This window comes from Lygodium microphyllum, chromosome 27 (assembly GCF_053477565.2).
Source record: "Lygodium microphyllum isolate KBCC chromosome 27, Lygodium_microphyllum_v1.1.10, whole genome shotgun sequence".
In the NCBI taxonomy this organism is placed as follows: Eukaryota; Viridiplantae; Streptophyta; class Polypodiopsida; order Schizaeales; family Lygodiaceae; genus Lygodium; species Lygodium microphyllum.
This window is the reverse complement of record NC_141161.1, coordinates 59,895,241-60,183,598: the sequence shown is the minus strand read 5'-3', so window position 1 is coordinate 60,183,598 and position 288,358 is coordinate 59,895,241. Positions and strand designations below refer to the sequence as shown.

The following is a 288,358-nucleotide window of genomic DNA, read 5'->3' as shown; positions in this document are numbered from 1 at the left end:
AATCCTTCTCATTCTACAAACTCTTGCACTATCTTTAACAGAAGTGCAGATGAAAATGGGAGCCCAAAATATTTAGTATAAACGATTGGGTTCCCATGTTGCCATCTTGCAGGGGCTCTCACAAGGTGAAGAAAAATAAACGAGAGGATATCACGTATTATTGGAAGGGACACACCACTAGTTTCAAAATCATAGCTCAGGGGTGATTTGCTAGGGTGTAACATGTTTACATGATGAAAGAAATGCACTTGCCTCCAAATGAACATTTTCCTTAGCAAAGCCATTATACGTTTAATTTTGAGTTGAATCTTTTATGTGAATATATTTTTTCATTAAAGCATTAAGTAAAAAGTGGATTATTGGCATTAGATATCTTTCTATTGTGAAGTTCTAAATGGCAATCCATGGAGAGTCTCAGTGACACATTTTATGCAACTCATAAAGAATTTGCAGACATTATCTATATTGATCAAACTACGTGTTTTTTTTAGTGAACGTAGGATTTTTGTATAATATGCACAATATGTGGTTATGTTAACAGAAGGTGTGTAAGGACATGTTGAGGATTTACCATTGCCAAATCTTACATTCTTGAATTGGGAGACTCCTGAGGAAGTAACGATAAAGAGCTTCAAACTCAGAATAACTGAAGACATTCAAAAGGCCATGATGCCTAGAAGGATATCTGGAAGAATATGCTTGTCATGGTTTAAATACAAGACCAATCAGCTTTCTAATCTTCAGTTTTCCTTTCTTTGAGCTTTTTTTCTTCTTTAACATAGGTTCATCTTCAATGATTTCATTCATCATCGCTAGGTTCCTTACTATTGGCTATCTTTTTTGTTGTTGGAAGAATTTGAAGGCTTCTGAGTGATTACCATTATGGCATGAGGGAGGTAGTTCATGGAGCTTAAGCAACCCTTATCACATCGTTAGAGAAGAGTGAGAAGTGATTGTCATCATGGCACACAAGAGAGGTAGTTTGTGGAGCCCCAACACAACCCTTATTGTATCGTTGGGGAAGAGTGAGAAGTGATTGCCATTATGGCGTGGGGGACACAGTTTGTGGAGGTCGATCAACCCTCATTATTGGATACCTTGCAATACCTAGTTTTGCATACTTGACTCACAAAACAAAACAAAACAAAGATATAAGATTGAGTTAAATAGTGTAAACACATTATAAGTTTTTAGTACAAGAAAATATGATTTATGATATATATTCAAGCTTAATAGTGTAAACCATTGAAAAAATATTTGAATATACTTTACTTTGTATAAGTTATATATCTATGTATTCTTTGAACGAGAAATATATAAACCATTGAAAATTTGGTCTTGCTCATTAGCACTTCTTTTGATGATATATTTGGAAAAAAATCATATACTTCAATATGATTTTGTAAGTAAAAATATGTTTGATTTTGTAAAGAAGCTGGAAAGAAGAGATGTTTAGAATAGAAATAATAGTAATAACATGCCACAATAACCTAGGTGTAAAAGGGAGAGACACGAAATTTTTCACATCTTTTGAAACATTAATACATTAATGTCTCTTTTCTCATTACCTTGCTTACAACTTATGTGGCTTCTCACCTCTTTCTATCTTTCTCTCTCATTTTCTTGTCTTTGTCTCTCCTTGTCACTCTCTTCTACACTCCTTCTCTCTCTTTTGCAATCTTCTATGTCCTCTTTCTCTCTCTCCAGTCTACCCCTTGACAGTGGTATCGGAGCATTGGTCTTTGATCCATTTTTCTCATTTTTCTTCATATTCAGTCTAATTTCTCATAAGAAAAACCAATTTCAAACAAGTACTATAGGAGGGTTTAGGGTTTAGGGTTTAGGATACAAGACATGGACAATGACTAGCAATGACTTGTAGGGCATCCACAATTGGAAGAAGATTAAATCTGGAGATCTTTGGGATAGCCGAATATATCAAGGTACTGGATGGAATGACCATGGTTCCGTTTGGGTTGGTCAATGGACCCCAAAGTATGGAGAATCTGTATAAGCAATGGATTAAAGGCGTAAAAATTAAGTTCACCAGTGGCTTCTGTCGCCCTGATTATTCAGTCCAAACAGAAGATGATGATGATGTCCCCTGGCAAACAAAAGCCCAAGCCCTCAAAGTCACAGCCTCTAGCAGATCTGTGCTATGTGACATTCCTAGACGCATCCTCTGAAGATGAAGCCTTGAGTCTTGAAGAGGTCACCACTCAAACAAAAGCAAATACAAGAGATGATACAACCCACCCCATTATATACATTAGAAATGTTTGCTTCAAAAGATAGGATAGTAAAACAAAGTATTTTTTTGATCTTATATATTTACCAAACATAACTAAGAACCTAGTTTCTATTGAATCATGGATTGTAGGTTTGGTTCACATCAGATGGTTGTTATATAAATGACCTTGAAAATGGTTGCACGTTGATTGCAAAAGGTGATGTGCTGATAGATTGTTTACTCTTGATGTAGGTCTACTTGAAATGGATGTTGTTATGCTTGCCAAAGGCTAATGTGTTGTGCTTGATATTGAAATTTGGTGTAAGAAGATTGGTCATGTAAATGTGCACATTTAAAATATATGTAGTTAAAATAGATTGTGGATGGTTTTAACATTTCTCCCCCCCTCCCTCCTCTACATGAATCATCTCTTAGGAGGGGGTGAGTTGAAAGGTTCTAAATCTTAGGATTTTAAGGTAATAAAATAGAAAGAATGAAAGGCAAAAAGGGGGTGCAACCTATCATCAAATGATAGCACCTCCCCTCGATCTAAATGTTGCCAACCTCATAGCATCACAAGCTTTTGCATCCATCAAATTGGACATGTCACATTGCCATCATAGCATCCTTTTAACAATACATGTTGCCTTGGCCAATGTTAAATACCACACACTTGTTTGCTTGGATTTTTCATTGGGAGGATCATGAGAGAGTGTGTGTGAGAGAGGAATCTCTAGCATGCCAACAACCATGGCCATGATTAAAGGCTATGAATAGCCTTGGAAAGGCTATAAAAGCCTTATGACTAAGCCTTGAGGGATTGACCATACTCTAAATCCCATAGAGAGAGAGAGAGAGAGAGAGAGAGAGAGAGAGAGAGAGAGAGAGAGAGAGAGAGAGAGAGAGAGAGAGAGAGAGAGAGAGAGAGAGAGAGAGAGAGGGAGGCAAGAAGAGGAGAATATATTAAAAAATAGCATGGAGAGTAGAAGGTAGGAGAAGAGAAGAAGAGAGAGAAATGGAAAGAGGAAAATAAGGGAAGAGGGAATATAGAAGAACTAGAGAGAGAGAGAGAGAGAGAGAGAGAGAGAGAGAGGTAAAGATAGATAGAGAGAAGGAGAAAAAAAGTTAGGAAGAAGGTTAGGGAAGAAGGAAAAGGGAGAGATTAAAAGAGATAGAGAGAGAAAGAGGAAGTGAAAGATATTGAGGAAAGGAAAGAGATTGAGGAAGTGTCATACTACTCACTAAGAAAAAACTAAGCCCTTCATTTCAAAACCCATCAAACCAAAGTGAATTGTTAAGACTCAAAAAGTGTATGGGAAGGAGCAAGGCTCCCTCAAACCTTAAAAGTAGAAGATAAGTGCAAGCATTGTCGAGGTTTGCGAAAGACCACACAAAGCTTGGGACATGTGATGGATCCCAAGAGGAGCTTCTCCAATACAAAGTGAATGAGCCCCATCTCCTCCTCCACTCTCCACTCCTAATCAATCTAACAGTCACCTACCAGATCTCCTCACAACACTGAATCTTTTCAGAGCACATCGTGAGTGTACTCTAGAGATTTCCATCCCTTCAGTACAACACTTGGTAGTTGGAGATGCAATTCCCTTCCTATGTCAAGATATTCCACGTTCTATTGAGCTCTCAATGATTGCATGTATCCAACAACTCTATTCCTCTTGCTATAATGAAGTCCAACATACCAAAGAAGAGCTGACAAAAGCAAATGCAGAGCTAGCTTCTGCTCATGAATGCTTTTCTAATCTTTATACCCAAATAGAGCAACAAACTAAGATTATTGATGCTCAGAAAATGAAAATTTCTAGTTTGCACACTCAGTTGACTGACATTAAAACCCAAGTGGTTAATGTAACTGAGGAATGAGATAGATTGTTAAAGGAATCTCATGAGCTTTAGGCTTTGGTAGCCGCCTGGACAAAGGAGCTTAAGATAGAAAATACCACCATATCACAGAGCATAAACCAAATTGAGCACCTTAATGAGCAACTAGTCTAGTCACATTCTTCTTAACAGAGCCCTATTCTACATCCAATTTCTTCTTTGATCCTTGCGGACTTGGCAGTTCTCCAAAGTCATGCCACATTATGTCCATTGTTCTAAGCTAAAGTGGAAAGATTGCAATCCAGGATGGATTGATTATGGTATTCATTTGAGCAATTTCAGGAGTATATTCCTCCTAACCATTACTTTTTTGTCCACTATTAGTTGTAGAAGGCCCTCTATATTAAGCTCTTATCGATGGATCTACCTTCTTCCAGAGGATGGTTGGAGTGGAGTGGAGTCTTCTGATTTGCTAACATAAGTTGTCTGTATGGTCTTTGAAGATTCTATGACTTCGAATACAACGCTGTTATCTTATATGTATTTACGAGGTGATTTGTTAATTCCAGATGATATAGATCTAGCTTGGTATTTAGGGGATGTGGTCTTACAAGCTGCCTCATATGTCAACCATTTGGAGTTGAGGATAGATGAAATGTTCCAGTGCTATTCTTCTAAAGTGGTTGCTTTCCCTAACACTTTATGGCATTCAATGATTGATTATGTAGTCTTGAATCAACGACCGAATAAAGCCTCTACTCATGTGCAGAACACTAACTAACTGAGGGTGGATCTTTTAGCTTATCTTTCCAAGAACCATCCATTTGATACATCCTTCTTTGATGCCTACTATCGGCGATCTATTCTTGGTCCCTCTATTCCTAGCTTATTTTATTATCAACAAATCGTCCATCACTATGATTCTTATTTTTTCCTTTATCAATCCAACTCAGTAGCCATCTTACCTCGCCTTTTCCAACCTCAGGGTGCTCCTCAAATTCCAATTTTTACATTTTATTCTTTCATTGAAGATCGAGTATTTTCCCCTTCTCTACCTTGTCCTTCCCCATCTATCCATATACCTTCCACATTTCCTACTTATCAATTAACACCTTTCTTAATTGATTCGCATAAATTTTCAGCTAATCTTTCTTTAGCTTATTCCTCATTTTATGATTTTTCCTACCCATCTCTTCATCCTCTTTTACCCATTCCTCTTCCATCTCCTACCACTTCTATTTCTCAACCCCCTCAATTGGTTAGCGAGTATGAAGGATTTGATCAGTAGATTCTAAGAAGACAAGGATGGAGCTCAACTGATTCTCTTACAGGACCATAGATTAATTGGCCATTAATTCTAGGGGACTGGACAACTGCTAGTCAAGAGTACCAAAATTATCTCCATTTTGCCCAACAATATTCACAATCTTTAGATCCTTTCGTGAGATTGACAGCCCACTTTGCTTGGTACCTAGCATATATGCATAGGCATTCCCATAATGATCAAAAGGCCATTCCAAAGTTATATATGAATGTCAATGTGAACATTGATTCCCAACAACTGGATGTCCTATATTTTTATGCCCTTTGTCTACCTAGCAGATACCTTGTCTTGCTAGAAAGGATGTGCCGCCTTCAATTCTTTCAGAATCCTCCAAAATCTTTTGTAGATGAATCCTTATCCATGGATCATTTTTGTAATCATCAAGCTTTCAAGAGGGATCATCTTCACTGATATCCTTAGATGTATCTTCTATGCTTCTCAATGATATATCTCTCTTTTGGAGGTACCATTCAGATGGTTGTTTTGTGTTTTTGATGCATTAATTTTTATGTGATGAGTTCATGATGGTTGAATATTGGATTTGTTCGAGAGAGCTCTTTTCGACTATTGACACTGATGGTGATGGTGGATGGAAAGCCTACGATGAAAAGTTGAGGAACCTCTTATATCCTTTACAAATTTGTCATGACTTTCTATTGTCTATAAGATGTGTTACTAGATAACTGTGTTTTCCTTTAGTTGTATTCTTTCTTAGACACAGGTGATACGTTGGAGTCATGGTTGGGTGATTATTGAAGATGCTAAAGAAGATCAAATTGAGCTCTTTACTGAATTTATATTCTTCTTTTCCTTCGATTGTGAGGACGCTTCCTTTCTAAGTGTGGGGATATGTTGAATGCTGAAATGATTAGATTTTTTGGTTGATTTTTGTTGTTTTTGAGTTCTGAATGGTTGTTTTTTAATGGATTTTGAGTGATGTTTAGATGTTTTAGAAGTGTTTGAAAGTATTTTGGATGATATTGATTATGTTTTGGAAGCTCATGATGATTCTTAGTAGAAATATGAGGCTCTATGATGTTCTGATAGGTTTTGTTGAGGTTCTGATTGTTTCGAATACCTTGTGTTTAGCTTCTGTTTTGTTCTGATTTTCTTCTATATGAAGCATGGATTGATGATTGATGAAGGTTGAGATCTTTTGAAAGCTTATTGAATAGTTTTTAATATTTTGGGATGGTTTTAGTATGAGTTATGAGGTTCTAATGTTCTCTGTTGACCTTTTGTAATCCTCTGCCTTCTGTAGAGCCTCTATTCCTCCTTTGTTTCTGTTCTGTAAACCCTTTGCAGATCTTATGTAAGTGTTCTGTGATATACGGGTGTACTTTGGGAAAGTTTTCTAACTTTTGAAAAGGATGAATCTAATTTCAAAAGAGCTTTAAAAAATGGAAGAAGTAGCTACTGAAGACTGAAGTGAAGACTGAAGTGAAGTGATAGCAATGAGCTATGAAGAGACACGGTAGAGGCTATGGTTCCCTTTCATACCTCCCATGAATCTTGGGAGGTGCATCCACGACCTAAGAAGGATTATTGTGAGTGATTATTTAGTATTGTAGTGAGGAGATGATGTACTATTGATTGATTGAGAGAGAGAGAGAGAGAGAGAGAGAGAGAGAGAGAGAGAGAGAGAGAGAGAGAGAGAGAGAGAGAGATAACCAATACTATCAAAACAATGTATCTATCTATGAGAGATTGAGAGAGAGAAATATAAAGACAATGAAGATGAATATTATGTGATTATTTCCATTCAAAAGTGGTGTCTTTCTTTTTTTGTTTCTTGTTCTTTTGATGGATTCTATGAAGATGTTGAAGATTATGGTTGATTCTATCAAATCCTGGGAGATATCTACTATGATGCTACGTGAAGATTTGTTCTTTTCCTTGTTGTGGTTCTCAAAAGAATGAAACGAAAGCTTGTTGATGTTATAAGATAGATTTTCTTACAGTAGAAACCCCTTTTCCTTGGTGTTCCTCTTGGGGCTCCACTGGGTTGTTGTTGCCATTCACTCAGCCTCTTCCACCAACTTGGTTTGGGCTAGGATTTTGAGGACGGTTAGAACAATTTTCCCTTAGGTGTCCAATCCTTCCACGCTGGTAGCATTGCTTGATTTCTATCCCATTTGGTCCTTGGGTAATTGCATTAGCTCTACTATTTCCTTTGGCATTGACCATGTCGATACTACGGTTTGGGTAGCCCCTTTCATAGTTGTTTATTGGACGCTTCCTTTGGCCATTTTGAGTGATTTCCTTGGCCATAGGTTTTGCTTGCATAAGAGCATCTTCGAGAGTTGTTGGTCTCATTGATTTAGGGTGAGTGTCCAAAGGTGGATTTAGTCCTGGCAGAACCTTGCAATCTGTTGAGATGTTGTCATTGGGGGTGCATATTTGCATAGACTCACAAACTTAGAATAGTATGCTTCCAAGATTAGGCTTAATTGTTGTAAGTTGTGTAGAATTAATTCATCTTGATTGATTCAAAAGATGGGGGAAGATAACATCCTTTCACAGCTTCTTCGATCTCCTCCCAAGTTTGGGAAGCTTTTGCCCCTTTATCTTAGAAAAACTGTTTCCACCAAAGCTTAGCTTTGCCAGTAAGACAAAGACGAGCAGTCATGGACTGATTTGCAGCAATAGTTTTAGCAGCTAGGAAATTTTTGTCAAAAGCCTCAATTAACACTTCTGCATCTTGCTCCACCTTGGGTCCTTCATCGCTAAACCTAGGTGTTGGTGTCTGCTTAAGAAGAAACTTCTTCTCTTGGAGTTCCTTCTAGATTTTATCAATTTGCACCAGTTGGCAATTCTGATTATCTTTGTAACTTCTTTAGTACAAAACAAGGTGTCTCTAAGAATCAATAAGATTTTGGGAGATTGAGATGCTATGGAAGCTCATAATTTTTTGACTTTATACTCCTGGTGAGGGCAATCCTATCGAGAGAAATAACCTTTGTATATTGGTCATACACCCATTTATTTCTTATTACAAATTTTCCATCTATATATTTTGCCTTATCATTTCAAAGAGTATCATACTTATAAATTCCTATGAATGTGAGGTCTTCAAGCCATTTCAATAGGTTGAGATGGATTTTCACATCTTTGCACATAGTTAAGTCTAAGTAAAAGTAAGGATCCCCAGATTTGGGCTCCAGCTTTAGCCCCTTCATAAGCTTAAACAACTCCATATACGAGTCTTCTCTAAGATAGCCATTACACTTTCTCTTAATTCCAATATGTTTGACTGGCAAGCAGTGGAGTACATGATCTCAAAAATCACTCGCATAAAGAGTACTTCATCATTAGCTTGTCAAAGTAGCTCAATTATAATCATAAGCTCATAACTCATGCTCTTCAAAAATAATAATGAGACTTTACATTTATGAAAAGTATTTACAAAGATGTATTGATCATACTATGATCTACCAATACATCATCTCATGGATCATTTCCTCATGAAAAGCATCACGGCCTATATTCTCATATCTTGGGGGATTCTCATATACATGGCAAAAAACATAATGTGGTGGCTCTTAGGGATAACCAAGACGTCCCGTACCACAATAAGGCCTTCTTAGTACTATAGCAACTCTCTCAAGTGGTACTATTTGTAGCACTTTCCAATATATCCACAAGATTTTAGGTATAGGCTCATCCCCAATGTCTAGTAACCATTCAACAAAGGCACTGAACAAAAGGTATATCTTAACTATCCTTAATTTTTCAGCCCATCAAATCCTCCATAGCTCGTAATGAAGAAGGATGTTATGCCCACAATATATCTCCATATGTGACCTATTCCTTTGCTAGAAATATCTCATGTACCATGAGTTAGAATGAGGTTGCAATATAGTTGGAGGGATAAAGATAATTTCCATTATCTCAAATTTAGCCTCGTGATATGAGAAATTATTTGACCCTAAGGCTACTTGATACATGATGGGAAAAATATCGCACAAGCATGTAGCTTCCTCATCGCTAGGTTCCTGGTCAACACAATGTGTATGCTAGTGTTAGCGCAAGATAACCGAAAAACAATTTTCTTCAAACAAGTGTGGTTATTTTATTAAATTTTTTTATACGTTGATAGCTTAACCTTACACTAAAGGCTCTTTTGGAACCTAGGCTCTGATACCACGTGTGAGGTGCCTCCTCCAACAAACCTAGAGGAGTCCTCTTAGTGGTCGAATGAATAGCAATCTAACGCCCACCTAAGAAAGACCACTTTGTAATCAATCAAAGGCAGAAGTGAGATTATTACCGCACTTGGTTCAAAGAGAGTGAGAGATGGGGGGAGAGTGTAACTCGATCCCCCTACCCATAAGGTAAAATCTTAGCTTTGACCCCCTAAAATAGTGTTATATTTGGTAACTAATCCTACCGGTATTGGGAGGGTCACAATTTAATCAGCTCTATCTAGTGTTGGAAAGTTACCTGACTTATCGTGGGTCCACCCAACCATAGGTGTTCGGTTGTCAGGATTGAAGCCTCCTGCTTTCCTTGATGGGGTTTACTTAGTTTTCTAATTAGCAAAGCATACTACCACACTATTTGGACATATAAATTCAGCTCCCTTTTATTACTCCATTAAATTGGGTTCATTAAACTCAATCTTTAGCACATAACAAACAATTTGAAAATCAAATACTTTATTTCACCATCACTCTACAGAGTGATACAAAACCGACACTGTCTAGCTAAGGGTAGGACCTTCCAATCCCTCAGGATTGGGCTGTATGTGATCGCACTCCATCTGCGGTCAACAAGGAATTTACTAGCTTAGAGCCCCTCTAAGCTTCCCTGAGCCTACGGAGCCATCCTACATAACATGGGCACTTATCACTCAGCCCTTTGCTGTCTTAGGTGCTCAAGTGATCAAATGTCAAAAATACCTATCTCCCTCAAGGGCTTAGGACCCCCACCCATAAGTGAGTTTTTCCACACTCTCCACAGAGTGTAAAGGAGCATTCGGTTGGGGTCCCCAATGTCTCGAACCACCACAATCCACAACTCGTCCGGCAATCCACGTTGTCGTGCTGCTGCGTATTCGAGTATGACAAAATGCTTGATGCGGGCATTAAATCAAACAAAGTCACCTACTTGTTGACATTCAAAGCTGCAAGTTCTCTCGAAGGAGCATGTTTAATAGAGAAAGGCATCCTGGAGGATGACCATAGTAGCAGAGTTTGTCAAAGACAAGTTATTCAATTACATTGTTGAAGATGTGGCATTTCCAATTGCAATAGAAAAGGCTGTCTATCATACCTTTCTGCAAACTGAGAAAGCATTTGCAGAAGCTTGTTCAATTAATCTTGGCTTGTCGTCTGGCACAACAGATTTAACTGTCTTAGTGCTCAGAAGAGAGTTGTTTGTGGCCAATGCAGGAGATTGTAGAGCTGTCCTCTGCAGGAAGGGCAAGGCCATTGATATAACAAGGGATCATACGGCCTCATGTTCACTTGAAAGATGGTGAATAGAGTTCCTTGGAGGCTTTGTGGATGATGGATATCTGAATGGACAGATCAATTTTGCAAGAGCCATTAGAAACTGGCATATCAAGGGATTAAAGGAGAGAATGAACTGTCTTCTCAGTGCAGAGCCAAAATTGAGACAAGCTTTGTTGATGACTGAAGAAGACAAGTTTATGATTATTAGTTGTGATGATTTCTGGGATGTGTTTTCAAGTCAGATACTTGACAATAATGAGTGTTTTGAATCATATACCTCAAATATATACAGCCGAAGAGTACTCAGTGGTGAATTTGTGGTTGTGAACAAGCATCTTCTGAATGATCTGACTGACATGGGACTTTGGAACTTAGAGTTGAAGATGGCTCTATACAGAAAGTTCAGCAGATTCGTGATGATTTGAAAGCAGTTTACAGGAATGTTTGGGAGATCAAACAGGGGACCATTGTTGACACAGTTGCAAGACCATATGCAATTATCAAGTTTGATACTGATATTCAGAAGACCAGAAATCTTTACTTGGACATTTGTGTAAATGAACTTCGTGTGTTTTGTAAGGAGACAAGTGCTCTGTCTCTGGAATTGCCTGCTCTATATGACCAGTCACTCAGTCAGGAAGATCCAAGTTAGATAAATGCTGAAAACATAATGGACATCATGCTGATAATTTTCTGTTCATTGGCTGGAATAATGTGCTTGGGCCTTGTTCTGTACTTCCACTTCAAGGTGAGCAGACAGCCACACAGAGAGAGAGAAACGTAGAGATGACTGAGAGAGCCATAGTTATTATACTATACAGGCGAGCAGGTAGACAGTAGCAGCTGGCATTACGTGATTTTGACTCACCATGGATTATTCGCATGGTGCTTGTAGCCTTCTATGCATTGTGGAGCTTGGGCGATTAGTACACAGAGAATAATTGGTAATTCTATCATTGAGTTGTATGCAAAGTCTGGATGCATTAATGAAAAGCATTGCATGTTTAATCAATGGCTGGACTGTGATGTAATGAAATGGGGCTATTGTGAGAAGGGCCGCTTTTCTGATAGAAGGAAAGGGCTGCTTTTCTGGTTTTAAAAAAAATAGAGGTTGCTTTTTTGAGCGGAAGGCGAATTTAGGAGGCCACTGGTAATCTGGGAGGGGGAAGAGGAACATAGCATGAGAGGCAAAAGAGTGCTCTGCAATCGGAAAGAAAGGGACGTTTGATTTAGGTGGGAAGGGGAGGATCGTCGTCTGGATTTTACAGGGCGAGCTCTGCATTCTGTGACTGCGAGGAGGAGTAGGTTTGGACTGGAAGGAAGGTACTCTGCTGCTCGACAAGGAGGAATTATGTTGGTGATGGCGAAAACTTTCTGAACTACGATAGATAAAAAAATTCTCCCTGGCGACTCTTTTTCTCGGCTATTTTGACTAGCATGATGCTTCAACTGGGGGAAAGGGGATTGAGGAGATAAGGAGGGAAGAAATGGAGTATTAACGCATCCAAGCGGAGGTATTCTCGGACCAGAAGATGGAATGCAGGAAAGAAGAAGGGTTCAGATCTTTTTCAGATCATTGATAGAGTGCAAGGTTCCAAAAAAACGTTTTTGAGGAAGAGGAGTTGTACTGCTTTTGCGCTCCTAGAGATTGACCACCATAGCTAAACGGAAAGATATCGCACAGGATTCTGGAGGGAGCGATACTGCACACGCCACCGCCCACGCAAATTGCCATGTCCTGATAAAATTTATTCTGACTGATTAATCGTCGGGAAGGAGTATACAAATTCACACCTTCTTTTTTTTACCATTGTGTCGTCATCAGCAGCCACAAACCACCGAACATCTGACAGACTCAGTCTGAACGTCTCCACAAGAATGCGTGCGATGCGGATTCCTGAGGGACTGTCTATAGGATGTGTAATACCCCATCTTGTAAAACATTTCATTGGAATCATCATCAGATGTTATCTGTGTAAAGAAGTGGCCGAGTGAAATGGCCTAGAGCTCTTTTAAAAAGGAATATGATCTAGAGAAGAGGAAAACTGAAGCCTCTAGGATTCATGAGAAGTATCCTTACAGGATTCCTGTAATAGTTGAGAAAGCTGAAAGAAGTGACATTCCAGACATAAATAAGAAGAAATACCTTGTACCAGTTGATCTTATTGTTGATCAATTTGTCTATGTTATTCGGAAGAGGATCAAATTAAATGCAGAGAAAGCAATCTTCATCCTTGTAGACAATGTTCTTCCGCCTATTGCTACAATTATATCAGTTCTCTATGAAGTGCACAAAGATGAGGATGACTTTCTTTAAGTTACATACAGTGGAGAGAACACCTTTGGGTTGTGCTGAAACTGTACATATGAAGAACATACAATGATGAGGGTGTTCGCAAGACACTGGAGTCATAACATAACAGCATATTCTTGAATTCTTATCATCACCCATAAGTCCAAAACTTATCAAGGGAAAATTGCAAAGGCTAGAACAACGTTGGAAGATAAAGAGTTACTGGATTTTCTATTTTCTTTCTTGGATTCGGGGAGGATGAACTGAATGAACCGATTTCTTCATCTTGAACCCTTGTTTTGTTATTAACAGAAGTTAAACAAAGACTTGGTATCATTTTCTCATCTTGCTTACTTGCATGATGGATCTTCTATCTTGAAATTTATGAAGGACTTCTGAAGTTGCGACTTTGCTTTCGAAACCCTTCGACATCTTTGGTGAACCTGACATGAAAGCGTCGCAGAAATTTCAGGATGGGAGATACTTCAGCCTCTTCTACAATTCCAGCTGCCTCTACTTCAGCTCCATCAATGACTACTGCGTCAAGTACTTCAACGGAGGATCTAAAACAGATTTTGCAGAATATGTCCATGTATATGCAGCTCCAAAATCAGCAAACACAAATGTATATGCAGCAGCAACAACAATTGCATCAACAGCAGTTGTCTCAGCAAAGACAACTCTATTCAGAGTAGGAGAATGCAAACAGCGCGACTAAGGCTATTGAAGCAATTGAGAGTGAGAAGAAGCTATTTGACGGGCGTAATGTTTCAGCATATTTGAAGACATATGAGATCAAGATGGGGTTTTTTGGAGTTCCTGCTGGACTTATGAGTAAGTACTTCCTTCGTCTTGTCACACTTGCTTTGAGGACAAAAGTGACTGATCTTTTTATTCAAAATACACATTGGCAAGATTTTAAGAAGGCTCTAAAAGAAGAATACTTCCTTGAGGACTTTGGTATGGCTACTCGGCGATCATTCCGAGAGTGGGTCTACATGCCAAACAAAGGTCTTGCTGCTTCGGAGTTGATTCGAGAATTCGAAGAGAGGTATAGTCAGCTTGATGCTATTGAACAAAGAGCATTGGATGTTGAAAAAGTTGAACTTTTCTTGCAAGCTGTAGATCCTGCTCTTCAAGAAGAATTGGGTGAGCTTCTTGAAGATCGTACGAAGCCTATGGGTCTTAAAACTGATTGGCAGGATGCTCAGGATGCAATCTCGACTTTGACCAAGAGGAGGATATGGAAGACTCGCCTACAGAATGGTTCCATGACACCTACACCATCATCTGCTCCTATGCCTACTTCTATCCCTGTTATTTCTTCTCCTCCTCAGCCAGTTTCTTGGCCTATGCCAGTGCCTACTATTTCCACTCCACCTATTCCTCCTGTTCCACGACCGATGCCTACACCTTCTGCTCCAAAACCATCCGCTCCATCGGTGCCTACTTCTCTTGATGATATAATCAAAGGCATTACAGATTTGACACTAGAGTCAGTCAAAGCGGAGTTGGTGGGTAAGTTGAAGGAGCAGTTTGCTTCGACTGTGCCTACTACTTCTTCTAGTGCTCCTACTGCACCTAGGAGTGCTCCTAGTGCACCTAGGAGAGATCGGAGATGTATTTGGTGTGATAGTACGGAGCATCAGCATTGCAGGGATTGTGACTCTTTCCAAGATGCAAGGAGGCAGAATTTGGTATATTGGGGGCAAGATGGTAAGATTTGGTTGACTGAGAGAGGAGCTCCACTTGCTACCAACTTTGGTAAAGGTGGAATGAAGAAGTTAGTGGAGGACATGGGTGCGCGTACTTCTTATGTGACAGCTAGAGGTGATGCTTCTGCATATGGAGTACAGATTGAGAAGGGATCAGAGACTCAGTCCGAACTATGGACTTATGCTATGGAGACTGCAAACAAGGGGAAAATTCAGCAAACTGTTTTGACTAGTGCAAGCTCTAGCATCAGATCAGAGATAGGTTGGGACTCGCCTGTTGACAGGTATTCTATTTATGCTTATTTGGCTAAATCTCATGGTGCAGATGTATTTGTTGAGGAGAAGCGTAAGAGGGATGAAGAAAATCCAAGTGCAGCTAAGAAGACTAGAGGGGGTGAGTTTGTTACTCCACCTATTGCAGGACCGTCTTCGAGACCAAGGCCAGATCGACAGATAGAGGATGCTCAAAAGAGAGAAAAGAGGCAAGAGCCTAGAGAGAGAAAGCAGCCAGGATTCAGATTGATGTCCGATATTGAGACATCTACAGACATGAAGAAAATCTTTAATGATAAGATACTTGGCAGTGAGGTGACTTTCACTATTTCTGAGATTTTGGGCATCTCAAAAAGAGAGTTTCAGGATCAGTTTCAGGAGGTCCTGAAGAAGAAAAGACATGCATTGGCTACCACTGATACACAGGGAGTTTTGATTGGAGAGTTGGATAAGGATGATGATGAGGTTATGGTTGATAATGCTTCTGTTTTTCCGCAGGTAGAGAAGATGGTTCAGCCTATGCATTATGCTGAAATTGATGAGCCTGTTTTGATACCGCGTAGTCACTTTTCGCGGAGCCATTGGGCTAGGGCAACTACAGAGACGATGGTAAAGATTGGAGAGAAACAGGTGCCTTATGTTGCATTGGTTGATCATGGTTCAGAGATCAATCTCATAGTTCGTGGAGTTTATGAGAGTAACAGGTGGCCTATGGATGTAGAGCATGGGTGGCGTATGAGAGCCGCCAATAACACTGCAGGTGATTTATATGCTGCTTGCCCTAGTGTCAGGGTTTCTATTGGTGATGTAGAGGAGGATTTTCATTTCTTTGTGCAGGATTCATGCTCTTATCCCATAATTCTTGGATAGCCATTCATTACAAAGATGCGCATGGAAACAAAGGTCATGGATGATGGATCTGCTTATGCATGGATTCGCAGTAAAGATGGTATGAGAGCAGTTCAGTTTATGTCTGTATGTGTAAACCATGTTAGAAACAGGGATACTCTCAGAGATGCACCCTTACCCACTGTGAGGGATTCGGGTTTTCATTAGGTACCACCGTTTCGCGAGACGACGGTGGTACAGAGGAGAGGAGATTGGAGTTCTCGCCTCCTGGCAGCAGTGTTTTCTCCTCCGGTTATGTTGGGATTTCAGCAAACAGTTCGATGAGTTATCAGAAGACTTCTAGGTTGCCTAGAGCTGCCAGGCAGTATATATGCAGGAAGGAGAAAAATTTGAAAAATGCAGGAATTTTGGAGGATGATGAGCACATAGATGGTATGTATGACAGTGTGATTTGTGCAGATACGATGGCAGAGATGGGAGATATGTTGAAAACTGATATGCTGAATTGTCATGGTAATGTATTAGTGCAATCCCTGGACATGTTTCATGAAATTGCAGATTTTGTGTCACAGATTGAGTCAGAGGCTAAGGAAACTCAGCAAAGAGTGTTGAGTGCTGAAGAAATTCAGCAAACAGAGTTTCCAGCTGGTTATGATCAGCTTTCAGAGAGACAGAGGGCTGAAAATTTTCAGCCAACGGAGTTTATTGCTGAAATATTTCAGCATTCAGAGTTTGGGGCTGTTTCTATGCAGTCCATAGGGCAGAGGGCTGAGAATATTCAGCCATTGGAGTGCAGAATTGCTGATTTACAGCAAGGTTTAAGTAATGCAGAAGAGTATAATGAAGCCAGGGTTGACACGAAATACAAAACTGTGGATAAGAAGGTGAAGCCGGTTGCTGTACCGCTTCCATCTGACAGTGATCAGCAAATAGAGAGGGCTGCTAAACAGCAAATTTTGAGGAATCCGGAGCATATTGGTCATAAATTTTCAGCAGAGACACTTGCAGAATTGAAAATTGGAAATGGTGATTTCTTGTTACCCATGGAGAAGCAATGCTTTCAGGAGATGCTTGAGCGTCATGGAAGGGGATTTGCTTTTGTCCCACATGAGATTGGATGTGTGAATCCTGATATTGTTGCTCCTATGGTCATTTTTACTATTCCTCATATCCCATGGAATCTTCGACCTATTCCAGTGCCTAAAGCACACTTGCCAAAGCTGATTGATTTATTGAATGAGAAAATCAGGATGGGAATCCTTGAGCCTTCATCTGCACCATACTCAAACAGGTGGTTTACAGTTCCAAAGAAGAATGGTACTCTCCGATTTATTCAGGATATGCAGCCGGTGAACAGAGTTACTATCAGGAATGTTGGTATAGGTCCAGTTGTGGATGAGTTTGCAGAGGCATTTGCTGGACGTGCCATCTATTCTTTGGGTGATTTGTATTCAGGTTATGATCAGTTTCAGCTGGCTTTGGAAAGCAGGGACATAACCACCATGAGAACTCCTATTGGGCTTGTCAGGATGTGTACCTTGCCTCAAGGTGCCACTAATTCTGTTGTGCATATGATGAATGCCATGCATAAGGTCCTTCGTGATTACATACCTCAGCTTACTATGCCTTTCTTGGATGATGTGCCCATTAAGGGGTGTGCAGAAGAAGAGAAGAATGAGAGCCTAAATGAGCAGGGATGCAGATACTTTGTGGCTGATCATATTTCAGCATGTGAGAAGATTTTGGCCAGGTTAGAAGAAGTGAACTTGACACTTTCAGGGCAAAAATCTGTTTTTGGAGTAAATGAGGTTGTCATTGTTGGGCATATGTGTGGATATTATGGCAGGAAACCTTCACCTGATAAGGTGAATGCTATAGGCAAGATTGCAGAGTATTGTTCTACTACTTTGGAGGTACGGAGATTCATTGGTGCTTGTGTGTTTTATATGATTTGGATACCTCATTTTGCACACATAGCAGATTGTTTGTATCAGCTGCTTCGAAAGGGGCAGAAATTCTATTGGGATGAGAGCCACACTAGAGCCATGCGGAAATTGAAGAAGTTATTGCAGAATGCTCCTACTCTCAGGAAAGCGGATTATAACTGTGATAGGCCTATTGTATTGACAGTTGACACTAGTCCAATTGGCATAGGTTGGGCTGTGGGTCAAGATGATGCAGATGGAAATAGGTATGCTATTCGGTTTGGGGCGAAAGTCCTAAACGAGAGACAGAGGAGATATCCGCAAATCAAGAGGGAGTTATTGGGGATTGTCACAGCTCTCAAATGTGACAAGGAGTACTTTATTGGAGCTTCAGTTGTGGTAGAGACAGATTGCTTGCCATTGATTGGTATGATCACGAGTTGCTCTACTCCGGATATAGCCATGTTGAGATGGATTGCATACATTAAGTCATTAAATCCGGAATTTAAACACATAGCAGGGAAGGATAATCCAGTGGCAGATATGTTGTCTAGAGCCAGATATGATGATGAGGAGACTCTACTTGCAGAAGAGAAAGATGTAGAAATTTCAGCCACTATGGTTGATCATGTTTGTCATGTCTATGATATTGTGGCTTTCACAGAAGAGCTCTATGTTGGAGATTGGTTGCAGATTGGCAGGTACCTTAGTACACTAAGCAAAAGAGATGAATGGAAAGATGAAGAGTTCAAGAAGATCAGAAGGAAAGCCTATGGTTATTTTCTCAAGGACGGATTTCTTTGGAAGCATCCGAAGAAAAGAGGCGGATTACCTTTGCGGGTTGTCTGCGATATAGAGACACAGTTACAGGTGATGAGGGAGTTTCATGAGAGTCCTTGGGCTGGTCATAGAGGAGTATGGGCTACTTATGAGAAAATCAAGGAGAAATATTGGTGGAAAGGCATGTATAGAGATGTTTCTCACTTTGTTGAGACTTGCAGAGACTGCCAGATGTATTCAGTAGTGTGTCATAGAGATGAGCTTCATCCGACCTATCCGCTATGCATTCATTATAAGTAGGTAGTTGATTTGGTTACCATGCCTATGGGTTTATGGCAGATGAGATACATTGTTTTGGCTAGAGAGGATCTTACTAATCATGTTGAGGGCAGATCTTTGAGAACGAAGACCACTAATGCAATGTGTAAGTTCTTATTGGAGGAAATTTTCTGCAGGTATGGTTGTGTGGGTAAGATCACTGCGGATCGTGGTGAATTGAATGCAGATGAAGCTAGGGAGTTTTTCTCTCAGCTAGGAATCAAATTGGCTCTAACCACAGCATACAATCCAGAGGGAAATGGAAAGAGTGAAAGAGGGCATCCGCCGATAGTGAAAGCATTAGCCAAAGCATGCAGAGGACGGATTGGAGAATGGCTGAGACTTCTACCATTTGCTTTGTGGGCTGATCGTACGACTCATAGTGTTACCACAGGATATATGCCTGCAGAGTTGATGAATGGTCAGAAACCTGTTATGCCGATTGAGACTTGTGCTTTGACTTGGTCAGTTTTACCTTGGCAGGAGGATTTGACGAGAGAGGAGCTCTTAGCTCTTCGGATTCGACAGTTGGAAAGGAGACCTGAGGATATTCAGCTAGCTATTGACAGGTTGAAAGTTGCTAGACTAAGGAACAAGGACAGGTTTGATAGCAGGCATCGCTTGTGGCCTAGAGCAATAGAAGAGGGAGATTGGGTATTGGTCTTTGATAGCAGCCTTGAAAATCAACATACTACACTTCGGAAGATGGTGAAAAGATGGTTTGGGCCATACATAGTCAGACATGTCTTTGATAATGCAACATATGAGCTGACATAATTGGATGGAACAGTGCTTAGAGTGCCTATTGCTGGAAAAAGAATCAAGATTTTCAAGAAAAGAGATGATGAGGATTATGCATTGGAAGAATTTTCAAGAGAAGAGCAACGACAAGAAACTCCAATGGAAGAGACAGATGATATGACAGATAATCTTGTTGATCTACCGGAAATGCATAATGAAGAGATTGATCTGTTTGTGGATCTTGATGATAATGATCATGGGTAGTTGGCCCATCCGGAGGATGCGCAGGATTAGAGGGGGTGGATGTCGTGCTGTTGCGTATCCGAGTATGACAAAATGCTTGATGCGGGCATTAAATCAAACAAAGTCACCTACTTGTTGACATTCAAAGCTGCAAGTTCTCTCGAAGGAGCATGTTTAATAGAGAAAGGCATCCTGGAGGATGACCATAGTAGCAGAGTTTGTCAAAGACAAGTTATTCAATTACATTGTTGAAGATGTGGCATTTCCAATTGCAATAGAAAAGGCTGTCTATCATACCTTTCTGCAGACTGAGAAAGCATTTGCAGAAGCTTGTTCAATAAATCTTGGCTTGTCGTCTGGCACAACAGATTTAACTGTCTTAGTGCTTAGAAGAGAGTTGTTTGTGGCCAATGCAGGAGATTGTAGAGCTGTCCTCTGCAGGAAGGGCAAGGCCATTGATATAACAAGGGATCATACGGCCTCATGTTCACTTGAAAGATGGTGAATAGAGTTCCTTGGAGGCTTTGTGGATGATGGATATCTGAATGGACAGATCAATTTTGCAAGAGCCATTAGAAACTGGCATATCAAGGGATTAAAGGAGAGCATGAACTGTCTTCTCAGTGCAGAGCCAAAATTGAGACAAGCTTTGTTGATGACTGAAGAAGACAAGTTTATGATTATTAGTTGTGATGATTTCTGGGATGTGTTTTCAAGTCAGATACTTGACAATAATGAGTGTTTTGAATCATATACCTCAAATATATACAGCCAAAGAGTACTCAGTGGTGAATTTGTGGTTGTGAACAAGCATCTTCTGAATGATCTGACTGACATGGGAATTTGGAACTTAGAGTTGAAGATGGCTCTATACAGAAAGTTCAGCAGATTCGTGATGATTTGAAAGCAGTTTACAGGAATGTTTGGGAGATCAAACAGGGGACCATTGTTGACATAGTTGCAAGACCATATGCAATTATCAAGTTTGATACTGATATTCAGAAGACCAGAAAGCTTTACTTGGACATTTGTGTAAATGAACTTCGTATGTTTTGTAAGGAGACAAGTGCTCTGTCTTTGGAATTGCCTGCTCTATATGACCAGTCACTCAGTCAGGAAGATCCAAGTTAAATAAATGCTGAAAACATAATGGACATCATGCTGATAATTTTCTGTTCATTGGCTGGAATAATGTGCTTGGGCCTTGTTCTGTACTTCCACTTCAAGGTGAGCAGACAGCCACACAGAGAGAGAGAAACGTAGAGATGACTGAGAGAGCCATAGTTATTATACTATACAGGCGAGCAGGCAGACAGTAGCAGCTGGCATTACGTGATTTTGACTCACCATGGATTATTCGCATGGTGCTTGTAGCCTTCTATGCATTGTGGAGCTTGGGCGATTAGTACACAGAGAATAATTGGTAATTCTATCATTGAGTTGTATGCAAAGTCTGGATGCATTAATGAAAAGCATTGCATGTTTAATCAATGGCTGGACTGTGATGTAATGAAATGGGGCTATTGTGAGAAGGGCCGCTTTTCTGATAGAAGGAAAGGGCTGCTTTTCTGGTTTTAAAAAAAATAGAGGTTGATTTTCTGAGCGGAAGGCGAATTTAGGAGGCCACTGGTAATCTGGGAGGGGGAAGAGGAACAGAGCATGAGAGGCAAAAGAGTGCTCTGCAATCGGAAAGAAAGGGACGTTTGATTTAGGTGGGAAGGGGAGGATCATCGTCTGGATTTTACAGGGCGAGCTCTGCATTCTGTGACTGCGAGGAGGAGTAGGTTTGGACTGGAAGGAAGGTACTCTGCTGCTCGACAAGGAGGAATTATGTTGGTGATGGCGGAAACTTTCTGAACTACGATAGATAAAAAAATTCTCCCTAGCGACTCTTTTTCTCGGCTATTTTGACTAGCATGATGCTTCAACTGGGGGAAAGGGGATTGAGGAGATAAGGAGGGAAGAAATGGAGTATTAACGCATCCAAGCGGAGGTATTCTCGGACCAGAAGATGGAATGCAGGAAAGAAGAAGGGTTCAGATCTTTTTCAGATCATTGATAGAGTGCAAGGTTCCAGAAAAACGTTTTTGAGGAAGAGGAGTTATACTGCTTTTGCGCTCCCAGAGATTGACCACCATAGCTAAACGGAAAGATATCGCACAGGATTTTGGAGGGAGCGATACTGCACACGCCACCGCCCACGCAAATTGCCATGTCCTGATAAAATTTATTCTGACTGATTAATCGTCGGGAAGGAGTATACAGATTCACACCTTCTTTTTTTTACCATTGTGTCGTCATCAGCAGCCACAAACCACCGAACATCTGACAGACTCAGTCTGAACGTCTCCACAAGAATGCGTGCAATGCGGATTCCTGAGGGACTGTCTATAGGATGTGCAATACCCCATCTTGTAAAACATTTCATTGGAATCATCATCAGATGTTATCTGTGTAAAGAAGTGGCCGAGTGAAATGGCCTAGAGCTCTTTTAAAAAGGAATATGATCTAGAGAAGAGGAAAACTGAAGCCTCTAGGATTCATGAGAAGTATCCTTACAAGATTCCTGTAATAGTTGAGAAAGCTGAAAGAAGTGACATTCCAGACATAAATAAGAAGAAATACCTTGTACCAGTTGATCTTATTGTTGATCAATTTGTCTATGTTATTCGGAAGAGGATCAAATTAAATGCAGAGAAACCAATCTTCATCCTTGTAGACAATGTTCTTCCGCCTACTGCTACAATTATATCAGCTATCTATGAAGTGCACAAAGATGAGGATGACTTTCTTTAAGTTACATACAGTGGAGAGAACACCTTTGGGTTGTGCTGAAAGTGTACATATGAAGAACATACAATGATGAGGGTGTTCGCAAGACACTGGAGTCATAACATAACATCATATTCTTGAATTCTTATCATCACCCATAAGTCCAAAACTTATCAAGGGAAAATTGCAAAGGCTAGAACAACGTTGGAAGATAAAGAGTTAATGGATTTTCTATTTTCTTTCTTGGATTCGGGGAGGATGAACTGAATGAACCGATTTCTTCATCTTGAACCCTTGTTTTGTTATTAACAGAAGTTAAACAAAGACTTGGTATCATTTTCTCATCTTGCTTACTTGCATGATGGATCTTCTATCTTGAAATTTATGAAGGACTTCTGAAGTTGCAACTTTGCTTTCGAAACCCTTCGACAACGTGACCATAATGCCTTCTCAAAGCCTCCAATGATAGAAGAAGGTGCTTGAGACATTATGAGTCAAAATCGAGTTGCACATAAGACTTGCACAAAGACTAGCCTCCATAGTCACTGCCAGATACTCTTTAAAAGAGCCTCTAATACCATGTGAAGATATGCTAGGGTTTACAATGAGGAAACATAGCATGTACGACCAAGATTGAAACAAAAAGGCTTAGACAGAGACCAGCAAAACTCCAAAAACAAGTGTTTTAATAGATGCAATTCTAAACTCTTTGTCCAAGCTTTTCTTAAATCCATCCAAATCCACATCAATATGAGAGAACCCTAATGATACATAAATCATAACAAGTGAGTCCCCAACCTTCTCCTTTCCTTTTCTTAACACCTATGATGTACTTGGTGGAGTGACCTACAACCATAATCTACCACTCAAACGTCTATCAATAGACCGAAGACTAGGAGACTCTCATGGCTCACTCAATGTATGTGTTTGTTGACCTATTTTCTACATACTTACACTCTCACGCACACAATTTGATGCTGGTGATTTGATCTTTGAGGTTTAGAGAGGCTACCGGAGATGCATGACTGATTTGCATGGCTCTCGGATAAGCTTTCTTCAATCCAAGCCTCTTATCAAACTGAGAAGAGGGGGAGATTGCTAGAGTTAACTATTGAATTACAGAAGGAGAATTCAAGATTTTTCATTAGTAAATAGAAACTCCAAAGGTGTCGTTTTTTAATAAAAAAAGTGGGGGGTTGTTCATTGATGTCTTCTTATCCTCCTTCTTTAATATCATAAGATTTAAAGCTTTAAAGCTTAAAGCTTTGCGATTTATCTTGCTTTACTAAGTTTTAAATGGGTTTGGTCAAATTTGACTTGTGGCCCATGACTTACATTAACGTGGTAGCTTCCATGATAGATGGCTATAGTCCTTATTACCAATCCGAGGGTTACGAACCTTGGACTTCCACACTCGATTAAAATCCAAAAGGGTTTACCTTGATAATTTGCTGGTGTTTGAATTACTGAGAATTGGTGATTTGGACCCTTCTTATTGAGAGTGGCATCTACTCTAGCTCTTTCCATATTTGATTACATTTGGGAGCTTTTTCATTACTGACCTCCTTTAGGTTTATTCTAGTGACCTTTCCCCTGGCATCTTGACTTTGCCCGTGAAACTGACCTTGGCTAGACCTTGGCCAACCTTCAGGCATTGCCTTTTGAAATGTCCCCGTTCCTTGTAGTAGAAGCACCTTGGAGCCTCATTGCTCTTTCTTGTGGGTATAAAGTTCCCCACTGCATTTGATTTGGCTTTCTTCATCCTGTTTGGTTGATACTGCCCTTGGGCTCTTTTTGCATAACCTTGGAAGTTTCCCTTACCCTGATTATTTCTTAACTAAATTTTTACATTTCTTGGCCTTTGTTTGATCTCTTGAACTATTGGAGCTACTTGAATCACTGCATCTTGTAAATTTGATGGTCTCATTGATTCAAGATGCATATTCAGGGGTGGATTTAGACCATTGCAAAATTTAAATACTTGCTATGAAACATCCATCGTAGGTGCATATTTTAGAAGTGTTACGAATTTGGAGTAGTAGGCTTCTAGGCTTAGGCTTAACTGCTTTAGATTGAAGAACTCATTCATCTTCTAGGCTTGATATGTGGGCATAAGATATCTCCCACACACAGCATCCTTAATCTTGTCCCAAAGTGATAGCGCTTTTAGACATTCTTTGATCCTTGCACCACTATTTCCACCAAAGACAGGCATCTCCTATGAGTTTTAGTTTGGCGATCATGGCTTGATTTGACAGTGCAATCCTTACAACATTGAAATAGTCTTCCATAGATTCTATCCATATTTCTGCTTTAGTTGGAATGCCCCTCCCTTTACCATCAAACTCTAGTGGCTTGTACTGCTTGAGAAGAAATTTCCTCTTGAGCTTCTGTAATATTGAGATTTGGGGTGACATTCTGGGGAATTACGAAATTTTATGATAAATTTTATCTTCAATCATATTAAAAAAATATGTTTACTTACTTAATCTACTTCATTAATTTAGGAAGGAAATTATGCACTACTTGTCCTTCTGATAATAATCAGGGTTTACACTATAAGAGAGAGTTTTAATTTTAATTTAAAAAAATCTCATCAAAAAAATAATATCTTTTCACTATTTGTGACTATCATGGAGAAAATAAATAAAAATAATTCTTTATGTCAATAGGGAATACATTATTCGAGTAGTTCGGGAGCTCATATTATTCTTGGAAAAGGTTTTTCTACCTTATTCTAGGCATGGCATTGCGATACATCCATTGCATAGTAATTAGGATTTTGGAAATAGATATCTAAAATTCTATATTTTGGGGGAGGATCAGGTAATCCATCTTTCTTGTATTTGCGACAACTTGAGTGTCCTATAACCATGACTCAATCAACTGGTATAACCTTTGTAGCCTCCTCATAGATGTACCGATTTAATTTGACCTGTCGCCCTCTAGTGAACATGTTTGAGTTTACTCTAGCCGCATAGAAGAGATAAATCTTGGAAACCTTAAGGACTTCCATCCACCTTAGCCTCTTTAAATTATTCTGGAGGTAAGCAAGACGGTTTGCATCAATGTAACAATACCCTTCGCTTAACATCCATTGCCTTTCATAATTCAGGGGTGAAGGATTGTATATCTGATCTAATATTCACATCATCTGGTTTTTCCAGCTGAAACTAGAGGAGTGCATTGATGATATAAATATAACTTGAAAAATCAAGAATCGTCCCAAGGTTTGTCTTTCTACCAGAAATCAAGAACATATATTAGCAAGAGAAGATGTCACTATTTAAGGAAACTATATTTATAGATATAAATATAACTAGTTTTATTTACTTGCGTCATGTCCTATATCAATGTGAGCTCTGATACCAATTGTAACATGCCTGCTCAAGCTTTCCTTGGTGGTACATTCTTAGCCCATCAAGAGATGTCCTAGGAAGAAGCACCGTCCGGGATTTTAATGAAAACCCTCGGAGTTTACTAACTAGGCTCGCTTGAGTCTACTCAACAGTGGAAGTTCCGTCCATTCCCACGAGGATCAACCTAAGTTTTTTATGTTAAATCAACTACTAACGGTTGACTAGTATCAGCGATTAGAGATTCCATCCCTTATAGGAATTGCTAAACTAAAACGGCTTACATTGTGCTGCATTCAAAGAGAATGGGAAACGAAGAGAAGTATGACACTTTAATCCCTTCTGCCCATGGTTCTAAAGTGATGCAAGTTAGGCTTTCGAATCTCTAATGGTCCATCAAAGATGTAATTTTTATTCCTTCTTAGGAAAGTTCTCAGCTTCCTGAGACCACCCAACCATAGGCTTGGATCTGTCGAGGTTCATCCTCTCGCTTCCCTTGAGAGAGTATTTTTAATTACCTAATTACCTACCACTTTAGGTTCAACATATAAAAATAGCTTCTTTGAATTATCTCCTGATACAAATTTGTTACACACCTTTAATTTATGACACAAAAATAGAGTAAAGCAATCACTATAAGATACATAAGATACTGACATTTAAAGCGACAAAAATGTTCACAAAAAAAATTTCCTCCGTCGTCGCTAAACATGTCAGTATTAGCGTCTCCATAGAATCGCCACTATTGGCATTATTATTTGTGTCGTTATTGATTTCGCATTTGCGACGCCAATAACGATTCTAATAGTGATGGTTTGCGATGCAAATTGTAAGATACAAAGGATGATAATAACATAGTGCATAGAAAATGCCTACATAAATCACAGGATCAAAAAAGAAGAGGATGTGCGCTTCACAAATCCAAGTGCAATTTATAGATCCTCGCCATCCGAAACCTCGTCCCGACACAAAGGAGCATTGGACAAACTCTATAAAAAAAGAAACAACTACACATCACTCCACCATAGAATAATGCATTTTAATTAAAAATATTAACTATGGAAAAGAAATATGTGTGACTTACTGGGCTGCCGTGTGCATACAATGTATCGATCAATGTAATGAGACTGTGTCTCTCTGCATATCGAGTCTTTAGGCCGGTGGTGGGATCACGGTTTGTAATGGAGTGTTGTAAAGAAAACAAAATACAAATGTTAGAAACACGATTGTCAGTATAAGAGATATTACAAAAAAATAAGCGAGAAGAATAGAAGAAAAACTTGCAAATTCCTCCAGATAAGTCATGTGCGCGCCACTCCCAAGATGATGGACCACTCCTGCCTCCAGTCATACCCTCGCTCCCTCGCACTGCTATCTCCAATGTCTTAGAGAATCTATAGTCTCCTCCCTCAGTTAGTGCTAGACATCTACATCTAGCCACTCGGGCTTTGAAGCCCCACTCTTAAGTGCCTTGTGTGCATTTGATCGTTTGTGTAACATGTACGCATGCATGCACTCTATCATCCAACCTATGGAAAACATATCTGTCGTGGTAGGTATCGAAAAATCCTCATGCAAGGATGCTACTATGTAGTCCTTGCTCCCCTTCAGTGTATTATTCTAATGATCCAAGACGTTGTGTCGAAAAACTTGTTGGCATAACTCTCTCATACAAGCCATCACCCTCCTCCCCTCATCATTCATGATGATGGCTCCTGTCCTATCATCTATAAGGTATCCATACCCCTTTGTGATATGTTTAAGATGTGTTATCTTCCACTTGCGACCGCACTCTTGGGCATATCCAGGAGACCCCTGTACATCTAGTGTATCCACAGGGATGGTATCTCTCGGAGTAGTACCCATAGGGATGCCACCTGCAGATGACTGAGTGACTAGAGTAGACGTCCTATAAGTGTGACAAATCCTATAGGTGATGTTGTCCAGTAGAATGACAAGGCAGAGATATTGCATCAGTGCCTCCATAATAACCACTCGAGCCACCCTCTCTCAAACAACCTGCACGAGAGCAAGTAGCACTTGTATCTCGAGCCTCACCGCATCCACATCTCTGCAGCATCCCTTCGTGGCCCAAGTCTGGAGCGATGACCTCATCTATTGGAATCCAAAGCATCAGAGCATGTCAAAGTAGATCTAACAGAATGGCCTGATGGTGTCCAAGATAGCTCCTAGTCTGCTATATCTCTGAATCGAGCCATCTAATCTAGAGACATATGTGTAAAGATCTCTTGCAGCTCCTTGTCACTCATCCCTCGACTCGTCATGCTATTCAAATATCCACAAAGGTCACTTGCACAATCAAAAATTGATGTTAGCAAAATCAATATAAAGATTCAAGCAAAGGATGGTAATATAACTTTGAAAAAAGTGATATTACTTAAAATGCACATTCTAGAGTACCCTTATAAGTGATTCATTAACAACTTGAGTAGGTGGATTCTACAAGTATGATGTAGCCTATGGTCCCATGTCAATCTCTTGACACAACTCCGCATATATTGGAAGGTTGATAGAAAGGTCACTACAAAAGGATGAGTCCACCTCATTCTCAAAGAATTATTGGCCTCTTGTCTTTCCATCATCGTTACTCGATTCTGCCTCCTCTACATGCTCCAAGATTTGGGCAACCTCCACCCCTTGCAATATCGACCCCTCTATGTGCATATTGTTCTCATCTACACTAGGAACATTGCTTTCATCTTATACTCTCACACTTTGGAGAGCTGAAGGTACAACATACCACCATTGAGGTTGTTGGGGGTTTGGATAGAAAAATACATGTTCAAAATCACATACAAGAGAGATTTAACATTTGTGACATATACCATCTTGTAATAAAATTTTAAAAAACATGAGTTCATGCACTTGTTCGCAATGGGTCGGCAAGACAAATATGTCGTGCAAATTCGTCCATCTTTTTTTGGAATCTATTTCAAGAAATCCAGATGGACCTCGTCGATGAATAGTTGCTTTGGCTCCTTCTAGTATCACTTTGAACCACTGCACCTTGAATATGATCATGGAGAAGCTACAGTAATCTACAGTGATAATACTTTGCAAGTTTTCAAAATACTCCACCTCATCTATAATGGTTTATGGATCCATGGCTCATCGTCGGCTCTCTTGCTCGAACTTTGCCATGACACCGCAATCCGTTGTGGAGTGCATTTTGTCGATATGCTCTATGTGAAAATGTCATCCACGCAACCACGCCGCATTGTATATTTTGTAATGTACATTGAAATGGTTAATTAGTTGTCACACATAAAATCTAAATACGACATCTTATAAAACATGTGGTCACCTTTTGACTACATCCCCTTGAGAATTCCCACTCCTCAATAAAGACCTCCACCAATTCGTGAGAGACTGCGATCAGAGCTCCATGTAACCATCGCATAGACATAAACCGTGACATCTTCTCCATGCCCTCAAGATATCAAATTTGTTGATGATACATACTACATCAAAATTTGGATTGGGCTTCTTCTTGATCTTTCGTGGCTTACTCATACCTAGCGAGCCACATCTTCATGGAGGCATGGTGCAACATAAAAAAATGATTCACTTTCTCCTCCATTGCAGTATCCATCCTTTTTTCTACCCCATTTCCAACCACCACATCTCCGATCACAGTCTATCATCATCCTTCAATGATCATAGCATACTATTGTCTGAATCCACTGTTGGTAGCCACATTGAAATATGCACTAACGCCTTAAATACAAACCAACCTTCAGTCATGCTACCTTTTGGCCGAGCTCATTGTCGCACAAAGCCTTTCAGGGTTTTCATGAACTGCTCTAAGAAGAACATCCATAGTGTATGGACAAGTCCTGCAATCTCCATTTCATCTATAAGATGCATGAGAAGTGGGTTTATATCACGAGCATGCTAGTGGGCAAGTACTTCTCAAAGAGACATACTGTCTCCACTACTCCCCACGTTGCAAATTCAATAGAGGATGTCTTGATCTCCTTCTATGAGATCCATTACACTAAATTTGACTGCTTGTAAATCGCCCTGTGTATTTTTGGAGTAAGGCATCCTATGATCGCGATTGGTAGTGCAAAGTACCACAAATGAAGAAGCATTACGAACAACGACTACACTCCAAATAGCAAAATATGCTGGCCACTTACAATCCATTCATAGTATAAACGTGAGATATCTTATGCTAATCATGGGATTTTAGTCTTGATAGTTGGTTGTCCTTAGAAAATGCAAATTTGAGAGGACGCATCACACCCATTAGAGTGCAGGTAGACCTGATAATTTGCATCACAATGTGCTCTTCTTTGGTGGACATGGTGAGAAGCTCTCTTCTCTCTCTTTCTCTCTTTCCCTCCCTCTCCCTCCCAAAAGCACGATCTATTTGGCTCTCTTTTGATATTTGCGGCATAATGCCGCGCTTGGGTTTTGGCCACTGCACAAGCTCAAGCAAGCAAGCAGAAGAAGAAGAAGAAAAAGAAGAAGAAGAAGAAGAAGAAGAAGAGGAGACCCACTTTTGGCCACACACAAGAATGAGCTTCTCATTCACTTTTCAACTTTATATACAAAACCCTAAATCCCTTTTGGGTGGTCATCCCCTTTTTTACATGGCCGGCCATAGCCTAGGCCCTTTTTCCCATTGTCCTTCTATCTTTCTAGCTTCCTTTCCACCTCCCATCTATATTTACAAATTGCACGAGTGAGAGCCCGGCGCTCCTTAAATTAAATCACGATGTGCTTGCGCTCTTTTACAAAAGTATTGACTTGCGCTTTTCCTTGTGCGCCTTTTCCCTTATTTAGGACTTTTCTGCGCTTCTCGTGTTTCTAGATTTTTCTTGGCACGCCTTCGTCTTCTGTTTCACTTTGCCTTGGCCTTTGTCTTCTTTCCAAATTTTCCACCTTATTCGTCTGACGGTTAACATTACCCCTTCCTAGACGAGTGCCAATCCCATGGCACTCACTGTCGTAGGTAGTAGGCTTTAGCATGCACTGAAGACGTGGGTGGTAGGGACGTTGGTAGTTGCTGTGGAGGAGTGTTGGTGGTGGTGTGGAGGAAGGTCATTGGGGGCACGTTGGTGGCCTAGGTGGCTGGTGGTAGTGTTGTTAAAGTTGGTGGTAGGGCTATTCTTTGTTAGGGATTGCACTAATGGCCAGCACAAGTGTTGGTTTGTTGGGGATTCTACACATGATGATTCTTGGTGGGCTTGCAGGATGATAAAGGTTAAGAATTTTGAGTTGGGTGTTGATGAAGAGCAACTGACACTTTCGTTGGAGTTTTCAATACTTGCAATTGAAAAGCTCTCATAGGTGGTCTCTCCCTAAGGGTGGTGCTAGTCTTCTCTATCGTACACAAGACATAGTTCAATTAGTTTGGGAGACAGGTCGAACCCTAAGAAAGCTGAGAGTATTGTTCTGCACTTGAGGGCCCAAACTGTGTATATATTTCGGTGCAGATATTATGTGAGTACTCGTGCATACTTAGATATTACGTAGTTAGAAGACCGCGGGCTGGTTTCTCCTAACAAGGTATGGATGGAGCAAAGTTGTCCATGTTGAGAAGAAGTACACGTGAAGGTGTATGAGACATCCTTTGCATTGTGACTGCACAATGTAGCATAATTGAACATAGGGACACCACACTTTCTGTAGTTGGGAGCTATTGGACTTGCTTGATGAGGATGGTGTACTTTTCATGGCTATTCGTGCGGTGCTTACCACAATTGATTGCAATGGTATCAAGGCAGAGTGCAAGAGGGAATCATGCAAATGGGTCAGGCTGACAAGTCTAACCATAGGCGAGACAAGCTCCCTAGGTATGTCCTACCCTTGATGTGCCCTGAACAATTGTGGGTGATGCTAAAGGGCTACGGGACTAGGGACGAAGCGACCCGACCAAGGTCATTGGACATACCTAATTTGAGGATCCCTAGGTGTTGTGCTGTGATCGTGGGTGCTTCTTATCTTTTCATTATTTTCTTTTCTTTTTTCCTTTTCAGTTTTCTTTTTTGTTTCTTTTTCTTGTGCTCTTTTTTCTTTCTTTCTTTCTTTCTTTCTCTTCTCTTTATTTTTTTTGGACTTGCATGAGAAAAACCATTGCAATATGTTGAGGCTATCACCCTTTCGATGGGTTGGGAAATGTCAAGCTTCGAAGGCTCAGGAAATGGATATTACAGTGATGATTGTGCCCTAGCCTCATTGTTAGAGAAGCAGTTGTTGAGATGGGGAGATACACTTGAGATATTGCAAACCTCTTTGCGACACGCAATGTTGGTACAATTGAGATAACAACTGCCGTGAGCCAAATATAGAGCTTGACCCAGAAAGAGAGTGTGGCCCATGACTATGCTTTGGGCCATGCGATGTGGGTGGTTGGCAAGGGTGATTTTTGCTTCCGGTAGCGTGGCTTTGTCACGGCTCTTTGTAGGGTCGGTGGTCTTGCGGTGACTTGGGCATTGAACACTTTTGCATAAAGACCTGCGTCATCCTGCATCCACTTGTCACTTCATGAGAGTACATACACGACATATGCTGCAACTATAATAAACTAGTGCAGCGCAAGGAGACATCGCTTATCTGAATTCCATGGTGTTGACTTAGATACTTATCACAACAGAGGAGATTTAGCAGGGGGTTTTGGTACCCAAATCCATCGGTTACCTACATAATACCCTTGAGCACATAACAACGCTTTGGATATCCATCTCGGCCTTGTATTAGCTCTCCATCGATGCCTTCGTCTATAAGGCTTGGACTTATTTTGGAGTCTTCTATGATATTTATAAGTCCAAAGCCCGTCCTTGGCATTGTCTCCTGACCTTCTTGTTTCAGACATGGCCTCACTCACTGGTTCTCGTTGTTTGACCTATGCTTGCATCAACTCTTCCAACAAGTCCTTGCTCTCATTAGTAGGCTTGATTGCTATGTCAGCGCCTTCCTTGCCTTTCCCTCGAGGTTTGATGAGGTCACCCTTGGTAAAGGTTGTGACTATGCTCACACCCGGTAGTGTCAGTTGTATCCTCTGTGCTACATAGTCGGCCTCACACTTGGTCGCCCTTTTGAAGGGTCTTCCTAGGAGGGTTTCCTTACCATAATTAGCATTATTTGGAGGAACATGAAATAGGATAGGCAAGCTTTCAGTTTCAATTGTCGCAAGGATTTTGCACTTCTCTATGAGTGCTTGTGGGTGTCCCCCGTAAGGGCTAAGAGTTGCATTAGTCGGTGTGAGCTTTGGTTGGCCTAGTAGGGTCTATGCTTCATAGGTTAAGATATTGAAATCTGCTCCTTCATCAATCAGAGCATTGATGGTGTACTCTCTTTTTGCGGTGAGTTTGACCCTAAGATAAGCAGGTGGTACTATGTCTTCATCTTTCGGGTCTTGGCTTGTAAATTTAAGTCTTCTGACAAATGCCCTTGAGTCCCCAGCTGCACGACCAGATGTGGATTCTCCACTGGTGCCTTGCATCGCCTGTGCAGTGCTATTCAAGGTGTATCTATCGTTAGGACTATCATATCTAGTCATCCTCGATGTTGTAGCTTGATGTTGTTGCTTTTTGCTTTGACCAGATGCAGTCTGAATGCAACACATATGTGTTTTTGTAGTGTGGCCTTTTTGCCCTTGTTGGCTAGATTGGCGCATTGAGGTTCTAGGGTCTCTATTTGGGTATGGGCTTTTGGTTGCTCTTTTGTAAGTGAGAATCCATGCTCGTGTAGAGCCATTACTACACTAGGGTCCAATGTGGAGGACCTATCACGGTGTGTGTTTTTCTCTCCAACCTACTCGGGGGAGGTGTGAAGGGGGCAGAGCCCCCTCTGTGGGGGTCCGCAAGGGGGGGGAGGGGGGGGGGGCAGTCCCCCTCGGCCCGCAGGACCTACGGTAAATGCCATATGTGATCTGAAGGACCATCTACATACAATTTTGAACTACTTGCTTCTAGATTTTAGTCGAGTGATCGATCTATGATATGGTTTCGACTCTATAACGTCTCTCGATCAGTTTCAAGGTCTATAGGTTAAAATTTGAAAAAAAAATCTAGATTCAACCCAACAGGTCCAAATTGCAGGGGCCAAGTGCCTGATTCGGCCCTTCTAAGGGCCGAGTAGAATAGCTGAATGTAATTGGTCCGAATGTCAAATTTGGCCAGTCCGAGTCTGGTTGTTCGAGGGCCGAGTTAGGTGGGCCGAGTTAAGTGGGCTGAGGCCGAATTTTGCAGTTGGTCCGAATGATCGATTATTCGGACGGGCCGAGCGGTGGGTGTCCGAGTCGAGTGGGTCAAGTCAAGTGGTCCGAGTGGTAGTGGGCCGAGGGTCGAATGGCCGAGCAGTCCGAGGGCCAATTCTGGGACTCGGCCAAGAATCGCTTTCACTCGGACACGTTGAGCGCAGTGCATTTTTTTCGCTAGACTTCACCAAATTCACCGTGCCGAGCGTTGGAGGCCTTCCCACTAGTCGAGCAACTCTAGATCCAACCTACTCATGTAGGGGAAGGTGTAGAATTACCTCGGCTAGGCAAATATCTCCCGGATGGCAAAATCAAAGCGGATCCACTCAACGAAGCTTTCTTCCTCTCTCCTGCTCTCCTGAAACCCTGCAATGCACAATGTGGCCTTTCTTGTCACTCTTGGCCCCTTATCCGCCTGTCCAGGCCTGCACTCACCTCAATCTTGCTTTCCTTACTAACATTTAACCCAAATTTTCATTTCTTGCTCTTCTTTTCCCTTTTTCAACTTGTTATATAGCAATAGAAAACCCTATTCTTTGCTCCAATGTTTTGCTCCTATCCTTCCTAAATGCAAGAAAAAACATAAGGAAAATACCTACACTACTCCATCATACTTTCCCAAGTCCAAAACAACAAAAAACCTACTTGCTAAGGAGATCGAATACCTCTTCAAACTCCCTTACTTCCTACCTATCTAGCTCAAGCACTGGTTCGAGGAAAACCCTACTTCAATGCTCGATTCGAAGCGTGCAAGCGCTCAAGGCTTGAATCCGTTGGTCCCGACAACGAAACCAAAATGTGGGAGCTTTCACTCAATTGCCAAGATCCATGGACCGCTTATTGTTTCAAGCATTCCAAGCCGAGCACTAATGGCTACCTCTCACATAGTCGACGCGCCATCCATATCTACGGGTGTAGTGAGCTTACCTCCATACCGATCGAGTTACCTCCTCTCCCACGCACTTCGGTAGCTCCACGATCCTAGTGCAAGCTTCAAGTAAGCTCCATCCTCAAGCTCTATGCTCCAAGCTCCATTGCTACGAGCAAGACAAGAGAAGAGAAGAAGAGAGGAGAAGATGGAGAGCTTCTCCTCCCTGGTCCCTCACCCTCACACACTCACTCCCTCACACTCTCACACTCCCTCTCTCAAGCACAAGCTCAAGCAAGCAAGAAGAAGAAGAATAAGAAAAATAAGAGACCCACTTTTGTCCACACACAAGAATGAGCTTCTCATTCACTTTTCAACTTTATATACAAAACCCTAAATCCCTTTTGGGTGGTCATCCCCTTATCCCCTTTTTTACATGGCTGGCCATAGGCTAGGCCCTTTTTCCCATTGTCCTTCTATCTTCCTAGCTTCCTTTCCACCGCCGTCGATATTTACAAATTGCATGAGTGAGAGCCCGACGCTCCTTAAATTAAATCACGATGTGCTTGTGCTATTTTACAAAGGTATTGACTTGCGCTTTTCCTTGTGCACCTTTTCCCTTATTTAGGACTTTTTTTACGCTTCTCGTGTTTCTAGATTATTCTTGGTGCACCTTCATCTTCTGTTTCACTTTGCCTTGGCCTTTGTCTTCTACTTTAGCTTTTCCAGATTTTCCACCTTATTCGTCTGACGGTTAACAAACAACAATGAAGGCAAGTGCTCAGGACATCTGCTAAGGTGGAGTTCCTATTTTTGAACGCTTAGCGTTCACCCTATTTGGGTTTTTCTTGCCTTGATATCAACTACAATGACCTTACGAGGGATAGGGAATATCCTCATTCTTATGCGATAGGAGAGAACAATTACACCATTGGGTTTATATCCAATAGTTCCCGGATGGTAGTTGCCCTAATTTGTTAACCTTTAGTTTGGGGTTTTTATCTTAAGTTCACAGGTCTTAGATGATTCAAACTAGGATTTCAATTGGTCATTTGGCAGCCATTTTCCGTCCTTAGAACTTTATTGAGGTTTCTAACTTTACCCTAGGGTTTCATTCTCTCAGGATTTCATAACATAAACTTTTGTTCATTCCTCCCACAAGCCAAGAGTAAACTAAGCCCTTTGCAATCCTTGAGTTGCGAGCATCGAATGTCACGTGACGAATGGACATTCTTTCTTGTGGATACAACATTCAAGTTTTCTTGTATTGACGTCAAGTTGTATCATGGTTTAAAATGATATCTCTAAGGGTGTTATAGGACTTATCACGGCTAGTTGCTAGGGTAGAGACTTATGAGTGTATTTACTTGACTCTAAGTCAGCCTATGATTGTAACAATAATTTGACTTATTTACAATTAAATCCTAGCCTTACTTATCATATAGGGTTTCATTTATTGAATTGCCTCTTGCAACTAAGTTTAACAACTTACATGCGCATCTTAAGTCTATCCTTTAAGATGAATCTCTATTATGTAGAGCAATTGAAACTATCCATGATTCCATGTAAATCTAGATGGAAGTCTTCCTTGAGTTGATGATACAATGTGGAGCTTTTATTCTTGAAAGTTCATTTCAATGAATTTATGCAAATCATAAATCGTGACTCATGTTTTTAATTGCAAGGTACATGAGTTCATCATGCTTTATGTAAGTGCAAGATAACTCTCTTTAATGGTTTATGCAATCCTTTCCAAGATCTCGTATGTATATGAATTAGTATTCTAGGATGCATTTGCAAAATTTGTGCTTACTAATCAGCTTAGCATTGCAGACACCCCTAAATGTTAATTGACTTGTAGTTATCGTGATCACCGTGAATTGGATTCAAACCTATTCATCTACCCTTCAAATTACACAAACTATATAATGAAAATACATGATTCTCTTCCATGATAATTACGTTCTACTGCTCCACTCATAGGCCAAGATGTCATAGTGGTACTTGATTTTGGAGTGATGAGTTGGTATTTATACTCGATAGCCCATTCTTGTTAGCAGTGGTGTCTTTGATTGACCCTCCCTCCGCGGTTGTGGCCTTTTCTGACTACTTGGGAGAGTTTGCGCATTGGAGACATTTCGGAGAATGCGGCCTTCTCTTTTCTCAATGTACTCCCTTTTGCAGGAGTCTCCTACACATCACTTGTCTATGAAACTTCTTGTGAAAATAGCAAGGGAAGGAAGGTGTTTGTGACCCCTTCCCAAGAGGAGGGAAGGGACTTTTGGAGCCTTCTCCTCTCTCTCAGAGATCATGAGAGCATTAGACCCTGAGGTGTTGGGGATCATTAGGGAGTCAGCAGATATTGGGCCAGACGCCACAGGGTATGGAGGGCATTTACTTGACCTTGGTAGTAGACATCATCTCGTTCTTTATAACGGGATAGCATGATGGCCATATTTAGGAGGTCTTACATGCTTCCCACATGGGGGGGCGACAATACTGTAGATTATCTGCTCGGACCGATCGATGGGATGCATACTATCGAGTCCTTCGGCCTTGGGAGAATTCCACTCGGTGCCGATCACACCTTTCTCAGTTTCTCACTCCTCACCTCATTACCATCACCACCTGCAGATATCATATCCCACATGCATACTACCATACACTTCACTCATGATCTCTCACATGTTTACTCACAGCATCTGGAGGAGCACATCACGTCACTTGATCCATACGCACCCCTTGATACACTGACCACTGATATCACACGCATTCTGCATGATTCTGCTACACTCAGTTTTCCACATCACACATACACGCACCCTCCTCGGACCAGTACCATGCCACAGAACAGGTGGTGTGATGATGAGTGCAGAGATCTACGTCGACAGCTACGCGATTTGGAGGCCAGAGGAGAGATCACACACAGACAGGCGCAGAGACGAATGCACCGCTTGACCCGCCGTAAAAAGAGGGAATGGGAGGAGGAGAGATATTGGGATATATACCACCTTCTTATGAGCAGAGATTGTGCAGAGGCATGGAGGCAAATCAGAGAACCATGCTCACCCACATCGATACATGACCCTGCAGTATGGCATTGATACGCACAGAGTTTATATCATGTACCCGCATAGCCGCTGATACCCACACCATGTACACCGAGACAAGGTATTTCATCCTTTTTCACCACTAGTATGGTAAAACATGCTATCTCATGGTTACAGCATGACCGCGCTCGAGATTAGTTTGATCTTCAGGCAGAGCATATTATATATGGCAGAGACACATTGGCTCTACTCATTGCTCACCTCTTCAACCGTGCATTATCTGAGGGGTTCCCTGACTCGTGGACAGAGCACACCATTGTACCTATCCACAAGTCAGGGGATCCTATGGATCCTAACACATATAGGACCATCATGATTGGGCCAGTTTTGTCCAAACTTTATGGCACGGTGATGGAGGAGGAGCTCAGCACGCTGGCAAAGAGAGAGTGCATGTGCACACCCGGACATGCAGGGTTCAGATGGGCATTTTCTACCATAGACCACATCTTCACTCTCCGTTGTCTGATCAACTAGACAGAGTGAAGAAACAGAGATTGTACTGTTGCTTTGTGGATTTTTGCAAAGCCTTTGACACGGTTCCGAGAGAGAGGCTTTTCAGACGCCTACTTGATTTGGGGGTGGATGATGACATGATGTGGGGTATTTATGCACTATATGAGCGGGTTACTGGTAGAGTCAGATGTCCGAGAGGTATATCAGATCCCCTTGTGAGCACCATTGGTGTGAAGCAAGGATGCCTACTCTCACCGACTCTATTTGAGCTATACATTGATGAGATAGCAGAGTTTATTCAACAGCGAGCCAGTGGAGGTATAGATCTCAGTGGAGCCACAGTTCATATCTTACTATATGCAGATGACATTGTGTTGGTCTCAGACTCAGCTCAGGGATTACAGTAACATTTATTAGCATTGGATGATTTTTGCATACAGAGAGGCATGACAGTGAACCTTGGTAAAACCAAGGTTCTTATATTCCATACATCAGCTCAGATACGCAGACAGAGTATTTTCATGGCAGCAGGAGGGAGTATTGAGGTCACTAGATCATATGTATATTTGGGAGTCACCTTTACAGCAGCTTCAGGGACTTTCTCGATGACACAAGCAACTCGTGACCGCCTCACTAGAGGATACTCAGCATTGGCTCTTATGGAGCGACAGTGTCATCAGGCACATTTCCAGGAGCCCCGCACCAAGGGGTGGCTCTTTGATACTCTAGTCACTCCAGCACTGATGTATGGAGCAGCTATATGGGGGCCAGGCCTTGCCGATTATGTATGGACATTGATGGAGAGACCTCAGGTGATCATGATATCTAGATTGATTCGCAGCAAGGCCTCAGTCCCACATGACATTGTGCGAGCAGAGCTTGCCACACCGCCCATGCTAGTCGAGGCATTATTTCAGATAGTCTACTTCCTACACAGATTTCAGGATATGGACAGAGATCGCATTGCATATAGAGCATATATGGCATCTCAGGAGATGGCTGAGCGGGGGATACCACATCATGGTATGCACAGACTAGAGCTTGGTTTGACAGACATGGGCTGGACATTGATAGACTCCCACCTCTTCTATATGATACTCAGGCTCCCACTTACACCCTCTCTCTCTCTGAGAGGAACAGAGTCATCAGACAGGAGATATGGCATATTTATATACAGAGGACATGGGTCAGCCTTGCATAGCCACTGCCATCGAAGATGGCACATTATTATAGACAGTTCTTGAGGATATCAGAGCAGGGATTCATAGAGATTCCGAGATATATGTAGATCTATATGCCACATCGATTGAGAGTTCTTATTAGATAGCTCAGGGTATCATCACATCAGCTTATGATTGAGAGTGGCAGAGCCAGTGGCATCCCGCGGGAGGAGAGGATATGCCGCCTTTGCAGATGAGAGGTGGAGAGTGAGGAGCATTTTGTTCTCAAATGCCCGGCATACTCAGAGTTGAGATCTAGATACACATTGAGCAGCTCACTTCAGGGATGTATGACTGATATGGATCAGAGATCATTTGGTCGTTTTCTGGGAGAGGCATGGCACATTAGAGAGCAGAGCACACAGTGGGTCCCAGTCAGAGAGGGGCCCACCCAGATGACTATTACACAGTTCTTTCAGACAGACAGAGTGAGAGCTACTGTACCAGCCTCCAGCCAGACCTCCGGGCTCACACTACAGCAGGCTGAGGATCAGCGTACCCGACGCCACACGAGGATCCGTGGGTTTCGGACCCCACAGCCACACCGACAGGAGATCCAGAGGATTCTTGATCTACATCGACAGCAGACTGAGATCCGACGACACTCGACACATTGGATCTCAGATCTCCAGTTTGCTCTTTCTCCACCACCGATGTACCACATCCTGCATCCAGGAGGGATCACCTACTATTAGCAACTTCGATGACTGCTACTACATCCCAGGATAGTATATCTCCCTGCATCTATTACATATACACATCACACCACTTTATCACAACCGATAGTTGTTCCCCTATCATAGCCGACATTTGTTCCCCTTTTGTAGCCATTATCTTGAGTATCAGAGCTACATACGCACATACACATACACGACACTTATCACACTCACAGCACCGTATTTTCAGTTTCTAGTTTTTAGCTTTTCATTCAGCACTTTTATTTTGGATAGCTGGACCTCATCAGTTGTATCACAGTTTGTCTCATAGGCCAATTTTGGTCTTTAGAAGACGTTAATATAACTTTCTTTCTTTTCTTTCTTTCTCTCCCCTTTACAGACCGACAACATGGGGGCGGGGGAGAAAATTAACGTGCCCCTTACTTAAGGAGGGGGGCCTTATAGGGGGAGAAGGGTATTATTGGGGGGGTGTGACATGGGCCCCCCTCCCTTTACCTCCACTTAGGCGGCCAATTTGGCCCCCCCACCATACAGTTGGCCTCCTAAGGGAGAAGAGGTAGTGGGGGGGAGGGGGGTCGAAGGTGGCACACTATGCCCCTCCTTCCCATAATTGTTTTCATTGTCATCCTCATCTTCGTCGGCATCCTCATCATCATTGTCAATTGCAGCTCCGCTTCACGCTCGTTTCTTCATGAAGCTCTACCATTACACTCGTCTCTTTTTTGCTGCAGATCTCCCTCTGTCCACTAGCTAGCGGCATCGACAAGGGGGGCGTTTAAAAAATTTGATTGAATTTAATTATTAATGGGGGGTTTTTATGGGTCACGGGGATATTACATTCTTTCCCCCATAAGGAATCAAGATGTCCTCATCTCGAAAGGAATTGGGGGCATTGTTGGTTGAGAGTACTCTCATCAATCCATGTGGCATCTTATTTTGGATAGTCCTCCCACTAGATGAGGTACTCTCTGAGAGTTCTACTCCTTAATCTCTTTTCCCGAATGTCTAAGATTCTATCTGTCTAGAGCTCAAGGACTCCTTGACTTGGCATTACAAGTTGTCGATCATTGAGTACATGGCTAGGATTAGATACTAAAGATTTTAGTAGGCTAACATGAAATACATTGTGAATCTTTACATTCTTGGGAAGTTGGAGTTTGTAGGCATTGGGCCCTAGGCACTTGAGGATCCTGTAGGGTCCACAATACCTTGGACTTAGTTTCTTAAATTCTCTCAATGATAAGGAACTCGTCTTGGGTCCTACCCGAATAAAAATCATATCTTCTTCCTTGAAGAGTTGCTCTTGTCTATTTAGATATGCATAGGATTTTTGCCTATCCTTGGCGGCTCTAATGTCTTGTCTAATGGCCTTGATCTGCTCGTCCATTTCTTCAAGCATTTTCTTAGAAGCTTCTATCCTTAAGGTAGGATTTAAAATTTTCAATGGAGTACGACAATCATGCCCATACAATGCTTGAAAGGTGTCATTTGAATACTTTGTTGGTAGGAGGCATTATAGATGAACTCTACCAATGGTAGATATTGGATCCATTTCCTAGGTTTGCAACAACAATAAGCTCTAATAATATCTTCAATGAATTGGTTGACTCTCTCCATTTCGCCATCAGTTTGAGGGTGATAGGATGTACTGAAAGAGAGTTGAGTCCCAATGGCCTTGAATATTCCTCTCCAGAATTGAGATGTGAAGAGGGAGTTGTGGTCACTAACGATCCTTCTAGGAAACCCATGGAGGCTGAATATTTCATTGATGAATAATCTGGCAATATCTAAAGCTTCATAGTTTGTCTTGATTGGAATGAGATGTGCAACCTTGGTGAGCATATCTACTATAACCATAATTGAATTGTATCCCCCTTGAACTGAAGGTAATCCAACAACAAAGTCCATGCTGATAAATTCCCACTTCATTTGGGGAATGTCAAGAGGTTGCAACTTCCTAGGAATCTTGACATGCTCTGCCTTAATCCACTAGCAAGACAAACATTCCGTGACATATTTGAGTACATCTCCCTTTGCCTTTCCCAATGGTATCTCTTCCTAACCGTGTTGAGGGTCTTGACATATCCGAGATGTCTTGAAAAGGTGGAGTCATGTGCTTCCCAGAGTATTCTCTGTTTGAGTTTCTTGCTTGAGGGTATGCATAATCTTGTTCTAAAATAGACAAGTCCCCCATTGACAAAGAATTCTTGATACTTGACCTTAAGTTTGGGATTTTGGTCCTTTTCCAAAATCTCCTTTATCATCTTCAGATATTCTAGACTTCTTGGAAAATACTCATTCGGAGCGTACTTTAGCAAGGAGACAAATTTCGAGTAGTACGCTTCTAGAGACAGGCCCAACTGTTTTAACTTAAAGAATTCATTCATCTTTAGAGTTCTGTATGCAGGTGGCATGTACCTTCCTTGCACTAATTCCTTTAGTTTATCCCAAGTTATTGTGCTTTCCGTGACTGCTTGGTCTTTACACCATTGCTTCAACCAGAGCCTAGCTTTGCCAGTGAGCTTGAGCTTGGCAATCATGGCCTGGTTTGTAGGTGTTGTTCTTGCTACACTGAAGTAATCTTCCATGGATTCAATACATACTTCGGCATCGGCTTCAAAAGTCTTCCCTTTCCCATCAAATTATGGTGGTTTAATTTGTTTGAGAAGAAACTTCTTGTCTTGTGCCTCCATCGGGCTTAGTGTAGGAGTAAGATTTTGGTTTTGTGTTTGGGGTTGTATTTGGTTTCAATTTAAACTTTCACATTAGGATTGCGTTGACACATCTCTATACAACCTATATCAATGCGCAAATTATTTTTCATCAATACTATGAAACAAATCAAATAAACATAAAGTTCTTATTTATCCATAAAGAAGCATAAGCCTCAAGTACAATTATTTGGGAATAGATAGAGATTGGATGGGATGATTTTCTTTTTAGGAGACACATCAATACCACATTAATAATTCCCTATTGGATACAGCTACTATAGGGACAAAATAGTAATATGGATTTGGGGAATGGATTCTCGAGAAGCGGTAAGTCATGGGAAGTTTAGGAAATCCCCATTTTTTATAGCCATGACGTTCATCCCATTACTTTAATTCTGTCTACTGGCAAGACTTTCACCACCTCCTCATAGATGTAGCCAGTTTGTTCTACTTGCCAACATCTGATGTGTAGGATCGAGTTCACATGTGCCTCATGAAAGATGAATAACTTGATAATCTTCAAGTTTTCCAACCACTTTAGCCTCTTTAGATTGTTTTGAAGATAGGTGAGTCGGTTGGCATCTATGTAGTAGTAACCCGCGCTTCAAGTCCAACGCCTTTCCCCATACAGCGGTGAAGGGTTGTAGAGTCGATCCAAGATCCCCATCTTGTCAAATTGTCTATGATAACTTGAAGAGTTCATAACTGTCCTAAACATGATATGAAATACGAGGAACTTGCTCCATGTCTCATAGGTCTAGAAGCGGCAACAATCCACAAGGGAGTAAAAGAAAAAAAATGTTTCCTAGTGAAAACATCACTTCACTCTTCTCAATTTATTTCTATCTTGATTGTTTTATTCTTTGGTTTGCTCTGATACCAACTCTAATGTGCCCGCCTATCGACTGTGCAAGCACATTTTTAGTGGTCCATTGACAGATGAATCTAAACGATGCCATCCACAGCACTCCCATGGAATGTTATGGGGTTTGTTGCCTAGGGATTCTTGAGTCTCTGCCTCACAACGAAACTCTCACAGCCAAATTCATTGGTATTGACCTCAATTTGGGTTCCTAATGGCCAAGGTCTCCTGACAACATTCTAGCATCGGGTCCTAGACATCCTACTTTATGCAAAGATACCCAAGCCAAAGTTGACTCATGCCGCACTTGGTTCAAAGAGAATGGGAAATGAGAGGGATGTGTTGCTCAACCTCTCTATCCGTAGGGCATAGTCTCATTCCGATCCCCTAAAATGGCATGAATTGGGGTTCTATCCTAACAATTTCTTAGGGTCAAATGTCCATAAAACCTTATGAGAAGCCTCCCAATTTTCTGGGACCACCGTGCCATAGGATAGACCTATCAGGGGTTCCGCCCACATGCTTTCCTCAATAGGCATTCTTTAGTTATCTAATTAGGTGCTATCACATTTATGTGTGACATTTAAAATCAGCTTCCATTTAAAATCAATTTTCTTAATTAAGCCTTTTAGGAAACAGGGTTCGTTCACGTAACTTATGGCACAGACACAAAAACAGTTTAGACAGGTTCCTTGGCAGTAAACTTTATATTAGCATTTTAACTGAGATACAAGTTTTGTCCAAAAAGGAGGATTCCCACAATCCATGAGGATGTGCTTTATTTCTCCAAGTTTCTACCCTTGCACTAGTAACATGGCCTCGAGAATCCATCTTGAGTCACATGGATCATTTGAGTAGGACCCGGAGGTAGGGAATTTGTAGCCAGAGCCCCCTTGGCATCCAAGCGTCCTCCTACGTTCAAACTAATCCATGGAGAGACCTCTCATGGCGGGCTGCTCAGTCCATGTTCCCATCACAGTTATTTAGAACCCCCTTGGATACGGTTGGCAGCCAAGTGGGGGTGGTTTGGCGTGCCCTCTATGAATTTAACCTGATTCATTATTCCAATTTCTTTTGTGAGCTTGGGTCATACAATCCTTTCACATACGGTGCTCCTAAATTTACAAGCACAAAAACAATGAAGGTGAATGCTCAAGACATCTGCTAAGGTGGAGTTTCTATTTTTTAATGCTTAGCATTCACCCTTTTTGGGTTTTTCTTACCTTGATATCAACTGCAATGACCTTATGAGGGATAGGGAATACCCTCATTCTTATGCGATAGGAGAGAGCAATTACGCCATTGCATTTATATCCAATAGTTCCCGGATGGTGGTTGCCCTAATTTATTAGCCTTTAGTCCAAGGTTCTTATCTTGAGTTCACAGGTCTTAGATTATTCAAACTAGGATTTCAATTGGTCATTTGGTAGCCATTTTCCGTCCTTAGAACTTTATCGGGGTTTCTAAGTTTACCCTAGGGCTTCATTCCCTCAAGGTTTCATAACAGAAACTTTTGTTCATTCCTCCCACAAGCCAAGAGTAAACTAAGCCCTTTGCAATCCTTGAGTTGCAAGCATCAAATTTCACGTGAAGAATGGTCATTTTTTCTTGTGGATATGACATTCAAGTTTTCTTGTATTGACGTTGAGTTGTATCATGGTTTAAAATGATACCTCTAAGAGTGTTATAGGACTTATCGTGGCTAGTTGCTAGGATAGAGACCTATGAGTGTGTTTACTTGACTCTAAGTCTGTCAATGATTGTAACAATAATTTAACTTATTTACAATTAAAACCTAGCCTTACTTATCATATAAGGTTTCATTTACTGAACTGCCTCTTGCAACTAAGTTTAACAGCTTACATGTGCATCTTAAGTCTATCCTTTAAGATGAATCTCTATCATGTAGTGCAATTGAAACTATCCACGATACCACACAAATCTAGATGCAAGTCTTCCCTGACTTGATGATACAATGCAGAGCTTTTATTCTTGAAAGTTCATTTCAATGAATTTATGCAAATCATAAATCGTGACTCATGTTTCTAAGTGTGAGGTACATGAGTTCGTTACGCTTTATGTAAATGCAAGCTAACTCTCTTTAATGGTTTATGCAATCCTTTGCAAGATCTCACATGTATACGAATCGGTATTCTAGGATGCATTTGCAAAATTTGTGCTTACTAATCAGCTCAGCATTGTAGACACCCCTAAATGTTAATTGACTTGTAGTTATCGTGACCGCCATGAATCAGATTCAAATCTATGCATCTACCCTTCAAATTACACAAGTTATATGATGCAAAAACATGATTCTCTTCCATGATAATTACGTTCTACTATTCCACTCATAGGCCAATATGTCATAGTGGTATCTAATTCTGGAGTGATGAGTTGGTATTTATATCCAATAGCCCATTCTTGTTAGTGGTGGTGTCTATGCATGATCCTCCCTCCATGGTTGTGGCCTTTCCGACTACTTGGGAGAGTTTGGGCTTCGGAGCCATTTCGAAGCTTGGAATGCGGCCTTCTCTTTTCTCAATGTACTCCCTTTTGTAGGACTCTCCTACACGCCACTTGTCTACGGAGACTTCTTGTGGAAATAGCGAGGGAAGGAAGGTGTTTGTGCCCCCTTCCCAAGAGGAGGAGGGAAGGAACTTCTTGAGCCTTTTCCTCTCTTGAGGGAAGGAAGGTGTTTGTGGCCCCTTCCCAAGAGGAGGAGGGAAGGGACTTCTGAATGTGGCCCCTTGCTCAAAGGGGGGGGGGGGGGGTGTGACACGGGCCCCCCTTCCTTTGCCTCCACCTAGGCAACCAATTTGGCTAGTCGACCTCTTGGGGGAGAAGAGATAGGGCGCGGGGGGGGTGGAGGGGGGGGCACACATGTGGCCCTCCTCCCTGTCATTGTTTTTGTCATCGTCGTCATCTTCATTGACGTCCTTGTCATCATCGTCAACTGGAGCTTCGCTGTCACGCTCATCTCTTCACTGTAGCTCTACCGTCACACTCGTCTCTTTACTTCAGCTCTTCCTCTGTCTGCCAGCCAGCTGGCGACATCGATAGGGGGGTTTAGAGGTGGCACACATGTGGCCCTCCTCCCCGTCATTGTTTTCTTCATCGTCGTCATCTTCATTGACGTCCTCGTCATCATCATCAACTAGAGCTTCGCCGTCACGCTCATCTCTTCACTGGAGCTCTGCCGTCACACTCGTCTCTTTACTGCAGCTCTTCCTCTGTTTGCCAACTGGCGACATCGATAGGGGGTGTTTAAAAAATATCAATTGATTTAATTATTAAGGGGGGTTTTTACGAATCATGGGGATATTACAGTGAAGCTAATGCTATAGTAGGGAGTAACAAACCATCCATTGATTGGGACTTAGAGCCCAATTTTGATTTAAATCAATTATTTAAAGAAACGGTGGATATTTTGTGGATAGAACAAGTGTCAAACCTAGGATTGCAACCCCTATTTAGAATTTTGTGTCAAGGGGAATCATCATTAGAAGTGTTTGACCTAGGGTTAAAATTCCTATTTAAGGAGGCCAAAGAACCTGGATGGTTTGATATTACTCATGATTTTGTTCTAGGGACATTATTCAAAGAAACAATGGCTTGCAATCCCATAACATTAGCTAAGTTCACCCAATTTGGGGGTTGTGGAATCAAGATCTTGATGCGCATATGCAAAGGTTTGAAGTGACGTATGTAGCAAATGAGATCGTGGGCGATGATGAAAAGCTTCATATCTTTCCAGGAATGCTAAAAGATGAAGCAACAAGGTGGTATGACAACCTGGATGCTCAAAATAAAGGGATCTATGCTGCCCTACCAAGAGCATTTTTAGAAACATTTCGACGACAAGGACTCTAATATAGATTAGCTCTTCAACTGGATTGCTTATCCCAATGAGCAACCAAAATTTTTTAGCATTACATTGAGTGTATAGAAATGATTATTCTAAAGATGAATCTAACCATTAACGAGCCTATGCAAAAGTGTAAATTTATTGATGGGCTTAATCTTGAATTCCATTAGCATGTTAAGATACAAAGGCTAGCTACATTGGCAGATGCTAAAACACATGCTAGATGGTAAGAAGAAGTGCAACTCAGCCAAAAACGATGGAAGGATCTATTCAAAGAACCTTGAATGGAATACCCTACTAGTACTTCAAGCGGTGTGCCTAAGAACATGTCATGACTATTTCCTTTAAATCCACCTACCACGAAAAACTCAAATTGCCAAATGTACCTTGGAATCTGGCACTTCAATTCTAGCTTATATGATGCAAACATGAATGCCATCTATGCCTCAAACTCAATCTCCATTAGACAAAGTGAAGGTAGCAAAAACATCTCCATTTTGCACCTTTTGTCTCAAAACAAGGCATTTGGACACAAATTATTAGCATAAAATAGGCCAAGGACAATAATAAGCTTGTGTGATACAAACAAATTACAATTACATGGATCATAATAACACTACTTATGATATTAGGTCACCCAATTAACCTTTTAGGTCCCCTGGATTGCCTACTAAAGGTAGCAAACCACATGTGCCCTGAAATAATTATAATAGTGATGGGAATCTAGGGAGAAATTCCCCTTTCAGGTGAAATAATGGTAATTTTTGTAATACAATGGGGTGTAATAGATAGCAAAGGCCTAGAGGACCAGTAATTTGCTAACGATGCCAATAAGAAGATCATATACCTACATATTTCCCAAATGCCCACAACAATCGAGCCTATATTGCCTTTGTAGGTCTAGTGGGGGCAAGGGGCATTATGAAGAGAATTGTACCAAGTAGGAGGATAACAAGACTAATGACAAAGGTAAATAAGTCTCTAATGAACCCTCGACTTCATTTGCAAATCTAGTTGAAGTAGAAGCAAAATGGCAAGAGAGTAGCATTATGTCAAAATTCTTAGCTCATTGGGTAACTTTTAAGGCTGACCCCATGATTGGTGACATTACTAGAGTGCAAAAGAAACAACAAAAGGAGCAAGGTCTAGAGGAAGAGAGTCTGCCATTAAAAGGAGTTGTAAAGGACAAATCTAAAGATGTAGATCCTAATATAGAGCGACCTAAATCAAACTCTTCTCAATACTCTTTTGATAATTCGTTATTGCTTGTGCCCTTGACAAATCCTAAGATTCAAGTAGGGATAGCTCATTTTCGTAAAAGACCGGTACCTAAGGGAGGCAAAGAGCAAGCATAAAAGGTGACCAAGGCCTATTATCTTTTGGAAGCACTAGAGGAAGTACATTTAATAATTAACCGCAGGCGATTGCTTGAAATAGTACCTACATGCCAAAGGCAGCTTCAACATAAGCTAGTTTGTCATATAAGGAAGAGGATCAAGACTAACACTTCTAAGGCAAGTGCAGATGCATCCAAAAGGAAAACAACCAATGAAGTAAAAATAGTAGATCTATTTGTGAAGCCATGAGAGCTAGTTATCGATACCACCATCAATGGTCATTTGTTGAATAAAGTACAATTGGATGGTGGTTCAATGGTCAATTTAATGATAAACAAATGATGCAAGAATTAGGGCTAAAAAATCTAGAACCTACCCATATAGTTTTATGTGTGGTTGATCAAAGGAAAGTGATCCCTTTGGGGTTCACAATGTGAAATCAGTAATAGTTGGACTAGAATTTCATGTGAATTACTTAATAATTATTTCATTGACAAATATTTTTTCATATTCTATGTTGCTAGGTCTTGATCATGGTTATACCAAACAAGATGCAATCAAGATTGGTATAAAAGTTCAATTGAGATTGTCCTCAAAATGCTAGGGTTAAAATACAAGTTATCTCAATGTGATTTTTGAGAGAGTGAGAGATGAACTGGTTAGCAAAATGGATGAGAAATCTAATAGTGATTTTTGTGATATAGAACTAGAGAGGATCTATAACAAAGCCCCTTATTCCTAGCTAGCTAAGACACAATAACTAGCAACATCAAAAAAAGTAGAGGTGAATATGGTACATCAACCTCATAAAGAAAAACATGTGGATATTGGTAAATATGCTTTGAATTTCTCATCAGATAATGATTATGATAGTGATATTACCCATTGGTTATCCACATCAAAAGATATAACCCTAGACTAAATGATTTTAGCAAAAGGGAAGATAAACATCTTGATGATGCAATCCATGAATTTAATGATTTGCATGATCCATTCTTTGAAACATGTCCTAGATTTTGTAAAGATGAGGAGGAAGGTGACCTTGGGGATGCATCTTTTGCATATGATAGGTTGAAAATCTTTTCCACTGATGAATTAGAAGAGGAGAAGGAGGATGAGAGAAGGACATCAAACCTAGATGAAATTTTAACAAGCTCTTCAGGAACTATGGAGGAAATCAGTACTATTGAGGATGATTATTATGAACTCGAGGATAGTTTAGTTACTACATTTCCATATGAGGTAGAGGTTCTACCTTTTGGGTTCAAACAACTTTCAATTGTAGCTAAAAGGACTTATTATCATCAATTGGAAAAGAGGGGACGAAGAGATGATGAAAATTTCTGAGCTACAAAAATAGAAGTCAAATTTTCAATATAGGAAGAGGCAATATCTAGAAGAGCTTCTAGAGCTGGATTTAGAAGAGAAAGAATCTAAATTAAAGAGTGATGTGCAAAAAATGGAAAAAATCTCACCTATTTCTAGGGAATGCTTGGTTGAATGTGAGCAACGAGAAAGAAAGACAAGTCTTTGTCTACTTTGGAATTGAATTAGAAGTGAAAAATCCTACTACCTCTCCTTGGTTACATCATTTCTTTAAGCGTTCTAGTGGCAATAAGCATAAGCTGTATCATTATTTTGAGGGGCAGCTAGTTGGATATCATAGAAGCCAACTTAAATCAATTAAACTAGCAAGGTGGAATCTAGCTTGGGTGGCAATTCTTTCAAAATGAACTTCCAAATTATGAACCTCAGGGCTTATGAATGTCTGCTAGGTATGGATTGGTTAATTCCAAATAATGCCCATATCCATTTCCAAAAGGGCCAAATCACATTCCAGAACTCAAAGGGAGAACAAGTAACTACTCAAGGAGAAGCAAAAAACCCTAAGGTTCAGTTGGCTAAAGCCTCCCAAATAGTAAAGGGATTGAAGAAAGGATTACTCATTTATCTAATTAAAATCAACAAGGATGACTAGGATAGTGAAGCCAAGGATCAACCATCTTGGCTAAAAGAATATGTAGATGTTTTTTTAGAAGGCGTGATAGAGCTACCACCACCAAGGGAAGTAGATCATGAAATTCAACATATTCCAGGCGTTGCCCTCATCACCAAACAACCTTACTGAATGTTTATTCCTGAAGCCATTGAGCTGAAAGAACAACTCAAGCAGCTATTAGACCACGGATATATCTAGCCAAGTAATTCACCATAGGGAGCCCTAGTTTTATTTCAGAAAAAGAAACACGAAACACTCCACCTTGTATCAATTACTATGGATTAAACCAGGTAGCAATTTTTTTAAAAAATCCAATTCCTAGGATAGATGAGTTGCTTGACCGACTCCAGGGAGAAAATGTCTTCTCAAAGATTGATCTCAGATCAATATATTATCAAATAGGAATGAGGGGGGAAGATATCCCTAAAACTGCTTTTAACACAAGGTACAATTATTATGAGTTTATTGTGATATTTGGGTTAACAAATGCTCCTACCACCTTCAACAAGTTGATGCAAGACATTTTTCGACCTTACCTTGATAACTTCATCCTTATCTTCTTTGATGATATCCTAACATATTCCAAGAATGAAGAAGACCATGAACCACAGCTTACGAACAGTTCTTGAAACAATGAGAGCCCACAAACTGTATGCTAAAAAGAAGAAATGTGCTTTCTTCAAGAAGCAGATTGAATATCTAGGGTTCATAGTATCAGCAGATGGAATTTCAATGGATCTTGCCAATGACCAAGATGTACAAGACTGGCCACCCCAACAACGGTCAAGGAAGTGCGGAGCTTTCTAAGGCTAACGGGTTGGAATAGAGTCTTCATTAAAGACTATGCCTCAATCGCCGCACCTCTCATGGACCTTCTCAAAAAGCAAGCCTCCATTACATAGACATCCGACGAACAATCTAGCTTTGAGAAGCTTAAGTAGAGTTTGGTAACCACTCCTATCCTAAGGCTATCCGACCTTAGCAAAGAATTCGAAGTCATAACTGACGCAATCTCTCTTGCTTTGGGTTGTGTGCTTATACAAGAAGAACATCCAATAGCCTATGCTTTAAGAAAATTAAAGATCCACGAAAGAAACTATGTCAAACATTATCTAGAATTACTTGTTGTAATTCATGCCTTTAAACTATGGAGACATTACTTGCTTAGTAATAGGATTTCTCAAGTCACTGATCCTAAGAGCCTAAAGTGGATTTTTACTCAACGAGATCTCAATATGAGACAATGTCAACGGATTGAGACCTTGCAAGAATTTGACTTTGAAATCAAGTATAGACTAGGCAAGGAGAATGTGCCTCTCATAAAAATGGCTACAATGAGAAAACCAATAGTCAAAATCCAAAAAAATAGCATCAAATCAATTTGACTAAATATAAAAGGAGAATCTGGGTGATAAGGACTGAAGGAACGATGGCTCTATTTAATCAGTTGTCTAAATAAAGGCCCTAATCAACTAGCTTTTAATATAACCTTATATCATAGCAGAGTGAAGAAGAGGTAGCAAAGGATCCAAGTAGCTTGGCAAAGGCTATATAAATAGCCTATGGGTCACTATCAAGTGTGGGAGAGTGTACCCAAGTTGTACTCAAAGCAACTTAGTAAGCAAGATTTGGTTCTTGTACTTTGAGCTCTCTTCTCCCTCTTGTGCACACATTCCAATGCTGCAACTCTGGTTTGCAACATGGTATCAGATCCTCCTCTGATCCCCTCAGCTTCCTATACCCTCAGCTACCACTAAGTGCACATGAGCTATCATCTCCTTCATCTTATCCTTCTTTCTCCATAGCTGCCTGCAACCTACCTCCATTGGAGGACTTGGGGAGGACAAAGGAGGCCATATCAGCTCGTGCTTTCTTCTGGAGATCTCTTCCCCACATCAGGACGCAACTCCTCGTCAGGTCTACCCCCAACATTGCCCATGATTGAGCTCGGCATTGCGTGGTTTCCAAAACAGGCGCAGTTTTCTAACAGCGCGAAATCCGTACTGCTCTGCATGTAGCAGGCGCCGCGATCCCAGCAACCATCTTGGGGCTTTGATAGCCCCCCTAGTGGGCTATCCTCATCTACAAGGGTTCCTGGAAAATTTCCCTACAGAGAGAGATCTCTGACAAACCCTAACTGTGTATCTTGTGGAATCCATAGCCAGCAAGCTCTAAGCTTGACATTTTGTCATTTTTTTCACTCTGAGCTTCATTAACAGTGATTCTAATCACTGAAGCATATTCTCTGAAGCTTATTCCAAATTCAAAAGATCTTGGGCATGCTCAATGAACATCACTAAGTGCATTGGGAAGCCGACTTCCAACCAGGTTTCATTCAAGCATTTCACTAAGCTTGACATTAGTGTTTCTAAATACTAATCATGAATCATCTAATCATTTGCTTGCTGGGTATTCACTAAAATCTAGTGAATTTTTTATTCCTCTTCGTATATTGTTGTAAGGTTATGTGTACAAGTATAAACACATAGACCATCATACACTAGAAGTGTATTGCATACCGTGAGTGACTTTGTTTCAAGTACACTGGTCAATGAAATCAAAAGAATGAGTGTCATTGTACTCTCCTCGGAATCAGCAGCAACAAGCATTGAGATCATAGACCAACCTTGTCCAACACAAGCTTCATCCACTAAGCCATACCACAAGGAGGAGCCTTAAGTCCAGTCTAGGTTTACTTCATTAAAACCTAAAAACACTATTAAACCTCGGAAGAAGTTTGCACATAAGAAAGGACCACCACAGTCATACTTTGAAATATTACATTTATATGATTTTCAGCCTTTCTCTTCATTGCAACTTTGATTTCAAATTGTCTGATTTGCTTCCGCATTCAGTGGAAATTTTGTAAGGGACTAGACACTGTCCTTGTCCTAACAAGTGGTAAGACCTTCCCAATGACCAAAACATATGCTAATGTCCGTCCTCAAATTCAAAAGTTTGATGGCAAATATTTTCACCCATGGCAGGTACTTATAAAATACAAAATGATGGAGAGAGGGTATTGGCCTCTCATTCAAGGCAGTAGAGCTGTAAACTTTGTAAATCTGGTTGATATAGAGGATGACCAACGTGCTCAAGCAATCATAATGTTACACTTAGATGAATCCCTGATTCATCATGTTGATCAACTAAACACTGCTAAAGAAAAATGGGATGAGCTTAAAAAGCTCTATGGAGCCACTGGTAAAAATACTAAAATCTTCCTTAAAATTGAATTATTTAGCTTGGAATATCAATCAAGAGAAGATTTGGGAAAATTCATCTCTCATATGAAGGGACTTATGGCACAGCTTGCCTCTGTACAAGCTCCAATACATGAAGAAGATGCTATTGCTATTCTCCTAAAAGCTGTAAAACAGGTGTTTTCTACTCTTGTAACCACTCTCACCAACATTCTAGATCCTACATTGGCAAGTACCATTCAATCCTGTTTGGATGAAGAAAAGAGGAACCACAAAGAAAGCAGCAACAGTCAGGCATCTTCAACTTCCCGTGATCAAGTATTGGTACATACAACTCTCACTAGATGTTCTTTCTGTAAGAAAAAAGGACATCTTGTAAACAACTGTTGGAAGAAGTATCCCAAGAAGATGAAATGTAACAAATGCAAGAAGACAGGGCATATCACTAGTAAATGCCCCAACACTCCTGATATACCCAAAGAATTGGTGGCCAACTATGCCTCCAATCCATCTGAAGATCGACTATTTTGACTCTTTAAATCATCTACCTAAAACACTCTTGTAAGCCTGCTTTATAAAGACATCCCGGGAAGGGCGGAACATCGTACATGCCTTGTAATCCAATGCCACCCTAGCATTGAGGGGGGGGTGTTAGAAGACAGGCATAGGAACCCACTATAAGCAAGGGAGTATAAGGGCAGATGAGTGTGAATACCCCTAGGGGCAGGGGAAACCCTAACCCTAGCTTGGCAGAGGCTATATAAACAGCCTATGGGTCACTATCAAGTGTGGGAGAGTGTACCAAAGTTGTACTCTAAGCAACTTAGTAAGCAAGATTTTGTTCTTGTACTTTGAGCTCTCTTCTCCCTCGTGTGTACATATTCCAATGCTGCAACTCCGGTTTGCAACAAAAGGAAAATACTCTAGGAAGCTCACGATTCCCCATTTTTGGGTCATCCTGGTTATGCTAAGACTCTTAATACAGTCAGAAGAAGCTTTTACTGGGAAAGACACACGTGTGATGTACTCAAGTATGTTGTCGAATGCCTAAACTATCAACAAATTAAGGTCGAGCATGTCAAGTTGCCAGGAAAGCTCTAGTCACTTGACATCCCTCAAATGAAATGAGATCATATCAGCATGGGCTTCATAGTTGGATTACCCCCGGTACAAGGAGGATATAACTCCATAATGGTAGTCATTGATATGCTAACAAAAGTTACACAACTTATTCATGTAAAACCAATTACAAGGCTTCCAATATCGCCAAGCTTTTCATTAGAGAAATTTTAAGGTACATGGGTTACCCCAAAGAATCATCAGCGAGACCACGCTTCTCTCTTCACCTCAAACTTTTGGATGATTTTTTTTGAAGCTCTAAGAACCCAGCTCTGCTTCAGTATTGTTTACCATCCCCAAATCGATGGTCAAACATAGAGGGTCAACCAAGTTATTGAGGACATACTGATAGCTTATTATAATAGGGAATCCAAATGGGGGATCCAATACCTACCCGTAGTTGAACTTTCCTACAATGCATCATACCATAAAAGTATTCAGATGAATCCTTTTCAGGCACTATATGGGCAAGATTGTCTTATACTATTAAATTTTTCTGATCCTACCCTATAGGTAGAAGCATCTAGGCAAATGCTGGAAGAAATGGATCAGCAAAAGTGAAAGCTATAAGGTAAGATATTCAAGCTTCCAAGGATCTATAGAATGCATATGCTGATCAACAAAGGCAAGAACACATCTTCAAAGAAGGTGACATGGTTTTCTTACGAGTTCGTCCAAAGAAACGTTCCTTATCTTTGGGGGAATTCAAGAAGGTAAGTTCCTTATCTTTGGGGGAATTCAAGAAGCTAAGTCCTTGGTATTGTGGGCCATATAAGGTGCTAAAGTTTTTAGGACCAAATGGCTACAAAATACAACTCCCTAATAACTTGAAAGTACAGAATGTATTTCATGTCTGTCTATTGTATGAAAGCATATGTCCCTAACCCAGACCATGTACTTAACGACCAACAAATTGTAATGCCAAGTCAAGGAGTCCTCGAACTTCAACCAAAAAAGACACTTGACATGCAGGAGATGTTGAGATTTGCAATCACATCCATGCTGCCTCTTTGTAAGAGCAGATGGGCTGAGGAAATGCAAGCTACAGGAATCCCATAGGCATAGAGAGAAAGATTGTTGGCACCTACCCATCTCTATATGACATTGTACTTGGATGTCACTTTCATATGAGATGAATGCAATGTCACTATCATTCTGTTTTTCAGTTTAGTGTACCTACTATTTGGTTTGTGTACTTCAGTCAAGTCACTTTGTCTTTGTCATGTCCAAGTACATATGAGTTTGGTTTATGTCTATGAGCCACCATAGCTGCCATGCTCTAGATCCCCTGTTTTCACATGGTATTAGAGCGCAACTAAGCATGGCTTAGCATGTTTTAGTTCACCTCTCTGCTTCTACAGGTCTCCTCTCACTTCTCTCAGCTCGGGTCCAACTTGGCTTGAGTACATGAACTCATTTTACACCTCCATCTTCACTTTGGCCTCTTGTCTGCCATAGCTAGATAGCTCACTTGGAGCTTCTTGATCTACTCCTACAACTCATATCTCTTCATGCTTCCTTCTAGGGAAATGTTTCTAAAGTCAGGGCGCAACTTCCCATCATGAGAATGCCTGACATTGATCACTCTATAGGTTGGCATTGTGAAAATTTGTGGTCGCAGTCCTTGAATAGGCGCAGTCTAATTTGTACGTTGGCATGCTCCATGCACTGCGTGATTCAGCGTGCCACCGTGGGGCTTTGGTAGCCTATCTAACAAGCTTCATTTCCATTAAAAAATATTGGGAAATGTTTTAGCCACAGAGTAAAAAACCACGCAGTAACCCTAATCCTTCCTCCATAGCCAAAAATTCTTCAAGCTCAAAACCACCTTATTTTCTCTCTCTGAAGACTTATTGAATATTTTCCAAGCATATGGCTCCACAAGTATCTCTTGATACTAGTCACTTAGTGTTTTTTGGCACTTGTGCTTGTTAGCACACTCAAGATCATTTCTTCTGCTGCTAAAATCTGAGAATTTTGGAGCCGATTTGCTACTTTTCCTACAACTTCAACATGGGCAAGGACTCTCCGATAGTTTTCTTTTTAAGGGGCTCGGGTTTCACACCTGGCAGACCTGCATCAAGCTTATCCTAATAAAGAAGGGTCTCTAGGCCATCACAAGTGTCGAAGAAAAGAAGCCTCGTGATGCAAACCTGGTAGTCACTTGGCAAAAGAATGATGATAAGACTCAAGCCATTATCAAACTCGAGCTAGATGACAGCTATATCCACCATGTGGATAATTTTGATACTTCACATGATACATGGAAGAGACTTGACACCTTGTTTGGTGCACAGTCTAAGTCATCAAAGTATGGTCTCTTGATTGAAATTTTCAAGCTTGACATAAAGTCTAGCACATCACTTTCCACACATCTAAATTACATAGAAGGACTTCTAACCCAGCTTACACGAATCAACATTAAAATGGAAGAAGATGTTTGCATTGGTGTTCTTCTTAAAAGTTTGCTTCTTGAATATAATAATGTATCAACAACCTTAATCAATATGCCAAACCCTAAGCTTGTTGATATCCAGGCATCACTATTAGAGGAGGAAAAGTAGCTAAAAACTAAGAAAGAACCAAGCACCTCTAGAAATGAACAAGCGTTATATGTTGACAATAGGTACGAAGGCAAGAAGGACAAGCTTTTTTGTGATTTTTGCAAAAGGACTAGACACATCGAGAAGTTCTACCATGCCAAAAAGAGGTGCCAGAAGGCCTATCTTGTTGTAGTTAAAGAAGAAGAAGATCTTGGAGCAAAGGAAGAAGAAGACCACTAGGAGAAGGACAAGCCTCATCAATCCTTCTCTACCTACTCTGATAGATTATTTTAGCTCTAAGCCCAAATGTTCCTATCATAAGCTTGTAAACTCCTCATGTAGCCTTGCACTATAGCCTTTGTACACTTTGTGAGGCCCTTGTTACAGCCTCTGGATGTCCACCATGTTTGTGGTACCCACACTTAGCCTTTTTTGTGCCAGTTTTCGGTGTTTTGCTATGTTTATGGTGTGCCCACACTTTGCAAGTGTTGCTTTCACTAAAGCCTCTACACACTTTGTACTTCTAGTTGTGATTGAGGAGGGGTGTTGAGATTTGCAATCACATCCATGCTACCTCTTTGTAAGAGCAGAAAGGTTGAGGACATGCAGGTTGCAGGAATCCCATAGGCATAGAGAGAAAGACTAGCACCTACCCATCTCTATATAACATTGTACTTGGATGTCACTTTCATATGAGATGGATGCAATGTCACTATCATTCTGCTTTTCAGTTTAGTATACCTACTATTTGGTTTATGTACTTCAGTCAATTCACTTTGTCTTTCTCATGTCCAAGTACATATGAGTTTGGTCTATGTCTATGAACCACCATAGTTGCCATGCTCTATATCCCGTTTTTTCACAGGAGAAGACTATAAGAAGAAAAACCCTTAGAGAATATCTCGTCCACCAGTGGAAAGGCTACCCTGAAGAGGATGCCACTTGGATTGACCATAAATCACTATGTAACCAATATCCCCAGTTTCATTCGAGATGAGGACATCTCGATTCCTCTAAGGGGGATAGGATGTGATATCCTGACTTTAATTTAAAATCCTTCTGACTTCTCACAGAATGGACTTAACGAACTCTAAAATCATTAAATAGAGAAGATCTCGAGTAAAAAGACCCGAGGATCGTAACTCGATATTTTTCTAGATTGACAAGGACTGTAGCCACCCATCACATAAGTTATCACGTGAACGAGAGGTATGAGCCATATTAGTCATTAGTGTTAGTGTCTATAGTATGGATAGTCCAAAAATACTAGATTTTGGGATAAAACTAGCATATTTTTTATATTTTGATTTATTGTAAATATCCTAAAAAGCTATGTAAACTCTAGAATAGGGTGTCATGCAAAAAAACAAGTGGATTTTAAAGCCAAATTTGGAGATTTCATGCAAAAAGAAGGATTGGTGAAATTGCATGCATTGTGATTGCAATTTATAGGCAGCAAACAACACTCCGAATGGGAAGAAGAAGAAGGAGTGATCTAGAAGAATTCTGATCAGGTGTTTGAGGGTTTTAACCCCCTTTTCAGAGCCAACGAAAGCATCAGATTGCATCTTGGAAGCTTCAGATTGCTGATTTTGCCAAGATCCGTTCCAAAAAGAGCTCTTCTTCTTAGCCACAACCCTTCTTCTCCAATTTATCTATAAATTTGAGGCATGGGGAGCTGTTGAGGGTAGTCAAAGCAAGAGAGGAGAGGCCCTTCTCAGGAGTATAGAGCAAGAGGGAGTGGGGCAAGAGAAGCATGAAAATAGGAATTTCTCGTCAAGAAGACAAGGAGGATACTCCCGACCTCTCAAATTTAATTCCTCCGTCCCTTCTATCCTATTCCCTTGTGGAATCAAGACTCTTCTCAATTTCTCAAAAATCTTGGTAATTGCTCCCCTCCCCTCCTCGTCAATCAAAAATTCCATCAATCTAATTACCCCCAAGATCCTTTTCGAGATTCCCCTTTTTTGTGATCTTGCGAGATTAAAGACCATGGCCCCAAAGAAGAAAGCTACGAAGGTTGTGGTGGTAGGAGCTACCAATAATGCTGGGGACATAATTACTACAAACGGCATGGTGAGTAAGGGGATTACAAATGAAGCTGCAAATACCATCAACCAAGCACCCGTCATGGATCCTCAAGTACTATTTTTCTTAAATAAAATTTGCTAGAAGGCCTTTATCCCATGAATAGGCAATAGAAGCTACATGGGTAAAATAAGATTTTTTTCGATTCCTACATATAATTTCTTTGAGGAATTCTTAACCACGAATTCCAAGGGGTAACTTGGGTATATACAAGATGAACCTAAGTGATTACAAGGAAGGTATTGTGTGCCTAAAAGATTTAATATTTTTTATTTTTTCCTTGATCAAACAAAATCTCTGATGGGTAATAATGAACGCTAATCCTCGGTATATAAGAGACCTTGAGATGAAATTGCAAAATGATATTGTTTGTAATTAAACTAACTAATATTTTCTTTTATTGTAGGCATAGACCCATGAAACTCTAAGGGAGTTATCCTCAAGTATAAAATTCTTGCTTAAATTTAGTCCAAACTAATCCCCAAGGAAGAGAAGTCCAGGAAGACTATTGGAAGGTATTGCCACTTATGTTGATTTATCTCGAAGTTATTTTGCCACTTATGCTAATTTTCCTTGATGTTTTTTTTTTGGAAAGAAAAGATTTGTCTTGGAAATAAACTTGTTAAAAATTTTATGTATAATGCATTTGAAATAAGATGCTTGCGATTGTAAGCTAGAAACTGATCTTTTCTAAAATCATCATGCTAAAAGATGGATGACTGAGTACATCGCCGATTGAGGTAGTGTTCTGGTGAACACAGAACACCGATTAAGGCAATGTTCTTGATGGCACTAGACCTCCCTAAGGCCATCGTGAATGAAATATACTGCAAGGGTTTTTTCTTTTTTGGTTTCACGTTATTGAGTTTAACCAATCATGATGTGAAAGGTCTTGTCGTAGGGAGCTCTACTCCGCCGATAAGAGAGGAGGTGAGGGTACCAAGGAGCTCTAGTCATAAACTCCTTAGGCTCTTAGGAACTACCAACTACACTTTGATTTCTAGACTCTGTCTGAAATTTCTAATACTAGTCAGGGAACGGAACTTGGAGAGAATAATACATTCGAACAAGAAAATATTTGTAAAAGGCCATTTTTCTAAAAGAAACTATTAAGAATGAATTTCTTTGCTCTGTTTTTGTGTCATGAATCAAGGGCATGTAAAGAATTTATATCAGGAGATAATTCAAAGAAGCTACTTTTATATGTTGAACCTAAAGTGGTAGGCAATTAGATAACTAAAACTACTCTCTCGAGGGAAGTGGGGGGATGGACCCCTGATGGATCCAGACCTATGGCTGGGTGATCTTGATAAGCTAAGAGCTTTCCTAAGAATGAATAAAAATTGCACTTGATGGACCATTCGAAACCAAAAATCCTAATTCGCATCACTTTAGAATCTGCTAATACTAATTAGTTCTAGTAATATATTTAATAAGAAAAACTCAACTCAACCCTCGTGGAAGTGGCCAAAACTTCCATTACGGGGTAGACTCAAGCAAGCCTAGTTAGCAAACTCCATGGGTTTTATCAAAATCCCAGATGGCGCTTCCTAGGACATCTGTTGATGGGCTACTAAGAACGTATCGCCAAGAAAAGCTCGAGCGGCATGTTACAAGTGCTAAAAGGGACTATGTTGTGGCATATTGTTTCTAAGGAAGGTGTTGCCATGGATCTTGCTAAATTTGCTAAGATTTTTGTGGGATTTTTGAGGCATCTAAATTATTATTAGTAGTTTATTTTTTATTTTTCAAAGGTGGCATCACTCTTAACAAATTGCTACAAAAAATACTCCTTTTAATTTGGATATTGCCTGTCATGGAGCATTTGAATTTCTTAAGCAAAAGTTAATTGAAGGACAAGTATTGGCTCCCGTGGATTGGATAAAGGAATTCCACGTTCATGCAAATGCATCTATGCACATTATGGGAGCTAGTTTATGTCAAGCTGATGACAATAAGGTGGATCGTCTCATTTATTACACAAGTCATAACTTAAGTGATGTAGAAATGAATTATATGACCACTGAAAAAGAATATTTATCAATGGCTTTTATAGTGGAGAAATTTCATCATTGTTTATTAGAGAATAATTTTACTATCTATGTTGATCATGAGGTGCTAAAGTATTTTCTTAATAAAGTAAAAAAATTTGGGCAAGTAATTCACTAGATATTATTATTTCAAGAATTTGATTTTCAAATAGTTACTTATCCTAGTAGAGCTCATGCTCTAGCAAATCATCTTTCTTTATTATTAACATCAAATAAGGAGGAGAGTGTTAAGACTTCAAGCTCTTTTATCTTTAGTATGTGTGTAACTGACACTCTATCACATGTCATATGTCCAGCTATATCAGCAAGTGTGGGATATTAAATAAGTCGATGACTTTAAGCTGTGTGTGAATGGTCTATAAGACCATTAGTGTGTTGTATTCACTTCAGTTATGTGTTATGGAATAATGAAGGAAATGAGATGAGAGCGCACTGCTCCTCTCTATTCCTCCAACCCTTCTCTCTATCTCTCAACATGGTATCAGAGCCATGAATGGGCTCTATGGTGGAGAGCATTTTGGAAGAAGACTTGAAGTTTGAAGGCCAAGGGTTCCTATGAATAGCAAGCTGCCTGCCATTGCTGTTTTGCAAGGTATGTGTTGAAGGTATTTCATCTTGCTTGAAGAAGAGGCTGTCTGAGCTAGTCTGGAGCATTGTGCATGCTTGTTTGAGCACTTTGAAGAAGGAATTGGCCATCATTGGTGTGAAGGACTGATACTGATCCCCCAAGCTGCATCACATGATTGTGCATGTTTCTTATTTGATCTCCTATGCTACAATTGAAGACATTGAGCACTAACCTAGCTATCCAATGCTTAGAGATACATTGTGGAAGGTACTTGAAGGTCCTCACATGGCAATGCATTGATGGAAGCTCACTTTGAAGGTTATGCACATGTACATAGACCTAGAACATAGCATAAACTACTATAAACAATGAATATACAGCATACATTGCATCTTGGTTGAAGCATTGAAGCTATCTCACATGCATTCTTGGCTCCATTGAAGTGTAGATACGTCCTAGAAGCATATGTATTGTGTCTTATACATTTGAGTCGCAATTTCTTGGACAAAACACTCAAATTTGAGAGTGTATGACAAGCTGAAAATTGTCATAAAACTGTGGACAACAAGCACTCATTGGTCCTGAAGCATTACATAACATATGTTAAATTATGTCAAATGTATGACATGGCATATGTCTGTTGAATGTTTGGAGGACTGAGATGAGCATTGAATGCTCATGAAAGCTCAAGCTTGGAGCTAAAAATAAATGCATCGACATTGTTTTGGTTGGTAACAAATAGGGAATGCATTCTCTGACATTGTTTGTTGAAGACAAAGTGTCTATGGTTGTCTGTATAGTCATGTATTGACCCCTACACTTGATAGCTCATGTATCAAGTACTTTGAGGAAATTTTGGAGCTAGATAAACCTTGTTTGACTAAGTATAGGTTGACTACAACCTGCAAGCAAGGTATTCAACACTTGATGTATATGCACTGAAATGTGCCTGCATGATCATGTATGGACTCCTACATGTACTAGCTGATGTCTGAGAGTTTTTGGAGCGTTCATGACATGTATACATCTCAGTTTTGGCCTTGAAAGACCTGGTGGTCATTGAAGATCTATAGATTTTTAGATTTTAGACTGCATGTTTGGTTGACTGCAGTGAGGTTGCATGATAGAGAGTTATAGCAACTACATGGTTTATGTGTTGACTGATATACCTACAGGTTATGCCACATGTTTGTGGATGGTCTTGAGAAGTTAATGGGCTGAAATACCCTAATTATAGCAGACATTTTGTTATAGAAAAATATCATAAATAGTCAAAGGCTGTAGTTGGTCAGTTAGACTTGTTGGCTTGTAGGAAGTCATGCATTGAATAGCCATTGTCTGTTACAATATGGCAAATGCAAACAGGACCACAACATAACCCAGATAGTGGGGGAAAATCTTGACATCAATAATGATGCCATATGGAAGTTTTGCATGGAGAAATTCTTGATAGGTAAATGATATTTGGACTTGGTGACATGTGTTGAAGCTGAACCTGAAATCCTAGAGAGGAATCCTACAGCTAATCAAAGACGAGTACACCAAGCTTGGTTGGAAAGAGTTCACAGGGTGCTACACTGGTTATCTTTGTGTATCTCGGATGCTATGGTAATGCAAATCATGAACTGCAAGTCGCCAAACAGATGCATGAAATATATTGATCATGTATTATGGCACAACTACAAGTGCCAAGAAGATACAGTTAAAGCAGAAATTCAACAACATGGAGAGAAAAGGCAGATCTATACATGATTATGTCACAGAGATTAAGACTATTGCATATCAGTTGGCATCCATTGGCACACATGTTAAGGATGAAGACATGGTTGTAGTGACATTAAATGGCTTGGGATTTGAATATAAGTCATTTGATACTTCCATATCTATGTGGGCTGAAATGTTGGATTTCAATGAGCTGGTTGCATTGCTTATTCATAAGGAAGTGAAACTTGGCTTAGCTACAGGCTCTAGTAGCTCCAAGAGCAAGGATGTTGTCTTTTATTCGCATCAACGCGGCTGTGGTGGCAACCGTGGTAGACGTTATGGTTATGGTAAAATGTATCTCATAGCAATAATATCCAACACGGTTCAAATGCAAGAGGAGTTGGAAATTTCAAAGGCAGGGGGAGATCTAGCCCTAGAGGTAGAGGCTTCTGGGAACAGCAGTAGCATCCATCTGACAATCCTAATAAGGATAAGGATTTTCACTATTGTGGAAAGTATGGTCATATTGCCAAGGACTACTAGAAGAAGAAGGGCAATAAAAAGGGCAGGCAACATGGACATTATGCATCATCCAATTAGACAGATGATGCTTCTAGGGATAGACTATTTGCCATGATATATGTGAAAGACAGGGCTACTAAGAAGTCTACTAAGGATGCTGTTTGGTATATTGATTCGGGAGCATCGAATCATATGACCCCTCATGGTGACTAGTTTATTGACATGGTGCCTGAGAGGAATGGCTATCTATGCATAGGGGATGACACACATCATAGCATTGAACATAAAGGCATAGTGCCTTTGGTAATCCATGATGGCAAGAAGAAGAACTTACATTATATATTGCATGTCCTGTCAATTACTAAAAATCTATTGTTTATGGGCCAGATGATTGAGCAAAATTTGCAGGTTAGGTTTAATAAGCATGGTTGCTTCATTGAGGATTTTGGTAATGGCTGCAAATTGATTGCTCGTGGTCATAGGAATGGCAAGATGTTTACTCTTGATGCCACTTTGCCACATTTGAAATCTGCCATGTTGGCCAATGGCTCTAGCATAGTTAGAGATTTAGAAATATGGCACAAGAGAGTGGGACATGTTAATCTTCAGCGGCTACAAATGATGTAGAAGAAACAACTTGTTACAGGTCTACCCAAGTTTGCCAACACAAATATTGGTCATGTCTGCAATGCTTGTCAGTATGGTAAATAGTCAAGGTCGTCATTTGTCAACCATGTAAGAAATAGTAAGCGACCATTTCACTTGGTTCACTTTGATGTGTGGGAGACCAACCCATAATGTATCTATGGGAGGCTCTAAGTATTATGTGACATTCATTGATGACTTCAATTGCTATACTTGGGTTTATATATTGAAAACAAAGGATGAGGTGTTTGCTGTTTTTTAGCGATTTAAGCATCAAGTTGAAAAGGAATTTAACTGCTACATCTCTTGTTTGAGATCTGACAATGGCGGGGAGTATGTGTCAAATGAATTTGACAAATTTTTGGCTGAAAATGGCATACATATGCAGCTTACATGCAGCTACACTCCATAGCAGAATGGGATACCTAAATGAAAGAATAGGGTCTTAATGGAAGCTGCTCGTGCAATTATGAATGAGAAGAAGATGCTGCTCTATTATTGGGCTAAGGGTGTTATTATGACAACCATGTATATCTTGAACAGGACTCCCACTACAGGTATTCATGATACGACACCATTTCAAAAGTTGTATGGCTACAAGCCTGATAAAAGTCACATGAAAGTATTTTCTTGTCTTGCTTATGTGCACATCCTTGATGAGAAGAGGAAGAAGTTGGATCTGGAAGCACATAAGTGTGTCTTTATTGGTTATTCGTAGGAGAAGAAGGCATATAAATGCTATGATCCCTCTACTCGGGAGACACTAGTGAGCAGAGATGTTATCTTTGATGAGAAGGCATCTTGGTATGCATCACCTACTATAGTGCCATTGGATATGCCTTCTACACATGTTTCTACAGTTGATTTGCAGCAGAGTACTACATTGACAGGACCTAATGGTAGGATGGTATCTCCATGGATAGGAAGATTGCAGAGCTCTGGCTCACCATCCACTGATACTACTATGTCAGTGAGGGGGAGATATGATGTGGTGGATAGCAAAGGGAAAGAGCAAGCTTCTGATGATACATCTGGTGTGATGACACCTGGCAGGATGACTTCAAGCTATGACTCAGCTGATAGTCTAGACAGTGAGCTTGGTATTCCGACTGTGTATACACCTAGCACTAGGCAGAACATGTATATTCCCCTCATGAAAGAGGAGATTCAAGTAGTGCACCACAACTTAGATGCTCGCAAAGAGTAAGGTACCGTGTGGATAGAGGGACTTACAATGGTCACTCTGCGAAGCATTATGCTTACATGACAAAAGTGGTAGAGGTCAAAGAACCTACTACATATGCTAAAGCAGTGATGTATAAAAATTGGTGCACAGCTATGGATGAGAAAATATCTACATTGGCCGAAAATAGAACATGGGATCTTGTACCACTGCCAAAAGGAAAGAAGACCATTGGCTACAAATGGGCCTACAAGATTAAATGCAAGTCGAATAGCAATGTAGAGAGGTACATAGCCCAAGCTTGCAATAAAAATGATATGCTTAGCAGTATGGGTTAGACAGTTAGGAAACATTCATTCCTATTGCGAAGATGGCAATCATACGAACAGTGAATGCATTGGCTGCTGCTGCTAAAGGCTAGAAATTGTAGCAGATGGATGTTAAGAATACATTTCTCAATGGTGATTTAGTAGAGGATGTTTATATGGATCAGCCTGAAGGGTATGTACACCCTAATTTTCAGCATTATGTATTCAAGTTGAAAAAAGCATCGTATGGGCTGAAGCAGGCTCCAAGAGCATGGCATACAAGCATCAGTAATTACTTGCAGAGTTTGGGATTCACTGTTGGCAAGGCTGATCATAGTGTGTTTTAAGAAAAAGACTAGTTATCTATGTTGATGATTTGATAATCACAGGTGATGATGACTTGGGGATACATCATGTTATGTGGATGTTGAAATCTGAATCTGATATGAAAGACTTAAGTGAACTGAAGTATTTCTTGGGTATTGAGGTGATCAAGGAGGATGAAAATGATTTATGACTGATGCAAAAACACTATGCCATGGAAATGATAAAGAAATATGGCATGGTTGAATGTAAATCGTTGGATACACCTCTTGATCAGAAGGTCAAGTTGGACATTAACACTAGAGCTGAAATTGATGATGTGATTATGTACCAGGTAGATGGTTGGAAGTTTGATCTACTTGACCATCACCAGTGACTTAAGTTATACTGTTGGGCTCATGCAGAAGCCCAAAAAGCCACATTTGGAAGCTGTTAGGTGCATTATGAGATATGTAAAGTCCACCGTAGATTATGGATTGTTTTATGTGAAAGCTAAGCCCTTGACACTGGTTGGATACACAAATGCAGATTGGGCATGATGCTCACATGACCGTAGATCTACAAGTGGTTATGCCTTTGGATTTGGAAGTGGAATGATTAGTTGGAGCAGAAAGAAGCAATCTATGGTTGCATTGTCTAGCACCGAGGCACAGAGTATAGGGGTGTTGCATTAGTAGCATGTGAGATTGCATGGCTGCTCAAGCTTATGGCTGATTTGGACATATAGGTGGATAATCCAGTGACCTTGTTATGCAAAAATCTTAGCAATGTACTACTGGAAACAAATCTAATTTATCAAGCCAAGACTAAATACATTGAGGTACACTACCATTTTACAAGAGAGATTATTCTTGTAGGGAAAGTAGATCTTATTGATGTGAAGACTAATGAATAGGTTGTAGATATCTTTACCAAGTCTTTGGGTAAAGATAAGTTCAGTTTTTTTTAATAGCTACTTGGTGTGTAGAGGTTGGCTTAAGCTTGAGGGGGAGTGTTAAGACTTCAAGCTCTTTTATCTTTAGTATATGTGTAACTAACACTTTCTCACCTATGTCCAACTGTATCAGTAAACGTTAAATAAGTCAGTGAATTTAGGCTATGTGTGAATGGTCTATAAGACCTTTAGTGTGTTGTATTCACTTTAGTTATGTGTTATGGAATAATGAAGGAAATGAAATGAGAGCACATTGCTCCTCTCTATTTCTCCAACCCTTCTCTCTGTCACTCAACAGAGGGTGTGAAAGATTATTTTCTTGATACATCACTTTTTACCATAGAGATACTAATTCCATGGTATGCAGATGTTGTTAATTTTCTTTGGTGCAAAAAAAGTGATAGATATTTATGCAAGCATGCTCCTATGGATCATTAGGGGGTTACCTATATAAATTCTTCCCTAGAGAGGGTATTTATCGTTTATGCATAAGGAAAGATGAAGTTCTAGTGGTTCTTAAAACATTGCATGATGAGCCTTTCGTTGACCATTTTGCTAGTGAATTAACAACAAGGAAGGTTCTATTAGTTGGTTATTGGTGGCCTACCTTATTTAAGAATGCTCACTATTATTGCCAAAAATGTGATGTATATCAAAGGAATGGTCAATCTTCTAAGAGTTTTGCTACACCTTTGACACCTATATTAGCATTAGTGCCTTTTGAGAAATGGGAAATTGACTTTGTGGGTCCAATTTATCTGCCTACAAGATATCGATCTAATCGATATATCTTGGTTTGTATTGATTATATTACTAAGTGGGTAAAAGAGAAAGCACTCATAAGAGATAAAGCCATTGAGGTGGCTAAATTCATGTATGAGAATATTATTACAAGTTTTGGTTGCCCACTGGAGTTGGTGAGTGAATCAATACCTTATTACCCTAGACCTAATGGCCAAGTAGAAGTAATTAATCAAATTATTTATGGAATTTTAACTTTAAAAATTGCTTCTCATAGATGAGATTGGGATGAGCGTCTACATAAGCATTATGGGCCTACAAAACCACTTACAAGGTAATAGTGCAAAATATGTCATTCAATTTGGTTTATGAGGCCAATGATATCTTCCCTATCAAGAAAGAGTTACCTACTTTACAAGTGGCCCTCTTGCTGTTGCAACTAGGAGAAGCTGAATCGTTTTGCAAGGCAAGATTTTACAATTAGTACCACTAGATGAGGAGAGATTATTAGCCTTACAAAGTTTAAAGGCAATGCAAAAGTGTCGTAAAACTTGGCATGATTAGAATATCAATCTACAAGAGTTTAAAGAGAATGATTTGGTTTTACTTTACGATGGTTGCTATTACAAATTCCTTGAAAAGCTTAAAATTTGCTAGCTAGGACCTTTTAAGATTATTAAAGTTTATGATAATGATTCTATAGCCTCCTCAAAAGAGGCCTTTGATACTCCTCATGCTAGCTAATTTGGATACATATATTTAAAGGTACATATATACGTAAATGCACATGCATAGCCTACACATATACATGTTTCTATATGCAAATGTAGCATAACACAATAGAATAGGATTCATAGAATAGCACGACACATACAACAATGAGATTTAACATACATAATCTCTAAATCACATCATAGTAGCTTCCTTCTTACATGAGCTTCAATCAACCCAAATTTTCCCCTAAACCATGGACATGGATACTAGTTTAAAAAGGCATGGGCATAGCTGAAGTAAAGTCCTATTTTCTTCTAAGTCAAGTATCATTCATAATCTTTGGTAGCTCTCCTCTTTGGACTTATAGAGGACTTAGTTGTATTTGAGCATATGCTAAACTATTGTTCTAATAAACTATGAGAATGAAAAACCTAAATTAAACACTCGGGGAAGTTACTACATATATATCCTCTACATCACATGCATTCAATGTCTATTTATAAATATCCTTATCTGTGAATTTTTCTTGAATAAAACATAACCTTTTTCTATTCAATATATAAATAACCCATTTATATTACACCCTTCTGTATGTAAATATATATATATAAATGGTATTTTAAAAATACATTATTTTGAACCCACAACCCACATGATGCATACAAATATTCATAAGTAACTTACCCTAAATTAAACATCAAACTAAATATAGATAGTAGAACCTTTGATTACTTGATGATGATGTCCTTTGGCCTTTTCTTTAAGAACTAAATAGACAAATGCTACACCCTACATGCATAAGAGATTAATAAAAAAATTTAAAAATAATAATTAATAATTTCAATTAAAAATATTTTAAAAATCAAACATACTTGCTACAGTTCTACTATAGTTTGTGTGTTAAACACCTCATCAATTTGAGGCATGGCATTGCGACATGTTTATTCAAACATCAAATATCATTGAGTGAAAACACAATGTATATGCTAAATAAACCAATTCCTAGAAATCACATTTAAAGTTACATTTTATTACATGATATTATCTTTAGGAGAGGAACCGTTGATAGACCTATTGACACTAGTGAAAATATCCACATTAACAAAGATGGGAAACGATGTTGTTTCTTTGCATGAACCTATTATAGACCCTCATGATCATGGCATCATGCACATTCATAGACTAAGTAAAGAAAAAGATTCACAATAGTAAACAAAGAGTTTACTTTATAAGCTTGAATCGGGAAAGTACATTTCCTCTTCACTAGAACTCCTCTTCAAAGTTGTGTGTGTGTGTGTGTGTGTGTGTGTGTGTGTGTGTGTGTGTGTGTGTGTGTGTGTGTGTGTGTGTGTGTGTGTGTGTGTGTGTGTGTGTGTGTGTGTGTGTGTGTGTGTGTGTGTGTGTGTGTTTATGTGAACGTTTTTTTATAGCTTATATCTTTTCATTCAAAAGTAAAGATGAAAGAGTGGGCACATTATTTTAAAATCAAGTGCACATCACAATTGGTGTTTATATGGTTGAAAAAATAATCATTAAAAAGTGCATTAGAATTTGCATGCATACACTCATTTTGACCAAAGGTATCCTCACATGATTATACATGAAATGTTACGAAAATTAAACGCACACACTAGTGCATATCATGCCTTTGTATCTCTGCTCTGATTGTGTTATAGTGCCAAGTTCACGTTCTCTATTGTGTGTCTAGAATATGGGTCCAAAAAATATGTGTGGAAAGTGTCTCTTTTGAGATTTGTATAAAACATGTTCTCCTTATAAATTATTTATTGTAATACAAACTCTTGCTCACATTGTAATCCCTTAGAGTCTCCTTGGTGGCATAATCTATATCATATCCTACAGTGAACAAGTCTAAAAAACAAATTCTCTTATATGATCTCTTGCTCTAAGCTCATGACCTTGCATCTCATCTTGGCTCTTGCACCTGTGATTTTGACTGTGATTATGTATGGATACCCCCTCATGAAGATAATTTCTTGGCCTTTTTTGGACGAGTGGATGCTCATCCTAGAATTTCCTCCTTGTGTCAAGAGTGCTACCATTCAAGAAGAACTATTAGATATGGTATATGGTTTTTTTGTGGTTCCATAAGAGGAGTTTGTACACTAAATGGCTCATATTGGAGGTAATATTTCCTTGTACAATTAGTATGAGGCAAATTATGAGCTTTGTTTTTTGTGACTCAATATCTTCTTGTGTAGGTAAATGGCTATAAAGTTTCGTGTCGTTCATCTCTACCAACTATCAACAATGTTTTGTTACAAGATAGACTCAGAGACTACTCAAGCAACTAGGTCCATATATCTTAGGGGGTTCAAATAGTGCTATTCATGAAGAGCTATTTGAATGACTACTCAACTATACATTAATGATGTTGGGTAAGCATGCCAATGCTATGCATGACTACTTTTTTCCTATATGGATGTGGTGGATATGTGTTTTTTATTTTGAGTTTTTTTTTAAATCATCTCCTTGTAATATCTTTCATGTGGATTTTTTTAATTAACCATTTTTTTTGGGAAAAAAACATTGAGGGTTCTTGTAACCTCCATAGGTTAATGCCAAAGTCATGACTAGACTAGTATTATGGCAACACCATTCAATCCTTGGAGCCATGACAAAGTTGTCACATTAGCAAACTAGCTTGCTGAAGTATGCATAAGACTAGTAAAAACTAATGCAACATTGGGAGCAACTTCAACAACTTTGGGGGTGCATATGTATCCTATTTGAGTGTGCCTCTTTCTAGGCTCTTTACCCTAGTTTAATGCAATGCATGGTATGCTTGTTTATTGGCTTTCATGAATCTTCTAGCATCTTTTCCTCTTGGTTTACAGGTATATTAAGAGGGAACATTGCCATTGTGAGGAGTTTCCCTTTATTGAATTTGAAATGTCATTTTTCTTTGGTTTGGCTACAAATTAAGGAATCACATTTTGCATGGAAATGTTGGTATGCCAAGAGAGAACCTACATATGAGTGTTGTTGAATGAAAAGAGACACCACAAGAAGCAAAATGACTATTGATAACCTCAAGCATGGGTAGTGGCTAATCTACCTAGTTTTCTTTCCTTGTAAGCTTTTTATTCATCTATAAGCCCCCATAAAGAGTCATTGAAAAGGGTCCTCAAGAAGGTGGCGAGAGGAGTTTCCTTGTGGTGCAAGGTAAGGACATGGTTACAAGAGTTGCCTTGTGATGCAAGGTAAGGCATGGGTTATCAGCCCGGTCACCTTACGATACCTTACAACGCACAAAGCGAGCGAGCGAGAGAGAGAGAGAGAGAGAGAGAGATGGCAACTCACATTCTGATCTTCCCAGGCCCAACGCAAGGGCACATCAATGGCATGATGAACTTCGCAAGGTATCTTCTCTCCTGTAATTCCGCTTCTTCTCTGCTCACCAGAGCTCATGATACTGATCTTGATCATGATAATACCCATGACGGCTCTGGCAATGGCATTAACAACACTGATCATATATTGAGCAAAACAATGATGACGGTCACCATCGTCCACTCAGCGAGGAACTTTGCACGCCTCTGCCAGCACCGCCCGAACAGCATCATCAAAGAACAGCCCACAGGCAGCATCATCGATGGGTCACACACAGTCACCGGCCATGGCAGCAGCTTCATCGATGAATCATGCAGTACAGGCAGCCATGGCAGCTGCTTGCGCATCGAGGTGCTCCCAGACGGGCTTGTACCTGCACCAGATGGAATTTATATTACCCCGCCAATATATTCATCAGAGAACATCATCATGGAGCGGGACCTCACAATGCAAGAGTATTTCGCCTCCCTGCGCGTCATGGCCGACGCCCTGCCCTCCCTGCTGTCCAGGCTCAAGGAGCAACGCCGCCCTGTCACCTGCCTCATCTCAGACACGCTCCTTCTCGGCACGCAGGCCGCCGCCGACCGCTTCGGCATCCCTCGCGTCGACTTCTGGACCTCTACTGCCGCCTGCTTCTGCTCCTGCCTCCACTTGCCTATCCTCATCTCTCATGGCTTCCTCCCATTGCCAGGTACTGCATTGCCCCTGTTATCATGATAAGAAGTTTTTAGCATTTTCCAATGTGGGAAAGAGGGGTTCCTTTCCCTTATTCAGGCAGCACCCCATCCTAGCTGCATGCCAATTCAAACAGGCTTGCAAGCAGCTCATCCTTTTGCATTAAGTTCGAAACATTCACTCATCCTTCTGATACAACCAATCAACTCGGCCAGATTCTTGGACACTTTGATACTGCAACAAGACTCTGTGTCTGGGTGGTTTGTGAGCTTTGGTCATCTTTTGGGTCGATCCGTGTGATACTAACTGCTCTAACAAGAATATATAAGCAGCGGCATAGGTGGCTCATGCACTGTGAGGTACTTGATACACAAGAGAGGATTCCTTCATAGGTTGGGTTAACTATTGCATTCCCTTGTCACAACAATATTATGGTTAGTCTAAGAAGTATCGACACCTATCACAGCATATGATAATCTCTTCAGAATGCAGATGTGTATAAGGAACTTTGAAAGATTGTGCATCTAGAGTTCAGTTTCTTCCAGTAATGTTGCCGCAGTTCTCTTGCAACATATTCACTTTAAGACATGTTTCTTCAGATCTGCCAGATATAGAAGCACATTTGGAGCACACCAAAGTGGATGTCATACCTGGAATTCCTCCATTCCCCCTTGCAGAACTCACCAAACAGATCCTTACCAAAGACCTTGCACATCCATGGATCCAGTTCATGCAGGAGTGTTTTCTGCAGGTACCTGCAGCTGACCGAGTCTTCATTCACACTTTTGATGACATAGAAGGGCATGTTTTGAAGGTAATCCAGGATGTGTTAGGGCTACCGGTCCACCCAGTTGGTCCTTTATATGCATTTGATAATCCCGGTGAAGAAAACAAGGAACCTAGTACAGCCAGCCTGTTGCCTGAGGATAAGAAGTGCTTGGGATGGCTAGACAGGCAGGAGCTGTCTTCAGTGATTTATGTCTCCTTTGGAAGCTGTGCTACTTTATCTCTAAGTGAAATTCAAGAACTGGCATTGGGGCTGGAAGCCAGTGAACAGCCATTTATATTGGTGCTGCGGCCGGCTTCACACTTGGAATATAGCCTTGAGGATGTTTTACCTGATGGATATGCTTCGAGAATAGTGAGTAGAGGCATTGTGACCAGTTGGGCACCTCAGAAGGCTGTTTTAGCACATCCAGCTGTAGGAGGATTCATGACCCATTGTGGATGGAACTCTACAATGGAGGGAATGTGGATGGGCGTGCCATTGCTGGGGTGCCCCCGGGGTTCTGAGCAGACCTCGAACATGAGGCACATTGCAAAAGTTTGGAAGAATGGGTTAACACTCGAAAGAGGAAAGGGAAGTCTGATAACCAAGGAAGCAGTAGAGAGGGGTGTGAGGAGATTGATGGTAGGTGAGGAGGGGAAAGAGGCAAGAAGAAGAGCCATGGAGTTAAAGGACAAGGCAAGGAAGGCTGTGGCAGAGGGTGGGAGCTCAAGGGAGCATCTGGATCAATTTGTGAGAGACATGATTGGCAGGTGGGCTCTCCAGATGCATCATTAAAGTATCTGATAGATTTAAACATGTGAGAACTCCTACATTATGAAGTACTCTGATAGATGCAAACCATGTTAGAACTCCTAGCTGATTACTTCTCTTTGCTTCTTGCATTGATCATAAAGCATTCTGTAAATTTATCTACAAGTGAGAGCTTGTGGCTTTGCTGTCAATGCAAATGGTTACTCATTTTTTCCTTGTGTTTCAACTCCCATGCCCAAACGAGTTGCCATCACCAAATGTCATCTTTTGAGGGCTAGGGCTTTCACCTCAGATTCATGTAAATCGACCATAGACCACCCTAGCAAACATGTTCATGGATTCCTCTGTTCAGCATTGCATATGCTTTATAATATCAGAACTGTTCATGGATTCCTCTGTTCAACGCTGCATATGCTTAATAATTTCAGAACTGTTCATGGATTCCTCTGTTCAACACTGCATATGCTTAATAATTTCAGAGCTTTCTTCTTTTCTTCTTCTTCTTCTCTTTCTTATCAGTTGCATCTACATCGAAGGGAGGAAGACTGTTAACAAGGATGAACGAGAAATTGATGTAGCTAGTTTTCAGTGGGCTTCGCAAGGCATGCAAGCTCCCTTGTATGTGTTTAAGGATCTTTTAGGTCGTTCGATGAATCATGATATTTAGCACATAATATGGACATGTGTCTACCACTTGTGATGTACAAACTTTAATGTGTAGGTGTGTGTAGGTGTGTGATGCATAAAAGGGGGTACATGGATTTAACATACAATATTGTTAAGGGTGGCATCAATTAGTGACGTTTCAAGCAAACAGCTAGCGGTGCATTAATGAGCAAATAGGTGTAGCAACAATTATGGCCATTGGCACAGCACATGGGCGGAGAGAATGTCACAATTGGTAGTAGGCTATATAAAGGAGAGACCCATCCAAGCTAGGGGTTTGCCCATTGATTCAACTATTTATTCATCTTTCTAGGTTTGTCTCTATATTCATCATGCACCTATTGGGTCTTGTGACCAATCCTTTGACTAGCATCCTAAGTGCTACTGTAACATTAGCAAAGTTGTTTCCCTTTTGTATATCCTGAGATACAAGTATTGGCAATAGCACTGCCATACCCTTTGGTATTACTGTTTGCTTTTGAATCTATGAGATGATATTGTTCCTTCAGTGATTGTTCTTGTATATTCAATTGCTATCAGTTCTATTTCTATTGAGACTATTGTATTAGTTTTTTATATCAACATACACTTGGGAGTTTTGGTTGTGTACTGTGACTTTGTCTTCATTGTTTTGATGATGTGAGTCTCGGTACTCTGAACGTTGATTGTAGAGTGTGATGTCGGTGTCCATCTGTGTCAGCTCTGAGTATGATTGCACTTTATCCCATGGTGATGATGCTCGGACCCGATTACACATGACCACAATCATGGTTTTTATGTACACTAAGGTGAATGTGTATGTAGCCTTAAGTACCCGATTCCAAAACAAACTTCAACTCAACCAAATAGATACCCAGAATCTTGAATGTCTATGTAGCCTTAAGTAAGGAGTTAAATTCGACCATGCTTACACAGCCAAGTTCACAATCCTAACAAGTAGAATTGACCCAAACACCCAACCACACAATGAAATGTTAAACACACTATATATCTAAGACTTCAATAAGCCAATCCAGAAAGCTTGTATATCTAATGAGTTGTTTGGCAATATCATAGATTCCTTTCATAAGAAAGTCCCCCTTAGATTAGAACAAGTTTAATTGTCATAAAGAAGGTGAGAAAAAGAAAGAAATCGACAAATTTGTGTAAAAAAACCAGGATGATGATACTAGTGATTCGGACTTTGCTTCTGATTTGGAGGCAAAAACTAGCAATTAAGAAGCTGACTTCAAGAATGAGGAGGAGAAAAATCCCAATAAGTCCAAGAAGAAAGAAAAGGATGACAAACCCTCAAAGAGCACTCAAAAAAATGAGGTAAAAAATCTATGATGCACACAATGCAATAATTCGAGTCATGTATTGGTTGAATGCAACTTGAATCAACGGTGATGTTGTATCTGTAATATGGCAACTCACAACACAAAATACTAGTGGTACAATTGCCAATATTGGATGGCCCATCCATGCAGATGGCAAGGTACTAGAGTATCCCCGTCACATCAATGGAACACCATTCTCGCCAATCAAGCTCAAGCATCTATAATATCTTACACAAATCAAGAGTATCAATAATCGAGTGGTGGCCTTACCTGGCTAGAAGAATACTAGATCTACAATGCTTACATCCTATCTGGAGTCCACTCGACAAAAGAATCAAGTCGACAAGATTTCCAAGAAACAACTTTTCTAAAGGGGCCAACTCGTCCTAGCCTTCAAGACCCAGATGTGCAAGCTCCTACAGAAGCTGAAATTTTGATGGAGTGGTTCCTTTTGGATGTTCCATGATTTGGTACTAACTCTTTCTACCTGATTGACTTACAGGAAAGGTTGCTATCAAAACTTGTCAATGGATTCTAGCTACACCATTATCACGCCGACAATTTCTGATGTCCATTTCCCATCAACTCAAAATCCCCTACTACCTTCACCACACATTCAGTATTGATTTTTAGACGTTTCATTCCGTTGGTTATCGACTTGGATCCAGTAGTTGCTAGTCAAAGTGATGTGGCATTCATTTATGAAGCCCACTCATTTGAGGATACCTAGGACGGTGATGTGGTATCTCACAAAACTCATCTTTATCATGCCCTTTTATGGCCTATTTTATTGACATGGTGAATATGTATTGGCCAACATTAACTCAATGGCCTTTTAAGGAATTTTCTTCCTCTCACCACCTTATTCGTCATTTTGCACTTGTGATCTTTGCCTTACTTCATTGATCTGCTTTCACTTCTTTTGCATTCTCTATGTATCCACCTTATCATCCTCGCTTCCGTGGTTGCCTTTCAACTTGTAACTAAGGAAATTTGCTCTTCTAGCCAAAGAGCCTCACTGAAGTATAGCCTTGGATCTACTCTCTATAGCTTAACCACCTTATTAGCTTGCCATAGAGCGCCGCCCCAGTGCACCTCGACACAGTCCTCTAGAAGCAACTTGTCTCAAGCTCCACCAGCTACATCTAAGGTCGCAAGTACACCTTGTCTACTAAGTGGGTTTAGGAGAAGCTATGTGGCTGCCCCAACCATGGCAACCCCAACCCTTCACTACTCTTCACCTCAACCATCGAAGAGGACTTTAGGTTGATTGTTCACAAGGAATACTGCCTGTCCAATCTCCTCAATCCCCACAAATCCAAGTACAATACCTTAATGTGTCTTATGGAAGCCTTGTACCTATAGGCCAAGGGGTTTAGCATACCCAAAAAGGTCGCCTCTCTCTTAATCTTGTCTTCTTCAGTGGCCTTTCCTATCACCTCGGCCTATGCCTTCCATGATTGCCTCTTCGTTAACACGAAATGCCTCACCTACAACATGACCAACACGAAAATCATGAAGGTAATGTGTGGCCAACATTTTACTCTACTCTTCTCACCCCAACTTTGTAGGTTTCACTGCCCGCGATAGACATCACCCAATCTCAACCTGAGACTAGGACCTCACATGAGCCCAATCCTAATCCTCATTAGGACTAGGTGGAGCAGTGCCACTAAGACCAAGTCCTCAAAAAAGATGAACTAGTAGATCAAGACACTGCCAAGTAGCCAACAAAGCACAACTTGTCATCCCAAAAAGCCACCCCCCAGCTCGCCCAAGAAGTCCACTTCTGCCACTAGCCTAGGTCAAAAGTTCCAATGCGAGGAGAACCTTCACAAGACAACAAGTGTCTAAGCCCCACTCTAATGACCCTCACAAGTTTGGACAACACCTCCTCTATGGTCATCGCCTCCTTCGCAACTCTTTTCTAGCAAGTCATTATCATTCCTCCAGAGTTTAGTTGGAAAATAGTGCATTGATATTCCCTAAAATTCATTAATAGGTTCTTGAATCGAGTGCAACACTGGCACTAAGAGCTTATCTCCCAAATGAATTACCTAAAGCAGGCCAACACTTCCCTCTTCAAACAACTTTAGCAGAAGGATGCCATACTTTTTGAACACCGGTAAAGGTTAAAGGCATGCCAATAGGTGTAATGGGCCTTCACAGATGACATCAAGAGTAGAGTGAAAATTTTGGAGAGGGAGAATGTCTTCCTAAAATCATGTATCATAGGAGTGGAGCACCCAAATGATGCAACCCCATTTAGCTTGGAGACCATCGAATAACTCCAACATGACTATGACAAGTGGCTAGACCGCTAGGAAAATCTTAAGTGAGAACTCTAGGCCACCATGACGGATGACTTCTCCAAGCTCCCACCCTTTCCTACCAAATCGGATGAGCCAGACTCCAATGGCAAGTCTATCCCCTTTTCCCAACCTCAAGCCACTACCACTTCACCCATCTTCTAGCAGCAAGACAAGAGTTCCCTTGTTGGCTCCACCCCATCTCACTTACCCTTTGCTTTTGACTTTGTTGTTAAGTTTAAACTGGTGACCCTACCTCGAACCAATCTGGCTACTCTCTAAATCCTTGCAAATTGGTTGCCTAGAGATCAAGGGACAACAACTAAGTATCCCACACCTCCACCTGCAAAAGGAAAGGAAAGGAGCTGGCCATGGAAGAGTTGCTCACTACCATGAGTGACGAGGATGTGTTTCCAAAGGCTTCAACTTCTGGACCTCTTCAACTTCTCTACCGGAACTAGCTCCAAAAATCTGAAGTGACAGATGATGGTAGAACTCTACTAAGCATTAGAGTAGTGAAACACCAAGGTAGAGGAGAGGATTTATGTCCTGCAACATGCAGTGTTGGTGGACCTGAACCGGAACTAAAAGGCAAAGTTTGACCTTCTGTAGCAGCATGAAGAAGCCGACCATTCCCCATCTTAGTTAAGATTTAGTAGACCTATGCCCTCCACCAAAATGCCATCAGAGCGCCCACATCTAGCTAAAAGCCAAAGCTAAGAAGGAATCGCACTCAAATATCAAGGAGAAGAATCCCCAAACCTTAATGATTCAAGTAAGGATAAGGGAGGTGGAGATCCTAACCCTGATGATCCACTCTTTGAAGGCCCCTCCACTTCCACTCAAGATATCATGAAGTTGGCCAATATTAATCAGCTCCGAGCCCACCTGAAAAAGTCTGAAGCCCTATACTTGAAGTGTTGGCACCACATCCATGCACTTCCAAACATAAATTGGATGGCATGCAAGCTTGTATTTCCAGAATCACCTTTGAGTGGGACCAGCTCCAACACCAATTGTAGCTAGGCACAATCTACTTGGAAAAGCTCGCAAACTAAGCTAATATTGCACACCTTACTACAACCTCCTCTCTAGACCTAAATGGATCTCTAGCTGTAACAACATCACCTGCAATATAACCTGCTCCCTCTACTACGGCCCCAACCACCTTGTTTGGTAGCACCCCGCGACTTTGGCCTCCATCGAACCCCAACCCACCAACCCACCCCTTACTTTCACCCATCCTTCTTCAGGGTCTGGCACTCATTGTCCCACTTCTACACCAAGACCAAATCTAGCAAGATGATGCACCCGTCATCAAGGATGAAGGAAACATTAGCAAATAACTTGGTCTAAGTTCAGCATGCGTGCAACACATAAACGATAGGGAGAAAAGAGGGGTTGTGAAAGTGTTTAAGTGCTAAAAAATGATACAGAGTCTAATCTTTTGTTTGTGCACGTCATATAGGATGATTGATTACTTCAGTTAAAGAGACTAGTAGCACGATTAAGTTCGGTGCTAGTCTCTAGGAATGCAGCAACAACGCATAGATTGAAAATCATTAAAGGATTGATTTTACACTCCACTTTGTTGATTTTTTAAAGAATGAAATGTTTGTGCACAATAGGCATCCACATTTTTCATTTTGCATGCCACATGGTATAAAACTTGGATGCATAGCACTTGATTGCCTAAATAAATGACCAACGTGGAGTGTGTGAGGATTCCTAGGCTTCTGTAGGATAGACGCGCGGTTCCTTGGGGTAAGTCTAGTGAGGAAATATCAACTCCTTGATCGCTCGATATACAAAAGAGTGGAGCTTGTATGTTTTTTCTTTATGTTGGAGTAGGGCATCAAGGGGCCAATCCTTGAGATGTAGGAGAGCTCTAGTGGGGCCACAGTACTCAATCGAGAGGTTGACTCCTATGAATGTGATACGTGGTATATTATACCAATGTGTATGGGATCTCCCTCTAAGGAGTAGGGAAAGGCAATCATTAGAATGTGTCCTATTACAAACGCAAGATCGATATTAGAGTTTAGTGTAGCATGTGCCTTGGACGCCCTTGGCTGTGAGGCCATGTGGGGTGTCCTTAGATGTCTTAGAGAGCCAATTTCGGGCCCATTTCAGGTCTTGACAGGTTGTGCATTTTTCAGGAGCTGCCTACAAGTGGCAATTTCCGTGCATTGGTCAATTGGGACCTATCCTCTAGTGTGTGCCAAAAATTAGTGAGCTAGACTCACAAGACCGTCAAGCAGAGCTCCAAAAGTAAGAGAGGGTTGAACAAGCTAGATGGCATGCTGAGACAAATAGAAGATACTCTCTGCAAAGGAGTAGCCCAATAGCTTTGCAAGGGTGGGGTTTTAATAACCCTAGCTTGGCACATAGTTTATTAGGGGGAGGAAGCTCTAGTTCTCCCCCCTCCCAACACTCCCTCCACTTCTAGTGGACCTCTAGTTCCAATTGTTCGAACCCCTGTAGTAGTAGTGAATCCGGTTGTCACCATGGTGGCACAACCAATTGCTATACCTATTAGAATGGCGGATTTGACAGCTTTAGGTTTCCCCCTACCCATCTTCAATGGGTTAGTGGAGGAGGATGTAAAACTACACATTAACGAGTTCCAAAAGTTGATGTTCCACTATCGTATCCAGGATGATTTAGGATATCTAATGATATTCTTTAATATGACTCTCAAAGGAAGAGCTGCTATATGGTATCACGGCCTAGAGGTGGGAACCATAACTACCATTGATTTATTTTTTGAAGCCTTTCGAAGGGAGTTTGCCCCTAAAAGGGGTGGTCAATATTGGCTACGTGTATTAAATGTGACACGTCAAGAGCCACATGAGGATATCCAATCATATGTCAAGAAGTTAAAAGAGGTCTTTCGCAAATTGCAAGCTTCTATTCCTATCCCAATAGCTAACTGCAATATTTCTTGCATGGCGTGGATTTCAATATCCAAGTGCAATTGAGTAGTGTCACTTTGCCGGATGTAGACACTGCCATTAGATGAGCACAAGAAGTAGAATCCCAACTACAAGTGACTTATGCCTCTCGAACCAACCTTAATATGGGTCTAGTTTCGGGAAATAATTTGGCATTGACCAATGGAAATGGAAATCAAGGGATAGCTACGACTAACCTGAATATGAGAGAAAGCATGGTACAAAATGTACCCTTATTACTAGCTCCTCCTAGTGTGACTATGCCTATGGCTAGTCAGATGGCTCCGCAAAATGTTGGAGGCCAAGTATCAAACTCTAACATTGTTTCTATGAGTCAACAACCAATGCCCAATCAAATTGTTAGGCCGATGGAACGATGGACAGACGATCAAGGCTATGAGTTGAGTGCCTCGAATGTCCTTAGCGAAGTTAAGGACATGAAGAAGAATTGCCCGAACGTCAAATGTGATATTTGTGGGAAGTACGGTCACTTAGCTGCCACCTCTGTTGGAGTACGATTAGCTCTCTCCAACAAGGTAGTAGATAACTAGGGTCCTGTTAACCACTCCACACAAGGGAATAATCTTTAGTGAGATGAGGGGCCAAAGCAAATCCTTGAAAGAGGCAAGGCTAATGTAGAGAAGTTACCTGGTGGCAGTGGATTCAGTCTTATTGAGGCTGTGTGGGTCAATGGGATTGAAGCCTCTAGTCTATGAGCTATCACAAGAGGTCAAAAGGGTAGAGACGGTGACAAGGACAATGTAAATCATGTCAATGGAAACCCTAAGCAAGATGATAAAGGGATGCAAGTCCTTAACCCTGACATGGAGGGAGGACCTCTAAAACCCATAGAAAGTAAAGCCGATGCCAAGAAGGATAAAGAGTTACCAAGGAGAAAGTAAAAAAATAAGAAGGAAGCGCCAAAGCTAGTTCAACGACCAAAGGAAAGAATGGTCTAGCGTGAGAAGAGAGCTCTAGCGAATTATCATGAATTCGATTTGAAAAGCTCTCTTTGTGAAGTTAGATTAGATGTGAATCTCTTGCAGCTGATTAAGCTGTCTCCGAGAGTATGCAAGGAATTCAAAAAGATTGTGCGTTCTGGGTATATCATAAAATCTTTGGGTATAGCATGAGTAGGAGATGATTGATTTGAGCATGCTGAATAGCATTGCCCAAGGGTTACAACCTACGTTGATGGAATAATAATGGATCATGCTATCGTAGATACAGGATCCTCTGTAAACATCATGAGTTGAGAATTGATGGAGAGGCTGGGTCTCACAATTCAAAAGGACGCCTCCATGATTCTTAGAATGGCTGATGATAGGGTAAAGCAACCTGAAGGTTACATCACTAAAGTCCACGTCACTATTGCAAATGTAGAATGCCTTCTAGGGACTTCAAGGTGATTAGATTCACAAGGTGTCCTAGCTATAAAGTGTTGCTAGGTAGACCCTGGATCTTGCAAGCAGACTGTCAAGTGGATATACCTATTGGTTGACTGATATTTGGTAGAGATGCCCACGTGTAGTAGTTGATGCTTATCCCGAGTCTCCTCAAAGTGAGAGAGCTCCTTTATCCTCTACGGAATTAGAGACATTAGAAGATGTATATGCTAGTGAGATGTCATCGAGTGATGAATCGAAAGAAGGGTCCACTAGAGAAGACATCTATCAAATAACATTGAATGAGCCAATAGAGCCTCAAGATTAAATAAGAGACACGGATGTTATTAAGTTGGTATACCAAATGATTCGCAGCCAATTAAATTAGGATCCATGCTTAGTTTAGAAGAATAAGAGGACTATGTGTCCTTCATTTAGGAGTTCCGTGATATCTTTGCTTGGGAGTTATGATGAACTTAGAGGCATTCCTCCTAGCCTAGATGTGAATACTATCCCTCTAAAGGAAGGAAACCGCCTTGTACATCAGAAAGTAAGGCATATGCATTTTGAACTAAGGGACGGGCTGTTTGAGGAGCTACAGAAGTTGTGGGAAACGGGTTTGATTTTCCTTGTTCAGCATACTAAATGGTGTTCACCAGTTGTGATCAGGAAGAAGAAAAATAATCAAATTCAGCTTTGCGTGGACTTTAGAGAGCTAAATAAGCAAACAGTTAAGGACTACTACCCGTTTCCCTTTATTGACCAAATTTTGGATCAACTAACAAGTATGGAAATATCTTTGTTTATGGATTGTTTTGCGGGCTATAAGTAGATAGCAATTGCAGAAGAAGACAAGCTTAAAATGAGGTTTGTTACTGTCTTCGGTACTTTGCATACCATGTGATGGCATTTGGTTTATGTAATGCACCTGGTTTATGGCAACGAACAGTAGACAAGACCTTTGGTGACATCTCCCCAAAGGAGTTGAAAATATTTATCAATGACTTGGGGGTAGCCGCCATAAGAGAAAGGCAGTTGGTTATTTTACAAAAGTGTTTTGAGCATTACAAATAATTTTGCATGGCTCTTAACCCATGGAAGTGCGTCTATGGGGTGCCTTAGGGGCTATTGTTAGGTCATGTGGTCAGTTCAGTAGGGATCGCGGCGGCTGACCTCGAAAAGATCAAGGTCATAGTTGCCATGAGTCCCCCAAGCACTCCGAAAGAAGTGCATAACTTTCTATCATCGGTAGGGTATTATCGGAGGTTCATAAATTCCCTGGAAAAAAGAATGTTGCCATTAACAAATATGTTGTCCTTTAGCTATCTATTTGAATGGAGTGACCCTTATAAGGTAGCTTTTAATGATGTGAAACAAGAGCTAGTAAAAGTACCAGTTTTAAAAGTACCTAAAAGGGGCAAAGCATTCTATATATTTTCAACAGCACCATGCTTAGTATCAACTATTGCTTATCCCAAATCTGGGAGGAAAAATGGTACCATCCGATCACTTTTGCTAGTCAGAAGTTAGGAATCAGAAATCAACTACATCTACATGGAGAAATTGTGTCTTGCAATGGTATTTGTGACAAAAAAATTCAGGTACTAGATCCTCTATGAGAATGTAATTTTTTATATGAAGGTAGAAGGGCTTAGATTGTTGATGAACAAGTTACAACCGCCCGATTGTTTAGCAAAGTGGTTAATCACTTTGCAAGAATCTAATTATGAGATTAGGAGCAAGCCATCGAGGTTGCAGGGCATTATGGAATGCCTTGTGGATTTTGGGGAGCTGAAAGAGACTTTAATTGAAGGAAGTGATATCAAGAAAATATTTAAAATTGATACAGCTTTGACCCATCTTGGTATGCTGCTATTACACATTACCTATCAACAAGAGAGGCTAGAGCTATTTTATCAAAGTCAAAAAAGAGGAAAATTAGATAACATGCATTGAAATTTTCTTTGATCGCAAAAACATTATATTAGTAGGGAATTGATGATATCTATCTCGTTGATGTGTGATGCCTGACGAGGTTCCATTTATTTTGGAAGAGTGTCATGACTCCGCTTGTGGAGGGCATTTTGCTGGATGACTAACGGCCCAAAAAGCTTTAAGATCCATATATTGGTGGTCATCCATATTTCAAGATGCATTCGAGTATGTTAAGAGATGTGATACTTGTCAATGGCATGACAGTCGGGAGAATAGGAAGCAACCACTTACTCCGATTATGGCTATGCTTCCATTTGAAAAGTGGGGCATTGACTTTGTGGGTCCCATTACTCCGTCATCCACTACGAAAAAAGTGATATATTATCATAGCGAGACTGACTACTTTACAAAGTGGTCAGAAGCACGAGTGATGAGGAGGGATGATGCAAAAGAGACTACCAGTTTTCTATTAGAGTAGATTATATGACGATTTGGTCCCCACCAAAAGAATTAGTATCGGTGGACCATGGAACTCATTTCTTAAATAAGGTGATTAAAAGCTTGACTGAAGCATGGCAAATTAAGCACAACAAGACGACTCCTTATGACCCGTAGGCAAATGGGCAAGTTGAAAGTACTAACAAGCAACTTGTGGGTTTTCTATCAAAAATAGTAACTGAGAAGAAACGTGACTAGGATAAAAATCTGTACGTGGCAGTGTGGGTGTATAACACGACATTTAAACGAGTCACTAGCCACACCCCGTTCAAGATAGTCTACAAGGAGGAGTGTGTTTTTCCCTTAGATATTGAGTTTCCAACCATAATATTCGCAATCAATCATTGTTTGGGTGATGAGGATGCACTCTTCGAGCACTTTACGACTTTGGCCCACTTGGATGAGCTCAAATTGTAGAGTCTGTTGCACCAGGAAGTGGCTAAGCAGAAGCAATTGCATGATTTAAAAGCAAAGAAATATACCTTTAAGAAGGGACAGTTAGTCCTAATAAAACTTGAGCCCAAATGGGACAGTCCCTACAAGATCATAAGAATAGGAAAGAATAAAGCCAAGACATTACTGGTTAATCTTAAGGGAGTGGAATTTAAAAATAAGGTTAATCTTAATAAGATTAAACCTTATTATCTCTAAATGTACTAACGAAATAAATGCCTGCAAGTCAATACTAGGCTCATAAAGAACATACAAGAGATGAAAGAGGTTGACGGGGTGGCTAATTCCTTATTTGGAACACCCATACTTGGAGCAGAGATATCATCAAGGAAAGATTATCTAGTGGAGTAAAGGATATAAAGTGATTGAGCAAGAGGATGGATCATTTGTTTGGGAAATCAAAGTCTTCTATCATCACTGCTTACGAATTCTAACAAGCATCCCTATTATATTCAATGAAGAAGTTGGGATGGAGCCTTCAGTACATCCTTTGAATATGATAAATTTTAACTATCACCAATACGAGTGGAGGAGTTGATGATGGCTGGCTATGTGAACCCATTGTGGATGTACACAATGTACTTTGATGGAGCATCTAGGGGTCCCAACAAGAAAGGGAGTATAGGGGCAGTTATTAAAGACCCCCGATGTAGAATCATAATGAAATTGGCTATTTATCTCAGGGTTGGATTTATCAATAACATGGCGGAATACAAAGCTTTAATCATGGGATTAAATATTGCTAAGAAAGGAAGTATCCATCATATGTTAGTCAAGGAGGATTCCCAATTGGTATTGAACCAACTAAATGGAACAAACACAGTTCGAAATGGCATTGTCAAGCACTGAAAGACCTATTTTAGAAGGCAATCCTAGTGGCCTTGTCATGCTGACCTACTAGGAAGCCATTCTAGGATTTTATGTTAGTTGTGAGGTAGTTAGAAAAGTGTGCCAGAACAAATATATGCAAAGAAGCAAAATCTTGAATAGCTAAAGAATAAAAATATACATAGGTGTGTAAAAAGGGGTTCTAACCCCTATAAAAAGAAAAGGAAAGAAAAGAAAAATATCTTGAGTAGTTATTCATCACCTTACGAAGGCATGGTAGGTTCCTGGGGTCGAGACAAGACCCGAGGCTCGATGCCTTGTCTTCCTAGGGGTGGCATCTAGCTGAAAAAATAAAAATAAGATAAGGTTAGAGAGAAAATAAAAGTGAGCGGAAGATGAAAAGGACCAATGATTAAGTGTCGCCTTGCGAGGGCTTGGTAGGTTCTCAAGTATCGAGACAGGACCTGAGATCGATGCCCTATTCTCCTTGGGTCACTACACTCAGTTCCCTCCTTTTTATACTCTTGAGTATGGAAGAATTAAAGCCAAAGGAAAATGTATTAGATAAAAATATTTATTGCTAAGGCTATAGGAGTCCTCGCCTAGGAGAAGCTCCTAGTTTCAGTTAGGTAGGCAGTTCAAACCACTCCTTAGGATGACCTCTATGATAGTTCTTTTTAGCTTTTGGCCGTATTTGAGCAGTCAGTTAGTGACTAGCTTTGCGCTTTCTGTCAAATTATGCTAGGCCTACTCCTCATGGATTTCATGCCTGGGTCTTGTCAAGGGGTAGGGTGAAAGTTGTGATGTGTTTTGCTGTGTATTTTTTGTATCAGTTGATGCTCTTTGTGGTTGTGTTTTTGTGTAGATTTATTTGTGGGTCGCCCTATCCCGTGGTCACCAACAAGCAGTGGATTTTTCCCCAAAAAATTTCTCAAAATTTGCCAAACAATTCAAATTTCAAGAGAAATTTGAATCCCGTCGAAGGCGGCACAGGAAATTGGGTCGATTTTAAGTGGCAAGGAAAAGACGGGTTTCAAAAGTGCTTTGAAGACCCACCAAGCGAGGGTTGTGGAATTTTCCTAATTTTTGCAAGTGTCAAATCCGACTCCTAGAAGTGGCCAGCAGTGGGGGACCTCGAGATGGTCAGGCAAAAATTTTCGAATCATTAATCTGACACCAAACGTGGAAGAGACAGTGCTTGAGGGTGGAGGACCAAAAAACAATCAATGTAAATGAACTTGAAGAGGAAGGGGGGTGACCCTTGGGGCCTCCTTCCCCCAAAATTGAAAAGCGACGGGGAGGAGGGGGGCGTTTTTTTTCATGGTGAAAAAAACATGGTGAAGAGGGGGGAGTGCAGGCAATGTGTTGGAGAAGAGGGGCTATTGGGTGCTACAAACAACCCCCTAATCCGATCCCAACAATGACATTCTTGATATTTTCGCTCTCCATCGCCAGTCTCGCCTTAAAAATTGGATATCCGGATGGCCTGATCCAGATCTAGTATTTCTCTCTCCTCTTTCTCTCTCTTCCAAATGGTGGTTCACATGAAGGAAATCAAAAAGAAGAGGGGTTGAAGGATGCTTGTTCAAGATCACTCCAATATCAAGAGGAGACTGAGGGAAGGTGTTCAGCACTGAGGAACGATGGCTGATCAGTAGCCCGTATTAATTATCAAAAAATCCACAGCACTCGAATAAGTGGTATCCATCATTTTTATAAAGAAATTTTGCTTATTTTTTATGTTTGATGGTCTAAATGAAATTCATATGGAATGAAAATTTGTTTGAATCTTGTTTGCATCATGATTGAGGGCTACACATAAAAGAAATGGAGAACTGTAATGATACATAGTTGTAATAATTAAATTACAACCCGAAAAGCAGCATATTCTAGAGTACCCTTATAAGCGATTTAACAACAAATTGAGTAGGTGGATGCTCCAAGTATGATGTAGCCTATGGTCCCATGTCAATCTCTTGACATCTCTGCATACACTAGAAGGTTGATAGAAAGGTCATCACAAAAGGATGAGTCCACCTCATTCTCAAAGAATTCTTAGCCTCCTATCTTTCCATCATTGCTACTCGATTCTGCCTCCTCTACATGCTCCAAGCTTTGGGCGGCCTCTACCCCTTGCAATATCAACCCCTCTATATGCATACTATCCTCATCTATGCTGGGAACATTGCTTTAATCATATACTCTCGCACTTCGACGAGCTGAAGGTACAACATACCACCATCGAGGTTGTCAGGGGTTTGGATAGAAAATTACCTATTCAAAATCACATATAAGAGAGATTTAACATTTATGGCATATACCATGTCGTAATAAAAGTTTTAAAAACATGAGTTCATACACTTATTCACAATGGGCCAGTAATACAAATGTGTCACGCAAATCCGTCCATCTCTTTTTGGAATCTATTTTGAGAAATCTAGATGGACCTTGTTGAACAGTTGCCCCGGTTCCTTCCAATACCACTGTGAATCATTGCACATTGAATAGGATCATAGAGAAGCTACAGTAATCCACCATGATAATACTTTGCAAGCTCCCAAAATACTCCATCTCTTCTACAATGGTGTTTGGATCCATGGCTCGCCGTCAACTCTCTTGCTCGAACATTGCCATGACACCACAATCCATTGTGGAGCACATTTTGTCAATACGCTCCACGCGAAAATGTTGTCCACACGACCATGCTGCACTATATATTTTGTATTGTACATTGAAATGGTTGATTAGTTGCCACATATAAAATCTAGATACGAGAGCTTATAAAACACATGGTTGCCTTTGGACTACATTCCCTCAAGAATTCCTACTCCTCAATAGAGGCATAAACCATCGCATAGATATAAACTGCAGCATCTCCTCCATGCCCTTGGGATATCGAATCAATCGGTGGCATGTACTACGTTGAAATTTGGATCGTGCTTCTTCCCGATCTTTCCTAGCTTGCTCGTACCTAGTAAGCCATGTCTCCATGGAGGCATGGTGCAACATACAAAAATGATTCACTTTCTCCTCCATTGTAGCATCCATCATTTTTTCTACCATGTTTTCAACCACCACATCTCCGGTTACTCTATCATCATCCTTCAATGACCATAGCATATTGTTGTCTGAATCCACTATTGGTAGCCACTGTGAGATATGCACTAACGTCTCGGACACCACAACCAGCCTTCACCCATGCTACCTTCTAGCCGAGCTCTCCCTGTTGCACAAAGGCTTTTAGGGTTTTCATGAAGCACTCCAAGAAGAGCATCCATCGCATATGGATAGGTCTCGTAATCTCTACTTCATCTACAAGATGTACCAGGAGGTGGATTTGTATCGTGAATATGCTAGTGGGCATATACTTCTCAAAGAGACAGACTGTCTCAACTGATCCCCGCCTTGTGGGTTCAATAGAGGATGTCTTGATCTCCTTCTGTGAGATCCATTGCACTAAATTTGACAACCTATAAATTGCACCACGTATTTCTGGAGTGAGGCATCCTGCGATCACGATCGATAGTACAAACTGCTACAAATGAAGAAGCATTACAAACAATGATTACACTCCAAATAACAAAATATGCAGACCACTTACAATCCATTTGTAGTACAAACCCGACATATCTTATGCCAATCATGGGATTTTAGCCCTAATAATTGGTCGTCTTTAAAAAATGCGGATATGAGAGAATGCATCATACCCATTGTCCTAATGCGGATAGACCTGATAATATGCTTCACAAAGCACTCTTCTTTAGTGGAAAAAATCCAAGGAGTGCGAGGTAGTTGCAAGCGACCATTAGCACTAGACTGCGGCCAAAGTGCCTCCATCTTGCCTACCTCCTTTAGATCCATTCGTACCCCTACAGTGTCTCTCTTTCTTGTGATGCCCAAATTCTTGATAATATGCATGGGATCCAGCAAGTGGTTGATCTGTAAGTGGGTCCAATATGGCAAGTCATAGAAAACTGAGAATCGTCACATTCTATTTGGATGCGACTCCGTGTGGACCATTTTCAACTCATACAAGCTTTGAGCATTCATTCGTGTTGGAGGTCGTCCAAGAAAACCTTCCCTCAATTCATGACCCTCCAGTAAGAAACCGACGTGTCCTTGATATACCATCTTCTTCATGGTTTGTGACCTTCAGGAGTCTAACTGTGGCCCACACACTGGACATGCATGATAACCTGAGGGTAACCAAACCTGTCCTAACACCTCTATTTAGTGAATACAAATTTGAAGGAGCTATGATAGATATGACCAATGAGAATGAAAGTCTACTTATCTGAGCACTCCCCAAATCTCGGAAAGTTATACATAGTCCACATAAGAATAGCCCGTATATTGGCAGACCATCGATCATCATACTTGCTCATATCTTCCATAGCGACCCCCTCCTCCCACAAAATCTTAAGCTCATCAACTAATGGACAGAGATAGACATCCATAATCTTGACTTTGTAGCGGCCAAGAACAAGCAAGCTAATGATCAGGTGTCCTTTCTTCGTAGAAAGCCATGGCGGGATATTGTAGTTAACAAGCACTATATGCCATGCACTGTAAGATGTTGAGCGGAGACCGAATGGGTTCATGCCATCCATAGCAAGACCAAGTCAAAGATTCCTTGGCTCTCGTGCAAAGCCTTGAAAGGTAGAGTCAATGTGGTTCCATGTGCATGAATCTGCTGATACTCCATCTGTGGATCTATTCTGTGCATGCCACGTTGTCAAGCTCGCCAAGTCTGACGTACAAAACATGTGATATATACGGGGGATAAGTGGAAAGTGTCTAAGAGCTTTCTGAGGGATGGTTTGCTGCACTTGCAAGTCCTATTGATACCTGTGAACACCACACTTTGGACATGTCTCCATAGTCTCATACTCTCCTCAAAATAGCATGCAATCATTGACACATGCATGGATGCTGTTGTAGTCCATGCTAAGCTTTCGTAAAACATGTCAAGCATCATCATGAGACTCATGCATGGTATTTTCAAGTGATAATATATGATACTTTAGCAACCTAAAAAGAAATCATAAAACACCCTGAAAAGGCACAATTGTTTTTTATAATGGTGTCGAAAAGAAATCAACGAAGCATATGTAGAAGGTACCTGAACCACTCTGTCACATTCACATCGCTCCACATGTATTTTGCTTGCACACTTAGGAGTGCAAGTAGCATCTTCAGGTGAGATACTTGTTGGAACCCATTATATAATGGTATGGATGCTTTCTCTCTAAGCGGATTAGATGTCTCAGTATCCATGGGCATCAATGCATAGATTATTGTCTCCATCTCAAGCTCCAAGATTGTAGGAAAGTCTGAAAGGTTGCCTCTCTCCTCTCGTATTGATGATATAGACTAGGTAGCGCCTTCCAAGTGGTGGATTGACTTGGGCACTCCATCCATTACATGCCCACAAACTCTTCTAACTGGCTGCAATAGGTGCACTCCTCCTTGGGATGAGACGTCACCTTCCTATATCAATTTTATGGTCACATCCACTATTGTTGTATATAATATTCAATTAGTTTGCAGATATAATGCATTATTGATACACACTTTTCTTACCGTTTGCTCAACGTCTAAGATCGCATGCTCAATGATCTCCAATTGAAACTCGCTGAAGCATCATACGTGTTCTATAGACTGGTGATGATTTCATCTGATTGCCAGCTTGCATTGAGAGTAAGGACATAGGACACACTGATTAAGATATGCCTTGCGATCTTGAATATCACGACCTTCATCATTTTCCATTTTTTCTACGTTATGACAACAAACAATTTGTCTAAGTTTAGGCAAGGAAGTGGTGGCTTCTAAGGAAGACACCTCTCGCTCTCCAAATTTGTCATATGTTCGATGTGTCATATGCTAGGTGCTAAAAGGTTTTGTTGCCTAATTTGTCATTATTGGCTAGTAAGGCTCATTTAGTGATTTGGTCTCTGTTGCATGGTGTGTAAGCTTAAGAATATTTTTGATGATAAGGTCCATTTTTCATAGTCTCTTTTCTTTGTGTCTAAGCTATGATTGTAGGGATTTCTAGAGTCATTCAATATTTGGTCTCTCTATTTCTCAAATTTCTTTATGTATTTTGTGATTTCTTTTTTTCAATTATGCCATATGCAAACAAGCATTCAATCATAATTTTTACAACACTACACAATGTGTGAACTCCCTTTTTTGATGATCCAACCACTTGTGAGTCATTTTGTATGCTAATTAAGGTGAGATCCTAGTCTTCTTAGGGTTGTCATATTTTAGATGTAGTCACTTTTGATGAGCTAGCTGCATGAGGTCCAAGGGCTTGACTATCACTATTAGTGCTACCTCCACTTAAGTTGTTCTCACCAAATGGTTCCAAGTGAGTTTAAGAATAGTTCTAGATTGACTACTCAAATTCACTTCTCGAGGTATGAAGGGGACCTTTAGCACTTACTTTGGAAGTGAGCATATCAGAAGTGTTAGCATAATCTCTTTTGCCTCTATCTAACACTCTGAAAACACTCCTAAAGGTGTCCAAACAAGTGAGGTGAGTTGAGCTTCCCGTTAGTGAAGACTTAGTTACTCCTTTCAAGTGCAATGGCCCTTGTGACGTGTCAAGGTGTAGGGAGATTCTTTCACCAAGCTTTTAACCATGAAATGTCATCTTGCATGACTACGGTCTCTCTTTGTTTTTCTCTACCCCCTCATATTTTCTCGTTCATTCTCCTCTCTCCCTCCCTCCCTCCCTCTCTCTCTTTCTCTCTCTCTTTATTATGTTTCATATTTATTCCTTCTCTCTCTCGTTCTTTCTTCATTTTCCTTTATTCTTCTCCCTCTCTCATTTAATCCTCTCTTTCTCCCTAAATGCATCTCATTATCAACAAAAAATAACAAAAGAAAAGGAGAAAGAACAAGAAGAAAGAAAGAGGGAGCAATGTACTCATGGCAAAGGCTCAAAGATGAATTCTTTGTCTCCTCTTCACGACGGCTCCTCTTTTCCCTTCATACACTTCCTCCTCTTCTTTGCAAATGGCAGCACGACAGTGGCGGCGGCAAGGAGAAGCTCTCCCTCCTTCTCTTTCTCTCTTTCTCTCCCTGTCCCACCCTCTTTCACTCTTTGGTCTTTTGATCTCTCTTTCGCAAACTCTTTTGCAAAATGCCGTACTCGGGTTTCGACGGCATTTTTTTTGTCTAAGTACCGTTCACATTTGCGATGCAAATAGCGACACCGCTAAATTTCATCAGAAACGGGTGTCGCTATTCCCCCTTCCCTTGTAGTGACTCAAAAAAAAAAAACAAAAACTAGATAGTTCAATAGGAAAACTAAGAAGTCAAGACAAAATATTGTGTATAAGCTAACTTTGAATTTTTTTATAATAATGCAAAATTCGTTTTTCTTAATATCTCACCATTACATTCTATGTTAGATTCTTTGGAATGGTAGGACAAGAAGCAAAGGTCGTGTAGAGGAGCATTACCAATTCCCAATTACCATCGACAAAAGAAAAACATGCCAAATACAATTTGAAGATCAAATTTGAGAGGTATCACAACTTTGATACTATTGGATTCATAACCTGGTAGAAATAATGGGTCCAAGGATCTAGAAGCAAAGGAACTACTAGATAGATGCATATTGAAGATATATAAAATTTGTAGGGGAGGTGGACTATGACAATTGTATTTGCAACTCATTGAGAATGAGAAATTTCATGATATCTATATAACTACTTGTCTCGTATTTATAGAAGTATACCCTTTGGATTGCTGTGAGTGGCAAAATGTTAAGAGTTTCACATGTTTTTTTAAGTGTCCTCTTTGAGGGGTGTACAACTAAGCAACTCGCTGAGGACATTGTTTTTTTCTGACTCTAAGTACATATTGCCCAAGGGGGTCGAGAATATGGAACCCTTGAGTCTATGCACATATCGAATCTCAATAGCATAGAATGGCCATTGTGTAGTAGCTACATTGTAATTTTTGCACACATGTTCAAGTAATATAAGGGTTTGAGATGTATCAAAAGCATGTACGTCATAAAAAGTGCATTAGAGGATTATGTAACAAGGATTCTAGGCAAAACTTGGACATAAAAAATGGCTCACAGTCCTAACACAGTGGAGTGTCGAATCACAACAAGGGACATGGCTTTCAAGTAAATTTTTTCTCTCTTAGTTGAGTATCATCTTACTTTGGGATGAATTGGCTAACTTTCCTTTCCAATTATAGGTACTTTGTCACACGGCAGACTTTATGCCTAGTGTTAAAGTATCATAGATGGAGGATGCTTAAGGGTAAATGTTTGTGCCTTATCAAGTAATGCGTGGAAGGGCAACTGTGGATGTTACTATCATTTGTTAGGGCCGCGAGCTCCAAGTGTTGCAAATGGAAGATGATTGGCCCTTGAGTATAATGCGCCAGGAAATTACAATGTTAATGCAGAATCCATATGTTAGCTTCTATTTTAAATTAGATGGTAGGAAAATTCAAATTTGAGTTGAGGATATTGTTACCAGTGGAAAGTGTGTGGCTCCACATATTTTAGAAATTGTAGAGTCTCCCTAAAAATCAAAACACCATAAGTTATAATATCCAACACCTATAAATTTTCGGATTTTTTTTTCCAATAGAATATTGTCACTTACAAACTTGTAATATTTAAAAATTATGGTATTTATGAAAAATCATATTCTTATACACATTCTACATCAACACATTTACATATGCATGTAAACTTTACAAAGACGTAAGTAAAGCCATAACTAAATATTGTATGCGAACAATCCTTAATGGTTTAAAACTGAAGGTTTTTAAGGTAGAACTAGTTTAGTTCTTGTTTCATTGTTTCATTTCACACTTTCTCTCTTTATCTCTTTATATCCACCACATCCCTCCTACCTACTACGATGGATGCACGTACACATTTTAATGAGTGGATCAACAAGACTATCTTTGCGAGCCAAGGTGACGAGATATTTCAGGTTTTCTCTAAGAACTTCAACCTTGAAAGTGTGCTCTCATCGCTGGATCCCCCCCTTTAGGTTTTGGAAGACTTTGTGAGTACCATTGCTACCTGCACATACTCCATTGAGGGATCTGACATGACTTGATGCCTCTGGAACAGCTCATGATATTTCAAAGGCAGGGAAGAATCACCAAAAAGTGATGAAAAGGTGTCTGGCCCACGTGGATCCTTCACACAGAGTATGCACTATTCCCATGGGCAGTGCACCACGTACATCACCTTTGGATCTCGTGGAGTGTGATTGCACATTGGCAATTTATCTCCTTGCATTGGATATACCCCTAGAGGAAGAGAGCAATGAAGATACAACTCCTCAGGTTGTTGCTATCACATACATGGGAGAAGAACCGATTGAAGAGCTCATAAATGTTGAAGAGGAAAATCGGGTGGTGGCAGAGCAAGGGTTGCCTCTCATGGTGTCATCTTCTTTAGAACAGCCAGAAGTCGACAAACTGAACCTTACCTCCTTGACGCCCATTCAAATAGATGGTGTACAATACTTGCTTCTATCATATGTGCTACAATACTTGGAAATGAAGGAAGAAGATTTGTTTTCCATCCTAGTCAGGGATTTGATGGAAGAACTGATCGATTATGATTACATGGATGTGCATCCAACGATGGCAGAGATTGGAAGATATGATGGCAAAAGCTTAGATACAATGAGTCCCATCATAGTAGCACAAGAGCATATTACCTCAGTTGAAGAAGATTATCTTGTGTCAAATGCTAAATTTGAAGCACTACAACATGATTTGTTGGGACCAAGGCCCCAGCTTCCTACCAAATGGATATAATATGATATAAAAACTTACTCATTTGTTATTAAATTGAAACACAAATGAGCATGGTACTTAAATATCTTCATTTTGTAAATCCATCCTCACTTGCACCTATTCACACGTAGTCAAAACATAGTCCATGCCCGAATACCCTATTCCTAAAATTTTAAATTCTGAAAAAATACTTAAAACATTTAAAATTTTTCAAAAACCATTACAAATTCAAATTAAATGAGAAAATTTACATGAAAATAGTAAATAAAATTTACAAAATTTCTTAAAATTTTGATAATTTTCCATCAATTGAGAAATTACCAATCAACATCCAAAAGCATAAAACAACTTCATAAAACTTTAATAATTCACCAAACTCAATAAAATCCTTACAATTTTATAAAAATAAGGGAAAATTTTACAAAAATTCCAATAAATTTCTTCCATAATTATGGCACATTAACATGAGCTGAAAACTTTCAAAAAAATTTGAAAAATATTTCTTTGAACAGGAACTAACTCCTTAAATGAGTAAATTCTTGAAAAAATATTTTTTAAATTAGCAAAATAGTTAAAAATTTACTGAAAATGGTCAAAAAATAATGTGGATTCCCATGTTTAGTTTTCAGTCACATTTTGTTGACTGGAATGAATGAAAGATAAAAATCAAAGACAACCATACCAAAATACTATAAAATGAAAAATAAAAATATATACAAACCTCTAAGTGAAGAAAACCCAAACACAACCCAACACAACATGGTTTCCATTATTACAATCCATTGATACACATCTCGTTGATCTTTTTTTTTAACCTAAAACAAAAACACTCAAATACTTTAAAATTTTAGACATGGTGTTTTCGTATTTTTTTCTTATAATATCCATTTTTTAGCTAGCTGGATTGCTTTTTGGATTGTGTTGTGGTTGCAGTTTTTCCCATCACATTAGTTATTAAGTGCGCTTTCAGATTTTTTTGGATTCACATCCCCTCCACCAGGTACCCTGTTCCTCTCCTTATTTTCTTTTTTGCACCAAAAATCACAATTAATTGCTAAAAGGAATCAAGTTGACCACATTTTCCACCCGCATTCGCATTGAATACACATTTTAATTCATTGAAATAAATCAACCATTCAAATAGTACGTGCTCTATCCAACGAATTCAAAACCTAAATAGTAGGAGGGAAGAGGGATTGTAAAAGTGAGTAGTCATTGAAATTGTTTTAAATTTTGATTTTTTTAATTATGCATAGCATATAGGCCAATCACCGTTTAAATTTAAGAGAGACTAGTAGCACGAGGAAACTTAGTGCTAGTCTCTAGTAATGTCACAATTACGAGTAGCTTGGAAATCATTAAAGGATTGGTTTTTGCACCTCACATTGCTATTCTTTTATTATAAAATGTTTGAACACGAGGTGTGTCATCCACAATTACATTATGCATATCACATGGTAACTCTTAGATGCATAGTAAGTGATTGACAAACACATGATCTACGTGGGATTGTGAGGAAACCCAAGCTGTAGGTTAGATGCTCAAATCTTTGGAAATTTGTCAATAATGCCCTCATTGAACCCAACATCAAGACCCACTATAGGATCTTTACTAAAATTGTCAAGATTTTGGTCTAAAGCAACCAAACTACCACCAACATAATGCCATCTACTATAATAAAAGCCAAGGATGAAATTTTGAGTAGTAATCATATATTTACAAGCTATAGAGTCTTGATCTATCTTACATATAAATGTTCCTTCCATCCTAGTGTCCCATCCCTCATCAACAAATTGTATGACATGATCATATATTAGTATCTTCACTGAAAGCATGGCCTTTGATATTCTTATCTTAGCATTTGAAAAGAAGTCAACATATATATTAATATGCATGAAGAAAGTAACTTTGCTTAGGCTACTTGAGATATTAGGTTTTAATTATCTTTGTATCTTAGAAAATATTTTATATCTATAGCCCTCTCACTAGTAGTTGGGCTTGGCAAAGGTCACTCAAATCTTGAAAAATCCAGCAAAGGAAAGGGGGATATTAATCTCCATTGGTTGCATTGCATGGGAACAATATAGGAATGGTCATAGAAGAATATTTCATTCTCTGCAAGCTCTATCTTCTTTCTACATTTGTACATTTCTTCTCTTATCAAAGCATGCATCACATCAATAACATCAACAATAGACTCGACTGGTTGCTATTCCTCAAGATTAGAGGGATAGACATCTACAAGACAAATGATTAAATGATATGAAAACCTTAAATAGAAAGACCTTAAGCATCAAATCCTTACAATTTAGTCTATGCATTGGAAGATTTAAAGTTCTAGGTTCCAAATATAGCTCTCTATGCATAAACACATGTTGCACCAGTACCTCTTTTATGCTATTCTTCTTTACTTCAAGCTTGAAATCTTGGATTCTACCCTTTCAAGAAGAGATGAATGAGCTCTCATGTCTTTACCTTTTTCCACATTTTTCCTATTACATGGTGATCCAAGTGCCTTTGCTAATGATTGTAGGAACCCATCTTCCATCTATTTGGAATAAGTTAAACACTGATATGAATGTGATTTGGGAGCTTGGATGCCTTGTTGAAGGACGAATTTCTATATCCATGGTAGAGAGAGAGAGAGAGAGAGAGAGAGAGAGAGAGGATTAGGCTATCATAAAGGAGGAAAAAACATAAGAGGATAAAAAGAAAGGAGGAAAAAAATAAGTGCTAAGCTTTTTACTAATTTGAATTTAGATTAAACCTGTCATTATCATTAATCCAAACATATATTCGAGCACTTCACTTTCACTATCAATATGAAACATAGAATGGAATGGAGAAAAAAAATTCATAATAGTGTGACCATGTTTATAAAAGATAGAAACTCAAGTGTCATCAATATGTATAACTTTACATGGTTAGTAGTAGCCATGAAGTCAACAAAACTCAACCCTCCATTGCACTATCGTCCACAAAAATGCATTTCTTTCTTCTTCTTCTTTTCACACTGAACATGTCATATTCTGAAGCATTTGTTATGTGCCTGACCATATCCTTTGCATAATATGGCAAATAGTTACAATGGGTCCGTTTTTTTGCTAAAATAATAACATGAAGATACACCTCATAAAGTTGGCTTATTCACTTACTAGTCAGATGGGACATCACACACCAATGCTTATATATAATCCTCGTCCTCAGTGTTAACATCCATGCTTGCAAGTGGATATGTGTCATAGTATCCACTCATAAAAGTAAGTATCACATATCTTATCGTCACTCTCAATTATGATGTTATTAGTTGTCCAAACAGCTCATGTGTGAGTTTGACCTAGCTAGGTTATTTAGGAATTTTATTATATAGTTATTATGATGCTTATCTAGGGCATTTTATGTTGGTCAACCTGCCCCTATTTTGGTGTTATTATCTACTAGTTCTGTGGAGAGAGGAAGCTGGTGCCAATGCCTTGGAGCTAGAGACTCACTGTTTATGCATCATTCTCATGTTTAGTATATGGATTCCATTTTCCAAGCCTATCTTTCAGTTCTTTTCATTTGTAGTGTTCTTCAATTTTCTTTCCCTTTTTACTTGTGTTTAGCAGTTTATCTCAACACTTGTATATACTTCCATTGTTACATTACCTCTAACATGGTATCGGATTGCAAGATCTAAGTTCTTACTAAAAAAAAATTGATGATTACAAGTCTTTCTTTTCCTATTGAACAAGTGATTTGCTATTGGTGGTTTTCATCCAGTGTGTACTCAATTGCTGCCTACATTTTTAAACCAACAACCTATGTTTTTAGCATGCACCTAAATTCTAGTTTGCAATCGTTAGTTTGTTCCATTAAATGCCCAAATTGAAAGGTGAGAAGGATCGAAGCTTGCTTGGAAGAACTATGGCGAGAGAGCAAGAGCAAGAAAGAGAGAGAGACCAAATGGGAACTCCAACAGTCACAATGTGTGATGGGGCGTTCCTTTATTCAAACTGTCACTGAAAGAATAAAGAATAAAGTGCCAGTGACGAGTTCCTGCCACTTGTAGTGTGCAATGGCAGGTACTATTAGTGTAGTAATACATGGGCGGCTAGGTAGAGGTGCCTTTACCCCCAACAACCTCCCACTTAAAGGCAAATTTTCCCCAATTAGCAGTGAAAAGAAAAAGAAAAGATAGGACAATGTACAAATGTACAATAGGATGAGGAAAAACGTCATCTCATCCAATGCCTATCAATGCCCTGAGGAAGAAAAAGTGCTCAGTAGTGAGTCTTTTCATGAGCAAATCTACAGGATTTTTGTCAGTGGGGATCTTGACAAGGTCAACAAACTTGTCCTCCATGACCCCACGTATGAAGTGATACCTTACCTCAATGTGTTTTGACCCAAAATCTTGGCTAGCTAAATAGCACTCATAGAATCCAAATGTAGTGTAGGTATAGAACCAATCTCAAGGTCATGAACCAAATAGCCCAACCATATGACCTCCTTGTAAGCCTCAATGGTTGCAACATACTCAGCCTCAATGGTAGAGAGAGCCATACACTTTTGAACCCTGGACATCCAAGAGACAACACCTCCAGTATAGGTGAATACATAGCCAAAAGTGGACTTCCTACTATCTGCATGTCTTGCATAATTGGAGTCTATGTACCCGACAACTCTAGTATCCTAGCTGCCATAACAAATACACATATATGTTATGCCTTTCAGGTATCTCATGATACCCTTCACAGCATCCCAATGCCAATGTAGCCATATAGCATGCCACAACACCAACTGCAAAGGAAATATTTGGATGAGTGGCTATCATGGCATACATCAAACTGCCCATGGCTAATGCATAAGGGATCTTAGCCATCTTAGCCATCTGCTCATCTGTCTACAAACAATTGGCTTGTGAGACCTTCACATAAGAAGGTAATGGACAACCAATAGGCTTGTCGTCGTGCATGCAGAATTACTCAAGGACTTTATGAATGTACTCCCCCTGTGAGAGGTAGAGTAGTCTGTGATGCATGTCGCGCTTAATGTGCATACCAAGAATGTGAGACGCATGTCCCAAATCCTTCATCTCAAAGCTCTTCTTCAGCTAAGATTTAAGAGCATCATGCTTATCATGAGCTTTCCCTTCTATCAGCATATCACCCACATAAAGTAGAAAAATAAGCAATGAGCCATCACATGCTTTCTTCATGTAAAGACACGGATCCATAGCACTCCTGCTATAGCCTTGTGATTGCATAAAGGCATCAAACTTATGATACCACTTCATAGGTGGCTACTTCAAGCCATAAATATTTTTCTTCAACTTGCACACTAAGTGCTCCTTGCCAAGTTCTACAAATCCCTTAGGCTGCTCCATGTAAATCTCATCATGCAAATCCCCATGCAAGAATGCAGTCTCGACATCCAACTAATACATGTCTAAGTCAAGCTATGTGACTAAGGCTAAAAATAAGTCTAGGGTGGTCATCTTGACTACATGAGAAAAGACTTCATCAAAGTCAACTCCATGCTCCTATTTAAAACCCTTAACAATAAGTCCTACCTTATAAGCTGGCTTGGGGTGCCCAAGGGTACTTTTCAACTTGTACACTCATTTGCATGGAAAAGACTTCTTGCCATTAAGCAATGCAACCAAATCCCAAGTCATATTCTTATGCAGGGAGTCCATATCAAATTGCATAGCCCTCTCCCAGGACTGAAAATGACCCCTGCGCATAGCCTTATCATAGGTGAGAGGCTCTCCTGCATCTAAACTAAGACATAATGCATCAAGGGCTCAAATTGATTAGGTGGACATCTAGTTCTAGTAGACCATCTCATGCAGACTCTGCTACATTTCTAGCATCCTGTCCAACACCTTGGCCATGTGTACCAACTATTGATGTAGGCTGTCCAACAGGTTGTGCATGAGCACATGACTCCTCATGGAATATAACCCTACACATCTCTACCACCTTCTGAGGCTACCTATGCATCTTGTCTTCATGGAAGACTACATCATGGTTGCGGATGACTTTCCACGCCTGTGGATCCCAGAGGTGGCAACCCATCTCGCCTACATCTCCATATCCAAGGAAAATGCATTTGACACTCTTAGGATCCAACTTAGTCTGCTTTTCCTTGGGCACATGGCAGAATGCCTCATATCCAAAGACATGTAGATGAGCATAAGATGGAGGTTTCCTAGTCCATACCTCCTCTACAACCTAGAAATCCAAACCACTAAAAGGTGATCTATTGATGACATGCACAACTGTATTGACTGCCTCAGCCCAAAAGCTCTGTGGTAGGCCTGCATGGCTAAGCATACTACGTAACACTCCTAGATGGTTCTATTCATCCTCTCAACCAAACCATTCTGGGGTGAGATATAGGGGGCGGTCAACTAACACTCAATACCCCTCTCATCACATAGTTGCTCAAAGGAACGTGACACATATTCTCCCCCATTGTAAGTCCTAAGGCATTTCAGTCTGGTTCTCAACCAATGCAAGCCATCTCTGAAACACAGCCAAGACATTTGACTTAAGCTTAGTAGGGTAAGCCCAAACTTTATGTGAAAAATCGTCAATGAACGTCACAAAATACTTTGCACCACCCATAGACTGATAGGGCATGGACCCATAGACATCCAAATGTACCAATGCTAGGGGCTCACTCATGTGTGTCCTACCAAACTTCTTATGTGTATTCCTAGTCTGTTTACCATAAAGAAAATGCCCACATGAATCAAAACATGCATAGTCAAGGGGCAGTAAGTAGTGCAAACACCATAAAGCATTTTCATTCCCTTCAAGGATATATGACCCAAATGGGCATGCCAAAGAGATATATGTGGGATGAAACTGACTAACAAAACATGGTCAAGAGAGGACCCATCAACTACAAGAGGATAGAAGCCTTGGCACCTCTAGCAAGCACAAGTCTGCCATGGGTGATCTTCCAAGTAGAATCCCCAAATGAAATATGAAATCCAGCATCATGAAGCTGCCCTACAGACATAAGACTGTGTGTAAGCATAGGTACATGATGTACATCTTGTAATAGAAAAGTACTGCTAGTAGAGAACTGAACTTTTCTATCCCCAATTCCAACAATAGCAAGTGGCCTGTCATCACCCAAGTGAACTGAACTAGAGATAGTGCAGTAGAAATGGAACCACTCAAGGCATGGTGTAACATGAAATGAAGCACCAGAATCCAAAATCCAACACTCTTCATACATAGAGTGAACCTCGATCAATGGTGTAGCATCACAAGAACTAGCTGTAAATATGTATTCCCCATCAGAGTCATCAATCTCCATGACATTTATCTCCTCGATTTTCATATTGGATTTCATAGGCAAAGTCATAAAGTTGCTTCAGCCAATACATCTGACTTGCTGTACTTTTCTTGTCATAGAGATTCTTAATTTTATTCCAAAGCTGCCAAGCACTCTATGCTTCCTCAACCACATTGTAATGCACTTGTTTAGTGAGACAAGATGAGGGTAGACTTGCATATCACATCAAGCTCATCCCATTCATCATCAGTCATAGTTTCAGGCTGCTTGCCATGCATCCTTAGTGGCATTATCTGCTATTTCTACACCAATACCTGCCAAACTTGGCTCTTCCAATAGGCATAATTTGTACCATCAAGCTTAGTGATGTTGAAGATAGCACTGTCAGTGGAAGAAGGTGCCATACCGCAGTCCAAAATGGTACAGACAGTTCAAAAATGCTTGCTATTTTTTGCTGTAAACAGCCAAATTACCACAAAAAGCAAGGCAAAATGGCCACGAGCTAATAGCTAATGATATTGCGTACCAAGTACGATCAAAAGTACATAAAATCAAGATGATTCAGCATGAAAAATACATCACAGTTCATGCATAACTGCTTGATGTAATAAATTACAGTCAAGTACAATGAGAGCAAATTGTAGGCAAAATGAGTGCACGAAATCAACCATTGACTGTCAAAGCATAACCAACATCAAGCAGGCATAAATCAGCATGTGACAGTTATACGGACATCAAGCAAACACCCAAGCATGTCAAATGAGTCCATCAATAAGCCGGCACACCCCTTGTGTAATAGGGCAAAGTGTACACAACACTGGCAAGACCTGACACAAAAAAAGTGTATGCTCAAGGAGTGCAAAGCCCAAATTAGCCCAAGTATATTTGTGAGGACCACAGCATATCAATCATGCAATATCTAAGTGAAGATCCTAGTCTCAAGTATTTGAATGCTCAAGTAGCATAAACCACATGCTCAATTTCTGTCAAGTGTATCAAGATGCTCCCACTAGCGCAAAAGCCGTAAATATCAAGCAAAGAAGCTCAACAAGGGCATATGATACCACTAGTGCCAGAAGATCCAAGATCTCAAGGAAGTTACTATGTATATCCTCTACGTCACGTGCGTTCAAGACCTATTTATAAATATCCTTATCTGTGAATTTTTCTTAAATAAGACATAACCATTTTCTATTAAATTTGTAAATAATCCCTTTACATTACACCCTTCTATGATGTAAAAAATGTATAAAAGTGGTATTTTAAAAATACATTATTTTGAACACAGGTGATGCACACATATATTCATGAGTAACTTACCCGAGTCCATGATCAAGCATCAATATGACCTCATGAGCATATAGGCTGTGTAGCATCCATACATAACATCCATAGACATCAAATACATCCAAACTGTAACTTTGGCAAGCTGAGAAATAGCCAAAGTAAGCTCCAAGGAAGCCACGGCAAGGCTTAGTACCATCCAACTCCAAACAATGTAACGGCCATGTAGTAGTGGCATAGGCCAAGCATGTCAAGACCGGTCAGACATAAGCAAAGTACATGCAATAAGTAGATCAGAGATGAAGATCCAAATGCTATGTGAAGTGAGCTCAAGCTCAACCAATGATTCAAGAGAAAAATCCAAGCTCTATGTCGATCCCCAAGAGTCACTACATCAATGTATACATCCAAGACATAGCACGAATGCAATAAGCATATCCAAATATAAGCAAATAAGCTTCAGCCATGAATATTCCAGTAGCAAATAAATGTCCAAAATTGAGCAAACAATGGCTCAATCCAAGCTCAAAACCACAGACAAACCATAGGCCTACTTTTCCATATGTATCGGGCATCAAATGACTATGTAGCATGAGCATAAAGTGTAATGATAGAGGGCTGCCCTATGTTGGGCTACTTGTGGGCTATATAAAATAGTCAATAACTGAGTAAATTCATCCCCAAAAGTATCTCACATCATCAGTATACATTCCCCTAGCATTTGGGGTGCATTTGACCGAGCAACCAATGTCAATGGCAACCAAGCATAAACATAAAGTGCTTATGTAACACTGTTTGTGGTTACCTGTGGACTGTGGAAAATAGTCCTGGACTGAGGTAAATCAATCCACAAATCAATGCCAATGATAACCACCAATGTCGAGCATCAAGGGGGTGTTCCCAACTACCAAATGAAGTGTTTTCAAGCTACCAATGAGTGCCAAGGACTCAAGTGAAAAATGATTTTTTTGTAGGTCTTCAAGCTGGCCCAAATTGATTTGGGGCCTATGGAAGGGCTAGGCAAGGTCAAGGCAAGGTTGGGGGAGTAGTCAAGGACCCCCAAAAGCTCCCTCTTGAAGGGCAAAGTCACCGATAGAGAGTAGGCATCACAAGAAGCAAGAGGACATGGTTGTCCTACTTCACAAAACCTATGGACTGAAGTAAAATAACAAAAGAGAGCTCCAATACTTCTAAAGGAATTCCTTGAGAGTGCCCAAATGGGCCAGGTAGGTGCTTAGGAAGCCGGGGAGTGACGAGAGCTCAGAAGATTCAGCTATGGCTACCGAGAAGGAGACCCAATGAGTGTAGGTAATCAATAGGAAGCTGAATGAGTCATGAACCAAGTTGGAATGCTCGAGCAACCATGCTCTAATACCAGTTGAAAGGCGAGAAGGATCGACGCTTGCTTGGAAGAGCTATGGCAGGAGAGTAAGAGGAAGAAAGAGAGAGAGACCAAATGGGAACTCCAACAGTCACAATGTGTGACCGGGCCTTCCTTTATTCAAATTGTCACTAAAAGAATAAAGAATAAAGTGACAGTGGCGGGCATCTACCACTTGCAATGTGTAGTGGCAAGTACTGTCAGTGTAGTAATACACGGGCAGCTAGGCACAGACGCCTTTTTCCCCAACACAACTAACCTACATTTTTCATTTTATGTCCCTAACATGGCTAGGCAGCTGTTTGTACATGCCATTTTGCCTTGTTCTTGCAATTTTTTATTGTTTTTCCTTCATTTTGCAATAGTTGCCCTTTGTTTCTAATCAGATTTATTGTTGCATTACATGTGAATTCCCATTTTGTGGTGTCTTTGCTATTGGGTTACCTTCTATTCTCTATGTTCTCTTCTTATCCTATTCAAATGGCTCCTCTAAGTACGTCTATGAATGATAAGTTAAATGGACTTGGACTTGGCTATCTTACATGGAGTGATGTGATGAAAGCTTGGTTTGTGCAAAAATGGATTTGGTACATTGTATATGGAGCTATTCCTTGGCCTTTTCCTTTTCCTCTTTGCAAAGATTTTGGTGAGGATAACTATGAGGAAATTATGCTTATATGGTATCTAGACAATGCACGTGCATACTATGCACTACTACAGTGTATTTCTAAAGAAGTCTTACTAGCAGTTACCTCCTGTAGGACATCTCTTGAAGTATGGTTGAAGCTTTAGATGTTGTACGCGGCACCTTCCACCATGTATATAGTGACTCTTTATGGACAACATCAGCAAATGAAGTTTGAGCAGAGGGATGCCATTCAGTCCTTTTAACTTTATTCTATATAGGTACAAGACCAGCTTTGACACATGTAGTCTACCCTTCCAAAGGTACATCTCTCATGGAAATAGTACTCTACAAGCTCCCGACGGTTTTAAAAATTGCACTAAGGAGTGGAATATTTCATGTTGATATCCAAGATATGGTTTGGAATTATTCTATACATAGCATAAACAAATTTATTTACAACTGCACAATAAACCAAAGATGTATGAACCTTGCTACAAGGCTCATGTCATGAGTGGGTACAACCATCTCGCAATGTTAATGATCAGAGGTTCATGGATGTCATGAGTAATTTGAAAGATCACAATGTCATAACTAATCAAAAATTTTGAACCTTGATGTCAAAGGCCACCACTTCCAACTCTTTGCTACATTGTGGTTAATTCATCACATTGTGGGTCCGCCAACCGCCGTAGCAGCTACAACCATCACTATCATCCAAACTATGCTCGCCACTCTCACCCATGCCTTTGACTAATCTCTGAAAGACTTGAACCAATTAGATATGTGTAAGATCTTTAAGATTAGTGTGTGTGGGAAGGCTTGTTATGTAAGCCTCCACCACTATATACTACATGACACAACCACATGCATACTACACGACACAACCAGAGATTCATGGGTATATTTCTATTCTCCTCTTCATCATTGAGTGCATCAAGGATGTGGTCTCCTTGGGTTTTTATTCTTAGCCTCAAATAGGCTAGTGCTATGGGTTCCTTATCTTCAGGGTCAATCTCAATTATGGAGACTTCACGTATATTTATAGGTACCCACTCATGACATGAGCCTTGTAGCAAGGTTCATGTCATGAGTGGATGACGTGTAGTATTTGATAATGCGACCTCCATTGAAGAAGAATATACCCTTGCCATCTAAAGTTTTGAGCTCCACATTGCTGGTCATTCTGATCTCACAAACTTAAAAGGATCCAAGTCCTTTAGATGTCATCTTTTGTTTGTGGCCCTTAATTGAATAAATCAACACCAAGTCTCCATTTTCTAAATTGCATCGTTTGACATGTTTATGGAACAAGCCTTTTGTTGTGCTTTTTTTATAGATTAATGCATGTGTAGCTATGAGTTGAGTTTCATATATTTGTTCCAACTCTGTTAGATAGTCAGTCCATGTCTTCTTTCCTTCCCGTCTTTCTTGCGTAGCTATCCTTAGACTTGGAATAAAGAACTCTACTAGCAAGATTGCTTTTGTCCCATAAGTCAACTTGAATGGTGTTTCTCTAATAGCCATTTTGTAGGTAGTCCAATAGGTCCATAAGACTATCATCAACTTGTTGTCCCAATCACTCTATAAGGTTGAGATAATTTTCATCAATACACTCAACAAAATTTTGTTTGTTGCTTCAACTTGACTGTTGGCTTAAGGATAATATAGTGATGATTACCAATGGATTACTAGGAAGGTGGATAGCTAATGGGTGATGACTTCATTAATAAAATGTGTGCCTTGATTGCTAACTAATTCAATGGGGTAACCAAGCCTAGAGATCACTGTCTCCCAAAGGAACTTAGTTGTAGTCCTTGCATCATTTTGTCTAGTCGTTCTCACTTCACCCCATTTCATAAAGTAGTTTACAGTTACAATTATGTATTTGGCTTGAGAGTATTGGGATGCAAGTCTAATGGATCTAATGAAGTCAATGCCCCATTTTTTGAATGGTTGGCAAGCTATCACTTGTGTCAATTTAAATTGTCCTTATGTACATGTACTTTTTGTATGCTTGCACTCATCACAATGATTGACAAACTTAGCAACATCGCAAAAGAGTGTAGGCCACCATAATTGAGAGTGAAGAAGTTTTTGTGCAGTACTATCTCCCTTGAAGTGTCCTCCTACTATTCTCCCATGTGCCTCAAGGAATACATCATGCATGTCATTTTCGAAGACACATATTTTCAATAAGCCATCCTACCCTAATCGATAAAGCAAATTGGCAATTAATTGAAATGTTGAGCCTTTAGAATGAGTCACTGTAATCTAGGCTTCTCAATTGGACAATCTAGGATCCCTTTCTCCAAGATTTGAACTATGTTTTTTACCTAGTAAGGTGTAGAATTTTCATTGTAAAGATCTTCTTTGCTAGAGATCTTGAAGAGATGAGCACCAAGTAGATCATCCATGATATCTTGCTCAATTGCATCTCCAATGGGTATGTAGGACATGTGATTGGCCATGTAGTGATGTTTGCCTTTATGCACCACCACTAAGAAGTCAAACTCTAGTAAAATCAATAGACATCTACCAATGCACACTGTTGGACATGGCATGTTCACAAGATAACGCAATGCCTGATGATCTACAAAGAAGATGAATGGTGAACCTAAAATGTAATTTCTAAATTTCTTAACTACAAACATCATAAGCTAACCCTTTTAGCTTCATTGTCAAGTAATTCATCTCAACATCAGTGAGTTGCCTGCTTGCAAAGTTCACTAGTAAATCCATATTATATTCATGTTGAGAGTTAATATGAATGTGTTTTTGATTTTTTTTCTTATTGGATTTTTGGATGATTTTTGTGTGATTTGAATTATAATTGTTTGTTTTTGAAGTATTTGAGAGTATTTTGGATAAGATTGAATATGTTTGAGAAGCTTATGATAGCTTTTAGTGGAGATACAATGTGCTAAAATGTTATATTGAGTGTCTAATTGGGTCTAAAAATAAACTCACCATCACAAGTGCATGCATTAACAAAAAAGTGTTATACACACATTAATTTTTTTAAAAATAAACTTTCATTTAGAGACCTTGAGTCGGGATGTAGTCTGAGGACGTTAACAAGCATCGTAAAACTTAATAAGTTTTTTTAAATGGATAAAATAAACCATCGTTTTCTTATTAAGGTTGATCACCTAATAAAAGTTCACTCCTTGTTAATTAATTTATAAAATGAATATTAAATTTAATTTTCCATTTCCCCTCACATTGTACCATTCCCTTTTTCAAGGAAGGGCTATGTGGGATGGGTAATGTAATGACCAATCTGAGTCTTTATTGACCGTTTTAGTCAATTGTGGTCTAGTCATTACTGTGTGGTGATTTGGATTAGTACAATATTTATTTGGTTATGTTGTTCTGAGTCAAGTCGCAATGTGTATCTTTTTCTTTTCTGCTTAATACAGGGATATTGGGTGCATATTTGTATGCATTTCACGAAGCTTTCAGTTGCATAAGTGGAGAGGTCATGCCAAAATTTTTCAAGATATGGATTGCTTTGTGTGGTCAATCATTAACACAGTCAGGTCCATGTGATTTTTTTGTTGTTAATATCTTATATGTTGTTATTTTGCTATTTTACAGGCATTCCTTATTGTGATTGTCTGTGTGTATGTATGGTGAATGTGTGTGAACCATTAGAATGGCATCTTGCACTCCTCCCCCAATCTAGTATGTTCCCTTAGTGTCCCATGATTATTCACTATTGTTGGATTGGACCTTATTGCTAAGGTGGGTTATCCAAAATTTTGACACTTCCACTATCACTTATCCTAGATGACCCTAACATGTGTGATCAGTTCTTAACCTCTTACAACAAGAGGTCTAGATGTGTTCGTAGTATAGTTATTCTTATGATGCCTAAGAGCCTAGGCAAAGCTCTTTCTTTATCATACCATGAGGAATCTTTTCCTACTGCTTGTCAATTGTTCTCTAATGAGGATATTCTGAAGCTATTATAGAAGCAGGCCCACGATGTCTTGGATCCTAACTGGATTATCACTACTTTAGGCATTAGTGTGTCCATGATTTCCAATCATTTCTAAAAACAATTGTGCTAGTTTCTTCACGATAGGTCTTTCAAAGGAGTTAATTACAGCTTCACTCATGGTGCTAAAAGGTATCACTATTGATTGGAGTCCATATCTCCTGGCTAAAATGGATAAGAATTTTATCAGAGCCATGAGGGCTAATGTGACTAATGTCACATTTGGTTCTTATCTTTATGTTTTCCTAACATATGTTGCCCTTGCAAAGGAAATCCCCACACTACTAGTTGATTCTCCAAAGGCTCCTCCTCCTCCTATTGAAGATGATGATGTTATCATTAAGAATTATGATTCTCCCCTCCTATGGTCATTTAGAGGAAGCATATTAAGTGAGTGGCTAAATCAATACCATTTTTACTCTTTGAGTTCTGATTTCTGTTCAATCTTGCAGTCAGCTACCTGCTTAGATGGTACTCTGGATATTTCCATTTCCTCTGTGTAACATCTAGTGATAGGAGATGCAATTCCCTTTTTGTGCAAAGACATCGAGAGCTCTACTGAACTCTTAGTTATTGCTTTTCCATCCAGCAAATTTATTCTTTTGTTCAGTAGTCCGAGGTGGTGGAGTTGAATAAAGCTAATACTAAACTAGCCTCTACCAAATGAAACTTTTATAACCTCTATACATAGATGGAGCAACAAACTAAGGTCATTAATACCTAGAAAGAGGAGATCTCTACTTTGCAAGCTCACTTGACAGAGACTAAATCCGAAGTTGTTACTGTGATTGAGGAGAGGGATAGGTTGTTGAAGGAGGTTTAAGAATTAAAAGCCTTGATAGCTTCTTAGATAAAAAAGCTTAAATCAACTACAATTATCCTAGACCAAAGTAATACTCAAATTCAATAGCTCAAGGAACAATTGGCTCGTTTTTCTTCACAGAGTCCTTCTATGCAACTAGTTCCTTTCTTATCTCATGTAGATCCTTCAAAGAAATGCCACATTATGCTCTTTATTCAAAGCCAAGGTGGAAAGGATTTAGTCAAGAATGGACTTGTTGTGGTCTTCATTTGAGCCGTTCCAGGAGTTTACTCCTCCAGATCACTCCTTCTTTGTGCATTATCAGCAACATAAGTTGATATTTTATATTAAGCTTTCCATGATGGATTTGCCTCTTCTAGATAATGAAGATAATGAAGACTTGGCTTGGTATGTGGGGGATGTAGTATTACAAGCTTATGTAAAGAAATTGGTTAGTATTTTGCATAGCTTGTGATGCTATACCCCCCAGTTGGTTGTAATACTACATCCCCCACATACCAAGCCTATCAGATGACTTTCTATAGACCCTTTGTTGACCGTTTGTAAAGCCTATGTCTTTGTTTTGTTTCTATTCTATATGCATATGTAGGTGTTTTGTGGGATGGATGTGTAGCTTGGAGAACTTTTCTAGCCTTGGAAAGAGATGAATACATGTTCAAAATAGCTCAAAGAAGTGGAAAAAGTAGCTATTGAAGACTCGAGTAAAGACTGAAGTGACAATGACACTGTTGAGCTATGAAAGCACACTGTAGTGGCTTTGGTGACCTTTCATATCAGACATACCTCTTGGGAGGGGTATCCACAACCAAAGAGGGATTACATATGATTATTATTCATTATTCCAATGTACTATTGAGAGAGATAGAGAGTGAGAGATAGCCAATTTTCCATGCAAAACAATGTATCTATGAGTGAGAGAGATCGTGTGAGAGACTATGAAGACTATGAAACTACTGAAGATGAATGCTATGTGATGATTTCCATTCAAAGTGGAGAATTCCTTTGTGTTGTCTTTTTATTTTAATGAAGAATATGAAGAATGTGTTGAAGTTCTGTTGTTGTGATAAATCCGTGGGAGAATTGTTATATGATGCTAAGTGAAGATTTGAGAAGATTGGTGTTGTTTTTCCTATTGTGGTTGATTAAATTATGAAAAACATGCTTGTTGATTATACAAGATAGATTTTCTTACAATAGATTCTCCATTTTCTTGGTGTTTCTCTTGGGTCTCCAATTTACTAGGTTGGCATAATACTACTCCCACAATGAATTTTGAAGCATCAATATGCGCATGGAAAGTGATAGACCAATTTGTACTCTTAAAATGGATGCTAAAGTTAGAGCCTGTTTAAAAGTCTCATAGGCTTACTGACATTCTATTGTGCACTCAAACACTATCAATAGCTTGTATAGGGTTCTAACAATTAATGCATAGTTTAATACAAACTATCGATAATATCCAGTATGGCCAAGGAAGCAACCAACTCCCTTGTAGCTGATTAGAGGTGGGAGATCCATGATCACTTTGGCTTTTGAGGAGTTTATGGAAATCCCATTCCTTGACACTATGTGCCATAGTATGTAGGCATATTTGACCCGAAATTGGCACTTCAAGGGGCTCAATGAGAGACTATATTGTCTACACCATTCAAAGATGATGCAAAGCTTTTCTAGATGTTCCTCCCAGGAGGTATGAACGCAAGTTTTTGATAAACACTTCTCACTACTTCTTGATCATGTCTTTAAATATTCCACACACATGAGGCATTGACAGGTAGCAAGGCCACTTGTCAACTCAAATGGCATGATTATGTAGGCAAACACTTCTTATTCCAGAGCGAATGCTATTTTGTTTTTGTTGTCCATGTGGACTTGCACTTGGTTATATCTTGAGAACCTATCCGCAAAGTTGTATGCTTCCTTCCCTGCTACTCTCTCAAGCATGTACTTGGTGTAAAACAAAGGATAGTTATCTCTCTTCATCACTATATTGGTTTTTTTGTAATTAATTCACACCTGGATCTTTTCATTCTTTTTTAGTACAATCACAATGGGTAATATCGAGTCCATGTGCTCAATCTCGTATATTAATACAATGCTCAGGAGCTTGTCAATCTCCTCTTTTACCACGTGAGCATCCTTTGGATTCATGATATATGGTCTTCGTTTTGCTGGTGTTGCATAAAAAATCATTTGGATGTTATGAGTCATAATACTCAATTCAATGCATTTCAGCTCTTCCATGGACCATGTGAACACATCAGAGAACTCTTTTAAGAGATGAATGAGATTAGTCTCTTTCTCCTCAATCAAGTCATTAGCTATAAATATGGGTCAAGGCTTGTCTCCTTCCCTTGATAATTGACTTTTTGACCTTGGTAGGTCCCTTGATGGGTTCATTGCCTTGGCCTTTCATTTTGGCTAATACTAACACCACTATCCAATCATGTTTTTTAAACTTCACAAGTTGTTTTAACATATCATGGGGTTTCTTTTGCCATACTGCTTTTGAATCCTTGGTTCTTTTTCTCCTCCTTCAACCTTTTGTGCCTCAAGTGGACTGGAAGGTCTCCTTTAGTGCATTGAGTCCTAGCGGGTCATGGTATCTTAGGATCACTATCAGAGCTAATCTCAAATTTAGAGTTTTGACACCCTTTGCTGAATGAGGGAGTTTCAGTGTGGGTGGTTGGAGCTCAGTGAAGATCCTATTTGATATAGTGTTGTACATTTATCCTGGGTCAATCCTGCTCATTCATAGTTAACTACCTCTGGTTGGATCTTGGATGCAAATCCTATTTTATATGGTGTTTAAATTCAGTCTGATCAGAACTCTGATACAAATCCTATTTCATATAGTGTTGTAGATTCAAAATGGATCAATCCTACTTTTTCATAGTCAACTACGTCTAGGTGTTTCAGGTAGGATCGATTGTAATCCATTGTGATGACCCCCTTTTCAATCCTGAACACATTAGTCTCATTGGGCTTAGAATCCATAATGATCTGCTCAATTTTCCACCTATTTGTGTCATAATCAATGGTATCTACTTTCTCATTACTCATTTCACTCCCAAAGTTGCAATTTATATATTTATTGTTGGATTTCTCTCATTTAGAGAGCTTGTCCTCTACTTGCTCATCGATTTTAAGGTTCTCATTGCCCATGAGTAGAGCCCAATTGTACAAGAGATTCATGTTGTGCACTCTAGTGCATTTTCATTTCGGGTTCTCCGATCGCTAAGTGGTTTTAGATTGGCTATAATGGTTGTCGGGTAGTTTTCTAGTAAGATGTTTAAGGATCCTATGCAATTCTTATCTACTTGTTGGAACATGGTATGTCATAGGCATTGGCCTTTTGCCTGAGATTCTTACTAACATGCAAAGAGATATTGCAGATAGGTCATCATCCTTAGGCATATAAGCTTCCATAATTTCATTGAATGTGCTCTCTTTCTCAACAACCCTTTTATAATCATCCTCATCATTGGAGAACAAGAATTTAATTGTTGCTAGTACATGCAACCAATCGTTTTCATCCTCTGGACAGGGCATGTATGTGGTCAAGGGGTCATAGTTGGATATGCTATGTGATTCTTCCTTGAACACAATAGAAATGGCATCTAGGTCAACAAGTGAGGTCTTCTAAATGTCCATTTCCACTTAGACTACTTTTGTTCTATTTGGAAATAGCATAAACCCATTGCTTGAGTCTTCTATTACTTGAGCACCTCTCATTCATGGTCTTCCCAATAATGTGTCATAGTCCACACCCTTTGTTACAATGAAATTCACTGAGAACTAGACTGGCTATCTTAATCGACCAATCTTTCAACACTCCAAATGGATGAACGTTCATGTTGTTTTAGCAAATGTCATGTGGAATGTAGCTATTTCCACGAGGGTCTACTCCACGCTTGCAACATCATGTAGATAAGGACACTCACTCATGCCCCTATACCACCAAGATGCCTTTTCAGGTCACATCTCCTAATGCCACAAATGGAAGGACATCATGCATCTCAGAGTTCCTTTCCAAAAGGCATTAATCTATAATGAACTTGGCACTAGGGAGGGTGTTACACTTGGACTGTGGGTGTCATTGTTAGCCTTTCATGCTAATGTTGTCTATCCTTGTCCCTCAACCCATGTCTTGAATGTAGTCTATAGGCTTTGATTTTTCCTCATTAGAGCTATCCCAAGGGTAATGACATTTGAGTGGACACAAGGGCTACTAGTAGTCCCACATCAACCCCATCAACTTTATTCATTGTCAGTGTGACTGAGCTTTTGTCTCCAGGTCATGTTGGGATAGGGTAAGTTCACCTGATTGGTTGTGAGGTTCTTTCCCTTGGCTCATCAATGATCATATGTAAGTTGGAGAGAAGGGTGGCTCTATGTTGGATATTTACTTATCCTCATGGTTTGGTATTGGCTCTCCTATATGCATTTGAGCTTCCTCTACCCAACCTCTTACTCTATAATTTCCAATTGGTGCTTTGGGTTGGGATACTCTCATATCTTAGCACTCCCGTTCTTCTCATTATTTGGGGTAGGGGTTTCAAATTTCACATCTGATACTTTTCTCCTTGATGTTAGCATTGTGGCACTGTCCCTCTTTACGTTGATCTTTCATTTTTTTGGCTTCTTTTTCTTCTTTCCAATAGAGAAAACATCCACGTCACTAGGTCTAGGTATTGACACACTGGCTTGCTTGGCTTGTGCCCTAGTTGTCACATTTAGTGGTATGGGTGTGGCTTTGTCATCAAGTCATTCAACACCAAAGAGACCTACATGCATTAAAGGTATGCCTGCATTGCTAGATGATTCTTATCTTCTTGGGCAATCTACATACAGTTGTGTAACCCCACACTCCAAGCATCTCAACTCCACTTTGTCTTTGTTGGCTTGTTCTTGTTCACGACATTGAGCAAAGATGTGTCGAAAGGTACCACAACTCCAACAAGTCATTGGTTCCTGCTGTGATTGCATTCCTCCTAATCCTCGTCCTCTTCCCCTACCTAGGGTCATTACTAAAATTGGCCCATAGTCCATAAGAACTAGGTTTCCACCATTGTATGAGATGTAGGGGTTCATGTATGGCTCTTCCTCTAGCAGCTCCTCAACATAATGCACAAAAGCATTATTTTGTGGCACCATTATAATTGGTGCAGGGGAGTCTAGATATGCCAATTAGATTGATCATTTCCCTAAGTATAGTTTTTCTTTAATTATTAGGAGCTAGGAGAGCTAATGGAGCTACGTGTCCAAAGAGAAATAGTCTATTCACTATTTTTCCTAGTATGGCTACTGATAAGGAAACCTTCAAGCCATATGCTCATTATCAACTTATCTATGAGTTTCCAAAAGCTCCTCTTTAGTTGGAAGTGTCTCCATGACTCCTCAAGAGCTTTTTATAGGAAAAATCTAAGAGCTTCATTTTGCCTCCACAAAATTTGAGGTGTTGGTATCTAGGATGTGGAATTCATCATTGGAATCATCCACAAGGTCTTGATTATCCTAACAAATCTCTATAATTACTCTAATGCAAAATTCTTCCTTGAGCCCTATGAGTTTTTGGATATAATTAAGTAGCATGAACTTGTTCTCAATTATGGAAATAAAAGGGGGATTGGCCAAAGTGAGGAATTCAATAGACATTGGTATGTCTTTCTACTCCTCTTCCATAAGATTACCCACGTTCAAATTAACTTTATCAAGCTCACTTGGCATACCTCATATTGCTCAACAAGGAGGATCTCCTCCATATCCATGGCAACTTCCTCAATATTCATGACTCTCTTGCATGAGGAAGTAATCTCCTAAAGCCTTCTTGGGTCAACATCCTCTTCCTAATAAGCCAAGAAGCTTAACAAAACTAGAGTAGAATTCATAGAGCTCACAAACTTTTTGTGAAATTGTTAACCCCAACACGAAGAAAGCAAAAGGAAATAAAAAAGATGCAGGGCAAAGGTGGAAAAAAGGTAGCTCGACTAAAGAAAGAAGAGGAGAAAAGGCCAAAAGCGCAAGGGCAACCTTAAAAGTTCAAGGCAGCTGCAAAAGGGAAAAGGTGCATTTCAAAATACAAAGGTGCACCCTGAAATCTTGTAAAAGAATGCTAGGCAGTGGAAAATCCGGAAAGCTAAAATAAAAGACAAAGACAAAGACAAAGGCCAAGGCAAGAGAAATGGAAGGCAAAGGCGCACTAGGAAAAGTGCAAGACAAAACTTGTGTAAAAGAGCGCAAGCGCACCGCAGTTTAATTCAAGGAGCACCGGGTTCTCACCCGTGCAATTTGTAAATATAGATGGGCGACAGAAAGGAAGCTAGGAAGATAGAAGGACAATGGGAAAAAGGGCCTAGGCTACGGCCGGCCATGTAAAAAAGGGAAAAGGGGATGACTGCCCAAAAGGGATTTAGGGTTTTGTATATAAAGTTGAAAAGTGAATGAGAAGCTCATTCTTGTGTGTGGCAAAAAGTGGCTCTCTTCTTCTTCTTCTTCTTCTTCTTCTTCTTCTTGCTTGCTTGAGCTTGTGCTTGAGAGAGGGAGTGTGAGAGTATGAGGGAGCGAGTGTGTGAGGGTGAGGGACCATGGGGTGGATAAGCTCTCCATTTTCTCCTCTCTTCTTCTCTTCTCTTCTCTTCTCTTTTCTTGCTCGCGGTGATGGAGCTTGGAGCGTGGAGCTTGAGGATGGAGCTTGCTTGAAGCTCGCACTTGGATTGTGGAGCTACCGGAGTGCGCGGGAAAGGAGGGAGCTCAAATGGCATGGAGGTAAGCTCACTACACCCATAGATATGGATGGCGCGTCAACTATGTGAGAGGTAGCCATTAGTGCTTGGCTTGGAACGCTTGAAACAATAAGCGGTTCGTGGGTCTTGGTGGTTGAGCGAAAGCTTCCACATTTTGGTTCCATTGTGCCGGGACCAACGGATTCAATCCTTGAGCGCTTGCGCGCTTCGAATCGAGCATCGAAGTAAGGGTTTTCCCCCAAACTGGTGCTTGAGATAGGTAGGAAGTGAGGGGGTTGAAGATGGTATTCGATCTCCTTGGAAAATAGGATTTTTGCTTTTTGAGATTGATGTTGTGAGATGGAGTAGTGTAGGTATCTACTTTGTGATTTGGATGCATTAGAGTAGGAGAAAACAAAGAAAAACAAAGAAAATAAACACTAGGGTTTACTATTGCAAAATAGGGCAAGAATCATACAAAAGTGGTAAAAAACTCGCTTGTAATGCCTAAGATTGGAAAGTGAGCTATTGGGGGCATCAATACCATACTCGGGAAGGGGTATAAGGGCCAAAAGTGGCAAGAAAGGCCACATTGTGCACTGCAGGGTTTCAGGAGAGCAGGAGAGAAGAGGAAAGCTTGGTGAGGGGATCCGCTTCGATCTTGGCATCAGAGAGATATCTATCCAGCCCAGGTAATTCTACACCTTCCCCTACATGAGTAGGATGGATCTAGAGCTGCCTAACTAGGGGGAAGGCCTCTAGCACCCGGCATGGAGAATTTCGTGAGGTTCGGCAAAGAAACGCACGGCGCCCGACATGTCCGAGTGATGGCTACTCTAGTCCAAGGCCCAGAATCGACCCTCGGACCGCTCGACTCAACCCACTCGGCCACTACCACTCGGACCCCCGTCCGAATCGAGCACTCAAACTACCTTAGAACTCGGCCTCGGCCCATTTGGCCTGCCTGACCCAGCCTCGCCTACTCCGCCCTCTGACACCTGGGTTTGGACCGGCCAAATTTGACATTCGGACAGTTACATACGGCCCTTCCCACTCCGCCCTCGGATGTGCCGAATCGGGCACTCGGACCCTGCAATTCGGACCAGTTGGGCCGAGTGTGTAGTTTCACCAAATTCTCAGAAAACTTGACCTAACATAGCTAAAACTCAGCAAATCAAAACTGTCGAAAGCCCCTAGAATGCTTAGAACTTGATTCTGGCACACGGATTAGGCAAAATTGTAGGGCGCAGCCGCTTAGCAGCTAGAAGTAGGCAGTTGCGAGACCAGGGACTTAGACGCAAACCGTTGAGTGGAAAAGCCTAATTGGACCCAAAAACAAATGAGGCAATGAATTCGGAAAACTTTGAACCCCGAAATTGACCCCACATGCTACATAGAGCGAAAGGCACATCATAGATCCACCACTAGGCCAAAACTTCAAGCAAGTGGTTCAAGATTTGGTTGAACGATCCTCCAAACTGCACATGGTGTTTACCATAACGGCCCTGCGGGTCGGGGAAGGGACTGCCCCCCGAACCCCCGCAGAGGGGGCTCTGCCCCCTCTGCACCTTCCCCAAGTAGGTTGGAGAGAAAACATGCGCCATGATAGACCCTTCAACTTAGACCCTCGGGCAGTAATGGCTCTGCACGAGTATGGATTCTCACTTGAAAAAGAGCAACCAGAATCTCGCACCCGAATAGAGGCAAACAAAGACCCTAGAACCTCAACGGGCCAATCTAGCCATCAAGGGCAAAAGGGCCACACTACAAGGACACATGTACATTGTGTTCAAACTATGTCTAGTCAAAGCAAAATGCAGCATCATCAAGCTACCAATGTGGGGATGACTAGACATGACAGTCTTGACGATAGATCTACCTTGAGCAGCACTGCACAGACAACCCAAGATTTCCGTAGAGAATCCACGTCTGATTGTGTAGCTAGGGACTCAAAAGTAGGTATCAGAAAGCTTGAAGCTGTAAACCAAGACCTGGACGATGAAGACATAGTGCCACCTGCTTATCTTAGGGTCAAACTCACCGCAAAAAGAGAGCATAGTGTTGATGCTCTCATTGATAAAGGAGCACATTTCAATATCTTGACTTATGAAGCATGGACTCTACTAGGTCAACCAAAGCTCAAACCGACTGATGCAACTCTTAATCCTTACAAGGAACACCCACAAGCACTTCTAGGGAAGTACAGAATCCTTGTAACTATTGAAACAGAAAGCTTGCCAGACCTGTTCTATGTTCCTCCAAATAGCGAGAATTGTGGAAAGGAAATCCTCCTAGGAAGGCCCTTCAAAAAGGCAGTGAAGTGTGAAGCCGACTATATAGCACAGAGGATACACCTAACACTACCAGGTGTGAGGATAATCATGACTTTTAGCAAGGGTGACCTCACCAAACCTCGAGGGAAGGGCAAGGAGCATTCGGACATACCAAGCAAGCCTAGTAATGAGAGTAAGGAGTTGTTGAAAGATTTGATACAAGCGCAGGTTGAATGGAGAGAACGAGTGAGTGAGGCCATACTTGAAACAAAGAGGTTAGGAGACAAGCCCAAGGATAGGGTTTGGACTTACAAATATCGTAGAAGATCACGAATGAAGCCCAAGCCTTATAGATGAAGGCCAATGGAGAGATAGCATGATGCCACGATGGATATCCAAGGTGTTACTTCGTGCTCAAGGGTACTATGCAGGCAACCGATGGATTTGGGTACCAAAACCCCCTGTTAAACCACCTCGGTCAGAAGCCCAAATTAGGTTAAAAGCAACAAGGCATGGGAGGAACCCTAAACGAAAATCCGAGTCTCGAACCAAAAATATTGGAGTGATTGCACCCCTCACGATTGAAATCAAGAAACCGAACATGACCCATAGAAAACTAGATCCTCAGTCTAGCGTGCTTAGCAAAAGATATCAGAGGGATCCGTCGAGTGTGCACAAGGTCCACTAGTGCCCAAGGAGCCTTTGACTTCCCAAGAGGATAATGAGCACCACAGGCACAACGTCACTCATGATAAGGCTGATTGCTTAGCAAAGCTAATGACGGAATCCTTCAACAATCCCGAGAAAATCATTCAGCTGGTGCCAGGTCTGCCTAAGAGTCCTAGGTCTCCTACTACCTCTCTTCCCAAACGGACCCAGGAAGCACAACGATAGTTGTCAATGGCAGGGGCTCGCTCCCAATCTATGTCTCCATCAAAGCTTCCAAACACCCAAGAGGAGAAACATGACACTAGCCATAGCTCTCGGCCCAAGGATATGCCCGTGCAACCCAATGTGACTGCATCAACTCACGATCGATCTGCACAGGTGAATGCTTAGAGGACAACAAAAGACATGACCACGTCCGATCGTCCCAAGGACTCGACACTGGATCTACCAAGAGTAACCAGCCCACTGGACTAAACGCCACTGCTTCTAATCAGGGATCACACCAGTCACAGCCCTCAGCCGTGACTACACCCCTTGCAGAACGTGTCCCTAACAATTCATCTGTGGAGGAGGTGCCACAACAGTATCATTGACAACTCTAATCCGTCCCAAGCACCTAAAGCCTAGGCTCGAGGAGAAACCCCTCAAAGATGTTGCCAAGGAGATGACGCATCAAACCACTCAACCTAGCAAGGCTATTCAGCGGGCTGCGGCTATGTTCCATGAGGACACACTAGAGAAAGGAGATGCTAAGGTCCAACCAGGCACAACAACGGTTGACCTAGTCCAAGGTCCTGACCATTGTGAGATATGCCTGTTGAGATATCAAGCTCCACTTGTGATATGCCACGGTGACCGTTGTGCATTTATGTCACCGACTTGTCAGTTTTGCAAATGTGATTGGTACACCACCTATGAATAATAGCTAGATGACAGCTATCCTTATCTACTCTAGTTCGTGGCTCAGTTAGTATGCCACCTTAGTTAGTTGAGTTTGGTTTGAGACCCATATATAGGGTTCTTCTATTTCTATGTACTAGAGTTCTTTTGGCTTACACAACTAAGAAGAGGAAAACTATTTTCAGCCTCCACCCTTGTGTGTATTTCCCCATTATGCAAGCAAGAAAGCTACAAGTGAGACTCCTTCCTTCTCTCCCACAATCTTGACAATGCCTTCACTGACCAAGAGAAAGAGGAGAAAAAAGTGCAAACAACAGCAGCTACAGGTGGTCGTGGACCCCAAGAGCATTGAGACCAAGAGCGCTGGAGAGTTGGGGAATAAAGAATCAAGTCCATCCACCAATGAACCCATTGATGTCTCTCCTAATAGCGGTGAAACCTCAGACACATCCGTGTGCTTTGAAAAATTAAAGCAGCCGTTGCCATCAACAGTTGCTTCCAACACTCAATCCACCGACAGTAGAATTCTCATCGACCAATCAATAGTGGAGATAACGCTGTCACAACAGGGCGACAAATTCATACCAGTCACGTCTAAGGAGAACCATGATGCAATAATGAAGCCTTAAGAGAAACATGGAAACCCCAAGCACATGAGCACTCCTAGCGTTGACCAATCTTGCTCATCTAGGCCTGAGCCCCCAGCTACGCTAAAGCCCAGGCAAACTCCTAGAACCTTGTGTGAGATGGCAACTGAGCAAGCCCTCGTTGAACATAGAAGTGTCACAGAATGCCTAGCTGAGTTGGATGCCAAGCTCAAGGTGTTCCCACGTGTCTATGTCCTGGCAGACATGTGCGCATTCCCTAAAGAGTAGCTCAGAGAATACTTGCCATTTCCTTTATCTTAGGAAGAGCAAGAACATCTTGATGAGCACTATAGTAGGCTCCTGCACGAATGCTTGCTACTTATCTCGAGCAAGGAAGCCGCCGAACTGCGCTTAACTGTCACATTCAATGAGGCACTCAGCCAACTAAATCTCTTAGAGATAGAGCAACTAAAGCAACTATTAGAAGGCCGAAGTTGATTTGAATAGCGTTGATGTGAAAACCGCGTTACAATGGCCGAACTAGGAGCTCAGATCATGACAGTCTCTGAGGAGAAATTGGCCAAATGGTGATCCCCAAGAGACCCAACCTATGTGGCACCAACTTCCCTTCGAGGTGTTGGCTGCCATTCAAGGCATGGACTTGGCTGAACCAAGCCGAGAAAACCCTCTGCTTGATAAGGTTCTCACTGAGGAGGAGTTACATGTCGCTAGAAGACTTGGACAAGGTTCCATGCTACTCGATGTGGCAAAATATCTATCAGTATTGAGTAAGCTGCCACATGTACTAGATGTGTGTGCCACGCTTCAGTACAATTCCGAGTTCTACAATTGGTTTCTATCCTCGTAAAGTGACAGGGATTCATAAAAATGTATATATATAAATAATGATTTTTGTGTCACCCTATATAGACACTATCAACACACACAAGCAATAAAAAGTCAAGCACAGACAGAAGAATTGAGGCCAATAGGCTAGGCTAGTCCGGTCCCCCTTTCACATGATCATGTCCGCCTCCGGGCAAGGGGCATGCGCCCCGCATTGCCACCATGGAAAGCCCTGACCAATATCTATGATGATGAAAGTAGGACGCAGTCCCTCTCTATACACTTTTCCCTTTCTGGCCTATCCTTCCGAGGATGAGTCCTCCCAAAAGTAGGACCACCAACTGATGTAACTCGGCGTGAGTCAAGATCTGCTAGTAGCTAGAGGCTAAGTGGACACCATTACGGAGGCTATCCCTCTACAATGAGTACAACATGTTCTGCACATTCTCTTCTAGTCATATGTGTTTGACAACCCACACTGAAATCCCTCCTATGCGAACAATCTTATTCCATATCAAGGCCTAACCCTTGAATTGCATCTTGCAATCCCCCACAAGGAAAACATGGAGAACCACAGGTAGCTGGCATGCAGAGATGTTCTTCGCGGACGACGAGAATATGCGGCATGCGCCCCTCCGCCGGTGCGCTATGTGCCCACTCTCAAGAGATATGCAAAGAAACGGGGACCTAAACGGCACCATCCCGGACGAAAGCCTAAAAATCCTCGGACTTGGAAAGTCAAAGCTCAGCGAAGCGTGCAAGCCGTGGCAACACCAGTTGCACAAATCCCCTACGAGCACTCAAGCACCAAATGCCCAAGGGCAAGAAAGGCGGCCAGGGACAGGGAAGAGTTCAATGAATTATTTGAAGGCATTTTGTAAATGGTGGCGGCCCGAGACTATACCATCCATGTCCTGGCCGACATATGCCCTGCCCGACCTCACGACAGTCCCGCACCAGCACCAGCCCAGTCGCCTAACCAATCGGACTCGCCCCACCTAGTAGAAATCGACTAAGCCCCTATTATGTACAAGCAGCTTGACAAGTTATCAGGACCTAACTTTCTGTCTTTTGATGGGTAAAAGGGCAACTCCCCACTTGTACAACTTCTTCTTCCTATTGCTAATGTATGCCGCATCTTTGACAAGCGATCGCATGGGCATTGCAATTAACATCATAGCATTTTGAAAAGTCATGTTTTAATATAACTACATCTGTTGAATTACTTAACGAAATCAAGCATGTGCTCTCACGACGTGATAAGTGGATGCAGGATAACACAGGTCTTCGTACAAATGTGTTCAATGCCTGGATCACTACAAAACCATGACCGTGCACTAATCGCAACAAAGTCACGCTACTGAACGCGAACAATCACCCTTGTGAGTCCCCACATCGCATGAACCGACGCGTAGTCATGGGCTACACTCTCTTCTTGGGTCAAGCTCTACACTCACGATGGGGGACGCTGCAATCGTACCGATATCACAACAATGGCTCCCCTAACAACGAGGCTAGGGCCAAATCATCACGGTCATAGATGCATCCTTGGTCGGCTGGCCCCGTCCCTAGTCCCCTAGCCCCCTAGCATCACCCACAATAGTTCAGGGCACATGAAGGGAAAAACAGCCCTGGGGAGCTTGTCTCTCCTATGGTTAGACATGTTATCCTGAACCATTCGCACAATTCCCGCTTCCACTCTGCCTTAAACCCATGGCAATCACTTGGGGCACGCCCTGCACGAACGATCATGAACAGTGCACCGTCCCCATCCATAGGTCCAATGTCTCCCACCTACGGCTCATACAGTATCCCCGTGTCCTATCTTGCTACGTCTACAATCACAATGCACAGGATGGCGCACCCACCTTCACATGTACTTCTTTCCACCATGGACCACTCTGCTTCATCCACACGACGTTATGAGCCACTAGGCCGCGGTCTTCTACCTATATAATGTCTAAGTATGCACGAGCACTCACATAATATCTGCACGAAAGTCTATACACAGTTTGGGTCCTAAAATGTAGGACAATACTCCAAGCTTGCTTAGAGTTTGACCTGTCTCCCAAGCTCATCAAAATATGTCTTGTGCATGCTAAGATGACTAGCACTGCCCCTTAGGGAGAGATCAACTGAGAGGTTTTCCAATTGCAAGTATTCAAGGCTCCAACGGCAGTGCCGTCAACTCTCCATCCACACTCAACTCTAAACTCTTGTCCTTCACTCCATCATCACAATCACCAGAGAATCATCATGCGCAAACTCCACCAGGAGCATCCCACGCACACCAACCCCCGTGCCAGCTATGAGTGGCCATTCCCAACAAAGAGTCGCCCTATCGCCACCTACAACAATCATATCACCAAGCCAATCGAAATAGCCAGTGCCCCCAACGACCTTCATCTGCACCAACCTCAGAACTCCCCCAGGGAAAACCACAACCGTCCTTTCCACCCACGTCTTCGGTGCATGCTACCGCCTGCTACCTACGACGGTGAGTGCCATGGGACTGGCACTCATCTAGGAGGGGGGTAATGTTAACCCCAACTCGAAGAAAGAAAAAGGAAATAAAAAAGATGCAGGGCAAAGGTGGAAAAAAGGTAGCTCGACTAAAGAAAGAAGAGGAGAAAAGGCCAAAAGCGCAAGGGAAACCTTAAAAGTCCAAGGCAGCTGCAAAAGGGAAAAGGTGCATTTTAAAATACAAAGGCGCACCCTAAAATCTTGTAAATAGTGCCAGGCAGTGGAAAATCCGGAAAGCTAAAATAAAAGACAAAGACAAAGACAAAGGCCAAGGCAAGAGAAATGGAAGGCAAAGGCCCACCAAGAAAAGCACAAGACAAAACTTGTGTAAAAGAGTGCAAGCACACCGCGGTTTAATTCAAGGAGCGCCGGGCTCTCACCTATGCAATTTGTAAATATAGATGGGCGGTGGAAAGGAAGCTAGGAAGATAGAAGGACAATGGGAAAAAGGGCCTAGGCTATGGCCGTCCATGTAAAAAAGGGAAAAGGGGATGACTGCCCAAAAGGGATTTAGGGTTTTGTATATAAAGTTGAAAAGTGAATGAGAAGCTCATTCTTGTGTGTGGCAAAAAGTGGCTCTCTTCTTCTTCTTCTTCTTCTTCTTCTTCTTCTTCTTCTTGCTTGCTTGAGCTTGTGCTTGAGAGAGGGAGTGTGAGAGTGTGAGGGAGTGAGTGTGTGAGGGTGAGGGACCGTGGGGTGGAGAAGCTCTCCATCTTCTCCTCTCTTCTTCTCTTCTCTTCTCTTCTCTTTTCTTGCTCGTGGTGATGGAGCTTGGAGTGTGGAGCTTGAGGATGGAGATTGCTTGAAGCTCGCACTTGGATCGTGGAGCTACCGGAGTGCGTGGGAGAGGAGGTAACTCGAACGGCATGGAGGTAAGCTCACTACACCCATAGATATGGATGGCACGTTGGCTATGTGAGAGATAGCCATTAGTGCTTGGCTTGGAACGCTTGAAACAATAAGCGGTCCGTGGGTCTTGGCAGTTGAGCGAAAGCTCCCACAGAAATGGATAGTACAATATTTTCTTTTGATTATTTGGAAGTTGTTGGAGTCTTTTTCTAGCAATTCTCTTCAAATTGTACATTTTCATTGGTATGGAAAGTGTATGAAGATTTTGTAATCTTCAATAACTTTTTTGTCTCCACAAGATCTTTGAAGGTGTTGAACTCATCTTGGATGAAATCCCTGTTGGATATAATAGCCTTCTTTATATCAAAGGGATCTTTGAATTCTATCCTAGCATTATCAAACCTTGTACTATGTCAAACTTTTTAAATGAAGGAGAATAACCTCTCTACTAGGGACTCATGTATAGTGGCTTCCTCTCCAATGGAGATGTCCTCAACAATATGAAGATCCAAGCTTTTAAGGTCTTTCTTTGGCTTCACTCTATCCAATCAAAATGGGTCCTTCATAAGTTGGTATCTCCTCTCCAATATACACATTTTAGACTCTAGAATATCAAGTCCTTTGGTCACATAGTTGAAACTGTAGTATATCCAAAAATTGATGTAGGGACCACTTTTAGGTCTAGAATAAAGGTTGAAACGATTTTAGATGATGATGCCAAAAATCATATCGAAAAAGCCCAAAAGGGCCTATCTGTAGTATATACATTCTTGCTCGGCAAGTTTCACTACAATTGGAGACTATAGCCATGCTAGCCTCAAGAGCCTCCTACGACTATAATCTAAGGCAAATTGAGCAAGGTGAAAGAGCTTCTTACCCTTTGTTTGCTTGCTTGCTATTACACTCCAATGCCTTCACCTCAGCCTTCAATCGAGCTCTGCACAGCCATAAGATGACTCTGATACCATTAAAAAATAGAAAAGAGGGAAGGGAGCTAAAGAAACCAAGAGCATACATATAAAACAATGGAGACTAGAGCACACAGAGAGATAGGGCTGATTTCTTCTTCTTCTTCTTCTTCTTCTTCTTCCACCACACAAAAGAACTAAGTCTACAACACGATAAAAGACTAATATGAAAGTACCACAATGTATGTACATGCAATCACTAAGTGTGAACCTACTAAGGAAAGATGAAGTGGCACAATAAATGTGCCATAACCAAGGATGGACCTCATTTTGGGTGTAGTCCAACTGTAAAATTACTAGTGTATCCTCATGTTGGTCACCTAACATGCCACTAAATAATATTTTGCTACATCACAAAGATACATAGTGGATGCCAACTCATGTAGAGCTCACTATTTCAACAATTGGTCATATTTGGGATGTCAAGGCTTTCAATTTTGTGATATCCTCTTATCATAGTTCGACATGTTGTTGCCACTTTGATAACTCAAAACCTACCATGCATAAGAATGTGTTCCCATATTGCTAGACACCCCACCTACATGCCATAAGGTTTAGGTTGTAAAGTGGATGCATTTCTAGAATTTAGATAGTATAATTATCAAATCTAACTTCTAATGATTGATTTACTCTCTTGTAGTCCCAGTGAATAGATCAATGGAAAGAGGGAGACAAACTTCAAAAAACGTTCCAAAACAAAAAGTTGATATGACTTGAGAAAACGGCACACAAAAGCAGGGGACAAGGAAATACAAAAATCAAGGAGATTTTAATTGTGAGGATAAAATCCCTTATAAGAGGGAAGAAAAAAATTAGAAAGAGACTAATCTCGACAACATGAAAGCCTTGATAAGATGGAAGAAAAAAATAAAAAAGATACTAATTAGCAAGATGAAAGCATTCATAAAGGCAAGGATAGATATCAAGAACATACTAGCTGCTGAGAGAAAAACTCCAATAGTAATGATATTTATGGCATACAAAAGGCTGATGGGGCAACCATTCAATCAAGAAGATGCCGGCCATGAGGAAAATCCCAAGGAAGGCCATGTGCTAGAGACACCAAAGGAACTAGGAGACACTGAACAACCACACAGTTCAAGTGAAAAAAAAGCAAAGGGCAAGTCCTAGAGATCTTGGAACTTTGGAAAGGGCAAATGGGGGGACATTTTTTCTATGCATTAGCTAGCTTTGCACAACAAGGACTCAAAAGCTTGTGAGAAAGAGGATCAAGCAACATACAAAAGCACTTAAGGAAATCAAGAAGGCATAAATGTCCTTTGACAAATCTTATCCCCAAAGGCCCTTTCCTTGGCCTTGCAAAGGAAATTTATGATAGTATGGTCTTAGTATTAGGTGGCTGAGTTTTTCTTTGGCATGTCTTTAAGAGTTTGAAAAGGACTATTTGATTGATTTCTTCCAAGATAGCTATTTGTGTGTTGCACATATCCATAGAATAACAATGATGGACAAGGATATGCACATTGCCAAGATGATTAGATTTAGGTTTTGACAAGTTGCTTGTCCCAACACACAACTCGTAGAAAGGCTTATGAGATATTGAGCATTGCTTCTACTAAGAGGTCTAAAGAATCCAAGAGAGTATTAAGGATATCCATGCACATTGAAGAGCTAACTTCAAGAAAAAGTACCCAAAAGACTCAAAAGGATACGTTGGTTGATAAGGGAAAACAAATTGACAACTTGGATGATGAGGGAAAATGAAAGGACAAGTTGGTTGATAAGTAGGATGAGGATCACAAGAAGAAGTGATGATAAAGAAAGAGAGAAAGAAAGAATATTTAATATGGTTGTGGATTTGGAAAAGGAAAACGCTAGCAAGCTCAATGAGATACTAGGGAAAGTGGTGGTAGATATTGGAAAACAAGAAGCATGATACCTCACCATTTCACCTAAAGACACATTATTCCTTTATAGGAAGGATAGAGAGATAAATGACATAACCATTCTAGTGCTTCCTAAGGTATATTCACACTCCATTGTGTTGTATTTCATTAAATCACTAATATACAATTAGTGTTTTATCCATCCCTTGATTTCCCCACATTTTGTACGCTTGTTTCAATGCATCATAGTCATAGCACTCAAATAAACAAAACTTGGACCTTACGCATGTATGGAGGCATTTTGGCACTATGTGAATGCCTATCTACATGCTAGGGGATCCATGTCATGGAATGCCCTTTGTTGTCACCTTTTTGTTGATCACGCCTTATCTCATTATTTGTAAGTGCCCGATGCTCACACTACCACTTGATAAGATAACAAAGGAGTTTGTGATGTATCCTTTTGTCTCAACAAAGGCAAATGCAAGTACTCTTGATTTCTTCTTATAGGAAATAAAGCATGATGAAATTTTATGTCATCATTCCTTATAATGAGGGGTTTTGGTTTATCAAAAGCTTAAAAATGGGCATTGTTTTGTATTATCATACTTTGATTTCATGAAGATCATACTCTGGAGTATCTCTATCTTGGACCAAAGATTTAGAAAAATATTTCTAATTAATCCTTTCAATGGTTTCCATGGGGATGTGAGATTGTAAGAATAAATTGAATTATGTTATTGATTTCTACCAAGTAAACTATGAGTGATTGATAATAGTATACTCTCTAGGTTTTCAAAAATACTATTTGCTCCTCTTAAGGACAAGTTTTCAATATTTAAAAAGGACAATGAGATTTTAATTTATAGCCTCCAAGTCCCTCACCAAACAACCTAACACATTCTCTTGTGGATAGAGGGTAGTAGCAAATTCTTGGAGATTTCTTCATGTAAAGTTCATAGTTGAGGACAACTCAATAATTGTAACTAAGTTATTAGTTGCTCAACATTATGAAAAGATATTTCTATTTTCTTTTCTCATATAATTTCTCTTATTTTTGTAGTTTATACAAGATTTCTACAAAGAAGAGTTTGTTTGGTTGATAAGCACTTAAGCAATCAAAATTCTACTTTAAAGTTATGTTCAAGACCTAGATTTCCCAGAACTTCAAAGAGTTTCCAAAGCCAAGAAGTAGCTACTACTAAGCAACCAGTTGTGCCCAACAATCTAGCTACAACCAACAAGGCAGTCGGGGCTAAGAAGCTACTCGTAGCTAAAAAGCTAGCTGAAACTAAGAAGCTAATTACAACTAAGACTAAGGAGCCTCCATCTGGCAAGGATAAAATAGCCATAGAGGAAATGGTTAGTGTAACTAAGGAAAGAGCCAACAAAAAGAAAAATCAAGGTGAAGAAATTAGCTTAAAGGCTACATAAGATGAGACTAGCCAAAAAACTCTAGAGGGGGAGGTAAAAAGGATAAGCCTAAGGAAGACCCCTCAAAGGGCATTAGAAAGTTCCCCACAAAAGGTTGATAAGACCTCTCAAACTAGAAATTTCCCCATAAAAGATCGACAAGATCCCTCAAAATGTCCCACTTAAAACACCACAAAAGGAAAGTGAAGCCCATGGCCTCCCTTAGAAGATCTCCCAAGACAACAAGTAGGGAGATGAAGACTAGGGTATCTCCTTAGACACCTAGGAACACCCTAGTTGGGGATATTTGAGAGAACATTTCATGAAGGCCCTTGTACATGTACATAACATCTTGTATACAACAACAAAAATCAATAATAACTCAATGATTTTTTATCATTTATTCATTATTTCTCTTATTTCCTTGTGAAATGTTAGTTTTGAGAATCCTTTTCAAATTATGAGTCTAATTAAGTATAATAGAATATGTCATTTCAAGTATCCTAATCTTATATGAACTAAACTAGTTAAAAGACACATTGAGAATGATTTTACAAAAGTGGTAACATCAAGGCTTTGAAAATCTTACAATGCTCTCCCAAAGCAACTTATCACATGTATATACTTTTTCTCCTTTCTTCCAATCAATTTACCATTTATCATCGAGATCCTCTATCCATGATTGCAAAAAGACTTTTTTGTGTTTCTCTGATATCTACCAATGTTCATTTATTGCTTATTGATGTATACTAATTAATGCATTCCATGTTCTATACTAGATAGCAAGATGTAGTATTTGCATTGAAATACTATATGATAAGGTAACAAAATAATATGAATATTTATAGATATTTAAATAATCCTTGTGCACTTTCCCCATCAATATCAAATTTTCTTCAAAGCTTTTAATTATTGTGACAAATGTCAATTTTCATGTCCAACCACATTGTTTTCATTTTGAGTAATCATGTTTCTTGAAAAAATGATCCAAAAACATAAATTGGGATGAACCAATATAATTTGACTCTCTTTGATATTCTCCTAATCTTAATAGAGCTTTTAATATCTTCAATAATCTTTAACTTGAAGCCCTGGACGATTTCATTTTCGAGATTACTCTAATCTATCAGTCCATTGAGATTAGGTGAATGAAGATCTTTCAGCCTTCCAATTACTTGTGTGTGCTAGATTAATATATTTAATAAATATAAAATGTAAATTCTTTTCAATGAAGAAGAATGGCAAGTAATCAGGGTAAATTAAGAAACATTGCCATGTGTAGTCCAATGTAACATTTGACTCTCTACTAATTCATCCAAACTTCTTATAACACTAGTAAAAGTGTGAAACTAAGTCTCCAAACAGGCAACCAAGGTAAATTAGTGATCATTCATGACAAGATATACCATTTTCACATAGACAAAAGCCTATTCCTACCGATGGGGATAGTGATATTTCTATGATAAAACAATGGATACCTTAGGAGGAACCTATGCAATGTGCTTTTTATCTCCCGAAGGGACTCCATAAAGTAATATCTATTGGGGTGGTGTAGCAAATCCTTAGAGTAGAAACATAGTTATGGAAAAGATAGTTAGATCATAAAGCATAGGATCTTGGATTATAGCAAAAGGAACCATCAGATTACTAGCATGACAATTTGATTACAAGGCTACGAATCTGAACCAAAATGGAGGAGAAATGTTGTGGATGTCATTGTGGAGGCTAGGCTCACCTTTTGTAGTGCACTATCCCTTGAGAGAGGAGATTCAACATATGTTTAGTATTTCAACCTTCAAAAAAATATTAAAAATAATATAGGTTATGTCCACCACAACAAGGTCTCTAGATGAAAAAAAATCATTTCCACTAAAAAAACTTTTCAAGAAAGCATTTCCACAATGCTCATAACCAAATTTTCCACGAAAATACAAGTTCAAATATGCATGTCCTCATCTCAATTTTTCACATGTACAAGAACAATGTATGAAAGGGCTTCTCTTATGTATATCAACGGAAGTTTATACACATCAATCTTGTGCTTCCTTTCAAAAAAATCACCACATGAAATTCTCAATTCAAGCTTTGAAATTAAGGGAATGGCAAGAAAATTATACAAAATCTCAAAAATGATATTTTCAAAAAATGATTTTCCTGCTTTTATACCACCAAAAACATTGTCTATTTGACTTAGAGAAAATAAACTTGATGATAGGACTAGAAAAAACAACCTTAGGAGAATGGAATGAAGATTATTTGACTTCTTTATGAAAAATAAAAAGAGGAGAAGTAGTAGTAGATAGATGATTCAACTCAATGCATGGGCTTGCCACTATCTTGTGAGTCTTCTCTTTGTGATTGGAGAGAAAAAGAAGAGCCTCCTTTGCAAAATTATCCTTAAATGATCTCCTTTTCCCCAGAAGCCCCTTCAACCATAATGAGTATCTTAACAATGGCCCTTCTCTCTTTGAGTCTCCTTGTGCTCTCATGATTGATGATCATTAAAAAAATGGAGAATCCAAGCCTCCTTTTTGTGATTGGAGACCCCCCTTTTTATACATATATATATTATTATCTTCTTCATTTTAGCATGTTGACACATGTCATGCATGAATTCCCATTCTTGCCAAATTTCCATGACTCCTTTTTTCATTTTTGTTTTGCATTTCTTCTCTTTTTTAATTGCCACTCACTTCAAAGGTTTCTCCAGGATATAAGAAGGATAAGGTAAAAGAGAAATGTCCAAAGGTTTTACACCATAGTGTTATCCCTTGAGAAGCTAGGGTATATTGGACAATTGCTCTAAATGTGAATTCACATAGAAATGCTTTGGATGAGACCTTGATCCTTGGAAATGTGGAAAAAATCTTCCATAAAATGATGTGCTTTTTCTTGGATAAGAAGTATGGATGGAGAACATCTTGAGTATTTAGACTTCCATGTGCCTTCAAAAAAATGTAATTGTTTGAAGAAATCTTGTGTTTTCTTTGTCATTCATGTCTTTAGAACTTGTTTTGTGATTTGGCATGTAAAGTTCCCCCTAATAAAAAAATTATGCTTCAAAAATTTATTATGCTCATACACAAATGCTATTGTAATAAGTCCCACCCCAAAATCATTAAATGCAACTCAAACATTTGATGATCATATGCCCATGTGGCCAAGCCAAGGTTTCCCTTGAAGCTAAGCAAATTAGGGAAGGTACACTTAGCTACTTTGGAACTACACATACAAATACATGAATGACAATCTCAACCCTTTCGTGATGCCAATACAAGCCCTAGGGTTGAGCTTAGGTAAACAAGAAAAAACGAAGAATATATGCCTAGGTACCATCAAGTTGTCATCTTGCATAGCTCTTGACTTTTAACAAGAAAGTATTTCAAATGATTGGGACTTGGAAAACAGACACGTGTTTGGAAATGTTGAAACCCTTATCCAAGTTCATAGAGAGATGGCTCAAAGACAACATAGAATATAGATAGTGTGTGACCTACTTGGAAGGATGGTATAAAATATATACATCTTGAAGTCATCACAAGACTTGCTCCTCCAAAAATCAACCATGGCAAGGCCACATAAACTTAAAGCTTGTTGGAATTTCCATTAGCCAAGCCATGTGGCTCAGTGTACTACCCCAAAAAAACCACAACCCAATGCAAACGATCCCTAATGCATTGAGTGTAGTTACACCCACTCGTATTAGGATTTTCCTAAATACAAGGCATTCAATAGCAATTCGTTTACACCCTATTGAGCCTAGCATCTCCATACACATGGTCAAGGCTATTACTATCGACATGCAAGATGAAGAGTTGGTTGCACCTACCTTAGGGTCAATTTAATTTCTAAATGAGAGTATATGATTGAAGTTCTCATTGATGAATGAGCAGATATAACTTCGTTACCTACAATGGATGGATTGTGATTGAAAAAACACAACTAAGTGCAACGTGGAGGACTAGGAAGCATATGGAATACACGTGACCCTACCTCTAGTGTCAAGATAACAATGACTTTTAGCAAAGGTATCCTTATTGATGTGCAAGGAAAGAGCAAGCAACCTATGTCTGAGTTCAACACAACCCTAGATAGGAAAGTATGCAAGTACTTAAAGAATTTCTAAGGCCACAAGAGGAAAAACAAGTCTTGCTCAATGGAAATTTTTTGTGCTTAAGTGAGAGATTCAAATTAGCCAACAAATCTAATGTAGTTTCCTAATGGAAACACAATAGTCACACTTTCTAGCTCCAACTAAAACCCACCAACTTCGCCAAGGAGTGTGCAAGGAGTATGCCCCTAATGTTTTCATAAAGGAAGATACTAGTACTGAAACAACGAGCCCAAGTGACTGAATAGCTCTCAAATCATGCTTAACTCAACCAAAGCCTCCAACTCAATCAAAACTTAACTTGAAGTTTAGAAATTTTAAGAAAATGGTAGCAGAAATCACTCAAAATGAAAACCAAACAATGACTACATGCCTTAAAGAATTGAATGGTTTTCTCATGTTACTTGTTTACATTTAAGCCCAAGTTGATATTGCAATCCTAGCTGAAGAACACAAGGAATTATTAGAATGGCCACTTCCATGGAAAGAGTAAGAACATTTTAGCAAGTAATACGTTGAACACTTAGGACATCCTTCCAAGACTCATTCTTGACAACAAGGAAGCTGAGGAATGTCATTTGGTCTCCACATTCCATAATACATTCTACCACAATATCATTAAGGAATCATCAATATTAGAAGAAAAAGGAGAGGACCATAGCCCATTTGAGAAGGAGCAATAATAGATCACTACATTAACAAATTGATAAGTCGGTAAGTGGTGAAAAGCTAAGGTCAATTTTTTATTGTCTAAAATTTTAATTCTCTTGAACTTGATTGCATGTGCTCTCAATCTTTATCAAGTGAATACATGCAAAGTAGGTGAGTGGAATGCTTAAGGGATCAACATTAACACAACAAGTCAATAACTATTGAAGAACTAGAAGATTGAAGACAAGGATGCAAAATCGTGAATCTACCTCAAGGGCACATGAAAAGACATTTGATATCAAAGCGTTGACTTCCTTAAGCAACAATCACTTCAACTACCACCTCAAGCTCTCTACTATCCTCACAAGAAGTATAATGACTAGCATAGAGTTCCAATCATCTCTCAAACTGTAGTTCTTCATCAACAACAGGCTCCCCAATACTGAGACTTATGGATTGACACTTTTGCAATTTATTATCATTCTCAACCTTCCAAATATAATTTTTTTTCAAATCCCTCTTATCTAAGCCCAAAAGCCTCACTGTATGGAATTTTTATATTTTTAAAAAACAGAGGAGAGAAACCAAAATAAAAATGTATGCAAGATCATGGCACCGCACGTATGGGTTCTCAAATTAGGTAGTCTAGCGGCCTCAATCAACCAACTCTGTCTGCTAATCCCCTAGCCCTTCTATACACCCTCTTACACTTACTTAGGGCACACCAAGGGTAGACATACCAAGAAGCTTGTCTTGCCTATGGTACCATCCTTTTCTTGGACATAAACACAAGAATAGATAGACATGCCATGGTCAGAATACTTTTTCAAATGAGAATGCTACGAGCTTACTATCTTGAGCTATGGAAGGGCATGAGCATAAGTAGATTGAATAATTGTAGCCACCCCTTCCTTCAACAACACTACTTGTGATAAGACTGGATCTCAAGAGCTACATGATCAATAGGTCTTGGCTGGAAGAATCTTTGAAGCCACTCCTTCCAACAATGTAAAAGAGAGGAAAACAAGAAAGAGAAAATATACATTTTTAGAAAAAGGATGTAGTAAGACTGCACCCACCACTGGCACATCACTTAAGAGTCCTCAGGTTGGGTACATCCTATGGCCTCGATCATTGCCACCAAATAAACTTAGGGCCCATCAAGGGCAAGACACCCTAGGGTCACCTAGTAGACGTGTCACCTTGAGCAATGCACTGGACCTTATCAATTACTAATTGGGTTCTCAAGTATGGAACAAACACTCCAAGCTTGCTTGGATTTTGACCCATCTCCCAATTTCACCTTCACGAGCATAAATCCTCAGAGCATAGTAAGGTAGTGATATCTCCTAGGAAGTACACTACCTTTGATTACAAGTTCACAATATGACGACAAACACCTATAGTGTTGGTGGCCCATGTAACATTGTCTCCTACCTCTCCTTAGCTATGAGGGTGCGCAATGATTATGTTAGAGGTAGCCATAGCCATGTCATTCGAAGCTTGAATCAGTAAGTGTTATGCCAAGTTTGACATTCAAACCTTGCAAATGCTACAAGATAAATCTTCTACTTGATACATCTCAATGAACTTTGTATTGTATGCTCTCAAGCTTCTTCTTCTCCAAGATGTGTTTGTGCATTCTTGCCACTCTAAATGCAAACGTTTATATTAGAGCTAGCTTCAATATCTAAGGCAAAGCAATAAGCACTCTTCATTTCACCTCTTGCAATTAGGACAAGTATAATAATGAGCATTTACAAGTCAACTACTATTGTGAAGTGACCTATAAGACTCATTGTGTCAGATTTTTTATTTGGTTTTAGGATTTATTTATATTACTGCCACTATTGTGTAAGTTGTTTCATCCTTTCATGCATAAATTTTGATAACTGTCATTTCTATAAGTAAGGAATTCTATAATTTTCTTTGTATTTTGATATAAAGTGGGTTGATTTTATGCAAATTTTCCTCTATATAGCCAACTTCTATGCCAAGTGCAGTCATTAGCCATGATTGACAATAATGATGCATTTTATATGTTGATTATTCAAGACAAGCAAGATGGAATGGGCTATCCAATGTGGACTTATATCATGTTTTGTGTTGGTTGCAAAAGAGCTTCAAAATTTTGTGCATGAAATTAAAGTGCATCATATTGTGATTCTGGAAGCTACAAGCATTGTAGAAATAAGTGATGTTGAGGATGTTAGAAGCTTTAGTTCTGCTTTCATAAGCTTTACAAACTTTTGGCTAAGAAAATTACGTAAATATGATATATACCACACCAAAATCCACATCAAACCATAATATAGTATACTTTTGCATTTCAATGCCCCATAATATCTCGATAACATTTTATTAAAGGCATGAGAGAAGTAAACACCTTATGAAGAAGAAAGTTAATACTATACTTACTTTTTTTTGGTTTTGTGGATTTGGTAGCAAGGCATATACCATAGAGAGAGAGATATGTATTGGGATGGAATATGGACATGTTGAATAATCCATTTAATGGATAGTCTTTGAGAGCAATGATGAAGCCTCTACTTTAAGTTACAAAATTTCTTTTTCTAAAGCAACGATATTCAACTCCTTAAGTAACAATAACTACATTTCCATGAACATATGTGTTGTAAGAGTAAACATGGTATATGACCAAGATTAATGGTTGCATACTTGCCAATAAATTTTCAAAAGTCTATACAAGATGAAAGCATCCATGTAAACTGATCATACTTATTCATCCACTTGGAGATCTACCACATGAAAGACTTCCAATTGTTGAAGGTATATAAGCGCTTCTCCTCTAAATGTTCAAGTTATGAGAGATTTTAATTTAGTCCTATCAAAAGGAGAGGGTATTTTGACTCTTTACGGTCTTGAATTTTTCTCCTAAAATGGAATGCCAATGTATTAAAATTAAGTTCTGAATAATTCCAAGTGAGACCATATCAAAGGACTCAGAAATCAACAAAGTAGTCAAATTACAAAGGCTAGTTATATTAGTGCTACCCTCATAATCATGCATTTCAACAATGTAGAACACTAGGCAAGTTTCCCAAGTAAAGAAAATTAAAATTATACAAAGATACATAGACCTTGAATACTATAACAACCATTTACAATAGAAAGCTAAATATCGAGCGTATGCAAAATAATAGTCAAAAATAACAATTTAAACAAGCTTGAGAAAGAACACCCTCTATCATTTACAAACTGAACATACAAATTATTAGTAAGAACTATATTATCAAACCTATATTGCAAGTGTCAAGGGTAGTGTATGATTGCTATCTTGGTCACCTTCACAAGGAAAGCTTACCTTACTTGTGTTCACTAGACTATTTGGGAGAGATGTCCAATTTGATTTTAGTAAGTATAGAATTTAAGCTTGCACTTTGACACCATCGAGGGCAAAGGATGAGCTTTACTATCTAGGAGATACCCATAGTTGTAGGGCTACATGAGTAGATACTATAAACTCTTATTTTTCCAGATTTATGATTAGTAGGATATTGGGAGGGATCTTCTAGAGTGGTAAGAGAGAGCTTCTTAGAGTGGTAATAATTGTTTTTTTAATTGTATGATTGAGCACTACTATGTATGGGATAATGCTTGGTATTACAACAAGCTTTTCAAGTTAAAAGATCATTATAGCAATACAAAGATAAAAAATCATTACTAAAATAGACAAAGCTATATGTAGCAATAGTTAAACTAAGCCATGGATCTATGTTAAAAAAGCACTTAAATGAGTATTAAGTACAAAATTTTGAACAACTTAGGCATTTAACAATGGCTAATTACTGAAAGACATGAGACTTGTTTGGGCTAAGGTACCAGTGATAGATACATGAAACAAGCACATTTTTTACATAGTGCCGAAATCAACAATTCATTATGGATCAAGATGTATCCATATTTTACTAGCTATTTTTCAACATGATATACAAAGAATAATAACTTTTTAACAATGTTGCATGTAGTTGTTAATTGGTTTACTATTGACTCATGATCACTTTGGGAATGCTCTTAGAGGGTACCCTACATATGCTCATTAGTTAAATGCAATGCCATGAAAACCAGCAGACCATAATGTACCCATGTTCTACTTGATATTATCAATTGGTAATTTGCATGGTTCAAAAAAAATACAACAATGCGATCAAATCTGAATCATGATAGAGCCATGATAAGGCATGGCCTACAAATAGAAATTCTCTCATAATTATGGTAAACCCAAAAACAATACAATACACATGTTAAGCACTGTTATGAAGTCCGACTAACTTTGCAGCTCTAGCCATGTGAGTTGGCCCATGATGGCAACTAACATGATGGCTAGGGATGCTAATGAATTCAAGCTTTCTCAGAGTTAGATCCATTAGAGTTAGCCCAATAGAGAGAGAGAGAGAGAGAGAGAGAGAGAGAGAGAGTAACAATGTGGGGGCTAATTGCATGCACAGGCAAACCCTGAAACGGAGCCTTATGTCCCTTTACCATGGTATTGACAAAGTTCACATGGGTAATATGAGGTTCTTTGGATCCCCATCATCCTCTTACCAACCTGATACGCATTGCTACCCCCTTCATGACACCTAAGAGAGATCGCCAAGGTGTATATAATGGTCATAAATTTTGGCAAACGTTCCTCAGTTTATAAGATTGCATAAAGATATAAATATAAGCTACCCCCCAATATGCCCAATTCCTTAGATTGCATAAAGATATAAAATTTAAGCTATCCCCCAATATGCCCAATTCCTTATAACCAAATAGTGTGTGGGTGTCTATCCAATGTGTTACAAAATAGTAAAATGACCGTGTGTGCCTCAAATTAGTAGCCGCTAACGATACCAGTGCTCGCACCTTGCATACACTCCTTTTAAGATCTCAAACTTAGCATTGGTGAATTACTACATGAGTGTGATGATGTAAATATGAAAAGCCTCAAAATTCTCACAAGTGGAAGACGTTGTGACTAGACATGACAAGTTATCCTGTGTAGGCATATAGAACAAGTTGATTTTACCTAGTTCTTGTACATAATGATGATGCACCTCAATGTGCTTTGTGCGAGCATGGAAGATTGGATTCTCTGCAATTGCTAAAGCATTTTAACTATCAACAAAAAGTTGTCTATCTAGTACTATACAATCTTTACCCCACTCCATTTTAGGGCCATGTGCTTATCTTTTGTATCTAAACTTCTCTTTGATTATCTTACATAATAGAGATGCGAGCTTTCTCTTGCTCCATTGCTCCTCCATCATTGCTTGTGTTCTTACTTTGCTCTCTTGCTTGTAAAAATTACATGACGCAATGGACAAAATCTAAGAGAGAAGTAGAGAATACACAACAAATATAAGAAAAATAATAACTCCTTTAATTCCAAAAAAACTTATGCAAAGATTTGTCCACTCATGTGCTTCCACTATGAAGCTTAGATGGCAATCTAAACGGATGATATACGAAGAGCTTAAGACTAGTTGGAAGAACTCTGACTAGTGGGTAAAAAGATAGATTGACAATGGCTTGGAGAGGTCTTCCTTTTATAGCCCAGAAAAGTAGTCTTGTCAGCCTATCTGACCGTATTATGAACCTTCTCTAGTCAGCCAAGAAATATTCACTTTACCGTCCGGCCAAAAGACACTCCACCAAACCCCCGTGACGGGGGGTTGTTAGTCCCCTTGAGACCCCCCAACCATGAGGAAAAAGGCTCCTAAACCCCAAAATAGGGATCCTTGATAACTCCCACACTTTGCAACTCGATGCATTGTGTCTCAAGTTGCTACCAACATAACTTATATCTAATTCAAAGGCTAGATCCACAAAGGTCACCTTTTTGCCATCTGGTCACATAGACCTCATTTGACTCACAAGTCAAGAAAAACCAACCAATATACGTACTCACACATGGCTTCTTCTCATAATGGAGGCTTTACAACTTAAGAGCACCATTGTTGCCATTGTCTCTAATAACTTTGAAAAATGTAGTTATGTTTCATGTAATAGTATATCTATATCATATCACAAAATAATTGCAAAACAATCCCTAGCGCAACATTGTCATTCAATCAATTTTCATCCATTAGTAACAGTGAAGGTGTTTAAATATATACAAGGACAAATGAATATGAAAATGAGGGTGAGAACTTTAGACGAAAATTACATATAAGTAATTAAAATAGAAAATCCCAAATGAATTCAGAATTATTAGCTTATGATGTTTTGCAGTACTTGTTCAAGATTATTAAGGCTTTTTAAACTTCCATGTCATTCCTTTGCTTCCTTCCCACATACACCTTTCACTGAAGCAACCCATATTTTCTTGTTTTCTTTGTCTACAATAAAGAAAATCAAAGCTTTAGGAAATGGATTTTTCGAAAGGCTGAAAGCTTATCACCTTATAAAAAGCTCATAGTTCTTTTAGTGGTAGGACAGACAAGAGGTAACTTTATGTGGAGCACTTGGTATTTCTTACTGTAATGGATAGGGTCAAAATGACAATCTCTCCCTCTGCCCTTCACGGTGATGCATACTTTGCTTTCACGTTGTGTGTGTGCGCGCGCGCGCCTCATCATGCATTATAGACCACTTTGGAGGCCAAGTCAAGGGCTTACAACACCATCTAAGATGGTTCCTCCTCTTGATTCAGATTTTAATAGCTGGTTGGAGTTTGCAGTACACCTCACCAGTTAATAGACCTTTCTCCTTGAGACCATGTGCCATTTGCTTCTACAGCATACCTGCCCTATATGATGAGCTTGTCTACATAAAATGTCCACGTAGAAGATTGTGATCTTGATCAGCATGTGGGCCCCTTTCACAACAAGCTCTCTTTGCCTATTTTTACATGTATCATTTCATTTACTTTGTGACTTTACAAGCAGAGATGATTGCTACAAGTTAGCTCCAAACCAGGGTCCTGAGCCAAAAATGGTTATTTTTGCAAATTCAATAAGCATATTTATGTATTTGGTGTTTTCTGGTAGAATTTGAAGAACCGCTTTTCTCCTCATCAATCTCCAGATAAAGATTTTTGCAGGAGGATAGCTTTTACAAAGCTCATATAGTGCTGACTTCTGAAAGCACTCTATTACGTATGATCCTCTTTTGCAGCTCATTGGTGAAATTGTCTGATCAAAGAACCTACCAAACCCTAATCTTTATGATAAGCCATGCTTACCCCAGTGTGTTCATGAAAGCAATCACCTACACTACAAAAGGTCAATGATTAAGTTCATCAAAATCCTCTACCAAGGCAACTCTGGACAGACAGAAGTTCCAACTTATCTGGCCCCTCCGGATCTTTGGTGTTTATATCTAGCATGCCTGGGGTGTACATGTGAACGTCTGTTTTTTTGTGTGGCTAAAATAACTACTTATTACCTTCTCAAGAATAGGCCCCTTCTGCAATGCTCTGCTGTGAACAATAACTACACCTTGCTACTTTAGATGGGTACAGTAGCGAGCAAGAATCCACCCCACTGCAGGATGGCCACCCAAGGTGGCTGGGAAAGTTGTAAACTTGAATATATTCTTGCATAACTCCTTTGCCAAAGAGATCACCAGCTAGATAATAGATTTTGTTCCCACATTATCCAAGTGGCCACGTTTCATGATTGCATCCACAATAAGCAAATTTTCCTTGATCTTAGACAGCAGTAATGCATGTGAAGATTCCTAAAGTTACCATCCTACTAAGGAAAATGGAAGATTACTCATGTCTTCAACTACATTCGCATGATGAGTTGTTGTGGAGACTTTGAAGATTACACAACCTTCTTGGTAATCATGAAATAGGGCACGGCACCTTCAAATACGCAAAAAATATGATACAATCTGTGTCAGCTGTGGTACTCATTAAATCTACCCTTAGGGGAGACATTGTGTAGTCTTATAATTTCAGCACTAAAGCAAAACAATTTTTCATATTGAGACTTCTTTGAGAACATACCACTCATGAGATTTCAAATAGCAAATGCATATAGTTTTGGCAAAACAGAAACAAATCTGCATATTGTGCCTTCTCAAAACACCCCACTCGTGAGAAAACAACTACCTTTGCAAGATTTCACACAAGCAATAAACAAAATATACATTGTCGACTCTACGGTTAATATATCAAGCCATAAACCTTCCTGAATTCCAACATGATAAGCCTCATAATGTGACCGTATTTACACTAACAGTAGAAGGAAAGGTCCTTAAGGACCAGATTCTACTCAATTACATTTTTCTTTAATACCTTCTTTAATGTATAATTCAACACATACATGGAAACATTGACGAGTCTTTCTTGAGTATTTCAGGAAGGGGATTGGCTACATCAAGGAAACGGCTTTGGTTTTATTTCCAAAGTTAACCATTCCAGGGACATACGTTCTGGTTAGCTGGTTATCTCAATAGCTAACCTGAAGACTTTCAATGGAACTGCACCTGATTGTTCAGAGTAATGGGTGCTTTGAAGCCTATGCTTTTTACAGCCGAGACTTAGTGGTATTCACAGGAGCTTCCTGCAAAACCATAAGAAAACAACCAGCCGTGAGAAGTCTGCAATCAGCCATCTGAAAGTAAAAGAGTTGTCTGGCATGGTTAAACTCATTACCAATGAAAGCCCTCTTGCAGCTTTGTCCTCCAAGATGGAGCATGGAGTGTAGAAAGAACCGTGGGTTTCTGACCATTTTCTTAACTTATCACAAATATATCCAGCTCCTTTCTGATCTCCCCAGAAAACAACGCCACCTCTTTTACAATACAAAATAAACAGCATAGAAACATGAGCGCATACATCTACATACCCATACTTGCACAATAGAGCGAATGCAAAGCCAAGGCTGAAATGCCAAAATTTACTGGTGACAGGGTAGAATGTAGTTTGATTATTTTTGCATCAATCTTTTCAAACTCAAGTAATGCAATGTTTGACATGAGGATGATGACAGGTGACCAATATATGGCGGACAGTGAAACTTACCTGTATGCAGGAAATCCAAATCCAAGAACAGACGAGATGTCCAAGTCTGAGGCTCGTACAACTATCCCTTCCCCAAGGATGCGGCAAGCTTCATTGATAACAGGAAAGAAAAGTCTCTCGACAATCTCCTCATCAGAGATAACCAGAGGCTACAAAAGTCAGATGGCAGAACTTTCAGTGAGACTCTTGATCACAAGAAATACACACTTGGATAAAAAGTGACCTCTTCAAACTGACCTTTCCATTGGGCATTATATTCGCCAGCCTCCTGGAACCTTCCGCAAATTGTTGGAAATCGGGATCTTGACGACCTTTACGTTTTTCATCATACAAGTAAATGCCCTTGCCATTTTTCTCCCCTGTCATGATGAGTGTACTCAGTAAAGACAGCAGAAAATATAATCCAGCTAGTTGGTTTCATTGGGGGAGTGGCCTACCAAAACGGTTTGCTTTCATTAGTAGCGGAATCAACTGTGATCTGTAAGTCCGATCAGGATAAGCCCTCACCATTTCTGCTGCTACCATCAGGCCCACCTCATATCCTACTAAATCTGCTAATCTGCAGATATACAAGATTCAAAAAAGTTAGAAAGACAGGCCTTTCAAGGAACAGTGCAATCCAGAATGCACACATTCTATGGATGATGATGGAAGAGTTTGATATGCTGATATTTTGAGTCACAATTTGACCAAGGTACAAAAGACAATTACAGAAATGCATCAACCACAACCTCATGAATGTCTTTTGGACTGCTCATTAGATGCTAAATCATCTATGGGTTATCATTGAAAGTATGAACTGTTGGATTTGCAAAGAGTTGAGGAACCTAGTCTCTTAATATTTTAGCAGTACGTGTTTGAGTCAAAACATATTTTTTGAATCAAACATTGTTTAACCACTGTGGTGCTTCAAATATTGTATTAGCTATATGCTGCTAACCAAGATATTCAGCTTATGAAAAAGACCAGAAACTAGGAGTTGAATACATACCTGAATGGTCCCATTGGCATCCCAAAGTCTGTAATCACCTGATCTATTCTATAAACATCCACTCCAAGGTCTGCAAGCATATGTGCTGAATGTGTGTATGGGAAGAACATGCGGTTAACAGCAAAACCAGTACAATTACCAACCACCACAGGCACCTTTTTTATCATCTTTGCAAGATTTAGCAGATCAACTATAGCCTGTGGAGCAGTTTTACTGGACCGTATGATTTCAAAAAGCGGCATCACATGAGCAGGGCTGTTATCCAGGCAACAATATTCATGAGCTATTATAGATTCGCAAGTGAAATAAAGATGTAAATGCAACAGGAATCACCTAAAAAAGTGAGCCCCAATAATTCTATCTTGTGAATGTGTTTTTGAACCAATTACGTTCAGATCAATTGTAGAAGTATTAGTCGCCAAGATGCAATGTGGAGGGCAAAACTTTTCAAGGTCGACAAATATCTGCTGTTTCAAGGGAACATTTTCTATTACAGCCTGCCCAAAACAACATAACGTTTCTGTTAATATCCAGCCACACCTATGGCATGCCAAAAACAGGGAATTGTGTTACCTCAATAACCAAGTCTACTTCTCTAAAGGCTTCATAGTTGAGGGTGCCTTCAACCAGTGACATACTTTTCTCATAATTTTCCCTACTTAAACCTCCTTTCTTAAAACGGCTCTCCAAGTTGGCTGTCAATATATTTGGATAATGTTCACAATAAATAAATCAATACCTTGATTTCAATAAATGTACTGCAAGAAAATTATCCCCACCCTTGCATTACCTTTGATACGAGCCAAACCTTGTTGCAGGTACTCTGCATTGACCTCTTTTAGAATGACATGGATATCGCTCAAAACAAGTGCTGTGGCAATTCCAGACCCCATTAGTCCTCCCCCAACAACTGCAACTGTTTTAAGAGGTCGTGGTCTTAGTCCAATATCTGAAACACCTGGAACCTGTGGCAGAACAGTATTGGTAAGATCAGGTTTTGTGTTCATAGTAACCAAAACTGCATATATCAGCAACAGTTATGTTTTGCCCTTGTTTTTCATAAAGAAAAAAGAAACATAATGACTCAAACAAGGAAAGACACTCAGCATTTTGAACCTCTTCAAAACAAAAGGGGTGGAAATGGTTTTGAAGGAAAACCTTGGTGGTTGCCCGTTGTGCAAAAAAAATGTGAACCAATGCCTTTCCCGTTTCAGACAACACAAGCTTGTTGAAGATCTCTTCCTCCTGTACAAGATACTTAATTGTCATTATTTTTTCACTTATAATTCAGTGAGCTATCTCTGGTAGAATAAAATTGGTTGACTACACTATCTTATCACTATTAACCAAAAGAAGAAGTGTTCTATCTTACAGAAAAGGGTGAAGCCAACACAATCACTTCCATAAGGGTAGCCATTTTTTAATATAATTCAGGAGTTTCGAAGCATGGGTGAACCAACTTGTCAAGTTTCATTAACTTTTGAATAGAAAAATTAGATCCTTGGGTGAAAAGGAATTCAAGGAATCCACCTTAAGGCTCCCTGCAAAGCCACCAGAGACAATGCCTTCTTCAATGGCATCAAGACACAAATGAGGATGTGGAACCTTTGGTGTGACCTTCTTAGCCTGTGCCCGTGCGAGCCTTAATATGCCTCGAGCCTCTTGGAGTGTTGGAAGTTTGTCAGTCCGATGCAAGCTAATAATGCGAGGTCTATGACCCTCTGCAATATCTAGAGCCCAATTTTTTGCTACCATTAGGAGTTTTCCAGAAGGAACCACATCATCTACTAGTCCTAATTTTTTAGCTTCATCTGAGCTGACAGGCTTTGATAGCTGCACATTGCAAACATCACAATGTCAACCTATGTATTTGATAGCTGAAACATTATCATATGCCAAAACAGAAGTAAAATCAAACATAGACAATACATCCCACCCCCTTTAAAACAGCTCCAAACTTCTCTTATATTCCAAAAATAGGTCGACCACCAGTCTTTAACTTCTTTTTTCTTTGTTTTATCTCTCTCATCTTAATATGTGAGTGTGTTCACAAAGGTACAATTTTGATATTCGCACAAATTCAGATTTCTTTACAATCTTTGTTCATCCTCCACCAATCTCAACACCAGAAGTAATTCCAACATAGTGGTTGCGGCTGCCATATCATCATGGAGTGTCTGGCACACCATTTGCTGCTGTTTATGGTGGTCTTTTTCCATGTATTGTACTAATCAAATGGCACTGGATTGTTGCTTAACAATTATGATATTCGCTTGTTTTCAAGATTTAATATAAAAGAGAATGAACACTTAAAGCTGAAAATGAAAATTACTCACAAAATTACAACCATGAAAATGTAAAAGTAATGGAGACAAGATTGAGGGTTGAAGATGGGCACCCCCCCCCCCCCCGAAGGAATGTATTTCTGTTGAACCCAAGTCCCTTAGGGAAGAGCTCAGTTACAATCAACCTGAGAGTGAGGAGAAGTAATTCTCACTCTCACAAGATCATGCAAAGATGTACAAATACACATGCATTATCTATTATGCAATGATAAGAACTAATTTCTTTACAAGTATGAGAGAAGAAAAAGGGGAAATCAGCCTTTCTCCATCGTTGAACGGTAGTACATGGATAGGGCTTGCTTCTTGTTGCTAAAGTGGAAGAAAGAGCTTAAGAAGGAGGTGTTGTAATGAATTTTACAGGCTTGTTGTCCTGTAAAACAACAGTGATAGAAGAGGGAATATAGAGGAATTTGATAATGGATAAGTGGGGGATGATGATGGGAATGGATGGGGCCAATTTCTGGCTATCTGTGGGTGCTGTACATGAGTTTACAGCAAAGAAAAATAATATTGAATGAAGAAAAACGAGCTCTTATTTATAGAAGAGGGAAGAGCTAGTACAAAAGGGAAAAGTGGAGTAGCACAAGACAAGTGTCCAGCCACATGTCATGAGATGTGACAAGTGGTGGGACACTTGGAAACTTGTGTAACAAGTGTCTTGACACTTGTCTCTTCTCTATGGCCTTCTTTTTTGGGCTGAATACTGTCAAGAATAGAAACAACCAAATTTAGTAAGCACAATCAGAGTACAAAACTTACTATTTTTAGAATGATATCCCTATTTTTTAAGACTAGCATTTTTAGGCTAATTCGAGGCTTCTAAAATTTAGGGACCTCCTAAAATTTAGGGATCTCCTAAAATTTAGGAACCCCCCCAATATGAGTGTCATATGAAAGCTTTTTCTATGTACATCGCAAAAACGGTATCAGAATCTTCATGTGACTTTCCTATGCAAAGAAATGTGCATTTCAAGCTTTCAGCCCACACATGCACATTATACAAGCATTTCATGATCATGCCATCTTGTTGATTGATACTGTCTGTTTTGGTGGATCTAGCCCACACTTCAAGGCATCAATCTTTTTTGTGTGTGAGTCTAACCCTGATATGCGTGAGTTCTGATCACAAGCGCCCAATCGGGCCATATAGATGGAAGTGTGAACTATCTTTTCTGTAACCCACAGCGTGGGTCCACCATAACCTGTGACCACTCATCAATGGCCAGCTTCAATGCATTTTTCTTTATATCTAATTAGTGCAAAGGAAATAAATTTAATAAATCATTATATAGACAAATTAATGAAAAAGGATACAAATTCTGTTCCTATAGAGTTGTGACATAAATCTAACCCACAAAATACGCTACTTATCTTATTGATGATCTAGAGAGGACCACAATATCTCAAAGGTAATTTATAGAACTTGCTGGTAGTCATTGAATCGAAGTCTTTTGGGACTTTAAGGTAAACCCACATGCCTTCCTTGAGCTCCCTAGGAGTATAATGTTGGTTAGCATAAAATGTGGCACAATCCTAGCCATTTTAATACTTTCCCTAGCAACCGTCAACATCTCCTACATATTGTGCAGAAAGTCAACTATGGACTACATTTTCACCCCCTTGAGCTATGTGGCAATCAGCAGTTTTGTCTCATAACCATACATAAGCATAAACGGGCTATAACCAATAGCCAAATGCTTAATGTTGTTATAAGAAAACTCAATCTGAGGAAGATAATGCTCCCAATCAAATTGCCTATGGTAGACATATACACGCAGCATGGTTTGATTTGTCCATTTGATCTTCCCATTGGTTTCAAGTATCCCGAGGATAATATGGACAATTGGGTTTCATGTATTTGAAAGACTATTTGCCAAAAATGGCTAGTGAACTCAAGATTCTGGTCATTGACTATTTTTATCAGACAAACCATAAAGTCTATAAAGATGTTTGACAAAGAGACCAAGTCAACTTGTGGTTTCCACGATTGTCTTTGTAGGAATGAATGAGCCATTTTCGTCAAACGGTCAACCATAACCTAGATTGCGTCATGATATCCATTTGTACAAGGCAATCCTACTACAAAATCCATACAAACGGTACTCCATTTTCTATCAAGAATTCGTAAGGGATGCAACATCCCCACAATATTGAGTTAAAATATGCGCATTACATGCTGATCAGCCTCTTAAACAACCCTAACACATGCTTATTTGATGAAAAACACTACAACGGGAAAGTGCTTCAAGAGAGTTACAATGGGGAGATGTTCGAGACTGCTAAGGACCCAAGCTTTCTATAAATAGGCATACTGCCCTCCATTCAGCCTTAATATGGTTTTCGTAGATTGTACGTGATAGAGCTTTGCTATCTACACCCCATTCGTGAAGGATATCTCAGCCTTGAGCTGCCCATCATCAAACGCATGCTATCCATCCTTACCTTGCTGTTCAGGACTGTTTTCAGCCCTCTATTTGCTGCTGTCAGCCAGGTGATCTGTTTCTGATCTGCCCCAGCTGTCATACAGCCTACCATCAACAAACTGATGCATTTCTGCTGCCCAGCCTGCTGCATCCCTTCTCCAGCTGTCGCCACCTCTGCTACCTACATTTACTATCTTCTCTCTCTTGACAACTATGTTTGCTGCATGAGCTTTGTATATTCAGTACTCATTCACATTGTTCATTGTCTCTAAGTTACCCTAACCGTCACGTGTTCTATGTTCAGTTTGTGCTTTGTTGTCTTGTGTTTTCTATGTTCAGAGCATTTCTTTGCAGGCCTATCTGTGCCGTTTAGCTTGATTAAGCTAACACTATAGGCACTCATGCACATAAGACTCAACCATAGTCTTAATATGCGGCCAATAAAAATAGCAAGAAACCGAGGCCAAAGTCTGGTGTATGCTAGGGTATCTAGTATGGTGCATCATGACACTCGTATAAAATTTTCTTGCGGATATCCTGATCATCAGGCACACACACTTTCCCTTGTTTAAAAAGTAATCCATTATGAATGGAATACTCTTTCGCATCTTTCTCTCAATAGCCAGATTTTGGGTGTCCAAACCGTTAAGCTTCTCAGGCTACTAGATTCTTCTTGAACTGGTTGTAGATCGTACCAAAGTGAAGATCGTTTTGACAATGCCTTTTGAGAGAGAAAGAAATCAATCGAAATTTCAAAGAAGAATAAGGCATTGACTTCAGGAATCCGACTAAGAGCATCGGCAACCATATTAGGTGCACCTTTCCTATAGCAAATTTCGAAGTCAAACTCTTGCATAAGCTCCGCCCATCTCGCCTTGCAGCCATATAGATCGGGTTAATCACAAAGGTATTTTAGTGAATGGTGGTCTGTCAAAATAATAAACCAAGCAACATACAAATAATGGCGCCATACTTTAAGCGCATGGGTGATTACCAATAAATCCTTTTCTTGGGTGGTATAATGTGTTTGGGCATCCGTGAGCTTATGGCTCTCGAATGCAGTAGGTTGTCCATCTTGATAAAGGACTAAAGCATAGTCGCTTGCATTCGTATGAATCTCACAAGGTTTACTCGAATCTATAATCTACAACATCGATGCAATGGTAATGAGTCATTTCAATGTTTGAAAACATTGATTGAGCTCACTAGTCCAACCAGACTAATATGCTTTTTCTTGCTTCGGATATCCTTAAGCAAATATGTGTTTTTGTATTTTATGGCTTTAAATATTAAGTTCTTGCCTAAAGAAATAGAATATGACTTGCCAGCACTTTGCTGCCACATGTCAAGTAATTGTTTTAAGGACTTTGATGGCAAAACAATTGATTAGTGCCCATCTCCCAGGCCACTCGAGCCCACGCTTCTTTTGGGATCTGCCGCCAAAGGAGGTCAAATTTTGTCTTCTCGTCTTGATAAGGGTTCAATAATAGAGCATAGCCCTTTATGAATTTTTCAAAAAGCCCAATAAAACCCAAAAATATTTTTCTTACCTTATGGTTCTCAAAATAGGTCAATCAAGCACTACTCGTACCTTTTTGGAATCAATCTAAATGCCATCAAATCAAGGTGACACAACCAAGGTATAATAAATCTATGTAAACAATTCACACTTCGATAATTTGGCAAACAGTTACTCTAGTCTTAAGAGACGTAAGACAATGCGCAAATTCACATGTTCCTCCAACAACTTACTATAAACAAGAATGTCATTGAGAAAACGATTATCCATTTTCCAAGATACATAAGAAATAAATTATTCATCATCTATTGGAAAGTTGCGGGAGCATTGACCAAGCACCGTACCATCCTTCTTTTTAGTGAGAAGGACAAGCATGCCCCATGGGAACTTATGAGGCTCAATAAATCCCTTAGCTAAATAGTCTTGAAGTTGCCTAGCTATCTTCTCCTTCTCTTTTGGACTAAACCTATAAGGATGTCGAGAGATGGGATGGCTACCAGCAACATTTCAATCCTATGGTCTAAGATTTCATGAGATGGCGGAAGTTCATCAAGTAGCTTCAATGGAAAGCCATCAACATACTCATATAATATTAGATCCAAATATTCACTTACATTTGAATTCATATAAGATTATTATTAAAAGAGATATATTAATGGAAGTACTATTGCTACTACTAGCATTAATTAAAAAAATCATTGAATAAAATTATGAAAGATATACCTAGGGCTTCAAGAGTATTCATTGAAGTTGTAGAAATAGACTTCACTTTTTTATTATGGGACACTCACGATCATTGAGAGACTGACCCGCTGTCTGATGGTAAGAGAAGCAATGGCCCTTTGAGCAATCCTCATTGTAAGTGACCTTGTACTTACCATCCTCCATTTATGTAACTCTGAAGAAGGTTGATGAGTTGTTGATTGGGTAGCTGACTTCTTTAACTTAAAGACCAAGGCAGCTCAATGGGGATCCCCTCGTCTACTGGATGCCCTTGCGTACAACCAAATTGTCATGGAAATTCTTTACATATTTGTAGGCGTCCTCAAGCAAATGAAGGGAATTGTGGAGCACTTCATTCTGACGATAGTTCGACAACAATCCAAAAAGATATCACATGTAGAGTAGTACTTGAGGATCGTCCAAGGCCTTCGTTTTATGCAACAGATATTTAAACTCCTGTGAATACGTAACCAAGCTATTCTTTCCTATATTAAGCTCAAACAATCCGATCATTGGTCACAAGACATTTTTGAAAACCGGATTGAAACAGCCCATGTCACCATCTTGGGCCATAAACCCACCCACCAAGCATATGCCTTCCCCTATAACATGATTTGTATTTGTCCGATGTATTGAGCATTATCAAACTGATACAAATCAAAATATGTTGTCCACTTGGCCTGCCATGAATCAATATTCATCTCATCACATTTCTCATTCTCCTGTTTAAAGAGATCACGTTGGAACTAAAGAGGCAACATCCTCATGGTTGCGAACACAAATGAAAAATGGAAACTATGTAGCTTGGCCAACTGTTGCTACACATCTTTGACTTGAGGCTGGAGAATCACCGCAAGGAACAAATCTCCATCAAATTTGAAAGAAGAAGAGGCTTCGGAATGTTATCCATACATATGTTTGGATTTGTGGGCAAGCATCCTCCATGTGTTAAGGTTCTATGGAAAAGAGCGCATCAAAGGAAGATACCCTGTGAGAAGTCATGGTATCGGTAACAAAAAAGGTTTTGGAAAGAGAGAGAGGGGAATGATGATTTGGAGATTAAAGAACACAAGAGAGGAGAGTAGAAACAATTAGCTGTAGTAGCCTACGTGTGGAAAGGTTCCATGTTTGGCAATGGCAATGGCGGAGAGAGAGAGAGAGAGAGAGTGTGTGTGTGTGTGTGTGTGAGTGAGCAGTAGCAATATAGAGTGAGAAGCACAATGTGTTGGATACAAAGAGTTACACCACTTTTTAGGTTTTTTTATAGTTATATGTAAAGGACTAAAGTACAAGTACTAAGGGTGTATTCACACCGGAGTACGTATAAAAGGCATGTTGGCCCTTTATTCCTAGCAACCTCTAAACATAGTGTGCCTGAAGGTTGAGAAAAGAATCAACTAAGTCTAAGTATATACAAAGATGAAATGCATAATTATCCAACTCCTATCATCTATTGGCAATGAGCAACCTCTCTTGAAAGACCCTTCGTGAGAAGATCTATAGGATTATCATTTGTATGTACCTTGACAAGCTCAATGCTTTTGTTGTCAAGTACATCCCTGATAAAGTGATACTTCACCTGTATGTGCTTCGTCTTTGCATGAAAGACAAGATTCCATGCTAGCTTGATAGCAATCTGACTATCACAATGGAGGATAGGAGTCTCAGTAATGCCAAGCTCTCCCACCAGGCATGAAAGCCATAAAGCCTCTTTGCATGCCTCAATGGCAGCCACGTACTCTCCCTCTGTGTAGTAGACAATGCAGCACACTTCTGTAGCCTAGAGATCCAAGAAATTGCTCCCCTTGTGAAGATGAATAGATACCCTGAATTAGACTTCCTGCAATCAATATGACTAGCATAGTCTGTATCCGTAAAGCCAATGACAAATGCATTTTTCTTTCCAAAGTAGATGCACAAATCCTTTGTGCCCTTGAGATATCTCATGATACCTTTCACTACTTCCCGATGCTTTTTACCATGATGTGCCATGTACCTGCTAACCACTCCCATTGCAAATGCTATGTCAGGATTAGTAGCAACCATAACATACATCAAGCTACCCACAGCTGAAGCATACGGGATCTTAGCCATTTCAACCTTTTCATCATCAGATGTAGGGTTGTCCTTTGCACTAAGTTTCATATATGGAGACAATGGCACACCAATTGCCTTTCTCCCCTCCATATTGAAACGTTGCAAAATTTTGGATACATACTCTTGCTGTGACAAATAAAAAAGACCTTTCAATCTGTCTCACATGCCAAACATATGATTTGCTTCACCAAGATTCTTCATATCAAAGCTACTATGTAGGTTTTATTTCAAGGTGTTTAACGCATGAACATACCTACCACCAATTAGCATGTCATCCACATACAAAATCAGCATAATAAGGTTGCCATCTGCCGCTTGTTTGGTATACAAGCAATGAGCCACTTGACTTCTCTTAAATCCTTGAGATTGCATGAATATATCAAACTTATGATACCATTCATGCGGTGCATATTTCAACCCATATAAGCTTTTGTTGAGTTTACATATCATTTTTTCTTGCCCCTTAGCCACAAAACCTTCTGGTTGTTGCATATATATGTCCTCATGCAAATCACCATGTAAGAAATCAGTCTTTACATCCATCTATATGAGTTCCATATCCTCACATGCAACCAAACCCAATTTTTTTTTTTTGGAAGTAAAATGTGGCTGATTATATTACTCAAAAATTTTGATTACAACGGAGTGCTCATGCTCGATAGACTAGTTGGAGCTGATGTGAAGTCACAAATACATCATGTATACAAGCCTCTCAAGGCGATCCGGGGGGCATGGGGGCAAGAAGCCATGCAGGGGGGATATATCGCCATCTGGGGTTGCCTGGCTGCATCATAAAGAACAAGTCATGGCCTCCCCTGGTACGCAGGAAGTGAAAACGGAGCTCTTGAAGAGCTCGAGACTCGCCCTACACCTAGTCCCACCGGCCTCAGAGAGAGTGGATGATGGAGGTCCAAAGCTCTGCCAAAGTCTCCTGTACTGAAAGGCTCTCCCCACCAAAAACCTCCTAGCAGCACACCTTCCAAATGTGCCATCCAGTAAGACTCCCTACGATCTTCCATACCTTAGAGCGGTCTGTTGTGGGCTCCACTACCTGGCAGCTAGGTAAAGTCTCCAAGCCAACCACTGCGCAAGACCCATCCTCAATGATGAAAATCATGACTTGCATCCCGGCCTCATAAAAAAGGTGACGCTCTTGGATGACTGCCTGCCAGCAGAAAGCTCCCCACGAGATACATCCAAAGTTGGGTGCCAGACGGCGAAGAATGCAGCATGCTCCTCTCCACACGAGTTGTGTCATCTCGCACGACCAAAGGCCGTGCTTTGGAGTTTCCAGAAGTTGTTGTGTGCAGTGTTTACACCCTCCATCTTGCTGCATCTAGGCTAGCCACTCCCAACCGCCAGACCTCCATGTGCCAAAAGCCATAAGAAATACGATACCCTCCTCAGCCTTCAACAATCCCATAGGGAGCGCCAGAAAGTCCGATGGAAGGTATCTGTGATGCTATGCTCCGCCCAGTATTTGCTACGCGAAGGCGCCCAGTCCATGTCCTCCTGCATTAGTACATGTCTGCCAATCATGGCTATATAGTCCAAGAATCTCCGTGGCTTTTTGGCGACCGTAGTGGCCGGCCATAGCCACTCTCCAGGGTCCCACTCCATCTCATCAAGTAGCCTGCCCTCCCATATCCAGAGGCGCCACTCCCAGAACACATAAGGGTCCAGATGCTAGGTCTTCCCCTGAAGACCAACCACACGAATCCTCCTCCACAAAAGGACAGAGATCTCATCCTGCTACCCTCTGTCAAGGACCAAACGCCCCCCCCCCCCCCCCTTCACAGTGAAGAAAGCCCCAAGGGGGGCGCCACCCACTCTACCTATCACCTGTAGGGGGATACCTATTGGTGAAAATTTGACGGCCCATACCTCGCCACGCTCTACCGGCTCTCGTATCAGGGGGTCAAGCTACTCCTGAGGTATTGTTTCATCAATCTCCCTTCTCCTCAGCTTAGCTCCTCTCTAACAACCTAATGCTTATTGCAACACCTCCTGGTTCACCATCCTGTACACCTCTTGCCATGTCTTGATGGTACGAGCAAGGCCAGCCTTCCAACCAGCCCACTAAATGTGGGGACGCACACCAATTTGTATCCTGTCTCGATCTCTGACTTGGGGGTTCTAGATCACCGGTTGGCAGTCTATCTCCTCCTAGCAACCTGAGGGGCTCTGAATTAGGGCCTTGCAAAGGCCCTGCCACACACGAAGTAGGCTACAGAGGAAGAAGGATCTGGGGGGCGTGATCTAGGCCCTCGTGAAGATATGGCCACTCACTACCAAGCCTCGGTCTGCACTCCTGAAGGCCCTCCTGCAATAGGACCTTCTAGGTCTGCCCTCCTAGTGTGAGCCTACGGACTACTAGCTTGCCCAAAAGGGCCAGGCTCCGGAACTCTGGGTCTATGATCCCAAGCCCTTCCCATGTCGGATTATGCTCGCCCACGCCACCTTGGTCCAAGAATCCTTGGAACCATCTCACCTGGCCCAGAGAAAATTCCACACTAGGTGATGAAGCTGAACTACACAAGACAAGGAAAAGCACCAACACGAGGTGATGTACCAAGCCGTCGCTAGGAGGACCTAGTTGACCACCAAGGCTCAGCCCGCTAAGATAAGGCGAACAGTACTCCAGTAGGTCAGCTTCCACTTGATAGAGTCGAGGACTAGAAGAAACTGCTAGGCAGGAGTGATGTCGACTCCCACATGTAACCCTAGGTATCGGACGGTCCTGCGCTCTGCACACCCATCTGAATCACAAGTGGACACCCCATTCCGTGCTAGAGTCCGAGTCCGCCGTAAGGAAACCAACCGACTTTCGCCAGTTGATTTTTGCTCCCGCTACAATGCAAAACACCTCCAAAGCTTGTCTCACTCTCTCCAGCATTAGCTTATCGTCCTCTGTATAAAGTGCGGTATCATCTACATACTCTGAATCTAACAGCTCCATCTCCTCTCTCACCGGAAGTTGAAGGCCACGTAGCCCGCTCACACATGATCTGAGGAAGTAAAACATCGCCTCTGCAAAGAGCAGGAACAGATACGAGGCCAGAGGACAGCCCCACCGAACCAATCTCTCCACCCGAAACTCCTTCCCCCTCCTGCCACCTATGAGAAACCTGCTGGTAGCCGATTTATAAAGTGTAGAGACCCCGTGGATCCATGCCTAAGGGAAGCCCAACCTCACCATGGTGCCCTCCAAGAAGTCCCAATCAACCCTGTCATAGGCTTTCTTGAAGTCCAAGAGAAGTACAGCCAATCCTTGACCACTATACTGGGCCCACTCAATCACCTCAAAGAAGGTGAAGACATTGTCTAGGATGCTCCTATCTTGGACAAAACCTGTTTGTGTATCATGAATGATGTCTGGAAGCACGGGGCGAAGCCGCCTACCAATCATCTTGGCCAGTGCCTTATAGGCCGCTGATAACAAGGTGATCGGTCTCCACTGGGATAGCTCCAACCGGTCTCCCCCTTTGGGGAGGAGATTGACAAGAATTGCCCATAGACTCCCTGGCATCCGTCCAAAGCTGAAAATCTCCTGAAAGGCCAACAGTAGGGGATCCTTCATCACCTCCCAGTAGGTAGTGAAGAAGACCTTGGAAAGATCGTCCCCTCCCGAGCATTTCTACACATCATGTGTATGGAAAGCCTCTAATTCTTTCTCTGTGAAGGGGTTTAGGAGGAAGCGTCCCATCTCCTCTGTGACGAGGGACGGGATGTGGTCCCAGACTTGCTATCTACAGCGTTGTTCTCTGGTTGAAACTGCCTCCTGCTGGTAAAGGTGTTTGTAGTAGTCGGTGGAAATCTCCATCACCTCATCTGGGCTAGAGAAAATCCTCCCATACTGATCCCGGAGGCTACGTATCTACTCTCCTGAGGTGCAGGGCTGATGCACCTCAAAATACTCCATGCACATCGTGTCTCCCTTCTATGCCCAAAAACTGCTGAGGTGCGAAAGGAAAACTCCAAGCGCCTGCTGTCGCAAGGCTGGCGAGGGTGCGTGGAGAGTGGGATCCTCTAGTGCCTCCTAGAGTAGTCTCTAGGTGGCTGCTAGGTCTCACCGGAGTGCTCTCTCCTTCTCGTAGCTCTGCTCTCTGGCTTGTAGGGCTGCCTCTTGGCAGATCCTGCTCGACTTGGCTAGGACCTCTACAACCTCCTATGCGATCCGGTCCCTCCTGTCCCACTCCCTAGTCCAGAGCTGCTCAATCTGCCTCTTCACCTCCTCCCTCCTGTAGACGGAGTCAAGGATCCGACAGGATCGTGTGTCCAGGGCTGAAGCTAGGGGCATCAAGTGTCAAGAGAACCAGGCAGTGATTAGACAAAGTGGTGCCGGCCAACTGCCCTACCTCGCCTCCACGAGAGTATCCCCACTCTCCCACATAAAACTTGTCCAGTCACTCCAAGAAAACTCCACCCAACCGCTTGTATCCCCAAGAGAAGTCCAGCAACCTCTCCCTCCTATGAAAAGCTGGGTCTCCAAGCATCATGTGCTCCTATTGCAAGGAGGAAGATCTCCTATGCCTCCTACTTCTCCCCAGCCATACCCTGGTAGTTCTTGCCTCTGTCTTGCTGGTCCTCTAAGGCCTCCAAGTTGTTGAAGTCTCCTCCAACAATCCAAGAGTCCACCTTTGCGAATCCTACTACGATATCCACCTAGAACCTACTGCGTGCCCTAACCTCAATAAGGGCATAGACATTGAGGACTCCAAGGCACGAGTCCACAATATCTAATCTGATCCATAGAACCCTCCCTACCACAATCGTCGTGGTCACATACACATGCGATGAGGCTCGGGCGAATAGAGGTGTATACGCCTCCACTCCTGCCGTGGGCACCAATGGCATACTCCCAATAAGTGTGTGAACTGCTTGGGAGTACTTTCCCTACCCAATGGGCTTGGGTGGGGATGAGCTTGTGCTCTTGCAAAAGTAAGATGTCAATCCGTTTGGCGAGGGTAGGCTGCAACTCTTTCTGAACAATCAACTTCCTAGAACCACATGCCGCCCCACTGTAGTGGAGGCTATTCACATTCCAGGATGCAACATGTAAACTCATAGAGAAACCTGTGATTGACCGAACAAGCATCTGCTCAGTGTGAAAGTTGTTGATGAAGAAGAAGAGCTATGGGACATGTAGACACGCTTTGTTGCAAGCTTGGATGGTGAACTTCATTCCCCCATGGTGATCCTCTGGCCGGACCATGGGGATGATAGATGCTCCAAGTGGTACCACCAGGGCATCTATCAACTAGGCTGAGAGGTGTGACTCTATACATTGGTAGAAACGGGCCGCCTGTGCCAGGGGGCCACTTGATCACATCCATCGTTGCTCTCCACTGTGGAGGGGCTTGAAAGATGATGCTCTGATGTGGAACCTCGGCACCAACCCACCAATTAATGTCCATCATGCAACCTGGCCATTGCTAGGAAAAGAGTGCTAGTCCTCCTCCCATCCATTGGGAGATGTGGTCTGCCACCTGACTCTTCATCTCCTCCTCTATTTGTGTCATCGACGAGTCACTTGTGTGAGAGGTTTGAGGGAAGAAAGCATAGTTTGGTTCATCCGGTGGTACTAGCAAATAGACCTTGCCGCTTCTTGACTTGCATACCACGAACATCCCCACCTCCAAAGGTAGTGGGAACTCTCCGTGCTCCGCAACTCTTAGGTAGGACCATGGACCACTGCGAAAGAACTCTGGTAGCAGCTGTGCCTCTCTCAGGAAAGTGGACGGGCGGCATGGACAAATGAGCTGGTGGTTGTGCGGGGAGGGGGGGGCGCTAGGTTGTTGGTGAGTGGAGGATGTTGGCGTATGGGGCTCCTCACCTCCTATGGAAAGGGGGGGATGGGCCGCAGGGGGAGGGGGTCACCTTTACTGGGTGGGGATCAAGGGGACTGATCGACGGGGGAGATGGTGGGAAGGAGAAAAGGACGAGCAGGGGGGACTGCAGGGAGCTCTGCTGGGGGGCCAACGCTCACCCTCCTACTCCCTGCTGCGATGGCTGTGTCTGAGGGGCTGACTGCGGATCCCCCTGCCATCTCCCTCTCTATTGTCTTTGGACCCATGTAAAACCGTCAACGTCCACTTACGGGCCTGTCGGTGGAGCCGCCTTGGCTCCAAAGCGCGTACAATATGTTGTCTCATGCCCAAAGTCATGGCAACATAGGCACTACCGTGGTTGCCTAGTCACAATATCCTGTTGCCTGAAAGAGTGTCTACCTACCTCAATCTCCAGAAACTTTGGTATGTTCTTTATATCTTTTACTACCACCCATACCTTCAAGACTCCTACGGCTGTCACAGCATCTGCAAAGGAGGCGGGAAGAACTGTGCCGAAGAGCCGTCCAAAGTCCTCCACTAACTGGCAATACTCTACCGCCAATCTTGGGAAGAGTAAGGTGAGCAGATGTCTAAGAAACCTATTATGGAGCACAAGTGTCTCCACTGTGAAGCCACTGTACCAGGGAACCATGTAAATGACCCCCTTCGTGGAAGCATAGGATGAGCTATCCACTAGCTCATGGGTTGCATCTGCATAGGTGAGTCCAACCATGAAGATCCCTTGGCCCATGGAATTGCCTCCGTGATCATTGTTGTGCCAATGCGCAACATGGAGTGAAGCCAATTCCAAAGCTGGGCCCTAGATGGGGAGTGTCCTATGACCTCACCAAATATCGTTGTTTCTTTCAACTCCAGCTCTGTGACACAGATGGCTAAGAGCTGTTCCTCAAAGGGACGATACGCAAGGTGTTTGACTAGGAGACACTCGCAGAATGCACCAGCGTCTGACCAAAGGTTTCCATTGCGCGTCCTTGCTGAGAACCTACCAATCAATTTACTGTGCTACCAGAGGGGGGAAGTTACTGCAAAGGGAGGGAGCAACTAGAGGGGAGGAGAGGGAAAATGCTTTTTTCTAACGGTGGAAGAGGTGTTGGACACCACTGAAGGCCGGCTCACAATGGGCACAACACGGGTGTTGGGCCTGCCGAGCGGGGCCGAGGCCGGGGCCGAGGCCGGGGCCGGGGGGCAGAAGAGACGGGGGATCAAGGCAAAGGAGGTGGGGGATTAGGATGTGGGGAAAGCTGGCACAGGACAGTAGACAAGCGAATAGGGCGGGGGAGAGTTGGCAGGGGGGAACAAGGTGAACAAGGTGGGGGGAATCAAGTGGGGGAGAGCTGGTGGGGGCGAACAAGGTTTAAAGGGGGGGGAGGGGGGTGCTAGGAAGCAACGCTCCACAAGGGGGGGAATGGCGGGGCAGTAGGCAAATCAAAAGGCTGAAGAAAGGTGGAGAAAACAGTGCCACAAAGGGGGAGAGCTGGTATGATGGCGAGGATGGAGCGCAGCGAACGTGACGGCAAGGAGCCCAGATAACCAAACCCAATATGGTTCGTAAAGTAGTTACTTTGACTATGGGAGAAAAGATCTCATCAAAGTCAATTCCATGTTTCTACTTGTACCCTTTTGCAACAAGTCATGCTTTGTACTTTAGCGAGGAACCAAAGGTGTCCATCTTGTAGACCCATTTGGATGGTAGGATTTTCTGCACCTTAAGCAAATGCACCAATTCCCAAGTACCATCTTTCTTTAGAGATTCGATCTCTAATAGCATAGCTTTATGCCATTTCTTGTTGTCCTCTCTGTCCATAGCTTTCCTAAAGCATGACGGTTCACCACAATTTGTCAACATGACATAATCAGTAACATAATTCACACCAAGAACAAACCTATCTGCGTGTTTGGTATTTCTAGTCGACCTACGAACCCAATGATCAATGTTTGTTGGTTCTTCAACCTGCAAATCTGCATTAGCAGCTTGCTGTTTAAAAGGTTCAGCATGCTGTCCTGTCTGCCCCGGCTGTTCCAATGGCATATTTTCTTGTTGAAACTATGGTATATCATGGGCAACTTCTTGCTTATCAATTTTAGCATCATTCCCTACATTTATAGGGTTATTTACAGCAGGTATTTGTTGCTGTACAGTGGGCACTCTTTGCTATCCTACAAGTATTTCTTCTCGAAACACAATCGTTCTCACTTCCTCTATCTTGATGGGCTGTTTATGCATGAGATCTTCCCGGAAGATTACATCATTGCTACCTACAATTTTTATTTTTCCGAGATCCCATAACTTATGCCCCATTTCTCCCTCATCACCATATCCTAAGAAAATGCATTTACTGGACTTTGGCTCCAATTTGATGCCTTGTTCTTTGCGTATGTGCATAAATGCCTCGCAGCCAAACACTCTCAAGTGTGTATACAAAGGTGGCTTGCCTGACCACACTTCTTGAGGGACTCTCCCCCCCAAAGACCTGTTTGGGTGACTGGTTGATCAAGTGTACGGCTGTCATAACAGCCCCGGCCCAAGATCCATAAGGTAATGCAACATGAGACAGCATGGTACGAACCTTCTCCTGAACAGTCATATTCTACGCACTGCAACACCATTTTGGGGTGGATTGTAAGGGACAATGAGCTCCTTTTTATCCCTTTGCTGTCACAAAAGGCCTGAAAGGCTTTGGACACATATTCCCCACCATTGTCAAAGCGAAGACACTTTAATGTCTTGTTGGTTATATTTTCAGCAAGTGCCATGAATTTTTTAAACTTATCCAAAGCCTTGTCTTTATGACGGATCAGATAAACCCATACTTTGCGTGTGGCATCATCAATAAAGGTGATAAAATTTTAGAGTGAAGATTTTAGTAAAAGAGACTTTTTACATGATATTTAAGCATGCTTTCCAAAAATGCAATGATCACAATGGTCAAAATCAGCATAACTCAAACACGGAAAATAACCCAAATGAGAAAGTGCTTTCATTCTAGTTTGACTCATGTGCCCCTATCGACTATGCCACAAAGACATATTTGGCTACTTGGTTATGGTAACAACATGATCACGCACACTAGATAACATGTAATAGATACAGAGTATCACTTTTAGAGACTTTAGCAACAATTCTAGAGCCCTTACATATCTTCCATTTGCTATCCCCAAAAGTGGTATGACAGCCTTCACCATCTAGCTGCCCTGTGTTTATCAAGCTCTTCTTGAGCTAGGGTACATACCTCACATTATACAAAGTGAACATTGAACCATGCTAAAATGCCAATTGCACATTGCCAATCCCTACAATGTCACATGTATAATTATCCCCCAAGTGGACAATACCATGTCTACCATCACTGTAGCCAAAGAGCCACTCATAGTGTGGTGTTACATGGAATGAGGGACCTGAATCAAAAATCTAGGTATGCATGTCAACGTCAAATACTGCAATCAAAAACAGTGCACCAAAAGAAGCAAAGAGTGGTACATCACTACCACTGTCACTCTCGTGATTGACTACATAGACTTCCTCTATCTTCACAATGCTCTTCTTTGCATGTTGGCTGTCCTTTTTCTCATCTTTGTTATCATTCGTTTTTTTTTTTTTTTTTTTTTTAAAATAAAAAATCATCAACAATAGGAGACCCACCGCTCCCTGCCATCGCGTTACTGCTCGCCATCGTGCCTTCCCCCTCCCTCCTCCCGCTTGCCCGCCATCGCACCTTCCCTCCTCCCTCCTCTCGCACAGCGCTCCCTCGCCCTCCTGACGCACTACGGCCCTTCCCGCCAGCTCCTGCTTCCCCGCCCTGGTGGCTGCTAGAAAGTAGGGTCCAACACTTCCTCTACCATGTAAACAAGCTTCTCCCACCCCCTCCTCCTCCCCCTTGCCATCGTCTCGCCTCCCCTCTAGTTGCTCCCTTCCTCTGTAGCAACATACCTCCCCTCCTTCTCCGAAAGCGTAGCAGTGTGAGTGGTAGGTCCTCAGTTGGGATGCACAATAGAAACCTCTGGTCAAACACCGGCGCATTCTACGAGTGCCCCCCAGTTAAACACCTTGCGCATCATCCTCTCTAAGGAACAACTCTTGGCCGTTCAGGCCTTAGAGTTGGAGCTGAAAGAGATAGCGATCTTTGGTCATGTTGTTGGACACTCCCCATCGAGAGCCCAGCTGCGGGACTGGCTTCACTCCATGCTGCGCATTGGCACAGCGTAGATCTTGGAGGCAGTGCTTATGGGCCGAGGGATCTTCATGGTTCGACTCACCTTTGCGGACGCAGTCCGTGAGTTGGTGGAGAGCTCACCCTATGCCTCCATGAAGGGGGTCATCTACATGGTTCCTTGGTATAGCGGCTTCACAGTGGAGTAATTTGCGCTCCACAACAGTTTTCTCAGACATCCAGTCACCCTACTGTTTCCTGGAGTGGCGGTAGAATACCGCCAGTTAGTGGAGAACTTTGGACAGCTTTTTGGCACGATTCTCCCTGCTTCCTTCGCGGATGCAGTGACAACTGCAGGAGTCCCAAAGGTACGAGTGGCCGTGAAAGATACAAAAAGTATATCAAAGTTCTTGGAAATTAAGGCTGGAGGTCACTCCTTCAAGCAGCAGGTCATTGTGACTGGGCAACCAGGGCAGTGCCTACATTGCCATGACTTTGGACATCATGCAACAGACTGTACGCGTTTCGAGGCCAAGGTGGCTCCGGTGACGGGCCCACAAGTGGACGTCGACAGCTTCACACAAGTCCAGAGACGACAGAGAAGGAGACGGCAAGGGGGGCCGCAACCAGCGCCTCGACAGCAGGGCGCAAGAGGGCAAGCGACGCCCCCTCGGCAGAGCACTCCGTAGCCCCCCCTACCCGTCCCACCCAGCAGAATCGCAGTCCCCCACAGCCACCACTCGCACCACAAACTACCCCACCTAAGATCCCACAGCCCCCACACCCACCCTCCACCACCTCCCAAGCTCCCCCCCACTGACCTTGGCCCACAGCCCGCCCCCCCCCAACACCCACCACATACTTCCGACCATCCCTCGACCCTCTTCCCCCCCATCATCTCCCCTGTCGAGCACCCCCCCTGATCCGCACCCGTTGCAGGTGATCCCCCCAGACCCACGCCCGCTCATCCCACAGGAGGGGATGAGCCACACACGCCTATATCCTCCTCGCACCAGCAGTCTTCCTCCTCCCACACAGCCACTAGCTCATCTGCTCTTGTTGCCCGTCACACCTTCCCAAGACAGGCACAGTTGTTGCCACAGGAGTTTTTCCGCAGTGGCCCATAGTCCTACTTGAGAGTTGCGGAACACGGAGTGTTCCCACTATCTCTAGAGTTGGAGATCTTCGTGGTTCGCAAGTCAAGGAGAGGCAAGGTCCATCTACTAGCACCACCGGATGGACCAAACTACTCTTTCTTCTTTTAGTCCTCTCACTCAGGGGATTGGACGACGACACAGATAGAGGAGTTGAAGAGTCAGGTGGCAAACCACATCTCCCAGTGGATGGGGGAAGAAGGACAAGCATTGTTTGCACAGCAATGGCCTGGTAACATGATGGACATTAACTGGTGAGTTGGTGCCGAGGTCCCACACTTAAGGATTATCTTTCGAGCCCCTCCACAGTGGAGGGCTCCGAGGGATGTGATCGAGTGGCCCCTGGCACAAGCGGCCTGTTTTTACCAATGCGCGGAGTCACGACTCTCAGTATGGCTGATAGATGCACTGATTATACCACCTGGAGCATCCATCACCCCTATGGTCCGGTCGAGGGCCACCATAGGGGACTAGAATTCGCCATCCAGACCTGCGGCAAAGCGTACTTGTATCCCCCATAGTTTCTCGTCCTCATCACCAGCTTCCACACCGAACAGATGTGTGTTCAGTCAGTCGGAGGTTTCCCCATGAGCTTACACCTTGCATCCTGGAATGTGAATAGCCTCCACTACAGTGGGGCACGTGGATCCAGGAAGTTGATTGTTCGGCAAGAGCTGCAGCCTGCCCTTGCCGGACGGATAGACATTTTACTTTTACAGGAGCACAAGCTCACCCCCTCCCAGGCCCAGCAGGTAGGGAAGGTACTCCCGGGCAGCTCGCACACTTACTGGGAGCATGCCATAGGCACCCATGGCAGGAATAGAGGCGTATGCACCTCTATTGGCCCGATTCTCAACGCCTGCGGGGACGAGACCACGGGACAATAGTAGCAGGGAGGGTTCTATGGATCATACTGGATATTGGGGACCTGTGACTGGGAGTCTTCAACGTCTATGCCCCTACGGAGGTTAGGGCACGCAGCAAGTTCTGGGTGGAGATCGCGGATGGACTCCCAGAGGTGGACTCCTGGATCATTGGAGGAGACTTCAACAACTTAGAGGCTTTGGAGGACCAGTAGGGCAGAGGCAGAAACTATCAGGGCATGACCAGGGAGGAGCAAGAGGCATGGGAGGTATTTCTATTGGCAGTAGGTGCACAGGATGCCTGCAGAGACCCTGCCTTCCACAGGAGGGAGAGGTCGTTGGACTTCTCTTGGGGATACAAGCGGCTAGGTGGAGTCCTGCTGGAGCGGTTGGACAGGTTTTATGTGGGAGAGTGGGGAGGCTCTTGTGGGGGCCAGATTGGGCAATTGGCAAGCACCACGTTGTCTGATCACTGCCTGGTTCTCCTGACACTAGATCCCACAGCATCTGCCCTAGACACTCGATCTTGTCGGATCCCTAACTCAATCTATAGGAGAAAGGAGATGACGAGGCAGATAGAGCAGCTTTGGACTAGGGAGTGGGACAGGAGGGACCGGATCGCAGAGGAGGTTGCAGAGGTCATAGCCGAGTCAAGCAGAATCTGCCAAGAGACAGCCATACACGCCAGGCAACAGAGCTGGGAGGAGGAGAGAGCGCTCCAGCAAGACCTTGCAGCCACACAGAGATTACTACAGGAGGCACCAGGGGACCCCACCCTCCACGCACAGGAGGTGAGAGCGCGAGCAGCCATCGCTGGCCTAGAGAACAAGCGCTTTGAGTTCTCTTTCCATACCTCAATAGCTTTTTGGGCGCAGAAGGGGGACACGATGTGCAGGGAGTTTTTCAAAGTGCACCAACCTCGCACCTCAAGAGTGCAGATACGCAGCCTTCGAGATCAGTATGGGAGGACTCGTTTAAGCCCAGACGAGGTGATGGAGATTGCCATTGATTACTACACGTGCCTTTTCCAGCAGGAGACAGCCTCAGCTAGAGGACAGCGATGTAGGCAGCAGGTCTGGGATCACATCCCGTACCTTGTCACAGAGGAGATGGGACGCCCCCCTCCTAGCCGCCTTCATAGAGAAGGAACTAGAGGAGGCTTTCCATACACAGGACGGGCAGAAATGCCCAGGAGAGGATGGCCTCTCTAAGGCCTTTTTTACTACTTACTAGGAAGTGGTGAAGGACCTCCTACTGATGGCCTTCCAAGAGATCTTCACTTCAGGACAGATGCCAGGGAGCCTTTCGGCAGACCTCATCAGTCTTCTCCCAAAAGGGGGAGACCGATTGGAGCTTTCCCTGTGGAGACCGATCACCTTATTGTCAGTGGCCTATAAGGCACTGGCAAATATGATTGGTAGGCAACTATGCCCCGTGCTGCCAAACATCATCCATGATACACAGACAGGCTTTGTCTAGGATAGGAGTATCCTAGATAATGTATTCACCTTCTTTGAGGCGACTGAGTGGGCTCAGCACAGTGGGCAAAGACTGGCTGTACTACTCTTGGATTTCGAGAAAGCTTATGATAAGGTGGATTGGGATTTCCTAGAGAGCACCATGGTAAGGTTGGGTTTCCCCCAGGCTTGGATTCGCAGGGTTGCCGCACTTTACAGATCGGCCACCAGCATGGTTCTCACAGGTGGTAGGCGAGGGGAGGAGTTTCGGCTGGAGAGATCGGTCCAGCAGGGCTGCCCCCTGGCCCCATACCTATTTCTACTCTTTGTAGAGGCGATGTCACACTTCCTCAGGTCCCGTGTGAGCGGATTACATGGCCTCCGACTTCCCATGAGAGAGGAGACTGAGTTGCTAGACTCAGAGTATGCAGATGATACAGCACTCTACCTAGAGGATGATGAGTTGATGTTGGAGAGAGTGAGGCTGGCTCTTGAGGTGTTCTGTTCCGCAGCGGGAGCGAAAATCAACTGGCGAAAGTCGGTTGGTTTCTTCACAGACCCGGACTCTAGCACGAAGTGGAGCGTCCACCTAGGATTTAGATGGGTGGAGCAGAGGGCAAATCGTCCGGTACCTAGGGTTCCACGTGGGACTCGACATTACTCCCGCCCAACAATTTCTTCCAATCCTCGATTCTATTTGGAGGAAGCTAACTTACTGGAGGACGGCTTGCTTCTCACTAGCCGGCCGAGCGCTGGTGGTTAACCAGGTCCTCCTAGCGACGGCCTGGTACATCACCTCGTGTTGGTGCTTTTCCTCATCCTGCATAGTACAGCTTCGCCGCCTAGTGTGGAACTTCCTTTGGTCCGCGTCAGACAGCTCCAAGGATTCCCGGGCCAAGGTGGCGTGGGCAACCATCATACAGCATCGGTCAGAGGAAGGGCTTGAGATCATAGACCTAGAGTTTCAGAGCAAGGCCCTCTTGGGCAAGCTAGTTGTCCGCAGCCTCACACCGGGAGGCCAAACCTGGAAGGTCTTATTGCAGGAGGGTCTTCAGGATTGTAAACCAAGGCTTGGCGGTCAGTGGAGGCCATCCCTGAGATGGATCTTCACTTCAGCCCAAATCACCCCCCCACATCACCTTTCCTACGCAGCTTACTCCGCGTGTGGCAGGGCCTCCGCCAGGCCCTAATCCAGAGCCCCCCAGGCTGCCAGGAGGAGATAGACCGTCAGCCGGTGATCTGGAACCCCCAAGTCAAAGATCGGGAAGGGGCACAGATGGGCGAGCGCCCCCAAATCTAGTAGGCTGGTTGGGAGGCCGGCCGGGCTCGTAATATCAGGACATGGCAGGAGGTGTACAAGATGGCGGACGAGGAGGTGCTGCAACGAGTTTCAGGCTGCCAGAGAGGAGTGGAGTTGAGGCGAAGGGAGATAGACGCAGCAATACCTCCGAAGTGGCTTGCTTCCCCAATACGAGTGCCGATAGAGCCTGGGGAGGTATGGGCCGCCAGGTTTTCACCAACAGGCATCCCCCTACAGGTAGCAAGTAGAGTGGGTGGCGCCCCGCAAGGGACTTTCTTCACCGTTCAGGAGGGGGGGCGTCTGGCCCTTGACAAAGGGCAACAGGATGAGGGAATAGCTGCCCTTTCATGGAGAAGGATTCGGGTGGTCGGCCTTCAGGGGAAGACATGGCGATTGGACCCTTATATTTTCTAGAAGGAGCTCAAGGAGCGGCGCCTTTGGATCTGGGAGGGCAGACCAATTAATGAGCTGGAGTGGGATCCAGGAGAGTGGCTATGGCCGACCACTGCAGTCGCCATGAACCCACCCGGGTTCCTAGAGTACACTACCAAGATTGGCAGAAACGTACTGATGCAGGAGGATATGGATCGGGCGCCATCACGTGGCAAGCATTGGGTGGAACATAGCATCACGGAGCTGTTCCGACGGACCTTCTGGCGCCACCTATGGGATAGCTGGAGGCCAAGGAGGGTATCGACTTCTTATGGCTGGTGGTACATGGAGGCTTGGCGGTGGGAAGCTAGCTTGCCCAGATGCAAAAGGAGGGAGGCACACAGCAGCCTCTGGAAACCCCAAAGCACTGCCCTTGGTCATGTGAGGAGACGCAACTCGTGTGGAGAGGAGCATGCCGCATCCTCCGTCGTACAGCACCCAACCTTGCGTATATCTCATGGGGCGCCTTCTGTTGGCAAGCAATCAGTCAGGGCCGTCACCTTCTGTATGAGGCCGGGATGCAGAACACGATATTCATCATTGAGGCAAGATCATGCGCAGTGGTCGGATTGGAGGCTCTACGTATTTTCCAGGTACTGGAGCCCACAGCAGACCGCTCTGAGATATAGGAGATCATAGGGAGTCTTACTGGATGGCATATCAGGAAGGCACGGTGTCAGGAGACTTTCGGTGGAGAGAGACTTTCAACACAGGCGACCTAGCTGAGCTATGGACCTCCATCATCCACTCCCTCCGCGGCCGTTGGGATCAGGTGCAGGGCAAGTCTAGGGCTCGTCAGGAGCTCCGTGGCCACTTTATGCATACCTGGGGTGGCCAGGACCTGTTTTTCATGATGCACGCAGGCAGCCCCAGATGGCGATATACCCCCTCTCCATGGCTTCTTGCCCCCATCCCCACCAGACTGCCCTGAGAGGCTTGTAATCATGATGTATTTGTGTTGCAACTCCAGCTAGTCTGTCGAGCATACGTTGTAATCAGTTTCTTTGAGTGATATAATCAGCCACATTTTATTTGCAAAAAAATAATCATTCGTGTTTTTGTCTTTGCCCTTTTCTTTCTTCCACTTAAAGAAATCCTGCTTAAAGTGCCCTTTCTTGCCACAATGATAGCACTCCACATTTTTACAACCACGAGACTTGCTGTGTGCTTTGTTGTCATAGTTGCCCTTCATTAGAATTATTCATTGCTGTCCTAAAAGTGTCCCAACTTTCAAGCAAAGCACATAGCAAAAAAGATTGCCTTCAACTCCTCATCAATGTGAAATTCCAAAGCAATCAGCTAGCTGAAAATAGAGTTAGACTCATTTGAATGTATAGACATGGTTGTACCTTCATACGAAGGTCCATTAAATTTTTCAACCAATAAACCTTGCTGGCTGCACTTTTCTGAGCATACTTTGCCACATATCATAGGCAAATTTCAATTTATTGATGTTGAAGAGCAACGTGTCTGACACTGAAAGCTCAATGGTAGAGCGTGCAAGCTCATCTAACTCTTTCCACTCATCTAGATCCATGGTTGCTCGTTTTGCCCCTTTTGTCTTTATAGGCTTCACCTGTTTCTTCTGCACCAAGACATTATAGCACTGCTTCTGCCATATAGCAAAGTTGTGTGCACCCTCAAGCTTCTTAATGTGCAAAAGTTTGCTGCTATTACTGCTGCCAACCATGATTGATAGCTCATAGGTGACTCAAAAGTCAACAAATTTAAGCCCAACTGTCACACAAATGACTAAGGTACGAAGCAAGTATCAACCAGCAATGACAATTCAAGTAATTGCAGAAATTTCAGATCTGCAAATCCATTTTCAGAGGTATAAAATGTGTACCTATAAAAGGCACCGGAGCACATATAAGAGGCACGATGGCCCTTTATTCCCAACATTAGTAGTACTGAAAATCGGTCTGCATTTAATGTAGAACTGAAACCCTTTTTCTCTTTTTTCCCTAAGCAGGGGGTAGGTTAAGGAACTTGCTTTCAATTACTTTCAATTGATGAGTTAAAGTGGACTGTTAACAATGAAAAGAAGATTGATGTTTATCTGAGTGGTGAGAGAGAGAGAGAGAGAGAGAGAGAGAGAGAGAGAATATTTAGTAAATCTGTGTGTCTTTGGCACACAACCCCCAATGTGGCTTAATCACCAACCTATAGGCTGTCCTTTGCTGCATGTGGAGAGCTAAAAAGTACAGGGCATGGCCAATCCATTTCAAGGCAACTAACCAGTCAATCTTGGGCGTAACGGACAGAACTCATGAGCAGCACCCCATCAATAATACCTCCCCTCTGCTTGGACATTTCCATGCCAATTTCTCTCCACCGACAAAAGTTCTCTCTCTCCAATATCTTTATTTCTCTCTCCATGACTGTTCCTTAGTTGTTCTCTTTATGTGCGCATCTGTGTGTGTGACGTGTGTGTGTGTGTGTATACATCCCTCTTTTTTTTCACGAAGATAATTGAATTAAATGGTAATATTTATATCAAACCATTAGGTTAGCTAAGAAAAATAAAACAAACACAAATCAAGCCAAAAGGCCTCTAAGACCATAACACAGAAATATCACACAGAAAGGACAGCCAAAGTGGAGCAAACAATATCCAGCCAAGGAGTAGCAATGTTAGGAAGAACTAGGTCAGCTGAAACCATAGAGGAGATATTCCATAACAATAAACCACAAACACGGGCCACATGACCATGGATACCCAAGGCAGAATAAAAAATGAAGGCATTCCGAGCACGCCAAATATGCCATAGAGCTATCCAATGAAGGAAATGGAAAATGCAAGAATGATCTAATTGCAAGGCAGACATAGAATTCATCCTTCCCATAATCCACAAACACGCTAATATCAGCTGCTGAGTCACTGAGGACCACACACGGGAAACAAAACTCCACATCTGTTGAGCAACAAGGCAAGAGATGAAGAGATGAAGCAATGTTTCATCAAATGTAGTGCAAAATATACATCGACCCACAAGAGATATTGCAAGCACACAACACATCCCCAATTGGAAGACCCCCAATAAGAACCTCCATATGAAAACTTTACCTTGATAAGAAATCTTAGACTTCCAAAGTTGGAGAAATCTTTCCTACCACTTCTTTTTGCTATCCCGAATATGCCATATTTAATTGGCATGTGTGCGTCTCTCTCTCCCTCTCCCTCTCTCCCTCTCTCTCTCTCTCCGTGTGAAGATAATTGAATTAAGTAGTAAATCTTTACCATCAGGTCAGCATTGAAAATAACAGACATAAAGGAAAGTCTACAAAGACTCTAACATAGAAATGTCACACAAAAAAAACAGCTGGTGTGGAGTGAACAATATCCAACCAAGGAACAACAATGTTAAGAAGAACCAGATCAGCAGACACCATAGAGGAGTTCTACCACAACACTAAACCACGAATACAGGCGACATGACCATGAATGCCCGATACTGAATACACATCGACCAGCAGAGATCTTGCAAGCACGTAGCACATTCCCAGTAGGAAGAGCCCCAATAAGCAACCTCCACATGAACACTTTGCCCTAATATGGAACCTTAGATTTCCAAAGCTGGATGAATCTATCCTACCACTTCTTTTTGCTATCTTGAATATGCCATACTTTATTAGCCTTACCCGTGACCCATCTTTGGGCCTCCACCATCTAATGATATATCTGATTACTGACCTTTTCTCAAAATCATCAAGAATCACAAACATCCAATCACGCCAGGGAGACAATGGTTGCAATGCAGGCAAAGGACAGAACCTCAAAAGTTTGTCCTATATGGACGACCAAATATCGTGATATCCTCTAGGCACCCGAAAGTGCCGATGAATACGCCGAAAAGAATAAAGACGGGCATGCCCGGGGATGACACCATCAAGGACTGTCTGCAACCCCAAACGAGCCATCCAATTGAACTTGCCTCGCTGCAGATCTTTATCAGGCCAATCGAACAACCTGGAAATAGTCAATACTTCACCTTGCAAGGAATTCTCCTCCTTACGAAAATCAGAAAGGTGCCAAACTGCAAAACATAACATCGCCTGTCTAGATGCGATCATATGAGAAAGAAGAAAAGACTGGGAGACCTTAATAGATATTGCGGAGTTAAGCGCATGCCACCAAGAAGCATGAATAACCATGCTACCATGAGAAATGTCAATCCTTTCTATAAAAAAATTTGCAATATCTGTCCAGGGATGACTCTCTACACATAGTGCCTATAGAAGAGCTAACCTCAAAGCAGCCATATGAAAATTAACATCCAAAAGAGATGCTCCCCCCATCCTTTGAGGAGTAGTCACATGCTGCCGCGAAATCCACACCTGGCCCAAGCGATGCTCTTTCTTTTTTCATAACATGAATCAGATAGGCTGAACCAATTCCAAAAGAGACTTCTCGGTCCAAGCAAGCAATGGCAAGAAAAACAAATCAGGCTGATCATAATGCATTGAGCAACTTTAAGTCTCACATGGAGAGGCCAGTCTTGAGATTTCCAGTACATAAACCGATCATGAATATGGAATGATATCCAATCCAACAAGGTACGCGGAGCTACCTCCACACCAATAGGATAACCCAAGTGTCTAGTATATTTCCCTTAGAAATCACAATACCATGCCAGCCCAAATCCTACAAATCATTTTCCGTACAAGAGAGCAACGTAGATTTCTGAGCATTAATATGAAGTCCCGATGCCATAGCAAAAGGTTTCCACACTACAATTGCCCGATTAACATTTGAGCGATCAGCCTTGAGGAACATAAAGGAATCACCTGCCAAAGATTTAACCCACAAATTGGGCCCCATTGGGAAGAGACAAACCAACAATCTCACCTTGGTCGGCCAACTTATCCAACAATGAGAGCATCTCGTGAGTGACTAATGCAAACAGCAAAGGGCTGAGAAGGCAGTCTTGCCGAAGAGACCGAGATAAGGCAATTTCATCAGTGATCCCTCCATTGAGTGCAATACGAGCCACTGCCCCCTGACTAATAGTATCCACATGAAAAACCATACGTGGCCCAAAACCCATGGTGAACATTAGCTAACTTAAAAAAGACCAACTTACATGATCGAATGCCTTTTCAATATCAAGCTGAAGCATAACGACCAACTGGCCTGAAGCTTTTGCATAGTCAATCCCCAGTTGGACATTCAAAATGTTGTGCATTATATTTCGGCCTTTAATGAAACCGTATTGACGTGGATGAACCAAATGCAGAAATACTTTCTCCAATCTGTGGCAATAATTTTACAGAAGATTTTGTATAAAGAACCCATAACAGAAATGGGTCACCATTGTTTCAAAGAGGTTGGAAAGGGAACCTTAGGCAATAACCGAATGACTGTAATCTTCCAGTCCGAAGGCATGACACCAAAATTCCACACTTGCTAACACAGGCAAGTCAACGGATCCTTAAGCTGTTCAACATGGACTGAAAACAACTCATTAGAAAGCCCATCCCAACCAGGGCTTTTCCTTCAAGGAAAATGGGACAACACCTCTTCCACTTCATCCTCCGAAATATGAGCCTCCATTAAGGCAGCCCATTCTGCCTGAACCTGGTTACTAACCAAATGACAAATGTATCGGCAAGCAGAGTGTACAGCATCAGAAAGAATCTCCTACGGGCCCAACAATGATTTATAAAACTTGACACACATCTAAATGATGGATGCAAGATCTATCACCATAACACCTTGCTCATTCTTCAAATACACATATTTTCCCTAGCATATTTTTTATGTAATTGAGCAAAGGATTGATGAGATTGACAGTTATTGTCGTGTAAAGCTTCCGCTCAATAGCAATTTGTATTCACCATATTCCTCTTCTTGTAGAGATTGAACTCTTCCTTTCAACCATTCAATGCATGTAAGCAAGTTATCAATGGTATCCCCCCACTAACACAGAGACAACGAATGGGCCAACAAAGATTGTGCATGCAGCAATTCAGTGTGTAAAGAGAAAGCATGCTGAATACCATACTGTCAGGATAATGAACGCGCATTATCCCTAAAAGCAGCCCGTGCTCCCATCCCTTCAGATAGGACCCTGGAGTGAAATGAATCAATCAATTGCTGAATACATTCCAAAAACTGATTTTGCAGCAGAAAGGATTGATTGAAATGAAGAGGCAAATGAGCCAAGAGAGCCTTATACGCATGAACACATCGGTGTGTCATTTCCAAGATCAAAGGATACTGATCAGACGAGACATGTTGTCGCTCCACCCCCACATATCAATGATTGCAGGAAGAAAAGAACCACTCTGACAAATATAGATCCTATCTAGTCTGGCCCATGTGTTTGGATGCTGAAGAGAACGATAAGTATATCTTGACTGAGAGGGATGCATCCAAGACCACATGTCCTGTTTCAAAGACACAGCTGCTAGAGCATCCCAAGCCTATCGCTCAAGACCATCCATAACCGAGTGATGTGAAGTCATCTGATCCACAGATGTACACGCATTAAAATCACCCATAACAAAGCCTTGACAAGCCATGGCAAGGCAATGCAAGTCATCCCAAAGCTGACGATGTTCACGAGCAATAAAAGGCACATACACACCCACTAGCCATAAAACCCCTCCCTCATATAGGATTTCCAAAATCATAAATCTGCCACGATGGTTCTAAGAAATCACTGAAAAGGCTTTGACTTGTATGGCTAGTAAAGAAGACCACGGTATTTCTGAAGAGTTCAGACCTATTCGACTATCTCGATACGTGCCCTACACAATCATAATGTAATTTGCTGTTTGGATTTGGCCACAAGATCTTCCAAAGGAAGCTTATGGTTCAAAAGAAACATCACCAAAGCCTTTGTGATTACAAGTTTTCTGTAAGGTCCAAATAAACAGATGAGATTGTTCACCCAAAATTGTAGGATGCAATCCAAAAAGCCAAAAGAGGACAATATCTCCATCCAAATAAACAGATGAGAGTGTTCACCCAAATTTGTAGGATGCAATCCAAAAAGCCAAAAGAGCTATCCAAAACTCTAGGACGGGAAGCATGTATCCAAGAGGGCATGCGAATCCAGCCAAAACCATAACATATGGGGGTCTCTTCCTATTGGTGCAGTACAACAACCAGAGTTTGGGCTTGCAATTCTTTTGGTAGCATGAAGGCAGAACTCTTTTTTTTTTTTTGGCAAATAAAGTGTGGCTAATTATATTACTTCTCAAAAACCTTGAATACAAAGAAGTGCTCCTGCTCAACAGACTAGCTGGAGCTGATACAAAGTCACAGAAATATCAAATATACAGGCCTCTCAGGGCGGGGTCTAGGGAAAATGGGGGCCGAAAGCCATGGAGAGGGGCTGTATCAACATTTGGGGCTGCTTGCTTGCATCACAAAAAACAAGTCCAGACAGCCCCAAGTGCGCATAAAGTGAACACCGAGCTCCTTACGAGCTCGCGACTCGCCCTGCACCTGGTCCCATTGGCCGCGAACGGAGTGGATGATGGAGGTTCAGAGCTCTGCCAAAGTCACCTATACAGAAAGTTTCTCTCCTCCAAAAACCTCCTGACACCGCGCCTTCCAGATATGCCATCCAGTGAGACTCCCTACGATCTCCCACACCTCAGAGCGGTTTGTTGTGGGCTGCAATACTACCTGGCGGATGGGTAGAGCCTCCAAGCCAGCTATTGGGCACGACCTAGCCTCAATAAGGAAGATCATGTCCTACATCCCAGCCTCATACAGAAGGTGATAACCCTGGCTAACTGCCTGCTAGCAAAAAGCTCCCCATGAAATACATCCAAGGCTAGGTGCTATGCAATGGAGGATGCGGCATGCTCCTCTCCACACTAACTGCGCCACCTCACACGACCAGAGCCAGTGCTTTGGAGTTTCCAGAAGCTGCTATGTGCAACGTTTATATCCTCCATCCTTCTGCATCTTGGCTAACCAACTCCCTACCGCCAAGCCTCCATGTGCCACCAGCCATACGAAATACGATACCCTCCTCGAACTCCAGCTATCCCATAGGCAGCGCCAAAAAGTCCATTGGAAAGCATTCGTGATGCTGTGCTCTACCCAATACCTACTACGCGACGGCGCCCAATCCATGTCCTCCTGCATCAGCACGTGTCTGCCAATCCTGGCTGTGTACTCCAAGAACCTCGGTGGCTTCTTGGCAACCGCAATGGCTGGCCATAGCCACTCTCCTAGATCCCACTCCAACTCATCAAGTGGTCTGCCCTCCCAAATACAAAGGCACCACTCCCTAAGCTCCTCCCAGAAAACACAGGGGTCCAGTCGCCATGTCTTCCCCTGAAGGCCCACCACCTGAATCCTCCTCCACAAAAGGGCAGCTATCCCCTCATCTTGCTGCCCTCTGTCAAGGGCCAGACGCCCCCCCTCCTAAACAGTGAAGAATGTCCCCTGCAGGGCACCGCCCACTCTGCCACCTGTAGGGGGATACCTATCAGTAAAAACTTAGCGGCCCATACCTCCCCAAGCTTTACCGGCTCTCATGCCAAGGGGCCAAGCCAATCCTAAGGTATTGCTGCAACAATCTCCCTTCTCCTCAACTCGACTTCTCTTTGGCAACCTGATGCCCGCTGAAACACCTCATCCACCAACTTGTACACCTCCCGCCAGGTCCTGATGGTGCAAACCGGACCGACCTCCCAACCAGCCCACTAGATGTGGGGGCAATCGCCGATCTATACCCCCTCCTAATCTCTAACTTGGGGGTTCCAAATCACCGGCTAACGGTCTATCTCCTCCTGGCAACCTGGGGGACTCTGAATTAGGACCTTACGGAGGCCTTGCCACACACGAAGTAAGCTACGTAGGAAGGGAAATCGGGGGGGGGGGAGGGGGAAAGGGGTGTCTGGGCCATCATGAAGATCCATCTCAAGGATGGTCTCCAATCCCCGCCACGCCTCAGTATGCACTCGTGGAGGCCCTCCTGCAGTAGGACCTTCCAAGTCTGCTCTCCTGGTGTGAGACCGCGGACTACAAGGTTGCCCAAAAGGGCCATACTCTGATACTTTGGGTCAATGATCCCAAGCCCTCCCTCTAACTAATGCCAGATGATGGTTGCCCACGTCACCTTGGCCCGAGAGTCCCTGGAACCGTCCAACCACCCAACAAAGAGGAAATTCTGCACTAGGCGGTGAAGTTGAGCAGCACAGGACGAGTAGAAGCACCAATATGAGGCGATGTACCAAGCCGTCGCTAGGACCTAGTTGACCACCAGTGCTCGGCCCGCAAGGGAGAGGCCAGCAGTACTCCAATAGGTTAGCTTCCTTCGAATAGAGTCGAGGATTGGGAGAAACTGTTGGGCGGGGGTAATGTCGAGTCCCACTTGGAACCCTAGGTAGCGGATGGCGGTCTGCCCTCTGCACACCCATCTAAATCCCAAGTGGATGCCCCACTCTGTACTGGAGTCCGGGTCTGTAACAAAACCAACCGACTTCCGCCGGTTAATTTTCGCTCCTGCTGCAATACAGAACACCTCGAGAGCTAGTCTCATCCTCTCCAGCATCAACTCATCATCCTCTATGTAAAGTGTTGTATCATCTGCATACCCTTGAATCTAACAGCTCCGTCTCCTCTCTCATTGGAAGTCGGAGGGCACGTAACCCACTCACACATGATCTAAGGAAGTGAGACATCACCTCTGCAAAGAGTAGGAACAAATACGGGCCCAATGGGCAGCCTTGTACCGATCTCTCCACTCGAAACTCCTCCCCTCTCCTGCCACCTATGAGAACCCTGTTGGTAGCCGATTTGTAGAGTACAAAGACCCCATGGATCCATGCCTGGGGGAAACGAAGCCCAAACTCTCCATGGTGCCCTCCAAAAAGTCCTAGTCTACCATGTCATAGGCTTTCTCAAAATCTAGTAGTATCGCCAATCCCTGACCACTGTGTTGGGCCCACTCTATCGCCTCAAAGAAGGTAAAGACATTGTCTAGGATGCTCCTATCCTGGACAAAGCCTGTCAGTGTGTCATGAATAAGACCAACATGCATTTGGCAACAGGGTGATCCCTCTCCACTGGGATAGCTCCAACTGATCTCCCCCTTTGGGGAGGAGACTGATAAGACCTGCCGATAAACTCCCTGGCATCCGACCTGAACTGAAAATCTCCTGGAAAGCCAGCAATAAGGGGTCCTTCACTACCTCCTGGAAGGTGGTGAAGAAGGCCTTAGAGAGGCCATCCTCTCCCGAGCATTTCTGCTCGTCCTGTGTGTGGAAAGCCTCCTCTAATTCCTTCTCTATGAAGGGGGCTAGGAGGGAGCATCCCATCTCCTCTGTGATGAGGGATGGGATGTGATCCCAGACCCGTTGACTACAACGTTGTCCTCTAGCTAAGGCTGTCTCCTGTTGAAAAAGGCATCTATAGTAGTCGGTGGCAATCTCCATCACCTCGTCTGGGCTACAGCGATCCTCCCATACTAATCCCGAAGGCTACGTATCTGCTCTCCTGAGGTGAGGGGCTGGTGTGCCTTAAAGAACTCCTTGCACATCGTGTCCCCCTTCCGTGCCTAGAAGGCTACTAAGGTGCGAAATGAGAACTCCGAGTGCCTGTCCTATAGGTTGGCAATGGCTGCTTGTGCGCGCACCTCTTGTGCGTGGAGGATGGGATCCCCTGGTGTCTCCTATAATAATCTCTAGGTGGCTGCTAGGTCCCACCGGAGTACTCTCTCCTCCTCCCAGCACGGTTGCCTGGCCTGTAGGGCTGCCTCCTAGTGGCAGATACTGCTCAACTCGGCCAGGACCTCTGCAACCTCCTTTGCGATTCGGTCCCTCCAGTTCCACTCCCTAGTCCAAATCTGCTCTATCTATCTCTTCACCTCCTCTCTCCTATAGATCGAGTCAGGGATCTGGCATGATTGTGTACCTAGGGAAGATGCAGGGGGATCAAGTGTCAAGAGGACCGAGCAGTGATCGGATAGAGTAGTGCCAGCCAACTGCCCTATCTAGCCTCTGCGAGAGCATCCCCACTCTCCCACATAAAACTTGTCCAACCACTCCAACAAGACTCCACCTAGCCACTTGTATCCCCACGAGAAGTCCAACGACCTTTCCCTCCTATGAAAAGCCGGGTCTCTCCAAGCATCGCAAGCTCCTACTGCTGCCAGTACGAAGATCTCCCATGCCTCCTACTGCTTCCCATGCCCCTGTAGTTTCTGCCTCCACCCTGCTAGTCCTCTAAGGCCTCTAGGTTATTGAAGTCTCCTCCAATAATCTAGGAGTCCACCTTTGGGAGTCTTGCTACAATCTCCACCTAGAACCTGCTGCATGCCCTGACCTCAGTGGAGGCATAGACATTGAGGACTCCGAGGCACGAGTCCCCAATATCCAACCCGACTCATAGAACTCTCCCAACCACAATCGCCCCGTGATCCTGTACGCAGGTGCTATGGCTCGGGCCAATATAGGTGCATACGCCTCCACTCCTGCCATGGGCATCAATGGCGTACTCCCAGTAGGTGTGTGACCTACCTGGAAGAACCTTCCCTACCCGATGGGCATAGGCAAGGGTGAGCTTGAGCTCCTGTAGAAGTAGGATGTCTATCTGTCCCGCAAGGGCTAGCTACAACTCCTGATGCCGAACATTCAACTTCCTAGAACCACATACCCCACTGTAGTGGAGACTATTCACATTCCAGGATGCAAGGTGTAAGCTCATGGAGAAACATGTGACTGACCGAACAGGCATCTGTTCAGTGTGGAAGCTGCTTATGAGGAGAAAAAACTATGGGGCATGCAAGTACACTTTTCCGCAGGCCTAGACGGCAAACTCCAATTCCCCATGGTGGTCCTCGGGTGGGACCATACAGGTGATAGATGCTCCAGGTGATACTACCAATGCATCTATCAGCCATGCTGAGAGTCGTGACTCTGTACACTAGTAGAAACGGGCCGCCTATGCCACGGGCACACATCCCTTGAAGTTCTCCACTATGGAGAGGCTCGAAAGATAATGCTCAAGTGTGGAACCTCGGCACTAGCCCACCAATTAATGTCCATCATGCAACCAGGCCACTGCTGTGCAAACAGTGCTAGTCCTTCTCCCATCCACTGGGAGATGTGGTCCGCCACCTGACTCTTCACCTCCTCCTCTATCTGTGTCATCGTCCAATCCCCTGAGTGAGAGGACTGAAGGAAAAAAGAGTAGTTTGGTCCATCCGATGGTGCTAGTAGATGAACCTTGCCCCTCCTTGACTTACGAACCACGAAGATCTCCACCTCTAGAGATAGTGGGAACTCTCCGTGCTCCGCATCTCTCAGGTAGGACCACGAGCCACTGTGGAAGAACTCCTATGGTAATAGCCGTACCTGTCTCGGAAAAGTGTGACGGGCAGCAAGGGCAGATGAGCTAGTGGCTGTGTGGGAGGGGGAAGACTGCTAGTGCAAGGAGGATGTAGGCGTTTGTGGCTCATCACCTCCTATGGGAGGAGGGGGGGTGGATCTGGGGTGGATCTGGGGGGGATCACTTGAACCGGGTGCGGATCAGGGGGGTGCTTGGCAGGGGAGGTGATGGGGGGGGAAGAGGATCGAGGGATGGTGAGATGGTCGGAGGTACATGGCGGGTGTGGGGGGAAGGGGGGGCTATGGGCCAGGGTCAATGGGAGGGCCATGGGAGGTTGGGGGGGAGGGATGTGTGGGTGGGTGTGCGGGTGGATGTATGGGTTTTTGTTTTTTAGGGGGGTGCTCTACCAAGGGGGTATCACTTGCCCTCCTACTCCCTGTTGTCGAGGCTATGTCTAAGGAGCTGGTTACGGCTCCCCCTGCCGTCTCCCTCTCTGTCGTCTTTGGACGACCCATATGAAGCCGTCAACGTCGCCTCTGGACGACCCGTATGAAGCCGTCAGCGTCCACCTGCGGGTCTGTCGGAGCAGCTGCCTTGGCTCCGAAACGCGTGCAATGTACTGCCTGATGCCCAAAGTCATGGCATCGGAAGCACTGCCATGGTTGCCTAGTCACAATGACCTGCTGCCTAAAGGAGTGACCTCCTACCTCAATTTCCAGGAACTTTGGTATACTTTTTGTGTCTTTCACGGCCACTTGTACCTTTGGGACTTCTGCAACTGTCATTGCATCTGCGAAAGAGGTAGGAAGAACTATGCCGAAGAGTCGTCCAAAGTCCTCCAATAACTAGCGGTACTCTACCACCAGTCCAAGAAAAAGTAAAATGACTGGATGTCTGAGAAATCTGTTATGGAGTGCAAATGTCTCCACTGTGAAGCTGTTGTACCAGGGAACCATGTAAATGACCCCCTTCATGGAGGCATAGGATGCACTCTCCACTGACTCACGAGCTACGTCTACAAAGGTGAGTCAAACCATGAAAATCCCTTGGCCCATGAGGACTACCTCTGCGATCTGCACTGTGCCAGTGTACAGTGTGGAGTGGAGCCAATCTCGCAGTTGGGCCGTCAATGGGGAGTGTCCAATGACCTAACCAAATATCATTGTTTCCTTCAACTCTAGCTGTGTGGCACAAGCGACTAAGAGCTGTTCCTCAAAGAGAATGATGCACAAGGCGTTTGACTAGGGGGGTTTTGGGGGGTGCTCTACCGAGGGGGCATCGCTCGCCCTCCTGCTCCCTGCTGTCGAGGCTGTGTCTCAGGAGCTGGCTGCGGCCCCCCTTGCCGTCTCCCTCTCTGTCGTCTCTGGACAGCCCGTATGAAGCCGTTAATGTCGTCTTTGGATGACCCGTGTGAAGCCGTCAGTGTCCACCTACGGGTTTGTCGGCACAGTTGCCTTGGCTCCTAAACGTGTGCAATGTACTGCCTGATGCCCAAAGTCATGGCATTGCAAGAACTGCCCTAGTTGCCCAGTCACAATGACCTGCTGCCTAAAGGAGTGACCTCCTACCTCAATCTCCAGGAACTTTGGTATACTCTTTGTGTCTTTCACGGCCACTTGTACCTTTGGGACTCCTACAACTGTCACTGCATCTGCGAAAGAGACAGGAAGAACTATGCCGAAGAGTCATCCAAAGTCCTTCAATAACTGGCGGTACTCTACCACCAGTCCGGGGAAAAATAAGATGACTGGATGTCTAAGAAATCTGTTATGGAGTGCAAATGTCTCCACTGTGAAGCCGTTGTACCAGGGAACCATGTAAATGACCCCCTTCATGGAGGCATAGGGTGCGCTCTCCACTAACTCACGAGCTGCGTCTGCAGAGGTGAGTCAAACCATGAAGATCCCTTGGCCCATGAGGACTGCCTCTGCGATCTGCACTGTGCCAATGCACAGTGTGGAGTGGAGCCAATCTCGCAGTTGGGCCATCGATGGGGAGTGTCCAACGACCTGACCAAATATCATTGTTTCCTTCAACTCCAGCTGTGTGGCACAGACGACTAAGAGTTGTTCCTCAAAGAGAATGATGCACAAGGTGTTTGACTGGGGGGGCACTCGTAGAATGAGTCGATTTCTGACCAGAGGTTTCCATTGTACGTCCCTGCTGAGAACCTACCTGTCACACTGCTGTCCTACCGAAGGGGGGAAGTTGCTGCAGGGGGAGGGAGCAACTGGACAAGGGGGGAGGGATACCAGGGAAGCACACCACGCATGGGTGGGGGGGCAGGGGGGTGGGTTTTGTAGGGCGGACACGCCACTGGGCTGCAGGCAGGGCAAGGCGTCACTAGGGGGTGGCGATGGGAGCGGGGGCGACGGCCAGGGGCAGGGGTGACGGGGGCCACAGGCGGGGAAGGGGGGGGGCACACGCGATGGCGACGGGCAAGGGCGGGTGTGAGGAAACAATCGGGGGCAGGGTAGCAGGCGATGCGACAAGCAGGAGTTGCGCGCTAGCTTCCCTCGCTTACACTCAGAGTACAAACTGAAGGCAGAACTCTAACTAGGCATAACCACAAAAGAATAATGAATATATATCCATGCAATGTATGTTGCTTGATACATAAACACAGAGACTCTTAATAAAGTTTCTCTTGATCCAATGGAAGCTTTATAATGAGATTTAGAAGACCCTTTTTGTTCTCCTCCAAACAAGAAAACAAGCTATTTATAATCTCCTCCGAAAAGTTGATAAAACCATCCAGTTGGCTGCTGAAAGCTTAACTGAGTTATCCTGAAATATAAAACCCTAGAGAAAGGTCCTCTGCTATATGAGGTATTCTGAAACATTGATACGATGAGATGAAATCAGGAGAAGAACCATACAGAAAGGTTAATGTACTTGAGACTTTAACATTCCAATATTCTGCTTTCACCCTGTTGAAGCTTCTATCGACAACATCCACAAAGGGTAACCAAAAGTAAGGTTCAAGAACTTGCAAATGCACTAGTGATACATAGACGGCAACTTCAAGGATAAAGTTGAGAAAAAAGGTTTGGTATGAACTACCGAGTTTTTCGTTCTTTTGCTTTATAGACAATAATCAGCATAGCAAGAGTTGATGTGTACATACTAGCATCATCTCAATAGCCTTTGTGAGACCAACAAGTCGAGGCAAACGTTGTGTACCTAGAAAAAAACCCAGGGAAAGAAAAGAAGAAAAAAATTCAAAGCCTATTATATGGATTGCAAGCAGAAAAATGAAATTATCATCCATGCAGCTACAAATCCTAATCACACTACAGTATTTGCCTTGGCACCCACCACCAAAGCCAGGAATAATTCCAAGTGTCAACTCAGGTAAGCCAAGTTGAGCTTTTGGTGCTGCAACTCTCGCATTGCAAGCCTGCTCATAGCATATCCTCAAGTAGTCAAAGGTCAGAAACGATTGCATGCTAGTACAAGATAAAGTATCCAGACTATAAACTAAGCAGTGAGCTATCAAAGATGCCTCAGTTACCATGGTTAATTCAAGACCTCCACCCAATGCAAGACCTTCAATAGCTGCAACTGAAGGTTTCATTGAACCTGAAACGCAAAGGTAAAAAAAAGAGCCAATTTCTAAGGAGAGCTAATTATTTCACAATAGCATCCAATTTCATCCAATAAAACTGTTGACAATCATGCAATATGAGGTTCCTGAAGAGGCAGGCTTCAAAACGCTTATCCAGCAAAACATTTGTATCTTCTAGAAATCACATATCACGGCATGGAGAGAATGTAGGTACTTTTTGGGAGTTTGGACCTACTATTATCCAAGCTTTTGTTAATGTTGCACCAGTCCTTGTTTTCAGATATATCTGGTAAAGGACTCACTAATCCATAGGCGTCTAATAGAAAAAATGTTACAAAATTTTAAAATGAGGGGATAATTTTAAACTCTAGACTGTGGACTACATTCCCAACATGCCTATCAAGCCACACTTTGGATCAAGTTCAACATGCTGAGCTCTTGTACCATGTTGACAATGAGAGGTGGTTTTGTAGCCCTCTCCTCTTAACTCAAAGCACACCCACTGCCCATCATTGGCCTAACCATCTCGATCCCAAAATCTCAAGGGCATGGAAACATAGTTGAGGGAAACTTTGGAATGGGAATGGAAATGGGAACAGGAACAGCACATCATCAAGGAGAGACAGGGCTTACACGATATCCTAGTTATAAGGTTAAAAAACTTATACTTTAAAACTTAACTTTATCATATGCGAGAACTTAAAGTTGGAAGATGTTAATGAAGCTATAAGATGGAAGAAGTTGGAGAGAGAGAGAGAGAGAGATATATATATATATATTAGATTCTCTGTTGGTCATAATTGATGGTCATAAGTGTTGATCTTGATTGAGGCACTGTAGTTCGAAGTAAATCGTGGCCACAATCCTTATCTTAGTTATTCATTTTTAATGTTCACATGTGGAAGAATGACAATTTTTCTTCTATGAAAGGTCATAATTGAAAGGATATATCCCTTTTTCCTTGTAAAAGGTTGTGTTTGAAATGGCTGATCTGATTTCACTTGATCAACACTCAAAACAGCACATTTGTTGCCTAAAACAAATTATGTTTTCCTAAAAGGGCATAAACTTTCAATTTTTAACCATAAACATTGCATCCTATTCCATGTAGACTTTTTATGTCCTGAAATGTTGTCTAAAATGTTTTGGGTTTGGCCAGAAATGCCATGTGGCACTTGTTTCAGGATTATGAAACATTTCGGTCCAAGAAATGCGTTTTGAGAGATTTTGACCCAGTATCGGTGTTTCACCCCTTCCTAAGTTCCGTTTCAGACCATTTTGCATAACTATGAATGGAAAACCTCCAATCTGCCCTGTTTTTAAAGGCCTCCTCATAGGCCTACATGTCAAACACAATTAGCACAAGGAGATCGTTTTCTCTAGATTTTCTTTTGATGTGCATTTCATTTCCAACACAAAAAATGCCAGAGTCTTATCAGCTATGTTTGGAGAATTAGTTGCTTCTGTATTTGAATGATTAACTTATGCAAAATGGGGATTCACTAGTTAAAAGAATCTCATCTAGGAAAGCATTCATGTGTGCACTCTTCTTGCATCTAGCACAAAATCCTAGCATTGCTCAAGTCTTGACTCAACACATTGACCTTGTTGTGAGTGTGATACATTGTGGAACTACACACATGCACATTGATTTGAAAAGGAAAAGAGCTTGAGTTTTCACATATCACTCTTGCATAACTTGGATTCAAATTTTTGGAAGCAATATTAAGGCGTTTTGAGAAGTCAACAAGCAGATTGAATGAAACCAAGATATCAAGAATTCTAAAATATACTGGCACATTAAAAAATTGAGAACAAGGATTTGAAACATAAAACAAATCCTCAAACTTTCATCACAAGGCCTAGATCAAAGCGTATGGTTGACCCAATTGCATGTGCTTGAGAAGCAGCAAGGTGATCCTCACTCCCACCAAGGAGTGGAACTCGAACCCCAAACCACCTGCTATGGGATCAACCTTTGGGTCCACTCCAGTTCTCATCAACCAAGTGTTTGACTTAGTCCAAATTCAGATTAGCCAGCATCTCTGTATGTCCCTTTTTTATTTGGCCAAGAGAAATAGTTTTTACTATAAACCCCCTTCAGCATAGATATCCCTAAGGTGAATACAAGGTCCAAGTAAACAAGGAAATAAGTGTAGGAAACAGACATCACCCAGGCTAGCCACTAGCCTTCATGGTTATTGGAAACAGGGAAATGGAAACGGAAATGGAAATGGAAACGGAAATGGAAATGGAAACAGCAAAATTTTGGAGTTTTGGGGAATTTCGAGTAACTAAAGGGATGAGAAAGGCAGAAACAGAAACGGGAATGGAAACAGAGACAGAAACAGTGAAACGGTAAAAGTGTGGTGTTTCGGGGCATTTCCAGTAACTATACTGACCTTAGAATGTCTACTACAAGGGCTATCAAAATAATAAACATAGTGGTATGTATTGCCAATCCACTAGGTCAAAATCCCATTTAAAGCAAAGGACTAGAATAGCCTCAAATCTCCTCATTTAATCTCTGCCATTTGCCTCTAGGAGTAAATATTAGTGTTTCTCAGAGATCAAACCTGCTCTATGGCCTTACTGCATAAGCATACTGGGCAATGACACTAGAAATGATCTCCCTTCTATAGTAGTGTCTTGCAATCCACTTCATGTGAGCAAAATCTAGAGTGTCTATGATGCTCATCTTGCCCCCAGAAATTCTAATGTCTACACCCTGGTCCTGAATCTATAGCCCAAGCCACCGCTCCCCAAGCCATAAACATCTCTCCATAAATAACCTGCAAGACTGGTCTGAGAGCTCTCCTTCAAACTTCTTGGGCTATTGGGCCATCTCAATATGGTGCCGTTCCTCAATTTTTGTACATCTCAAGCATGCTAAACGGGTGAGATCTCTTTGGGCCTAATGTTAAGAATAGCAAATGATGCCTGATATGTATGCCCATAGAGGCTTGCCCATAAGTGGCTTTGTATGGAAGATAGACATATGATGTATGCTCTAGGAAGAGATGACAGAATCCTATAAGCACAGTGAGGTACAGTGGTACTATCCAAAAGCTATATAAGCATGTACTTGACACTCATTGTACTATCATTCTGTGTCACTCAAGATTGTGTTTATGAGCCCAAGTTAATCTATCTTGGAACCTAATTCACTTGAGTTACAATTCTTTATCTCAGTCATGTTTTATGTTTATAACCTCTATCCGCCATAGCTAGCATAGCTCTAGATCCGTGTTTCTCAACACCTAAAGCCCTTGTTAGCTATGTTACATGTCACGGGTTTACATAGGCAAGCTGGTAGCACATTTCTGTGGCTGGGGCAGCAAATTAATTGGGCATTATTTCAATAGTCCTTTGTTGTTCCCATGAAAACAGTGACCCATCATATTGAGCAACCAGTCTTGCTTATACCTCTTAATAATGATAACAACATTAAGCCTATAGCTTTCTTTCCTGCAAGGAAATAATCATAATATCCACCAACGAATTCCGTAATGCCTCCATGGTAATTATAAAATGTTCAACTATAGATATCAGAAATATTCTCTATCCCTTGATTTCCGCTATCATGTAACATCACAAAGTTCCATTCTTCATAATTAAGCTTGAGTACTAAATGCCTTCATAGTGAGATAATTATTACTTTCTATGATAAAGGCACACACCCACACGCACGGGCGCCTCCTCTCCACATACAACCAAAAGGGCAAGGCAAGACAATGTTGGCCTTATTTACATGCATAGATGAGATAGCTCACAAGCTTTCTTGCCCAAGTCTTAGATTCAACAGTAATACCCACAGCACAAACAAAGACATGGATGAAGATACATATCTAGTTTAGCATTGCATTTCTAAACATGTATTGCAAGTCAAATAAAATATAGGGGTGGGCACACATTTATTAATGTCTAGTTTCTAGTACATCACGAACCACCATACAAAATCTTGTTTGTACCCAAAAATAAAACAAGTAAACAAAAATTTACCTTCGATAGCATTGATCATAATATCAATTGAAACGCGTCCAAGTTGACTCGTATCCCCTAAATTAGAATAGCCATACCAATCAGCATTCTTTTATTTTTTTTGTGAATAAGTGTATATTAATGAATGGAAATATACTATAATGAAGCCCTCAGGCTATCAGAACAACTTACTAAATGCAAATCATGTGAATCACAAGCCAAGCCAAAAGACTACCAAAACAATCATGCAAATAGCACAATCAGAGTAGAGTGAACTATATCCAACCAAGGAGCAGCCACATCAGGGAGGACCAGGTTTGTTGAAATCATAGAAGAGATCTGCCATAAGAGTAATCCCCAAACACAGGCAACATTACCACGGATACTTGAGGCCAAATCAAACGTGAAGGATATTACCGGTAGGCCAAATGCGCCAAAGAGCTGTCCATCTGAGAAAGTGGAAGAGGCAAGGATGATCCAATTGCAAAGAGGATAAGGAAGGCATCTTGCCCAATACCCAAGAAGTTAGAACGGATGGGCATCTGCTGCCCAGTAACACTGAGGTACACACACGGAAAACAAAGCTCCAAATCCATTTCGCCAGAGGGCAAGAAATGAAGAGATGAATCAATGTCTCATAACTAGTAGTGCAAAAGATAAAATGTCCCCGTGAGATCTTGCGGGCTCACAGGGCATCCCCAATAGGAAGACCACCGATAAGTAACCTCCATACAAAAACTTTCCCTTGGTAATGAATCTTGGACCTCCATAATTGAAGAAATCTGTCCCATCACTTTTGTCTGCTTTACGAGCACACCAGACTTTATTAGCTTTTGCAATGACCCATCGCTTGTCCTTTACCATCTTGTGATAGATCTGATTAGCCGACCTTTGCAGAAAATCATCAAGTTTCACAAACATCCAATCCTACCAAGGTGAAGTAGACTGAAAAGCAAGCAATGGATAATAGCTTTGAAGTCGATCCAATAGAGTCGACCAAATGTGGCTATAGCCTCTAGGCACCCAAAAGTATTGATGTATGTGACAAAAAGAATAAAGATGGAACTGCCCAGGAGTCACAACATCCCATATCGTTTGCAACTCCAATCTTGCCATCCAATTAAACTTCTCTTTGGAATTATTTATCTGGCCAATCAAGCAGCCTAGAAGTACTGACGTATGTGACAAAAAGAATAAAGATGGGACTGCCTAGGAGTGACAACATCCCGTACCGTTTGCAGCCCCAATCTCACCATCCGATTAAATTTCTCTCTTTGGAATTCCAAAAGAGACTTCTTAGTCGAGGAAAACAAGGGTAAAAATATAAGACCATACTAATCATAATAGATTGAGCCACTTTGAGCCATACATGAAGAGGCCAACCTTGAGATTTCCAACACAAAAACCTTTCAAGGATTCGAGAGGACATCCAATCAAATGCTCGAGGAAAGACATCCACACCAATGGGATATCCCAAACGCGGAGTAATATCTCCTTTAGAAACGATAGCTCATTGCCAAGCCAAACCTTGCAAATCACTCTCCGTGCAAGAGATAAATGTAGACTTCTAGCATTAATGTGAAGACCCAAGGCCAAACTAAACAAACTCCAAATAACCATTGCCTGATTGACATTGGTTTGATTAGCCTTAAGGAACACAAAAGAATCGTCTACCAAAGATTGACCCAAAACTTGGGTACCACTAGGGAGAGAGAAACCACATCATCAGCCAACCGATCCAACAAAGAAAGCATAGGATGAGTGACCAATGAAAACGATAAAGAACTAAGGGGGCATCCTTGACAAAGAGAACAAGATAAAGCAATTTCATCTATGACTCCCTTGTTAAAAGCAACATGTGTCACTACATCCTAGCTGATGGTGTCAATGAGAGGATTAATGTAGAGACCAAATCCCATAGTAGACATCAATTGCCCCATAAAAGACCAGCTAACATGACCAAAAGCCTTTTCAATATCCAACTTGATCATAATCACCTATTGGCCAGAGGCTTTGGCATAATCAATCCCCATCTGAACATTCAAAATATTATGCATGATGTTCTGTCCCTTAATGAAGTCATATTGATGAGGATGAATCAACTCTGGAAACATTTTCTGCAATTTGTTGGCAATAACTTTGGAAATATTTTATACAAGGAACCCATAACAGAAAATGGGCCTCCACTATTTTGAAGTGTGCATGGGGAAGAAACTTTGGGCAGCAAGAATGACTGAAAATTTCCAATCCAAAGGCATTGATTCGATCTGCACACATCTTGGCAAAGGCGAGTCAATGGGTCCTTAAGTTGTTGCACACTGGCCAAGAATAGCTCATTAGGGAGGCCATCACAACATAGGCTTTTCTTACGTGGTAAATGGGACAGCATTGCCTTCACTTCTTCCTCTCTAATATCTACCTCCATCAAGTCCCGCCATTCTAGCTTAACTTGATTTTGAACCAAATCACGAATGTATCTACAAGTAGAATGGATAGAATCCAAAAGAACTTCTTGTGGACCTAGCAATAATATTCAAGACACATCTGAATAATAGATATGGGCTCAACAACTATATCACCTTGATAATTCATCAACCACTCAATATTCTCCCGAGCATATTTCTAACATAGACGAGCAAAAAAATGATGAGTTTGACAAGTATTATCATGCAAATCATCCAAACAAGCTAGCAATTTGTGCTTAGCCTATTCTTCCTCTTGAAGAGCTTGAATTCTTCAGCCATTTGGAACATGTGATGAAGTCATCAAAGTTCGTATACTGACCGATTGTTCCAGCAAAGAGTGTCAATACTGCAATTCAGCACAAAAAGCAAACGCATGCTGAATACTATATTGTCAGTGGTGCAATATCCCTAAAACTAGGTCATGCAACAATACCCCCAGACAAAACTTGTGTGCTGCCAACTCACCAATCAACTGCTGCATGCACCCAAGAAACTGATCGTTCAACAGAAAAGACTGATTAAAGCATAAAGGCAAGTGGGCACACAAAGCCTTGAAGGCATGCACTGACCGACGAGTCATATCCAAAACCAAGGGATAATGATCTGAACGAACATGATGCCTCTCCACCCACATGTCAAGCTCAGCTCGAACAAAAGAATCACTTTGGAAAATGTACATTCTATCAAGACAGGCCCAGGTTTTCGAGTATTGAAGACATTGGTATGTAAAACCTAACTCATAAGGATAAAGCCATGACCACATGTCTTGTTTCAAAGCCAAGGTGGCAATAGAATCCCGTGCCAAACACTCAAGACCATCCATGACCGAGTGTGGTGAAGTTGCCTAATCCATAGCCACACAGACATTAAAGTCACCCATAAGAAGCCCTTGATGTGTCATGGAAAGGGACTGCAGATCTTCTCAAAGTTGATGACGGTACTGGGCTGTATTAAGAGCATATACATCCACCAACCATAGGACCGCCCCCTCATACATAATCTCAACAACTAGGAACCTGCCCCGAACATCCTGATGAACCAATGAAGGCTGTAATGAAGACCGCACAGGCCACATAACTCCGGATTTATGAGGAGGCCAGCTACTAAAGAACATAGTGAAGTCCTTATAAACCAATGTTCTTTATGCTCTACCACACAAAAAACATCCCAATGACTTGCAATAACTGTCCTCCACCGCCTATACTACTTGCTAGCAGATGAAATCCTCTAGCATTCCATAAAGCGAGCCGCATCATGAATACATGGGAAAAGAACTACTAGTTCACCACTTTCCCTTTTGCATCCACCAATTTAGCAACTTGCAATCTCTGCATTTCACTACAAATCACATCCATAAGATCCGCAATCTGCAATCCAGCAATCAATGCACGAGGAGGGAACTAATGCCGCTGTTGAGCATGGAAAGCATCTCAAGAAGGCAACAATCTCCGACAGGCATCAAACCTCAACACAAAGCCCAAAACACCATTACCTACCACTCCAATTGCCGACACACGAGATGGTTGAGGTTGAGGTTTAGAGTAAAAGCCTTTTTGTAACCGGTCTATGACTCACATAAAGTGGTAGTTCCTTCAATTAAAAAGATGTAAATTACAAAAATGATAATGTTCCAAAATACATAACTTGTGAACAGTTGGTTTTCATCTCTTCTAAGTAAATCCCAGTAGCATAGGAATAGTACAACATGTCAAGATCAACATCCCTTACTGTCCAACATGTGCAGAATTCACTATTCTTACTATCCAGCACACTGTTCTTACTGTTCAGCATGTGCAGAGTTCACTGTTCTTATTCAAGACGAGCAAAGTTCACTATTCTTACGATTCAGCATGTGCAGAGTTCACTGTTCTTATTCAACACGAGCAAAGTTCACTATTCTTACGATTCAGGATGTGCAGAGTTCACTTCGATGGAATCAATCCATCATGCAAAGCATTTCTTCGAGAATAGAGAGAGAGGTGATCAAAGGGAGCAAGCTCTACCTCCGTGCTTGAGTCAGAGAAGTAGAAGTACTCTCCATGGCTGTTTTCTTGCAGCAATCTGCCCTCAGCTCCTCCAAACTTGATTCTCCCATGCCTATTGCGTTTTTTTTTAATGCTCTCTCTCTCTCTCTTTTGGGAATTTGTGCCACATGGCATACATGTAACAATTTTCCTGTTTAAACCTTCCGGTATAAAATTCTCCATGTTCGGTGCAAAATTTGACCTAAGCACAAACCAAAGAATTAATCCTCGTGTAAAAACGAAGACAATGACATGAACAGATTCTAGGGTCCAAAAATAGTAACTCCCTAAATTTTAGGGATGGTGACCCCTGCATTCCTCAAGTTGTCCTGTGCAACTTTTATCATTGCGACCACATTAAAAGTGTAATGTGGCTCAGTTACAGTGACTTTTATTCCGTGAGCATTCTCACATGTGCATCTTCTATCTTGGCCAGGCTCATTGTCCTGCACCATCTCCAGTGGCTAAGCACACAGTCCCAAACCACTAGCATTCTATTCTTCAGTACCCATTCAACATGGAACTAGTCCTAAGACTCAAACAAACCATTAGTCCAATTTGTTCCAATGGCTGCCTCTTCTGGCCATGCAAAGATCCCGCTTATTCCAAGAGAACTCTAGGGGTAAAAAGCAACAACAACGAAAGAAAAGAAAAATAAAATATTTATATAAGTAAATACGAAAAGCAACTGTAAAAAGTATCACCACCTAGTGACACTTTTCCCCTAGCTTGAAAATTTTACGTAATATTATCAATGATAGATTGCACAAGAATCGAACAAGAGTTGTGAGGAGCATGGCGTTTAACCACAGAAACCCATGGAGCATCCTTTGATACCTGACCCTGATAGGTAGGATGCAACTCACCACCCAGTCCAGCCTAAAGGGAATCGATATTAGCATTTTCATGCAATCCAAGAGGCATGGGGGGAGGAACCTGTTGCTGCGATACATCTTGGGATTCACACTCCTGCATATCCACTTGTGAATCCAAACCACACTGCAAGATCTCTAGAGCATGAGCACATTCAAAGACAAAATGGCCCAACTAACCACATCTAAAACAATGTCTTGCAAACGTTTCCCATTTTACCTCAAAGACTAAAACATGCAACCCTAGAGTCTCAAACCAAATTTTGTTGGGCTGAGGGTTTCCAATGTCCCAAAGCATGCAAGCTCTATTCCTGTTCCTAGAGGCCAAACGCAGCTCCACCAAATCTTGACCAAGAGATCTCAATACAAGTGGAAGAAGACGCCAAATGCGTGAAGGAAAATTTACCACTTCCACCCAAATTGGGCATGCCTGCCTAAGTACATCCTAAAATTCGTCCATGGGTCTCCATGGAACAGCATGAACCAACTGACCATGTAGAAATAGAGGGATACCTTCCATGATCCATACCTGAGCATCTGAAGAGCGAAAGAAAATCTCAAAAAACACTATAGAACCATCATAAATCTCTTCAACAAGAGAGGCCTACACTTGCCCCAAATCATCAATGTAACCCATATCATCATTCAATAGCATTGACTGTAACCATGCTCTAATATAGGCAATCAAAGGAGTCCTTCCCATAAAATAAAAGATGGCTGCCTACTCATGGAAGGCAGCAATCTTCTGTAGCACTAATTCTGTTCCCATGACAGCCACCACAGGATCACCATCGCGTAAAGAGCTTACTTTTCCTTCATTTGCATGTGCACCATCATTCATCACATGATTTGCACTAGCACGCATATTCTAAAATGACTCAGTGGTCTACAAACAAGGCGTGCACACAGCCTGTTGAGGCATCTCCAAATTATCAGAAGCTGGTGGACCAGATGTCAACTTACGACGTTTGCCCATGTCATCACCTTCAACAGGGTCACTAGAATCCTCAACATAAGCGTTAACATCAGAGCCCACTAAATCACGTTCCTCCCTGCCCCGAATGTGTTGATCAAGGAAATCCACATCCAAACCACTAGATGCCTGCATCTTGCCCAAAATAGAGCCCCTCTTGGTCAGGAGAATACACTGCACCTGCTGCCCTGCATGCTCTCAGCTCAAGAGCCCAACCTCAAGTCGTGGATGCCTCCTCAGAACTAATTGTGGCTGCCAGGGGCTTACATAGCTTGCCTGACTACGTCCTGAGTGTGACTTGCCCCCCTGCAGAAAAAGACCTGCAGCCCCTGTTCACAGCCCATGAAACCCAAAGTAGAGTGCCCCACCCAGCTGAAGGTAGCACCTTCCCTGTTAGAAATTGTGACCACCCTACCTGAGGCGCCCTGTCTGTAGCACAGCAATTGAAGACAACCTTCCCTACCTGCTTGTCAGCATGGCACCACTGTGCTACCTGCGCAGTCTGAAACCAAGAAGGAACGGAGCTTAAAACATGATTGTACCTGTCTGTGGTAGTCCCCACATTATCTGACTGTTCCATGCTCCCTGCCTGCCTGTCCTGCAATCGCTGGCTGAAGCACACCCTCCCTGCACGACCAGGCTGGCATGTGAGACCAAGGTACCCTCCCTGAATCATAGGCAGGACATGCTGGGCGATGACAACAGAAAACTGGCAGAGAAGAAACGCATCCATCTCTATTCATTCTTTCTCTCACACACAGCATCTCTCTCTTTTTTTTTTCCGTAAAACAGCATCTCTCTCTCTCTCTCTCTCTCTCTCTCTCTCTCTCTCTCTCTCTCTGTGTGTGTGTGTGTGTGTGTGTGTGTGTGTGTGTGTGTGTGCACGCGCGCACTCTCTCTCTCTCTTTCTCTCATATTAGGTAATTGTACTAATTACAAACAAAGTACAAGATTACAAAATTACAAGATGTAGGATGGCTGTAGGCCTTGGGGCATAAACCCAGTCAAATGACCAAAAGAGTACAAAAGTCACAACAAAAAGAGGAAGCAAAGATTGCCATATGCCAAGGGAACAAGTCCTACTTAGAAAGGAGATTAGTGTGTTGAATAATGTCCAGCTGCCAATGTAGGAGACCTTTCAACTTAGCAAGGTGTTTCTATACCCCGAACATAAAATCAAAAACACTAGCATTCGGAGTTGCCCAATTGTACCACCAACCCCAAAAACCAAGGAATGGAAATAGAATATTCATATCTGGTTGTGCCGGAGTAGGGTATTTGGGCAGAGCAAAGACCCAATCAAAGGGACGCAATAACATGAAAACCACAGCCCTCCAAATAGCAAACAATAGGGACCAAATTTTCCACGCCAAAGGGCACAAAAGAAAACGGTGGCAAGAAGATTCAACACTAGTGAGGCAGAAAAAACAGGAGCCATTGGAAATGCAGTGTTTTGCAAGTGCCATGGCAAGAGGCAGCCAACCAACCATGACACACCAAAGAAGGACTTTGCTTTTGTATAATGTCTTACTGAACCAAACCTCCATGGCATTCATTTTCCACCAATCCCAAGATTTGTGCAAACCCCAGACAATATTGGCCTTTAGTGACCAGCCAATGTTTGTCGTTAATCTTAAGGTGGTACACTTGATTAGCCAAAGCCATTTCCAAGTGGAGTCAACCTACAAGGTCCCAATCCTGCCAAGGACGATAAGAAACAAGGGCAAGGAAGGGCTCTCTAGAAGTGACAAAATTCATATGACTAAAAGAGTACAAAATTTACAGCAAAGAAGCAATATAAATTGCCATATATCCCTCTTCTTTTTTTCATGAAAAAGTGTAAATTAATGTATGGAGATATTTACATCAAGCCTTCAGGCCAACCAAGCTGAATGGCAATAACTCACATGAAGCCAAAAGGCTATTAGAACAACATACTATCGGAACACAAACTCTCTAAAAAGTTTGTGTTAGATCCATGAGAGAGATCTTGGGATGAGAATACCCCTAGAGCAGTTCCACATTGTATCTAGTTCTGACATTATTTTGTATTCAAGAACTATGTATTGCTTATTCTCCGTAGAGTTAGTCATAGCAGTAGATGATAGCTATTTTTGGAACTTGGGAAAATTCCCTGACATTCAGATGTAACATTTTGGTCCCATAGGCTGATTTGACCTTTTGTAGACATCAATGTAACTCTCTCTCTCTCTCTCTCTCTCTCTTTCCATAAAGATAATTGAATTAAGTAGTAAATATTTACATCAGACCATCAGGTCATCAAAGAAAACAAATGAATGTCTACCAAGACTTTTAACACAAAGAAATCACACAGAAAGGACAGCTGGAGTAGAGCGAACAATAGCCAGCCAAGCAGTAGCAATGTCAAGAAGAACCAGGTCAGTTGACATCATAGAAGAGATCTACCATAGCACTAAACCACGAACATGGGCCATATGACCTTGGATGCCTAATACTGAATCAAAAATAAAGGCATTCCTAGTACGCCAAATATGCCATAGGGTTGTCCATCTAAGGAAATGGAAAAGGTAGGAATAATCTGAATGCAAAGAAGACATAGAGGACATCTTTCCCATAATCCACGAACGAGTTGGAATCCAATGTTGAGTCGCCAAGGACCACATGAGGAAATAAAACTCCAAATCTATCAAGCAACAGGGCAAGAGACAAAGAGATGAAGCAATGTCTCATCACATGTAGTGTAGAAAAAACAATGACCAGCAGAGATATCTTTCGGGCACGCAACACATCCCCAATTGGAAGACCCCCAATAAGCAGCCTCCACATGAGCACTTTACCCTAATACAAAACCTTAGACTTCCGAAGGTGGATGAAACTTTCCTACCACTTCTTTTTGCTATCCCGAATATGCCATAATTTATTAACCTTTCCAATGACCCATCTCTTGACCTCCACCATCTGATGATATATCTGATTAGCTGATCTCTTCTCGAAATCATCAAGAAGCACAAACATCCAATCACGCCATGGATACAAAGGCTATAGCGCAGGCAAAGGAGAGAACCTATGAAGTCTGACCTGTATGGACGACCAAATATCATGATATTCACGAGCCATCCGAAAGTATTGACAAATACACCAAAAAGAATAAAGACGGGGCTGCCCAAGAATAACACCACCAAGGACTGTCTGCAACCCCAAACGAGCCATCCGATTAAACTTGTCGCGCTACAAATCTTTATCCGGCCAATCCAACAACCTAGAGAAAGCCAGTACTTCTCCTTGCAGCGAATTCTCCTCCTTACGAATATCAAGAGGGCACCAAACTGCAAAACGTAACATCTCCTACCAAGATGCAATCAAATGAGCAAGGGGAAAAGACTGGGAACCTTAATAGGCCTCATGGAATTAAGCACATGCCACTAGGAAGAATGAATAACCATGCTACCATGAGAGATGCCAGTCTTTTCTATGGAAAATTTAGTAATATCTGACCAAGGATGACTCTACATAGAGCCTACAAAAAAAGAGTTAGCCTCAAAGCAGCCATATGCAAATTAACATCCAACAAAGCTGCACCCCCCATCCTTTTAGGATTAGTCACATGCTACCATTGAAATCCACGTGTCCCAAACGATTGCCTTTCTTTCTCAACAATAGGAATATGATAGGCTGAACCAATTCCAAAAGGGACGTCTTCGTCCAAGGAAGCGATGGCAGAAAAAACAATATCATATTGACCATAATGCATTGAGCAACTTTTAGTCTGACATGTAGAGGCTAGCCTTGAGATTTCCAATACATAAACCTATCATGAATCCGGGAGGCCATCCAATCTAGCAAGGCACGGGGAGCTACCTCCACACCAATAGGATATCCCAAGTGTCTGTTTATATTTCTCCTTGAGATCACAATTCCATGCCAGCTAAAGGCCTGCAGATCATTCTTCGTACAAGAGAGTAGTGAAGATTTCTAAGTATTAATATGAAGACCCGATGCCAAGGCAAAAAGATTCCATGCCACCATTGCCCAATTAACATTAGTGCGATCAGCCTTAGGGAACATAAAAGAACCGTCTACCAAAGATTGACCCACAAGTTGGGTACCACTGGGAAGAGACAAGCCAACTATCTCGCCTTGATCAGCCACTTATCCAACAATGAGAGCATCGGGTGAGTGACCAAAGCAAACAGCAAAGGGCTGAGAGGGCAGCCTTGCCGAAGAGACCGAGCTAAGGCAATTTCCTCTGTGATCCCTCCATTAAGTGCAATACTAGCCACAACACCCTACCTAATGGTATCAACAAGAGAAATTATACGAGGACCGAATCCCATTGTAAACATTAATTGCCGCAAAAATGACTGGCTAACATGATCAAATGCCTTCTCAATATCAAGCTGAAGCATAACAACCTTCTAGCCTGAAGCTTTGGCATAGTCAATTTCCAGTTGAACATTCAAAATGTTATACATTATATTCTGACCTTTAATGAAACCGTATTGACGTGGATAAACCAGGTGCATAAATACATTCTGCAATCTGTTGGCAATAATTTTGGAGAAGATTTTATATAAAGAGCCCATAACAAAAATGGGTCTCCATTGTTTCAAAGAGGTTGGAAAGGGAACCTTAGGCAACAACGGAATGATAGCAATCTTCCAGTCTGAAGGCATTATACCAAAATTCCACACTTGCTGACACAGGTGAGTTAATGGGTTCCTTAAGCTGGTCCACATGGACTGAAAACAGCTCATTAGGAAGCCCATCCTAGCCAGGACTTTTCCTTCGAGACAAGTGGGACAACACTTCTTCCACTTCATCTTCTGAAATATTAGCCTCCATTAAATCCACCCACTTTGGTTTGACCTCATTATTTACCAACTCACAAATATATTGGCGAGCAAAGTGAATAGTATTAGAAAGAATCTCTTGCACACCCAACAAGGACTTATAAAAGTCAACTCTCATCCAAATGATGGAAGCACGATCAGTCACCATAACACCTTGCTCATCCATTAAATGCACAATATTTTCCTGGGCATATTTCTGATGCAAACGAGCAAAGAATTGATGGGATTGACAGTTATTATCATGTAAAGCTTTGTCTCTGGCAAGCAATTTGTATTTTGCATATTCCTCTTCCTGAAGAGATTGAACCCTACCTTTCAACCATTCAATGCATGTGAGCAAGTCATCATTGGAATCCCCTCACTGACTCAGAGACAACAAATGGGCCAATAAAGATTGAATGAATTTACATGCTTGCTGTCCTGTAAAACAGCAGTGATAGAAGAGGGAATATGGAGGAATTTGATAATGGAGAAGTGGGGGATGATAATGGGGATGGATGGGGCGAGTTTCTGGCTATCTATGGGTGCTGTACATGAGTTTACAACAAAGAAAAATGATGTTGAATGAAGAAAAACGAGCTCTTATTTATAGGAGAGGGAAGAGCTAGTACAAAAGGGGAAAGTGGAGTAGCACAAGACAAGTGTCCAGCCACATGTCATGAGATGTGACAAGTGGTGGGACACTTGGAAACTTGTGTGACTAGTGTCTTGACACTTGTCTCTCCTCTATGGCCTTTCTTTTTGGGCTGAATATTGTCAAGAATAGAAACAACCAAATTTAGTAAGCACAGTCAGAGTACAGAATTTACTATTTTTAGAATGATATCCCTATTTTTTAGAACTAGCATTTTTAGGCTAATTCGAGGCTCCTAAAATTTAGGAAACCCCCCCCCCCCCCTCCCCCAATATGGGTGTCATATGAAATCTTTTTCCATGTACATCACAAAAATGATATCAGAATCTTCATGTGACTTTCCTATGCAAAGAAATGTGCATTTCAAGCTTTCAGCCCACACATGTACATTGTACAAGCATTTCATGATCATGCCATCTTGTTGATTGTAACTATCTGTTCTGGCAGATCTAGCCCACATTTCAAGACATCAATCCTTTTTGTGTGCGAGTCTAACCCTGATATGCGTGAGTTCTGGTCATAGGCGCCCAATCAGGCCATATAGGTGGAAGTGTGAACTATCTTTTCTCTAACCCACCGTGTGGGTCCACCATAACCTGTGACCACTCATCAGTGGCCAGCTCCAATGCACTTTTCTTTATATCTAATTAGTGCAAAGGAAACAAATTTAATAAATCATTATATAGACAAATTAATGAAAAAGGATACAAATTTTGTTTCTATAGAGTTGTGACAGCAACTGCTTTTGGGCTTCATTCGAAGGCATCAGATTTTGAATGCGGAAGATGGCAAGAAGCGAACACAAAGCTAAAAAGCTTTTTGTAAAAGCTTATAAACCTTAACGGATCTAAGGCTTTTTGTTTTCCCAAAGACTAAAAATTTTTTAAAAGCCTTATAAAAGGCTAAAACAATTAAGGCTTTTCAAAAAAGTAAAAACTCAATGTGTGTAGAAGAGAAGGAAAATCCCATATGAGGAGTGAGAGAAGACTAAGGGGCCTTGCCCTTCTCTTCCTATTCAAAACTATTCTCTTGTGAGCGAAGAGAGAGGAGAGTCATACAACTATATGGTTGTTCGTGTGAGTTGATCGAGCTTGCGAAAACGCTGAAGTTGATGGTTCGAAGAGTTGTAACAACCCCAAAAAGGTACGAATGTGATTGTTATTCCGGACTCAAGCTTAATATTGTAATGTTGTCAATTCTTTACTTTGACTTTTATGGAAGCTACAAGAGGCATAGGTGGTTGTTCAGGTTCATGTGTTGGTTGAGTTGTGTTCGTTAAATATTGAAAAGTTGCATTGTGAGTCATTATTGGACAAAGTCAAATCCCTAACCGGCACTCCTTAATGTCTTGTTTTCGGGTTGTGAGTGAGTGAGGCTTGTCTTCGATCACCGCTTGCAAAACAACGGGCCACATGACCACATATATCTAAGGCTGAATCAAAAATAAAGGTATTACGAGTACGATTGGATGTTCGTGAAACATCATGATTTTTTGAAAAGGTCAGCTAATCAAATCTACGATAATATGGTAGAGAACAAGAGATGGGTCATTGAGAAAGCTAATAAAGTCTAGCATGCTCGAGATAACAAAAAGAAGTGGTGGGCCAGATTTCTTTAATTATGGAGGTCCAATACTAGATGGTGCGACACCAATTCATCTCTTCATTTCTTGCCCTTTGGCGAAATAGATTTGGAGCTTTGTTTCATGTGTGTGGACCTCAATGATTGGGCAGCAAATGCCCATCCGTTCTTGGGCATTAGGCAAGATGCTTCTTTGTCCTCTCTGCAATCGGATCATCCTTGTCTCTTCCACTTTCTCAAATTGACAACTCTCTGGCACATTTGCTACCGAGGTGAAGTAGACTAAAAAGCAAGCAATGGATTATAGCTCTTAAGCCGATCCTATAGGGTCAACTAAAAAGCAGGCAATGGATTATAGCTCTCAAGCCGATCCTATAGGGTGGTCAACCAAATTTGGCTATAGCCTCTAGGCACCCCAAAGTAGTGACGTATGCCACGGAAAGAATAAAGACAAGACTATCGAAGAATGAGAGCGTCCCGTACCATTTGCAGCCCTAATCTAGCTATCCAATTAAATTTCTCTCTCTAGAATTCTTTATTTGGCCAATCAAGCAGCCTAGAATTGGCTAACACTTCTGCTTGTAAGAAATAAGCCTCCTTTTAAAGATGAGGAGGACGCCAAACTGTAAAGCGAAGAATCTCTTGCCAAGAGGCAATTAGATGGGTTAGGAGAAATGACTGACATTTTAAGAGGTCCCATAGAATTCAGCACATGCCACCAAGATGCCCGGATAATTGTGCAACCATGGGAGATGCCAATCTCCTCGATAAAGAATTTTGTAACATCAGTCCAAGGATGACTCTACAAACAAAGGGCTTCTTAGAGCTTTCATATGAAGATTGACATCCAATAGAGCAGCTCTTTCCAACCGTTTTGGAGTAGTAATGTGCTGCCAAGATATCCACACCTAACCTAAATAATTGCCCTTTTTTCCTATAATATAAAGTAGATGGGTTGCACCAATTCCAAAAGACACTTCTTAGTCAAAGAAAGCAGGGGGTAAAAAATAAGAGACCATACTAATCATGATAGATTTAGCCACTTTGAGCCGCACATGAAGAGGCCAGCCTTGAGATTTCCAATACAGAAACCTATCATGGGTTCAGGAGGACATCCAATCAAGCAATGCTCAAGGAGGGACATCCACACCAATGGGATATCCCAAATGCCCAGGAATATCTCCTTTAGAAACAACTCCTTGCCAACTAAATTTTGCAGATCACTCTCCGTGCAAGAGATCATTGTCGATTTCTGAGCATTAATGCGAAGGCTCGAGACCAAACCAAATAGTCATTGCCTAATTGACATTGGTTCAATTAGCCTTAAGAAACATAAAAGAATCATCTGCCAAAGATTGACCCAAAAGTTGGGCACCACTAGGGAGAGATAAATCAACAATCTTCCCATCATCAGCCAACTAATCCAACAAAGAGATCATGAGATGAGTGACCAATGCAAGCAATAAAGGACTAAGAGGGCATCCTTGACAAAGAGAACAAGATAAAGCAATTTCATATGTGACTAACCCATTAAGTGCAACATGTGCCACTGCATCCTGGCTGATGATGTCAATGAGAGAAGCATACAGGGACCAAAAGCCCATGGTAGACATCAATTGCTACATGAAAGACCAACTGACATGATCAAAAGCCTTTTCAATATCCAACGAGATCATAATCACCTATTGGCCAGAGTCTCTCTCTCTCTCTCTCTCTCTCTCTCTCTCTCTCTCTCCGCCCCCGTGAGTGAGTGTATATTAATGTATAGAAATATTTACATCAGGCCTTAAGGCCAACCAAACAGAAAGGATATAAGTCTCACATCAGACCGTACAAAAATAGCACACTTTTCAGCACAGAATGATTGATTGTTACAATGATCACCTCCCCTCTCTTTTTATAGTTGAAAAGGAGAGCCAAAAGGATCTCCATGCCTAGGCAATGGAAGAGATTCCATAAGACATGTGGGCCCCAAAAAATATTTGGGTTGGGACAGTCCTTATAGGTTGGGTCCAGCCTCTGCCTTAGAATAATCCAGGTTCACAAAGTCTTTGGACAAAGAGTCAAGAGGAAGGTCCAAGGTCGATCGAGACTCTACCTTTGCTTAGGGCCAAAAAGATCAAGTGTGCAAAAACACTCAAAAAAGCAAGAAAAAACAGTTTTTTCCCATTTAAAAATCATGTTTCAATTAGTTGTTTCACTCAAGGTATTTCATGTTTCTATGAAACATTTCAGCCATTACAAGCATTTCCCACTTCAGTGCCAATGAAACGTGTTTCATGCTTACCATGGTCCATTCTAAGTCTTGAGGGTCCAAAACACCATTCAGTCGTCTTACAGTTCCCCTTGAAGCAACATTAAGATATTCTAAGGCGCTTGCATTGATTGCAAAGCAAGCACATTGCTCTGAGGAACCCCCCACATCCGTACACACACTGACACAAAGTCTACAATGTTGCTGCTCATATGAAGATTGTAATAAAGCCATCTACAAAGCTATCATATGAATCTTGACATCCAACAAGGCACCACTACCTATACACTTTTGCATGGTAGTAGCACATTGCCAAAAAATACCTAATATAAACGATTTCCCTTCTTTTTCAATACCATAAAATGGAAGGGACACACCAATTCTTGCAATGACTTCTGTTGTCAAGGAAGGAAAGGTAAGAAGTAAGAAATCATACTCGTCATCACTAGTGAAAATCTTTGCAACTTTGAGGTGCACATGTAGAGGCCTACCCTGAGATTGCCAATACATAAACTTGCCATGAATGCATGAAGACAAGAAATTGAGAAAAGGAGTCACATCCACACCAATGGAATATTCCAAGTGCTAGCAATCTCTCTCCAACAACAGAAAAAATCCTACCTTGTCAACCCAAAGCATGCAGGTCTCTCTTTGTACAACTAATAAGTGGACCTCTCTCTCTCCCTCTCTCCATCCATCCATCCATTTATATACATATATACACACATGACAAAAGATGACGTACCAGCAAGACAGTAGGGTTTGCAGGGAGGAACACGGAGTGAACTCGGCAAACATGGAGAAGATAAGAGAAGAGAGAAGAAACTCTAATGAATGGAATGATGAAGATCTGAATCATGGAGTGAATGTGATACAAGGGAACAAGGGTGTTGTAGCACAAGGAAGATAATGAAGACAAACACGAACAGCAATGTCCTCTTGAAGGGGTGTGAGGGTAGTGGAGAGACTAGAGAGAAGAGGTGACGGACTAAATGAATCAGCCGTGAAGAATGAGTGAAAGAGTGGCCTATAAATAGGCATAGTCAATCTAGAATGGCACCCCTTTTTGGGACTCCAAACCCTGAACACAAAACGCAGAAATGCAAAAACGCAAACTGCGGGTGAAGAGTGAAGGTTTTCTCAACACCCCCTCTCAGACCCAAAAAGGGAAACAAGAGAAGAGTGAGGTGAAGATGCAATGCTACATGCTGAAGAATGCTCATGCAACAGGTGCCACTTGGACAGTGGGAAAATTGTTCACTTACCCAAGCGCACTAGTACAAAGATGATGAGAACATGCAATGCATAGGAGGAATGTCGGACTTTTTGTGGTGCCGAGAACCATAAGGATATTCCCGGACTCGATCTCGAGAGGTGGCTCCATGCTGACCAAGTAACCAAGGCAAGAAGAGAAGAGGAGGAAGAAGATGTAGAGGATCCTAAGATCCAAGATTTCCACCAGAAAGGGAACCTGCAAAAAGAACAATAGACAGAGTGAACTGGAGAACCCGAAACTCAACCTCGAGAGAGAAGCCACTAGCTCCATGCATCCATGCTAGAAGGAATACCAAGGCCTCGTCACCAAGTCGCGGCTAAACCTCAGAGGTCCCAATCTAGGTGGTACCTAAAGGTCTTGGATATTAGTAGAAGAGATGACTGGCCGAAGACAGCCACCCCAAGAAAGTAAAGGATGGGTGAAGAACTTCATGTTGAGTAGTTTCCCCCTCTCAGATGAGAGGTGGAGGGGCCCCTACTGAAGTTGAAGAAGAAGTAGATGCCCCCTCTGAGGGCAACATCCCCCTCTGAAGTAGATAGGGAATCCAAAAACTCATGGATCACGGACACTGAAATGTCTGATAAAGAAGGAAGTGCCGCCAGTCGTGCCGAAGAAGGTATCTGGGTATTGAAGAGCTCCCAGAGGTAGCCTCTCGAACCTGAGTAGTCAACGGTAGGGAAGGGTGGTGCTCAAAATGAGCAAGAGGTGGGCAACAGTCGTTGTCTCTCAGTGGACCGGACTGGGTAGCCAAAGCAGAGGAAGGAGTCGAGCAGCCACTATCTCTCGAAGGAGCCGACTGACGAGGAGATGGTATCAAAAAATCATTATCTCTCGATGGAGCGGACTACAGATCCGTAGGTCGTGGAAGCCACTATACCTGAAAATAGGTGGGAGAAGACTACCACTAGCATTACGACAATCTCTAGGAGATCGTAGCACCAATCGATCCTCCATGTGCTTGAAAAGACTTAGTGTGCATCGGATGCATCTTATTGCCTTGAGCATAGTACTCTGATAGCCGATGCAGAACGATCTCTGTGGCCTAGAAAGAAGAGGTGGCACAAGGAATGCCTGGTGGAAGACACATATACTCCGGGGGATGGGGAGCAAAGGTCAAAGTCGGCAAGCATTGGTGGTATGTTCGGTGATGCCACAATAGGAGCACTCAGTAGTCTGGTTATCTATTGATAAAGAAGCCATGGATACTAGTGTGCCTTGTTGAAGAAGGAAGAGGTCAGCCACCATGAACCACAAACCGCAATATCCGCCTCAAGGGGTGTGAGGGCAATGTAAAGCACGAACTGCAATGTCCGCCTCAAGGGGTGGGAGGACAGTGGAAGGGTTGGAAGTGAGCTGCTAGTGGGAGGAGGATGCGACTAGCAGTAAGAGGTTGCAACCAATTGAAAAATGCTAGTGAGGAGAGAGAAAGACTAAAAACATAGGCTGTAAGAGAGAGAAATACTAAAAACGTAGCCTACAAGAGAGAGACTAAAAACGCACGAAAAGACAGCAATAGCAGTCAACATGCTAAAATCAACTCTGAACACTATGTGATAGGCTGGAAACAGGTGCCAGACTATTGCAAACAAAATGGCCAGCTTGGATCATGATGTCCTCCGCATCCGGGGTATGGGCAGCGAGCTGAAATACCTGAAATCTGCAAAAACAAGATTGTTTTCTGAATGGAGAGTGATCAACAATAGTCGCTCTACTGTAAACAGTTGCAAACTGCGGGTGGAAGGCTGAAAACAAGCACCAGACTGTAGATGATAGCAAGGGACAGCTAAGACTGCGATGTCCTCCACGAAAGGGGTGTGGGCAGCAAGCTAAAAACAGCTGAACCTGCAAAAACGAGATTTTGATACAACGGAAGAAAAAGAGAAGTGGATGCCGAACCCGTCACCGGTCTTTGCCTTCACTGCAGTGGAGGATCTTTGCCGTTGTTTGAGCAGATCCAACTCTGATACCATGTCAAAAGATGACGTACCAGCGAGACAGTAGGATTTGCGGGGAGGAACACGGAGTGAACTCAGCAGACATGGAGTGTGAGATGGAAGGATCGAGGTGCAGCCAGGATTCAGTAGACAGTGTGAGAGTGAGAGACAGAGTTGAAGCACGACACCCAAGAGAATAGACTGAATGAGTGTAACCAAAAAGTACAAAGTACAACCCTTAAACCTTAGGGTTGTAGGGGGTGTTCACACCCGACACACACTAAGTGCCCAAATGTGTGTAACATAAGCACATAAGTACATATGACAATAAGACCATAAGTCTGGGGGAAAAAACCTCTCCTACCGAGAGTAAAAAGTGCCCCAGTGTCCTACTGATCACCGACACTCCCATATAAGCGTAGGCGTAAGTGAGGCATGAGTCAAATACCCAACAAACCCCCCTGAAGTGAAGAGTGATCAAGAGTACAAGGATCATCCGCCACCAAAGGATATCAAATTTAAAGCATCACGAAATGCTTCAAATTTGTCACGAGGAAGAGCTTTGGTGAAGATGTCTGCCACATTACTGATGGTAGGACAATAGACAAGGCTGATATCACCTGCATGTAGCCTCTCTCTGACAAAGTGATAGTGAATCTCAATGTGTTTCGTGCGAGTATGAAACACTGGGTTCCGTGCCACTGCAATGGCACTCTGACTGTCAATGAACAAAGGAGTAGGCTCAGTAACAGATACATCCAAATCAGCTAGCAAGCGTCTAAGCCATACGCATTCAACTATGGTAGTGAAAGCTGCCTTGTATTCAGCTTCACATGACGATGTGGCAACAGTAGATTGTTTCTTGCTAAGCCAAGAAATGCAAGAAGAGCCAAGAAAGAAACAATTGCCACTAGTGGAGTGGCGTGTATCATAATCACCAGCCCAATCAGAATCACTGTAAGCATGTAACTGCAGTGGTCCCCCCTTGGCATAAAGCAACCCAAGAGAACGAGTACCCTGCAAGTAGCGAAAAACACGCTTGACAGCTTGCCAATGTGACATACGTGGCTGATGCATATACCTGCTCAAAGCTGAAACTGCAAATTGTATGTCCGGCCTAGTATTGCATAGATAGATAAGACATCCAACTGCAGGAGCATATGTATGTATATCAAACAAATCACTGTCATCATGTAATGACAGTTTCAGTCCAGGTTCCATGGGAGTACAAACTGGCTTGCAATCCTATAAGCCAAACTTCTCAAGAAGCTGCCCAATATACCTTGACTGTGATAGCCCAATACCTCGAGCATTATGTATGAACTGGATGCCCAAGTAGTAATGCAAATCTCCCAAGTCAGACATGTCAAAAGTTTGCTGCAAATTTTGTTTGAATGCTGAAATCTGATCAGCATGTGTTCCAGTGAGCAAAAGGTCATCAACATAAAGACATAAAATCAACATAGATCCCCCTTCTTTACGTACGTAAAGGGTAGACTCAGATGAGCTGTTTAGAAACCCCTGACCAAGCAAGAAAGCATCTATTTTTTCATACCAAGCTCTAGGAGCTTGTTTCAAACCATATAGTGCCTTTTTGAGCTTGCATACCAAATGTTATGAGCCTTCAACTGCAAAACCAATGGGCTGCTGTACATAAACTTCCTCCTAAAGTTCCCCATGTAAAAGTGCAGTCTTGATATCTAGCTGATGCACTGTCCAACCATAATGTGCAGCCAAAGCAATCATAGACCTGATGGTCGTCATACGGGAAGTAGGAGCAAACGTCTCCTCATAATCAATGCCCTTTTTCTGTGCGTAGCCTTTAGCTACCAGCCGTGCCTTGTATTTATCAATGGATCCGTCTGCTTTTCTTTTCAATTTGTAGACCCATTTCGTTCCAATGGCTTTCTTCCCAAATGGCAAGGACACCAAATCCCAAGTTTGATTCTTAGTAATAGAATCTAATTCATCTTGCATAGCTACCATCCAATGCACACTGTGTTGTGCATCCTCATAACATTCAGGCTCTTCATTATCAAAAGTACTTGCTGCCATAATAAACTCCATGGTATGTGCTGAATCATGCAAACGAGTTTGCCTTCTAGTACGACCACCCATGGGTGCATCCAAAGGACTATCTTGCATAGTCTACAAATACCATCTAGGTAACTGTCTAGCATCCTGACTGTGTGCAAGCTCTTGCTGAATTTCAGTTTCAGCATGATGCTGAATATTTCGATCAGCCAATGGCTGAATTTCTGCACTTTCCATAGGAGCAACTGGTTGAACTTTAGGTTAATTTTCTGAACCTCCAGCTGAATCACCAAAAGTAATGGGCAGCAACCCTTCAAAAACATCACGGGCAGCCTGATATGTGTCCAAACCAGCCAAGGATAATTCTGATTTTTCATCAAAAACAACATCCCTGCTGAGAAAAACCTTCTTTGTAACGGGATCATAGAGTCTGTAGCCTTTGCTCTCATTGCTATATCCCATAAAAATGCACTTACAGCCTTGTTGTCCAATTTTTTTCTAAGTACCTGTGGAATATGGGCATAGGCAAGACACCCAAAGGTACGAAAGTGACCAACAGAAGGTTTACGGTGTTCCAAGCCTCAAATGGTGTGATGGTCTTCAAGGCTTTGGTAGGGCATCTGTTCAAAATATGACAAGCACACATGACTGCTTCCATCCAAAAACTATGAGGCAAGCTCTTTGCCTTTAGCATACAACTGGCCATCTCCATGAGTGACCGATTTTTCCTCTCTGCTACCCCATTCTGGTGTGGAGTATAAGCTGTAGTATACTGATGGACTATGCCCTTCTGCTGCAAAAAAGAATTCAGCATAGAGGACATGTATTTCCCTCCTCGGTCTGAACGGAGAGTCTTAATCTTGCATCCAGATTGGTTTTCAACAAGTGCACTGAAAGCCAAAAATGCATCATACACTTCTGACTTCTTTTTCAAACAGTAGACCTAGCAAAAACGTGTAAAGCCATCAATGAATGTCACAAAATAATAACAACCGCCTTAGAAAGTGTCCTCACCCCCTAGATCTAGGCCCTCCACAGGCTATTCCTCCTTCCCCCTTCTTTGTCTTCTCCCAAGCTACTCTTAATATCCTTGTAATGCAATATCATCTAGTCCCTTCGATGCTTTGATCATATTTCTCTTTTGTGGCATAATACAACATGATGATCCACCGATTATCCTCTATTAGATCTACAATGGATATCCCATTTGATCAAATCCCAAATTTTCTAAAAAAGACTTGACTTTTTTTATCTCCTCCACGGGCTAGTGGTGCTAGCATACTTGTCACTTTTAGGCATTTGGTGATAAGCCTCCTTTTTGCACTTGCTCACACATAGAGATCCCCAAAAAGCAAAAGCAAAAATAGACCAACACTCATGCACACAATACCTAATAATGCTTATATACACCTGGACATTGTGTTGAGCTAAGAAATGCATTCCATGCTGATTGGCCATTTAAATTGCCCCAAAACAAGCTTAATTTAATGAAAACCCTAAAATGGGAAGTGGTAAGATAGAGTTCAATGAAACCTTAATTTGGGAGGGTCCGTCCTCATCTATAAATAGATAGGCTGCCCCCATTCAGTTCCATCTCTCTTCGATGTAGGTTCTCACTCTTTAGAGGAGCTTTCAGTCATCTGTCTTTTGCGTTCGCACCTCTAGTGTGTAGGCGACATTTGGCAGCTCATCTCCCTCATCAAGCGACCTTCTATTGTTGCGTTTGGACCTCTCCATCACCTAGCAGCAGTTGGTAATTGCATCTATAGCTTGTGTATAGTGTCTTTCTCTCTAGAGGTGACAACTTCCTCCATCAAGTGACAACTCCTCTACATTAGGGGACAATCACTAGCCCTCTTTCACACCTGTCCAACGTGCATTTGGTGCTCTAGGCCCTCCCAATGACATGGTCTGCATAGGCCCACAAACATCTGAATGCACCAACTGCAATCTGGTTGTTGCTCTGAAAGCAACATCACGAGGAAATGAGAACCGATGCATTTTCCCCAAAATGCATCCCTCGCATAAGTGCTCAGGAGGTCTCTCCAAGGGAGGTAAACCATCCAGCATCATCTGAGTACGCTGCAAAAGCATCAAGCTGCCAAAGTTTACATGCCCCAAACGAGCATGCCATAACTCCGCCTGTATCATAGCAGGAGTAAGAGTGGATGTCAAGTATGCTAACTGATCTAGTGAAAGAGCATCCAACTCATATAAACCATGACACAAAGATCCTGTCAAGACCAAAGTCATGCATTCTTTTTCTCTAACCATGCAACGGTCATCATCAAAGGTGACCTGCAAACCACAACGTGCCAAAGAAGAAATAGAAAGCAAATTCTTCTTGATTCCAGGCACAAACAAAGCATCCTACAGGCGGAGAATAGAGCCATCAATGGTTGTGAGCTGAATCTCCCCAATACCACGAACAGGGTATGATGCATTATTGGCACACTGTACTGATTTCCCAACGGGAGGTGCACTAACTGAAGCAAACAAATCTCTGCGAGATGTAATATGTCTAGAAGCACCACTGTCAAAGAACCAAGTGTCAGCATCCTCTGTAGAGCTAAGTGCTCTATCGGCCTAAGAGATGTCATAACTGCAAGTGTAAAAACAATAGTCCCTGTCCACAACAAAGGACGCGGACTCACTAGCAGTGGAAGGAGTAGTAGAAACAGACATCCCTGACTCCTTCTTCTTCTCTTTGGCAATGCGCTTCCTGCACTCAGTGATATAGTGACCGGGCTTCTTACAATAATGACATTTTCCTTTTTTTGCTTGCGTCCCCCCTTGTGTCTGATTCTCCGATGTGCCTGAAGTGCCAGAACTCTGTGGAGCATTTTTCACCTTGCTGTTTTTGCCTTTCTGTCTTGCCACAAAAGCCTGCTCAGAGACTATAGCATCCACACCACTATTTTTCCGTGTTTGCTCCTCCTCTAGAAGCAAACTAACCAGCTGAATAAAAGTGAGTGGGTGCTCAGCAATCCTCGTGGTGAGGTTCAATGCAGTATGAAAAGACAAGTACGAAGGAGGTAAGGAATTCAAGGTGGTGGATATCAACTGTGCATCCGAAAAATACTCATCTACATTCATGAGCTGCTCCCTCAAGTCCTGAATCTTATTTAAGTGATCCTGCATAGAATCACCTTCATGCATCTTCAGAGTTTCCAACTCTTTCTTCAAGAAAGAGATCCGAGTCTCATTCTTTCCTGCAAACATATGCTCCAAAGTCAGCCATGCATCTCGTGAAGAAAATGCCGAACGGATATGAGGTATGATGGACCGCTGAACTGCCAGAGCAATCAGCGACAAGGCCTGTGCATCACGTATATCCCAAGCTTTTTGAACTACAGTTCTTGGAGGAAGTGGCTGAGGTGGAGCGGGCTGAGGTCCCCGTTGTCCACGTGCGCCATGGGGAGGAGGAGTAACGGGAGCTACAACTCCCGGTCGAGTTTCCTCTCCACTGACATAATCCCATAAATTCTTGGCCACTAATACATTCTTCATCATGAATGACCAAAGCGAATAGTTATTTCTGTCCAATCTGTCTTCCTTGGATACATACGTAAAGACATCACCTCCCTGATTTGCCATGATGACAAATTTCCAAAGACAAAATGAGCAATGTCAAAGCAGTATGAACTGGAAACCTGCAAATTTCCAGAAATTGCAGCAAACACGTTTCTGCAATTAATGTGCAAGGGCGTACTCTGTCAGAAAACTGTCTTTTAAAGCACGCTTCCCAAGGTGCAAACAGTGCACTGCAATACTGTTATCTCAAAATCCCCAAAATTTTTGCCAAAATTTCTGTCAAAACAGTCTTTCTGTGATGACTGTATCAGCAGTTTAAATGCAACTGTCCACAAAATACACAAAAGCCCCAAAATTTCTGATGATCCAGTCCAGAAATTTGCATGAAATTTATCCCCCACCTCTTCTGTGCTTACCGCGTATGAACCTCCTCTTCCAGAGCTGTGTTCTGGGCTGAAATTTAAAAAAAAATTGTTTAAAAAATGTACCTGACGTGGAGCAGGCTAACGAGCAGAGTGGTGGGTGCTAGTCAGACGGGCGGGCGGACAGTCGCGTGCTGCAGGCGTTGACTCGTAGGACTATCGCGAGCTGACGTAGAGGTGTCAAACGGCGGGCAGGACAGTCGTGTGGTAGGTCGTCGGGCGAGCGGGCTGGCTAACTCATGGACTGCAACAACGAATAGCGCGTTGGCAGACGTCGGCTCCTGCTGCTGACGTGACAAATGCGAGCTGATTGTGCGCTGGCGGACTGCAGTGTCAGACCCTGTGCGCTGGCGAACGAGCAAGCTAATGCGAGCTGACTATCGGGTGGAGCTGACGTTGACTCTATCAGACGAGACTGACGTTGCGCTGGAGACAGGTTGCGTGGAGCTGTGCGCCGGCGGCCTGTAGCAAAACTTGCGTGGGCTGCAGACTGCAGACTTGCACACCGCAGGCAGAAGCTAAGTTCAGAGCTGTGCTCTGATACCAAATGTGAGATGGAAGGATGGAGGTGCAGCCAGGATTCAGTAGACAGTGTGAGAGTGAAAGACAGAGTTGAAGCACGACACCCAAGAGAATAGACTGAATGAGTGTAACTAGAAAGTACAAAGTACAACCCTTAAACCTTAGGGTTGTAGGGGGTGTTCACATCCGACACACACTAAGTGCCCAAATGTGTGTAACATAAGCACATAAGTACATACGACAATAAGACCATAAGTCTAGGGGAAAAAACCTCTCCTACCGAGAGTAAAAAGTGCCCCAGTGTCCTACTGATCACCGACACTCCCATATAAGCGTAGGCGTAAGTGAGGCATGAGTCAAATACCCAACATGGAGAAGAGAAGAGAAGAGAGAAGAAACTCTAATGAATGGAATGATGAAGATCCGAATCATGGAGTGAATGTGATACAAGGGAACAAGGGTGTCATAGCACAAGGAAGATAATGAAGACAACCACGAACCACAAACTGCAATGTCCTCTTGAAGGGGTGTGAGGGTAGTGGAAAGGCTAGAGAGAAAAGGTAACGGACTGAATGAATCAACCGTGAATAATGAGTGAGAGAGTGGCCTATAAATAGGCACAGTCAGTCTAGGATGGCGCCCCTTTTTGGGGCTACAAACCCTAAACCCAAAACGCAGAAATGCAAAAACGCAAACTGCGGGTGAAGGGTGAAGGGTTTCTCAAAAGCCCTCCCCCAAGTATCTTCTACATTTTTCCACTGATGGTTTTGTGATTCGCATGAGATACATGGACACACGTATCCCACAAAGTACAATGTGCTGTTGAGACAAGGCAGCAATAGTAAATGACTGATTTTCTTTAGTTCTTTGCATCTACACGCTATTGAGACAGGGCAATAGCAATAAATGACAAATTTTCTTCAGTTCTTCGCGAAGGAAGTTTGAATTTTCTCTCCTCAACATTCTCTCTCATCTCCCAGCCTTTCTATAAACTTGCTCCAAAGATTACAACATTGAGATCACCAGAGGCTGAGAATTTTCAGATTTCTCTACTGTAAATCCTAATCTACAACAAAAATTAGGGTTCAGCAGCAACCTCGAGAAGCGTGCCAAAAATTGGAAGGTCCAAGACTTGGATTCAACAAGGATGAAGTTGTTTTTAGTCAAATTCAAGTGGAGAGACTAGCCAATCGATAAATTTGGGGTATTTTTCATCTCCATCAAAGTGGCAAGGTGAAGGCCAATTGACTTTCCAAATCAAGGGGCAAATCAGATTGAAGACTTGTTGGTCATTTTGAACAGCAAGGAAAGTTGGAATACCGAAAGGGATTGGGAAAATCCCATTGTACATTAACTTCTTCTTCAATTAAGTTAAATAAATACCAAAAGGAGCGCCAGTTTTGGGGCCAACAAGGTGTCCAATGTCCAAGATTATATGGTAAAGTGTGCATTTCAGTTTTGTGAGTTTGTTAATTGCTGTAGATAGTGCTTAATCAGGTTATTTACCACCCTATCCGAGGAGAAAGGCTGGTTTCATAATGACATAGAAAAGACTTATAATCCCAAGGGAGGCACCTTGGGGATACACTACAGCACATCCTAATTGACTTTTTTAGAGCTCTATATCTGCATTTGACACCTTAGACTGTACTCTAGATCAACCTATGGTTCCACTACAAGAAGTCAACTTAGACAAGGCTACCTCGAGATACAAAGCACACTGCCAATGACCTACTGGGTCCACATCCATGCCTAAGACACCATCAAAGGATACAAATAATAACGGCACACCATCGAGCAGCCCTACCTTGATGCTTCAACTTATCCATGTTTAATAGACCCATGAGAGATATTATAGATGAGATTGACCATATCAATTATGTTGAGCTAAAAATGCGTTAACCTGACTTAAACAGCCCCAAAACATGCTTAATTAATGAAGAAAACCTCTTACTTTAAAAAGAAACGTGATCCTAGAGAGTTATTGTGTTCCACATGCAAAACCCTGATTTGGGTGCCCCAAACTTTCTATAAATATGCATGCATCCCACCACTCTCCCTTAATCTCGTTTTTGCAAGTGTTAGAAGCCATAACTCTGTTGCCCATACCTGGTTCGCAGAGGACATTGCAATCAAAGCTTCCACCAGCCAACTGCTACCATCTGGCGCTTGATTCCAGCCTTCCTTGTGTGTTTGCAGTTGTCACCTACAATTGGGTGCTATCGCCTGCAGTTGTTGGCAGTTATCGCCATCAGCTGGTTGTTATTGCCATCAACTAGCAGTTGTCGCCATCATCTTCTCTCTCCTCTAAATGATTTGTTTTGGTTTTTTGGTTGCCGCCCTGACATTCTCTCACCACTGTCTACTTCATTTGCACCTAACAGCTATTGTGCAGATTTTCTCTTTCCTCACATACCTATATTTTTAGTCTTTCCCTCTCCTGCGCTGCCGTCTATATGAGATCTAGCCTTCCTTGGCTGCATTTACTGGTGTTCGACACTCGGAGGCTGCCTTTGCTGCAGTTCAGGATCATTCGCAGTACGACACACTCTACAGCTCATAACTTCTGTCTTGATCCTAGAGATACAAGAGTTCAAGTTCAATATTCACTACATAGTGTATTTACTGCATGAGCATTGTATATTCATTATTCATTCACTTTATTATTCATTTTATTCGTTGTCTTTGAGTTACCCTGATCCTAACCCTAATTGTGTTCTGAGTTTATCACTCTACGCTTTGTTGTACGATTGGTTTCATACTTTTTGTGTTTATTGCATTTCTTCACATGGTATCACAGCTAGGTACTCTATAAGAAACCTTGGCCTTTGATCAGAAAGCTCATTCACAAAAGCAGGAACAACCGAAGGATCAAATGACTTCGAACACATTCACAACACCGCTCCAATCCCCACAGCCAAACATGGACAGAAACAATTGAGAGTGGGCCTCCTAGCTTACTACTGCCCAATCTGACATGGGCAGAGAACCATCGGACTACCATGGAGTCCACAGACCATATCAAATTTCTGCTAAGTATGATCTCATCCTTATGCATAGGGCTCAACAAGAGGTTGAAGGTAAGAGTGAGTTTTCTCTTTTAGATTCAGTACACAAAACTAATGATCTTGTAGGATATCCAGAATCTCCACAACGAACTGGCCATCCACAAGTGGACCCTAGCTCGGATTACACATCACTTTCACAATACTACTTTTCTCCAATGCCAGGTACGAACCCTACTATTTCAGATTCTATGCCAACTAATTTTGTATTTTCTATTGGATCAAAAGATACTCATCAAGAAGGGACTCTTCACAACAAGCTTTGGTTTGTGAGTAATGAGGAAGACGTGTATTTCTTCATGAACTCAAAACTACATAAGAAGCTTTAAAAAAAACTTGTAAGTATTCCTACCCTTCCTTTTCCTTCAAATTTAAAAAAAAAAACTTGTAAGTTTTCCTACCCTTCCTTTACCTTCAAATGACTTTATTTCTCATGGTCAATATGGAGTAGATGCATCTTCATCTAGTGCATTTAATGGACAAAAGGAACCTACGATGCTTCCAACAACATCCATCACAAATCCATTTGGGTTCCCACCCATCCCTTCCTCATATTCCGCTACACCTTCCTTTCCACTTTAATTAGGAAAACCACATTATTCACCACACCCCACACTGGGGGATTCTGCACATTTAGGCCTAGCCTTTAGGACCTCTACATACATGTTTCCGGGTGGTGTACCTATGATGGAGGCTGCACCTCCCACACACACATTCGGGCTATCCCTCTGGGGATGCATCCCAGACATACTCGAGTGTGGATGGTTTGGTACTACAGTTTACCTCTGGCATTACCTAGTGGACCATCCGATCATTCTATAGTACCCCAACCGACATTTGGACAAGGCTATTGTGTCCCAATGCCTCCATCTACACCTACGGTATCATATGGACCTACGTCCATTTCGGTAACTCCACAACAATCGGCACTCGTTGGACATTAACAGTCTATTTTTACCTATCCACCTTTATCCCCTCCTTATCGACCAACCACCATCGTCTTATCCTCCATGTTATCCCATCTATTCATCTTCACAGATACCTCCTGGTTCTAGTTCCTCATCTGCCAAGCATGCATTTAATGACAAGACTCATTTCAATGGGTCAAACCACACCACTTGGTCAAATTTGATGAGGCATATCTTAGACTCTCAGAGCCTATGAGATGTAGTGCAAGGGTTGAAACCCCAACCTGATCCCACTCTTTTTCCATACGAGTGGAAGGCTCGTAACGCCTCCGCTATTGTCGAGCTTATGCAAGGCTTGTTACCTGAGTTTCACTCTCAACTTCAGCATTTTGACTTAGCATCCAAGTGTTGGGTACACTTGACTGGCAGCTATGCAGCTCGCGATAGGACCCGTCGCATCAATTTGGATCATAAGCTCCAAAATTTTTCAAAATCAAGCACAAGGATGATTTGAAAGTCAAGTTGGCTGAGTATCAACGTCTCCTCGTCGAGTTTTCCACCACTAGGGCTCCTAAGTCTTCTAACGATCAAGTTACCCTGTTTTTTAACAAGCTGCCAAGAAAATATTTCCATTTTGTGCACTAGGTGATTTCATAGCCTCAAATGCTCACATTTTATGAGTTTGAGTATCAACTGTTGCATTACGCATAGTTGTTCGATCAATTTCATAACACGTCCTCGATAGAGGAGACTCTTGTTGCATCTTCTTAGAGGGAGCAACAAGGCAAGGGCGCACAAAACTCAAAAGCAAAATCAAAATCAAAATAGAGCTACTAAATCCAGAAACAATCAATCTGCACTTAAACCCAGATGGTAGAATGTACCTAAAAAGAATAGATATGGTCAACATTGTTAAAAACTGGCCATTATGACGACGAGGGTCCATCTAAGGCAATAAGCACACAGCCAAATCAAAGAATCAGACCCCCACACTCCAGTTAGGTAACCCTCAACAAGGGAGGCATGGTGGTGGCAACCCTCAGTAGGGACAGTGGAGAGACCAAATCCACATTGCCACCGTTCCGTCATCACAATCAATGAACTACTCAATTCCAGAGGGTTTATCTAGCTAGTCTGCAGAGGGCCGCATCGTCTCCTTAGAGACATCGGATGCGAGTCTCGTTCACACATGCGAGTTGCCTCTTGATGAGGTGCCTGCAAAGGCCCACCTGTCACAGCCAAGCACGTCCGTACCTGTTTGGCTTACGATTGGACAATGGAGCTATCCATCACATGACTCCTAGAGTGGACATTTTTATTTCCCAAGCCGTTGCAACCAACCCAAGTGTTACATTAATAAATGTAACATATGGGGAGACAAGCGCGAGGGATGACCGTCCGGGGGCCTTGGGTGCCTGTATGGAGGTAAGGGGAGCTTAGGAAGTAAGTAAGTAATACTAAAATAGTAGAACTCACCAGGTAATGACAGCTCGTAGATGGGTCACGAGGGGGTGACATTAGGATAACTTCCTAAGAGTGGTTGAGAGGAGAGAGAGTGCTCTCTCGAGCTTGTTTGCCCGTAACAGAGTGTTCATCAGCAGAAGACAGATCTAATCAAACGATATACTTACTCAGAGTCATCTAATACTGGTATCAGAGCCGTCGGGCCACGTCCTGTCGAAAGGTTTTTCGTCCTCGTCTTCAACCGCTTCAAAATTCCTGCCGAAGCGTGAACAAGTGCCGTCTTCAGACACTTCCGTGTTGGCGCGTGGAAGCGTCTGACACTTCCGTGTTGGTGTGGACAGCCGGATTCAAACCTACGCAAGCGGAGCCCACATGATCACTTCTGTGTTGGCACGTGGAAGCATTTGACGCTTCCGTGGTGGCGTCGCCTGAGCGAGTACGGTGGGACGGCGCAAGTCAGGCGAAGTCTGTTGGGATGATGAAAGTCGGGCGAAATCCTACTTCCAGTTACAACTTGGTCACAAATAGTTCCCATGTGATCACATCCTTACCCAACGTTCCTGCCTGACAGACTTTATTCTCGCGTAATCTACACACCATTAGCGCAGATTTGAGGAAAGCTTCACCGTTCTTCATGCCCCTCTGTAATCAGGGAGGTACCTCTTCTTTGTATGCAAATTTCTTATATTTGCTTTCTAAATTCCAATGTATTAATGGAGGGGAAAGAGAAAGAGGGGGTAACCGAAGGCTCTAGTTCCGGGGACCACCCTATGGTGGATCCCCATGAAACAGAAATACAAGAAGAACAATGGGAAGAATTTTTTGCTACACGAGAGCAATTTGATGATCTAACTGCTCGTGTGCAAGCACAGGGGGTTCAAATGGAGTTACTAACTCAAGCACTCACTAAAATAAAATCCCAATTAGCCTTATTATTAGAAAGGGATAAAGGTAAGGTAGAGACTTCAGATATTCCATCTTCATCGAAAGATCTAGATGTGACTATGAGAGACTCTAGGGAACCCCACCAAAAGCTCAGGGATAATCCAGTGTTAAAAGATATGAAACCCCCTCAGTTTCATGGGGAGAAAAAAGATAGAAATAAAGATACTATCTTTAATTTTCTCCAAAAATGGGAAGATTTGCACAAATTAAAGAATACTCCACCACATCTTCAAGCCAGTCTAACCTTGGGGCCGAAAGCATATAAATGGTGGAGAACTTTAAAGGAGGCAAATAAATACCTGAATCTTGGGCTCAATTTGAATCAGCCTTTTTGAAAGAATTCCTTCCTGAAAATGAAATGGAAAGAAATTGGGAAGATTGGGATTTTGTCAAACAAAAGGGAAGACCTTTGCTAAAATATCTCGAGGAGTATCGTGAGATAATCCTTAAATTGGAAGGAATAGATGAATTTCAAAAGGCAAGAGGATTCATAAGGGGACTAGATAAGGCCTGTAAAAAGAAAGTAAAAAGGAGTTCTCCTAAGATGCTTGAAGAGGCAATTAAATTTGCATTAATCAATGAAGATAATACGCGTCCACGTGCACTCACTAGTCTCACTGATACGGAGCCTAAGACTAGGGAATTTGAAACCTCAAAATTTGTAGGCAAATCTAAAAGGAAAATGCCATTCCTTAAGGGTAAGAAACAACCCTTTGAAAAGAAACAATATGTAAGGCCAAAGTTGAGTCAAGGTAACTTTGATAAGGCCAAAAAAGAAAGGTTGTGTTTCAACTACATATCTCCTAACCATGTTGCCTGGAATTGCCCTCAAAGGAAAAAGGGGGAAGATAAAGGAAAGGATAAGGACAAGGGCAAAGGAAAAGAGAAACAAATCCATATAGTGCAGACCTTGGAATTAAAGGGGCATGAAAAGTATAAATCTTTAGAGGTCTTGCACAAGAATGTACAACACAGGTGTTGTATGTCAACTTCTATGTGGCAACCTACCTTTGGGCCACATGATTTAGTTAGAGTGCATGGATTGATAGCGGGAAAGAGGGTTAGAGTCATGATTGATGAATTTGCCACCCACAATTTCATAAATTATGCACTTGTCAAAAAGTTGAAACTTCCCCAACAAAAGAGTGAGCATCAATATGTTGTTCGTATGATGCAAGGTCAAGATAATAAAATATGGGATACAATGGTATCCAATTTGGAAATTGAGATCCAAGGATATACTGATTTCCAAATTATGAATATGGAAAGAGCCAATATTGCTTTAGGGAGGAAGTGGCTATGGGGATTGGAACCATCCTTAAAGCGTAGTTATCATCATAATACACTGAAATTTGAAAGGGATGGTAAGACTTTTATGATTCAAGGTGAACATGAAGTATCTGATAACCCTTTGATGTGTTCCCTTGAAGTTCAGAAGCCGATAAAGAAGGAAGCTTGTAAGGTATATATGTTATGGTCCCTTCCTGTATAGAACACTTTTACTTTTTGTAATATTAAGCAACAATTTTCTTATGTTTGTGAGTTGAATGTAAATAATGAATTAAGTGGTTTGTTAGATGAATTCAAATATGTGTTTCCTTCTGATTTACCAAGTGGCCTTCCACCAGATAGGGGTGATGTAAATCACCCAATTGATATAGATAGGGATACACACCCTCTTTCTAAACCACCTTATAAGCTAAGTGAAACACAGCACCAAGAAGTCGAAAGACAAATTAAGGATTACCTTGATAAAGGGTTTATACAACCCAGCAATTCACCTTGGGCTTTGCCAATTTTATTGGTGAAGAAAAAAGATGATTCTATGCGACTTTGTGTTGATTATAGAGCACTTAATAAAATAATGGTGAAGAATAAATTTCCTATGCCTAGAATGGAAGATTTTTTTTATCAATTACAAGGGGCAAAATTTTTCACAAAGATTGATTTAAGATCAGGCTATCACCAAGTAAGAATTAAGGCCCAGGATGTTCCTAAGACGGCATTTCATACTAGATACGGGCATTATGATTTTTTGGTGATGCCTTTTGGTCTCAATAATACACCAAGTACTTTTATGAAGCTGATAAATAGTGTGTTACGGCCCTATCTAGAACACTTTGTAGTAGTCTTCTTGGATGATATCTTGATCTTTAGTAAATCAAGAGAAAAACATTTGGAACACTTACAATTAGTATTCCAATAGTTAAGAATCCATTCCCTTTATGTGAAGAAAACTAAATGTGAATTCTTCCACAAGAGGTCAAATATTTGGGGCATATTATCTCGAAAAAGGGAATCAAGATGGATCCAGAAAAGTAAGGGCAATTATTGAATGGCCATCTCCAAGGAACCTGGAAAAGCTGCAAATCTTCCTAGGTTTATCTGGATTTTATCGTAGATTTATTCGAGATTATGCCAAGATAGCTGTTCCAATGATGGACCAACTTAAAGGGAAAGGGAAGAGTTTTAATTGGGGAACAGACCAAAATGAAGTTTTCAAAAACTTAAGATAGCTATTGCTACAGCTCCAATACTATTAAATGTGGATCCCAATAAACCATTCGTGGTTGAAGCCGATGCCAGTAATAGGGCGGTAGGCGCAGTCTTATTACAAGAAGGTCCACCAGTTGCTTTCGAAAGCAAGAAATTAGACTATGCAAAACGGAATTATTCTGTTTATGAGAGGGAGTTGTATGCAATAGTACATGCAATAAAGAAATGGAGGCACTATTTGTACGGTGCCAAACTTTTGATCTTGTCGGATCATGAAAGCATTAAGTGGCTTAATGACCAACCAAATCTACAAGGGCGTAAAGCTAGATGGACCGAACTCCTCCAAGAGTCCAACTATGAGATAAGGTATAGAAAAGGAAAGTATAATATAGTGGCTGATGCACTCAGCAGAATGCCCACCATAAATGAATTGAGTTTTACTCAGTTCACTTCCGATTTACTTGAATAACCCCTTCGGCTCATTCATGTAGATTTTTCTAGTCCCACATCCACTATCACCTTAAATGGCACATTGTACTTCTTTTTTATAGTGAATGATTTCTCTAGATACATGTGGGTGTACTTCCTCAAGCACAAGTCTGATGCTTTCACTTATTTCAATGCTTGGGTGATGCTGGTTCATAACCAGACTAGTGGTCGTGTGGGTACTATAAGGAGTGATATTGGTGGCGAGTTTACCTCCCATAAGTTTTCTAAGTTAGCTACAGGAGCAGAGCATTGGATGGCAACTCACCTCTATCAACTCCCCTGCACAGAATGGAGTCGTAAAGCGTAGGAACCAATGTTCTAAATATAGCACGCTCTATATTGTTCGTAGCAAAGCTTTCTAAGCGCTTTTGGGTCGAGATTGTTAACACTTCAATGTACATCCTCAACCGATGCCCAACAATGGTAGTCCCTAAAAAGACTCTGTACAAGGCATTTGGCATTTTTTGGCTCTTGTTGTGTTATTTCTCACTTCCGAGTTTCCGATAGTTGTGCTTATACGCACACTCCTAATGACAAGATAGAAAAACTCACCCCTCGAGTTGATCTCTTGATTTTTGTGGGCTATTCTTCTAAAGTGAAAGTATATCATTTGTTCGATCCTCGCACGAACAAGGTGATTGATCAAAGGGATGTTGTCATTGATGAGAGGGACATAGTGCAATTCTCTACACTAGGCTCTTTGTTCTCACCTTTGCTCACATCATTTGAGATCGTGCCGACTGAGCCGGGTCTACTGCCCGCTCTTGACCTTCCTACAGATACTTCAGATCCCAGCCCTCCTCGACGACATCCCCGTTACCTCGATGGTACTAGCAGACCATGCGGGATTCGGGGATCCTTCCACCAGATCTTACTTTGAAGGCCCTAGAAGGTCTACTTAGCTCGCTCCTCATGCTTCATATGCATCACTCTTTACAGCCAATTACATTGCACATTCTGAACCGGAGAAGGCTCTCGAGGGCTCTTTGTGGCATGAGGCCGTGGAGAGGAAACTACATAGTAAAGATCGAAATGGGACTTGGGCATTGGTGAATTGTCCTCGTCACAAGCCAATTATCGAGACGAAGTGGATTTTTAGGACCAAGCTAAAGGCTAATGGTACTTAAGACAAATACAAGGCTCGCCTTGTAGTGCAAGGTTTCAGGAAAAAGCATGGTATTGACTATGAAGAAACCTTTGCACCTACCGCTCAGTTGACATTCTTTTGTTTGTTGGTTGCACTCGTCGCTCACTATGGTTGGCTGATCTATCAAATGGACATCAAAAGTGCCTTTTTGAATGGTTATTTGGAGAAGGAAGTCTATATGGAGCAACCTCCCAACTTTTCTTCCACTGACTAGACTAGCAAGGTATTTCGCTTGCAGAAAGCTCTTTATGGACTAAAGCAAGCACCAAGGTCTTGATACCACAGGATGGACAAGTCCTTACGAATTCATGGATACCATTCTACCCCCTATGATCCAAATCTATACATGCGCACCACTAGTGCGGGGGTCAATTATATCCTGTTATATGTTAATGATATACTACTCACTCACTCAGATCATGCAGCTCTAGTAGAAATTAAGGCACAGCTTTGTGCTACCTTCAAGATGACAGACTTCGGATTGTTATCTTATTCCTTAGGGATAGAGATTGTTAGATCCAATAAAAGTATCTTTCTATCACAGCAAAAGTACGCCCTATAGCTAATGGAACAGTATTGCACTGATCAGACACGGCCAGTGGCCACACCTCTAGATCCCACTATCCATCTACACAAGGATACCTTAGATCAGCCTTTTGATGCTCATACCTAACCGTATTGTAAGAAAATTACTCTGGTTGATTCATATTAGGCCAAATCTTGCATTGTCAGTTAGTTTGCTTAGTCACTATTTTAATGCACCTAGAATATCTCATTGGATTGCTTGTCTTCATGTGTTAAGATATTTGAGGTGTACCTATAATTTTGGACTAAGTTATGGTCTTGGTTTATGCTTCTAGAGGTACACGATTGTGACTGGTTTGGGCGGAAAATCCTAACACCTAGAATTCTCATGGTGGCTACCTCTATACCTTGGGCATGGTACCCATCTCTTGGGCCAACCATAAGCAAAGATTGAGAATGGAGTTCTACCAGAGTCATTTCTTGCATCTCTCTAATGATGGATTCATTATTCAGCCACTGTACATGGACATCCATCTCCCCTGCACATACAAGTTACTATTGGACAAATTCACACGTCCTCTTACAAGCTACAAATGGAGACATGTAGATAGACAAATACTCCAATGGAGGATAGATTTGTCAACTTTCTAACCAAGAGCCTAAGACAAAGGAGCACTACATGTACAAATGTATAATATATTGTGACATACGAGGATGGTACCTTTGCCTCTTTCATAATGGCCCATGATTTGGAATAGATTGTATGGAGCATGTGAGGGAATATGTTTATCTGAATCACCTTCTCTATCCCACGATTTTTGTTGAGAGAACCATCAAAGACCCATCTGCATGAGGCTATGCAGCACTAGGGATAATTGAGAGTCAATATAGTTTAGGAGCCTCGCACCAAATTGTGGTTGTTTGACACCCTAGTCATGCCTACACTACTATATGAAGCAAAGGTATGAAGATGTAGCTTGTACCATAGGCGCTTGAGCCCACTTTACTAATTAGACCAGAGTAGAGAGAGATTATTATGATGGCTAGGATAGCACGAAGAGACCATTGATCATGATGATATCACATATGACTAGAAAGAGTAAGCCCTCCACACCACATCCCATCATCAAAACAAAGCTAGGGGCAACGCCTATAGTCACATAGGCACTATTTAGGGCAATGATTTTTTGGCATAGACTATGAGAGCTCCCACGTCACAAATACTCCAAATTTGCACTAGATTCATCTATACAACTAGCAAAAGCAAAGGGCAAGAAGGACTATTTGTTTTCATAGATAACTATTTGAATAAGCCTAGATGGTTTGGATATTGAACGCCTCCTGCCTTTTGACAACAATCTTGACTGCCCTAAACTTTCTCTTGGCCGATCATAAACTAGGTAATCAAAGTTAATATCTTCAGGACTAAGATAGTGAGTACATGCACCCATCCACCACTCTCTCTAGGATCAATAATGGAGTTCTACCAGAGTCATTTCTTGTCTCTCTCTAATGATGGAATTCATTATTCGGTCACTGTACGTGGACACCCATCTAATCCACAACATACAGGCTGCTATTGGACAGATTCGCATGTCCTCTCACAGCTACAGATGGAGACGTGCACATACACAAATACTCCAGTGGAGGATAGCTTTGTCAACTTCCAAACCAAGAGCATGAGACAAAGGAGCACTACATACACAAACGTATAATATATTATGACATACGATGATAGTATCACTCCCTCTTTCATAATGGCTTTGGACCTCTTCATCATGTTACAAAATACAAGGACCAAAGATGCTTAGGTCCCTTTCAGAGAGCAAAGATAGAATTCTTTCATAGATCAAACCCTACTAACACTACTAACCTAGCAAGGACAAAGCCACCCCATCAAACACCTTCCATTCCACGACGCATAGTCACATTGGACAGAGCCATTTCCCTTTGTTGAGCATGATAACCCCATCTACTAAGACCACAACCAAGGAGGCCACACCATAGGTGGATCAAAGCCATCATCATGAGACACCAGAGACTCACCACCAAGCACATCAATCAAGAAATCAAGGACAAAAATACCCAACATCATACATAGAACTTCAGATCACCTACTACAGGCTATAGTCTCCATCATAGATCTGTAGATAGTTGAAACCAGCCTTTCTCTAGCAAGCATAAAATTCACAGAAACTAAAAATGCAAATGTTACCACTTTAATCTTGGATAATGGATAGCCTGTTGGCCCCAAAATTGGCACCCCTTGCCTTATTTCTTTATCTTGAATTGCAATCTGGATAGAATACAATGAGATTCCCTAAATCCCCATCACTCTCCAATTGCCTCTTGCTATCATAAATGACCAGCAAGCCTTCAAACCAATTTGCCCCTTGGTTTGCTCAGGGATTGGCCTTTCCCCTATTCCTTACAAGACAAATTTAGCCCCAAATTTAACATTGCCCAACTGGCCTCTTGAATATCCTTGAAATTCTTTAATTTCAACTGCTAGAATTGGAGTACTAGGTCCTCAATTCTGAGCACGTATCTCGAGGTGGCTATCAAATCCTAATTTCCACTGTGAATTAGAGTTTACAACAAAGATTTTTCAATATTTGTGCCTCTAATGACTCAAATGGCTAGATTTTGCTAAGATAACTTGAGAGAGAACTTGAGAGAAAGAAAGTTGTAGAGAGAAAAGTAAACTTTCATCATGATGAAAAAAGCTGAAAAACTCCTACTGCCCTCTTAAACAGCCATAGAAGCTATCACCTATAACTTAGGACCACCAAAAAGGTTGGTGCCCCCTCTTATATGCTCTCACGTGTACCAAAAGGACCTTGGGTTATTGTCACCTACACCTAGAGGGCTCCAAATTATTGTCATCTACAGTAGAACTCATCATTCATGCAAATTACATCAGCAACATCTCCTTGCTCTCTAACAACCTCCTTCTTTCTCACAAATTGCTGGAATAGATTTCCAGTAACCCCCAAAAACGTTTCTCTACTTGCATAGGTAGGGGGTTTTGCCAAGCGGCTACCTTCTAATCTATTTTTCAGTATTATCCAACTTATTAAATTAATTTTAATTTAATAATTATTTTAACATCCAAAAAATAATTCCACCAACCAAAAATTAAATTGATTGGGCTAATTTGTCTCCCAAGTATGCTTGAGCAATTATTGACCCTTAGACTAGCATTAATTAATTAATTAATGCCTAGTCTCTAATGTCACCACGACGTTAATGGCCAATAAATTGGTCTAGGCTCAAATCTCACACTGGGTACCACCTAGCACCTACTAAAGAATCCCACTTTTTGCAAGCACTTCTAGACTAACTAGTATCATAATATGTAAAGAATTATAGCAATTAAAGTAGGATTTTTAAAGCTTTGAGCTTACTATAGAGTGGCCACGCTATGAAACACCACACACATACCTTCCTATAAAGTTTCTCAAGAACACAACTAACTAATCCTTGCAAGGGTATCCTAAACGTTGGAATAATCTAGCTTTATCAATTGTTATGGCCTTCCATCACAAGTTAATCAAACCCTCCTCTATAGGAATAATCATTCCAAACATGTGCCAATTAATAGAGAACTTGCAGCATCCATTATAATGAAAGAGCTTGAAGGGATTTGGAGATATAGCCTCTTGGCCCCAAAACTAGCACCCTTTGTGGTATTTCTTTATCTGGAATTGCAATCTGAATGCAATACAATGAGATCTCCTGAATCCCCTTCGCTCTCCAATTGTCTCTCACTGTCATAAATGACCAGCAAGCCTGCAACCCAATTTGCCCCTTGGTTTGCTCAGGGATTGACCTTTACCCTGCTCCTTGCAGGACAAATTTAGCCCCAAATTTGACATTGGCTAGCTGGCCTCTTGAATATCCCTGAAATTCTTTAATTTCAACTCTTGGAATTCAAGTACTACGCCCTCAATTTTAAGCACGCATCCTGAGATGGTTGTCAAGCCCTAATTTCTGCTCTAAATTAGGGTTTACAACAAAAAAATTTCAATATCTCTACCTCAGATAACTCAAATGGCTGGACTTTACTAAGATAACTTGAGAGATGGCTATAGGATGAGAGAGAATGCTGTAGAGAGAGAAATTTCAGAGTTTCACTATAAGAAAGGCTAAAAAATTGTTGTTGCCTTGCTTAAATAGTCATGGAAGCTGTCAGTCACCTATAGCTTAAGACTACCAAAAAGATTGTTGCTCCTTCCTATATGTTGTCACCTACACCTGGATTGCTGTCACCAACACTAGGAGGGCTTCAAACTACTGTCACCTACTATAGGGCTTGTCCCTCATGGTTGGAAATCACATGAACAGTATCTCCTCGCTCTCTAACAACATTCTTCTCTCACACAATGGCTGAAATAGACTTCCACTAGCCCCCGAAAACCTTTTTTCCACTTGCATAGGCAAGTTTTGCCAAGTGGCTGCCTTCTAATCCCATTCTTCAACATTATCCAACTTGTTAAATTAATTTTAATTTAATAACTATTCTAGTAACCAAAAAAATAATTCCACCAGCAAATAATTAAATTAGCTTGGCCAATTTGTCTCCCAAGTATGCCTAGGTAATTATTGATCCTTAAACTAGCATTAATTGATTAATTAATACCTAGTCTTTAATGTCACCACCATTGTCCAAAATCTAACACTCGGTACCACCTAGTACCTATCAAGCATAACTTATTATGACTTTTTCCTTTGGCACCAACTGATATCTCGCAGTCCTAGGTCCCACACTATGAAATAATTGATATACACCTCACATGTGCAAGTCACATTTGCACATTTAATTAACTTTTACTCAAATGCTAAGCAACGAAATAAAATTTCATGTCCTCATGACAACAGTAGTGTTAGATTAGGAATTTTAAGGCTACAAAAACACAATGCTGCAGGAACAAAAAAAGAGGATCATGAAGTGGACACAATAGGGGTGGATTGAATGATATCCATGCATAGCCATCTCTCCGAGTATAAAACTAGCTAAAACCATGGAAGTAATCTGCCATAAAATCAATCCTTGCACACAACCTACATGACTACCAATGCCCAAGGCTAAATCAAAGATAAAAGCATTGTGAGTTTGCCAGATGTGCCAAAGACCAATGCATCATAAAAAATGAAAGAGACAAGGATGATGAGGCTAAAGCACCTGGAAGTACTAACACATACATGGAAACAATAAACCTAAGACTAACTTGGAATGATAGCATCCTATACAATTCTCAATTCCAATATTGGCATTCAATTGAACTTATCCCTCTCCATGTGCTTCTCAGGCCATTCAAGCAACCTGGATGTGGCCAAAACCTCTACTTGCAAGGACTTAGCTTCCTTTCTATAATCAAGGGGGTGCCAAGCAATGAAGCAAAGAATCTCTTGCCATGAGGCAATCAAGTGGGAAAGGAGAAAAGACTTTGAAGTTTTGAATGGCTGTGACAAATTTAAAGCATTCCACCATGAGGCCTAGATAGTAGTGTGTCCATGCAAGATGCCAATCTCCTCAATAAAAGACCTAGCAATGCCTATCCAAGGATGATGCATATGCATAAAGATTACAAGAGGTCCAATCGCAAGCCTATCATATGAATCTTAGCATCCAACAAGGCAGCAGCCCCTCCATTCACTCTGCGTGTGTGTGTGTGTGCGCGCGCGCACGTACACGCATGCGCATGTGCATGCACTACATTTTGTACTCCATGATGAGACATCACATTGACTTGTACTACATTTTCAGGTCTCATAGGTCACATTGGCCTTTGCAGACATCATGGGATATATTGATCCTCTCCTTCCTTTGCAGCTTGTCATATCAGTTCCACAATTCATCAGATTTGCCATATCTAGCAGATGTATCAGCCAAATGTTGTTCTTTCTCAGTCATGTTTCCTTTGTTTTACTTGGGATTCATAATCTAGCTTTTTAGGAGTTATTGATCCCCTATAGGTCAAAATAGGCAAATTCACAAAATTAAGGCTGCTACAAATCCCACCCCTCTGCGCTCTAAATAGAGGCCATTTTCTGTTACACTGAAGATTTTTTGCACCCTCATGTGAGCCTCAAGGAGCATTGCACCCTGTTGATTTTTCTAGAAGGGCATCGTGGAAAAAAGAGGGGCCTGATGTTGTACAATCAACACCCAAGACTAAATCTGCACCATTCATGGAGGGGCCAATAGCTGTCACAAAACCAGCCCCCCCCGTACCGTCTCATGTTGCACAATCAACACACCAATATTAAATCTGCATCATTGAGAGAAGGCCCAATAGATGTCATCCCCTTTATCCTGTCTATCTACAAGAATGAAGGATAGATGGCAATGTAACAACCTTTCATCCCTTGCCTCACTGACACATGGTACTACACTTTATGAATCAGAAGCCTCAATAGTCAATCCAGCTTATATGATAAATGACCTATTATGTTCAATATTTCTCTATATCATATCAGCATCAGCAATATAAGCATGCATCCAAACATACCTGTCCTCTGAACATCAATAAATTGTGCAATATCAAAGCCACCAGAAAATTTCCCAGACTCACCTACAAAAATAGAATAATGCATTCAACAATCCATCTCCTTCTCAAATCACACCACACACACACACAAAAGAACTGAGTTCAAGGGAAAACTTGTGTAATTTCTATGAAACTGATCAAACTACATTTGTCTTTTCACTCGAACATAGATGCGTCTAGATACTCAGCCTTTGTTCTGCAAAGAAGTTCCATCTTATTGAGAGTAATATTGGAAATCCATCACTGAGCACTCAAAACTAGTCTTACAGTTAACTGTTTATTGCTATTTAGATGGATAATTTGAATTGCTTTCTCCAAACAACCACCACAAAGTGCTCCTGAATCAACAAGAACTTGCACTATTGTGACCTTATAATAAACAGTTGCTTTTCACTTTAAATTTTTTACAATAAAATTTTCAAGTACTGTGCCCAATATATGCTAATTTTGTTTCATAAAATATGTTGATTTCTGTCTTCAAAGCTTCTCAGAATGGATTTTTCTGTCAAGCCTTCCCCAACATCTTAACTGCCGACATCTCAGCAGGTCTCAAAGTAGCTTAGCTTTACAGATGACTCTTATCCAGACTCGGAACCATCCAAATAAAGACGATGACTTGGATGCATTATTTGTTTGGATCATTGACACATCAATCAGCACAGATCCTTGTCATATGGACATCATATCTGTGATATTCTAAGGTCCGTCCTTATTGTCAGGAGGACCGTTATGCAGAAAACATCAAATAGCATCATATCCAATAGATACTTCATGTATAGTCCATTCTGCAATCTTATTTCCATGAAGGAACTCATGTATAGAATACCTGGTGTCTAAACAAGACATGACAATATGCCCCATACAGATGCTTGGGCAATGCCAAAACACTTGCATTGAACAAGTGCATGCTTTAACTAAGCCATAAAAACTTAAAAGGTATGCACATCGTTAGCAGGAGTACTATCCATGTCATAAAGCTTATTAGAGTCGGTCAGAGGTAGAAAGGAACAGGCTAGTTTGTAACAGGCATCTATCCTTTGAAAGAGCAAACACTCCCTGTTCAGAATCATTGTCATTTTTATTGTACAGATAATCATTGTCACTTTAATATTCAAATCTCTATCCATTCACTTAGAGATAGGACTCTTAGCATAATTAAACTGAGCACCAGTCCCTTGAGCTCTGGGAAGCTTAACACAAAAACTACAGTAGCTTTCACTGCAATACATCTTAGATTAGAAAGAGCAGCCTCTTGAGCTCTGGGAAACTTACCAAACAATACAATCGCTTTCACACCATTGTGTCTGCTTGCCTCTTCGAACTTTTCTTTCAATGAATACAGGACTGCATTAAAAGACACAGATTCAAATAAGTTGATAAGTCACTGTCAAATGTGTTAAGAGAATCCAAATTATGACAAATAGCACTAAAACAAAACTAGTAATTCTGTTGACTTAGCCTGATAAACAGGATGATCGCAGCCCTAGCTGACTATATAATTACTAAATTTTTATACATATGATCCAGGGCTATCAAATGCTGAAGATTTAGAGCTTCAAAGATGGCATGGGCTCCATTGATCTTGAGATGGAGATCCAAACTGTGTACATTTTCATATGTAGATCAAAGACAATAGTTTCAATAAATGGATTCAGATAACATCCTTACCTCTTGGGAGATGATATCCCTAGCCAACCTTCCCTAACTACAGCAAGAGAAAGGATCTTATTGTCCTTCTAAATTTTGAGAAGACTTACAGCAGAGCCAACTAAGAATTTTCAGATGGCATCATGCTAAGGATGGGTTTTCCCAAGCAGTGGATCAGAGAGGAGTTTCAGCACTCCAAACATCAGCTCACAGCCATGTGACTGTCAATAGCACCAGGGCTAAGAGATTCAGCATATGGAGATCAATTAGACAGAGTTTCCAACTTAGCCCCCTTCCTCCTCTTATTTGCTGCAAAGGATACGAATTCTTTCTTGATTGCCATACGGGCAAATGTTAGAAAAATTCACATTGCCCATTCCTAATCATTATGGGGTTCTTGAATATGGATGTCTATCTAGATGTTCACAAGGTTAACTCTAGGGATTTTGTAGAATCCATGGAGACATTTTGCCAACCATTAGCATTAGGTGCTCTAATTAATTGGCACAAGTCATGCACATTTTGGGATTGTGACACACAATCGCCTAAGTAGAGACCTCATAAGCTCTTCACTTGGGCCCTGCATGGGACCTTGCAAAGATATTTCAGATGCTACACAGGCATAGGCAATACTTTGGAGAGGACAGCTGGCCCCCCTTTATTGATTATTGGACAAAAGATTCTCTTTTGGTGTGTAGCAGAACTTTCTCTTGCAAGGAAAGTATGGTGGCTAATCCAGCTCTCTTGGCCACCATTTGGTACATCACCTCTTGTTGGGCCTTCTCTACATCTCACATTGACTAATGTTGGCAATCATGTGTCTTGCACGGTTAATCTCCTCCCTATGAGCCTCAATCTTAAAAGGTAGAGCCCGAGTGGAAGCATACAAGTGGAAGCAAGAGCAAAGTGAGAGCTATGGTGGATGGATCGAGAGAGAGAGAGAGAGAGCGTATGTGAGAACTCCAACAGTCATACTATTTGACCGGCCTTCCCTTATTCAATAGTCATTGAAAAAAAAAAAGAATAAAATGATAGTGATGGGTGCCTGCCACCTACAGTGTACAAGTGTGCAGTCACAGTGTGTGAAGTGAATATAGGACAATGTAGGCACAAGCACCTTTACCCCCCAGTAACCTCCCACTTAAAGGCGAATGTGCCTCTAGCGATGAGAGAATTAAAAAAAAGTGACAGTATAAATTTATATAAAGTACAACAAGATGAAGAAAGGTGTCATCTCATCCTACGCCCATCATCTTCCTAAGGAAGGCAAGACATTTTGCTAAGAGACTTTTAGTGAGCAAATATGCAGGATTCTCATGGATCAAGATCTTGACAAGCTCAACAAACTTGTCCTCTACCACCTCCCCGATAAAATGATAGTGCACCTGAATGTGTTTTGTCTTCACATGGAAAACTAGATTCTTGGTCAATTGAATAGCACTCATAGAATCCAAATGCAATGTAAGAGTAATAGTAAGACCAAGGTCTGCCACCAAACAGTCTAAACATAGGGTCTCCTTGCAAGCCTCAGTGGCTGCAACATACTCTATCTCGGGAGTAGATAAGGTCGTACATTTCTATACCCTAGACATCTAAGAAATAGCACCTCCAATAAAAGTAAAGATATATCTAGGGATGGACTTCCTAATGTTTGCATGTCCTTCATAGTAAAAGTCAGTGTAACCCACGTCTATAGTATCTTAGCCACCATCGCAAATGCACATATCTACAGTACCTTTCAAGTACCTCATGATATCCTTCACGATGTTCCAATGTCACTGACCAAGTGTAGCCATATAGCGTGCCACAACTCCCACTGCAAATGCTATATCAGTGCAAATGGCTATCTTAGCATACATCAAATTGCCCACTACACATGCATAAGGAATCTTGGCCATCTCAGCCTTCTGCTCAAATGATTGGGAACAACTGGTTTGACCAACCTTGACATGGAAAGTTAAAGGACAACCAATAGGCTCAACATCCTACATATGGAATCACTCAAGCACCTTCTATATGCACGCCTGTTGTGACAAGTAAAGGAACCCCTTAGAGTGATCGTGCATGATGCGCATACCAAGAATTTGTGAAGCCTATCATATGTCCTTCATCTCAAAGCTCTTCTTGAGCTAAGTCTTCAAAGCATCCATCTCATCATGAGTTCTCCTAGCAATCAACATATCATTGACATAAAGTACCAAGATAATAAGACTACCACCATGAGTCTTCATTGTGTATAAACACAAATCCATATCACTGCGAGTTTATCCCTGTGAATGCATAAAAGCATCCCCAACAAGGTGAATGTACGTCAAGTGAGGAGAAATATAAAAAGTGACAATGTATAAATGTACAAAAAGTACAAGAAGATAAAAAGTAAGCGTCATCTCATCCTATGCCCATCATCATTCTAAGAAAAGGTAATACATTCCGCTAAGAGACTTTTAGTAAGAAGATGGGCAGGATTCTCATCAGTCGAGATCTTAACAAGCTCAATAGACTTGTCCTCTACCACCTCCCTGACAAAGTAACAGTGCATTTCAATGTGCTTTGTCTTCACATGGAAGACTAGCCAACCAAATAGCACTCATAGAATTCGAATGCAATGTAGGAGTAACAATAATATCAAGGTCTACTACACCACTCAGAATACATAGATAAAGCATCAATCAACTGAGAAGTATTAAGAGAGAAAACTTCTAAGATGTACTCATCATCTAACTCAGGCTGCATTACATTGATATCTTCAATCTCTCCACTCGACTTACTGTTGAGCTAAATTATGCATTACTTGCTGATTAGCCTCTTAAATAGCCCCAAAACACACTAAAAATGATCTTTTAGAGTAAAACCCTAAAACGGGAAGCAGTTCGAGAGAGTTCACTAGAAACCCTAAAGCGGGGAGCGGTTCGAGAGAGTTTAGTGGAAACCCTAATTTTTGGGGGACCCTTCCACATCTATAAATAGACAGGCTGCCCCCATTCAGCCATTATCCTTATTTGCAGGTTACACCAGCCCACACACCCTCTGCTACTGTTGGCACCCAGTTTCCAGCTTGCAACCCACCTCCATCTACTATCCAACCATCATCGACTGCACCCACATTATCTTCAGCTTGTCCATTGCTATAGGCGACAGTTCTCAGCTGCTGGCGACTGCTCCAAATTGTCCTAGACTGCTGATCAGCCTGCTGCCCATCATCTCCGGGGTCAGTCAGTCTGCGTTTTCAGCATTGCTGGCCCTGACACTCTTAGACACTGTTCCAGACTGCTATTTATAGCAGACTGTGCACAGTTTCCAACCTCCGATCGGTGGTACACTACTGCATTTACCAATTTCCAACCTCAGACTACTGTGTTTTGGTGACCAGCCTTCTGCCATTCACTATTCAACGCTCCTACACTCCGACTGGCGGTCACAGACTTAGAATCCGTCTTCAGTGGACATCACACTCCAACATTGCTCTGCCCTTGAGCACACTATACACTCTTACATTCATTTACAGCATTCATTTACTTCAGAGTTATGTTCTCTCTCTCTATTCTTCTGTTTGTATTTGAGTTTTGAGTTTTGCATTTAGGGTTTGAGTTTTTGAGTTTTGCATTTAGGGTTTGAGTTTTGCCCTCTGTGTCTGTGTCTGTCTCTTTGTGTTTCTGTCGTGGTCGTACACTCTGTGTGTCCTCAGTGCAAACCCTAGCAGTTTCCTTCACATGGTATCAGAGTCGGTGCTCTTGTAAAGAGTATCATGCGGATATTGTGGACAGCTAGTCTTTGTGCGAGACACACAACACGACTCGTAACCGAATCACAATGTCCAAGACACCTTCTTTTCCAATTCCTATGATGTCTTATCATGCTTCTCTATCATTGGAGGCCCTGAGACGGCATTATGGACTCGGTGAGGAGGAAGAAACTCCACCTTCACTAGATTTCACTAACATGACAAAGGAGGACTTTGAGGAGTACTATCACAACAAGTATGGTGATGTTTACACCCCTCCTACCAATTTTGCTACCACATCCGGACCGGTTGGTGAGGTTGGCCACCTCTCCGATCATGGAGGACATACAACATTCGGAACATCTGGCGATCCATCCTCATCATCTCAGCCAGGTCCAATGTCAAGTTTGTACAATTCTTTTGTTTTGCATGAATCAAAACCCTCGCCTGTTTCTTCTTTTGAGGTACAGGATCTGGATGGCTTTGCGTATGTGAACTTCAATAGAGGGTGTTAACCGTTAGACGAACAAGGTGGAAATTTTGGAAAATCTAAAGCAAAAGACAAAGGCCAAGGAAAAAGTGAAACGGAAGACGAAGGCGTGCCAAGAAAAATATGGAAGCACAAGAAGTGCAGAAAAGTCCTAAATAAAGGAAAAAGGCGCACAAGAAAAAACGCAAGTCAATACTTTTGTAAAAGACCACAAGCGCATCATGGTTTAATTTAAAGAGCACCGGGCTCTCACCCGTGCAATTTGTAAAGATAGATGGGCGGTAGAAAGAAAGCTAGGAAGATAGAAGGACAATGGGAAAAAGGACCTAGGCCACGGCCGCCCATGTAAAAAAGGGGATAAGGGGATGACCGCCCAAAAGGGATTTAGGGTTTTGTATATAAAGTTGAAAAGTGAATGAGAAGCTCATTCTTGTGTGTGGCCAAAAGGGGTTCTCCTTGTTGAGCTAAAATATGCATTACTTGCTAATTAGCCTCTTAAACAGTCCCAAAACATACTAAAAATGCTCTTTTAGAGTAAAACCCTAAAACAGGGAGCGGTTCGAGAGAGTTCAATGGAAACTCTAAAACGGGGAGCAGTTCGAGAAAGTTTAGTGGAAACCCTAATTTTTGGGGCACCCTTCCACATCTACAAATACCCCCATTCAGCAGTCATCCTTGTTTTGCAGGTTACACCAGCCCACACACCCTCTGCTGCTGTTGGCGTCTAGTTTCCAACCTGCAGCCCACCTCCATCTGCTGTCCAACCATCATCGACTGTAGCCACATCATCTTCAGCCTATCCATTACTGTAGATGACAACTCTTAGCTGCTGGCGACTGCTCCAAACTGTCCCAGCCTACTGTCCATCATCTCCAGGATCAGCCAACTTGTGTTTTCAGCATTGCACGCCCTGACACTCTCAGACACTGTTTCAGCCTGCTGTTTACAACAAATTGTGCACAGTTTCCGGCCCCCGATCGGTGGTACACTGCTGCATTTACCAGTTTCCAACCTCCAGACTGCTATGTTTTGGTGACCAGCCTGCTGCCATTCACTATTCAGCACTCCTACACTCTGATTGGTGGTCACAGACTTGGGATCCGTCTTCGGTGGACGTCACACTCCGACATTGCTCTACCCTTGAGCACACTGTACACTCTTACATTCATTTATAGCATTCATTCACTTCAAGGTTGTGTTCTCTCTCTCCCTTCTTCTGTTTGTGTTTGAGTTTTGAGTTTTGCATTTAGGGTTTGAGTTTTGCCCTCTGTGTCTATGTTTGTGTTTGTGTTTCTATCGTGATCATACACTCTGTGTGTCCTCAGTGCAAACCCTAGCACTCTTCTTCTTCTTGTTCTTACTTGCTTGAGCTTGTGCTTGAGAGAGGGAGTGTGAGAGTGTGAGGGAGTGAGTGTGAGAGGGTGAGGGACCGAGGAGGAGAAGCTCTCCATCTTCTCCTCTCTTCTTCTCTTCTCTTCTCTTCTCTTGCTCGCGGCGATGGAGCTTGGAGTGTGGAGCTTGCTTGAAGCTTGCACTTGGATCGTGGAGCTACCGGAGTACATGGGAGAGGAGGTAACTTGATCGGCACAAAGGTAAGCTCACTATACCCGTAGATATGGATAGCACGTCAGCTATGTGAGAGGTAGCCATTAGTGCTCGGCTTGGAACGCTTGAAACAATAAGTGGCCCATGGATCTTGGCGGTTGAGCGAAAGCTCCTACATTTTGGTTCCGTTGCCAAAACCAACGGATTCAAGCCTTGAGCGTGCGCGCTTCGAATCGAGCATTGAAGTAGGATTTTCCCTGAACCGGTGCTTGAGGTAGATAGGTAGGAAGCAAGGGAGTTTCAAGAGGTATTCGATCTCCTTAGCAAGTAGGTTTTTAGTTTTTGGACTTGGAAAAGCATGATGGAGTAGTGTAGGTATTTGCTTTATGATTTTTTCTTGCATTCAGAAAGGATAGGAGCAAAACATTGGAGCAAACAGTAGGGTTTTCTGTTGCTATATAACAAGCTGAAACATAAAAAAAAATGGCAAAAAATGAAATTTTGGGTTAAATGTTGATGAAGGGAGCAAGACTAAGATGAGTGCAGACCTGGGCAAGGTGATAAGGGGCCAGGAGTGACAAGAAAGGCCACATTTTGCATTGCAGGTTTCAGGAGAGTAGGAGAGAGGGAGAGAGCTTCATCGCATGGACCTGCTTCGATCTGGTCATCTAGGAGTTATTTGCCCAGCCTAGGTAATTCCACACCTTCCCCTACATGAGTAGCTTGGATCTAGAGGTGCTCAGCAGGTAGGAAGCCCTCGATTGCTCGGCGCGAAGAATTCTTTGAAGTCCGGCAAAAATCGCGTCTCGGACGGCCCGTCCAAGTAACGGCGATTCTGGACCGAGTCCCAGAATCGGCCCTTGGACCACTCGGCCAATCGGCCCTCGGACCATCCGGCCATTCGGCCCACTACATTCGAACGCCTTTCACTCGCCCGTCCGAGTGAAGCATTTGGACCAACTTTGAAATTCGGCCCTCAGCTCTACCGACTCGGCCCAACCCCACTCAGACAAGTTGACATTCGGTCCGGCCGAATTCACCACTCGGCCCTCAGTCCACTTGACTCGGCCACTCAGCCCTTGGACAAGCGCACTCGAACTGGTGGAACTTGACATTTGGCCCAGTTACATTCGGCCCTTTCTCATTCAACCCTCGGCCATTCGGACGGGCCGAATTGGATATTCGGCCCTTGCAATTCAGACCTGTTGGGCCGAATTTGGATTTTTTCAAATCTTAATCTGTAGACCCTGGAACTAACCGAGAGACCATATAGAGCCGAAAGCACATCATAGACATATCACTAGACTAAAATCTAGAGCAAGTAGTTCAAAACTTGGCTACTAACGGTCCTTCAAATCGCGCATGGTGTTTACCGTAATGGCCCTACGGGCCGGAGAAGACTACCGCGCCCCCCCCCCCCCCCCCCCCCCCGCGGACCCCCCGCAGAGGAGGCTCTGCCCCCTCTGCACCTCCCTCAAGCAGATTGGAGAGAAAATGCACACCGTACAAGTCCTCCAAATTAGATCCTAGTGTAGTCATAGCTCTACACAAGTATGGACTCGCACCTGCAAAAGAGCAATCAAAAGCCCGTACCCGAACAAAGACAAACAGAGACCCTAGAACCTCGATGGGCCAATCTAGCTAACAAGGACAAAAAGGCCACACTGTAAAAACACGTATGTGTTGCATTCGGACTGCATCTAGTCAAAGCAGAAATCAACAACATCAAGCTACAACTGTGAGAATGACTAGATATGACAGTCCTAACGATAGATGCACCTTGAATAGCACTGCACAGATGATCCAAGACATTAGTGGAGAATCCACATCTGGTCGTGCAGTTGGGGACTCAAGGGCATTTGTCAGAAGGCTTAAATTTATAAGCCAAGACCCAGAAGATGAAGACATAGTGCCGCCTGCTTATCTTAGGGTCAAACTCACCGCGAAATGAGAGCACACTGTCGATGTTTTAATTGATAAAGGAGCAGATTTTAATATCTTGACCTATGAAACATGGACCCTACTAGACCAACCAGAGCTCACACCAACTAATGCAACTCTTAGTCCTTACGGGGGACACTCCCAAACACTTATGGGGAAGTGCAAAATCCTTGTAACCATTGAAACGCCATGTTCCTTCAAATAGTGCTAATTGTGGGAAGGAAACCCTCCTCGGACGACCTTTCAAAAGGGCGACCAAGTGTGAGGCCGACTATATAGCACAGAGAATACACTTGACACTATCGGGTGTAAGGATAGCCACAACCTTTAGCAAGGGTGATCTTATCGAACCTCGAGGGAAAGGCAAGGAAGATACTGACATAACAGGCAAGCCCAGTAATGAGAGCAAGGACCTGTTGAAAGAGTTGATACAAGCACAGGTTGAACAATGAGAATCAGTGAGTGAGGCCATACTTGAAACAAGAAGGTTAGGAGGCAATGCCAAGGATGGGCTTTGGACTTACAAATATCATAGAAGACCCCAAAAGAATCCCAAGCCTTATAGACGAAGGCATCGATGGAGAGCTAGCACAACGCCGCGATGGATATCCAAGGCATTGCTACATGCACAAGGGTGTTACGCAGGTAACCGTTGGATTTGGATACCAAAACCCCCTACTAAACCTCCTTTGTCGGCCGAAGGCCAGGATGTATCAAGAACAAAGAAGCGTAGAAGGAAGTCTAAACGAAAAACCAAGTCTCAAGTCAAAAACATTGGAGTGACCGAGCCCCTCACGATCGAAGTCAGGAAACCAAACGGGACTAATCGAAGGGTAGATCCTCAGCCTAGCATGCTTGACAAGCAAATATCAGATGTAATCGTTGAGGATACGCAAAAGCCACTAGTGTCCAAGAAGCCTTTGATTTCCCAAGAGGATAACAGGCATCATAGACACAACATTGCTCATGGAAAGGTTAAATGCTCAACAAAGCAAATAGCAAAATCATCTAACAGCTATGAGCAAATCTTCCAGCCAGTGTCAAAGCCACTTAGGAGTCCCAAGTCTTCTACACCCTCTTTCTCTAAACGGACACAGGAAGCATAACAGCAGTCGTCAAGTGTAGCTACTCAATCCCAATCTCTATCTCCAGCTAAAGCTTCCAAATGTCCGAGAGGTGGAACATGACACCACCCATAGCTCTCAACCCAAGGATATGCCTGTGCAACCCACTGTGGCTAGATCAACTGAGGCTCGATCTGCAAAAGTGAATGCTCAAAGGGCAACAAAAGACACAACCACTTCCGATCTGCTTGAGGACCTGACACTGCAATCTACTAACAGTAGCCGGTCCACTGAACTAGCTACTACTACTTCCAATCAAGGATCATAGTAGTCACAGCCTTTGGCCGTGACGACACCCCTTGCGGAATACGACCTTAGTAATTCACATGTGGAGGAGGTGCCGCAACCAGCATCCTTGACAACTCCAGCACTTCCAAAGTATCGAAAGCCTAGGCTTGAGGAGAAACCTCTCAAAGATGTGGCCAAGGAGATGGCATATCCGACCAAACAACCTAGCAAGGCTATTCAGAAGGTCGCACCTAAGTCCCATGAGAGCACACCAGAGAAAGAGAGTGCTAAGGCCCAACCAAGCACATCAACGATTGACCTAGTTCAGGGTCTTGAATCCTTAAAGAGACACTGCAAGTGCCCAAGAAAAAGAGGACAAAACAATGAAAAAAACGACAATTGCAAGTGGCTGTAGACACCAAGAAGATTGAGACCAAGAGCGCTGAAGAGCTGAGGAATAAAGCATCAAGTCCATCCACCAATGAACCCACTGATGTCTCTTCTAATAGCGGTGAAACCTCAGACACATCCGTGTGTTCTGAAAAATCAAAGCAACCATTACCATCAACTGTTGCTTGCAACACTCAATCCACCGAAAACAGAACTCACATTGACCAATCAAGAGTGGATACAACACTGTCACAATAGGGTGGCAAGACTATACCGGTCACATCCAAGGAGAACCATGACACAATAGTAGCAAGGCCTCAAGAGAAACATGGAAACCCCGAGAGCATAAGCAATCCTAGCGTTGACCAATCTTGCTCATCTAGGCCTAAGCCCCCAACTATGCTAAAGCCTAAAGCCTAGGGAAACTCCTAGAACTTTGCATGAGATAGCAACCGAGCAAGCCCTCGTTGAACATAAAGTGTCACAGAATGCTTGACTGAGTTGGATGCTAAACTCAAAGTATTTGCACGTGTCTACGTCCTCGCGGACATGGGTGCATTCCCTAAGGAGCACTTGAAGAATACTTGCCATTTCCCCTATCCTAGGAAGAGCAAGAACATCTTGACGAGCACTATAACAGGTTCCTGCATGAACGCATGCAACTCACCTCTGACGAGGAAGCTGACGAACTACGCTTAACTCTAACATTCAATGATGTGCTCTGCCAACCAAATCTCTTAGAGATAGAAAAACTAAAGCGACAATCAGAGGGTCGGAGTCAATTCGAAAAACATTGGGTTGAAAACCGTGTTGCAATGGCTGAACTAGGAGCCCAAATTATGACAGTCTCAGAGGAGCGATTGGCCAAATGGCGGTCTCAAAGAGACCCAACCTATGTGGCACTAACTTCCTTTCGAGTGCTGATTGCCATTCGGGGTACGGACTTAGCTGGAACTAGCCAAGAGAAATCTCTGGCTGATAAGATTCTCACTGAGGAGGAGTTACATGTTGCCAATAGACTCGGACAAGATGCTATGCTACTCGATGTTGCAAAATATCTATCGTTATTGAGTAAGCTACCATGAGTACTGGATGAGTGTGCCACACTCTAGTACAATCCGGAGTTCTACAATTGGTTTTTATCCTCGTGAAGTGACATGGATTCGTAAATATGTACATAAATAAACAATGAATTTTATGACCCTGTATAGATAATATAAACACACACAAGCAACGACAGTCAAGTGCAAGGAGAAGAATTGGGTTTGACAAGCTGAGCTCCTCAGGCTCTCCTCTCGCCACACATTTAGAAGTCGGTGACCATTCCCGCCTCCAAGAGGAGAGCATACAACCCTCATTACCGCCAGAGGAAGCCCTGACCAACATCTCTGATGGTGTAGACGGGGCACCGTCCCTTTCTATACACCTTTCCTCTTTCCGGTCTATCCTTCCGAGGATGAGCCCTGCTCCACTCCATGACAACCAATCTACGCAGCTTAGCATAAGCCAAGATCTGCTATAGCTGGAATACGCTCCGCCATCGAAGCACGACGAATATCATCACTGGGGTCGTTCCTTTACAACAAACATTGCATGCCTCACCTCACCCCTCCTCGTCATATGCGCTTTAACTCATCGTATAATCCCTTTCATGCGAATAGTTTTATCCTGCCTCATGGCCTAATCCTTGGTTCGCATTTTGCGAGTCCCCCTACAGTAGCAGTCATGGACCACAGTGCAATTGGCATGCAAGGAAGCTCTCGGCCGTTGGAGAGAGTATAAGACACTAGCGCCCCCACCAGAACGCTACGTGCCTACTCTAAAGAGGTACGCGCCGAAAAGAGGCTCCAAACGACACCGCTCAGGACGCAAGCCGAAAACCCCCCAAGCCAAGAGGACGAGGGCTCAAGGGAGCACACAGGGTGTGGCAACACCAGCGTGCAGGCTCCCACCAGACGCTTGGGCACCAAGTGCTCGAAAGAGGAGAGGGTAGCTCGAGATAAGCAAGAATTTGATGCATTGTTTAAAAGCATTCTGGAAACAGTTGCGGCCAGGGACTACACCATCCGGGTCCCGGCTTACATCTTCCTCGCCCAGCCTCACAGGAGCCTCTCACTGACACAGTCCCAGTCGCACGACCACCCGGATTCACCCCGTCTCGTACAAATAGAGTAGCCCCTATGATGTATAAGCTGCTTAACAAAGACCATCCTGCCAAAACTTTTTGTCTTTAAATGGTTAAAGGGGCAGGCTCCCCACCTGTATACACTTTTCTTACCTACTGCTAATATATGCCACATCTTTAACAAGCACCGGAATATGCATCGCAATCAACATCATAGGATTTTGATAAAGTATTATCTTGTCGTGATTGTATCTGTTCGTTGTACTTGATGCATGCGACTTGCATATGCTCTCATGAAGTGACAAGTGAATGCAGGACGACGCAAGTCTTCGTGCGAAAGTATTCAATGCCCAAGTCACTGCAAGACCACCAACCTCGCAAAAGAGCCACGACAAGCCACGCTGCCGAAAGCGAAAATCACCCTTGCCGATCACCCACATCACATGGCCCAAAGCATGATCATGACCACTCTCTCTTTCTGGGTTACACTCTACACCGGGCACTCACGGCAACTGTTACCTCAATTGTACCAACATCGCACGTTCCAAAGAGGGTTGCAAAATCTCAAGTGTATCTCCCCATCTCAACAACTGCTTCTCTAACAACGAGGCTAGGGCACAATCATCGTTGTAATATCCATTTCGTTAGCCTTCGAAGCTTAACATTTCCCAACCTAGTGAAAGGCTGATAGCCTCAACAGATTGCAATGGTTGTACTCATGCAAGTCCAAAAAAAAAAAAGGAAAAAAGAAACGAAACGAAAAGAAAAGAAGCACCCACGATCACAGCACAGCACCTAGGGGTCCTCAAATTAGGTACGTCCAGTGACCTTGGTCGGCTGGATCCGTCCCTAGTCTCCTCGCCCTTTCGCATCGCCCACAATTGTTCAGAGCACATCAAGGGCAAAACATATCCAAGGAGCTTGTCACGCCTATGGTTAGACCTGTCACCCTAACCCATTCACACGATTCCCTCTTGCACTCTGCCTTAATACCATTGCAATCAATCGTGGTAAGCACCGCACAAATGGCCATGAAAAGTACACTGTCCTCATTACGCAAGTCCAATAGTTACCAGCTACCGAAAGTACGGTGTCCTTGTGTTCAATCATACTATGTCGTGCAGTCACAACGCAAAGGATGTCTCATACACCTTCACGTGTACTACTTCTCAACATGGACAACTTTGCTTCATCCACACGTTACGAGAAACCAGCCCGCGGTCTTCTAACTACATAATATCTAAAGTATGCACGAGCACTCACATAATATCTGCATCGAAATATATACACAGTTTGAGTCCTCAAGTGTAGGACAATACTCTCAGCTTGCTTAGAGTTCAACCTGTCTCTCAAACTAATTGAACTACGTCTTATACACGATAAATAAGACTAACACTACCCCTAGGGAGAGACCACATATGAGAGGTTTTCAATCACAGGTATTGAAGACTCCAACGAAAGTGTCATTCGCTCTTCATCGACACTCAACTCTGTATTCTTATCCTTTATCATCCTGCAAGCCCACTAAGAATCGTCATGTGCAGAATCCCCAACAAACCAACACTTGTGCTGACCATGAGTGCAATCCCCAACAAAGAACAGCTCTACCACCAACTCCAACAACCCTACCACCAGCCACCTAGGCCACCAACGTGCCCCCAATGACCTTCCTCCACACCACCACGAACACTCCTCCACGGAAACCACAGATGTCCCTTCCACCCACGTCTTTAGTGCATACCAAAACCTACTACCTACGACGGTGAGTGCCATGGGACTGACACTCGTCTAGAAGGGGGGTAGTGTTAACCGCCAGATAAACAAGGTGGAAAATCTGAAAAATCTAAAGCAAAAGACAAAGGCCAAGGAAAAAGTGAAACGGAAGACGAAAACGCGCTAAAAAAATATGGAAGCACAAGAAGTGCAGAAAAGTCCTAAATAAAGGAAAAAGACGCACAAGAAAAAGCGCAAGTCAATACTTTTGTAAAAGAGCACAAGCGCATCATGGTTTAATTTAAAGAGCGCCGGCCGTGCAATTTGTAAAGGTAGATGGGCGGTAGAAAGAAAGCTAGGAAGATAGAAGGACAATGGGAAAAAGGGCCTAGGCCACGGCCAGCCATGTAAAAAAGGGGATAAGGGGATGACTGCCCAAAAGGGATTTAGGGTTTTGTATATAAAGTTGAAAAGTGAATGAGAAGCTCATTCTTGTGTATGGCCAAAAGGGGTTCTCCTCTTTCTTTTTATTCTTCTTTTCATTCTTCTTTTTATTCTTCTTGTTCTTCGTTGCTTGAGCTTGTACTTGAGAGAGGAAGTGTAAGAGTGTGAGGGAGTGAGTGTGTGAGGGTGAGGAACAGAGGAGGAGAAACTCTCCATCTTCTCCTCTCTTCTTCTCTTCTCTTCTCTTCTCGTCTTGCTCGCGACGATGGAGCTTGGAGTGTGGAGCTTGAGGGTGAAGCTTGCTTGAAGCTTGCACTTGGATCATGGAGCTACCGGAGTGCACGGGAGAGGAGATAACTCAATCCGCACGGAGGTAAGCTCACTACACCCGTAGATATGAATGGCGCGTCGGCTATGTGAGAGGTAGCCATTAGTGCTCGGCTTGGAACACTTGAAACAATAAGCAGTCCGTGAATCTTGGCTGTTGAGCGAAAGCTTCCACAAAGGGGGCTCATGAAGTAGACGAAATTCAAGTACATCTACAGCTTCTGTTTCATTTGAGTATATTACACACACTTCTCACTTCACTCCCATCCCACCCTGTTCTATATCACACCTCTCATCATATTTCCAAAACCTTGGATTACACTCCACATCTGCATCACACACCCTAGGGGTTGGATCTTCCATCTCCTCTCCTAGCATCTTTTCCTTCTCCACCCCATTCTCTACCTCTTTGCACCATGGTACTTCATTAGGAGGAATGCCACCCTTTAACACAGTGCCTCTCATCTTTCAACACATGAGCACATCCATAACTCTTGGGACGACTGTGATGGGCATCCCCCTCACTATCCCCAGCTTCACATCTCTCATGACCACTCATACACAAGGGTTTCTATCCTCAGCTTATGGTGCGTCTTCACACTCTCCTTGGGTTACACCTATGCAGGTGATTCCCATCTTCTGCTCACTGTGTTCCCGTCCCACCTCCTTGGGTTCCTCATGTGGCTACCATGTCCATGCCTAGTCAACCCATCCCTACCTATGGATCCACCTTGTACACTACACGCATGCCTAGAGACCACTTTGGGGCCCATTCCCAAGTGTACTCCACTCCCCCATCCTACCCACACTACACTTTTTCACACTATCCATCTCCGAGTACTACCACTCCTGTTGCAACGGCCAAGAATGCCTTCACGAATAAGACACGTTTTAATAGGTCAAATTTCACCACTTGGTCTAATTTCATGCAACAAGTGCTTGAGTCTCAAGGTCTTTGAAACCTTATCATTGGTCTAGAGCCTATGCCAGACCCTTGACTAGCTCACCCTGATTACATCCGTCAATGGAGAGCCTGCAATGCCACAGCGAATGTTGAGCTGATGCAGGAAATGCTTCTTGAGTTTCACTCTTAGTTGCAGCACTTCCCGCTCGTGTCAGAGCGTTGGAGTCACCTTCTCAACCGCTATGCAGCTCATGATCGTACTCGATGCATCAATCTCAACTTTAAGCTTCAGGAGTTCTCTATTAAGAAAGGGGATGATCTAAAAGTCAAGCTGGCCGAATATAGGCGGTTACTTGCCGAGTTTACCACTACTGGCGCTCCAAAGTCAAATGACGATCAAGTTGCATTCTTCTTGAATAAGTTGCCCGACAAGTACTTCAATTTCATTCAACACATCATTTTCCAACTTAGATTGCCAACCTTCTACGAGTTTGAGTGCCATTTTTTACATTACACGAGGCTATATGATCAAGTCCACAAAAAATCCTCATCACAGCCTTATTCAAAGCAAAGGGGGTTGGTTGCCTCTTCTTCGAGAGGGACAACCACTAGTGGCAAGAACTCGCTAGATGCGAAGGCAAGCCAATCAAAGAGTGACTCCTCTTCCTCAAATGGAACCAAAGAATCTAGACCTATCTGGCAGCAACTCCCTAAGAAAAACCGGTTTTGCACACATTGCCAGAGAGCAAGCTATGTGGACGAGGGGTGTCGCTCCAAGGCCCAAGGTCTTCAACCTAAAAAGCCTCTGCAAACCGCTGTGACTGCACAGTCCAGTGGGGCTACGCCCTCTGCTCCTGCTTCATCTGCTCCTTCAGCACCCGTTGTTGTTGCTTTTGGACATGTGGCTCGAGTACAACCTCAGCGGCCCCTCTCTTTCGCTAACCCTGAGAGATTGGCTGATTGGTCTACAAGTTTCAATCCCATTGCACTTCATGCATCCATCTCACCTTCCTCTCCACCTTGTCAGGCGTTCCGTTGGTAGAGCCCTGCTACTGGACATACACAATGGTAGCCACCTTCTTCGACTCGCTTGCCTTTAGGTCCTTTTGGATACCCTAGGTCAGTCTAGCATTCATTTTTTACACTCTTAGAGTCGGGCCCATAGGATTCATTATCCTTAGTTTTTCCACTTTTTTGTCTTCCACTGCATTTCCTCACACACATACACATTCATTGCATTTATTTTGAGTTAGATTTTCTTTCTGTTCTATTTTGCTTTGGAGCATCTCACCACTAACCTTTATGTTTGCAGATTCTCATCTCTTTTGCAGGGTTTTGTCTTTCAGTGTAGGGCTAACTTGCAAATTGCTTTGGTTCTCCCTAGGCTAGAGACATGGGGATACGCACCATTTCTTTCATGGTTTCATCATCCTAGGAGTGCTTGCTCTTCTTCCAGCATGGCGGTTTCCCCTCCCGAGGTGGATCGTGCAGCATCTCTCTCGATGCTATCATAGCGATGACTTCTACCTTGCTCTTCTAGTTGGGTGCTTCATCCACTTCATCTTCTTTCATTCCTTATGATTCTCGGCACCATATAAGACCGACATCAGGCTCCTCTTCCTTCTTCGGCATCTACATCCAGGTTGAGAGGGGGTTCCTACCCTTCTTGGTATTCTACAGGCTTCAGCACTTTGTCTTCGACATCGGCTTCTTCCCCCTGTTGTACCTTACCCTTTGCATTGCATGATTACATTATCCTTATACTAGGGCGCTTGGGCAAATGAACAATTTTCCCATGAGAAACATTGTCCAAGTGGCACCTACTGCATGAGCATTCTTCAGCATGTAGCATACTTTGCATCTCATTGTGCAGAGCACCACTTGCACGAATCCTAAGTTGTTTCCACTAGCAACTATTGTTACCACACCACCCTCCTTCTTCATCACATGGATACCTCATCACCTATTTTTCCTAGTCATCGACACTCTAAGTGGATGGGTTAGCTTGTACTGTTTTATGATGTGTTGGGTGTCCCCTCCCTACTCCCGTCTTCTGGATCACTTTTACTCAATCAGCCACATCCCATCAAATTTACTTCACTCATTCAAAAAAAAAAAAAAGAATCCATGTAGTTCCATCCGCCTTTGTAGGGCTTGGTAGGCCACTAGGCAGCCGACGTGCACCCTTTGTTCGATGCCCTGTTCTCTGTGAGGTGACTACTTAGATTTCCTTGGTAAGATAACCATCGCCTTTGTAGTCTTGGTAGGCCACTGGGCAACCAATGTGCACCCTTTGTCCGATGCCTTGGCTGCTTTGGAGTGGGCGCCTTGGGATACATAAACATCATAATGGCTGGCCTAACCTTTCAGCTCAGTTTTGGGCCTGAGAGGAGGTCTTGAGCTAAAATATGCATTACTTGCTGATTAGCCTCCTAAACAGTCCCAAAACACACTAAATATGCTCTTTTAGAGTAAAATCCTAAAACGGGAAGCGGTTCGAGAAAGTTCAGTGGAAACCCTAAAACGGGGAGTGGTTCGAGAAAGCCGCCTCCATCTGTTGTCTAGTCATCATCAACTGCAGCCACATTATCTTCAACATGTCCATTGCTGTAAGTGACAGCTCTCAGCTGCTCGTGACTGCTCCAAACTGTCCTAGACTGCTGTTCAGCCTACTGTCCATCATCTCCAAGGTCAGCCAGCCTGCGTTTTCAGCATTGCAAGCCCTAACACTCTCAGACACTATTTCAACTTGCTGTTTACAGAACTATACACAGTTTCAGCGTCCGATCGGTGGTACACTGCTGTGTTTACCAGTTTCCAGTCTCCAAACTGTTGCGTTTTGGTGACCAACCTGCTGTCATTCACTATTCAACACTCCTACACTCCGACTGGTGGTCACAGACTTAGGATCCGTCTTCGGTGGACATCACACTCCGACATTGCTCTGCCCTTGAGCACACTGTACACTCTTACATTCATTTACAGCATTCATTCACTTCAGAGTTGTGTTCTCTCTCTCCCTTCTTCTGTTTGTGTTTGAGTTTTGAGTTTTGCGTTTAGGGTTTGAGTTTTTGAGTTTTGCATTTAGGGTTTGAGTTTTGCCCTCTGTGGCTGTGTCTGCCTCTGTGTGTTTCTATCGTGGTCATACACTCTATGTGTCCTCAGTGCAAACCCTAGCAGTTTCCTTCACACTTACTAGGAACAATGCTGCAATCATCAGACTTTTCCTACACTTTGCTCTTGCCTTTCTCTTTGCGCTTATCATTGTGCATCTTAGAGAGGCTTTACAACCATAGGAATAATTGCGAGACTACTCACAAGACTAAGTCTATGAGTCTCTACCACGGCAGTCATTACTGCTCTTACTATCCTGTTTGTCCCTAACGGTCAATGCATGGAAGTACGGGAGGAATCTACATTCTTTCTGTTTATTTCCTTTGTGAGTAAAGCACCCTCAACATCCTGGAGTTTCAAGCCATCCTTAGGCATATTAAATCCCATGCCTATATGAAAAGTAACCCATGACACATGAAGTATCACAAGCAAGAACAAGAGAGGTGGGTTATCCTTGACCTCAATGCCTTACAAAGTCAACTAACTAAAAATCAAATGAAATTCATTCAAATGTGAGGACACACTGGTCCCTTCCTTTATGCGAAGGTCCATAAACTATTTCGACAATACATCTGTGATGCAGGACTTTGCTTGTCATAAAGATTACATATCTTTTCCCATAACTGCCAGACATTATCCTCAAATGTAACAACATTGAAGTAAACCTGTTTAGACGATGACAGTATAAGGGTGGATTTACATAGCTCATCCAACTTATCCCAATCATCATAATCCATGCCTTCAGTCTTTACACTCTTGGTTTTCAATAGCCTAACATGCTTCTTTTAAACAAGTACCTACCATATTTGCATCTTCAAATAGGTGAAATTTGTGCCTTTAAGCTTTTCAATATTAAAAATAGCACTATCATTCGAAGAACTAGCCATAGTATATTAATGCAAATTCCAGAGAATGGGCTAATGTAAATGACTGCAAATCAATCCCCCCAAAACTCAGTGAAAACAAGGGCAAAACAAAAGGGAATATCAAAGTATAAAGCTGTCCACCAACTACAAGCAATAGACTACTAAAGTCCAATGTTTGCTCTCCAAGAAGACAATGCTGAAAACTGTAATTACAGCAGTGCTGAAATAAAGACAGTAGTATATGTCAATCCAACTGTGAGCAAATAGCCAAGAAAAAAAGCTCCCACTACCATGGATATCCAAGTACCAACCACGATACAAAGAATGCAACTAGCAATGACTATGCATAGACTACCAGTACCAAATACTTTTGCGAACTTAAAGTGTCAATTAACCATACATCCCATAAGCATATACATCACTGACAAACTGCTGATAGAGGTAAATGCCAATGTGCAAAGCATATGGAATCAAATCAAGCCCACAAGCGGGAATAAGTACATCCAATAGCATATAGAAGAGCATATACAGACATCACCGTAGACATGTCATATACCCGAAAGACCATGTAGACACAATAGACATTGAAAGCATGAAGCTTACTGTTATATGCATGCTGTCCAAACTGTTATTACAGCAATAAACACTTCAATGGCTGAGCTAATCAAGCTCTAATCAGCCCAAAAGTCTGTCTAGAGCATCAGTGCATCATTCGAGCATTGCAAACATTCCCCATAAGCATCAGTAGAGCATAAAGCAATCAACTACTTGCTGTCCAAACCAGAACTATTATGTTCTACGTTAAACAAAGAACTGAAAACTGCATAGAATCAACTCTGTAAGTGCTCATATCTGTAGCTCTTTTCGCGCTCTCGTTTCTAGCTATAGAACACCCAATTTTGATATTGTATGCAAAACTTATGGCCAAAATTCAAAAGTGTTGTTAAGTTGTCATAGCTATTCACGACTTCTACAACATGCTCTATATCTACTCAAAATGGATAGAATAGTTACTTCTCAACTCAATAAGCACTCAACAAGCCTTAAATAAGCCCTGGGAAGCTCCTCGACAAGCCAAGAGCAAGCTAGAACAAGCTAGGAGAAGGAAACACTCAATGCATATCTTGAGAGGAAGAAATAATGGCTGTCATAATACCTTGAGCTGAAGCTTTATCACAGGCTAAAGCAAATGAAGAAGAAGCTCCGCAAATAGTTAGCTTTGATACCAGTTGAAAGATAGAGCCTAAGTGGAAGTACACAAGTGGAAGCAAGAGCTATGGCAGATGGAGTAAGAGAGCAAGAGAGAGAGACACCGTATGTGGAAACTCCAGTAATCACACTATGTGGCTAGCCTTCCCTTATTTAATAATCACTGGAAGAATAAAGAATAAAGTGGCAATGATGGGCGCCCGCCACCTGTAATGTACCGGTGTGTGATCACGATGTGTAAAGTGAATACAAGGCAGCATAGGCACACACACCTTTATTCCTAAAAATTCTAAGTCAAACCAGGACATTAGGAGCTCTCACATTCTATCTATCAATAATGTCATGTTTTGACAAAGGTTAGATAGGCGGTCTTGCTAGTCAGAACATCGCAAAGAGCAATGTGAAGATCAAAGATCAAATCCACTCTAACAAGTCCAAAAGATCGGAGCAACCTCATTCCCCTCTACTTCACTATATGTCTCTAACAGGGTGCCACCTATAGGTCCCCATATGGCTGTTCTAGCACCATTTTTTTAGGTGCTTCTCCTTCCTTCTTTGCCCAGAGAAGATCAACTTAATGGTTCGAATTACTCCCATTGGTCCTGCAAAGTGAAATGTATACTTGACACCTTTGATTTGTGGGAATTTGTTACTACCCCAATCCCCACCTAGTGGAGAATCCCCACATTGGATCAAGTAGCCCTTTGGGATTGGCTCAACACTAGAGCCCAATACTTTCTTTTGATGAGTCTACACGATTCAGTCCTTGTGCATATGTACAAACTTCAAATTGCATCAAGGTCATAGAAATAGTTACCTTCTATATACCAGTTGAAGACCTTTGCCCACCCCATTACCATAGAGAAGAAACTCTACATGTTTCATATTCATAATTCTCCTTCCATGAAGGATCACATCAACAAGATGGAGGAATTGTAAGATGAGCTTGCATCCCTTGGCAGAACAATTTCATCGAAGAACATGGTGACAATTCTTATCACTAATCTTCCATCTCCAAAGTATAATGAGATTGGAGCCAATAGATCCGGCTTTACTACAACTTCAAGAGGGAAAAACAAGAAGAACAACAAGAAGGCCAAAAACAAGAGGAAGCAAGTTAAGCACTCTAAGACTTCTTCCGGCTCTAGCACAAATTCAAAGGAGAAGCCTAAATGCCCACACTGTAAGAAAAGTACCCATCTTGAGAGCAAGTGTTGGAAGAAGTAACCGCACCTTTGTCCAAAAGCAAAAGATGGAGTAGATCATCTTAGTCTTCCTATACCTCTCCTCCAACTGGTACTTATGAGTTCGTGTTTCTTCACATCCATGACATGGAGGAGCCTTCTTCATTTGTCGTCTCCCTTTAGAGCAGCCTTGGCTCATTGATAGCAATGCTTTATATCATATGCCTCCTCAAGGAGATTTGTCGTAGAATCTCCGTCCATTAAAGAGTATAGTCATTGTTGGTGATATTTCTTTAGTGCCTATTAGTGGTGCTGGCACTTTGTTGTTATTTCCTGACCGTTCATCAAGTTTCAATTTGGGAGTCCTCCATGTTCCAGATTTGGGCTTTCCGCTCCTCTCTATTCATGGCCTTACTAGAACTACGTACCTAAGTTGTCTTCACCGAGCAAGCTGTCTTTATTCAGGATTCTTCTTCGGGAGCAATTTTAGCAACAAGTTTTCAAGACAAGGGGCTATACAAGCTCCATTACCCTTCCATTGTTTAGAGCCCTATGAGGGAGTCTTCCATAGTTGCACCAATTCCCAATTGTGCACCACCCATCCCACAACTTCTATCCCATCCCCTACCATCTCCTTTGGTGGTTCCCTCATATCCCCCATCCCTTTAGAGCAGAACAATATCGGTGATGTGGCTATGGATTTCTAGCCCCTTGTGTTTGAGAGGGGGATTCCCCAAATCCTAAGGAGTTTCTTCAACAATGAACTATATCGATAGACTTTATTAGCTTTGGCACTTCTTTTACCACCCTCGGATCCATCCCATCTTCTTTGGCCTTTAGCCACATCCAAGATCTGAGAAGGGGTGTTAACAGTCATATGTCTTGCATAACCATCTCCTACCTGGAGTTGGGTGAGGACATTAGAAGCTTTGACATCATGTCTATCAGTCATGTCAAGTGTTTTACAGAGGAGGAAGCTCCGTTTGGAGCTTCCATTTCTTTTTAGTCAGTTTCCAAATTAGTGCATTTCTTTTTTAGTGGATTTTGACTACATTAACATCAAACAAATTGGGCAATCAGCTTCAGCAAATTGCAACCAGCATTTCCTGGCACTTTTGACCAGGTTGGTCAGCATTTATTGCATGCCTAATGCAGATCGGCCAATTTTCAGCCCCTATAACTATAAAGAGCCAATCTCTAGTGGCTGTCATTCATTCAACTTTGCAGGTTTTCAGCACATTCCAACATTCAGACTCTCCTCCATCTTCCGGCGCTGCCATTTGTCATCAGCCTGATCCAATGCCACCATTGGCACCTCGGACAGCATTTAGGGGCTGATCAGTCCATCTTGTATTCAACATTCATTCAAATTCCAATGCAGATGTAGCACTTCCATTCTCTTCTTTCATTGCAGCCTTTCTCTTCCCTTCTCTCTCCATGTTCATGTTTTTCTTCCATTTACATAACTCATCCAGTTTAGCCCAATCCTCTACATCAAAGTGTTCAAGCTTTACATTGTTTTGCACTAGAATCTGCCAAATTTGTGCCTTTCAATAGCTGTAATTGGTGTCATCCAACTTGCAATGTTAAAGATAGCACTGTCATTTGACCCACTAGCCATAATGCAAGAGATGAAAGCACAATCCAAGACAAATAGGCAATTGTATGACAACAAAATAGTATAAAATCAAAGCCAATACAATGTAACAAAGAGGAGAAACAACAAAGAGTAGGGCTGTCCACTAACTACCAGTAGAGGATCATGCAAATCCAGCATGAATGCGATTGAGGTTCCACAAATTTTCATCAAAGAGACCTTCCAAGAGCATGGCTTGCTTGAAGGATCATATATGATCACAATTCTAAGTTCACTCATGGGTTTTGGAAGGATGTATTCAGGATTCTTTATTGTATTTGTCCCACAAATTGATGGGCAGATGGAGGATTTCAATCGTACCATGATAAGCATATGCTATAGCTACTACAAGATCATCTGGTTGCATGGTAGCAATATCTACAATTGATCAAGCATGCAATCAATGTCTCTACCAAGCAAACACCATTTGAGATATTCTATGGATGCCAATTAGCAATACCTTCAACTATGCTTTGGAGACCTCCATAGAGAACTATGTGGTGAGTCAGCTGATTGTCGATATGAATCAATTGTTGAAGTAAGTTTGCAATAGTATTCAGAAGTCACAACAACAGCAAAAGGAGGCTAACAAACATCGGTGTGAGTTGATCTTCCAAGAGGAGGACGAAACAAGGTATGCACCTTGTTTAGGGCCCCCAGTGCCACATGGCATCCCTATCACCTGTACCACACGTTCCCTGCTGTCCGGCCCATTCCAGGACACATCCCCTAGTAACGAGACCCTTCATGGAAATGCCCTCATTGGGGAACACATTGGGAGAATGTCCCGCATTTCGGAATAGTGTCCTTGTGTTCCGGGCCTACGTCCCCTACGTCCCTTGTGACTATGCAAAAAGGTCAATTACTAGTTAGACCTTAATTAACACTTTTAAAACAACCCCAAAACTCCAAATTACCAAAGTCTCTATGTCCCATAAGCAAATACCCAAACTTTTGGGAGGATCCACATCTATAAATAGGAGGCTGCGCAGCCACTTGGGCCTTGGCCCATCCTTGTTTTGCAAAATTCTCCAATAGTTGACACCATGTTCCACTGCTACCCACACCCCTTGTGGAGCATATCTAAGTTCATGATGCTGTCCACCAACCAGGCACCCTCTCCAGCCATCCTACACTACTGTCTGCTGATCACGACCTACTCCAACCAGTCCAGAGCTGTCCACTGCCTAGTAACTGCATCAAAGTCTGTGTTTACTGCTCAGCCTGGCCATGCCATTGCTGAGATCATCATTTCTGCTGTCACTGGATAGGCTGCAGCCCGTGTTTGCTGCCTGCCCCTGCTGCCCTGCATCTACATTGTGTCAGGATCTGTTACCTTTATCTCAGAACTACTATACACTTCGTCAGACCAGTCCACATCAGGTTCAGCCCTGCCTTTTGAGACAAAGCAAGCTGCACTGCTGTTTCCAGTCATTTACAGTAGCTGGTCACTTTGCCAGCGGCTGCCTGCTATAATTCAGGATCCATTCAAAGTGCAACACACTCTCCAATTCATCTCTGGCACCATCCATTCTGTGACACAGAGGTTTGAGGTTTTGTATTCACTTTTGCATAGTGTGCTTTCAGCATTTATTCTTCATTCATTCTGAGTTACTCTTCACCTTTAAGTTCTACTCTTCTGCCATTGTGCTTTGTCATATTCTTTGTGCTTTATCTTTTGGCTCAAGTATTTCTTGACATGTCCTACCCTCTCTTCCCACTTCCAAAAAGCTGAATGGAACCAACTGTTCTCTCAGATCATGCAAAGCAATGCTTTTGACCCTACTATGAGAGTTCTCACAGTCCCTCATCATCAACCTACCGTGATATTGTGGATCCTCAAGTTGGAGCGGCCCAAGACTCAGGTGCTACCCGGGCATCAAGCAATGCTCCACCTCTCTATGGCTTTGCTAAACTTGAAGGAGCCTTCACCATAGTTGGCTCTAACTAAAAAGCCTCTAGATAAAGTTACAACAACAAATTTCAGAACCCTCCAACTCTAATAACTTATTTGCCTGATCTCTAAGTTGGTTTTGATACCAACTAAGAAACACCTTTTTACTGAGACTACAACTCAACAAACAAAACCCAATCCAAAAAACAGTATTGTTATATTAGAGCATCAGTTATAAATATATACACGGTGATTAGCTGAAACAATGCATCCATGCTGTCCGCCATGCCATATGCTATCCAACACATACTCACACTCCAATTCCTTGAAGGCACCTTGCTATCCTATGCAGGACAATGCCTCAAACAGCCACAATCGATCTTCATCTAGCCTTTACTGTCTTCACTAGACCACAATTGCCCCCAATCTCCCTTGCTTACTCCAATCCATGAATCTCCAGTTTGCTGCTGATCACATCTACTACTTGCATTGTTGATCTCCAATCTGTTGCTCATGATCTACACAATGGTCAAGACCAGCTACTCACAACATTCATTGCTGCATTTAATATAAGATCCCCAACCACTATACCATTCAAAATAAGGGCTACTTAGATCTGACAAGTTTTGAGGCCCCTAAAATCTAAAAGTGTCTACAACATCCCAACTACTCACGACGATCAACATCTAATGCCCTCCACAACATCACATGCCATATGCCTCTCCTGCGACACTCACTGCCACACCGCATCGCCAAGTACTTTATACCTTGCCCCAAGCACTAGGTGGTGTGTTCAAACAATGCAATATCAAGGTGATATCACATGATTATGAAGAAACAAGTTGCCAAACATAAATAAAGAATTCGTGGTGGTATCAAATTGGTGAATGTCAACAAGAGGCTCATTTGGAGGAAAAGATTTGGGTGGTGAAATTGGCACTTAATACATTGACTACCCTTATGCAATCTCTCAACATGTCACAAGAACATCATTCTAAGGCATAAATTGAGCCAATGGAAGCACAAGCACAGTCTTCAATGGTAGCATGATCACAAAATCATCTATGGTACATATACATGAGAAGCCAAATAAAAAAATCCTTCGTGACTTCCACAAGTTAAGGTGATGTCTTCTTCCCCTTAGCATACATCTCAACCTTATCTTTAGCATTTCATGTCTTGGAAACTACAAAAAGTAATTAAACATGTAGCCATCATGATCAAATGTAAGATACTATCGGGCAAGAAGATTTGACCTAGACAAATAGGGGGAAAGACCAGCATCTTGGAGTCTAGATTGAGGGCTGTTTTCTATACAAAGCGCTATACTATTGGACCTAAAGTAACAAAGTCTAGGGTCGCCGATTCCAAATGGTTATGTGCTTTTGCCTTGGCGAGAAATCCAGCATGGATTATCTTTAACCAAGAAACTCAAAACAGATTTAATGAACAAAAAAATAATCTGTTGGGTAAACAATGTTGTGTCTTGTGTCTCTATTATCAAAACGTTTTTCTTTCAACTGACTTGTTTGAACTAATTAAAGATTCTCCTAAAGCAAGATAACATAGATGGAGATGTCAACAATTTTTGAGAAAAACTCCTGAAGCTCTCAGGAATTTCAGGAAATTTTCTTTAAGCTCTCAACAATTTTGAGAGATTTTTTTCAAGCTTTCGGATGATTGCTTCATTCAATGATTAGACTCCTAAATCTATAGCCATAGCTGAATAATACATGTAGCTGCTAATTAGCCATGAAAACGTCTTGCTTTGGAGTTACAACCTTCTCATTCAGCCAGAACGACCATCTCTAAAACAGAGACAAGGCTACTGTGAAGCAAATTAATGGCTGCTTTAACGATCGTGTATGTCGTAAAGACGCATCAATTTGTAGCTTTTTTAGCGCAGTAAGTAAAATGTCTCTTGGAATGAATGCATCAACTTCCAGCGTTTATATAATAGGAAGATTAGCTCTAAGAATAGGATCAAGCAATGGACGATTTATGAACGAATCAATCCCCGATCGAAAATTCTCTCTCTTTGAGATGAAATCAATCGAGTCAAAATTCCATTAGGAAGGGAGGACTGTAGGTCGGAACACTTACGGGTTGTTGAGAGAGCGTTTACAGGCGGATTTGAGAATTTGATGAGGGCAACTCCATCGCCGTCTATCTCCAGGGACACGGAGACCTTGCTGGCAGAAGCCATGACTCACAGGCGCAGTCAGAAACGCAAATCCACTGCAATTGTTCCTGCGCTGAGATGATGATAACGGTAATGAGACGACGACGATGATGATGAGATCAATGGTGATGCAAGCCAGCTCCTTGATCTCCCTAATTAGCTGCTTTCATCTCCCTAATTAATAGTATAAGAATCGTAGATTCCGCCCAGACTGACTGCATATATATATATATATATATATATATATATATATATATACACACACACATACATGTGTGTGTATATTATATCAATATATAACGGCTTATGTTTTATCTATTTCTTTTTATTATAATTAAGACTCTCTTTTTTTGTTCTCAAATGAATTGAGATAATCACAAGGGTGGGTTTTTGGGCCTGCCCAAAGGTTGGGCTATGGCCCTACTCATCTTTCTAGGCTTGCATAAAGGCCCCCACAGGTTCGCGCTTGTGGTCTTTCCAAATTTCCTTCATATCTTAATTTACCTTTGATTTTAGAAATTCTATTGATTGAATATTTGGATGCCAAATGATTTTGTATTAATTGAATATATGGGCTTATTTCAATACCTATAATCAAGGGTCACCCAAACCCATGATTACCAACTCTTAGTGACTAGTCAAGTGGAGCCAAATCAATTTTTAAAATATACATAGTGCCTCACCACTACCCACCATGAGAGTGGAACCTTTGACCTTGGGTTTATCACGGCATTTTGCTACCACTTGAGCTAGCAGTTCTTGGCTATTATTTGAATGTGATGTGAAGCAATGGTGAATTTCTATATTTGTCTATTTTCTAGATTGTTTTAAATATCATATTGTCCTCACTATCATGAATCTTTACTTTGTTATCTTTATCGACATAAAAGGCACAATAATCCATCATTGGTTTGAAAACAATTTATCTCATCGAATGAGCAAATGAATGCTTCCATGAACATGATTTTGAAAATACTCTACTTGATGAAAGTAATATTTGCCAGCACATATGCAACAAGCTCAATTTCGTACAATTCCCAATAATAAGGAAGTTAAGGATAAACTACCTTTCCATATGGGCATCTATAAAGCCCATAAAAATGATTTCAAATGGCTTACTAACACTACCAATTGCATTTACACACAATATACTGATTTACTTTCACAAATTCTTATCTCCTACAAGGAGGAGTTGATGAAACTGTGCAAAGAACTTAACCATCACGTTTTTATTCTTACCGGACTCAATATACAATCTTTTTGGATTACAAACTCAAGCCTAGACACTTCTATCAATCTTCCTAAAGACATATTATAGCATGTGTTCAACAAACATTACTACATGTTATGAGAATAATTGCATGGGCTTTCAACCACCACAAACAAGAATATCTTTGCATTTACAAAGGATAACATAGGTGGACTAATAAAAAAGATCCTAGACATCCACATTATCCTTAAAAGAGTGCATTGTCTTAACTCTTGGGTCATCAATAGCACATACATTGCATTCTCTTGCCAAATGAAACAACAAATTCATGGGATCCCCATGGGGTTTAGTTGTTCCCCCCTATGGTGTAACCTATTTTTGGCATTCTACAAATACAACTTTTGCAAGGAATTGGCACATAGAAATAGGTATGTTCTCTTCAAACATTTCTCACATACTCTCAGATACTATGATGATCTACTCTTGGTCAACATGCCTAACCCCATGATCTCTCTTAAAACTAACCCTACTTCCAATTTTGCTATCTATAAAAATGTGCCACTGGAATTTGACATTACCAACAACTCATTTTTCTTTTTTGACACAAGGGATTTTATATCCCTTACTACACACACTTTCTCAACATGGAAATATTGTGCAACAACAATGTTGCAATCATAAAGACTTATGACAAAAAGAAAAAAAAAACTCCCCTTTGCTTGCAATAAATACCTCCATTGTGCAAGCAATAGGCCTATAGGGTGGGCAGTCATCACCTCACAAGTTGGCTCTATAGTATACTCAAATAACCACTTAGATACACCTCTTCACAACTTAAGGCTACTCGTCAACAACTTTTCATAGAGAGAAGCTCTAAGTCATGATAGCTCGATTCATGTGGGAGTTCAGGGTTTGGTGCATAGTATGCAAAAATATGCATTCTCGCATGGGGATTCTAGATGGGAATAGTGAATCAATTGAGCAGCAATTTGATATGAATTATAATTGCAATATTAGAAATCACCAAAATCTAGGAAACCCTATGATTGATGAGTTGCGTGTCAATAATGCTCCAACCTTTAGTCCTCAAAATGGAGATTTTTGCTCCATTTTGCATGCTTTACCTACAATGGATATTCATCCTATAACTACAATATTGCTATTTCAAGACCCAATTATGCATTCCATGGGAAGTCTTTCTGAGGTATGTGAGCGATGTTTGGCAAAATTGTCGAGATATGAGACTCAAGTGCAAGGATCTTTTTTTTTTGGTAAACATTGTTGTCGGAATAAAAAAGTAATGTTGCCACTGTTGCAACATCCACCGCACCGTTGCATGATTTGTTGCATGATATACATTCTCAAAGTAGAGTATTCAAAAATAGTATATGGGCATATAATAGTACTCTTGCATTTGTGTCACTTGGTGCCAATGTTGATGAGTTTTTGTTTGTTGTGGGGAATTCTTATACCTTTAGAGTGCAGGGCTCCATTTATCATCATATAGGCCCTCTACTTCCTAATGGGCAACAACGAGAAAGGCCAAGATTTGCACAACTTTATGCTTATGATACTGAGCATGAGTTGTCTAATCAATTGGGTGTTATGTCTAATTTATTACCGAATTTACTTGGGGAGCTTCAATCTATGATGCATCAACACAATGTGTATGTACAAGCTTTTAGATATGTGGATATGCAATTGTAAAACAATCTCTTGTATGATTTAAGAATGACTATTTTTGGAGTTCAACAAGCTAATAGACAGTATTAAGCTCCAATGGCAAGTGAAGTTGCGGCTATCATGCCAGGACAAGGCAATGAGAATACTCTTGATCATCGAGACATACATGTTTATAGTAAAGATGGACGATGTATTGCTATTTCAAACTTGCATAGGGTATATATGCCAATGTTATATGTTCTTCTTTTTCCTATGGGTGATGATGGTTGGCATGTGAAGGTACCTTATAGTGATGTTAATATTCCAATTAATATACATGGATTGTCTAAGATGGACTGTGTTACTCATATGCAATTTTATGCATTTCGACTACAAGTGTGTGAGGACACTAAGGTGTGCATGTTGTGTGGTGGTCGATTGTTGTAACAATTTACTGTTATGCTTATTGTAGTATAGAGCAATGTAGATTGGCTTGGTGTCGCCACAATCAATCAGTTTTATGCTCAGAAGTTTATAAAGGCTTGGTAGATATGATGGGAGTGATGGATAATGGGCCAATACAAGTTATTGGTGCCTCTGTTCGTAAAAGGGTGGTTTTGCCATCTTCTTTGACCGATGGGCCAAGGCACATGTATCACTTGTATCAATATGCCATGGCTATAGTGTGGAGTAAGGGAAAACTTGATCTCTTTATAACAATGACATGTAATCCAAAGTGGTCAGAGATAACTAACGGCCCCCTAGAACGCCCCTAGATACGTAGGCAAAATGGCTATGTGTAAAGCCATTGTATTAATTAAGTTTTAAGGCGGATATTTATATATTCTTCATCTTTAAATTCTCAGCATAAAAATCATATTATTCTCTTTCTTAGTAGTGTAACTAATAACCTTCTTTGCATATTTACAATTCACTAAACATCACTTTTTAACTTTCATTTTGAACTACAGCCTATAAAATATAAATTCCATTATCTTTAAGAATTCTACCATAGAAAGAACTTACTTAAAAACTCTTAATCTATACTTAATTTCTACTAATATCTTAATACTACTACTAATATTTATTAATTAATATTTCAGTCCTGAACTATATATAACAAAGAAAGTACATACACATGAAGTCATTTCTTAATAATATTTTATGAGAAGATTTTGAAAATTTAATAAACTATAGTCTCTTTTCAAATTTTCTTCCAAATCACTCATTATAAAAAATTATTGATTTTTCATTACTACTATCCAAAAAAGTAAAAATATTAATAATAATTACACCTGATTATAATACATCAAACCCTATCAACCAAACATTTATTATATTGAATGTAGTTATAGTACCAATTTTTATCCATAAAATTTTCAATTTACCCTTAATATTTACTAATTACTATCCAAAAACAGTTATTTTCACCATTAAAATTTAATAACTTTAATTTTTAGAAGTTTGCTTAAGTTAAAATTTTGTAGATAAATCCATCATGACCTAATTTAACTCTATTTTTTGGTGTTAATCCTTAATCCTTTACTAATACTCTTAATTATCACTAATTACAATAAAAAACTACCATTTTTTATACTAACATGCATGTATCTTTTAGTAGATTCATCTCCAACACATGAAAATTTGTTTTAGGTTCCTTTCAATGCATTCTAACTGTGTTTTGATTTACTTCTTATCAACATTATATATAACTCTTAATTTTTCCTAATTATGATCTAAAAATGTAAAATTTGCCCTAATTTCAGCCATTTCTCTAACATTTCAATCATTCAAATGCAATAAGTTTAATTCTTCTCTTCCATTTTACCTTCAGAGATCATAAAATAAATGCATACAACCATAACTTCTTAAATAACCTCTTTTCAAAAAATGATTGTTTTCCCACTTGAACTAGTTTCTTTGACATCTCTTCACATCTCTGGATCTAATTCGTCCTTGCCCACAACTTCTTGACCCAAACACCATGTATGCATGCTAAATTATACTTGTGTTTCTACCTATTTTCAAAATATCTATGCTTTTTACTAAAAATTTTCTCGCATCCGCCTTCTATCACTTGGTATTTTCTCACTTCTTAAATTCTTCATCTAAAAATACATCGACTCTCAACTTCTAATTCCACCTCAGCACAACCCAAATATGGCTTTACAACTTTATTTTTAATTAAATTTTATGAAAAATAATGCATAATACAGAGCAAAAGCCCTTCGGTTTTACCATAAAGTAGTGCAAAAATGGCACGCAATAAGCAGATATAAATAGTGCGATCTATCCTAGCCTTCTCTCCTCCTCAAGGTCGGCTATGATATCGGTTATTGGTCTTCCATGATGCACTATCCTTGTCTGTTAGTCATTTTGTGTAATAAGTCATTGGATGTCGTTTGAGTACCTACCATGATGGTTGTTTCCTAAACCACTAGTATTTCTATGAGCTCCACTAGGCTGGCTAAAGATGTGTCTCTAATCTTGACTACTCCTTCCTTCCCTCAATGGTCAAATGATTTTGTCTTCCCTAGATGTTTGCTCCTAGTGTCTTGGGTCAATTGTCTAGTTCTCAAGGTTGCACTCCTATTGGTGGGTTCATTTTAGCTTTATCCCCTTTAGTGTGTTTCTTGTTAATCCAGTCAGTCTCTACAAATGTACACACACTTATACACTTGAGTGGTACGACTCGATGTGAATTGTGCAAAATCAAGCTTTCTAACTTTCACATGTGCTTAAGTGTTCACAATGCAAAGTGTAAGCTTCGATGAAGTCAATCACATCCAATCAGTTTTGCGCCATTGCAACTTTTTTGAGTTGGTCATGATTACTCCTAGTAGCTCAGTTTGGGTCCTTTCCGGGTCTTAATAGGTGATCTGATGGTGTTCAACAGAGTTGAGATGGTCAAATTAGGTCTCTATTAGGGGTAAGCACCTAGTGGTCACTTTTTTCACTCACTCCTGGACAGCTAGGTCTAATTTTTTTAGTACAAACAACTCTATGGTCTTATATTTGCTGGTCTAGATTCCAACTTAGGTTGTTGGATGCTAGGTATAGGTCCTTAGAGTGGCAAAAAATGGTCAAAATTAAAGTTTTGGACAACTCATCTGAGTGCCAAACTCGATCATTTGAGTCCTAGACTCAAATGACCAAGTGGGTTCCTAATGAAAAGTGGCCATCTGAGTAGTCAGACTTAGACTCAGACTCAGACGAGCACTCAAATGACCAAGTGGACTCCTAATGAAAAGTGGCCATCCGAGTAGTCAGACTCAGACTTAGAAAAGAGGTGCTTGTCTAAGCATCTAAGTCGAGCCGTCCATCGAGGCTTGAGGTTTGGCTGCCCAAGGCCATGTAGTTGGTTCGAGTATGAGTGGACTCTTGTCCGTGTCAGACGTCCAATTGGACTTAAGTGGCTCAGATGTGTGAGCCTAATGGAAATTTGGCCGTCTGAGGCCAATTGGTTGCCATCTGAGGAGCGGCTTAGGAAAACACACCGAATGACATGAATATTGATTTTAATGACTTAATGAAAAACCTCTAATGTGCCCAGGGTTCCAACCCAATGCAATAAACATCAATGAAGACTTAGGGCATACTTAGAGTGCCCAAATGTAACAATGCCAAGGATTGTTGTTGGTGCTTCTACCTCTCAACTGGTAGCTCTTTGTCTCTCTCTCAATAGCTCTCTCTCAATCTCAGAGTGTGCAAATAAGCTCTCTCTTCCCCCTTTCACATTTTGTGGTCTCTGTTTCTCTTCTTACACTTTGTTCTCATTCCCAGATATCAAAAATGTTTTTCCTTTCTTTCTTTGTTCCCCTATTCCTGGTTATACATAGACTTATATTTTTCTTATTTTTTCTTATTTTTCAAACCTTAGTGTCTCAAATCTGATCAAAATACACTTTTCCTACTCTAACCAATGCATAGAAAGCTTTCTAAACCTAAACTAATCCACAAGAGATATCAAATGGTCTTCGACTCTCTCACTTCCTACCTAAAATCAAGTGTAGTTTTGGAGATGAACTCCTACTCTGTCACTCGATTTGGAGCACACAAGCACTCAAGCTTGAATTTATTTGTCCTAGCAATAAAATTGAAAGGGAATCTGTTTGGAAATGTTACAAGCTATGCTAGTGTGATTGAGTTTCAAAAGTGAGGGCTTCCACATTCTCATGCTTTGCTAATTTTGGAGCATCCTTTTAAACCCTCTTAAGCATGCCATTATGATAGATTTGTTTGTGCTGAGTTTCTTGATAGAGCAAGGTTTTCACCTTTGTTTAAAACTATCTCAAAGTACAATGTCCATGGTCCTTGCGGTGCATTGACTCCAGAGCCCTTGCATGAATGATGGTCATTGTACTTAAAAATTTCCTCGAAGGTTTGTGAATGTGATAATTGTTGATAGCTTTGGCTATCCTATTTATAGAAGATGGGATGATGGAAACACAATCACAATAAAGGGTATTACTATTGATAGTCGATGGATTATTCCATACAATCCTTACTTAAGTAAAAATATATAGTGCACATATAAATATTGAGGTGTGCTCAACAATGGCGGCAACCATTAAATTTTCTGTTGGAAGCTTAGGGTTGAATGGTACGAGCATCTGTGAAGTGGATGAGATCAAGAGTTATTTAGATGCAACAATATGTTTCTTCTTCAGAAGCGTGTTGGCGAATATATGACTATGCATTGCACAATGAGAAGCCTCATATATAGTGTTTGCACATGCACTTGCTTGGTGAAAATTATGTGGTATTTCAAGATACAAACAATATATCGGATGTTATGCAAAATTAAGATATCAAGAAAGCCACTCTTAGAGAGTGATTTACATGCAATCGTATCATCTAGAGGCTTGAGCTATTCGCTATCAAGACTTCCTAGTGTATTGGGTGTGGAATGCACAGGGAAAGGTGTGAACAAAGAGAAAGCGTGGAAATACATGTGGTCAAATATAGTTTGTGCCGCCTAAGTGTGGTGAGTGTTATTAGTTGTGAATTCTCTTGACAATGTCTCGGGGGGATGTACATCTTTTGAGGATTTGTGTACTATTGGCAATGTGATATACAATACTTTTAAGGAAACATGTTTTGCAAAGGGCATGTTAGAGGGTGATGATGAGTGTGCGGTGTGCTTGGAAGAAGCTCCTTGTATGCAAATTGGTGCTCAATTGTGTGTTTTGTTTGTTGCAATTTTGGTCTTTTGTGAGCCTGCTTAGCCTTATTAGCTTTGGGATAGGTTTATGGAACCAATGGTAGAGGATATTCTGTATAAATTATAGCTAGAATATGTGAATGTATCTTTTGCAATTTTACAACAAGAGGCATCAAACAAGGCTTTATTGCATCTTCAAGATCTTTTACGACAACATGGGTGAAGATTATCTGACTTTGATGGATTGCCAAAACCTCATCGAACAGATTCTCAATTATGTGCTAACCCTCTTTTGGAAGATGAATATGCATATGATGTATTGGAGCAATGTAGAGTTTGTGTTTCTATGGAGATAATGTTGAATGATGGATAGAGAGTTACATATAATGCAGTTATAGATGCTATTGGAGCAAACTCTGGAGATGTTTTTTTTTTTGGATGGTCCCAGTGAGTTTGGGAAGACGTTTCTTTATAAGTGTTTGCTTGCTAGGCTACACAGTGATCGTTGTATAGCATTAGCAATGGCGTCATTTGGCATTGTTGCTTTGCTTCTACAAGGTGGGCGTACTGCTCACTCAAGGTTTAAAATTCCATTAGATCTAAGTAATAGATCCACTTGTAATATTCTTGTTCAGAGCAATCTTGCTCAACTATTGAGATTGTCAAGCATTCTTTTGTGGGATGAGGCTCCCATGATGCACATGTATGCATTTGAAGCGGTTGATAGAACTTTAAGGGATATTATGAGTTGTGCTAAACCATTTGGTGGAAATGTCACTTTACTTGAAGGTGAATTTTAGATAGATCCTTCCTGTCACGATGAAGGGCTCCCGTGACGATATTGTTAATGCGACGCTAGTTTGCTCTCATTTATGCCAGTATGTTAAGGTGCTAAGGTTGTTTGGGAATATGCAAATGTCAACCATTGGTGATGTAATGGATAATGTGTTAATTAGTTGGATTCAAGGAATACGGGATGGAGTGGGCGTTACAAAGAATTTGATAAGTTGCATATTCCATTTGTCATGGTATTGAAAGGACGCTCCATTTGAAACCTTGGTTGATAGTGTGTACAATGAAGTATCCATAGTGAGAGACTTTGGAGCATATTTAGCGAGCGTGCTATACTTGCAGTGCAAAATATAGAGGTGGCTTCTTTGAATCATTGTGAATTGCAATTGATGCATGGAGAGGTTATATAGTACTATAGTGCGGATTCGATTGCAAAGATGAATGATAGCTCATTTTTGTACTCTATAGAGTATTTAAATACACTAGATCTTGGAGGTGGGTTTCCTCCCCATCTATTATTGCTAAAGATGAATGCACCTATTATTCTATTTAGGAACTTAAATCCATGAAAAGTTCTGTGTAATGGTATACAGTTTGATATGTAAGGCATTTAATAAAAAGGTGATAGATGCTGAGATAATAATGGGAACAAATGTAGGGGAACGAGTTTTCATTCCTAGAATCACTTTCATTCCTAGCACTTTGCAATTTCCATTTACTATGAGGCGGAGGAAGTTTCCTGTTCGACTAGTGTTTGCTATGACAATCAATAAGTCATAGTGCCACACTTGATCTATTTGTTGGTCTTTACTTAAAGGCACCAGTATTTATACATGGAGAGTTGTATGTTGCATTTTTTCAAGGGTAAAATCCTCACGCAGTGTGAGAGTCTTGCTGGATGGAAATGGGAGCATTCTGAATGTCACGACGAACATTGTATACAAGGATGTGCTTCAGAAGATGCAATAAGGTATATTGCTTTTTTGTAGGGATACATACATAAATGTGTTTTTTGGAGGGTGGAATGATATGGTTACTTTTTTGCAGAGATGTATCTATTGAAATTCGACATCTTCATAGTCTCTTCTTGGAACATATGTGAAATGGCCTTTATGCCATTTTGGTTGGCATATACTCAATAGTAATTGATTGTTTCTTACACTATATTTAAGTGTTTGCTTGACTTTTTGCATATGCCTACTCCAAGTTAGGGCTATTATCCAGCTTCTGAGTATCAGAAGGAACTGCAATGTATCTTGCACGTAGTAACAGTGCATGATATTATAAAAAGAACTCTTGCAAGGGTCATTGAGCATTTATATAATGATATCAATATAGAGATTTTACTTCTAGTTTTTATTGAGGTGGTGCATTGTGGATATACTTAGTGTTTTCGAGTGCATATGGGTGAACCCGAACAAGATAAGAGGTTTCAACAATCTCACATTTATAGAATACCAAGGGGGTAGCCGACATATGAATTTAAAGACCTCGGTTGCTTTGTGACACTACATCAAGCTATGACAATGCCTACTGAGTGGTTTGCAGATGTCAGGCTAGGTATTGTTATTCTAAAGTTAAGTATTATTTGTCAATTGTTAGATGTGTTTGTGTTTACATTGTGGCTTTCTAAAATTTTAGGTGTAGGAAAGAGAGGAAAGACTATCATGTCCCCTGTACCATTGCCAAGACAAGGAGTGGTGACAGGACTTGCTTCATGGTGCACAAATCGGATGCTGGATGCATATGTAGCGAGTGCTGGAAGGTCCCCAAGAACAAATAACTCTACTTTAAGCTCAAAAAACAAGAGAATAGACTTGCACGACATGAGGCAAAAAGACCAATTGGGTACAATCTCCCCCCATGCCTTGTGTGAGCGCTCCACAAGGCATGCATTTATAAATTTATTCATCTCAAAGCTAAAAAATAGCCTAATTTTACAAATAAGTATGCTTTAGCTTTTGTGTTTGCTTTTGTCCAAATAAAGAATAAAGTGGTTGGACGGCCCAAGAGTTGAGCTGTGCCCAAATACAATGTCAATAATAAAATATTTAAACTGTGCGCCCATGCACATGCAAAATAATAAATATTTGTCAAGAGCTTCAATAAATAAGCGCACCTAAATAAATATTAGCGCCATGCTTTTAATGATAAGACACGCACCCATCAAAAATGATAATTGCTTCTAAATAATTTGAATACACGTTATCGCCCAGTGCTTCTTAACGCCACCGCCGCCTACTCTACACATCAATTCAAGCGTTCACAATTGTTAGAAAATAATAAAATTAAACTGAAAATAGTGAATACCTAGCAGTCTTCAGCTACAAAATAAATAAATAGGTTGGAACTCTATCCTAACCTTAATTTACTACGAGTGCACTCTAAACTCATAAATGTCCATTAATTTAAATATGTATTTTGCGGAATCACCCGTTATGGAGTCACCCACGTGCACATTACATTAACATGACGCCCGAAAAGGATAGGTGTTCTCGTCAACTTCTCGCACAAGGAATCCACATTGTGTACGAGCCTCGGCAAATAAATATAATTTTACGAAATCCACTGTGGAATATGCCTCCTGGCATCACTTCAGCTAACCATGTTGTGTTGGAGAATAGAATCATTCGCATTGATTCCTCAAAGAAAATAAGGCTTTGTTTTGGTTAGGCTCCATAGGAAATTTTTGATTTTTTGTTTGCATTGGGGTCCTTTGTGTAACATTTGGATACAAATGCATAGGCACAATCCGGGAGTAACACTTTGTGGTTTGTTGATGCTTGACTTTGTGGTACAAAGTTATAAGCGTAGTCTTAGAACAAACTTTGGTTTCAGGCTCTACTTCATCTATGTGTATTATTAATACTGAGAGTTTGTTTGTAATGCTTGGATACACTTAGACTTTGTGGTGTATTTCATGTAATTATAATGCTTGGAGAGGTGGAAAGGAGAGGAGAGGGAAAGTGAATGGTGTTAGAGAGAGAGGAAAGAGATAAAAAGGGGGAGAGAGAGAGAGAGAGAGGTGACAAATACGTGAGAGAAAAATCACAGAGGAGAGATGTGAAAAAGGGTGGGGAGAGAGAGATTGGAAACAAGTAGAGAGATAGATACAAAAAAGAGAGAAAATAGTGAGCAAGCAATAAACAAACAGTCGTCCACATGCTATAAATTATAGCACAATAGGAACCCTTTTTGCATCCTCCTCTTCTTTTCATCTTCTACCTCACTTAGCACTACCAAACTGCCTTGGCATGAGTTGCTTGCCACTCCACTAATGGGCGCCTCTTCAACATGCATTGAGCAACGAATAGATGCAGTGCACACACAGTATGGACTTGACTAAGGTAAAACTTGTACATGGGTCAATGAGTAAAACTTGTATATGGGTTAAAGGGATAACATTTAGAAGAGGGCTATTAGTTCTTTACTGATATGTGTTTTTGGTACCAATTTGCTCCCTTATCCATATCCTTGTGCACTTTTAAGGAATTCGTGCTCATCGTATTTGTGTGTGGTTATTATTAATACAAAAATGTCTCTTCTAAAGTTATGGCGTACGCTAGAAATTGCAACAAGTGTACTCTCTTGATCTCAAAATAATATTGTTATTGATGAGATCAATAATTAATCTCATTTATAGTCAATGTGTGGTAAAGTAATGTCTTTTGGTAACATACACAGACTCTCCTCTTTTTTGTCTATTGAGTAATGTGGAGCCTTATTTATTACCCTTACATTTCTATTGATGTAGTGAGTCTCTCAAAAATCAATTATTTATATAAAGTTCCTATTTTATGCATATTAACATTACTAAATTTTTAGATAGGAAAACCTTGGTAGATTTTCTTACAACTCACTAACGTTTTAGCAATACACATGCACATGCTCTATTGATATAAAAATTCCTTTTTGGGCCTACCCTACCCATAGTGATTAGTGTAGGCGATGATTTTTCCTTAGCACCTTAATTAGAAAAATGACCAAAAATACTGTATCACTGATTTTTGATTTTGATCTACAAGGTCACTACGTCATTTTAATTCTTGCATGGCCTTAGGCTATGGCTCCTTCTCACTAGGAAGAAGAACAATGTGCTACATAGTGTGTCTTCTCTTCTTGTTCTTCTTGCCCTCTTGTGTCTCCTCTACTTCTCATCAATTGCATGCTTGAATGTCTCATTCCTTCCTCCATGGCCACAACACCATATGAGGTCCCAACGTAGCAAGTTGCAACAAGGGAATGTCTCATTCCTTTCTCTCCATAGCCACAACACCATATGAGGTCCCAACATAGCAAGTTGCAACAAGGGATAGTCTCAATGGAATCTTCATTGCTCTAAAATGTGGCACAACAACAATATGACAACCAAACACAAATGCAGATACACAAGTCATACAACAATCTAACAATCAAATGCATATGCACGAATCACACACTTTGTAAAGCACATTTTTTCGTTATCTCCATCTTTCCATTAAGTTGAATTTCCTCAAATAAGTCTCATGAGTTTGGATGCTCTATAGTTTTTTTTAGATAGGAGAGCAATACTTTTGGATATTGGGAAATCCCTTAAAAATTATCAAAGTATTGAAATCATCATTATAAGGTTTTTAGAGGAGGGGAAATTTGCTATATATTATTATGTTCAAAATCTAAATCAAGATGGATAAGTGTTATTATGGCATGAACACTATAATCGCGATTAGTATATCAATAATCAGGATGTTATCATTGAAAGCAAAAGTTAACCAACAAAAATTACACTTTAATTCATGATTATTAAATTTAATTAATTAGGATGTTATCATCATTGTAAGGGAGGCTAATAGCTAGAGAGCATGTTGATAACCCTAAATTTGTGAAAAAAAAAAAGGCATAATATGTGGTCTACACCAACAAAGATCCAAGCATTTTGGCTTTGTAATTCCACTAAATGTGTGTTATCATTGTTAAATTCTTTGTAATTTTCCATGGTATTTTATTGGGCTCACATTGTAAAGCCAAGAGCATGAGAAATTGTGTGTGTTTTACAACAGTTGAAAGGTTTTAATACTTCAATTTTCATAGGCCTCCTTTCTATGATCTAAGAATACTCGTGTGAAACAAACCCTTCAATAAATGAAAAGGTGGAATTGGGGGAAATTGTGTGATTTTAGGGGAAAAGTGGTTGAGAGAGGTAGTTGCAACCTCCTCTCTCTCTTCTTTATCATCCCACTTGTACGTATATTTCCTTCTCTCTTGTATTGGCACAACTCTTGCTCTCTTCCCTCTGCTATGCTTTCTTGTTTCTTTCAACTAGGGAAGAGGGAAAGAGTGAGGATGAGGAAGATGAAGATATCTGTTGTGTGCCTCATTCTTGTTGTGAGTGAAAGGATAATTTTTCTTGGTGGAGAGAGCATGTCTTGTAGGTTTGGAGGCCATGCAAATGTACTTGCAACCTCTCTTGCCTAAGATGATATGATGGATTTATTGAGCTTGAAAGGTTGTTAATATGTTTGCAAGTCAAGCACATATTGACATTTGACATGTGAATCAATTTTGTGAATTCTTATTCCATTTTTTGGAGCTTTTCGATGTGGATGCTTACACCCAATGGTGCACAGATCGGATGCCGTAAGCGCGCGTAGTGAGCGTTAGAAGGTCCCCAAGAACAAAAGAACTCTACTTTTTGCACACAAATCAATGTAGAAAGCTTGCACGACATGAACAAGAGACCAATTGGGTGCAATCTCCCCCCACGCCTTGTGTGAGCGCTCCACAAAGCATGTATTTCATATATTAATCATCTTCAAGCTCAAATAATAGCCCAAATTACAAAATAGCACACTTTAACTTTTGAGTTTGCTTTTGTGCCAAATAGAGAATTAAAGCTAATGGGCGCCCAAGAAGTCAGGCATACCCAAATACAATGTCCAAATACAAATATCTAAATCGTGCGCCCATGCGCATACAAAAATAAATAAATAAATATCAAGCGCCTTGATAAATATGCGCGACAAAATATAGGTGCCATGCCTAAAGTATGCGCCCATCAAAATATTGACAATAATTTGAATACACGCTATCCTCCAATGCTTCCCACTGCCACCACTGCTATCTCTACACATCAACTGAAGCATACACAATCGTTAGTAAAATAATACAATTAAACCGACAAAAGTGAATACCTAGCAGTCTTCAGCTACATAAATAAATTGGTTAGAAATCAATCCTAACCTTAATTTATTATGAGTGCGCACTCTATACTCATAAATGTTTATTAATTAAATATGTATTTTGCAGAATCACCCGCTATGGAGTCACCCATGTACACATAAATATGTATTTTGTAGAATCACCCGCTATGGAGTCACCCATGTACACATAAAATTAACAAAATGCCCGAAAAGGATAGGTGTCCCCATCGACTTCTCGCACAAAGAATCCACTTTGTGTATGAGCCTCGATAATAAAAGTTTACGGAATCCACCGTGGCATATGCCTCCTGGCATCATACCCCCGGGGTGGGATAGAAATTGACCTCAATTGCTATTAGCTCAATGTGGAGCTAACAGAGTGGGGAAAGCATTTACGTCTCTAGCGTGCATCTATTGGGTCTCTTCAACATGATGGTTTTTAAACTTGACCAAATATCTAGAATATCTATGGCCAGTTCTAGTGGTCATAAAGTCAGTATCTATAATAGCTTCAGGCTCAAGGATTTCAGTCTGTTCATCTAGCAAATGTGGGTTTTCATAGACAGGGTGTACAAGTAATTGGCCTCTAAAGGGTCGTAGTAAACTGATATGGAAGGTGTTGTGGATTTTCCAATGTTGTGGTAGTTCTAGTTTAAATGCATTGTCATTGATTTTGTGTATGATCTTGAATGGTCCATAGAATCTAGGTGCTAATTTCACAACTGGGTGTTTATCTACACTTTGTAATCTACGTTTTTCGATGCACAACCAAACATAATCATCAACTTTAAAATTCATGGCCGGTCTTTTCTTATTTGCTTGTTTTGTATATGATTGCTGGGCTTTGGCAATCATATCTTTAACTTCATAAAAAATAGTAGCGTGCATGTTAGCAATATCATCAGCAGTTTGAATTTTGTTTGATAATGATGCAACAGGTGTAGGCAATCTATATCCATAAATAACTTCAAATGGTGCTTTCTTTGTAGCTGTGTGTGGTGTATTGTTGTATGCAAACTGAAGTAAATGTAGATATGTATCCCATGTGTGTGGTTTTGAAATAGTGTAAGCACGTAAAAGATCTAAAATAGTACTGTTAGTAGCTTATGTTTGACCGTTTGTTTCAGGATGAAATGCAGATGAAAAATCAATCTTTGTTCCTAAGTTAGCAAACAAAGTAATTCAAAAATTATTACAAAATCTAGAATCATGATCAGAAATAATAACTTTTGGTAAACCATGATTAGTGAAAACAGTTTTTAAAAACAGTTGAGTTGCTTGAGATGCAGTTAAAGTTTTCTTGCATGGAATGAAATATGCTTGTTTGCTAAACCTGTCGACAACAGTCCAAATCATATCATGGTTAGCTTTAGTGTTAGGTAAACCAGTGATAAAATCCATAGAAATTTGTTCCCATGGCCGTGATGGAATAGACAATGGCATTAGTAAACCATACTGTTTACCATGGTGTCGTTTAACTCGTTGACAAACTAAACATTCAGAAACAAAGTTAGATACATCAGTGTCCATATGTGGCCAATAAAAATCTTCAGTCAATGTACCCAAAGTAGATATAATACCTCTATGACCTTGATATAGAGGACAATGAATCTCATGCAAAACAAAAGATCTAAATGGAACTGTCACACATAATCTTTTTTCATAAAACATGAATCCATTATTGTGAGACAGTGAATCAATAAGAATCCAATTATTTGCAACTAATTTTTTCCAATCAGCTTGAAAAGTAATATCCTAATGATAAGTATCTTTCATAGGGATAAGGGAATCAAATGATATCATAGAAATATTATAAATTATTGGTCTTCTACTCAAAGCGTCGGCTACAACATTCTCTTTTCCTGGTTGATATTGTATAAGGGGATAAAAACTTTGAATGAAAGCTGCCCATTTAATATGTCGGTCAGATATTTGGGGTTGACTAAGGAGATGCCTAATGCTTTGTTGGTCAGTTTTGATCATAAATTCAAAACCCATTAAGTAATGTTTCCATTGATGTAAAGCTTGTACTACAGCTAGCAATTCTTTATCATATGTAGAATATTTAAGTTCGGATGGTTTCAGTTTATAGCTAGAGTAGGCTATGGGATGATTATCTTGCATAAGGACGGCTCCTATTCCAGATCTGCTAGCGTCAGTAACTACCAAAAAGAATGGTCTATTGAAGTCAAGTAGTTGTAATACAGGAGCATGGGTTAATGCATGTTTCAATAAATCAAAAGATTTTTGTTGATTATCAGACCAGTTATAAACAATACCCTTCTTTAAAAGTTTAGTCAAAGGTAATGCAAGTAATGAGAAATTTCGCACAAACTTTCTGTAAAAGCTAGCAAGCCCTAGAAAAGAACGTAACTCATGCACATTTTTGGGTATGGGCCAATTTAAAATTGCTTCTACCTTTTTAGGGTCAACCTTAATACCTTCTGATGAAACAATATGTCCTAGATATTCAATTTCTGTTTGAAAGAATTCACTCTTTTCTGGATTAGCATACAATTGATTTTCTTTTAACAACTTGAAAACTAAAGACAGATGTTCATAATGTTTATTCTCATTTTTACTAAATACCAATATATCATCAAATAATACTATAACACAATGCTGATATTTCAGAAATATGCAATTCATAATTCGACTAAATGTAGCTGGTGCATTAGTTAGACCAAAAGGCATCACTAGAAATTCATAGTGTCCAAATTGTGTTCTAAATGCAGTTTTGAATATATCAGATTTATCCAATCTTACTTGATGATAACCAGATTTAAGATCTATCTTACTGAATATGGCAGAAACTTGTAGCTTATCCATAAGTTCATCTACCCTAGGAATTGGATATCTATTCTTAACAGTAATTTTATTCAAGGCACGATAATCAATGCGCATGCGATAAGTATTATTCTTCTTTTTCACTAATAAAACAGGTGCACCAAATGGAGAACTACTAGGTCTAATTAATCCTCTACAAAGCAATTCTTCTATTTGATTTTGAATTTCTTTCTATTCAATTTGGTTATGCCTATATGGTGCTTTACATGGTGGTTGTGTACCAGTAATTAAATCTATTTTGTGATCTTCAGGTTGTGAAGGTGGTAGTCCAGGTGGTAAATCATCAGCAAAACAATCTTGAAATTGATCAAGGAATTGTGTACGCCTAGGATGCATCTGTTTTTCTTTAACTTGAAGTTCATTCACCCATATTAAATAAGATTTGCTACGTTTACGTAATACACGTTTAGCCTGAGTATGAGTAAGCAGTAAAAAATTATTGGAAGTGTGCATACCATGCAATGTGATTTGTTTTCCTTGAAAATAAATTTTAATTGAATGTGTAGAATAATCTATGTCAGGATTGTATTGATGACGCCAAGGCATTCCTAAGATAATATCACTAGACTGCAAAGGTACAACTAGGAAATTTCTTTGTTCAGTATATTCACCAATTTTAATTTCTAGATTATGCACTTCTTGTGTTCCATTATATCTTGTGCCTAGGAATGCAGCTTTAATGTGATAATGTGTAGAAACAGTTTGTAATTTCAATTCTTTCACTAACTTTGCAGAAATAAAGTCATGTGTGCTACCATCATCATGCAAAATAGTCTTTTCTTTACCATGCACAAAACATTTCATTGTCAACAAAGAATGTGGAGTTGGCATACCTGGCAAAGTATCTGAAGTAGTACCAATGGAATCATCATCTTCTGTAAAGTCAAGCATTTCCTCATGTTCTTCTTCTTCTATTGCTCCAAGATAATTGATATGGACAAGTAGCTTTTTTGATTGGCAATTGGCTGTTAGATGTCCAGGTTGATGGCATTTGTAACAAACTATAGGTTTGGCTTTAGATACATTGTTGGTAATGGCAGGAAGTTTAGGAATATTGGGATTTGGCTGTGAGGATGGCTTAGGGTTTGGATTGGTATTTGATGGCAAAGCAGGTGGTCGTGTCCAAGACTTACGGAATGAAGATGGAAGAAAACACCTTTGATTGAATCTTCTAAAATTTGAATTGAATTGTTTGGAACCATAGTTACCATTATTTTGAAATTGTTGTGGTCGCTTGTCTTTTTCGCGAATCTTGTCTTCAGTGACATGAGCCAAAGAAATTGCACCTTCAAGGGTTGTTGGCTTGAACATATTGACTTCAACATAGTAATGTCCAAGTAGACCAGACATAAACTTGCGTTTGTGAGTCGCTTCAGGTACATCTTCAAGCATGCATAGTTGCAGTAGGGCATTCTAAAAACGTTCAGTGTTTTGGGAAATAGATTCGCGATCTCTTTGATGTAGAAGATCCCATTGCTTAATGGCTTTTTCATGGAGCTGAGGAGGAAGGAAATTCTGCAAAAACTTCTTTTGGAAAGTCTCCCAGGTAGTGGGACAATCAATGCTCTTGCGAACCACAGTCCACCATAGAGATGCTCGATCAACTAAATGGTTAGTGACACATTTAATTTTGTCTTTCTCAGCATATGTCTCTTCATGGAAGTAATTATCACACTGATTGATAAATGCAAGTACAATCTTTCCATCTCGTGACCTATTGAAAGTACGAAATTTGAAGTTTCTTTTACTTATCTTTGTTTCCTTGCGGGGATGGATTGGGCTTCAAGTGTCGCATCGATGGCATGTCATATAAGATCTTCGGGTTGTGGTCCATCTTTGTTGGTGGTAGATCGTTGCAAATTGGCCAATTGAGCTTGCAAAGCTTGTCGGGCTCTTCGTTCTTCATCAAGCTACATCATAATCAAATCCAACTTTTGTTCTATCGTTGGTTCGGGTAAATCACCTTCAGCCATAAAATCGTCCTTGTTTTGTTCCGTCATCTTGTAAAATCCAAAAGACCTCACACTCTCGAAATCTGATTAGCGGTATGAGCGTAGCTCAAAGTCGGGTATACAAGGCTTATATATTTTGTTTGGCTTTTGTAGTCTTTGTCTTTTGTGATTGCGGTATTCGTTGTCTTCGTAGAAATGGCGTATAATCTTCGTATGACCTGCGTATGAACTTTTGTGTTTGCTGAAACTGGTTCAGCAAGTCTACAAATAGGAACAGGGTCTACTAGAGAGCAATACCGTGATTCTGTGCTCCTACGTATGAACAGCCTTTATGGGAGTGATTGAAGTAAATCTTTAGTAGTCTTGTGACTTAGTTGACTTGTAGGAATTGTAGACTTGGAAGACTTAATGGATTAAAAAGCTTAAGTAACTAAGCTTCATAAATCTGATCTGTCGACGATTTAGGAGGGGGGCAATTTTTCGCCGCCGAATCAGACGTGTACATGCCGCTGCCGCAAATCGTCAAATTCTTGGGCTTAAACTTTCTTAAAGCTTACTATTAAGCTTTTAAACTTTTGAAATAAAGCTTTTAAGCTTTTAAGCTATGGAGTCTTATCTATCAGTCTGTTTGTAAATGACTTGTAGAAGGAGATGTCTACGTGGTCCTCCGCTTTCTCAGGCCGGTCCTTCACGATCACAGAGTGCAGAAGGGGGTTCTTGACTGCCAGGAACACACTCGTATCGACCCTTCACGATGAAACTGATTGTAGAGCTCGATCGTTCAAGGAGCTCTGCCTTCGCGTAAGATGGTAAGCGATTGGAAGCTCTCAATCTCAGCTTCGATCTGATACCACTGGTGCACTGATCGGATGCTGTAAGCGCGTGTAGTGAGCGTCAGAAGGTCCCCAAGAACAAAAAAACTCTACTTTTTGCACACAAATCAATGTAGAAAGCTTGCACAACATGAACAAGAGACCAATTGGGTGCAATCTCCCCCCATGCCTTGTGTGAGCGCTCCATAAAGCATGTATTTCATATATTAATCATCTTCAAGCTCAAATAATAGCCCAAATTACAAAATAGCACGCTTTAGCTTTTGAGTTTGCTTTTGTGCCAAATAGAGAATTAAAGCTAATGGGCGTCCAAGAAGTCAGGCGTACCCAAATACAATGTCCAAATACAAATATCTAAATCCTGCGCCCATGCGCATACAAAAATAAATAAATAAATATCAAGCACCTTGATAAATAAGCATGACAAAATATAGGCGCCATGCCTAAAGTATGCGCCGATCAAAATATTGACGATAATTTGAATACACGCTATCCTCCAATGCTTCCCACTGCCACCATTGCTATCTCTACACATCAACTGAAGCATTTACAATCATTTGTAAAATAATACAATTAAACCGACAACAGTGAATACCTAGCAGTCTTCAGCTACATAAATAAACTGGTTAGAAATCAATCCTAACCTTAATTTATTACGAGTGTGTACTCTATACTCATAAACTTTTATTAATTAAATATGTATTTTGCGAAATCACCCGCTATGGAATCACCCATGTACACATAAAATTAACAAAATGCCTGAAAAGATAAGCGTCCCCATCGACTTCTCGCACAAAGAATCCACTTTGTGTATGAGCCCCGGTAATAAAAGTTTACGGAATCCACCGTAAAACCTCACAGAATCCACCGTGGCATATGCCTCCTCGCATCACCCAATCTCTCTCTCTCTCTCTCTCTCTCTCTCTCTCTCTCTCTCTCTCTCTCTCTCTCTCTCTCTCTCTCTCTCTTTCTCTCTCTCATGTTGGTCTACATGCTATGTAATGGCCTAACTATAAAAGAAATTTGTCTAACTTTGATCAGATTAAGCTTTCTTAGACCTAACTTGGAATGTTGATCTTTTGAGCTATATATTCACTTATTGTTCATCATTTTTATCTAAATTAAGTGCTCAATCTAAGGATTACAAGCATCCCCCTTGAACAAAATAGTTACTTTTTTTTCATCTTTCTTGTCTACTTGAAATCCTCAATCCTCAATCTAAGGACTAAAAACATCATTGTTGAAGCCCTCTTGATACATGTAAATGGAGTATAAATTCAATGATAAATTTCCAATGTGGATGGTTGAATGATATAAATTAGTACTTATAGACTCAATTGTGTTGAATTATATATTATTAACACTTATAGACGGTTGTTTTTCATGCTAACTTCTACGGAAACCTATGTATGACGAGATTTTTGTTTATAGTCCTTCATCTAATGCTATCAATCATAATGTCTGCTATTAAATTGGTTTAAGTTCCAAAATTTTATTCAATTGTTTATTCATGTGATATTTGTAGCCTTTTCCTTCTATATATAGGTCTTGTTGGTAGAGGAGTTTTCTCAGTTTAGAAATGTGTATATTTCAAGTAACATTAGCTACTGTTGGTCTTTTTTGTTGTGTACATTTAATTATCTCCTCATTGTCTCAATCTATATATTAATATGCATAATATTTTTTTAATATGTGCATGTAATTTGTAAAATTGATACTCATCCCAATAAGCACGCAAGAAGGGTAGAAAAAAAGTAGGGAGTTGCTAGCTATTGACCATGCCATAGGTTAACATCCAACAACTCCACGGTTTTATTTTACAAATAGCACATTTATATTCGCATGTTACAGAGTGTAAAAATTATAGGTCATAGCATGTACCATCAACTATTTAATTAAATGTTAAAATTACAAGCTTACTCGTATATAACACTCCAAAAAGAATCATATTTATATTGCAAGCTTACTTGCATGTAACACTAAAAAAATTTGTGATTTTGGATGTGGATCTCTTAACGCACTTTTTTCCACGGGCATAAATGTGACCATCATAGCATGCATCAATACCAGTGCATGTGGGCCTAATCCCTTTGTAATGTTGCTTTTCCAAGAGCAAGATGTTGTCTTAATATCACTTCTTTAAGTCTTGTAGTGACATATTAAGCCTTTCAGTTTTCCTTTGTGAGAGAATCTTGAGACTTTGATAACTGCCATTAGATTTGCAAGTTGAGATTTAGCTCCGCTGATCTCTTTCTTTACCAATGAAAACAAGTATGAAAACTAGTCATCAAAAATTAATTTTTAAGTATGAGTAAGTACAAAAGGTGCTTGCAATGTATAGCCTTCAAATCACACTTACAACTCTCGTGTGATCAGTGTCCATCCATGAGTGTGCTTGGCCATTTGAAAAGGCCTCAAAGGATTATTTTTTTCAAAAACTTATTATGAAGGTTGAGAAGAGGGAAAAAGCCTTTAGACAATTGACAGCTCCAAGGGGGAGTAAATGATAGTTTTAATTAAGATAATTATCGAGTATTGCATAATTTCTAAGGAAAAACATGGCATGTCACATAGATGAGGATTGTAACCTTCCCTTTTGTCCAATCTACATGGCATCTTCATACATAGGCTTTGATGACAATGATAAAAAACATGAATTGAAAGTTATCAAGATATTGGGTGGACATGGTACCCTCCTCATTTCTTCATCATGTTTACAAATATGGTATTTATAAGCTTAGATATGGCATCCAAGAGCATATGATAGTGATGATGACAATGACAATGATATGAGGTATGAAAGTTAAAAGCTTTCAACATATTGGTTGGCCATGATGTCACTCCCATTTGGTCATCGTGTTCACAATCATGGTTGTTAACCCTTGTCTCACAATGTAGCAAGCATATAAAGGAGTGAAAACATCCTCATATGATGTACAATAAAATTTCTTATTATGTAACATGTGGTAATTATCTTTTCAAGGATGTTCTCAATATGAAATGGAGGATTGTGCATGTTGCAACTTATTATTGCTTTTATTTTGAGTGAGCTTCCAATGCGTGCAAGGTATGGGTGGCAAAGAGGCCACAAGTGTGGGTTGGATGCCCAAAAAGGATAGAAAACCCTAGATCACAAAAGGATAGGAAACCCTAGAACCATTATATGAAAAGATAAGAGATAATGGAAAAGGCTATTCATCTATGTCCAAACTTGTGGTCTTCTCTTTCTTGCTTATCTTTGCATACTATTGTGAGAGCTGAGGAGGTAGGGAGTGAGTGTGAGAGTGAGGGACTTTGTAGAGAGAAGCTCTTGCCATTGTTCTTCTTCCATTCTTTCCTTTCATGGTGAAACCCATGCAGCATGTGCAAGGTAGCATTGAGAGAGAGGAAGGGATATTTGTGATGCTCGCTCATTCTATTTCCACTCTTCTCCTTCATACCTTCTTCTTACATCACATGGGAAAGTGAATGTGAACATGGAGAAGTAACCAAGGAGCCATGTGTGGGTCATGGAGCGTGCTTGCCAAGGCATCCTAACCACAACTTGGTAAGTTGGTAAGTGTGTTCACTACACTCACACTTTGAGTCGTTTTATTGCATATGTAGATATATTCTTGTCATAAGATCTTGTACATGGAAGTAGGTTAGGTGAGAGGTAGCCATGGACTTCATAATCAAAACACTTGTGTCAAGACCTAAAATGGACCTAGCAACAACTCTATCACACTCTCAAATTCTAAAATCCACCCCCATGACCTTGGCCATGAACAACTAGAAAACTCAATAGAGAATCTCACATTATCTAAAGCATTGCATTTGTAGTCCAATATGTATTAATTGCCTAGTCCTAATCTCCAAACAACAATTCCCCAAACATATAGGGTGCAAACACCCCTTGTAACACAAACATCTGAGCCTCCAAAATTGAGTGTGGTGGCCTCTATTACAGGCATCCTCAAACCAATTAGGGTTGGTTCCCATGTCGAGTCTAGTCTCTTTTCATAAGTCATGACACTTTATCCTCACTTACTCACTTCCACCCACTTATACCCCTAAACTTATCATAGCTTCAAACTCCTCACATACACTTGGTCACTATGAAAGCAATTGCCATGAAGTACTGTATACAAAATTATGCTTTTAATGCATGAAATTATGTCATGTGCACAAGTAAATTTGATGGGAAACCAATGTATATGTGTTGAAAACAATCATATCCTTCTTTCATGCATGCATGAATATGTGGTGCTTTGTTGTTCACATACTTAAGATATTCAGCTCTCCATCTCACACTACTTTAGGCAAACACATAGTATATAATTATCCTAAATATGCCAAAGCATTAGAAAATGAAACCTTTATAT

At 41.4% G+C, this 288,358-nt stretch overlaps 2 protein-coding genes across 3 annotated transcripts; one reads left to right on the top strand and one right to left on the bottom strand.

Moving 5' to 3' along the window:
• The first annotated feature begins 73,353 nt into the window (after positions 1–73,353).
• LOC148012365 (UDP-glycosyltransferase 76E4-like) lies at positions 73,354–76,013 on the top strand. Its single transcript, XM_087669023.1, has 2 exons — positions 73,354–74,141; positions 74,725–76,013. The coding sequence occupies exons 1-2, from the start codon at positions 73,409–73,411 to the stop codon at positions 75,687–75,689; spliced, it is 1,698 nt and encodes a 565-aa protein (XP_087525149.1). The 5' UTR covers positions 73,354–73,408; the 3' UTR covers positions 75,690–76,013.
• A 69,719-nt stretch (positions 76,014–145,732) lies between these two features.
• On the bottom strand, positions 145,733–263,547 carry LOC148012364 (peroxisomal fatty acid beta-oxidation multifunctional protein AIM1-like). 2 transcript variants are annotated; one of them, XM_087668783.1, is made up of 19 exons: positions 263,277–263,342; positions 235,944–236,015; positions 234,633–234,695; positions 198,598–198,682; positions 191,743–191,799; positions 187,687–187,754; positions 187,491–187,572; positions 187,300–187,355; positions 149,089–149,391; positions 148,717–148,803; positions 148,349–148,523; positions 148,132–148,253; positions 147,892–148,055; positions 147,559–147,813; positions 147,005–147,126; positions 146,805–146,926; positions 146,568–146,716; positions 146,199–146,337; positions 145,733–146,106 (listed from the first exon to the last, which is right to left on the bottom strand). In XM_087668783.1, the coding sequence occupies exons 3-19, from the start codon at positions 234,645–234,647 to the stop codon at positions 146,071–146,073; spliced, it is 2,037 nt and encodes a 678-aa protein (XP_087524909.1). In that variant the 5' UTR covers positions 234,648–234,695; positions 235,944–236,015; positions 263,277–263,342; the 3' UTR covers positions 145,733–146,070. The 2 variants fall into 2 exon arrangements, with proteins under 2 accessions (XP_087524909.1, XP_087524908.1); XM_087668782.1 differs by lacking the exon at positions 198,598–198,682 and having other exon boundaries at positions 263,277–263,547.
• Between the last annotated feature and the right edge of the window lie 24,811 nt (positions 263,548–288,358).

Excerpts from the sequence above, each read along its gene's own strand:
- LOC148012365 (XM_087669023.1), top strand. The coding sequence starts at position 73,409 with ATGGCAACTCACATTCTGATCTTCCCAGGCCCAACGCAAGGGCACATC. Across the intron at positions 74,142-74,724 it reads TGGCTTCCTCCCATTGCCAG|ATCTGCCAGATATAGAAGCA; the intron begins GTACTGCATTGC and ends ATGTTTCTTCAG.
- LOC148012364 (XM_087668782.1), bottom strand. The coding sequence starts at position 263,379 with ATGGCTTCTGCCAGCAAGGTCTCCGTGTCCCTGGAGATAGACGGCGAT. Across the intron at positions 147,814-147,891 it reads ATTGGGGCTCACTTTTTTAG|CCCTGCTCATGTGATGCCGC; the intron begins GTGATTCCTGTT and ends CCTGGATAACAG. Across the intron at positions 147,127-147,558 it reads ATGCCAATGGGACCATTCAG|ATTAGCAGATTTAGTAGGAT; the intron begins GTATGTATTCAA and ends GTATATCTGCAG.